Raw genomic sequence first — 222,695 nt, 5'->3', positions numbered from 1 at the left:
AGCAATCTATTTTTAAATTATCAACCTCTTCTAATCCTCTTCACAACAAAAAAGCTGAACATGTAAGTCATAAATGTGTCTAGAATGAAAATCTACTCTTTAAATATCACCATAACAATATAGAAATTGGTAAATAAATTAAAATAAAATAAACATAATTTAAAATTATAAATAAAATAAAACAAATACTTTTTGGTGTGCAACATGAGCCCTAAATTTCTAAAAGAGGTGGTTTCTTTTATCTGGACCATCTGTTATTGAAGTGAATAATCAACTCATCTAAACTAGAAAAAAGCATTCTTGTTCTCCAAGTACTCACCGGTACAACAGTTGCCATGGTAACCAACTCAGATCAGGTCGTCCTAAGGATGCTGCAGAATTGTGCTTAAAATTTTGCTTGCTTTGACTGAGCGTAGAACTTTTATACCTGTTGTCTTCCCAGGTGCCACAAGATGTGACCTATCACAGGGGCCCTGGCGGTCCAGTTCCGCCCCTCACAACCTGACATCACCAAGTGATGTCACTCCGCCACTGCCCTGAACTGGACACAACAATGGGCAGAGGGTGTCTCACGTTTCAGGTCCTCAGCAGTGGGGACATGCAGTTAATTATCGCGCTACCTTTTGTCTCTGGTGGGTACATTTAGAATCTCGTAGGAGGGAACAAAGAACCATTCTAAGAACAAAGGGGGTTGTGAATTGGGCGACGTGCTCCTAGGAGAGAAGCTTTGTGTAGCCCAAAAATATAAATTAAAGCAGCTCATGCTTTACTGACAATGAGGCTGCTATAGAATGACAGTGGGTCATGGATTACGTGTTTGTTTATTTGTGGTATTAAAAAACAGGAAAAGTATTACAAGATTCATGAATAAATGGCATTCATCTTGGCAGTTTATGTAGCATCATTCATACATAAAATGTAGTGCTTCATATGTCAGAGTATGAACACTTTAAAAAAGAATGCATAACCAAAACAACAAAAAGTGTGATTCTTTCAATTGTATCATTTAATAAATAAATAAATAACTTGAAATTTTTATCACATTTTGAGTGACAGTCAGAAATGTATTAGTGCATTTAGTACTTTTAAAACCATTAAAAGGCCCTTAAAATCAATTCTTAAATGGCAACAAACTCAAATGTGTAATGTGGATTCATGAATAAATTTCTTAACTTCAAACATTGAAATAAAGAACGAAAGATCCGCACTTTCTTGTGTCTTCTTAATGAATTATTAGGTTTTTTTTTATTATGAAACAAAGTACATATAGATCAAGATCAAATGGTTCGGCAATCAGCCTTCTTCAGTGAATCATAAAATTACATACAGTACATCAGCATTCACCGCTGAAAATGTCTTAGAAACTGTTTTCATAAGACTTAAAACTCATCATCATGACATCATCACAAACTCACACCACATGTGTTGGCATCCGTTTGACAACCACAGCTTCGCTGCCTTGTTTAGCTGTCAGTTGTCTCATGAAAACCAAAAACCTCAAGACAGGCCTTGCTTTGCACGATGTAGCAGGTCACACAAAAACCAGAAGCAACTTTCAAGTAGCCTATTCAAACTTGGTAGATCTGCAACCATCAAATGTGACTGAAAGGTATTGTTGAATTATTCAGAACTGATCATAATATTTCCAACCCTACCGTAATCTTAAATAAATTCACTAGAAAAACTAATAATTGTTTGGAAAAGCAATATAGGCATTATTTTTGTACATTATTTGATCAAATAAAATGGAACAAAGTTATCTGAACTTTCCTCTTCTCTTAAAGCTCCATTAGGTCACTTTTGTAAACAAATATTTGTGAAAACTGTCATTATGTCCTGACAGTAGAATATGAGAAAGATAATCTGTGGAAAAAATCAAGCTCCTCTGGCTCCTCCCTGTGGTCCTATTGCCATTTGCAGAAATACACCGCTCCCGGTCAGAAACAACCAATCAGAGCCAGTAGGAATGTCTTAGCAGTGTCAATCACGCTCGTGTACGTGCTGATCACCCCTCTCTTGCACAGCACGAGCGCGTACCGTCGTTCGTGACTCTCCTGTTCAAACTCGTTCATCCAAATGAACGAATCTTTTTTCGAGTCATTTCGTTCATTCAACTAACGAAATGACTCGAAAAAAGATTCGTTCATTTTGAATGAGTCTTTTTGGAGTCATTTCGTTCATTCAGCAGAGAGCAAGGGGGTTGGACCTGTAAGTTGTGCTTGTTCAAATTTTCAGGCTAAGTCAACATTTTCTCAAAACTCCCTATTGCAACTTTAATCTCCTCACATGCACATTTTTATGGTTCAGTGCCAGAAAATATTGAGCTGGAATAAATCTCTTAGTATGTAACCACCAGTGCAAATTTCAAAAGCCACTAAATGTCCTTCCTATTTTCTTTCTCCTCCCATTATGCTGTCACCCTACAATACATAGACTATCACCACTGACATCTCTCTACCTTAGTTAATCTGCATGTCAAATTAATGTGTAATTCATGAAGAACTTTTCATTCCAAATATAAGCATATTATAATTGTATTTATAATTAGGGCAATTTTAGAAACGATTTAAGTCTTTAGACAATGCTTTACATAATAGTAATTGAAATTTACTATATCCTTTGTGGGAAAATAACATTGAGCATGTTTGTGAAACCTATTTATTTACTTTGCAATACTGCCCCCCTGAGACGAAACTGTAATACCCTACAATGAAACTTAAACTGGGCCCAAAAAATAAAGAGTTGAAATAGTATAATGGGAAAACCCCTTTATTAATAATAATTGTATCATTATTATTTAAATGTTTAAGTTTTGTTTGACACTAATGGCAAAAAACTAGGTATGACAGATTAGAGTAGAACAGTGTGACCAGATTGGCTTTCGGTAATAAATCACTGTTTGTTTGTATGTATGCATGTTCGTTTTTAATTTCATATTAAGTTAATGTCTGTGATCATTTAATTCTGTTTGTTCAACTGATGTGTGCGCGTGGCGTCACGCCATTGAAAGTGGCTCGTGGATGCCAGTACAAATAAACAATCATATTTAAAAGACCAAATTTCATTCTATATTATTATTATGGGTAAAATTACAGAAAATTAGAAGAAGAAAAAATAGCTGGTCTTAGCTGGTTTATCTATCTGACAGCCAGATGACCCGGATGGGCAAACAGTAGCGCGTTTTTTGTGTGTGTCAGCTCAAGTTAAATAAAAACCTAAAAAATGTCTCACTGTTCAGGTCACGTGCTCACGTCACACAGTGCCCTAAAACATTATCGACAGCCTATCTAAAGTTCCGCCCTATGTGCAAACAGAACGGCAGTGTTATTGCACCAACAACGCCCACAAGGAGGTAGTACAATGTGCAAGTATTGGAGAGTATCGATTGTTTACATTAGTCAGCTTTTGACATACATGCAATTTAGAAAAAAATAAAACAACAACAATAAAAGAAACATTTATTGTGAAAAATGCACTAGAAAAAACGACTCAAACACAGTCATTTACAACGTTTGCCACACTTTGCAGGACGCGCGACAGGTGCTTAGATAAGCAGTACTGCGTCATGAATTATTCATGAGATGCTTAATGAGCAGGCCGGCTATGAACTCAGCTCAGGCTCGAAGTCGAAAGTCAGTAGTTGTAGAAGCACAATCGCTGGATAAAGTCAGTGGGGGTCCCACCTGTGTGCCTACCTTTCTCTATCCTCTTGTGGACACCCCTCAATGAATAAAAAAATGTCCCCTCGATTTTTTTCTGAAAAGGAGGTTGCCAAAAATTGCACTAAAGATTCGTGCTGGGTGTTGTTAGGGACGCGCGTGTACGATGTGACAGGATTCCTCCGAATGCACCCGGGCGGAGAGGCGCTCATTCTCCGCCGGTCCGGCAAGGACATCAGCCGGGAGATCGACGGACCCCCACACCGGCACTCGGAGAACGCCCGAAGGTGGATGGAGCAGTACTACATCGGTGAACTCGAAAGAGACAGCACAGATAAAGATACTGAGGTAAGTCTCGAAATAGCAACAGAAAGTCACTCAAATAGTCTCAAGCATTATTTTGAGGAAGTTTAACTCAACCAAGTCACATTTTAAGATGTCACGCTTTAGTTCAGGAACTTCACACAAACATGCCAGAAAAGTGACTTAAGAAGAAAATTGGGTCCGTTAAGATTTCTTTATAGTGATGTCAGATTCGAGAAACTTTTTTTGAGTCGGATATTTTCAATGAATCTGTGGAAAAAGTTCGTTCACGATTCGAAGTGAATTAGAGTTCTCGAGTCATCAACTCACTGAACCGAGTAATAAAACATATAGGCTAATGGAAATAGATTTACATCTCATAATATTACAAAACATTATTATTAATGTTTTACTCGAAAAAAACCTAATAAAAGTTCTATATTTGCTACATATATTTATGTACATTTTAGAACAAATCGCATGGCACACCGTTATGTAAGGAACACGTTATGACGCAATTAACGTCAGTGCGTAAAATAATCAACATATCCATTTTTTTAACCTGTGCAGCAAATTTAAGGTAACGATTTCTTTTTTAAATTGCTCGAATATAAAATGTTTTAAACCCATTGGATAAGAAGCCATCCCGATTATCATAGTCGTGATATTTGTGCGTTGTGTCAGCAGGTTGGATATTCCATTGAGGGCTTTTATTAGATAAACAAGCCTACTGTCTCTGCTTGCCTTTCTTATGTCAATCCCTAAGGAACAAGTGGGGGTGGGTGGTGGTGAGACCAGGTAGTATCACAGATCCAGTTCCAGGTTTATGTAATATTATTCTCATTTTCATATCTTGTCATATGAAAAACTGTTAGGTATTGCAGATCTTTTATTGGCACTATGCCTGTAATAAAAATATTGATATGAAGTACTGACTAAAAGCTCAAGTGAAGAAGAAGGGTGGATATTTCAGAATGGAAAAGGTGTAAATGAGTGTGTGTGTGTGTGACAAACAAACCGGTCTGTCTTGTCTACTCAGACATGACCCACAACACAATAGCTGAGGAGGAAAATGTCCACGCTACTTTAGGTTTCAAAGAGTACTGTCAGCATTTGAGAGGGTTCACATGAAGTATCATTGTAATTAATGGTCACTTTACACTTTTCCAGTTACATTTCTAAATTAAATTGAGCTTCACTTATTTTCTGGCATCTTGGACCATTTCAACTGTACATGCACAGTGTTAAAAGTTGCTTTGTACATTGTTGTGATTGCATACAGTGAAAAAAAGCATGAACTGAAATTTTTGTTTGACCGCTAATGTTATCAAACATTTCATAGTAATTGCTTCACTTTATGTCAGTTATTCATATTTAATCCTTGGCAAATTCACTGTAATTCAGTTTCATTTTTATTGCAGGAAATGTCAAGGAATTCTTTATTCTCTCTAAAAGTCATGGCTGGTCTTGTAGTGAATATTTAGGCCTGGTTTCACAGACAGAGTTTAGATTAAGCCAGGATTAGGCCTTAGTTCAATTAGGAAATTTAAGCAGCTTTTATATATGTGTCTTAGAAAAAAGCATTACTGGTGGTGGTCATCTTGAGACAAAATAATGATTTGTTGCTTTCAGTTAAAACAGCTCAAACATGCATTTCAGACTGGGACTAGGCTTAAGCCTTGTCTGTTAATCAGGGGGATAATGTAAAGAAACAGCTTTGTTTGCTATCAATCGCTAAGATATTTTTAAAATCTTTATCTAGTAATCTCCAACAACCAGAAACAACATGCAAATAAATTCCTTTCATAGTCTAGGAACTCTGGTTTGTAATTCCAACATATTTCTGAACCAAATTCTTTGACGAACAGATGACGTCATTGATTATTGCTAAGCCCTCATTGCTGTAATCATTTAGCATGTTTGTTGTAAAGCAGGAGTGTGTTTGTATGTGAGGACTGCGTGGATTTGAGCCCTTCTGACACATTGCCCATTTGATGCTGAATTTAACTTCTTACATTTTTAATGAGCCATAGTGATTTCAGAGTCCAAGGAAGTGAAGGAGATTCATCTCAAAAATCAGCTAAAGGTTATTGAGTTACCAATGGTTATGAAGTATTTGTTTGTGTTATTGTGTCACAGGTTGTTTTTTTTTCAATGCAAAATATCAAAATCAATTTTCTCCCTAGAGCAAAAGGGACGTGTCTGATGGGATTATCTCAGGTGATTTGCATTTTTTATTAGATCTCTGATATCTGATATCGGAGTATGGCGTACAAATTTAAATGCAAAATCCCCATTATATCGAGCTACCAGTGGCTATCGAGTATTTTTATTTTTCTATTTTTTATTGCAAAATATAAAAAAATAAATGCAATTTTTTTCCTCAAGGTATTCAGACATTTGGTATCTGATATATACATTTTTACTCAGCAGGCACACATTAAATATATCAAAAGTGACAGTAAAGACATTTATAATTTAGTTTTCTATTACTACAAATAAATGCAGTTCTTTAAAACTTTCTATTCATCATATGATCTTGAGAAAACATTTATTTTAAATTGTAATAATATTTCACAATATTACCGTTTTACTGTAATATAATTTACTGTCATATTTGATCAAATAAATTCATGCTTGGTGAGTATAAGTAACTCTTTTCAAAAACATTAAAAAAATCACGTTTGACCACAAACTTTTGCATGGTTGTGTATATATTCTCTATCTTTTGACTTTGAACATGCAGCACTCACATTTATTTAATGAAATCATAGCCTTTTGAACTTTAATAATCATATTAGCCTGTATCCGACTTTTGGTTTTCCACCCCCAAATTTAAGACTTCTTAAAATGGTAATCAATACGTTCGTTAAGATATTTAAGACCTTTCCCCCGGTTTCAGTGCCATTGTTTTCAATGTTCAATGGCCAGTAATGTTTTTTCTAAGGCATGTTTATGAAAGCTACTTAAATGTCCTAACTGAACTAAGCCCTAATTCTGGCTTAATCTAAACCCTTTCTGTGAAACCGGACCTTTATGACTTAAAATTTCATAAAACTGAATATTTTTAGACTTTAAGGATGAGCGGGGACTTTTTTAATTCACATATGTGCTTCTAAATATATTTTACAGTTTGTCTACTACACATGTTTTTTTAGTCACAAATGCGAGTGAAATGCTTGCACTATTGAGCCCTGGATTTCTTAATGGAACTTATGAGATTCTTATACATTTCCGCCTCACATTTGAATCACATTATCAAACAGAAGACAGCAGTAAACCAGTGCGATCTACAAAAGTTCAGTAAAGTTTTATCATTCTTATAATAATATTTATTACGCCCTGTTTTCAAACAAGCCCCTCCTTGAGATCTTGAGCCCATTGCTTGATGTTTTTTCCACTAAAAGTGAGACTCAAGAGTGACTCATGATATTAGTAACATATTCCTATTTAATTCTGAAAAACTGGCTAGACCTGCTATACATATTTCAAAACTTGGAAGTATTCGTAGTATTAATGGTTATGACATTGCAAGAGCAAAATCAAAGGCCTCAGTCCAGTACCAAAAAAACGTCCAGGAAAACTTATTGATTGCTCATGAAGCGAGCTGTCCCGTTGACTAGGTGCGGGGGCTGTTGTCCATTTGCTCATATCTAGTTAAGGTATGACAAGGCGATGACCTGTTATTGGTGTGTTGCCAGTGATGTAATGACAAAATGGTACCAGGCGGTTCCACTTCTCAAGATAAAAAGATGAATAAAGTGATGCATGAATGTCTAGGTAAATAGTTGTTAGATTTATATTATGATTGTCCTTTATGAAACAACTGGACTTTTGGCTGCGAGTAACTTTGTAACTAGAATGGTAAAATCGTAATGGTCATTGTAAAGCATTGTATCGCTTTAATTCAGCTCATAACTCTGTACACAGGTGAAAGGACAAAGGCTTCTTTAGCAAAATTATTTAGCACCGTTTTTTTTTTTGTGGAACGTAGTAGTGGTGTTACACTCACACTCCCAAATGCTCTGACATATGCGCATTTATATTTATGACTGAAGATTGGATTAATGGCTGTTTTTGGGATTAAGGTTTACTTTGTTTTCTATTACAGAGATACTCCGCTTTACAGGACTACATAATTTATATTGGATTATATTATATTTTAAGTGTAAGATGATGACAAAGGTTAATCAAAAATGCAAATGCACATGCTCTTTTCACCTATATATTCTATTTAATTTCAAATAGACTGATACAATAAATTACATTTCACTCATTTTTACAGCTGTTCTAGTCCAATTGAAACATTTGGTCCGAGTGAACCGGGTTAGTTGCCTGCTAATTTTTTTGAGAGGAACGTACAAGGCAGAGGCATGAATCTCTGGAATGTTTTCTTTCTGAGGATATGAATCTCATTTCTCCTTCAATAGCCTTTTGTTTTCCATGGCTTCAGCCACAAAGCAGCATGCCAACCTTTAACAAGGGACATCTTGGTTGTGAATGCTCAATACAGTGAAATTCCCTGAAATTCCTTTCACAAAGTCTCGTGGTTGTGATTGGACCTCATATTGGAGCAGTGTAGTTTGTGCTATATAAGTATGCAAATAACCACAGGACTTTATGATGAATAGGTATCCTCTGGTGTGAGAACTGTTTACTGCGGGCTGCTATGCCGACAGGGACGGCCTCAGTACTTAGTTCCTCCAGTGTCATCAAACCACTTCAATTTGTAACCCTCCATTGTCTTTCCCCAAGGAGACTGTGTCAGACTGGTGAATTGCACCTTGGGAGCACAAGGCATTTGGGAGCCAATGGTCCAATCATAGGACATGCTCAGAAGTTCTTACTGATAAATTTATAACATAGGTCACTGATAGATTATATACAGATGGTTCGGCCACCATCGGTCCCTAAAGTAATAAAGGTTTGCTTGCTCATTAATTGCATCAAGCTACCGGACGGGCCCCAGGAGAGGAGCATGTTGGGTACAAGAGTCATAAGCCTGGCGTCACCAGGAGACACCTGTTGCCTTGGTTCTGAGTGGATCCCTGGGACCCGGAATCTCTCAATGGCTAATGTAGCAAAACATACTATATGACTATTGGTTGGTTTTAAATGCTTCCCGAAAACCAACTAACTATTTTCTGTAACTTTGTCAGTTGATGTAAAAGAGCGAAATCAGTGCTTAAACTTAAAATGTATTCAGAAAGGAACCTAACATACGATTGCTTGAATGTGTCAAAGTTCACTCCGAGTCTTCAATGAGCCGCACACATGGTTTAGTCTCATGCAGATTAATTGAACTGCTTCATACAATGCATAGAGAATCATTGTGTGAACTGAATCAGTGTGATTCATATAAACCCTGTCCGAATTGTGGCTTCACAAAGAAAAAGGGTGTATTGTTCCAAAGCTGACACCATGGAAATTCAGCTGAACCAATTTAAACATTTTAATGTTGATTTGCTGGAAAATGTACATGTAATATTGATATTGTAAATTGAATGTAATATTTTTAATAAGCATCTGAATAACCAGTTTCTCCATCTATATGTTGATCTTCTATTACAACTGACAGATCTCACAGCTTGAAAGTTAAAATCTGAACTATGTGTTAAAACAAAGCTTCTTAAAAATACAAAGATACTAGCTAAAACAAGTTTGACCAGTGAAGGTTATACATTTTAGAGCAATCAGGTGGTATCATTCTTGTGTAGGTTCTACTTCTATTACTTCATTGTTTTCAAAGTGCCGATGAAGTTTCTAACAGGTTCAGCCAGTAGAGATGATCCTCATTTTTTCAACCTGTTGAACTCTTCAAAAGAGGTACGGAAGGAGAAATGACACATCAATGTTGGAAAACTGTGTTTTAGGTCATTGGTTCTGAATGATGTGCATTTCCCCACACCAGTCCTCTTAACATTACAAATGCTTTTTTCATGATATAATTATTGATTTTAGGTCACCTTATCTCATGAGATAAATAACTGGATTATATAATTGTTTGTTGAAGAGAACAGGAAGCTGAGATATTCCTCTTTTAATGTAAAGGCAGACCCTTTTTTGTCTGCTTGGGGAATATTTGGTAAGGTTAAGTATTAAACTACAGGCATGCAGGGGTGTGTCCGTGTCACTATACCACATTTTCAGTAGTCGTTGGTAGCAACTACACTTAAAATGTAAAAGTTTTTGATATCAATTTCATAGCAAAAGCAAATATGCGATTAAAATCATTTGTGTATAAAAAGTTAAATATTAATTTAAAAAAAGTGGTATTGTTTTAGACTTTTAAAAACAAACAAACAAACATCGGACTTTGTACCAAAGTCCCACAATTTTGACATCCTTACAGATATGACTTCATCCATTAACACACAAATAATCTCAGAATTGGAAAATAAGTGCCCAGGGTGCACACGTAGCACAATGATAGTGAGTTTTGAAACTGTTAACTTCAGACGTGCTAATCCTGTGGCACATATTTCTAATCTCCTCGCTGATGCTCTTCCTCAATTGAAGGTCTTTACATGTGAGGCTGCTCTTCATCGCTGAACTCTGTACGATAGGACAAGCTCATGTGTGCAGACCTGCAAATGATTTGTTGTTTGAAGGGAGGCACCTGAAAAAAATTATGTAGATTTATGGCCTTCTTTTACAAGTGGACAGCCTTCACTTTTACCCTTTTCATGTTTTTTTTTTAACCTTTGCACTATGCAAATTACACATACCTGGTTTAAGTAATATATATCAAATTTTTTTTTTAAGTCATCATCAGATGAGAATCGACTGGTATTTGAACAGATAATGCCGAATAGTCACAGCAACCTTTGCTTTTGTTGTACATTTATCGTCTTATATACTAGGAATGACGATGAGACGTTGCTTCGTTTTGACGTTTAATGAAAAAAGGAAACAAAGTGAAATATAGCGTGCTTGTTCAGCAAATCGTTCAAAAGAAGACTGTTGCAAATTACCAACAAACTTTTCGGCCTCACGTGCCCTTTCCATTGCTCAATGCCTCTTGGGAAATGAAGTCAATTCACAAATCATAATTACATATAGAATGTTTTTAACCACATATGAATATGAAACATGAACTGTTAATCTTAGTGTTGTATATTAGTGTATAGTGTATAGTGTTGTGTATTGTTGTATATTGTATATTATATTGAATTTATATCTGTCGTGCCCTCAAAACCCAATATTTCTCTCTTGTCTGCACTAAAGTGTCTCGTACACCCGCATGCATTATCTTCTCATGTTCATACTGCACCAACATTTCTGTGTATCGGTGTTTGTTGGGCAAAATCCATGGGTGCTTTTCTCTGTAAGAGAGATCAGAATGCTGGAGCCTTCCTCCCACACTGAGCAGCTCCTCTTCATCCAGAAATGGTTTTAGCTCTCGGATTCTGGAGTCAGTGTGGGGACATTTCCCTGCTTTCAGCAAATCAATTTCAGAGCTGAAACTCTGGTTCTGAATCACCTTTATCCAGTTTCTTCCTGCTTTATTCAGCTCTTCTGCCGTCAATTCACCACTGATTTTTGTGCTTAAGCGGGTGTTGTAGATAAACCTCTTTATCCAGGCTGTCACCCGCAGCACTGTTTTTAGTTTGCTGTACCTCTCCAGACATAAAACAGGGCTTAAGAAGTCTTGCTCTTGCTTAACAAACTGTACAGCAATCTGGTATTTGGATCTGAGTTCAGACCCTACCTCATCTTCCTGAACATCTTCCTGAGTGCTCTCTGACTGATCAGGTGACATCAGAACACAAGGACCATTCCACCATAATGCGCTCTGCTTCAGGTCCTGCACAGTTAGGCCTCTGGTGGGGAGGTCAGCTGGATTAATTTTCCCTTTGCAGTGAGCCCATGACTGTGGGTTAGTTAGAGACTGGATTTCTGTGACTCTATTTGCTACAAACTGCTTCCACTTATGAGCAGAACCACAAATCCAATGCAGCACTATCATTGAGTCTGTCCATAGTCTGAGTCGTGTCTTGTCTTTGAGCTCAGGAGAGTTTGTCATCCATTTACATATTTCCATGCCTGCAGCAGACATAATGTTTCTGGCTGTCGTTGTCACTGTATGTGCTTTGGTCACCTCACTTGCACTTGAAATAAAATCATCGACGTAGAGTGAGGAGCTAAGGACTTCTACCACTTGTGGGTGTTCTAGCTCATACGGTCTTAAATGCTTCTTAATGGTGGCTGCGAGTAAGAATGGGCTTGATGAAGCTCCGAACACCACTCTCGTCATTCTGAGCATGCGCAGCGTCACGTCCTTCTCCTCTGTTGGTGGTCCTATGAACCACAGAAATCTTTCAGCGTCCCGATCTCTTTCTGAGAGTGAAATCTGCAGAAAGGCTTTCTTGATATCTGCCATATATGCGATTTCATGCAGTCTAAATTTGATCAAAATACTCATCAGATCTGGATTCAGATTGGGACCTGTTAAGAGACAGTCATTTAGTGAGGGACTTTTATTTTCGAGGGAGGACGCATCAAACACAACCCGCAGTTTCGTTGTCGCCTTATCCTCTCTCAATACCGCGTGGTGAGGCAAGTAATATGTCTGACTGCCTTGTGATGATGCATGCTCCCTTGGCACATCCTCTGCCATTGCTTGTTTTAAGTAGTCCTCCACAACTTCATTGTATCTGCGTTAGAGAGTGACATCCTTGCTTAGTGTCCTTTTCAAACTCTCAAGTCTCTTTTTTGCGATGCGGTAATTGTCTTGAAGTGGAGGATGATGTTGTCACCATGGCAACTCCACTTGGTAACGCCCATCCTTGAAGATGGAGGTTTCCTCGAACCGCTGCAACGCTTCTACATCCTCTGGGCTCTCAGACTTCTCACTTGTGATGCCCAGGGACTCAAGCTCCCAGAATGCATGCAGCTGTTTATCAATCTGTGCATCCTCGCTGAATTGAATGTGCATGCAGGTCGTCTCTGTCATGCTGGACACTGCTACTGGGCCTTGCACTGCCCATCCGAAAGTGCTCTCCAGTGCCACTAGGCTCTTTGTCAGTCTCTCTACTCTGCCTGATACTATCTGCCAGTAATAATCAGAGCCAATTAGCACAGAAAGTTCAGGTTTATCATCTCCAGCACAGTCTGCCAGTTGAAGACCTCTGCTTTTCATTTCTCTTTGTATATATTCACCAGGCACTTTCATCAGCGCTGTGCACACTTTGGGGGTGACAACTGCCTCGATTTCGATTCCCTGCTGATTATCCCATACATTCTCCAAGCTGAGCTTCACTATATTGCGACTCACCGTTGTTGGAGCAGAGGAGCCAAATTTGTGAAAAGTGAGTGTCCCTTTCCTAGTAACAGGTAGCTACAGCGCCTTCACCACATTCTCATGCACAAAACTCCCTATCATCTAGCAAGCAGCGGACCATCTTCCTGCTTGTGGGTCCGACAACCCATGCCTTGGCAGTTTGTAGCAGCACAGTGTTCTCAATGTCAGGTTTGTCTTTCTCCGCTTGGGGAACTACTGAGGAAATAACAGTGTCAATGTTGGCAGCCGCAGCAGGTGGAGATGTCTCAATTTTCTCACAAATGGCTGCATGATGCCTGCCTCCACATGTGGCACATGACATGCCCCTTGACCTGCAAAACCTGGCTATGTGTTTGGTCCCCAGACACACAAAGCACCTGCCAAGCTTCTTCAGTTTTTCCTTGCGTGCTGACACCGGGTGGTCTGGACATTTATCAGATTTGTGTTCAGTGCTATCACAGAACAGGCAGTTTCGCATTTTCTGGTCAGCAATGTGTAGTGCATCTGCAGATGTCATGCTTGGTTTCTTTAATTTCACATCACTGGCTGAATATGATTTGCTGCATGTTTTGTTAGCAGACTGGTTTTCTCTCTGGTTGTATGATTTCATCATTTGTAAAGTTCTCTCTCGGCTCTGAACCTCTTTCTGCAGGAACTTCAACACATTAGGCACATTCCACTCCTCATCATCCCCTCTGCGACGGCTGTATTCAAGAGCCAAGTTGTCTGGCATCATCTGGAGTAATATTGGGCACAACATACTGCCATAGGTGTCTGATACCACTCCCAATGACTCTAGGCTTCTGATTTGAATTTCACAGTCATCATATAACTGCCTTAATGCACTGACATCAGATGATTTCTTTACAGGAGTGAGATTCAGAAGCTTTGACATGTGAGCATTTACAATGAGATCTTTCCTTCCAAATCTGCTTTGGAGAATATCAACTGCAGCATCATAGTTACTGTCTGTCAGTGTGAGTCCTGCTATTGCCTTTGCAGCCATTCCAGTAAGATAAGTTTTCAGGTAGGTAAACTTTTCTTTTTTGCAAAGTGCATTGTTGCTATGAATAGCAGTCTCATACTGGCTCCAAAATTCCTGCCATAAACTAACATCTCTGCTAAACTTATCAATTTGTAGCTTAGGCAGTCTCACTGTTGGTTTGTTTGCACTACCATCGCTCGACTGAGCAGGCCGTGGGTTACTCACAGACTCATATTCTCGGATCACTCGGTGAGCTTGCGCTTTCATCTCGATGACGCGGTCTCTGTATTCCTCTGCGAGTTCAATCTCCGCATCCACGTCCTCCAGCGAAGTGTGTTCCTCCACTATGCTGTCCAGCTCGCGCAAACTGTCCTCCTTTGCTGACAACACGGCTAACATGTCCCGCACACGGTCGATATCCTTGTCTCCCTTTAATAATTCGACGTCGATCTGGTTTAGCAGTCTCGTTGTCGAACTCCGTATCGTCCGACGCTTTCTTTTGGACCTTTCAAGTTGTTCCATACCGACCGGTCGCTCTTCGTGGTCTTCGTCACTCATAGTCTTCTGTTTCCCGGGTTTCGGAACAAAAATGTTGTACATTTATCGTCTTATAGACTAGGAATGACGATGAGACGTTGCTTCGTTTTGACGTTTAATGAAAAAAGGAAACAAAGTGAAATATAGCGTGCTTGTTCAGCAAATCATTCACAAGAAGACTGTTGCAAATTACCAACAAACTTTTCAGCCTCATGTGCCCTTTCCATTGCTCAATGCCTCTTGGGAAATGAAGTCAATTCACAAATCATAATTACATATAGAATGTTTTTAACCACATATGAATATGAAACATGAACTGTTAATCTTAGTGTTGTATATTAAATGATAACTTATTCATTTTAACGTATTAATCTTAACTTTCGTAACTATTCTTTTAAATAGTCTTCTAACAAATAAATTCTCAACAGCTTTACTATACCCACCCTTGCCCAGACATCTAATCTTTCTTATACTGTATCTGCCAAATCCAGGATAATAAAGCTGACCGTTGATGTTAAATTTGGCTTGGTAAACAAGGAAAGGAATTAAGGAAAAGAGAAAAGAGAGTGAGAAAATGCTCCCAGTATCTGCCCCAGCAGGTTTCACCAGTTCTCTGGGTGATGCAGCTTACCAACCAATAACATCCCTGTTTATGGTGAGAATAGACAGGTCTCGTCCCCTCCTACCACTTAAAATTCAAGATCCACAGGTCTGGGATTGGTTTCGACTTTGGACTAGTGTATTTTTTGAGCAAAGATAAGCGTTTAAAAAGCAGATCCTGGACCAGCTGTAGAGTGACGCTTTAGAGAGGAAAGCACGAGGAAAGAAGCATTGATTTGAATGGCTTCAAATAAAGAATTTCAAATCTTAAAGCTGCAGGAGGGAGTTTTGAGAAAATGTTGACTTTTTGTGTTGACCAACCCGCCAATGTTGATCAACCCCCTTGCTCTCTGCTGCGCTACAGCCCTCCCTCCACAGCTCCTCCCCCACAGCGGAGCCTGCCGTGAACCCGCAGGCTAGTAAGCAGGACCACCGATGACGGCGGATTATAAACAGTTATGGAACATTCACTAATAGGGACGAAACATCAACAATATGTTTTACATTGACTATGGCCTGCCCATACTTTGACTACAAACTTGTACCTCAAATCATTATGTATTTTGCAATACATGTAACTTTATAACGTTGCACTCATTCTATAAGTTATAAATAGCTAGTAAGATAACGTTAAAGGATTAGTTCACTTTAAAAAAAACTTTTGCTGAGAATTTACTCACCCCCATGTCATCCAAGATGTCCATGTCTTTCTTTCTTCAGTCAAAAAGAAATGAAGGTTTTTGATGAAAACATTCCAGGCTTTTTCTCCATATAATGGACTTCAATAGGACACAGACGTTTCAAGGACCAAATGACAGTTTCAGCGCAGCTTCAAAGGGCTTTAAACGATACCTGACGATGCATAAGGGTCTTATCTAGCGAAACGATAGGTCATTTAAAAAAAAACCAAAAAAAAACTTTAGGTTTTATAAGCACAAATGCTCGCCTTGCTCTGTTCTGTGATGCACGTTCGTGATCCTGTTCGCACTCGTTCATCAAAATGAACGAATCTTTTTTCGAGTCATTTCGTTCGTTGATTGACCAAAATGACTCCCAAAAAGATTCGTTCATTTGGATGAAAGAGTTCGAACAGTAGAGTCACGAACGACGGTACGCGCTCGCGCTATGCAAGAGAGGGGTGATCAGCACGTACACGAGCGTGATTGACACTGCCAAGACATTCCTACTGGCTCTGATTGGTTGTTTCTGACCGGGAGCGGTGTATTTCTGCAAATGGCAATAGGACCACAGGGAGGAGCCAGAGGAGCTTGACTGTACGTTCACACCGCCGCCGACTTGAGCGTCAAAGAAGCTCTGGCCGCTCTGTCAAGGACGCTTGTCAAAAAGCACGGGGAAGCTCGTTGACGCTTTGGACGCTCTGACGTAGCAGGGAGAAGAGAAGTGTCACAACATGAAATGTAATAAACAGAAAAAAACAAGCAATACATTGAAGAAACCTTTTATAATGACAGCATTTTTATAACTGTTTTGGTCACTTTTGGTCGGGGAAAAAAATAATAATTAGCTATTATTATTATTATTATTTGCATTAGGCTATTATTTGCATTAGTGCAATTGGTCAAATCTTTGTCACCGTGAGCAAATGAATTGCATTCCCATGCCTCGTTCTTTTGTAACTGGTCCCTGAAGCAAACAACGTCATATCATATATGTTAGGAAACCCAGCAAGAGCGATTATCAGCTTCTCCTCCATTTTCTCGGAACTAATGTTTTGGTAGGAACGAAAGTTCACATCGTATGTTTCTCCGGAATCAGCCAGAGTGAAGGACGTCTTTATTCTGATTGGTTTCTGGAGTTTTGCCGCTGCTTGCCGCTGAACCGCGTCATAGCTCATTACCATAAAGTTGAGCTTCTTTCAACTTTCTGATTGACGCTCAAAACGCTCAAAACGCCCAAAACGCGACGCCGAGGGATTTGACGCTCCTTGCAGCTGAGAGAAGCCAGCTTCCATTGAAAATGAATGACTTCCGGCCGCTTTGGAAGCTCAAGTCGGCGGCGGTGTGAACGCACCTTGATTGTTTCACAGATTATCTGTCTCATATTCTACTGTCAGGACATAATGACAGTTTTAACAAATATTAGTTTACAAAAGTAACCTACTGCAGCTTTAAAGGAATATTCTGGGTTCAGATCAGTAAGCTCAATCAAAGCACGGCATTTTATGATGATTGCCAAAAAAAATGTTTCTGCTTGTCCCTCCTTTTCTTTTAAAAACCCCCATAAATTTGGGTTATAGTAAGACTGAAAGTGGGGCTGATTTGTAAAATTTAAAAAACTTACTGTTACAATAGTATAGTTACAAGATGGGTTACAGTTTCACAATTTCACAAACTTCACATTTCTGCTTTGCAATCCTTAATAATTTCCCCCCATTCACTTCCATTGTAAGTGTCTCATTGTAAACTAATTATTTTCTATTTTTAAGAGCAAGAGGCGAGTTGTAATTATTGGTTTTGTTGTATGGCCAAAAGTGAAATAATACAACCAAGCTTGTTCAGGGCATTTGCATTAACATGTACTTTTGTTTAGTCATTTACATATGTGTAAGCTGGTTGAACAAGATGCCTGCCTCTTCTGCTTGTATCACAAGACTTTCCCATGCTTCACCTTTGACAATCTCACATCATTGCTTCATTCAACTGTACTTGAATTAAAACGTGAGCATCAGATTTTGCTGGAGAATCAGCTAATATTAATTTATACAACCAGTGTGTTTAGAGAGAGATGCTTTGGGAATTGGACAGGTTGTCGAGGGACTTCTGCCTGCAAATTTACATAAGTGTTGCTCTGAATAACACAAGCCAAATGTTTTACATCTGCCCCAAATCAGTGACACTTCACATGGCTGATGTTTTCGACAGCTTGGAATAGTCCATCAGTTACTGCCTCTTATCAAGATCAGTCTGTGCAACTGTGTATCCTGGCACCGATTGGATAATGGTAAATTATTAACTTAAAAGAATCCTCATGGGTCATGTGACCCTCTTGCCCTGACTAATGTTGAAACAGGTGAGGTAATGCGCCGTAGCTTATTTTAAACTAGCATATTTTTGTTTCTGAATAACCACTAACTTTTTTCGCTCATTTTGTAAGAAATTCTAGAATGATGCCTGATAAGGTTGCATTAAGATTCTTCAGAGATTTAAGGGTTAGTTCACCCAAAAATGGGTGAAAATAGTGGAGGAGTGATCTAGCTCTCAGATTTACTAAAAAATATCTTAATTCGTGTTCCGAAGATGAACGAAAGTCTTACGAGGGTTGGAACAACATGAATGTGAGTAATTACTGACAGAATTTTCATTTTTGGGTGAACTAACCCTTTAAGTTGCATGAGCACTATAACCCAATAATATTTTTTTTGTAGTTCAGGGGTGTCCAATCCTCCTGGAGGGGCAACGTCTCAGAGTATAGTTCCAATCCGCCCCAACATACCTGTCTGGTAGTTTAGTTATTCTGAAAAGCTTAAAGAGCTGTGTCTAATTAGGTTTGGAGCTAAACTCAGCAGGGCAGTGACCCTCCAGGAGCAAGATTGGCCTTATATAAATAGACCCCAAAAATGTCAGTCGATGTCAATGTGTATTTTGAATGTAGCACTTTATTCTACTGGAAACCCTTCTCGGGAAAACCACGGACTTAGCCAGTCAATGATACTTAAACAAACATCTCGTTTGTACAAGGATTAGAGGAACAATCACTCAGGTGGAAGTATCCAAACTAGCATCTATGCTTTTACAAATATGATTTATATCAAACATTCTCTCTTCCCACACATTTGTTAATGCTAAACTGATTTTTAACCATTCCAAATGTATGCAATTTACTTCTGTTCACTTACAGAGAACAAAATTGGTGTGTTTTTTTCATTAGTTGGTATGTGGTCACATTTGTTCCTACAGTACATCTCTATCTGGGGAATGTGGTGGGTTTGCAAATTGATAAGAATTACTATCGACTGGGAGTGACTCAGTACAGGGTTAAGCTAATTAGGGTTTGGCCAGTCGATTCTAATGGCCTTGGTGCCCTTTTAAATGTATGTATCTGAGGCTCTCAACCCCCAACCGTACTCTTGCAGCCGCCCCAACACCATTCCACACACTGCCACTGTTCGGGTTGTGCCAGTCTGAGCCCTCTTCCTCCGTCGCTTTTGTTCTCGTAACTCTTTCTGTAATGTATGTGCGTCTCTCTCATTCAGTGTCCCGGATCCTTACTGCTCCATAAAGAAACCTTATTGTTCTCCCAGAGGAATTCTTTTAGCCCCCATGCCAGTCTACCACGCCAGCCTCCTTCTTGCCCTTAACACGCATTTTCTGCATTTCACCACTGTCTCAAATCTCAATGATGACTTTATTTGCAACACATCTAGTTTCGAATCTCACCAAAAAACGTAGAAGGATATGGCTGTATCCATGTAATCCTGTTGATCCATTATATCTGGATACGTCTGGATAGATTGGCTTTGAAAGAACTCCATGCTCCACGGTCAGCCAAGCCCAAATATAGGGTAACTCTAAAAACTATGTAAACTACGCAGTCACTTGATTTCATATCTGCCAGTGCAGCTGTCGTAACTTTAGTCAATTGGATATTTGCATACCACACCGGAAAATTATACCGTCTAGGTGTAATGACTTATGTCTGTATTTTCATACATTCCATTCTGTTGGTCATCAGGCAGAGCTTCAGACATAGTCACTCAGTGCTTTCACTGAATGTTAAAAATGACAACATCCTGTTTTTTTTACTTCCTCTTTTTCTTTCTTCTTTCATAACAATAAGGACCTTGCAATACATTTGTGCTGTCTAGACATCCACATTGAACACCATTAAAAACCCTCTGTAACCACTACAAAGGAATAGTAGTAACCTCATCCAAATTTCTCTCAATGTCCCCGAAGGACAATTGGAAAGTCTCTCCTCTGTAACTAAGCACCCTTTTACAAGGTAATAAGATAGAATGTAGAATGGTACACACACGATAGGTGGTGGGTTGCGTTGTGTGCTTTTACCAAGAGGGAATCGTGCACACGTGATTTGATTGCAGATTTGTTTAGGTTTAATTAACTGTGAGGAAAATTAACTAAGGAATAGACCATAAAAATGGAAATAGGAAGTGGTGAAGTTTTGTGGTGATCTTTTTTTTTTCTCCGAATTTCCATGGTGAGGGGAGTCTCTGTGTTGTGGTTTTGATGTATAGATAAAGTGGTCTGACTAAATATAAAGACAATACAACGCTCTGGATACATGGCCAAGTTTAGGTTTATCCATTCCAGTTCTCTGATCGTGGATCGCCTTTAACAACTTTTCCAGGCATTGCTTACTAATACTTATCCACATGCTAAGCCATAATCCCCCATTTGGACACAATGAAACCTTCTATCCAGTAGAAGAGATATTTGTATAAAGCATTTAGCTACTGTAAGCTGGCTGGTCTTCCCGCCTGCACTGTCAAACCTCTGCAACTGATGCAAAATGCTGCATCTAGACTGGTCTTTAATGAGCCGAAGAGAGCACACATCACTCCTCTCCTCACTAAATTGCACTGGTTGCCAGTTGCCGCTCGCATCAAATTCCAGTCACTGACATTTGCCTACAGAACAACCACTGGCTCTGCTCCCTTTTACCTAAACTCATTACTTCAGACTTATGTGCCATCCAGAAACTTGCGCTCTGCAAGCGAACGTCGTCTTGTGGTATCATCTCAAAGATGCACAAAATCTCTTTCTCGGACCTTTACCTTGTATATATATAAAATAAAATAAAATAAAAATACATGTACTTGGATTAAACTGAGAAGGGTGGAATATGCACTTGCATATTGTTGTCCTACTGTTAGTTTAATGGCTTCTATTGTTCTAATTTGTAAGCCACTTTGGATAAAAGCGTCTGCTAAATGAATAAATGTAAATGTAAAGCTAATATTATTGTTTATTTATTAATTACTTCATTTTAATTCATGTCTACCTGGACCTTTTACAATAAATGAGTAATGGAATGTTTAAAAGAAAATAGCTATAAAATATGCACACTTTTCTTAAATTTCACATAGCCTACATTTCAACCTAAAATCTTAATGTTGATTGAAATCGACCATTGACATGCTGTGTCAACTACTGTTTATTTGGAGACCAATAGCAACCTTATCTTTGGAAGCAGAGTTTCGCAGAATGAGCTGTAGACAATCCCTTTGAAGGTTCTTTACCCTGTTGAGCTCAAACCATCTTCTGCACCACAGATCAGAGAACTTTGATAGACCCAACCAGCCAGCTGAGTTATGGGACCATTAACTTTAACCAACCCTACAGCTGCAATCTCCTCTGAACATTTGCAACTTGCTCTAACCCAGTGGCGGCTGCTGGTCTTTCAAAGAGGGGAAGCTGTATTAATGAATGACTGAACAAACGATCTAAAAAAAAAGATATTAAACTCAACGGAGGAATTGTGGGAATTAAGTTCAACTGAAACACGGAATATGGTGTATAATTGTATAAAATGTATGATGAAAACTGCCTTGCAATTTTACCAAGCAAATACCAAGAAATTGGTTGCAGCAGTTTGTCTTTCGACTACACTTGCAAAATCCATGATGGGACAGAGCTCGAATAGCTTCAGCGTCAGCGACTTTTTATAGTACAAAATCGCCGTCAATCAAAAGGAGATGCAGTCTTTCTACAGACCCTCCAATCATCACGCAGAAGCCCGGAGTCCAGTCCACATAATCGCAGATTTATCCAATGACCGTCTAGTTTCGGCTTCGAAAAAAACTGTTCAAAGCAGTCCCATTGAAGTCAATGGAGGCTTCAAAAGGGAAATGCACCGGGATTGTATGAGAAGGAAATCGAGTCAGCCGACCTGCTATACGACGCTGATTATGAACGAACTCGTCTTTGAGATGAACGTGTTCTAACGCATTTTTAGTCAATAAAATGTTAACACAATTGTACATATTTGACCATTAATTTTTTAACATTACTGGGAAGCCGAGCTTCCCTTGCAGTCTTAAAGAAATCCCCACTGCTCTAACCATATATACCAAGTCTCATACTTTGTAACTAGGAACTAATCGGCCTTACCCACGCTTTTCCAGTTTCATTTTAATTTCTTTGCTTATAACCCTGAGATAACTCTCCATTTGTTTGCCCTTTTTAAGGACTTTTGCACTTTTCCAAAGTACATCTTGCCCTGTTTTTCCTAAAGGCTTCTTCACCTGGTTCTCGCTTCAGCACCTCAACAAAAGGGCAGCACACATCTCGTATCACACCCACTAATACAAAACCATTTTTGAGCTATAAAAGCAAATGATTTGCTCTCATTCACAGTCAATTTGCGGTGCCTCTTTGACCATGAACTCAAAAACGGCACTTAAAGTGTAAATGAGAGTCGTGTCCAAAGGAAACCTGACTAAGTCATAGAGTTGATAAAGACCAGATAACATTGTCTTTTTGACAGTTTCTAAGTTTGGTACTTGGATGTTTATGTATTGTTTACTTGAAAGCATGTAATCAAGATGTCATGCCAGATTGAATCGTTTCATCATGTGACCTGTGCTTTCTAATCTGGCTCTTATTGTGTGAAAGGCCTGTTGTGCAAGTTTTTTCAGTAACTTCAGTGCTACGATAGTGACTGTGTGACGCTGGTAATGTGGTGCGGTAGAAGCACGGGAAGGAGGCTGGATCCACACGCAGTGCACAGGCTTTATTTAGACAAACTACAAACTTAGACAAAGACTCAGACTGGAATACAGGACTCAGAATCAGAAGCGACCAACGTTGACATCAAACATTCAGCAACTCACCAAGACAGGGCAGGAACACAGGGCTTAAATAATCAAGGACAAACGAGGTAACAAGGGGGCGTCGGGAATAACGAGAAACACCTGGGAGAAGTAAAAGACAGGTCAGGGAATCACTGAACATGAAAAGACAAGACACAAAACCCACATAATGACAGACTGTATCTATAACAACAATTGTTTGTTTTTGGATACAATCCCTTGTGTATTGTCATATAAGCACTGGTTAAGTGTTCATTTCTGTGTGTGTGAATTATTTCTTCAGGGTGTAAAACAAAATCACATCAAATGTCATTTTACATATTTGATTTCTACATGTCCCTTGATTTAGTGTCACTATGACAACTGATGGAGTTTAATCCCTAAAGTGGTTAAATTCCTCTTTCCTCTTTTTGCATTTGGTTTGTGTGTATTTCTAGACTAATGATTTGGTGTGGCTCTTTGTAAACAGTAACACACCCCAGCAGAATCATATGCATACTGTGTGCTAAGTGTATCTAGGGTGCAATAAAACTAAATTTCCACTTGATATGGTGCTGTATTTTTATAAAATTGTTGTATAAGAGTTTTGTTAGGCTGTAAGTTAAGCATTAAAGTGAATGATGTGTGACAATAAGAAAATGGACTGATTCTGAGTAAGCTTTATCACGTGTCAGTGTCAACAATAATGGATTGTAAGATGAGTTTGCATGTTTGTGATGTTTGGACTGACAGTCATCTGGAATATCTGGTCAGGCGCGTCTGTTTTCAAAAGTTCTGCTTTTCTCACCATGAGAATAATGTGACTTAGTTTGTATAAGTTTGTGACTTAGTTTGAGCCCCCTTTCACTATTAAATATGTGTGTATATGTGTTGACACTACTGTTCAAAACTACAATTTATTAAAAAATGTAATTAAAAATAAGTAGCCTACTTTTGAATTAAACATTTTTTTCAGCAAGGACACATTCATTCATTAATCAACAGTGACAGTAATGACATTTATAATGTTTTGAACTTTCTATACATCAAAGAATCCTGAATAAAATGTATCTTAATGTATGCTTAAAAATTAAGCAGCACAGCAATGTTTTCAATCTTGATAATAATAATAAATGTTGTTGTTTTTTAGCGGCAAATCAGCATATTAGAATGATTTCTTGAAGGATCATGTGACATTGAAGACTGGAGTAATGATGCTGAAAATTCAGTTTTGCATCACAGGAATAAATTACATTTTAAAATATATTAAAATAGAAAACAGGTATTTTTTTTAATTGTAATAATATTTCCTAATATTAACGTTTTCGCTGCATGTTTGGTCATATAAATGCCACCTTGGTGAGCATAAGAGTCTTCTTCTAAAAACAGCAACAAATCTTACCAAACTAAACTTTTACTATTACGGTTCCTCTAATACAAATAGCATTACTTGTGCTAGTAATTCAAATCTTTACAATATTTTAAAAATATCACTTGCTGTTAGGACAAGGTGTTTTGCAAAATAGAAATTCAAATTACTTTGTATTTACAACATTGTCAGATAAGACTACATCATTAAAATAAGTACTGCACTGGGGAAAACATCTCTCAAGCACATTAAACTGCACAATCACTCCATCAAAGCACCTGACCCTGTAAAGTGAATTCACTGATAGAGATTGTCCATGCCACAGCGCTCAGATATAACAAATCAATCATTTTTATTCTCATTTTAGTGACAGAATACATTTAAAAATATCACACCAATTTCCACATTTATTGTGACAGTTTCCAATGAGAATAAGTAAATGAAAATTAAGAATAAATCAGAGTTAATTTTAATGTTCTTACTGGTAGCTGAAAAACGTATCAAACATTAGCATATTTTATAAACTAATTGTACGAAACGTATTGAAATTTCATGCAGGTCTGAGTACAATTGCATGAATATCATCCAATACCATGAGTAAGTGACCTCTGAGTAGGTTTGTGCCGCTTAAATTGTACAGGCCTTGGTCACGCACAATTTCACAAACAGCAACACTTCAACCATCAACTTCTATGGCATGTTGAGCACCTTCTGGTACAGTAGTATGCCAGATCATATGGCTTTGGTTAGGTGTTAGGTTGCCATGGAGATGTGTGTGTGGTCCGGGAATCGCAATGTTCTGGGGGGAAAAAATTACTTGTGGGGGACATTTTTGGTCCCCATGAGGAAAGCCGCTTAGAAATCATACTAAATTATGTTTTTTGAAAAAGTGAAAATGCAGGAAGCTTTCTGTGATGGGTAGGTTTAGGGGACAGAATATACAGTTTGTACTGTATAAAAATGTCTATGGAGAGTACCCATAAAACATGGAAATCCCAATGTGTGTGTGTGTATGGTCCAGGTCTTTTTGACGTTCTAGGGACAAACTTTCGGTTCCCGTGAGGAAAACATCTTATAAATCATTCTAAATTGTTTTTTTGAAAATGTAAAAAAATGCAGACTGTTTTCTGTAAGGGTTAGGGGATAGAATGGAAAGTTTGTACAGTATAAAATCATTATGTCTATGGAGAGTCCTCACAAAACGTGTGCGTGTGTGTGAGCAGGTGTGAAGGAGGGCAGGGTTAATCATCTCTTAAATATTAGAATGGTATGGTTCGATGCAAGACCTGTTTAATATTTCACCTGTCCCACCATCCTAGCCATCTGTGAAGGGTGTTGTCCAGTGTGTTTGTGACCCTATGGAGATACGAGTAGCCCTTGTGTCCTGTGGGTTGAGGCATGACGTAATGTGTGCTGTGATATTTGTGAACCACGTGAATAAGGTGTGGTATACTTTGTGTGGTGGTATGATGACAGTGAGGGTTGGTGTGTGTTTTATCTGTGGAATAAATAATGTTTAATCGCGTCTGCTTCATATTGTCAGATTTGAATTTATTTGAGTCTTATTGTAGTACAACGTCTCTTGATCTTTAGGTTTTAGATGTATTTATTGATTTAGTTCTCTGAAAAACAGCAGCTTTGACTTGCAAGGGACTTTTATTCTGTGTTTTGTTGGTATTTTATTGAAATAGATTTCTGAAAACTGCACAATTACTCCATCAAACCACCTGACCCTGTAAAGTGATAAATATGTAGGATCAAGGTTATGAAGAGCTTTGTAAGTGGGAATTAGTACTTTGAAGTTTACACGCAAGGAAACCTGATCTGTTGTGACCACCATTTGCCTCACGCAGTGCAACACATCTCCTTCGCATAGAGTTGATCAGGTTGTTGATTGTGGCCTGTGGAATGTTGGTCCACTCCTCTTCAATTGCTATGCAAAGTTGCTGGATATTGGCAGGACCTGGAACGCGCTGTCGTATACACTGATCCAGAGCATCCCAAACATGCTCAGCTTCGAGGAATTGTGCACAGATCCTTGCAACATGGGGCCGTGCATTATAATTCATGCTGCAACATGAGGTGATGGTCGTGGATGAATGGCACAACAATGGGCCTCTGGATCTCGTCACGGTATTTCTGTGCATTCAAAATGCCATTAATAAAATCCACCTGTGTTCGTTGTTCATAACATACACCTGCCCATACCATAACCCCACCGCCACCATGGGCCACTCGATCCACAACGTTGACATCAGCAAACCGCTCACCCACACAACGCCATACCCGCTGTCTGTCATCTTCCCTGTACAGTGAAAACCAGGATTCATCCGTTTGCCCACTCAAGCCGGTTACGACGACAAACTGCAGTCAGGTCGAGACCCTGATGAGCTTCCCTGAGACGGTTTATTTTGTCTTTGGTTATGCAAACCGATTGTTGCAGCAGCTGTCCGGGTGGCTGGTCTCAAAACCTGTGACATCTGTGGCATTGTGCTGTGTGATAAAACTGCACATTTTAGAGTGGCCTTTAATTGTGGCCAGCCTAAGGCACACCTGTGGGGTCTAAGGGGTTTTTGAGGTCCTTGATGTTTTGACATGCCCTGACATTTGTGCTTTTTTCAGTTGCTTATAAACATATTAATGGCAAAGGTGTCATTACACTCTATTTAGCATTCTATTTAGGGCTACTATAATATGTGAGCAACATGTATGTACAATGTTTATTTTTGAGAGAATATTGTTTATGCATAGTTATTGAAAAAACTAAAAATTGAAGTTTCTGAAATAAGGCCACAAAACACATACTAATTATGTGTCCATGCGACTTTTGACTAATGGGTGTTGTTGCCTAGAGTTTTTGCTTCAAAATTATCTGAAAATCATCCTGCCAAATCATTCACATAAAACAATACGTTGATTTAAATTTTGTAAGACACTTTTTTTTTGGTAAGACAATATGCGTAAGGGTGTGGTGGATCATGAATAATGCTCTGATTCACACCTGAGAAGACAATGAGCCTTTCATTCAGGTGTGTCACTGGGTACCACAAGAAAGAATGTGAGGACTTATTTTGTATGCATGCAAATTGTATAATATCCAAGGTAAACATTTCTAATAACTATGCAGTTAATTCTCATACTGTATTTTCAGAAAGTTTTGGAATCTATCCTCTCCCCAAATGTGTCACTACTAAAAAACAATCAATGAGAAGGCTTACATTGGCATATTAGGATGTTGCTTATATCTACCTTGTAAATAATTGTTTTGTTCAAATGTAAATCAACAACAATTTTAAAAAAAGATTACACTTGAAATATTGTTAAAATTGTAAAGTATACATTTTATCATACATATTTCAAAGTTAAGGATTCAAACACTATAATAACATCTTAGTTGATGAGTTTATTTTTGACAAAAACATACTATATATTTAACATATGAGCAGAATCTGGCTAACAAAAGCTTATTTGATGTCTATTTTACAATAAAAACGTTATAATCTATCCAAAACTAGTCAACGAAATGTTGTCTTTCCTATTTCGTCTGTAACATAGTAAACAACAGCGCCCATCTGTGCCGTTAATTTGTGGTGGCCACCATGTTGAGATCACATGACCAGTCAAATGCCCCTTGCTTCAACTCGTCATTTCCCTCTATTGTCAGACAGGTTGTTTTATCTCAGTGTCAGGCCATGCATCAAATATATAGGAATACAAGCAAAATCCTAACAACACAAATTGAACATGAATGAATCTCATCTCATTTAACATGATCATTAGAGTTCATCTGAAATGTTTCTTTTCTTCTGTTCTAGACTCTGAGACTGAGGAAGAAGATCCCAGAAAGCACCACAGAAGAAGAAGAAACCTCAGCCATCAATAAATGCAGCAAAGTCGACGAAGAAACGGTATTCAAAAGTGAAATGCAACCTGGCATATTACTGATTAAAATACAACCTAAGGTTATCTAGATTTTTTTTTCTAACTTTAGTTTTAGCCTAGTTAATATTTTGCACTGCAGTGCAACACGTCTTATTTGAACGGGCAATGGGAAACGCATCTGATCGATGTGTGACTGACATGATGCTAAACCAGTCTAAATGTACAGGACTTCTTTAAAACATTATGAAAACACAGTTTTACACATTCATAGGCTCAAAATTACTTTCCCTAGTAATCATTAACATGCCACAGAGACTACTGATTAAGCTGAACTTGTATTAAACCCAGAATATTCCTTTCAACAGTCGTTTAATAGATGTACCACGCACTTGTCTGCTTGACATCTGGAAGTGAAGCTTTAGTTCATATGACAGGAAACCGCAAACAACCATTCCTCTTTTGACTTGCACCGACAGTGTGAAACTAAAAGAGCAGGTGACTTTCTTTTGCTCTCTTTCTTGTACAGCGATTATCCTCAAAGGTTTAGTTCACCAGAAAATGAAAATTGTACCGTGATTTACTCACCCTCAAGCCATCCAAGGTGTATATGACTATTTTCTTTCAGACAAACACAATTGGAGTTATATTTAAAAATATCCTGGCTCTTTCAAGCTTTATAATGGTAGTGAGATTTTGAAGCCTTGTATAATAACTAGCTTCTGGCAGAAGGCCTTACGCAGCGATTTGCGGATGGAAGAGTGAACTCTGAGCCGACGCATGACGAACACGGAGGCGCAGAGGATAGAGCAAAACAAAACGGGTCGTGAATTAGAAGTCTAAAATGAGAAATTTTAAACAGAAATGTCAGAGGATTTCGATATAAAAGAAGAGGAGCTTGAGTTTGTTGCACACCCCTATTTGTTTAAACCACGAAAGGCGTCTAAGCTTATGATACTCCTACATCATGTCAGGGGTTACTCTTGTATGCGTACGGTTATCTGCTGGAAGCTAGTTATTACAGCTAATAATGTTTTAAATATGGATTTTTTAATTACACAAACGCATGGCTTCGCTTTAGAAGGCTTTTATAAAAAGGAGCCGTATGGATTACTTTTATGATGGATGGGTGCATTTTTTTGGGCTTCAAAATCTCACCCCCTATTCACTCCCATTATAAATCTAGGAAGAGCCAGGATATTTTTAAATATATCTCAGATTGTGTTCGTCTCAAAGAAGATGGTCGTGTACACCTAGGATGGTTTTGGGGTGAGTAAATCATGGGATAATTTACATTTTTGGGTGAACTATCCCTCGAAGGCTTCCTCCTTCTATGTTTGAATGATGCCAAAAGGCAGATTAAAGCAAAAACACTTGTGTGCTTTGCTGACATTGAAAAGATATGTGAAAATGCTAGTGTGTATGTACTTCCCTCACTCTCTCTGTTTGTGTGTGAATGTCCTGTGTGCATGCAGGACTTTCACAAGCATCGATTATTTGGTCCAACCCCCCTGAATGTGACAGATGGGGACAGCGATCTAGAGAACACTGACCCCCTTTGCAGAACCACGCTGTACCATTCATTACAACTTGAAAATACCTGCATACAAGTGAACAGTTCTTCTGGAGAATCATTTCCTTATTCACTAGTATTCAGAAAATCTGAAGAAAAAAATATCAAGCTTAAAGAAATAAAGGAAAAAATATATTAAAAATAAAAATAATAAAAATAAAAATGTATTTAAATTTGTATATATATATATATTTGCCATGAGCTATATTTCACAAATGTTCTTTTTTCCTCATTAATTAATGCAGAATGAGATTTTATTCTTTTTTTTAAAGATAAATTTATATAAATTGTATATAAAGGGATACATTTTTACAATTGTGTGTGTATATATATATATATATATATATATATATATATATATACACACACACACACACTGTGAAATGTGACCCACCTGAACATTTCTTAGTGAGATTCACCTGTTAGTTATATTGTATTGTAAGTGTATTCTTGCTTACTCATTCTTCAGCTTCAGCTGTTACACTACAGACCAAATGTAAACTGTGCATCAGGTTTAGGCATAACAACCAAAACCATAATTAATGGCGTAATGAAACTTGTAAATCAGACAGGATAGGCAACCAGTCCGGACCAGATTTCTGGGTTCGTTATAACAGGAATCATGTCGTCTCGGCTCTGGTTTATTACTGCACTCTCATTCATTCCAGCGTTGCTATGAAGGAAAGGGTGTTAATTTGTCCTAACGTGCACCTATTGATGGTGTGACAGACATTTCCTAGGATTAACCCTGAATACTTTGTCCTGATTTCTCAAAGCAAGCAGTTGCCTAAATAGTCAGTAAATAAAGTGGGTGGTTTTACTTGTTACTTGGTATTCTGTCACACAACAATAACTAGAAATGACACTGACTGAACCAGAGCTATGATAAGCTATTTTTTTAAGCGGCCCTACTGTATGAGTAATGTTAGCCTACACTATTTTATAACATACATTTATCGAAAGATGCATAAATAGGCGTCTATCACTTCAGGTTCAGTCGTTGAGTTCAAGGCCTCTGTTTCCTGTCTTTGTTTGAATCTTGGTGAGTTGCCGCTTCATATGGTCTTCTTTGGCGAATATGGCGCCTTAGACACACTTTTAGACACTTATAGGGACCCCTAGTGGAGACAGTAGGAAAAGCATCTGGTCAAAGTTTGCACCATAAACAAACAAGTCAAATGATTCAGCAAACTAATATCCTTGATAGCCAACATTCCTGCTTCGCAAACACCTTCTGAACTCTGTTAACTTTCCAGATAATCTTGTTTCATTTAGATTGAAGTGTGCTAAAGTGGTTATTTACACAATGGCAGAAAAATTAACAGGACTCCTTAATGAATGGTAATAAAGTGTAAAGTTAGTAATTGCTATGCTAGTTAACTTACATAAAGATGTCAGTATGAGGTTAATTGATGTGGCAAAATTATGATGTAAATATTATTAAATCAATTAAAAATGGTAGAATTTGTTGATATTCTGATTTCTGTCTTTTTCACAAACAAATTAAAAACCACAAAACATCACAGATAAACATTGCAGTTAAAAAAAACCCTGATATTACAAATGACTAAAAGATGAAATCTAGTTAATTACTTTTTTAATTACCATCAATCAGTAAACATTGGATTAGAATGAATTAGAAACATTGAAATAGAAATGTTACTTGGCAACTTGTATTAAATAAGCTTAAGGACTAAAATTACTAAAGTAAAACTGATAAAAATTTAAAAAATAAATTAAATCTAAATAGAAATATATAAACACGGATAAAAATGACAAAAGCATATATATGATTAAAATTTTATACGAAAACTGATTAATAAAAGCTAACACTAACGGTCACCGCGATTTTGCCAAGTGAGACATGTTCACAAATCACAGGGAAATCCGATGTAGAAGCATCTAACCTTGATTGTAAGCCTAAACTTGTCATAAACTGTAAACTTGACCCTCAAATCTGATTTGTCGATCGGAATATTGTTCCAGAATAAACAAAGATGTTGATCCATACATAGTCACGTTCACCATACTATAACAGTATATAAATAATACTAATATAGCACTGTTATCAAATGAAATAATTGGATTTATTTCATTGTCCATACAGGATCTGGTGGACTGGCGGAAGCCACTGGCCTGGCAGGTCGGATACCTCAGAGAGAAATATGACACATGGGTCCATCAGCCCGTGGACAGACCAATCAGACTGTTCGGAAATGACTTTTTCGAGGCCAACACAAAGACGTCATGGTAAGAGAGATCAAATAACAGGATTTATCACATCTGTTTAGTCAAGTTAAACATTGTAGATTAGTAACAGTATTTATGTGTGTGTGCTGGTTAGTTGACTGATGTGTGTTTGTGTGTTGGCAGGTACATGGTGCCAATTGTATGGATGCCTTTGGTTATCTATCTGAGCTGGTACTGCTACACGCTATTGGCCCAAGAGAGGACAAGACTGTTTATTACATCAGGTGTGTGGAAAGTGTTTAAAATTAAGTTTTAAGACACGCTTAATTTACTCACAGCAGTATTATTTATATACTATTATAGAATAGTATTTGATTATTAGTTTTAGCTATTTTTTGTAAAATAGTTCTATATAGCTTTGATTAATTTAGATTTCAGTTTAAGATTTAGTGATGTGATTTTGGACCTTACTTTTAAACTAAATGAAAAAAAAAAAAACGTTTGTCTTTGCAAATAACTGAATAAATATGATTAAGTTTTTTTTATCCATTTTATTTAACTTTATTCCACTCAACAAAAACACTTTATTTTGATAGTTCTACTAACTATAAGTGACTTTGCAACTACATGTCAACTAACTCTCATAAGAGTATTTGTAGACTGTCTGATTAATATCTGCTAACTCTTTATTTCGATGCTTCTCTAACAGACAACCGCCATTCTACTAACTTTGCAACTACGAGTCAACTATTGTACTAACCCTAACCTGACAGTCTCCTAATACTCTTTGCAAAGTTATTTATAGCTAGTAGAATATCTTAAAGGGATAGTTCACCCAAAAATGAAAATTCTTTCAGTATTTACTCACCCTCATGTTGTTCCAACCCCGTAAGACCTTCGTTCATCTTCGAAACACAAATTAAGATATTTTTGGTTAAATCTGAGAGCTGGATCACTCCTCCATAAGCTTTTTAAGGGATTGAAACTTTCCAGCCCCGAAAAGTTATTATAGACATCGTTAAAATAGTCCAAGTAACTACAGTGGCTCAATCTTAAGTTTATCAAGCGACGAGGATACTTTTTGTGCGCAAAAAAAACAAAAATAACGACTTTATTTCAACTATTCATTTCCTTCTCTGTGGGCCTCTAGTCAGTTAACGTAGTGTGATAGCGTAGAGCTACGTCACACGTAGCCTCACTATTGGCCGACGCTGGTCATGTGTGTGATGCGTGTGACGTACAACAACAGAAGCACTACGCTATTACACTAGTGAACTGACTCGAGGCCCACAGAGAAGGAAATTAATAGTTTAAATAAAGTCGTTATTTTTGGTTTTTTGGGGGGGGGGGGGGGGTATTCTCAAAAAGTATTCTCGTCCTTTGATTAACTTAAGATTGAGTCTCTGTAGTCACTTGGACTATTTTAACGATGTCTTTAATAACTTTTCGGGGAACAAGTTTCAATCCCTTAGAAGCCTATAGAGGAGTGATCCAGCTCTCAGATTTAATCAAAAATATCTTAATTCGTTTTCTGAAGATGTACGAAGGTCTTACGGGGTTTGAACAACATGAGGGTGAGTAAATACTGACAGAATTTTCATTTTTGGGTGAACTATCCCTTTAAGTTGACCATCAAAAAAAGTGTAATCATAATTTTGAAGAGTTCCGTTTTAGTTGACAGAAATGATATTAATATAAGTAACACTTTGCAGTAAGTACATTTTCTCAGTGAAGGATTGTTATTTTGCCCAAAACGTCCTAATGTATATATGTTTTATTCTTTTATTTATTATTTTTAGACTACTCCATTCTGGTCCACAAGTACAGCTTTCCTTTCATCTTCATGCTTGGCATGTTTCTGTGGTCGCTCGTCGAGTACTGCATCCATCGCTTCGTCTTCCACATGCGCCCACCCGCCCACAATTATTACCTCATCACGCTGCACTTCCTGTTGCACGGTCAGCACCACAAGGTGTGTTCATTTTTTCAATACCTGAGATTCATTTCAAATTCATTGAGCAGTAATCACAGTAAATTACCGTTAAAATTACAAGAATCAATTAACAGGTAAATACACAAATATCCTGTTCACACATGGCTTTTTACCGACCATTCACACACCAGCACCAAAATATCGGTAAATTCTGTGATGTCGGTCATCGGATATGATCTTTAAACGCTGAGCCGTTGTCTTCATTCGCCTGCACAAGGATCGCACAGAATGCTTTTTTGCTCAAAGATGTCCATCTAGCGTATATTGGCATACTGTAGAAAAACGATTAAAAAGCAGCGGAGCTTACTGTACTGTACAGCACAGAGCAAACGTGTCAACTTTATGATTGGCCAAGGCAGACTGCCAGCGGGTTCTGACTTCGTACATGCTCAAAACCGGTAATTTTCATTATTTTTTCACTCACAGCATCATAGCGGTAATTTACTGTTAATATTACAACTTTACTGGTACCTTCTGAAAAGATCCTGTTCACACATGATCTCTTACCTGTAATTTGCCAGTAAAGGCTGTACGTGTGAAAGGGGCTATTGATGAAACCAACCAAACTCTCTTTTCTTACCCATCAGTCTCCGTTTGATGGCTCTCGTCTGGTATTTCCTCCGAGTCTGGCCGCCATCGCCGCTGGCGCTTTTTACCTGATACTCATGCAACTGATGTCTGAGGGATTGGGAACCTCCCTGTTTGTTGGGGGTGTGTGTGGATATGTGGTCTACGACATGATCCACTACTACCTGCACTACGGCTCGCCACGGAAAGACTCCTACTTGTATGGGCTGAAAGCGTACCATGTCAAACACCACTTTGAACACCAAAGGGCAGGTGAGGACATAATATTTTGAGGCATCAGTCATTAGAGCATCTCTCTACAAAATAGTGGATAAAGTGGCTGTATTTTATGCAAGCTAAGACCAGTTATATTAAATGCATTTTAAATAAATACGTTTACATTTACATTACCAAGGAGGATAACTATAAAGATAACGACAAATATTTAGTTCTAAAAAATCTTTCTCAATATTAAAGAATAGCAGAGTTCACACCACAGCTATAACGATAACGGCACAGAGAAACTATATTGTTGTCACAGAAAATTACACTATTAAAAATAAAAAACTCCAAAATGTATCACTTAACTATTTGTGTATATATATATATATATACATATATATATATCAAACATATATTATTTTTTATAAAAGTTATATTTCCTAATAAGATCTATACGATTTCAAGTATGCCACCCAGGTTGTTTGTAAAAAACGTTCAGAAGCCCTCAGGGAAAGATAAACTTTTTCCCCGCCAGTGACCATGTTTACACTGTTATACGGTAGGGGGCGCTATTATGCATCTTTTGAAAGAGTATAGAATTTTTTTTTAAACGCTGGTGGGGAAAGAGTTAATATTTATTCTATAATATTTAATATTAATATATAACATTTAATATTTTAAAATATTTAATTTTATTTATTTATTACGTTTAAACTGCTTTTTTAACGGTTTCATCTCCTTTTTAAAAGCTTCTGTTTATTCTGAATTTTCTCCAGGTTTTGGAATCACCACCAGATTCTGGGACTACCCCTTCGACACAGTCATCCCAGAGCAGACGTTTTAGAAGATCCCTTTTTTGCCACAATGACCAAATCAAAATGCCCAACAAACTCCCATAAGCCTCTCCCTTCTGCATTCTCCTTCTGTCACCATTTTAGATACAGTCTTACCCTACTGCTGCTACCAGCCATAGTCTTAGGTTCTTCATCATCATCATCATCATCATCAATTTTACAAGAAGGGGGAGTGCCTGAAACATAGAGAATCACAGAATGTCAAGCTATATAAATATTTATATAATGTGTATGTATGTACTGATGAATCAAGCGTTGGATGAAATCTGTAAATGTCTTTATTAGAGGCACCAAAATATCAAACTCCGTTTTTTCCCATCCATGTAATGTTAGGACAGGTATAGACAAGACAGGGACCGGTAAGTGTGGGACGGTGTGTGAAGGTGCGAGTGGAAATGAATTCTTAGTCGTAGTGTTAAGAAGCTGAAGGCAAGCAGAAGGAGGTTCTTTAGGTGGCCACGTGAGCCATTGCCATTAAGGAAAACTCAGGAAAGTCTCAGATGCTTTAATTCTTCTCAGTGTTGATGTTTCCCACAGCTGTCTGTCAAAACTTTGCTCCGCCCTCATTATGATGTTTCATGCTGCTCTGGTGATCTTGCGTTTTCTGTCTCGTCTCACCCACTTTGAGGTGTTTTTTTTTGTCAATTGACTTACTAATATCGTGATCCGGAGGATGTCACAAGTAGCTGTTCCTCGAGTAATATGTTACATATCCAGAGAGATATTAAGTTATTGAGGATTGAAGTTGGCTTTTGGTTCTCCTGACTAACACATGGGGACGATTAGGCACTTTGGTCTGGTGGTGAGGGCATGAAGCGGGGTGCACGGGCCTCTCCTGTCGGTGAGGGTTGCCAGCCGTACGTAGCTGTCATAGGGTGGAGGGTCTATAGAAATCCTCTGTCGTCATCGTAGATCTAGCCGGCGCAACCATTACATCTGGTGTGACGATCTGTTGCATCTGACCAGGCGTCAGGAGAGCGAGAACATCCTCGGCTGATCTCTCATCCGTTCATACGGCAGATTTCGGACACTTTTGTATTGTTTCCCTGCTTGTTTTAACCCCTGCCTTTGTCTTGACACGGTTTAATAATGTTGGAATAATGGGATATTTCCCAGAAAAAGCTGTTGCCACATTTAACACACCTTCATACAGTCATTTTGAGCGTAATTAATGTTTCAGTGATAGTACGTTCATTGATTTCCTAATTTCTTGGTAAGAGGCCATCTTATCCTGGTTTGTTCTTGAATTTAAATCTATGAAGATAAAGATTAAATGTATATGATATATTTAAGGAAAAATGATCCCGATGTGCCTTCCCTACCTTCCTTCTCCTTCCTAACCAATTAGATCGCATAATTGGTTTGACGTTTCAGCCAAAAGTCATGGAAGGACATTTGAGTAGGGCTTTTCTTCATACCGTGATTGAATGGCACAAAACGAATAAAATACAAGTGGACATTGTAATGAATTTTGATTATTTTGTAACTGTGACGCCCTCCTGAGCTTACATGGACAGATCCCATGTCATAGGAGAATGCTTTCAGTTGAAGCACGTTAGCAGATATATATATATATATATATATATATATTATCTGTTGACTTGTAATCACAATGGGAGCTTTTAATTCAGACAAATTGTTTTAGCTACAAATGCCTCTTATAAATCTGTTTACTACTATGTATTTTTATTTTGGATTTAAAATTTCTATGCAAATGCAATTGTATTTGTAAATAAACTTGTGTATATTTCTGAGGAAATCTGGTGGTGTTTTTATTGAATTGTTTTTTTATTAGCCATTACATTTTTACAATACAATTACATACAAAACATTCACAAAAAAACATGTCAAAGTTATTTTCAGTGTGATATCCTGAAACTAAAAATGCGTTATATTAAATGTACATATACACTACTATTTAAAAGTTTGGAGTTGATTTGTAATGTTTTTGAAAGAAGGTTACCAAGGTTGCATTTATTTGATCAAAAATACAGTAAAAACAGTAATACAATGAAATCTTTTTACAATTTAAAATAGATATTTTGTTTTTTAAAGTATTGTAATTTATAATTTACAGCATCATTATTCCAGTCTTCACATGCGTCACATGATCCTTCAGAAATCTTTCTAATATGCTGATTTGATGCTCAAGAAACATTTCCATATGTTGAGCAGCTTAATATATTTGCATGAGCTGTGATCTATTTTTGAGGATTCTTTAATGAATATTAAGTTCAAAAGAACAGTATTTATTTGAAATGGATTTTTTGTAAAATGTTTTACTGCCACCTTTGATCTATTTAACATGTCCCTGCTGAACTAAAAGCCTTTTCTTTAAAAACGTACTGAATCCCAATATTTTGTGTGTGTGTGTATGTATATCTTGGTGATTCTATGGGTCATCTCACGCCATACGCTGTCCATGTGTTTTGTTGCTGATGATTATCCGGGGTAGGTCGCCAGGTCTTTCCCCAACCCTCCCCATTACATGGCTTGGTTGGTTGGGATTCACACCCACACGTATTCACACCTACAGACAATTTAGCGACTCCAATGCACATACTGCATGTTTTTGGATTATGGGGGAAACCGGAGGAAATTCAATCAGACAGGGAAGGGAGAACATGCAAACTCCACACAGAAAGGCCTCCTGGTTCAGCTGAGACTCGAACCAGTGACCTCTACCCACTGAGCCACGACAGTATACAGCTTTGTTCATTCATTATATGTACAGAAAGAGTTGCCAACTGTTAGCAGTTCTGGTCATTTGCATGAATCTATTTACAAAGCCAACAATCCTGTTCATCCAGTCTTATGTCTCCACCCACTCTGTGGTTTTAGTAGCGTAATAACAATGAACACTGTCTAAATGCGCATGCATTTCCACAGGATAGTGTAATCATTTTCTCATGTTACAGCTGTGTCATTTGGTTAACTTTTGCTTTAAAAAGAAAGTGAATTAATGAAGATATTACAGTGAATATGCTAGTCAAGTCACCTTTATTTATAGCGCTTTATGCAATACAGATTGTTTCAAAGCAGCTTTACAGTAATAAAAAGGAAAATAATGATCAATTGTGCAATAATAATTCAATTCTGCTATAAAGCAGCTCTAAAAAGACAAGTGTTATTGTTCAGCTGAAGCCAGTTCGGTATTAATTTAGTTCAGTTCAATGACTGTGTAAAGTTGAAATTATGAAATTCAATTCACCATAAAGCAGTTCTGGAGAAAAAAAAGTCCTAGTAGTGACTAGTGTTAATGAAAACAAAAATAAATAGAAAATGACCAAAAAAGTACAAAAGTACAAAATAAAGCACAGGAAACACTTCAAAATAAAAGTCCAAGGACAGACACAAAGCACATGTAACAATAATGTATATTTTAAAAACATTTAAATTCAGTTAAATTCGTTATTTTATAATTGTTATCTGAAAAATTAGATAAAGTAAAATTAAATAGAAAATCATCACAAATTAATTTCAGTTTTGCTACATATATAGTGAATTATAATATATATTATGTAAATATTTATATATATTTATTTAAGTTATAATAATATATCTATAATGTATTACAAATTAGAAAAATAAATCTAATTTGATTTAAAAAAAAAAACTAAATTACTCCTTGTAGTCCACTGCACATGCTCAGATGTGTATTGTGCACTGTGCATTGTGCGTATTGGTCATATTTTCTATGACAACTATAAATTGAAAGTATCCAACAGGCTAGCCACATGCTATTTTCAAAAACAAACATGGCACGCAATAGGACCCAGATGTGCACACGGACAGCAGAAATGCAGTCACCATCAGAAAAAAATGAAAAGGTCCCTCCACACCCTAAAGGCTGGGAGGAGAAAGTGAGAAACGTTCTGCTGCATTCTTGTTCTCTCCAAGTAAACCAGCGAATGGATTGGCTCTGAACAGGGTAAGTGTGGTCAACAACCCATCCTCGTAGTGTTTCGTGTTTCAGTGTCTGTGTGTGAGTTTTCACACTTCAGTTGGTTTTAAACAGAACACTGAAAGGGGTGTGAACATCAACAACACACACAAGCGCTCCGAGAGAAGGTCCTGCCGTTGACAGGTATCCTGCAGAACTATCTCCTTTCCATTTCCTTACCCTCTCTCACTCTCACTATAACTTGCTGTTTTCCTGTTTATTGTTTAGTTCCACTCTCATCTTAGTTGAACGGACAAATTTTGGCATTGTAAACAAAGGCTGCAGACAGAGGATATGACCTTATTTGAGAGTACTTTGGTGAATTCAGTCCTTAAGTAATGCTACTTTTCTCTCTATTAGTATATATGTAGTTTAGTACGACACTGTAAAAAGATGTTTTGCTTTGTTTAAGCTTGTCAGTTGTCTAGGCTTTCAGGAAGCCAGATATCTGCTAGCTCATGCACTCTCACGTGTTTGCATTTACTGGAGGTGATTTGAATGAACTGTAGATGTATGCCTCTTTATTAGACTGTTATAGCCTATATAGTTCGACTTTTATCTCTTTACTCAGTTGTAATAATTGTTTAATCTTTATAGACATTCTTTATAAGCACTTTCCACGAATGGCTCAAGATGTTTTTAAAGCATTAGAGCGACAAAACTATTAGAAATATTTGATGAACTATAATATTATATAAATTAACATAACATGAAAAGTATCTCTTGCAAATGTTGGTATACCCCCTTTTCAAATTTTGATTTTGTCCTCAGAGGGCTTGACCTTTTTAACTATATCTAACAATTAAAATCACACAACTATGTCATACTTTTTCAGATTATTTGATCAATATGTACTTTAATGTAAAAAAACAACAACTATTTAAGTATTTTTATGACCCAATATTGATTTTTAATCATTTATTTTATACATTTTAAATAATAAATGTATTTTTATATATTCAAATATATTATACATTTTAAATATAATTAAAAGAATGACATATAAATATAATAAATTACTAAATATGTTTATTAAATAGCAAATTCACTCAAATCAGAGTTTTTAAATATCCTATATTTAGACCCAGTTTTTGTCACTCTCAACAAACACATTTTCTCAAAAAACAAATATTTATATCTATTATATAATATATAATTTTAAAATACATATGATTGTTATATTTACTAATGTAATATGTAATAATAATATTATAGTTTAAATAGTTTTAATAATAATATCATAATTTATTGTAATAATTAATAATTTACAAGCAAATTTACAAATTTACTTTTTTTGTGCTCGACTCTTGGAAAATGATTAATATACAGTAAAATGGAGAACACAGTGAGATATTTTGAAGATCAAAATAAAAACAGACATACTCTCTCATGGGTTACAGTTCCACAGGGACACCATGACGTCCCAGAAGGAACCTCAAGGGGAATTTTCAACTCTGACCAAGGTGACAGGGCCCAGCTCCTGGTCCCGCGTCAGTTGTCCCTGCTGTATCTCCAGCCACATAGAGCCTTTGGTTCTGATCCAGCTGGCTGAGAGTGTCCAGCCCATCACCAAACAGTGGATCATGTCCATGATATCTGCACCTGTGAAGGCTGGAGGTGAGAAGGACACTTTTTTTTATATTCACACCTGCTGTCACACCAAATCTAACTTTATATTACCTTAATCACTGTCTTGTTGGCTAAAACATAGCACCATTTTGAAACATGTCAGCAACTCAACTGTTAGCTAGGCTTAAAATATTTTGTCATAGCGGGGTTAGTTGTGGCACAGTGTTACAACTAAGCCCCCAAGTGTACAACGATAATGAAATGAAAACTGGGAGCCACACAACTTTTCAGGTTTGAGTATTTATTTATTTATTTTGCCCCATTTAACTTTGTTGGACTTTCACAAACAATATTGGAATTAAAATGTCAAAGTATGATTTTTTTCACATTTGTTTACAATGCATTGATCACTTGTTTATTTATTAATATAGCATGTTTTTCATGCAAAAAAAACAAAACTTTAAAATTTGATTTTAAGCTTGTTTTTATTATCATTACTGTTATTATGATTAATAATAATAATTTTGCATGCAGCTGCCACACACAAATATAATTCAATTGCAATTACAATATTTTATTTATTTATTTATTTATTGCAAAACTGTGCAGCCCTTTCCTATATCTCTATCCATGATATTGATCCATAAAAGAAGGATGATGGGATGAGGCATGGATGTATGGATATCTATCTATACAGATGCACAAACAATATCAAACTATACAGATACAATAGTACTGAATTACTGTATATGTGTTACACACAAGTGTTACAACTAACCGCTCTGTCAGTTACAATTAACCCTACATATGGGGTATACTATATAGCACAACAAACATCATATGGAAGATTAAATAAGATTACTTTTTTCCATTAATATGTAAGATTTACTATAGGCTATTTCACGGGGTAGGCTACACAGAATTTTCTTCAGCACCAAATAACAATGACTTTAATATCAGTAGGCTATTTATTTCTTACCATTGAATTGCACAGTTTAGCGGGACATAGGGGAGAGCGGGGCACAACCTAACACATTTTGGTTTTGGCTCAATTATTAAAAAAATTATTAAGTTAGATTCATCTTTCTTTTTACACAAGCAACATACACATCTCTGCTACAAATGAACACTTAAAGTTTTTTTTCTAGAACCTACCATTTTCGTACAGTTGCACTGAAAGTGACAGAAGTCTAAATGTTACAACTTACCCCATATACCCCAAATGTTACAGCTTACCCCATAAACACACATCATTCAGTACTATTATATCTGTATAGTTTGATATTGTTTTTGTGCATCTGTATAGATAGATATCCATACATCCATCCCTAATCCAATCATCATTCTGTTATGGATCAATATCATGGATAGAGATATAGGACAGGGCTGCACAGTTTTGCAATAAATAAATAAATAAATAAATAAAATCATCAAATATTGTAATTGCAATTGAATTACATTTGTGTGTGGCAGCTGACTGTAAAATTATTATTATTAATAATAATAACGGTAAAAATAATAAAAACGAGCTTAAAATAAAATTTTAATGGGTTTATTGCATTAAAAACAGGCTAAACAAGTGATCAATGCATAGTAAACAAAAAAATCATAATAATTCCAAAATTGTTTGTGAAAGTCCAACAAAGTTAAATATATAAATAAATACTCAAACCAAATGACTCCCCTGTCAATTATTTTTTCCATATGAAAACATTAGACTTTTAACATTTATTTTGCCTATTGTTAACATTGTTGCTGCTGATGCTTATAAATGATATGTATAATTTAGATATAAATTATATAATGTAATAATATAAATGTTTTTATTGTAATTTGCTTAGTTTACCATTTATGAAAACAAATAAACATATCCAAATATGTTAGAATAGTTTTTGTGCTTTATTTTTTACCTCATCAAAGCTTTTATTTTTAAACAAAGACACTTAACTTAGTAACAGTGCACTTTATTTTTTGGACTCAGACCCCTCTATTTATTTGTGTATAAATATCAAGGTTTTTTTTGTATGCAAGGAGGGAGTGATTGTTATAAATAAAATGGTTTGTTCAGTTCATTTGTGTTGTAATAATTGTGCCAAAAACAGTAGTATAACAGTAAATAAATATCGGTTCTGCATATCGGTTATCGGGCACATACACATGCAAATAATCTGTATCGGTATCGGTTATAAAAAATCAATATCGGTCGATCACTAGTTACAAAACGGTGCTATGTTTTAGCCAACAAGACAGTGATTAATGTCAGATAAAGTTAGATTTGGTGACGTACACACCACACTCAGAAACCGAAAAAGACCTATGATGAAAAAATGTACTTGCATTGTGTCAAAACACTCTTTGTCCAGTATCTTCACGAAATCTTATCAAAACTTTCCACAAATTCGCGGGACAGCGTCTTCTGGCAGCAGGAGAAAAAGAGCGGAAACACACCCGCTTGATCCTGACTAACTATGTAAAAGGTCCGCGTTACATTTAACCCCGCGCTCCCCTACTTCTATTTGGTCCGTTCCCTTCAATAAGGGTGCAAAGATCGAAACGACTGTCAGTCAGTCAGGCACTAAAACGAAATGACCGTTAAATTACGCGAGTGCGCGCTTTTCTGTGGAAGACAAGAGAAAGCGCGTTGAGATCAGATGCGCGAAGTTGATGAAAATAGAAAAAAATCCACAAATTTATGATTTTTATGCTTAATCCCTTTAGCCATTAAGTTGGATTTATCTGATCATTAACACGTTCTGGGAAAGTTTTTTTTATGGTTGCAAATAAATCCTAAAAAGAACGTGCCCTAAACGTTAGTTGGTTCTCAAAAAATAACCAAATGGGAACCTGATCTAACGTTGGGAGAACGTTCTGTGTTTGCTGGGAATTCAACGGCCCTTCGTTGATTATTCCTTTTAGCCTGTAACAATAATAATACAAATATAAAAAATAACTTTTATAACTCAACCTTCTTCCTTGTTGTTCAGGGGCTCAACTTTTAGTTCACCCCGGAGAGGACATGAAAGGGGATATGATAGTTGTGGCTGCCCCTCGATGTACCCTTCTTAGGGTGACTGAAGACCTTGGCTTATGCAAAACCTATCAAGATGGAAACATGACGGCCTTCTCCTTTGATGACCGCGACAACTTTTGCAACATTGGTGAGGACACGCTACACAATAAATAAAATAATACAAGATTGTGCTTGCTCACTGACATTGCCTCAATCTCAATTTGCACATTTCTACTATGCACTAAACGTATGTTCTTCACTGGTGAATACTTTTAACTATGCATTTTATTTTGATAACATTTTAGCGTCTGTGTTCTGTTGGCATGTAAACATTAGCATCTGGCTAATGTTATTATACCAAAAATTCGTTGTTATTTCACTCTTTCTGCAGATGACATGCAGAAGTTCCTGACGCTGGCAGAGAGGCAGTATATAGTCAAATATGAATTGGATTCCATGAGAGCCATGGAGGACCAGCGAATCCCAGGAATCCCAACACCCAAGGGGAAGTTGAAAGCCAGAGTGAGCATCTGTGAGTATGTGTATGTGCATGTGTATGTATATTTTTCACCTTCTTGGAATGAAAAAATGTTGGCTTAGACATTTGTGCATAAAATACGATAAAAAATGTAAAGATAATCACATTCATTTTCAACTGGCGGTGTTACATCAAACAGATGAACTGCATAATATAATGTTCCAATCCAATCTGACCTCTGACCTGTAATGCTGCCTGAATCATAAGCATACACTCTTCGTTCGTTGGTCAGAGGAGAACTGGCCTCCCGACTGAGCCTGGGTTCTCACAAGGTTTTTTTCTCCATTCTGTCACCTGATGGAGTTTTGTTTCGTTGCCACAGTCGTCTTTTTCGCCTTTCTTCTCCTTTGTCGCGATTGGCTTTTGGCTTGCTTAGGTGGGGACATTTAATTTTATATTTAACAATATTTTTATAACATTATTTTCCTGTCATCTCTGTAAAGCTGCTTTGAAACAATATGTATTGTAAAAAGCGCTATATAAATAAATGTGACTTGACTTGACTTCCGATTAGCATACTATCATAATCATTTTTGCAGCCTGCCGTATACTGTGTTCAGTATGCATGTTTTCTGTAGAAGAGTGTGTCTGTGTAGTATACATCATCCCACAATGCAGTGCACACAACTGTGTCCGAAATCGCATACTCTCTGTACTTAAGTACTCACTTGGCGAGCACTAAAAAAGTGTTATATATAGTATGAATGTTGAATGTATAGTATGACAAGTTGTCATTTTCGCGTGACCTAACAGCGACAGTTGCGTCGCTTCACCGACATTCACAAATCATCTCCCGTGGCCTCATGGGATAGTAAATAATCTTTCCGAAAGTCGTAGGTCATTCGGGTAATTTTTGCCTTCTCTTTTATGAGTACTGTGAATCCGGACTACTTTTGTCACATTCTGTTTTTCACTTACTATATAGTTGGGAAGTATGTAGCTTGTGATTTGGCTCATTATTTGATCATACTGCTAAAAGTTGTAACATTCTTACACAAAATAGGATTGAATTAACTCTTTTTATATATCCAACGACTTCATTTAAACATTTAAACGTGCATATTGTTTTGCACACTATACTTTTATAAAACAACAGACATTATATAGTGTGTTTTAGTAAACAGTGTGCTAGTTTTCGATTCATAACATGCAGTTCCATGAGTCGCCACCAGGCTCCACTCTCCTCTCTCTTTGAACTGCTTAGTCACTGCATGCCGCTCTATCTATCTATCTATCTATCTATCTATCTATCTATCTATCTATCTATCTATCTATCTATCTATCTATCTATCTATCTATCTATCTATCTATCTATCTGTCTGTCTGTCTGTCTGTCTGTCTGTCTGTCCGTCTGTCCGTCCGTTCATCCCTTTCTCTCTCTGTGCTGCAGTACAGAAGCTGGAGAAAGCAGGCGTGATCCGTAACGTCACTCCTCTTCATGAGCAGAAGCTTCTGACAGCTTTGGGGAAGCAGTGGTACTCTCAGAAGAGTCTGTGGGGGCAGCCTTTAGGTACAAACACACACATTCACGTCACGTAACTAATCATTAATTTAGTATGCTTTCTTTTTCTACCCAGCCAATGTTTAAATTATACACAATTATCTTTTGTTCAGGACCATTTAATCCAATTTAATGGGCATAATAAAACTTTATGAAGTCATTTGACTAAAACTCATAAATGTATTATATAATTATATACATACTAATGAATATGAAAATATAAAAATGAAGTAATAATGTTATATGTGTGTGTGACTGTGGTGCAAAGCCATGAGGTGCTTAGATTAACTTAAGCTTCTTAATTTTAGCTTTGGTTGTAGTTAACTTAATATTGTATTTTAATTCATATTTGTATTTTAAAATTATGTTATATATATATATACTGAACAAAATTATTGAACAAAATTATAAATGCAACACTTTTGCCCCCATTTTTCATGAGCTGAATTTAAAGATCTAAGACTTTTTCTATGTACACAAAAGGCATATTTCTATATCCATATCCAGCAACTTCGCACAGCCATTGAAGAGGAGTGGACCAACATTCCACAGGCCACAATCAACAACCTGATCAACTCTATGCGAAGGAGATGTGTTGCTGAGATACTGACTGGTTTTCAGAGAAATAGGCTCTAAAGTCTTTAAAGATCTTTAAATTCAGCTCATCAAAAATGGGGGCAAAAACAAAAGTGTTGCGTTTATAATTTTGTTCAGTGTATATATATACTTCCTGAGTGATCAGCTATGGAAGCACATAGTTTTTCTACCGTGTCTTTTGTTTGCTTCTGTTCTTTTTGGAAACAAGGATAACATTTTTTGTTAAGGAACATGATGATGCATGTATACTTTACTAACACAGATAATCACCAAACTATGGACTCTACATGTATACTAGTTCGTATGTATTATAATAACACTAATAATTCACTCTCTCTCTCTCTCTCTCTCTCTCTACAGACTCCATCCATGCTTATTTTGGTGGCACTATAGCCTATTATTTCAGCTTCTTGGACTACTACACTTTGTCGTTGTTTCCTCCAGCCATTCTGGGCCTCTTCATCACCTTTTTCCTCCCAAGTGCAAACTTCTCCAGTGGAAATAAAACCGCCAGTGAGCCGACAGCACTGAAGGACGGCGATGACCAGCCTTCAGTCAGCTCCTACATGGTCCAGGCAATCTTCAGCATGCTGTGGTCCACGATATTCATGGAGCTGTGGAAGAGGAGGAGTGCGGCCTTATCCTATCGCTGGGGTACTTTCAATTTAGCCGAACAATTCCAAGAGCCCCGACCGGGTTTCCATGGAGAACTTGGCACCAATCCGGTCACAGGCAGACTGGAACCGCTGTTTCCCGATTGGAAGAGGAGGCTTAGGATGGGTCTGGTCTCAGTTCCCGTGGTTGGGGTGTTTTTGGGTCTGGTGGTCATGGGGATGGCAGGTTTCTATTTCTTTGAGCGCATGGTCTCAAACTGGCACAAAGGATCTGGATCATACTTCACTGCACCCTTGATATATATCCCTTCTATAGCCCATATAGTCTACACCAATGTGCTGGGGAATATATATCGTAACGTGGCCTTGCAGTTAACAGAATCAGGTAATCAGGATTATGGAAAAGGACAGGAAAACTGATTTTAATGTTGACAAACACAAAACTTAACTTACTCTCTCTCCTTGCAGAAAATCATAGGGAGGAATCATCTTTTGACTATCATCATACGACCAAAGTCCTTGTGGTGAGTATAGTCATATCCATTTGATCTTCTTTTTTCCAACTCCCCGTCTTTATTCCCTTCCATCTCTGTGATGTAGTCTGTACATCATTGCAGATGTTATACTTAAAAGACCAGAATTTTCTGAAGGACTGAATGAAAACGCCCCATTTGCCTTATCTGTCTCTCTTTCTCATTCAGTTCACCTTTTTCAATAACTTTGCTGTGTTGTTCCACATTGCCTTCTTCAAAGAGGACATGGCTTTACTGCGCAAGGTGAGAATTTCCTTACTCTTGCATATAATCTTAACAACATTAACATCTTCTTAACACAATACCCTTGATTTGGTCCACAGAGACTGGCCTCTCTTCTGATCGTGACCCAGGTAGTGAATCAGTTCACTGAGGTGGTGGTTCCTTTCCTGGTGGACCGTTTCCTCACATCTGCAGACAGGAACCTGAAGGAAGATGATCCAGAGGTGGACCATCTCCAGGCTCAAGGCAGCCTGCCAGCTTTCCCAGTGAGTAGCAATCAAATATTCTCAAATATCAAGAATACAAGAATCGTATTTTTCTTAAATTCTCAATCTTGTTCCTCTGAAGGGGCTGTTTGCTGAGTACATCGAGCTGCTTGTTCAGTTTGGCTACTTGAGTCTTTTCTCTTGCGTCTATCCTCTCACTGCCCCTTTGTTACTGCTCAACAACCTCACAGAGATCCGCACAGATGCCTACAAGCTCTGCAAGCTCTTCAACAAGCCCTTCTCGGCCCCTGTGGCCAACATGGGAGTATGGCAGGTCAGAAATCTGTACATCATATAAGGATGTTTTAAATGCGTTCATGATAATATGAGTCCTAATGTGTGTCTTTGTCTTGTTTACAGCTGGCGTTTGAGGTGCTGAGCTTCATCTCGGTCGTGTCTAACTGCTGGCTGTTGCTTCTGTCCCCAAGTGTGAAGGAACTCACACAGGAAGCCGGCCTCAGCAGCAGCCAAATTCTAGTCATTGCCGTCATTGTGGAGGTTAGTGGAGATTTTGGTACAGCCTCGGAAAGAGTCGAAGGAATTATTTATCAAAAAATGAAAATAGTGACCACAAGCTCCAAAAAGGAAAAAAAAAGTTATAATTTCTTTGACGATGTCAAAATTTGCGTTTTGTCTACCACACATGGGGTTGGAATAACCTGAGGGTTAAAAGTGATCATATTTTCATTTTTGGGTGAACTATTCCTTTAAAGGAATTTGATTAAGGGTGCGTTCAAGTCATGTTGGAAAGATCGCATTTACGAGTTAGATGCGCACATGAACGCCAACACAAAGTCATAATGAGTGAGAAACTCTGGATGTTCTTTGAGCCCAGACTTCTAATTGGAGCTGTGCTGTGAGAAAACATGGCGGATGCTATAGATATGCATGCATCGTCTGTAGTTTACAGTAAATTTGTTTAAAATATATTTTTTTCATTTACAATAAGTTGCATGTACATAATACAACCATATTGTACAATTACAATATAATATTTATAAAGATTCAGTTTACAGCACCTTCATGAATTGAATAAAAACACACAAAAAAAATTGAATGTAGAAAAGGTACATCAACATACTCTGATCAAAGTGTTAATACTTCCCAAATTGTAAATACGAACTTCCCAGAAGGGCTTGAAAGCACTTATCTGAAGTGAATTATCTGGCTGCTGTTTTCACAAGCTCTGTTTGTAAATGAATGTTGTGTCTTGATTGTTTTATTATGCTGTTTTGTTCTAGCACATCCTGATCATGGCGAAGATGATTTTGGCCTTCATGATCCCTGATGAACCGGACTGGGTCCGAATCAAGAGAGAACAAATCGAGTATCACTCCATGCAAGCGCTTAAAAAACAGGTACCACTTTTGCTAACTGTTAGTATTTTAGCATTCTGCTACATTGTTTAACGATGTATATTACATTTAATGTTTTTGTCTACATACAAAGGTGAGAACAAAGTGTAGCTGTAAGTTATTACAATCATGCCTGTCATTTTCAGCAATCTTTTTCCCAATATTAGTTAATAAAGCTGACAGAATGCTAATGTTATTTGTCTTTATTACTTTATGACTCAATTTAAACATGTTTCTCATGGCTCATGAAGACTAAAGGCTTCATGTGGTTACCAAGCAATTATTTTAAAATCTAATGTATGTTATGGATGTAACCAAAAAACTGTCATTAACTTTTTCTCCCTCAGAGAATCAAGAGCTCTCGTGAGGATGAAAAACTCCCCCTGAAGGCTAAAATGGGAGAGTGACCATGGACCATTTCCATGGAGACAATCACAAAAAAGGAGGTGCTTGCCCATGCAGTCACATCACTTAGCCACTGTATACTTAGCTTGCTAATGTACCATATGGCACAGTTTACCAAAGATAACTTCTACAGTTTACAGGGTTTAAGCCACAGTTAATAATTGTTTGCGTCAGTGGTACCTTTTTGAAAACTACTGAAAACAGATGAATAAGGTCAAGGAAGATAAAAATTATGATAGTGGGTTAACATAGACCCATAATGTGCTGTATTAATGATTTTAAAAGAATAGTTCACCACAATCATTATGGTATAATATTTTTCCGGTTGCTGTTCTTTTTGTATATTTGCTTTTACTCATTTTTTTGTAAATATATTGTGACGATTTAAACTTTTTACCCTCAGTTGTATTTTACATTTCATCAAAACAGATCGTATTCTTACAACCGGTATAAATAACCACACAATGCTTGCTTCACTGAATATGTCATATGTATAGTGATGTAAATGGCCTTGAAGAAAACTAATAATAAATATTCAAATGGCTTTAAACTGAGAAAGTCACGTCATGTATCACTGTGGTCTTGTGCACTGATTCTTTGAATTTTAAAAAAAAAATACAACGACACAAGGACAGTTTAATCAGTTTTAATAAATAAATATAAAAATAAATTAATCTCATTGAGACAGTCATAGTTTTAGTAAGGGTCAATGGGACTATAGACAAACCAAAATCCAACTGTTGTGAAGTGATTACAGATGCTTTTAAAGATGGAGACCCATATCAAATGAGTAACATCAAAATAATAAGAAAAAAAATGCTGATTATGAAAATATAGTGCACATCTGGCTTTTATATCGCTCTTCCAACCAATTGGTTTAGAAGGTTGTACTTACAAAACATCGCAGGTCAGGATGGTTCCTAGTTCCTAGTTTAAACTTTGTATGGGAATGAAAATTCAAATTTCACGTTACATAGATGTAATTTAACCCTCGATATCTCTCCCCAAAGCACCTTCTACATTATTACATCTATTCTTGTGCATTTGGTCAAGCTTATTCGTGGTCCAAGATATTGCAAAAAAAAAGAAAAAAAGTGTATTTGACATTTGCATTTACATTGACTACAGTATGACAAAAAATAATGAATTCAACAGTGACAGGTGTACTATGTATAGCACAGAAACTTACGAACATGTGAAGTGACTGAATAACTTTGACGTCCTTTAGAGTACCAAAGTAACAGTAACCACAGTCACACCTGCTATCTAAATGTTTATGTGATTGTGTTTAGGCTGTTTAGGAGGTAAAAACAACAGTAACCGCTAGCTTCACTCATGCCATTGCAACATACGAAGGCTGGATTTTCTCAATGTACATTTTAAGCTAGGCTCAGCTACACAATTTAGCTTTATGATATCATACAGCTCTTCAAACGTATTAATCTAACAATATGATCTTTGTCTATCATCAAACTAGTGTCAAAAAAGTCGCTACGTTCATTGAATAGGTGATTCTAAAATGGAGGGATTGAAATGTTTTGTATGGATATGGTGCAAGGGTCAAAATACAACATCATACCAATAACATAACGTTAAAAAAAATATATATATACACTGTACATATATGGATATTTCAAAGAGCTTATTCCCATACAACATATGTTAAAATGTACCCAAAGGCAAATGATTAAACAAAAATAGATGGTCAATGTTATGTAATTAATCTCACTCACATATCTCCTTATGTAAAAAAAAAAGATATGTCTTCGTCACCATCTTTCTAAAAAACCCTTGATAACTCTAATATTTGATAAAAGCTTCATAATATTTCCAAAAATTAGCAGTTTTAAAACAAACTCCAAAGTACAGCTCCAGGAAGACCAGTCTTCAGTTTTTGTGTAACATTATGTCCATTTCACAAAAAGTCTCTAGCTATAATCTCTCAGAATAATCTCTGTTCGAGCCCTCTCTGTTTTTTTGAAAATATATCACAGATATACTTAGCATCTTTCCCTGGTCAGTCCCCCAGCTCACAAAATGCTAATGTTATGCTAAGCTGTTCTCATTTAGCATGCTTTCATAACCATGCTCCCAAACTGTCACTGTTCACTGTATCAATGTGGCAAACTGTTCTGCTTCCTGTCCCACTGCCTGACAGTGAAGATGCAAGCTAACATGCTAGCACGAGGATTAGCAACTTCATCAATGCCACAGCATGCAACTCCTTCAAAGTTCTGCGAGTAAAGAACGTTGCCTCACAGTCACCGGCAAAAACAACCCAAATGAATGACTAAAAACTTGTTAGGACTACTGTACTGACTAAGTGGCTAGTCCTTGAGCCTAAATGGCCTCTATTGTGATTGTTCACCGTATGTTCTTGTGTTGCCTTTTTCTGTGTCACTGTGAAGAATGGTCTTCAGTCACTCGTTTAGTGATATCACTAAACTCTGTGGTACACTTAATGTGGTTAAGATATTACAGTGCAAAATTACAAGTTATTGAATTAAAGCTTCTATGCTAGCAAGACATATGCTACTTCTAATAAAATTCTCTGAGATAGCACAGAATATAGTGAGCAGTGTCAGTAGATACAGGTGTTCATATACACAGCATTGCCAAAAGGTTAACTGTCTTACAGGAAAGCAGCAATGAATGCTGGGTAGGGAAAGAAAATAATAATATACAATTAGTAGATTGTGTGGGAAAGCACCTCTGAGGTTACAGTATGAGGTGAGAACACACTTGTTCTTTTAGTGTCCAGTAAATTGCAGATATTTGAGGGCTTCTCATGCCAATTTGTTCTTTGATCTCAGGATCCAATCTCTACAAGACATGGCAGCAGTTGTACTGTGCAAATGGTAGAAGCTTCTCTTTAGAGGTGGGCTGGATGTTGAAGGACAAGGCTTTCTCACAGAGCGGGAACTGTAGCAGACGTTCTCGCAAGTTCACGTTCTTAACCTTGCTGGGATCGGCCCGAATAGCAGAGTCAGTACTTGTGTCCCTGGTTCCCTGGAGGCCTTTCTGAGGTTTAGGTTGTACCTCCTCAGTTTTCTCGACTTCAGCCGCTGTCTTACGCATCTCCACCCCATCGGGACCCGGGTCTACACAGTGGTTCCTTGGCAAGGACCTCGGGGAACCACAAGGTGTTGACACCACCCCAACCTCGAGCAGTCGAGATTTGGCTAGAGTATTATTGTTATTTTCTAGTGTGTCCTTTGAAGGTTCACGCTGTCCCCAGCAGCACTGTACAACATCTAATGTGGGAGCTGGTGGAGGTCCATCTATATTTGGATCTTGAATCTGTTCTCCCTCTTGCTCATCTAAAGACAAGCAAGGGTGGGTGAAAACCTTCTTGCCCCTTCCTCTACCTGGTTGTTCTGTGTGGTTGAACTCTTCCACATGGGCTTCAGTCTTCGAGGGCATCTCTACCTGATGTTCTACGGTGCCAGAAGAGACGTTAGAGACTAATTCTGAAGGCTTCTTCGGCTCTTCTGTGAATTCCGATCCTTCATCAAGTTCCTCCTCCTCGGCCAGAGTTTCACAGTTTCCCATCACCTTACTTGACGGCATCCCTGTTCTCCTCTGAGTCTCAGATTGCAAAGATATTCTAGAAGGTTTCAATGGTAGATCTGTCGAAGGAAACAGACCCAGTTTACCAGGTGCCATCTCAAGCTTCACCTCATCCTTGTTCTGCTCCTTTTCATCATCCTCATCCTCTTCTTCCTCACAGATCTGCTGTAAGGCTCCAAGGCTCTTGACAGTAGGTTGGTCTGGAGGTAGAGGGCGCAAATTGAGGCTCAAGCATGGAGCTGTGCTGCAAAAGTCACTGAAGGAGTTGTCATGACGGTTGGGTTTGGGAGCGAGCAGGTCCCCAGACTCGCTCACACCACGTCGGACATAGCCGGAAGACAGAGAGCCAAGAGGCGCTAAGGGACCCATAGGTGCTCCTCTTAGCGTATCAGTTAGGGGCACTTGGCTCACCAAGTCCAGTGGTTCCGACATGGGTCTCCTGTAGCGGGAGGAAATAACAGTACTCAGTACAACGTCTTAAGAACCTTAAGGTTCCAAGGGTTATGTGGTAAGATTAGATCCACCACATAAGAAGATAAAATACCTTCAGAACCAAAATTATCCAAAATATGTTTAAGAATACTGGGACTTACGGTGTATGTCTTTGTTCAGGAGTGAGACTTGACTGCTCTTGCTTCTCTCGAAGGAGTCGCTCTCCCAGCAAGTAGTACGTGGCTGTGATGTGGTTATATCGGTCAGACTCCAAAGCTCTATCACACAAACATTTATTTATATTATTACCTTGTATAACTGAATTCTGGGACCAAAAGAAAATATCCAAGAAGAATAAAGAGATACCCACTCCTGGATGGCATCTCGGTCAGCGATGCTGCCACTGGTCATGGCCTGGAGTATGAACTCATGCTCTTCGGGTAATAAACTGTGGTGGGAGGTAAGAGGGGCAGCTGTGTATCCGGCAGGCGAAGGGTCAACACCTTGCAACCAAGGGTGGCCCTCTATCTCTGTGAGAGACGCCCGCTTAGCAGGATCCCTTTGCAGCATACGTGAAATCAAACTGAAAGGAAAAAAAGAAAATGAGGGAGAGAATGATGAGAGATTGTTATTCCTTTTTTTTTTACCAAAGCAGAACTAGAACATCAGACACGACCTTCTGTGGGGGGAAATAAGAAAAATCCCATCATCTCAAATAGGCTTGATTTTGTCACCCTTCATCACACTTGCCTCCATCTCACTTCATTTCAGTCTCACTCTACTTGCAATTTTCATACTTTCCTTTTCTAGCAATCTTAATAAATATTCTCTGCCTGGCTGACAGACGATGATTGCACAGACGCATCTTGCCATCAGAGGAGACGGATTGAAAAGGAAGTGCTTATCTTTCTGCTGATTAATATTCATGAGCACCTGCAGAGAATTGGTGCTTCAGTGAGGCGAACTGAAAGAATACGGTATTGGTTGGAACATTTGCGATCCAAGCTTGCTTGTGTATGTGTGAATTCACTGCATCCAGCTTGTTTATTAAGGGCATTTGAGTGTTTTATTTCACTGCGGTACTGGCACAAGTTCCTGCATCTCACATAGCTGACCAGCAGGGGGAGATGTTTTCCCTTTCAAAGTGTTTTTTTTTAGGTCTCTGAGTGTTTATAATCCTACATTCTCCATTGCCCTTGAGTTGAACATCAGTGGAGTCTCTTGATTTGTTTAACCTCAAGACCTTAAATAGCCGTGAGGAAGAAGGGTGGAAAAAAGCAAGCTACGGATAAACAGCAAGATGAAAGTCTGCCTAAAGACACAAGTGTTCTCCTCCTCAAAGAAAACTCTTCACATTAAAGGAGGCTTTTGATTGTGGTGGAGATCATGTGACCCAGTCACTATGTTTGGCTGTGCAGTCAAGCCCAGATGTCTAACACAAACTTGTACGCACACTCTTGCACAATTGCCTGATTCAGACCTAAACTCAAGCCTGAGAAGCTGTTGCTTTGGGGATGTTCTGACTACAAATAGCCTGGAATAAACCCACTTAAAAATAACTCTGACAAAAGCCAGCCTTGTGTAAAGATCTGGTCACTTTAGAGCTGCGGTGAACACACTTAAAAGCAGCCTTTTGCACCTTTCAGAAGTAAATTGAGATTGGTTTGTGATTTATAATTAGGTTCCTGAATGTGAAATATGATGTCTAATAGGACACAGAATTGTACATACAAATGAAATGAAAAGAAAGGTGTTTTTAATAATACATGTTATTTTGTTACAGAAAATATTTTTAAAGAAACAGAGTAGCACCTATACAAATATATATTTACACATTTTAAATGAAAAAATAATAATTAAAAAGATATTATTAAGTTATCTGAAAAAATGTGGTGGACCTTTTGTAGTTTTTATTGGTAAAATATAAACCATTTTGACCATTTTAATTTATAGAAATAAGTATAATAATTTGAGGAAAAAGTATTCTATATGAGGTACGTAACAAATAGTCATAATTAGTCAAAATTAATCATGTAATTATGTAGTTTGAAAGCATTCATGTGGCTCGATTTCCTTTCAAGTTCAAATTCCAAATCACACCCAAACCTTTTTAAGAGCAGTACAATATTATGATTCAAAAAGTGTATTAAAGCATATCTAATCCAACCGGAATATCTAGTTAAAGCCCTCATGAGACAAAATGAGGGAGTTGTCTTGATCTGTTACTCTCAGTATCCATCAGCTGGCCCAAGGATGCAATTTCTGTGTGTCTGTCATAACTTGCTCCTAAATCTAACCTCCAATAACATTTGCGTCATTTAAAGAGCCACAAACTGTGATTGGCTGCTCCAAGCAGGTGTAAACAGATAAAGTACAGTATGTTCATGTGCTTCGGTCTTCGGTCTACACATAGGTATGAAGTTTGGCGTGAAAGTGGTACAAACTGGAGTGCGTGTTTGAGAGGCATTTGAGAGGCTACATCCTGTCAGTTCTCCAAGGAAAAACAAAACAGAACACAAGCCTGTGTTACAGTGGCACAAAGCTGTCAATGACATCTTAAATCTTGTTAATTTAACTCAAACATGTTTTTGTGGGCATGAGTCAGATCAGCATAAAACTCTTACTGTATTACCAGGGTCATGTTCTTGGTAATGGTTTTTTTTTGTTTGTTTTTTTGAAATAGTGAACTCTTCAGCACCAGATTGGGAAGAAAAGTCTATTGATATATGAAATCAGGTGCCCCTGAATAATACAAGACTTGTTACATAATGGCGTACTACTATCATGATGAGTTTCTGGAGTTGTATTTTTGTCATGTTTTCCAGTGAAATTCCCAAGATAACATTGTTCTAACTTGTTTTCGAAGAATACGTCTTAAATAAAACAAGAAAAACCATTTGCCAAATGGGCTTAGAACATTTTTTAAGCATAAATTTAGTAAGCTTTGTACAAATGCACAATAAGCTCCAGCCTTCTGGATTAAATCGGAGAAAGCTGTATACAGTATTAGTTCATGTGTGCAAGCTCAGATGACATACGTACTCTTTGCATTCTGGAGAGATGTGGTTGGGCACAGTGTAACGACAGTCCATGATCATGATGAGGGTCTCGCTGTCGTTGGCCTCCTGAAAGGGTGGTTGTCCACACACTAGCATATAGAGGATTACACCCAGTGACCAGATATCTGGAAGAAAGACAATAACAGACTTAATCTTAAATCTATTTGCCACATTTATTGGTTTTAAATATCGCAATCTGAGATATTTGTAATATCTGAATTTTTAAAAATCAAACTGTTGTCAGAGTAAATATTTACATCCCTAGAGAGAAGCGTAATTGGATTCGTGCAGAAAAGAGGAAGAAACATGTCAAGGGTTTTATCCAACAAAGAAGTGCCCACATGTGACACATGCTCACACTATCGAAACCAACCAATACACACAAATAAACACAAATAAAACAGAGCCTTAACCTCTCCAGCAATTCTAAATACTCTCACTGTACATCCTCAGACAATATTGAATTAAATTAAATTGAATGTCCCTGATATTGTTTTCCCATCCAACTCTGTGCCAACTAAGGATCCCAGGAAGTCTTAGAGAACATCATGAACCAATACCATAATGAACGGGACATAAAAAAGTTTGAAAAGTAATAGAGAGTCCCACAAGAGACGTGTTTGTTTTGGTGGCGTACTTTTCCACGGTGGACTTCCAAGAAAACAAGCTTCCTCTTTTACTTTTTCACTTGTGTGCGTGTGAACACAAAACAAGTATAAATATGGGTGAAGGTTTAGGCCTTGCTCTATTAAGTGAGATTATTTTAAAATAATAGGATCAGTTTAGATTCCTTCAGTCAGATCCCTCATATTATATTCATAACATTTCATTTAACCTTCGATTTCTAAAGGAAAGAGTACCGAGAATGTGCTCATTCATAGTTTTGGTCTAGTGCGCTGACCTGACTGGGAGTTAAATGCGGCTGCTGTATTCTTGGAGGTCCATTTTGGCGTATACAGAAATTCAGAAGTGGCTAGAGGACAAATGCTAACGCTAATGCTAAATGCTAATGCTATTTCTACTGTGTAGTTGCAACATGGGATTGGAATTCTAAACTTGTTCTTGGATCAGTGTTATTTTAATATCACTGATATACTATTTTAGCTATTGTTAAGATTTTTAATTGGATTTTATTTTAAAATGTTCTGTTTCAGTTAAAGTTTTAGTAATTTTGTTTTGCGTTTTTGTCAATATATATATATATATATATATATATATATATATATATATATATACATACATATAACTAATATATATTAGTTTTAGTTCATCATTAATAATCATCATCATCATCATCAACAACAACACTATTAATACTACCACTGCTAATAATAAACTATTCAAATTTAGGATTACTTTTTAGTTTCAATTTTACAAGGAGTAGTTCACCCAAAAATAATTAAAGTTAATTTTGTTCCTGTTCTTAAACTTTTCCATTTAAACGGCAACTTCAAATCTGACATGCTGGTCTCAGTGTGGTGTGTGTGTGTTCCTGGTAAACCCTATGGGGACAAAATGTCCCCACAATGATGGCGTTACCAGAAATCTCTGACCGTGTGGGGACATTTTTGGTCCCATGAGGAAAATAGCTTGTAAATCATACTAAGTGATGTTCTTTGACTAAGTAAAAATGCAGAAAGTTTTTTTCCATAATGGGTATGGTTTAGAGTTATGCCATAGAATATAAAATTTGTACAGTATAAAAATCATTATAATCATCATTATAATCAACATAAAACACTGAAACCCAACATTTGTGTGTATAAAGATGAATTGTGTGTGAAAGAGCATGTACTGTGTGAACCAGAGCAGAGAATCAGCGTGACAGACAGTCCTGAGAGACAGCAGTGTCTTTAACTGCTCTGACAATAACTCCTCTCTTCTGCTCTCTGTACTGCGTGTTCTTCCACAGATACAGACAAACAGACACGAGTGCTACAAATCTCGCGCAGCCACACCACACACGTGCATGCAGGATGTTATGTAACATATTATTTCTTTTAGCACACTCAAATGCTCTAAATATACATGTGATTGGACATCAGATGAAACATGACACCAAAGGTTTAAATTTGATCAAACAAGTGCATTAATGTTCTAACTAAAACTTAGTTTATTTCAAAGTACTAAACCTGTTTCTTTAAATGATAAAGATAGTTTATGATAATTATCAAACATAACCTACTGTATGCAGTTGTTTCTTAGAAACTTTGTAAGAAACATCTGCCTTAAGAAGGAGTGTGAATGTGTGGAGGTGACCAGACAACTTTATTTCTTTCAGCATCAAGTCTCCATCATCATAATGAACTCTTTATGCTGATCTAGGGTCAGTGCGACTGGTTAGTTTGAAGTGCAGCACACCCCTATGTGTGAGTGCTGTGACTGCAGTTTACACAAAACAGTGTAACTGACAAGGAGCGGGTTTGTGTTGAAATGTTTGGAAACTCTGAATCTTTAAAATATTCGAATTTTCTAATAAAATTGATTGTCAAAATTCTGGATTTTTTAATGTTTTTGAAAGAAGACTTACCAAGGCTCTGTTTTTTGATTAATTGTGAAATATTCCTACAATTGAAAATAAATGTTTGCTCTTTTAATATATTTAAAAATGTACTTTATTCCTGTTATGGCAAAGCTGAAATTTTAGCATCATTACTCCAGTCTTCAGTGTCACATGATCCTTCAGAATTCATTATAATATGCTCAAGAGTTGCTGCTCAAGAAACATTTCTTATTATTTTAAATGTTGAAAAAAGTTGTGCTGCTTAATATTTTTGTGTAAACCGTGATATATATTTTTTTCAGGATGTTTTGATGAATAGAAAGGTCGAAAAGAACAGAATTCATTTCAAACAGAAATCTTTTGCAAACATTATACATTTCTTTACTGTGACTTTTGACCAATTTAATGTGTTCTTGTTGGATATAAGTAGTAATTTCTTTCAAAAGAAAAGAAAATTGCACACAAAGCAGTGTAAGATAGCCAGTTTGTGAAGGTGTGTGTGATATCTTGGAGTGTGTGTGTGTTTGTGAGATGTCACTGAGCCAGTCTCTCCCAGCTTATCAGTCTCAGAACATCTCAGATCAGCACTGTCAACAACCTGAATCCTGATGACACTGAGCTGCTTCACACACGGTACACACGGTAAGCCAGATCATGAGGACATTGTAATGTCCATGTGAGAACAATTTGGTCCCCACAAAACCTGTACTTATATGTTGTGTGTGGAATATAATAGAGTGGTAATTAGAGCTGGATTAGAGTCGAGCAGTTGATAACAGACTATGAATAAAACCTCTGACAGAGCTAATGGACATTAAGCCATCCACACACAAAGACACAGGCTCATGCATGAACGCTAAAAAAAATGTGCATAAACCCTTCTTTAATCACATGTTTAAATATCAGATATCAGTTTCTACACTTTCTCATCTCTCTCTCTCTCCTGCTACGGAGGTTAATGTCATCAGCTAGCCAGCCTGTGCCCAGCAAACTTCAGGAGCTGAGTAAACTACTAGTCAGCGGGCCACATGGTCAGCCGACAGGCACTGCCGTGTGTTTAGAGCTGCTAAAATAAACAGACTAGCAGATGGAATGTATCCCACTGCACAATAACATAACATAATTCAGGTACAATGCAAGTGCAAGCCAGGAGCTTTTTTATTAAGTCTGTTTTTTGTGCTAGCAAAATGTAATTAGCCGGCATTTTATCTTAAAAAAGAAAAAAAGAACAACAAAGGCTGTTGTGAATGGAAGTAAGCTAACTAACAATATAAATGTGCATTATAATAAAGAAAAATAAATAAGCTTATCAAAAGGGAGGATAAAACACTTCTCATATCTATTGTTGTTGATGTCAAATGACTAGGGCTGCATGATTTTAGAGGGAAAAAAATCGAATTGAGATGTTTTCTATTTTGTCCCCTTGATTTATAAATAATGGGAACAAATTAGTAAATCGTCCACACGATTTAGCAAATCGAGGGAACGAAATAGTAAATCATGCACACGATTAAATCTTTTTTGCAAGTCATGTGCGGGGCTCCGTAGATCATTTATCAATATGACTAGAAATTATTATTATTTTCAGCCTTTGTGATTTGCTAGTCGCACTAAACCATCTCATGATTTTGGTTTTATTCCTTTTGCAGCCCTACAACATGCGTCCAATTCTACAGTATTTTATGCAAATGCACCTGTGTGAACTGGTAGAAGCTAACCAAATTAGCCAGAGTTTAGCCATGGACGAGTTTTGTGACATGCCCTCATCTTCAAAAACCATAAATCAAACAAAATCAGGAACCATTGAGAGTCAGATGAACCTGTGTCACCCGAACGTATGTAGCCTGAATGTATTCAGGCAAATATGCTAACTGCTAAGCTACAGCTATAGCATAGCAGCTCCATTGCTTTTATGTCCATGTTTACGCTTCATTCTGACTGATAAAGTAAGTTAAACATCTGTAACTCAGTCCTTATCTGCTCTAGTTCTATCGCTTAGAGAAAGATGAGACAAGCCCTCAGGTTCACACGCCTCTAGCGTCCTAGCATACGTATGTGTGTGAGTATTGTCTCCTCTGCACACTTTGTTGGGTCTCGGCGGAGGCTGACCCACTTTGTGCAGATCTAATCCTGGCACAGGCATCCTCTGTGAGAATTACTGTCCCACAGTCACATGGTGCTCTGGCGGAAAAAAAAATATATAAATATGATATTAATAATGTTAGAGCAGAGGGGCGGAAAGGCACACATGGCAGCTCAGCACACATCTGTGCTCTAGAAAGCCCTAGTGAACTGGAACGAGAGAAAGACAGTGAGAGAGAGACAGACAGGTTCAGTGTCTAAGCAATGTTAAGCTCAAGTGGCCTCTGAAGTCTGTCTCTCACTCTCTATGTCTTCGTCGTACATTGTGTCACCAGCTTTGTGACTCACATTTTGTTCCATCTTTCATCATAAGCCTTGAGTTTTTAAGACAGTGTGTCAAGTTAAAAATAGTTCAACTTGCAAAACACGTCTCATATCCCTACATTCTGTTCTATTCCTCTGCACTCCATCCAACTATTTTTGAACGCAAGAACATGAGCTGTGTGAACGGACACTAGGAAATGCATCAGATCAGGGTCAGGGGAACCCAAAACCAGCCTAAATATTCACAGTTTCCCTAAGATCAAACAGTCGACTGATCATTCAGGCAAACTAACTAGTAGTTTTGAAAATGTGTAGTTTTGCATGTATAACTAGAATCTATAAATCAATTTATGCATTTTTGAAACTAAGAATCTTTCAATCTTTGAAATCTTTAATATTTGAAACTACAAATCTTTAGAATCTATTTTAATCTTTGAATCTATGCTGAATTTATGAATATTTAGAACCTTTAGAATGTTTAGAATCTTTGAATCTATAAAGCTTTAAAATAATTAAAATATTTAAATATTTAGAATCTTTAAAAACGGAATATTTTCATCTTTGGAATCGTAAAATGTGAAATCTTAAAACTATGAATCCCTAGAATCATTGAATCCATGAAGCTTTAGAATCATTCGAAATTTTGGAATCTGTAAATCTATTTGATTGGCATTTGATTATTTGAAATGATTCATCTTTTTGATTTTTGTAATTTATTAATCTTCAAACCTTTAGAATCTTAACTCTTTACCCGCCAGCGTTTAAAAAAAAAAGAACGTCTGGATCATATTCAGAAAGTATGATCAAAACAGATGGAGTAGATTGAGTCCATCAACACGCCCAAAGCTTGCTCGGTCCTGTACCTCGTCCTGGGTCGACATTTCATTCGGTAATATTAGGCAGTTTTGATTTATATGCGTTTTAATGTTGATGATCGCATTATTTTACATATACATATTCTTTCATATGCTATCGTTTGTTTTTGCTGCTTTTTGCCTGTGTTTTGATCCAGAGATTCAGTACTCTTTCAGAGGATGCGTAATAGCGCCCTCCTACCGTATAACAGTGAAAACATTGAAAGCCGGAAAATTTAGTCAATGGCGGGGAAGCTTTGTCTCATAAATAACGGAAAATTCCGTCAAGGGCATGGTAAGAGTTAGAAAACTGAAATATTACAATGAATGATTCTAAGATTCTAAAGATTTTTTTAAATTCTTAAAAGAGCCTTTAGAATCATTCGAATCTCAGAGCAGGGGAATGGAACAGTACTGTACATCTGTGCTCTAGAAAGCTCTACTTAACTGAAACAAGACAAGATAGAGACAGAGAGACAGAATGATTCGTGTCATTCCAGTAACTCTTCATCCTCTTGTCAGAGTCAATGTTAAGCTCAAGTGTCCTGCTTTTGACCCAGTCTCTCTCTCAATGAATCCGTCTCTCTCTCTCTGTACTCATCTCTCTCTCTCTTTAAATCTGCTTTCTTTTCATTTCTCCTCAACCCTTTTTGTCATACATTGAATCTCCAGAGCTTAATAAGGTGACTGGGTCTGAACAATAGAATGGAAGATAGATAGAAAGAACGTGAGTTCACAGTCAGCCACATTCATCCTCAAAACAATTTTCCGAGACAAGACACAACATTACAGCAAATATGAGAAAGTTCCAGACCAAAGCACTGCCTGACACAACCGAAAAATGTATCGCAGGCAGCAGAAACATTTTATCTCTGTGGTTGAACGATATGGGTTTCTTTAATGGATATTGCTAATGTCAAAATGAAACAATTTTTGTTACCAATTTCTCTATCGTTAATTTTCAGGACATTCAATATGAATTTGGCACTCTTGCAGATTTGTCGTAGGGATTCTGAATGCAGTCAGTTGAGTCCAGAGCCGGCCCGAGCCTTTTGGGGGCCCTAAGCAGAATTTGATTTGGGGGCCCCATCCCACTACGCGAAGTCACCTGTGCTTGACGATTATTGACACAAATGTCACGCAATAATGATACATTATAAATGAATACAGTGAGGTTATGTATTAATACAAAATAAATACTTGATAAAAAATAGATGCCTACTTAAATAAAAAAGTTTTAACTTTTAATTTACTCTTTTACTAACTCTTTGAAACTTCTTAAAACAAACTGTCTCAAAACATATAAAATAAATTATTTGCAAAAAATAATGAAAAAACTGAGAAATCAGAAACATAATAAGAGCAAGGGTTCAACAATGACAATTATTGTTGAAAACTGTTAAAATATTATTATCATTTCTCAACTTTTTATTATTATTATTATTGTAACAGACTTTGTTGGATGGTACATGACAAAATCCAACAAAGTCTGTTACTATAATACCGGTAATGATGTACTGGCGCTCGTTGTATGTGTGTATGAAATCTACTTTTCCCCTCTGGGCTTGCCGTAGATAGGAATGGGTCGTGCACACTTGGTACTGGAGTGTCGTCGGTTTTTGGAGTTAGTGATCTGATGTTTGGTATAATAAAGTGGAGAAGAGTTCAAACTGCTAGGTTTATTATTTATTCAAACTGCTACCCTTACACCTAGAAGGTTAAGTTCCCCTGCGGCTATTTTCTCCAACTTAAACCGATACCGTGACTACGCACAGTTGCGCACGAATTGTCTATGCACTCGCGAGGTGTCTAGAATATGCGCATGACTTAAACGCTGGCAGACACAGCAGCAGTTGTTGGCAGGTATATTGATCATGAAATCAGAATTTTCTTGTCTTGAATTATTCATTCATTCATTCATATTCATTCATTCATTTATGTCACTTGTTTAAGTCATCTAAAAAAAAATTTTTTTTAACTCGATTGGGGGGCCCCCTGGTGGCCAGGGGGCCCCAAGCAGCCGCTTAGTTCGCTTATGCCTCGGGGCCGGCCCTGATTGAGTCATGTGTTGGTCTGACCTGACTAAAATCTCCTTGCTTGAACCCTGCCAGGGCACAGATGTGCTGTTCATTCAGTAGATTTCCACTCGGCAAACCGCAGCGATTAAACCCAGAAGTGGCACGTGGGGAGAAGAGAGGGGAAGATCAACTGCGAGAAGAGAGCGAGGCGACCCGGCGTTCTTGCAACACAAACAATGAGTTTAACGCACAAGCTCATGAACCACTACAATTTAATCCCTTGCCGGATTAGTTTGACTGCACTGCATGTAAATGAAAAGTCTGAGTCCAACAGGACCTAATTTAGCATCTGCTGAGATCTAATTGACTGACTGAATATAACAACACACTTGGAAACAGATAGAAGAAAAATATTAAATGTTTGAAACTATGAATCTTCAAATCTCTTATGAATCTCTTATGAATCCTTAGAATATTAAATCTTTCAATCTTTGGAATCTTAAAATCCCTGAATCTTTGAAACTATGAATCTTACATTCTGTTATTAAAATCAACAAATCTTTCAATCTTTGGAGTGACATTTATTGAGAATTTGGCTCTCATGTGAATTTGCTTCAGGGATTCTGAATGCATTCTGATTGACTGGCTGAATAAAACAACACACTTCGAAACAGATAGAAGAAGGGAAACTGTGATACAAGAATTTGTAGAAGGTGCAATTTCCAAAAAAATAAGTTTCATCACTTACCCACTGCAGGAGCATCATACTCTTCGCCTAGCAGTATTTCTGGGGCGGAATATGCAAGTGAACCACAGCTGGTCATCAACATTGTCCCAGGCTTAAAGTGGTTACTGAAGCCAAAATCTGTTAACTTCACCGTCCCTTGCTGCCTGAAGAACACCACATTCTCTGGCTTCAGATCTCTGTGGACAACATGCAGACGATGGCAGTAGGCTATCGCACGTACGATCTGCGCAAAGTGCACTTTCGCCGTGACTTCGGCCACCCCGCCTTCGTGATGCAAGATGTAATCGTACATGTCACCTCCATCGCCCAGCTCTAGGATGAGGTAGAGCTTGGTCTGTGTATCGATGACCTCATACAGTCGCACTACATTGGGGTGCTGGACGAGTTTCATGCAACGAACTTCTTGAAGCAAGTGGCCAGTTGCTAAATCGTCAAGCTTGGTCTTGTCAATGACTTTGACTGCTACTAGTTGGCCCGTGAATACGTGACGGGCTAGTTTGACCACGGCGAAATGACCTTTGCCCAGGGTGCGGTCTAGATCGTATAGGCCGGCTATCTTGCCCTCGTAACCGCTTTTGGTGGCAGACATTTTGGATCAAGCAATGGAGGTACAGTTGCAGGGCTGGGCTCTTTTACGAAAGGGAGCTGAAGGAAACTGGGACTCTACTGAGACATCACCTGTGGAAGCACAAAAGAGAGAAAATGACAGTGAGAAAATGACACAAAAACAGCGCACCCCCTGCACATAGTTGTTAGTGAATTTGATCTCATATATGGGGAAAATTTATCTAATCAGTGGTGCTTCCTTTTTCCTAAGTTTCCTAAGTTCCTTTTTCCTTACTTAACCTTTACCCACCAAACAACCCCGAAAGTCCAAGCAATTGCAGAGCAACATGCCAACAACCACTCAGATCACCCAAGCAACTGAAAGGCAACACCCTGGCAACCATCCACAACATTCAGGCAACTGCATAGCAATTCCCTGGGCAACCATCCACAGCACTCTAGCAACATACCAGCAACCACATACCACATACCAAACAATCACTCAACATAAATTATGTCAGTAACCATACAGCAACATACTAGAAACCATGCAATGAACTGTAGCACCTGCATAGCAACATGCCATAAACCAATCAGAACATGCTAGCAAGAGCAATGGCCTTAGAACCATTCATAACTTTAGCAACCTAATAGCAAAACCCTAGCAACAACAATGCACTTGTTCACTCAAGCCAGTCCTTAGTATACCTAATACCTTAGTAACAGCCTAGCAACCAGAGCAGTGTTAGTAATCATACAGCAACTCCTTAGAAACCATCTACAATATCCTAGCAACCACGTAGCAACATGTCATCAACCAATCACAAATCATTGGCAACAGCAGAGCAACACCCTTGCAGCCATTCATAATTTGAGCCATCGCATAGTAACACCCTGGCAACCCCATAGCATCATGCCAAAAGCCAATCATAACACCCTTTAAACCAATATCCTAGCAAGTAGCAACCAATCAGAACACCTTAGCTACAGCATAGCAACAGCCTGGCAACCAGCCATGACATCCTAGGAACCACATACCAATGTGCCAACAGCCATTTAGAACAATCTAGCAGCTGCACAGAACTTTAAAAGGTTCTTCTGTGGCATCAGACTGGAAAAGCCTTTTAGGAATCTTTAAGTGCATGGATGTAGTGCTCCTTGTGTTGAAATAGACAGTGCTGCAAATAGAGGCAAACTCCACTTGACTTTCACATTACAGAGGAAGGTGAGTGTGTGGAGAGAGCACAGGGTAAGCCATCTAACAGGTTTATATATTGTATGTTCAAGAGAAGAGAAGTACTGTTGGAATTTGCCTGCATGAATGCCAGACACTGATCTTAAAACATTTCGAAAAATAAATAAAAATTGACTAATTAACCAATTGTCTCATGAGCAAACAATTATTATACCCAGACAGTGCTTACTATGTTGTACAGCAGTTACTTAGCAACAGCAGTTACTATTACGAAGAACTCAAACAAATCCACCCAGTTACTTAACAGAAAACTCCTCAATTATCAAACTGATAGGGAGTGACAATAATCACATGTTCGAGCACGAATATAGCTGTCTATTACAAATTCAGCCATACCTTCAGGTAACATCATAATGCATGCAAAGAAAAAATACATTCAATAGTGCAATTCTATAGGAAGTGATACTGACTGTGACATCCCCCCTATGGTATTAGACACATCTTTTGTAATATCAGTTTATCACATAGTTGCAAGACATATAGCCTATGTGATTAAGAAAACTTATTTCAAACATTGAAACATGAAAACTTAAGGGAGATTGGTTAACACTCAAGCAAAACCAAACCAAACAAAAAGAAACGTCCCTAAAAGACACATAAAACGAAGCAAAAACAACTGTCCCAAAAAGACACAAAAACCCAAACAAAAACAAAACAAACAACAATCCTAAAATTAAATATAAAACAAAACTAAAACAAAACTAAAAACTGTCTCAAAAAGACAGACACACCAAATACTAAAACAAAACAAACAACTGCCCGAAAAAGACACACCAAAACAAATAACCATCCCAAAAAGACACACAGCACCTCAAACAAATAAAAATAAAATAAACAAAACACAAAAACAAACAATCCATAAAAAGACACACAACAGCACTAAAATAAAATAAAAATAAAAAAAGACTACAATAAAATATCAAATAAAATACAATTCTGAAATTAATCTCACAGAGAAATAATTGAGGGAACCCAGATAAAATTTATAAATATGCTCTGATGGAGGGGATACAAAGAGAAAAGTGGAAAAAGAGGGGAGTGCGAGGAGAAAAGTGTATTGGGACTTGGCGTCAGAGGAGTCGGATGACAGGGGTGTAGCACAAATGGTGTAGATCAATACCTGTAATGTGATATCATTATTAGTGTGCGTGTGTGTGTTGGTTTGATGAAAGGAGCTAAATATTTAATGACCAATGATAGAGGTTGAAAAGAATACTAATGCCATGATGCCGATCTAAGACACCTGTGTTAAAAACTACAAATGCACATAAAATTACTCAAACTTAAATCTAATTCTAACACATGAAAATGTTATTATTCAGCAACGATATATTCATATATCACGTATGCAAATATTTACACTCCTCATAGACATTGTATTCGGGTATCTGAATGATATGTGGGGAAAAAGGGAGAATTCAATTTCCATTTACTTTCTATGTATGCAAAAGAGCATTCTCCATAAAATGATATTTTGCGTTCCCCAAATGAAAAGTGAGCTATTCATTTAACAGAAGAGAATCAGATCTGTTTTAGTGTTTGCAAGATCATTATTTTTATTGCACACTGGAGAGCACAACTTTGATGTTTTGTTGCTTTTTGTGAGATGTATTTATTTAATGGCGAGACCGAAAGAGAAACAGAGCCAGATGACAAATGAAAGTGCAAAAACAGAGCTCAAGGATGTAACAAAGACTGGATGGCCTCCATATTGAGGAAGGATAGGGCTGTCCACCCTTTCCATGTTCAGAATCAGCTATATAATTTACAAGGCATGGCAGTATTTCCTACAGGGAGCACAAATGGTGCTTCCTCCTGATAGCGCTCAGGCAGACACCCAGCATCCGCAATTTGGGACGACTCTCACAGTTACACAAAACTCACACATGCTAACACACGCAGGTATGGCATTTCCTCGACTTCCTGCGTCAAGGAGAAGGGAAGCAGGCTCAGCAAGCTCAGCGTTTCTGCGAGAAAATGTCCGCTGCCTGAAAGAGAGATGCTGGGGTCTTTTGTCACCCGCTGCGTGAGACTCAGAAGGAAAACAGACCCCGACTCATTTGTACACCGATACAGAACACACAAACCCGTACGTGGGGCTGTCAGGAGGCACCAGGGGAGATGTGTGAAAGGATGAGTCATCCCGCTCTCTCTTTTGAAGGAGGGAGGGCTGATGGACGAGCAGAGTGAAGAGATGTGAAAGAGATGCAGAGTTGGGGAGAATATAATGGGGTTTCCTTTAGATATGATCTCATCGCCCCATGTTCCCATCATGCAATATTCATGGTGATGAGGTCAGCGTGCTGCAGTGGGAGCTTGCGTGCCTGCTGTGCGAAGTGCATTAACGTGTAGACTCAAACACACACAGTAAAACATTTAAACCACTGGTCTATCGGTAAAATTCATAAGCAACATGCACATATTCCAACTGTTGGTGTCATTCACTAAGTATGCGTAAACACAAATTTGGGCGTGAAATCAGCATACAAACATCAAGAACGTTAATACAAAAAAATTACTCTATTTTACTCTATATTACTAAATTTAACCGGAAAGGTTGTGTGAAAAGCCCTTATATGAAGATGGTTTTGGCGTTTTTTATGCAAACTATTAACCTTGTGTACGAGGTGGGTCATTTAGAATACTCCAAATTCATTAACGATAGAATGAGGTTAAGAATAAATTCATGTGCATACGCATGTGCTGTGAATTAGGCAGAATTTTTTTTTTCGAAAGAAGTTCTCCTGTGCGTACAAATATGATATAATTTATGCAAATTTTTGTGAATGTACACCTAGTGTTCCAAAACGTAGTAATTGTGGAATCCACATGTACCAGATGTGGCCCGGATCTGGGCCGACAGTATGTTGCTGTCTGGGTGCCTAGTGCCTACTGAGGGAAAATTTGCGGTTCACACTCCAGGTCTAACTGCCTCCTAAGTGACAGAATTTAGCCAAAATTCACAGGCAGCGTCAAATCTGGAGGCATGCAATCCCAGAATGCATTGCAACCATATAGTATGTTAGGTTGGTAATAGACTACCATAGTATGTTGTTCCTACTAGTCAATGGGGCCCGAGATCTGTTTGGTTACTAACATTAATCAAAATATCTTCCTTTGTGTTCAGCAGAACAAAGAAATGTATACAGGTTTGGAACAACTTAAGGCTGATTAAATGATAACAGAATTTTCATTTTTGGGTGGACTACACTGATAAAAATGATTTTTCAAGAAATTTCAAGAAAGATTTCAAGAAAAAAACGATGTAATTTACATGAAAAATTTTATTCAGGCAAGAATTAAAAAAGAACTACGTAAATTCTGTATTGGAACTTAATTCAAGCATGTAGAAATGAAAGCGTAAATATCAATGTTATAAAATGAAATAATTTAATGATGACAGAATTTTCAATTTTCGGTGAACTATCCCTTTAAGCCCTTGTGTTTGTCCATTGATTTAAAATGATTTATATAATATAATTATGAAAATGATTTATAAAAAATTACATACTGTTGATATACTTAAAATATCACAATTTTAGTTCTTCAACATACTAATGGGAAACTCAATTGAAATCAATAGCTTTTCATACTACCTATGTAGATCATTACAAATTCATCACTTATAAGGTTGCATGACTAATATTAGGATGCTATCTTAGAAGGTAGCTGCCTATGTAGACAGTAGACAGTGAGGTAGCTTTTTATACTTGTCTCTTTCTTTCCACTTGCCTTTAGTTTAAATTTGAAAATTTAACCTGAAAATAAACCCACACTGTCTCCTATCCTATGTATATTTTCAGTGACAAGAAGTTTGTCTGTCAACATTGAGTGCAAATCTGCTGCGCGGCATGACACGATCAGTCAGTCTGAGGACATTTGTTTTCTACAATGTAGGCGAAACCTGATCTAGGTGACCCGCACTCCCCTCTTGTCCCGATTCCCTCAGGTCTGCCTTGTGATGGAGCTGATGTGTCTTAGGACACTACTGTGATAACAATTGATAGTGCACACACATGCACACTTCTCATTTTCAATCTGAGGTACAAACGAATCACTGTGAAACCCACAAACTTGGTAGTTTGCCAGCACACACACTTGCACATATGCTCACACACATGTACATGCACACAAACAAACACTGCTGAGTCTAGGACTATGGCTGCAAGCTATACTCACACTCAAGTATCTGCAGTGTTGCAGAACATACAAGACCACATATACATATATCTGTATATATCAGATAGACATCAGACCAGCATCCTTTGCATCGCATTGCAAAGAATCTCACTAAGTATTCAGTTTAATTGCCACAAAACCTGTGAGTTCAACAATAATAACTGCTCCTGAATGCATCTCTCTTGTTTATCAGTTTGCATTGTCACAGGATTCCTGCACTTATGGAACAATGCATTTTGACTTTGAACCTACACAGAGCAATATGTTGTTCATTAAATATTATATATAAAGCAATGTGACCCTCAATTTCTCTGTCTCTTTGGATCGTTTTCTTTCTCTTACCTGTGTGTGTTCTTCTGTTAGGTGCCCCTGAATGTCTCCAGGCCTAGGATAACAAAGAGCGGACTGGAGGATAGGGTGACTGCCATACTGAGTGTGAGTGTGTGTGTTAAGGAGAGAGAGAACCGAAATGCAGGCCAGCACAATGCCTCCGACCCAGTGTTTGTCTGCAAACCACATCTTAAAGTCACCTTTAATAATTTATTCTTTCTAATAGCAACTAGTTAATAACCTGTCAACTACATAAAATGACACGAATAAAACAATAGTAGCCTACATCAAATAATTAAAATCATCATTATTAACTATAACACAAACAATAACATGAAACTATTACACTCTGAAAGGCTCTCAATGATCCCAAATGAAACTCAATGGAGTTAAACCCTGCATCTATCCCATAGGCCTATATCAATCCTCACGGGCGATTTCAGCATTCAATTCAACAAATAGTTAAATACACAAAACGCATTTGTTTTCTATAATAACTTACCATATAAAGTGGTAGGCAGCGTTTCATGCGTTTATGTATACGAGCATCCGTTGGAAATACACTCAGCTTCCCCTTGTGTATATTTCTGGAGGCTAAACAAAATATTCGCTTCCCAATATCTTCACACGTCTGCTCGCTGTTGTTTTTATCAATAAATGATGCCCACTGTCCGACCAGGACGAGGCATGTAGTGGTGCGCGCGTCGCTCCGCAGTGCTCGCGCTCACTTCTGCTCTAGCGCTCGAGCGCTCTCCCTCCTCTGACGTCAATGCATTCCAGCTTACCCGGACTTGAGTGAGTGAGGGCGAGAGAGTTGACTAGGCAGGGCCATATGAAATGTTTCTTAAGTCTCAAGAACACTATTATGCAACTGGCTATAATTAGGTGAAGGGACTGAATGGAACAACATCACTCGGATTGACATTCCGCTCATTTATGAGCGATTTTGGTCACTTTAATGTCACAGTATATGCAAATAAGCTGACTCACTTGTGCGCTCTGAACATTCTTGCAATGTATGTAATGAGGAGTCAGACAGGCATATGACGAGAGAAATTTAAGAATTGAAAATGAAAATAGTTTCATTTAGACTTGAAATAGAAAAAACATGCTCCTGCAAGTTTGCTATTAAAAAGTAAATTGTTTCTATACCAACCTATACTGAATGAGCTATTACAATCTGTTTGTTACTAACTGATAGTAAAACATGCTACAATGGAAGGCTGCACAATGACTTGGAACTGGCCTCTCCATATCTGGGGTTAATAATAACATAGACACTGTGGACAATGTGATCCACACACATATTATTATATTAATTAAACAACATAAATGAATAGATGATTACTAAATTAAGAAGAATTTATTTAACTACACTACCATTTTCAAAGTTTTGGGATCAGTAAGTAATCTCAGTAATTTTTAAATGAAATTAATAATTTTACTCAACAAGGATGCATTACATTGATCAAAAGACATTTACAATGTTACAAAAGACTCTCTATTCATCAATGAATTCTGAAAAAAAGAATTGTTTCTACAAAAATATTAAGCAGCACAACTATTTTCAACATTGATAATAATCAGAAATGTTTCTTGAGCATCAGATCAGCATATTAGAGTGATTTCTGAGGGATCATGTGACACTAAAGACTGGAGTAATGATGCTGAAAATTCAGCTTTGCATCACAGGAATAAATTACATTGTAAAATATAAGTAAAAGAGAAAACAGTTATTTCAAATTGTAATAATATTTCCCAATTACATAAGCTTTACTGTATTTCTATGCTTTTCTATTTCTTTCCTATATATTATGATCAAATAAATGCAGCCTTATTGGTGAGGATAAAAAATTCTTTCAAAAACATTTAAAAATATATATTTTCAGTGTATTTAAACAAAATCTAAACCCACGTCTGCATACTCTTTACTTAAAAAGAACAAAAAAAAATCATAATTAAAAATAATACACTAATATATTTTTTTATTGTAAATATTTGGTTATGTAGTCTATATTACCCATAATAAAAAATTAGTGAATAAAACAATTATAAATAAGGCAAATTAACTTTTTGCTTTATATTCAATCTAAAGTTTTTTGTGCTACATTTAGGAAGGTAACTTAAAGGTTTTATCGTAGCAGTTTTATTCCTCATACTTTAAAATTAGTAAAAAATGTTACAGTGTAGATTGATGGAGCTTTACGGAAAACTCATCAGATCAATATGTTTGCATTGTGCACCTCCCAAAAGTGCATTGTGATACAACAGAAGCGTAAAGCTTCATTAACAGCTGTTGAACAGGTTTTCATGAGGTCAGAGGAGCATATTAAAAGATTCTGAAGGGGAAATTAAAGGTTCATTTGGAAATTACTACTATTATTTTAACATCATTGGGATGTCTGGGATGCCAGACGTTAGTGTTAATAGCGGTGAATGTACAAGTCGGAACAGAGGACATTCTTAAGATTCCAGAACACTGGAGGAACTGATCAAGATGCCGTGCACTCACTTCCTCTCTACGGTGGAACTGTGAGGTTGACTGACTGAGTCTGACATCCTCAAAACACTGGAGTCAAGGAGACTGTGATGTCATCAAAACACCAAATTTGAAATGCCTTTGTCACAAAAGATTCATTTAAACAATCTGACAGTCACACACTTTTACACAATGACTAGCACAAGCACCTCCATTAACACAGCTTACCCTAATTTTAGATCATATAAAAATACTTGCATTGTTCATCTCTTCATATTAACAACGTCAAGAACAAGCGTTGGTCAGACCATATCCATGGGGGTTTTATTAGAAACAGGTTTGATGACTATCAAGTTTGAAGTTCTTTGTATTGAGTGTGCGCTTTCATCCGTGTTAGTCAACACTGGCACAATGTAACTATTTAAGAGGAGAGAAAGACAGACTCTCCCCATGGGGAACAAATGACGTTCGTACATGGCAGAGAACACATTGGTTGCTATGGGAACCGATGCCGTAACTTGTCAGCTCGATCTACGCAGGTTGCAAAGCCCACCGGATCTTCATCTAGACTTGCATATGAGGGTGTATTAATATGTAAATTCAAACGCATACTGACAAAATAATAAAGGTCAGCTCAGCTGAACTGATTTAGTTCAACACAACTCACAGTACCTCAGGGGCATTTCTGTATTGAGATATAAGTTTACACTTGCACAATTTCATCATCTGGGTATAATTATGGATTTATATTACCTGTCAAAATGCTGGTTTGAACAATGACAACATCACATGTGGCCTATTTTTGCTCATTTTATTACATAGGGCCTAAACACAGAAAAAAATCTAATCTAAAGTCTAATTTAAAAATGAAGTTTCCTGAAATCTTGGTGCAGATTTTCAATTTTGACAAGTTTATGAAATGGTAGGCTACATCAGAGAATTAATATAATGGAAGACCAAACTGTTTAAAACATTTTAGAAAAAGTAGTATCGAAATATAGAAGTAAATTGTGAGAAATTCTTACAAATTATTAATCATATCTATATTCAATTCTTTCACATGTTAAAGTCATTTGTCAAAGACAGTGGGTCCATGCTGATGTCTATTGAATTGCCAAAACAGAGGACTGTCTGTGTGATGTAATACTGCCACCTTGTGGCTTGCTCTCTAATAACTATAACCATCATTTACTCACCCTCAAGTTGTTCCAAACCTGTATGAGTTTCTGTCTTCTGTTGAACACAAAATAAGTTATTTTAAAGAATTACACATTTTTCATTTTTGGGTGAACTATCCCTTTAAAACTTTTCGTTTTAGTACTGTTCCCGTGGAAGTTATCATGCCTGAAAGCATACTGAGACTAGAAAATAAATGTATTCTAGCGAATCTTACGATAATAAAGTTTAGTTTATGATTAATTACGTAAGACAGGTGTTACTTATCTAATTCAAGGTGAATCTAATTCAAGTAGCCTAATGTGGGAAAGATTGTATTGAGTTGAAGGCATAGGCTATTGAACGCCCTCACAAAGTGGTAAAACGAATGTCGTAAATATTAAAACTGAAGTTGTGATAATTGGTCAGAGCTCAATTAAAAATCCGATTGAGCTTGCTCTTAATGGGGGTTTCCCGAATTATAAGCAGGTAGTAAGACATTTTGTTGTGTTGTTTTGATTCCAATTAAATGTTTAATTTCATGTCAAGAAGTTGGTTTAGTCTTGTTTTTATCAATTAAGAAAGATTTCCAAGGTGAGGCGGTTTTTGAATTTTAATGATGCAGAGAAAAGTATTCATGCTTTTATTTCTTCCCACCTTGATTATTGTAATGCTTTGTTCTCTTGAACCATCGCACTTTATCGCGGTAACATTAGGGTAGTGCAAAATGCTGTAGCCAGATTACTGACAAGAACAAAGTTATTTATTCATCATATTACACCCTTTTTAATTTGGTTACCTGTTCATTTAAGGAATGAGTTTAACATTTTATAGTTGACAGACACATTAAGCTTTAAATGGTTTGGCACCTATTTAACTGAGCTCCTGACCTTATGAATCAGGGAGATGTCTTAGATCTTCTTTCAATAAGCTGCTGGCTGTTCCAAGAACTAGATTTGTAAATAAAGGGGATAGAACGTTTGCAGTGAGGGCTCCAAAACTATGGAATAGTTTGCCAGATGATATTAGATCATCTAAATGTGTGTTTGTTTTTATATGTCGTCTGAAAATATTTATTTAAAATGAAATAATCCAATTGCCTGCACAACATATGATAGCATAGTTTGTAACAATTTAACATGTAACGATAAAGTTTACAGTGGCTTCGTAAATTAAATATAAAAATAAAAAGGCAAAACATTCACTGATGCACATGTCTGTTTCTTATTTTTTTTTTAAAGATTTGATGTAAAAAAAAAAAAAACCTTGCTGTTTTTTTGAGATGGTACCCCGCCATTGCTCCGACGAAAGTGACTTGACCTGACGTCGTAAACACGATTCACCGATCATTAACATTCATAAATATTGTGTCTTTCACACAGGAAATCAGATAAATCTACTGGGTGAAGGGGTGAAGGTCGCGCTAAAGCCCAATCTCCAGGGCGGGGCTTGAGGTTCAGAGGAGGCGTGACGCAGTTACGCTGATCCGGAAGAATATTTACATACACTCTTAACTTGACGTTATATATAAAAGCTTGGTTATTTTAGAATCAGCACGGATTTTGTAAGTAGTGGACATGAACTCGTTCAGACAAGCCCTACGCTTATCTTCTCCACGGCTGCCGTTTACTTACGGGAGGTGCAGGAGATATTCTGCTAAAGTAAGCTCTGGCATCATTCCTGTTCACTATTACATAATTCTAATAAATAGAATAATGAAGGGCTACAGTCTGTTTATGCAGAAAATAAATCTCGAAATAGAAAAATAAAATTATTTTCCCCACAAGTTTTAAATAACGAATTAAAAATAAATGTAAACATTACAATAAAATTTATAATAATAATTATTAACGTACCTGTCAGCATAGAGTAATTCAGGTAAACAGTCAGTGCATTTCTTGCTTTGTTAATATTAGACTGGAGCCGTCGAGCGGGCCATCACATCTCTTCGCTCGGTTAGCGGGGATGAAGGCGTGTCTGTGGGGTCAGCTGTCAGAGAACAGCACGGCAGGGATGAGTCCGTGCACAGGTAAGATTTCACTGCCTGAGTGAGTGCCACCTGCAATTAAACGTTATGTAAACTATGCAGCAGTTGGTCCTCCCTCAAGTAGAAACCAACTGTAGCGTCCGAGTTAATGATTTAAAGTAGTTCAAGCGACATATTCACTAAACAGTCGCGTGGGTCCGTTCAGCATGCAACTTTATTTTCCCCTTTTCTCCTGCACTTATTAGTGCACTCCAGACATAAATAATCATCTACAGCGTGGATCCACAGGGATAATAAATCAGTCCGCAGTATATATAACATACTATTTTTAATGTTTTAATGTTTTAATTTGAACAAAAATACAGAAAAAACACTAATATTGTGAAATATTATTACAATTTAAAATAATGGTTTTCTATTTTAATATACTTTTAAAATATATTTTATTTCTGTGATGCAAAGCTGAATTTTCATCAGCCATTACTCCAGTCTTCAGTGTCACATGATCCTTGAGAAATCATTCTTAATATATTTGATGAATAAAAAGTAAAAAAAAAAAACAATAACAGCATTTATTGTTAAATAGAAATTAAAACTGTTATTCAGCAGAGATGTGTTGCTAAAAAGTGATAGTAAAGATTTATATTGTTAAAAATATATATATTTTGAATAAATGCTGTTCTTTTTAACTTTTTATTCATCAATGAATCCTGAAAAAGTTATCACAGGTTCCAAAAAAATATTAAGCAGCACAACTGTTTACAACATTGATAATAACCGAGTATCAAATCATGGATGTGTGTCTCAATATGGAAGATTGGATGCTTCGTACTTCCGTTTCATTGCAAAATTAAATAAACATCAAAATTTAGTATACAAATGATATAACATTTAAAATGTACTTTTTCTTGCCATGTCAGATGTCTACCACCAGATGTGGTGGTGTTTCCTCGGTCTGTAGATGAAGTCAGTGCTCTTGCCAAAATTTGTCACCACCACCAACTACCCATCATCCCATTTGGTACAGGGACAGGCCTGGAGGGAGGTGTTGGTGCTCTGCAGGTTGGTCCAGTAGAGAAGAGACAGAAGAAGAGTTTGACTGTGACAGGGCAAGTTTTAGATTTCAAATAACCTTCAAAAAAGGAAAAGCATTTAATTTTGTCCTTATTTTTAGCTATTTTGATACATTTCCTTAAGTACACATCTATTAATGTTTATAAAAAAGTTTATAATTGTGTGTGTTTGTTAGGGTGGAGTGTGTTTCAGTCTGAGAAAGATGGACCAGGTCCTTGATCTTCACCAAGAGGATTTTGACGTGACGGTGGAGCCAGGTGTGACGCGCAAAGGCCTCAATTCATACCTGCGTGACACTGGCCTCTGGTTTCCTGTTGGTCAGTCAAAGTCTTCTGTATTATAAGTACAAAGTAGATCACATAATTAAATCAATTGTATGTCTGAATACATAGATTAATTTAAGCCGAAAGGCCCGTTTACACCAAGACACCAAGAACGATAACTATAGCAATGTCTATAATTATTCTATTCTTTATTGAAATTACACTCGTTGTCTCGTTCATCAGGATTCCTATAACACTTTGAGTCTCTCACCGGCTGGGTATACGATCTCATAACCACAATCTTGTCAGTCTCAGTCATTAGACAGAGGCTGTTGACTAATAGTCTAGACAGACGTACTCTACTTGCTCATTTTAGAATATATAATTTAGTCCCCATAGATCTAAACACATATAAATAATGTAAGACTATATTACACTTTTAGTCTATATTACACGTACACTTAGAGTAATAATACTATACGATAATCAGAGGTTGAGGCTCACCCCTATTTAGATTGGTCTAACAACACTCTGTTGTTCTAAACGGAAAACGCATTTTTAGCCTCTACAGTCTAAGTATACATGACAAATGCCAATGTGTTAGTCGGATCTCTAAAACTTCAGACGGTGTGCTCTGCTCCACCTAAGCTGTATTTTAGTCCGTTACTAACCTGAGAGTAGAATTGTGTTGCCGTGGACTTAACGTAATCTTCTAGAATCAATCAATAAGTCAGTAAATCAGAATAAAATCAAATGTATCAATTTAGTCAGGTAAATGTATCATGCCAATTACAGAAACAATTAAAAGATAATCAATACATAACATAAAATGCTCTGAAGTAAAGAGTAAAAGATGGATACCTGACTCAGGAAAATAGTATACATAATGCTCAGTGTCTGAAAGACATTCAGAATTACAGGCTGATCTGGTTAAAAATCACCCTGAGCCTCTTGAAACATTTCTTTAAATACTCAGCCCAAAACAGAAACCTCTTTCAAATGGAAGAATGTGCTAACAATGGGAATTTGCATTAATCATGGTCCCCAGAGTTTACAGCTCTTGAGAGCAGGATGTCATTTGCATGAAAGACCCACCCTCCTCTGTAAACAAGATATCTCTAAACATTTAAAAACTTTATTACCTTTGTACCAGTCGCACTGAGAGATTTCAAATGATACCAAACATGTATAGGGTTGTATAATTGTTCACATTAAACCATATAGATTTGTGGGTGAATTTAAGGTGATCTCAGCTTGAGAGAGAGAAGAGATGGGGGGGAAAAGGGGTGAAGGGAAAGTTCTTCCAGTTTCTCCAGTCTTACAGAGGCCCGCACAGAGCTGGGCGAATAGGACCTGAGGGGTTACACATCCACACCAGCACACAATATTGTCCTGTTTATTATAAGCGAGCGCTGCAGTTTTGTTGCCTGGCGCATTAGAAGCTCAAGTTTTTTAAAGCAGGATGGACTTCCCTTTTCTCATGGAATTGGGATGATTACTATGTAGTTACTGTTATATTTATCGTCCTTGGTGCGAACAGGCCTTAATTTAAACTTTAACTTGGTTTTATTTTTGTGTCATATGTTTGGAAATGATTAATGGTTAAGAAATATATTTCCACAGATCCAGGTGCCGACGCATCTCTCTGCGGCATGGCTGCAACTAGCGCATCAGGCACAAACGCCGTCCGTTATGGCACAATGCGCGAGAACGTCCTGAACCTGGAGGTGGTTCTAGCAGATGGTGCAGTCCTGCACACGGCAGGCAGGGGGCGTCGTCCAAGGTATGACTGCAAACTTGAAGCATCTTTAGAGTTGAACTAAACCTATTGTTGTCTACACTTGATGGACTTTCACAGTGCAATGCCCTTTCAGAAAGACAGCTGCTGGTTACAACTTGACCAACCTTTTTGTGGGCTCGGAGGGAACTTTGGGTATCATTACCAAAGCCACACTTCGATTGTATGGTATTCCTGAAAGTATGGTGTCAGCTGTCTGCTCCTTTCCATCCGTCCAATCAGCGGTGGACAGCACCGTTCAGATTCTGCAAGCTGGAGTGCCCATTGCCCGCATAGGTGAGTGAAGGTTGAAGCACATGGTCGCAATGAGCTTGGTGTGTTGCCGCAATTGGCATTAACGTAACAAAAGAACAATCGTTCTCCTGTGTTGTATTCTTGTAAAATCACAGACTGTGGCACTCGAAACTACATGCATGCCTAGCTGTGTGATTTAGTCCAGAACTCTATTCTTTTCATTTTAATCTATTCATTAAAGGCTTTTTCAATAACATAAACATTAATTCAGAAGGAAACACCGTCCTTATACATAGTCAACGCCGAGCGCAGTCAAGGGTTTAATGAATTGCTTGGTTCTCAGAACCACAAAATGTTTCTTCTTTTGCAGTCCACTCAGGGAAAATATTCCACCAGTAGCTCCATCCAATTTATGAGTAATCAGGCATGACCGGTCTCTTAGATTTTTAAATCGAGGCTGCAGTGAGGCATACAATTTTTTTAACCCTGGACTTTCTACCCACAAAGGCCTCACACAACTTAATTGGTGCTGATATGTTTCGTTCACAGAGTTCTTGGATGACGTGATGATAAACGCCTGCAATCTCTTCAACAACCTGTCCTACACCGTAACGCCCACTCTCTTCCTGGAGTTCCATGGGAGCTCCAAGAGCATGGAAGAGCAAGTGTCCATCACAGGTACTTGTGGATAAAACCAAAAAATAAATGTGTACAAAAACTGTATTTTATAAATGCAAAACAATCCCATTTTAGAGGGTATTTAGTGTGCACTTGGTGAGCTTTGGTTATAGTACTAGGTAGTGATAGTAGCCTTGCCTATGGGTCGGGAATATGCCTACGATGGACACTTTATTATCTCATGAGGCCACGGGAAAGGATTAGTGAATGGAAGTGAAGTGACGCAACTGATGCCATAGGTCACATGATTATGACAACATGGCGAAAGTAATATGTCCAAATTCCATTCATACTACACACATTCATACTATATAGATCATACTTTTTTCAATAGTCACAAACTAAGTTTCAAACCAAATGTAGTACCTACTTTTACATTGCATTAAGAATGCAATTCGGACATACTACTCGGCTCACATGACACAACTTTTAATGAGATTCTGAAGTGTGCATCCAATGGATAGTTTACTATACCACAAGGCCATGGGAGAAGCATTAATGGCAGTGAAGCAACGCAACTGAAACTGTAGGTCACATGATAATAACAACACAACGAATGTTGAACGTTCGGATTTCATTCATACTATATCGAACATACTTTTTTATAACCAGATAATAGATGTGAAAGAATGTGTCATCTGCAAAAGCATTATGTTCTGTGTTTAGAGGAGATAACGCGTGATAACGGAGGGTCGGACTTTGCCTGGGCGGAAGATGAGGAGACCCGCAGCCGGCTGTGGAAAGCCCGTCATGATGCATGGTACGCTGCCCTGGCCCTGAGGCCTGGATGTAAGGTGGGAACATTTACTGCATGACTTGATTCTGACTCAGACAAGTGCAGTTTATTTCCTTGTAACGTATAATACATACTTTATACTTGAGACTGACATAGAGACTTTTTTATCATCTTGACGCTTGAATGCCTATTATACTTTTAAAAATATTGAGGTATGAATTCCTGCATAATAATTGCTTATTTTAGGATTCGAAGTATGTGTACTAATATTATATTTTAATATAGTATATTATATACTGTTCATTATATTATTAACCATAGTAGACATACCATTTTAGTATATTTTATTGAAACTTAAAACTATAGTAATGAGTTCCAGAAGCTAAATACCTTTAGCATAAATGTAGATCAGATCAATATTGCTTTGTCCTTTTGTGTGTCCTTCCTCAAGATTGAATTTTTGTGCGATTGTGCATAATGCATTGCAAAAATGTGCTGGAATGCTCAAACAAACAGTAATGTTTTGAAAGAGCCAGCGACACAGTTTTACACATTTTTTAAGGAAAACCAGCCAATATGGCTTAATTATAATTGTCAATGAATTTTACGTTGGAATTGGACAATGTTTTTTAACACTGAAAAATAACAAATTTTCTTACAGGCATTCTCTACAGATTTATGTGTCAAAAGGCCAATCAGTCTTCAAAGGGCCAATCAGTCTTCTTTTGTCTTGTGTCTAGACAAAAGAAGATCTAATTAGCAAATATGTTCTAAAATAACATAATAATAATAATAATGTTAATCTACTAAAATAATTATAATATAAATAATATATATGTTTTATCTCTTATTCCTGTCAGTCTGTTCATACACAATACATATCTTTTTGCTTAAAATCATGACTTTTTCCAACAGGTTTCCCAAACATTCTGCCATAGGTCAGCCAAACCCCAAACTCAGCCAGTTGCTATGCTGGGCTGGTGAGAATGCTCTAGCAAACAGAGCAATGTTATGAAAGCACCACACAGCCATAGACAATTTTACACACTTTGGGGGAAATAAGAGTATTTTTGAATACATAACTCAGAACTCAACATTTTACAAAAATGTACTCATTTTCTTGCAGGCATATTCTACAGACGTCTGCGTGCCTATCTCACGACTACCTCAGATTATAGTGGAGACGAAGGAAGATCTAATCAGCAACAATCTTACTGGTAGCTTGCCTAGTTTGATTTTCTCATTTAGTGTTCCGAACTGTTTTTTAAACTGCTGATATAATAAGGTTATGTTTTTTTTTTAGGTCCTATTGCAGGTCATGTAGGTGATGGAAATTTCCATTGTATAATGGTACTGGATCCTAATGACCCAGACGAGGTGCAAAAGGTCCACTCCTTCACTGAGAGACTGGCCAGGTACTTCTATTTAGTTCCTTTCAGCGGTGTTGATCTTCGGAGGCGGCTGAGAGGGACTGGCAGCACTTTTTGTGCCTATTGTCAGTTTTGTTTTGTGTACCAATCAATATCAGGATTATTTCTCAGAATGTCTTCTGCCATTTGGAGAGTGTAAATTGACAATGACAGACATAGAGGTTCCAGTGTCTGGCTTTGGAAATAATAAAGGGCTACCTGCCTTCAGTCATTATGGGTAAAGTGCAGTCTATGTCAGGTACAATGGATGTTTGATCGGCACTGACCAGCACCAGAGAAGACGAACACTGCAATCTCATTTAGTTTAATAAAATCTGGCTGACCTGATGCGCAAGAGTTTGTCCTGATAGGAGCAAATTGAGTTTGACTTGCACTTTTTGTGAATGACAGACATGATGTTACTGTAAAAGCTTTGCAAAAACTATAGCCTTATTACCTGCCAGAGAAGGTTTCACACACTGAAAGAACAACTCTGAGAGGAGAAGAAACATTACCGGGCTGAACTTGTGTGGAAACTTGAAGTTGAAATGGATTAGAGATGGATTACAGTCTACCTGGAAGTTCAGAGGAACTTGACCAGGCCTAATTAAATGAATCTGTTAAGTTCTCCAATACCTTCAATACCAATCTGACTCTTAAAAGAAAAGTGTAGAGTTCAATTATATTAAAGACTGGAATACACTACACAACCTTTAAAATCTGAGCAGATCTTAAAACAGTAGGCATCACACACTTGCCGCCTTTGTAAAAAGTTACAGAGAAAAACTGGCATCGTACGCTAAACAACTTCCAAATCATTCCGAACAATCTCATACAGAAACATGCGCTTGACAAATAAAAACAATGTGTTATAAAATCGGCTTGAAATATCAAACATGTTTGATTTCCTCCGACTGGATGGAATCAAAGTCTGAAGCTAAAAAAAAAATCAGAGACACTAATCTATTATATAGTTGATTTTTTGTCAAATCTGTCAACTTCAATTGGCCAACGTTTTCAGACTGGCTCTGACTTTCGGCAACTAGCCTCGACTCCTCCAGACTGCAAATCTGGGGGAAAATTGTGTAGTGTATTCCCGCATTAATTTAAGCTCAATCAACAGCTTTTGTTCTATAATTTTGCTTACCTCACAAACTGATTTAGACTTCTATTCCAGCAAGAATTATGGGTAGAGTATACAATACAATGGTGTACCTTGTCATGTCGAACAGTGTGTACAACCTGCATGAACAAGATGAGTAGGTGTTGGATTTCTGCTGCTCCAGGGAGTCCCAGAGACCAGCCGACATCATTCAGTTGGAGAATGTGGAGGTGGAAACACCTGCGAATCAAAACTGGACTGGACAGACAGTTCAGCTGCACAACTGATCAAGACTGCCAGATGTGCTTCTGGTTTCACCTTAAGACTAAGACTACATTAATCCAGCTTCATTTAAAAACAGCATTTTAATTTTAAAATGCTCTCAATCCACATTGAACTTAATCACCATTCCATGTATGGTCTAAAATTGCCTTCATGTTTTGACACAGTATGGCAATTGCGAGGAATCTTTGCAGGAATGTTAAATGAAGATTGTACATTTATCGTTAGCAACTTTGGGTTTGCGAATTGCACAAAGCAGGCACAGGCTGGTATCAATAGGTACAATATGTGTCACATGACTGTAACCGGTCTTACTCGACCTGCTACAAGCGGGATTCTAACCGATGTGGGAGCCGCTAATGCTCCTCTTGAGGCCAGGGGAGTGAGGTTTACACACAACTCTTACTGGCCTACGTTAAACTCACCCCCCTAAACCTCACTCCCATCCGGGTCACGGCACCAACTGTAACCGTTCCTACTCGACCTGCTCAGAGCGGGATTCTAACCGGCGTGGGAGTTGCGGACGCTAAAGACCGCAGCCGTTTACGTTCCTCTTGAGAACAGGGGAGTGAGGTTTACGCACACAGCTCTTACTGGCCTATGTCCGTTACATAAACATGCATGATGGTTTTCAAATAACTCCATATTCACAATCCACTCTACAATACGAAAACAAAAAATGTCTAGTGTCTAGTCTGAAGAGCTCCATTTTCTCAATTTCAAATGTATCTGGATTAAAGCAGACATAGCCTAAAATAGTTCATTTTATTGCCAGTAACAATTATAGTGAATTAATTAATTCTCTTGCTGTCCCTCTCAATGCAGGAGGGCACTGGCGATGGATGGGACCTGTACCGGTGAACATGGGGTCGGCCAAGGAAAGCGGGCTCTGCTCAGGGAAGAGGTCGGTCCGTTGGCCATAGAGGTCATGCAGGGTCTCAAGGCCAGCCTGGACCCCAAAAACCTTATGAATCCTGGAAAGGTGTTGTAATTACTGCAAACCAACACAGAACACTAAAAATTATACTCTGCACTAAGCTTTCTGACCACTAGTGATCAGGAGAATGAAGTTTGTTTTAGATTTTAAGAAAAAGAATGATTTACAAAATCTGCATTTTCTTTGTGAAAGGTGCATATCACTCAAGCTCTCTGCATGAACATTCAGAAGTACAAAATTTCTTATGTAGCATCATTTTAAAAACACATTATGAATGTACATGGCTGAATTTTCTGAAAGTCTTGAAAAATTATTATTCGGTTCTTTTATTTTGCTTTTCCATGGCAATCTGACACCATTTTGAATTCTGAATTAATGTGAAATCATAGTGCCTTGACAAACTTGTGTTTAGTCTGGCCATTCTACATATCTGTGAATATAATTATTATTGAAATTGATATATTTGCTTATGAAAGAGATTCTGTGAAGGAGAACTGAATATCTGATGAGCTAAATGTGATGCAGAAAATAAAAAGTGCTCACATAATATGGTTTTGTCTCTTTTCGTTCTTTTAGAAAATTCAGTTTTTGGATTTATTTGACACTTTGTGTGTGCAATGGACTGATCGTTAAAAGAAAGCAACATCTGGTCTCATTTCATCTTGTTTTAATTATATGTATGATCATCATCATTATTACTCGTCCCACAGATTGCACATCAAAATCATCAGACACTTATTTGCACTTCCTAAAAACAGGCATCCGTTCATATCCCTGGAAAAAAAAGAAAAGAAAAACATAAAATAACAGACTTGAACGCAAAAATAAGAAAAGGATGGGTCTCGAGAGTGCTGAGTCACTTTCTGCAGCCCATGCTGCACAAGATAGTACTACGCTACCTGACTCTGTTTATTTGTTTGATTCGTTTTACATGGTGAGGCGAAATTGTTATCCATTGTTTTGATGGATGGTGTTTGTATGCCCTCATTTACAGGCACAAAGCAGGAAAACAAACCTCAGAAATGCTCTACTTCTATCCAACACAAAAAGTAATAGGTTGTAAAATATTTTCTTGCAGTTATTTTTTCTACATTTTTCATTTTACGCCTTTCGTTTTTTTAATTTATCATTTTTTATTATTTTTACAATTTCTGCAACATTATTTTCTAACAGTGCTTGCTGTTTACACAGTAGACGGAGGCATCCTGAAGGTTAAATATATTTCTTGTGAGGTATCTCACAGATTTTTCAAAAATAAAAAGTAAATGCAGATCATAGAAATGATCTTGTAATAGATTCACACCAGTTTATCTGGGTTTTACATACAGTAGTGAAGCAACAATAGCTTACCAGACGCAAGCTGGTCGGTCACATACAGAAAACATGGGAAGATGGACAGAAGCTGAAATCACACATACACACACACACACACTGAATACGTACTCAAGGCTTTTACAGGGAAATTGTCCGAATATTATGGTCAGCGCTTCATATTAACTGCCCAAAAATTGCAGATGAAACTAGGAAAATAGCTTTGAGCTTCTTATTGTTTCAGAATCCATGGGGGAAAGACATCTACTGTGAATTGTAAACATTTGAAGACAGACTGAGAGCGTATTTCTCTCCGTTTATGACCGTAAACCCCCATCGCAACACATACTGATGTCTTGGACTTCCTCTGACACTAACAGGAAACACAATTTACACATTTCCCCGTCTGTGGACACATGATCACACACATGCACACACAGAATAAGTAAATCTACATCCACCGGCTGTCCAGCACATCACTAACTAGTGAACCGGCACCCGAAACTCCTCCCACGAACCAGTTATGAAACCCCGCCCCCTGTCACACCCCTTATGGCCCCTCTAATCAGCATGGTTTGACTGACAGGACAGGTATGGCCTCTGGATTGGTTTGCAAAGGGTGTTCTACTTCCTACTTGTTTGCCGCCAGTGCCCTGCCCCTTTATCGCTCCACCCTTTTTGTTGCCCCGCCCCTCTTTCCCATTTCCTTCCATCTGATTACATAGACAAGGAGAGAGGACCGGGTCAAAATACAGACTGAACACACGTCGACAAGCACACGGAGCATGTAGAGGGGGCAAGAAAACGAGACGTTATCCAAAGCCAGAGATCCGGTGTTGGTGGTCGGCGTGGGGGGTCCGGTTAGCAGTTTAGCGATCTCTAGCACAGCGCAAGGAGATTCTGGGATGCAAGTGGTAATGACGGTGTCGGCTGGATGAACGCTTTTATTTGGTTCAGTTTTGCGATGACACATTTCCGTTTCCGTAGGTTTGACCGAATTGGTTGGTAGATTGATTTATTTGGTTATTTTTGTGTCAGGATATCCAGGTTTAGGTCCATAAAGTGCCCTACAGTGAGAGGAAAAAGAGACAAAGAAGGAATATGAGAATTATACTGACCCCGAGGGTGTTTTCATACTTGGTCTTGGTTTATGTCAGGGGTCTAAGGAATACATTAGGTCTGAATGTGGTTTACTTTAAGTCAGTGGTGTGGGTAATATACAGGTCCTTCTCAAAAAATTAGCATATTGTGATAAAGTTATGAAGATCAGGAGATTTTGGAGCACTTCATGCTTCCATCTGCTGAAAAGCTTTATGGAGATGAAGATTTAATTTATCAGCACGACCCGGCACCTGCTCACAGTGCCAAAACCACTGGTAAATGGTTTACTGACCATGGTATTACTGTGCTCAATTGGCCTGCCAACTCTCCTGACCTAAACCCCATTGAGAATCTGTGGGATATTGTGAAGAGAAAGTAGAGAGACGCAAGACCCAACACTCTGGATGAGCTTAAGGCCGCTATCGAAGCATCCTGGGCCTCCATAACACCTCAGCAGTGCCACAGGCTGATTGCCTCCATGCCACGCCGCATTGAAGCAGTCATTTCTGCAAAAGGATTCCCGACCAAGTATTGAGTGCATAACTGAACATAATTGAACTGAAGGTTGACTTTTTTTTGTATTAAAAACACTTCTTTTATTGGTCGGATGAAATATGCTAATTTTTTGAGATAGGAATTTGGGGTTTTCATGAGCTGTATGCCAAAATCATCAGTATTAAAACAATAAAAGACCTGAAATATTTCAGTTGGTGTGCAATGAATCTAAAATATATGAAAGTTTAATTTTTATCATTACATTATGGAAAATAATGAACTTTATCACAATATGCTAATTTTTTGAGAAGGACCTGTATATATATATATGTTTTTATTTTTTATTTTATATATATATATATATATAAAATAAAAAATAAAAACATAGATTTATCTAATTGAAGACTGATTGGCCCTTTGACTAATTGCTAGTTGACCATAACATAATGGCTATGTTTATGCAACCTGCAGCAGACCTCATTTCAATACCACATCAATACATTTTTCTGCAGCCTAAATATACACATATATATATATATATATATATATATATATATTAGGGATGCACCCATATTCAATAACAATAATTCTTTATATTTGAAAGTCAATAACCGATATATATTGGCAGATAAATCTAAATCCAAATTTTTATATAATTTTGAGGGCATGATAACAAAAACAAAAGTCTCACCATGTCCCAAGCACACAATTATAATGATGTTCATATAATTTTATGTAGCCTATATAACAGACACATGTTGCACTGAACTGTATTTTCCTTTCCAAAATAATTCCAATCATATTACAAGAAATTCAAAAAACATCATGGTGAACCGTGTGCATCAGCTTAAATTATTCATTATTTATCGGCTGTAATATATTGGTCAAATGATCTTTTCGGGCCGATACCGATAACATAAAAAATGTACACATACTGGCCGATACTGATACAGTGGCCGATGTATTGTGCATCCCTAAATTTACATATATATATATATATACCGGGTCAAAATGCAGACTGAACACACATCGATAAGAACACGGAGTATGTAGAGGGGGCAAGAAAACGAGACATTATGACATTATCCATAGTATACTGTATATATATATATATATATATATATATATATATATATATAAACTACGGAACCGTCTGCTCTCTAATCTTTCTCGGGATACTTTGATGTCATATACCAGTCGGTCTGCACAGCGTCGCTTCAAGTTGAATACACCAAACAGCTTTAGCGCCTACACTCTTTTGTTAGGCATGGTCATCATTGTTCTGCATTCTCATTGGTTTGCTGGCAAATAGGGGATTGGATTTTGTGCGCAGAGAAAGCTGTCCAAGCGGAAAAATGTGCTGTTGCTGCCAGATATAAATCACCGAAAATCACATTGTATTTGATACAAAACTAACTAGACTAAATCAAATGAAAAAAAAAAAGAGTCATAACTGAATAGTATTTAATTTTCTCTATAGGTAACTCGAGTATGAAAACTTGCATATCCAGCAAATTATTATTATTATACTATAAAAGTGGTCTAATTTCTAGATGTTTGTGAATGCATTTTTTTAATGGAGGACTCGGTGTGAAAACTTTCATTTGCACTGCATAGCAATTTTAGTTCCTTCATAATAGCGCAAGGTCATGAGACCATTATGGGGTTTAGGTGTTAATTTCACATTTACTATGCGTCTAAAAATGTTCCCGACAAGTGTGAAGGTGTATTTACGATAAAAGCTTATCAAAAAAGATTTGTGTTGCTACTCTAGAGGATGCTTTCTAAAGTCTATTCAAAAGTGATGCATTGAATTAATAAGATAGTGCTGCTAATTACAGTTTGATAAAGTAAAACAATTCAATATAAAATGATTACTTGAAATATCAGATTATCGAGGCGTGTGTGCATATAGGTGAATGTTTGTGTGATGGGGTTCACCTTTCTCAGTGTTAGCAGAAGTAGATGATGGAGGTCAGTCTGAAGGATGTTCAGGGCAGGAGCGGTTGATCTCAAACCAGGAGTCTATACAGCTAATGAAAAAGATGATAATAATGTCAGTTTAGGCTCAATTTGAATGCAATCTATGTCAGAAAACCAACATTTCCAGTAGCATATTGCTTTTAAATGATTCTACATAAGGTCTCCTAAGCAGGCACAATGAGTTTCAAGCTTCAAATAATTTTTCCGTCCTAACTAAAAGGGCAGAAACTACAGGAAATGACAAAACCACAGCCAATCTGAACATATTTGATGTTAAATGTATAGCGATGTGGAGTAGGATTCTGGACTGGATATAGAAACTAAGCAAGAGACACAAATGTCTTGCCAGTCGCAGCTGGTTCGGCCAAAAACATTAACTTAGAAGTGATAGGATTTATTGGTTGTCGCTTTATTGCGTTTTGGCTGGTTAGGACTGAGCTTATGACTTGCTTGTGGCAAATTTGTTTGATTGCAAAAGAACACCAGCCAGCCAATCGGTTCCCTTTTCAAGGTGACTGCGGTTTCAGACATATGTGTGAGTGTGCGATTCAATAGCCAGTACCTCCTGCTGAGACACCATATACAGACATCAAATGTCAATCATATAGTTACATAATCACATAATTATATATAGGACATGACAAAGTTTGTGTTTCATGTTCAGCAATAATTACCTGGCTCTCAGGTAATTTGTCATTCATTTGACTGACTAAAAGCTAACATTTCCTGTCATGTTTAAAGAGGACCTATGATGCCCTCTTGATTTTTTTTTCTGCTAGAATAGGTTTTCATGCTTGAATGTTATTTTTTTTCACATATTTTACATGGTTGCAGCTCCTCTCTTCCCAGTCTGTCAGTAACACTCTAGGTGTGTTCGACTTCGGCTGGATGTAACCGATCGCAGAGAGATGCCGCTTGCAGTCGGGGAGGAGCTGAAAACGGAGACATGAAGTCGGACACTTTCTGCTTCCTGTAGTGACGCTTGTGTGGTGTTTGCCTACTTTATCACAAATGAAGTGAATTAAATGCAATATTTTTCAAATACACAGTGTTCATTCAATACTTTATGAACTGCTTAATACAGGGTCTGTTTTTTTTATCGGTTTTATTTTGATAAACATGACATTATAACATCGCGACTACATGAAAAGAGCTTTTACTGTCATAAACAGTGTTGGGCATGTTACTTAAAAAAAGTAATTAGTTATAGTTACTATTTACTTCTCACAAATAGTAACTGAGTAAGTAACTGAGTTACATATTATAAAAGTAACTAATTACTTTAAATACTTTTTAAAAGAATGTTCAAATAGGCCTATGTCAAATAACTTGGATGCTCCCAGTATTAAATACGTTAAATGAATGAAATGGACACTTAATAGAATAAATTATTATTATAAAACATTGAACACTAATCTACACTATTTTAATGTTGCGGTGGGACAATGTGAGAGACACCTATTAATTTTTTTTATATATTATTCTAAATATTTTCATTACTATAGTAGAACAATAAAACATAATAGATGGTTTATACTTAATATTGCACAGACCACAACTGGCCAACAAATGCGTTTAAAAATAAATTATGCTTCTTACGAAATGTACCAAAAATAAATAATAATAAAAAATATACATACTCTTTGTAGTGCATATTAAAATGATAAAACTGTTACACAACTTCACAACTAGTAGACATACTGTAGCCTAAGTATTTTCTTCCTCACAACTGTAAACAGTTTAATATGAAGTGCCCTCTCAATATAATACTGAACAATTTACCAAAAAATATATAATAATAATAAAGTATAATATTTTGGGGGTTTATTTTTATAACCTACAGAGTACGTCATCATCAGAGGTTATTTAAGCCAAATTCTAAGCATGTTTGCCGCACGTGTTTACAACCGGTCAAACAAAGATGTTTTCCAATAGGCTATAGAGATTATTCTAATGCTCGGACACCCTCGGTCTCTTTTGCGCAACTGTTGAGCGTGCTCTCGGACACACTCTGTCTCTCTCGCGCATTGTTGGGCGCGTTCGCTTCGCTTTTGTCCACTCCGGGGCCTCATAAAAACACACACACACACACACACACACACACACACACACACACACACACACACACACCAGAGAAAAAACTTTGCAGATCCTATGGCGGAGAGAGCATACTCGAATGAAAACCGCTTCAGTAAGTTCAGTTATAGTAACGCCACATTGTTTTGTCAGTAACGATAACTGCGTTTTAACGGGGGAAACAGTAATTCGTTTGATTACTCGTTACTGAAAAAGATAACACCGCCGCTTATTTATAACGCCGTTATTCCCATCACTGGTCATGAAAACGCTTATTTGTGAGCATTAGCGGAACTTAAGGTGTCAGAATAAACACGAAATGCATGTGATCATATACATGGGGTTGATCCGGCCAATCGTGAAACAGCTGTGTCGTCATCAGAGCCGTCTGCTCTCGAATCGCTCTCGCGGTATTTCGATGCCATACCTCACAGTGGGGTGCTGTCGGTGCTGTCTTAAGTCAGACAAAGTTTCTAACCGGCATGCACTGCTTGAACTCAAGACGCCCATCGGTCTGTGCAGCGCTGCATGAAGTTTAGATCCTGTCTTTATGAAGCTCCTCCTCAAAAGTGCAATGTGCTCTGATTGGTCGGCTGGACCGGAGTGCTGTGACAGGTTGACCGTTTTGAGTGTATTTTGGAAATGCCACACCTCTTACCATAACCACGAGTTTCAACACACTACTAACTTACTCAACCAGGCCCTTTTTTTGCGTGTGCCTTGGCCGGGAATGATTTAAATTAGGAATATCATGACATGAACGTTCCCAGAAGACTACATTCGAGGCGTTTCAGGGAGTTCGAAAACAATGCTTACTGATATAGTGAATAACTCCCTTTGGAGTGACTTTGTGAGACATTTTTCATGCTCAAACAGCAACATTACACACTAAAGAAAGTTGAAAATGTAAAAAAGCATTATAGGTCCTCTTTAAGATAAGACCAACATAGGTTCGACACAAGGAGGTTTGTCATTATCACAAATATTTAAAGGTAGTTAGTTGTGTTGATTAAAAAAAAAAGTATAATATGAATTGTTCAATATGCAATGGTGGCAATGATGATTTAGAGGTATAGTAGAGAGAAATGTTTTGTTGCTCACCTTTTGTGATAGATACAGAGGCACGGCAGTCTAGCGATGGTGTCTCCTTGCTGTAGCTCCTCGAGACATATTACACATTCTCCTGCGTCTCTTGACAACACGTCATCTATAACATACACAAGCATTTCATTCTAAATATAAATATTATACATAATCCTTATGTAGCTTTTTGCGGCACATCTGCAGTACCAACATGTCACAACCCATTTTCTGAATGGGATGTTTGGCACTGCAGATTCATGAAAACATCCTCTCCATCATTCAAAACGTCTTGTTTGCCAGCAGGGGGCAGCGGAGAGTAAAGACGCATGAAATGCAGTGTACAGTGTTCCTCTACTTTCTCACTCACGGTAGATGACAGCTGGTTAAGTGAGGTGGGCTGGCAGTTAGCATAACTAGTAGTTAAAGACAGTTACTCATGCTTGTATGTATGTATGTATGTTTGTGTTGGACGAGGTGTGAACTCATTTTCCTCATAATAGCTCAAGGGCAACAACCAACACGATTTGACTTGCATGCCCATACCGGCCTAATGACTCACACAAACAAACACATACACCGTTTTAGTTTCCAGTCAAAGTCTTCTTCACAGGAAATGCGCCTGAAAACGAAACGGGCCGCAGCTTCCCCTGGAAACACCTGTGTTGGAGTGTGTGTGTAAAGGTGAAGAGTGTGTTAAAAACTGACAGAAGGTTAGAGAATCATGTCAGGATAATGGAGTTTGTGTGAATGCAGGATGTTGATTGAGGGTAAACCCACTTTCCCAGAATGCTTTAGGACGAATCTCATGCTACAGAGGTACAATACCACCTGAAAGATGTGACACAAATCTGTTTGTGCCGTTTCCTCTTGAATGGTTTATTGGTATAACGAGTTTTGTATACAGGTTTTCTATTTCAGTTTAGTTATTTGTAATGATTTAATGGATAGTCTGTTTATATCTATTAATACTTAATAACATATGCAATAACGAATCAACTAGTATGGCCAATCACCTGCATTGCTGAAAAAGCAATGGTGGAGAAGGGAAGATGGAGATCCATTGTTTTGTGTGCAGGGAGCAGGCAGACGGGACTAAAGATTGATTGCAGTTTAGAGAGGATGTGATGGAGGGTGAGGGAACGTCACGGGGTGGAAAGCAAGAAGAGGTGAGCTGGGAAAAACAAGAGATGATGGTGGGAATGAATAGAGAACAGCAGATATGCTCCAAATACAAATCAGCTAAGCTGTATCGATGGAGAACGGGAGAATGGGACAATTGTAAAATGCTACATTTCTTCAAAGTTAGGCTGATTAAACTTATTTGAAGTATAATTATAAGTATATATAACATTATTGTTGAAAAAAATTGAAATATTATTACAATGTAAAATATATATATGTTGCCTATTTTAACATTTTAAAATGTAATTTATTCCTTTGATGCAAAGCTGATTTTTAGCATTATTACTGCAGGCTTCAGTGTCACATGATCCTTCAGAAATCATTGTAATATGCTGTTAATAAATTCTGGATTTTTTGATGAACAAAAAGTTGAACAGAACAGGTTTTTATTAGAAATAGAATATGTCAGGTAGATGTGTAATAGTCTGTGAGTTATAAAGGAACAAAAAAGGGGAAAAAATTGCAATTATTCTAGCTCCTAAAATATCCTCAAGCTCTTGCACAATTTTCCAGACGCTGGTCTCGGCAAACCAAACCCCCCAAACACACATCCCTGGACGACAGCAGGACACACACCCTCCTGCACTTGAGCTTGTTATCCTCTTAGGGCCGATGACTTCAGCAGCTCAGAGGAGCTGCAGTAGTTTACAGGAATGGACAGGTGTGTGTGAGAGAGATCAGTCGTATCAGTCGTTAGGCCTTTTAGTTCAAGTTGTTGGTAATCATGTTCCCCATTCTTTCTGCTGGATAGCAGTCAATTTGTGTCTAGGCTTTACGGTTCGTTCCGTGAAATGGTCACGCTATTACTTTGATAGCAGTTTTGTGAGTGAGAGTGTGTGTTTTACACTCTGAAGGGCCCATGTGAGCTGACCAGTGTGTCTTTTCCAAGCCAGGACTATGCATGATGATATTTTAATACCTGCTGTTAAATTTAGCTCTCAGATGGGGAGGGGGATGAGAGAGAGTTTTTCAGAGGACAGAATAACATTTCTGCGACACTATTTTTTTCATGGTCTATCTATCTATCTATCTATCTATCTATCTATCTATCTATCTATCTATCTATCTATCTGTCTATCTATCTATCTATCTATCTATCTATCTATCTATCTATCTATCTATCTATCTATCTGTCTATCTGTCTATCTATCTATCTATCTATCTATCTATCATCTGTCTCTGTCAATCTGTCTATCTATCTATCTATCTATCTATCTATCTATCTATCTATCTATCTATCATCTGTCTCTGTCAATCTGTCTATCTATCTATCTATCTATCTATCTATCTATCTATCTATCTATCATCTGTCTCTGTCTATCTATCTATCTATCTATCTATCTATCTATCTATCTATCTATCTATCTATCTATCATCTGTCTCTGTCTATCTATCTATCTATCTATCTATCTATCTATCTATCTATCTATCTATCTATCTATCTATCTATCTATCTATCTATCTATCTATCATCTGTCTCTGTCTATCTATCTATCTATCTATCTATCTATCTATCTATCTATCTATCTATCTATCTATCTATCTATCTATCTATCTATCTATCTATCTATCTATCTATCTATCTATCTAAGATTCCTCCATCACATACAATCTGGCCTAACATGCCATTAAAATTTTTTTTTTATTAAAACAATTTTATAATTATGATTTGATTTTCAAAATGACTTGCAGTTCAGTGAGTTGTTCACTTCAAACTACGCGTTAACACTTCAAACGATTCAATAATTGAGCGAATTCAAAGAGTAAGCTTTTAACTCAGATTACGTAAGTATACCTCACTTAACGATTCAGTGATTTATAATTATAATCTATGCCACAATTATAATGAGATATCTTCTATAATGAGATATCTATAATGATCTAATTTAAACAATAATGAAATGTCTCACTTAGAGTTTTGCTTTAAACACATTATTCCTGACTCTTAATACTAAAAAAATAACTATATAATAACAAAAAATAAAGCATTATCACATAATGGATAAAACTATTCAGTAAGAACTATTCAACAAATCACACAGTGAATCAGTCAAAACAATTATTGAGCACTTATTTTGTGACTGCAAGCTCAGAAAAACTCATGCTGAACATCAAAAAAGTATTTTGCCATTTGCTGGTACAGGAAATACCATCTCATCTATAGGTAAAACATGTATTAGTTCAGGGTTACATCTAGCTTTAGTCCAGGGTTATTTCCCTGCCTGGATCAATACAAACTGGAGTGGATTAGAGTTCACAGAGAAATGGAGGGCTGGCGGGCACAAACCGCAGCGTCAAAAGTCGAGCAAAGTGTACATACTGCATTGATAGAGAGCGGGTTCTACAGTGAGCAGATCTGCTGACGTGTGACTGTCACTGCCTGCAGTTGACAATGGGACAGAGTGCATTGTGGGAAATAAGATAAGCTGCAGAGTGTTCTGGTGTGTTAATGTCACTAACTTGAACATGGTGGGGTCAGTAAGTGACAAAATAATAAAACAAGGTATTAAATAGAAGAAAAAATAATATCCAAACCAAACTTTGACGCACAGAGAGCGCTCAAACAAACAGGAACGAGAGCGTTTGAAAGCAGCATCTATCAGCGGTAACCGAATATACCGGGTACTCGGTACTATCTGTAGCCTATACTGCGGAAATGCTGGTACCATCAACTTCTTTTAGTACCGACTGGAAACGTTAACTTACCGGTACGTTTGACAACCCTGTGTGAATTTACTTTTAAATGTACATGTAAGTTCAAAACCTTTTTGCTCAATTAATTATTGACTAACCAAAAGGAATTAAATTCATATATTAAAAACATACAAATGTTTTTGTGAAAAAAGATGATCTCACAGCGGTAACAATCAGATGCATTACTGCTGGTCACCTTTAGCTCAAGCTGAGCTGGACAGCTGTCCCTCAGACGTCCATCCAACCCAACACAGCTGTTACAAGCAGACTACCAATGTCATCGGGTCACTGCAGCTGTGTCATGTGTGCCACCCTTCCTGCAAAGCTGCACTTGACAGACTGATCCAAAAGCTCACAGATTCAATAGTGAGCTATGTTGCTTGTCAACGTATCGCCATCGCTTCTTCTTGTAGAAATTATAGAATTCTTTAAAAACGAAATATTTAAATTTTAAGATTAAGATAATAGAGAAATGTAATTAAATACAATTGATTAAAAAAATAAAAATTACAATAATTTATATATATATATATATATATATATATATATATATACACACACACACACATTTAATATTACATATTAGATGTTAAAAGTCAGCCCATTTGAACTTAATTAATTAACCAAAATATAAAAGATAAAATGTAATCAAAGTTGACCTCATTCCTAATTAAAAAATTGCTGGTTTAATTGAGCACATTATTCTAAATAAGAAAGATTTTCATATAGTCTATATAAAAAAAATTCTCTGTTTCTGAAACAAGCTTTTGTCTGATGTAAACATGGGGAAAATAATATTAATATTTAATAATATATCCTAACATTTAACTTTTGCATGATTGATGAAAAAGTCAATGAAAATTTTAAATATCATTAGGTTTTACTCGGATATCCATCATATTACAGAACTTAAATGTGATGCAAATTAAGATAATATGAGCAGTAACATCAAACATGCCTGGAATAAAAATCAATAGAGGAATATTTTGCAAAAAAAACAAAAAGACTGTAATTTGACAGCCTACAGATTACTTGAAACTGCAAATGAGAGTAATGGTGAAAAAAGAAAAAGAAAAAGCAAAGCGAGGGAAATGGATGACAAATGTCATATACAGTGGTGACCTTGGTTTCCCACGGCAAAACAGAAAAAGAGAGAGAGACCGACCTAGATTAATGGGTCATCCACAGTTCACAGACTCTTTTCAGCCCCAGAATGGAATCAGACAAGAATGAAATGGAGAACGAAAGGATAAACTGATACTAAACAATAAAAAGGAGGAGAGTAGTGGAGTAGACAGTTATCGAGAATAGAGATCAGTTATTGAGTAGTAAAATGTGCAGGAATAAAAGGAGGGCGTGTCTTACCGTTGTAGGAGAGGCGGGGCTTGCTCAGACACATAATGAAGTGAACCTCCATCTCATTGGATGCCACTGATTTGGAGCAGACAGGACACTTAAATCCTGGAGAGGAAAGAGGAAACAGCATCGTCACAAGTCTTGAACCGTCAAGAATCAGCTGTGACAGTGATGCAGCAGTCTGATGACTGCCAATGCCATAATCCTGCGCAACATGTTGTGTTCCTATCGGCCTGCTGCAAATTCATTAGCTCGGCTGTTAGTCACTGTGTTGACACAAAGCTTTTTTAACTTAAACTTACACTTTACAAACACATACATCAATGTCACTTGTTTACCAATGTCATTATGACACCGGCGGCTACAAAAAGGCTCACGTTAGGCAGGTATCGGCAAACAAACGTTCAGTTTTCGTAGCCTGGGATTAGTTTCACAAACCTTACCTGTATCCTAAGAGTTTTAGACTAGTATATATGAGAGCAGTGCCATCATATACCACTGTATAAAGGTTTGTGGGTTGGTAATTTAAAAAAAAAAAAGTTTTTGCTAGAAGACCCTTATGCTCACCAAGGATGCATTTATTTAATAAAAAATACATTAAACCTGTAAAATTATGAAACATAATTACAATTTGAAATATTGTGTAAATGTAATTTTTTCCTGTGATGTAAAGCTGAATTTTCAGCTAAATTTCTCAAGTTTTCAGTTTCACATGATCCTTTAGAAATCATTGATTTGCTGCTTAAGAAACATTTCTTATTATTATCAATGTTGAAAACAGTTGTGCTGCTTAATATTTTTGTGAAAACCATTTTTTTCTCTCACAAGTAGAAAATTTGTTTGAAATAGTTTTTTTGTAACATTAATAATGTTTTTACTGTTAACTTCAATTTAATGCATCCTTGATGAATAAAAGCATTACTTTCTTTAAAAAAAACTTATGAATGGTAGTGTACATTAAAAATAAAATCCTAAGAAATGTTTTAATTTTCCACTGTGTTATTTAATTTTTATTGTTTTTTTTTTAAAGTACTTTATCTGAGCATTTCATGATGGAATGTCATCTAAATGTAAAAATATTGGAAATGAGTATTGCACAATTAATTATTTAACAGCGACCAATGGCGATAAATTAATAAATATCGGCTGATATGATACAGATATTTATATTATATTCAAAAATATTTACATTTGCTTTCAAATATATGTTTTGTATTGCAATGTCCATACAATTTAGAGTAATATAATATGCTTTAATAGTATAAAATAATCCAGAAAACAGTAGCAAAAAGCATGGATCATTTTTGTTGTCACATTTTGTAGACCTCTATACAGATCAACAGTAAAAATGGTCACGAAATGTAACTATTTAGACATAGTCGGAAGCCCTGACTAGTCCATTACCATTATGGGATAAAGCGCAACACTAGCATCAAATCAACAACCAAAGGGAGCATCCGCTAACATCCTGTCCTTCTGACATCAACCGAAGGCCCAGAGGGGAAGATAGAAAGAGAGAGCCATTCACACATTGAATCTCATCCCACTGAGCCAGACTGTGTCCTTCATAAACACAGACGCAGCGGCAGGTCATTGAGGCTCTGTTTGGCACCGTACATCCCACCGTGATGGCCAAAGTCCTTGTTTTGAACAGACAGCCAAGCCTACGGGCCTTTTCGCAATGATTCGTGTCAATGTTTCCCAATGCATTGAACTCTAGGGCGAGAAGTGGCAAGCAAAGCTGTTGTTCCTTACCAGACTTTGATGAATTAATTCACGTTCACCAACTATTTGAAAACTTGCCACGTCAGCATGGCTTATAAAAAGCAGGCTGGTGAGTTTGGGGGCTTTTATTGGAGAAGGTGAAGGTGTGGTTTTGAAACCGTACTGTACATGAGGGCCTGACCTTGCAGAAAAGGCTCAAAACTGTACAACTCCCTGGTGGATACTACAAGTTGCTTGCAGTATTCTCAAGTTTAGGAAAGAGTACTGAAGAGGAAGCCGTTTCATAATTGCCTGGAGATTTCCGCCGAGAGAATCTCTCTTTGTTCAAGATGTGGAGACTTGGTTTGAGAGGGGCATTGTAATTCTAAATCTAATTAATGGAAGTTTTACACCATTTCAGTGCTTATGTTGATAATTATTTAGGGTGAAGACAGGTTGTTTGCCCTATGGGAGCAGCCTAAAACTTAAGCTGGATAAGATCACTGGTTAATATAATTTTGCCAATATTTCTGTTTAAAACGAGGTAGAAAAAAGCAATAGCATTGCAGAAAAATTGTTCATCCAATTAGGAAAATTCTGTCTTTAATTATTCAAGTCTGTTTTGATGAAAAGACTTGGTCTTGGAAAAATAGTCTTCGAATCATCAGTAGGAATATACTGAAAAGCACAAATCAATAAGTAATGCTTTGTATTATATGCCAAGCATGTTTTATGAAGATGTGGAGTGACATAATAGTATGATTTCCAGTTCTGGTGCAAATAAACCAACCTTTTTTTAATAAAAAAATAGTAAACGTAAAATTGTAAAGAAAATGTATTTTAAAAATATAAATATAAATAAATGTACACTACCATTCAAAAGTTTGAAATTCAAGAAATGTTTATTTTTATTCATCAAGGAAGCATTAAATTGATCAAAAGTGAGAGTAAAGACATTTATAATGTTATAAATTATTTCTATTTTAAATAAAAAAAATTTGCACTTTATATTCATCAAAAATCATGAAAAAATGTATCAAGTTTCCACAAAAATATTAAACAGCACAACTGTTTTCAACATTGTTATTAATAATCTTTTTAACATGAGACTTTTTTAAAAACATAAAAAATTCTTACAGACCCCAAACCTTTGAACGGTAGTGTAGATATGTAAATAAAAAAATGTTACAAATGTGGTAGGGCCCGTGAAAATGTTGCCAGGTCAAGCAAAACATTGGATATACTATCCTGAATGGAAAAGTTTATTCAAAAGTTTCTACTCTTGTGTTAAACAGGAAGAAAAAACAGCAAATGAGTTTGGAAGAACATAAGGGTGAGTAAGAGATGAAAAAAATCATTTGGGTGAACTTCAGTAAAAGAAAGCAGGTGCAGACAGTCTAATGAACAAAAGCAGCCATGCCAGAAAAAAAGAGTGAGACATTATAAGAATCCAACCAGAGCCAAAATGCAAAGTCAGTAAAAACACGGCACAAAGTTAATGTAGGGCTGAAGACAGTCCCATCTGTCTATATAACCCAGGTTCGATACTCTCCACCCCTAACTCTAGAGCAGGTACGGTTCTAGGAGCTTAGCCCTAAATGGGAATGTGTAGCGAGAGAACATTTCCTAAGTGGTGCTTTGTAAATTGGCACCACTATATTACTAATATATATATATATATATATATATATATATATATATATATATATATATATATATATATATATATATATATATATAGTAAGTCAAAAGTCAACATAAACACTTTATAAATTGTATAATATACCAGTCTTTCTGCAGTACAGTTCAAATTGGTATATCTTTAGGCTACTGTTTGACTAGACATGTGCCGGTATTCGGTAATGCGATAAATCGCGGTAATGAATATACACGATATTGTTATCGCGGGGACTTCGAAATACCGTGAAAAATAATAGATCCGAATTTAGATCCGCGCATCAGCTTATTTTCCATCAACCGCTTAAAAAACAATGCGTATATGCTGCGCAAAACACGTGCGCACTTTGATGTAAACAATCCCCACATCACATGTATAAGCACTGTGTGAATGCAGTGTGCACTCTAGTCTAATGTAAACAATCCTCACATGGAAAAGAAGCACGGCGGAAGGAGGAACGCTGCCGACTATTTATCCCCCGCATGGCTGCCAACTCTCACGCATTCAGCAGCTTGAGACTCACGCAATTGACACTTTCACACGGTCTCGCGCCACACATCCATTTTCTCACGCAGAGAAAAATCGCGGAGCAAAGAGGACACTGACACCGACAGACTAGACAGAGCAGGTTACTTTTGATATGAAAAAAATATCAGCTCTCAGGTTTTATAACAAAATTCAGACAATAAATACTGTTTTGGTGCTTGTAAATGACGTGACAGATCGCGCGCCTCAGATCAAGTAAACCGATCATCTGTTACTTTTTATTAAAGATACAGTACAACCCACCGAAAGGTATACGTACTTTCGATCAATCAGTGTTTTTCAACCACGGAAAGAGGTCAATAACACTGCAGGAGAACAATTATGTCACAGAACGTTACATTTACCTCAGGAAAGCCATTTAATGTTAGTTGACTATAAGAAAATAGCTATAGAGAGGAGTATTTTGCTAAATATGTGCACTATATTATTTTAATATATGTTTACTTGTCATTATATAATTGTTATTATAATGAAAATTACGGCATATTACATTTTTATATTTATATTATTATTATATTTATATTGTATGCATTATATTTAATTTCTCTCTGTATGTTTACAGCATTATGTGAGATATATTTTTTCTTGAGAAACATTTAAATGCAGGCTATCTACTGTAGCCTACCTAATATTTATCCAAATGAGTCAATATTGAATCAAGATTGAAATTAAATCCAAGAATTTAATTGAAATCATGAAAATTGTGTTAAGCAATAATACAAACAGTAGCCTCAGTAACCATGTAAACATTATAACATGTTGTCACTAAAAAATAAAATTAATGTTTTGACAATCACAATTACACATTGTGATGCAAGTTTATTTTTAGATACCCCCAATCCGTCTGTTTCTCTTGTGCAATTAAAATAACGTGATAATACCGTATACCGTGATAAAAGCTCAATCAATTAATCGCAGCATGAAAATTTGATACCGGCACATGCCTATGTTTGACTAACAAATTGTCATTATAACATTATTATAAACAAGTACTACTTTTAACTAGATAAAAAACTAAAATATAATTTTTTCTTCTGGCCTGGTCGGATCACAGCAAAAGCTGACACTAGCTAATACTAATATTACAATCATAATTTTGTGTGTCTGAAAGGCGCCTTTCTGTGTGCGCGCACAGCTATCCCAGCACGCAAGTACCAAATTAAGTTACTTTCACGGCCTCTTGCGCTTAAATGGCTTAAAATCACTTGAATGTTTAAACTGATAAGACTTAGCCCCCTAAAAACGGTCTAGAACCGCCCCTGCTCTAGAGTGTGTCTTCACTTTAGTGCACACCCCAACCTCTAAATCCCACCCCAGGAACCCATGATGATGCCTGACCCAGTTTTCCCTAGGCTGCTATTTTCAGGCATTCCTTGGGGACAGATGGAGAGAGAGAGAGAGGGAGAGAGAGAGAGAGAGAGAGAGAAGGAGAGAGAGAGAGAGAGAGAGAGAGAGAGAGAGAGAGAGAGAGAGAGAGAGAGAGAGAGAGAGAGAGAGAGAGAGAGAGAGAGATGGAAAGAATACTGAAGTGGAAAACATAGGTGTGGAAATCTCAGACAGGGATGTCCCATCTCCTATGAGGTGTGATTCACGGAAAAAAAGCTACAAAAGGGGGGCGACGGGGTTCCATCTGTCAACACAGAGAACTCGAGTCGCACATGCGAGAGAGGCCAACTGTCTCTACTACCGCAAGTATCACATAGTAGCGAAAATATCAACAGCAGCTCACCGCAGCAACAAACAGACCAGACGTCTTTCATGCCAAACCGGCCATAATGACAATGAGCTTATGAGATCAAGTCATTAGACTTATTAAACTTATTGGTAAATTACCTCAGCTGACCTTGTCCAAGTGGATTGTTGGTTCATCTCCAAGAGCAACAAAGGTTTTGCTTTTCATGTCAAAAATCTTTAAGTATACTTTCTTTGATCTGTGGAACACGAAATGAGAAATTTAGAATTTTGTCCTGATTGCAATGAATCAGGACAAAAGCTTTAAAGCTTTTAAATGGATGCAAAAGCAAGTGGTCCATATGACTATTATTCAAGTTTTCAGAAGTAAAACAATTGTTTTGTGTGAGAAACAGACCAAAATTAAAGTCATTTTTACTGATAATCTTCTTCAAGTGTGCTAACACGCTGAGACTGATTCATTGAGTCGGTATATTGAACTCAAGAATCAAAGCAGTCCAATGAGAGAATGAATCATTCAAACTGCTTTTGTGAACCGAATCTGATGTCAGTTGAATCTTTTTTATAACACATGCACATTTAAAGTTGTACAATGTAGAAAAACTCAGTAGGGAAGATTTTCAGTGGCACAAATTTCAGTTTGTTCCATAGCTATCGTATGACTTCAGAAGACTTAAATATAGTGCACAAACCATGGACTACTTTTATGGTACAGTACATTAGCATCCTGCTTAAAACTGAGTAAACTATCACTTAAAATATGAAGTTCGGAAGCTAGGCATCATGGCTTGAAGATATGATAAATAATGTTGGGGTTCTGATGAGGGCAAGAGTTTATGTACAACCCTAAATCAGAAAAAGTTGGGACATTTTGTAAAATGCATTAAAATCAAGAATTGTTGATTTGTTAATTCTATTTAAAAAAAAATTTAACTGACAAAAGTACAAAGAAAAGTTTTCCAATGTTTTCACTGACCAACATAATTGTATTTTGTAAATATGAACCAAATTTTGATTTTGATGGCTGCAACACACCCCGAAAAATTAGGGACAGAAACAAAATAAAAGTGAAAAGATTATCCAAATTAGATTATCCAACTCTTTTGAAACAGTCCACAATGAGCAAGTGAATTGGTAATAGTTGAGGGTATCGTGTTTGGGTGTAAAAGTGCTTCTCAGTCTTTTTAAGCAAAGATGGGTCATCACTTTGTCCCAAATATCATGAGAGAATTGTCAAACAATTAAAAAAATCACATTTCTCAATGCAAGATTGCAAAGAATTTATGCCTTTATCATCTTCCATACATAATATTGTCACAAGATTCAGGGAATCCAGAGAAATCTCAGTCTGTGTAGGGCAAAGCAGTAGACCTCTGTTGAATGTGCGTGACCTTTGAGCACTCAGATGGCATTGCACAAGATACCATCATGCTAATCTGTTAAATCAGCCACATGTGCTCAGGAGTAATTTGGAAAAGCGTTTTCACTGAACACAGTCTGACTCTGCATTAAGAAATGCCACATGAATCTTTGTTACACAAGGAGAAAACTTTACATCAGTTCTATGTGGAGATGCTGGCGAGTTCTCTCGGCCTGAGCTCATCTCAGATGGTCTAGAAGACAGTCTATTGGAAATGTTTGCTGTTTCAGCTTGTTTTGGAAAAAAATGGACACCGAGTTCTCAGTCCCAAGACAAAAGGGACCAACCAGACTTTCACCAGCAACAGGTGCAAAAGCAAACATCTGTGCTGGTATTGAGGTGCATCATTGCAAACAGTATGGGTAACTTGCATTTTTGTGAAGGCACCATTGACATGGAGGCATATATTTGGATTATACAGAGACACAACTGTCATCAAGATGACACCTTTCCTGGGAATCAAGACAATGCCAGGCCTCATTCTGCACATGCTAAAACTGAGTGGTTTCTAGACACTCTGCACCATAGAAGGGATGTGCCTGCCTGTTTACTGCAGTCCAGATATGTCTCTTCTGGAAAATGTATGACCCATCATGAAAAGGAGAATCAGGCAACGATGACCACAGACTGTTGAGCGGCTGTCTTGTATCAGACAAGATTGGGCAAATATTCCACTAGCAAAACTCCAACAATTAGTATGGTAGGGTATGGACCACTCAGACACACACTAATTATTCATCATAAACAAAGGTTTATGAAACTCCAAAACTAACAGCCCAAATGAAAGAACACAAGGGCAGAAACAGTGTCATGTTACAGGGCATGATAAGGAGATTTTACGACCTCCGAGGAATGTGGCCACATGCACAAGAGAGAGATACAATGGGAACACAGAAACCTTCTTTAAAACAGACTTTGCTGCATTAATCATAGACTAACTGATTTATAAATTAACATGCATACAACTGTGATGACAATTGTGACTATTATGTGACTGTGTGACTATTATGTGTGGTATGTACCCTGGTATACCACCAACTAACGATCAATGTAACCTCACCTGTATCATGCCTCCTACCTAATTAATCCTCATTTAATGACTCACACTTTGATCTACATCACCTTCTTCTAGAATGTAGTGTGGATGTGTTATAGCTATCTGAGAATTAATGAAGGTATAACCATGCTTGAGACAAAGACTCGCAAATCAACTAAGAGCCACTTTTCCCTCTCAGACATGTCATCGATCTTATTGGTCGAGTTCAACGCTTGGGGGTGGATCCTTTCCAGCCTTTATTAGAGACAGTCCACATGTGACCGCCCTCTCTTAGTTCTTTCATCCAGCCGCAACACTGTTCTGGTGATACTGGGGAACCCCCTCCCCTTCCACGGGGGCCCCAGGGCCCAGCAGGCCTCGATCCAACCAGATATGGCTTTAGGCAGGAGAGAGAAGACTCTCTCACAAAGAACCAAGGACAATCTCAGGAGTTTTGGAACAAAGACTCCAACCAACAACGATTCCAATCACCCACTCTTCCGACTTCCTCACTTCTCCTGGGTGCTCGGCGTGGCCTCAACAGGGCCTCAGGCCTTGAACAAACCAGCCATGCGTTCCTGGAGAAAGAGAACTCTCAACCAACTTCCACTTGACACTGCCGGAACCATCAACGACTTAAATTTTCAACAACTTCAAGAATTGTTCCCACTACAAATGCAAGTATTCAATTCAATGAAATGTGAAAATTAAATTCTGATGGTTCTTCTCATAGTCCCCTTTTCCGGTTTCCAATTTAATCCTATCACTAACCTATTTCTGTATTTATGTGTGTTTAGTTTATTTATGTTTATGATTTAGTTAATGAAACTTATGCACTTTATGTATTTGGTTCTGATTTGCTTGTAATACGAAGTCCCTTTACGGTTTTTGTTCTTTCTACAGGCTCAAAAAGCTGTACTAAGAAATAATTATTCTTCTGTGGCCAAGGAAGATACCCTTTTCTTAGAATAAATTAATAATCAAAAGAGTTCGTTGGACGAACTGATTAATTGATTGTAATATTAATTTAGCCATGTCAAGTTAATCCAATTAACTGACCCAAATATTCATAATTAATCATAACAGGTTATTATTGATTATTAATATTTCATATAGCTAGGTTCCTTACAGTATCCTCAACTCCCAAATGATTAACCCTCTGAGGTCGACTATCGCGCAGGCGCGATAGTCTCACTTTTTTTCTTATCAGTGCAAAAGAACCTCAAAATACTCTTTTGATTTTGATCTTACATATTAAGTGTTGTACATCATTAGATCCTGATAAGTGTTTATTTTTTTGTGGATACTCACAATAAAAACAAAGTGTTGTGCTTTTCGCCAAATAAAGAAAAACAAACATGATGCGAGTTCTGCCTTCTCTCTGTCAGTTAAGTCCATTCTGAAACACGACCGAAAAATTAACTGTAATTCCTCGAATACTTGTCATACAGGCAAGAGTGTTTTTCCATAATGAAGCTTGAACTCTCTTCTTTTAAATGAATTAATTTATATAAAAATATGAATACTCTCAGTTTATGTAATCTGTATGAAAAGAGAGAGATGTCAGTCTTTTTCTTTCCAGCTCATTATACCTGATTACGCGTTAATGTGCCACGCCCACGGAGAGCGTGCGGTATTTAAACGCAAATGATCTAAGGCAAGCCATTCAAACATGCCAATGCCCACCAGCTGGATTATAAAACACATTGTGTTTAGTAAGTATCTTACTACAGCTGTGTACACAGCGTATCCCTACGCTGTGAGCAATAACACTAATAACCCTGTAAAATGTACCAGAAGTGCTGGTAGTCTCATTTCGAGGAGCAACGGATCCAGCTGATGTAGTAAGTCATTTATTCTTAAGTGCTTTGTTCTAATCGCGATATTGAATAGTGTCTGTGTAAACCGCAAAAAGACTGTTTGAATGAAACAGTGAACGGCACAGGCGTGCGCTGTTGTTTACTACAGTTATACAGCGCGTGTCTGTGCCGTTCATTCACTCTCGCACCTACATTAGTAAACGTTATGTTTACATGAACACATCCTAACTATATTGCTATAGCCTACTAAGATGAGTAAAAATAGACTGAAATATGTTAAAATAAAATGTCTATATAAGCAACAAACTGCAAATTCACATGTATATGCTAATATATCATACACAATATCAGTGGCGGCTCCTGCAAAATCTCTCAGGGGGGGTAAATTTTTCAGATCCACTTTATCGCATGCTGACTTTTTAATAGATTTAACTTTAGGTTTTGAGATGTGCAGGAAACTTAAAACAGGTTTTCTTTCGTTTCCTGAAAAGTAACAGTTTTGGACATACAAGGCTTCCGTCCGACAGCGATGATTTGTGTGTGTGTGTGTGTGTGTGTGTGTTGTTACGTTAATTAACATTTTACCAAAATTCAAGCTCAAATGGAGTTTGACAAGGGTTTTCGACCAGTACATGCATTTTCAATCCACTCAGATAGTTTCTTTTATTAAAGATTCCACTAGGTGGCGACAAATAATATTGTTGACTGAATCGTTGACGTGTAGGATAAAGATTGTGTTGGTGTTCGAATGGAATGTACAAATTTCAAAATACAATGCTAGGAGTAAAAAAAACACTGCTACCATCCTTTCCTAAACTGATTGTAAAAACAAAGTTAGATTTTCGAACACTCGAGTATTTAAATGGTCAGCAATAAATACCTCCTTAGACAGCCTCTGCTTTTCTTCTTCTCCCAAGGCCCTCCTAGATCTTGTTCTTCCTGTTGCTAACGTGTTACTTGCTCCTGCTTCTGAAATGAGCCCTGGTCCTGATTACTACGATGGTTGAATGGCATTTCTTTTAATGACACGATAGAATTAACTGCGTTCGCCATGACGTTGTTCAACTTCAACTGGCCTCAACTCGCGAGATGTCCCAACAGTCTCTCTCACTCTAGTTCTCTTTTTTATTTTTATTTTTTTAATCACATTTGATAAAGATATTAAAGTAGTGTTTCATTTTTTCTTATTGTTCAAATTCAAAATTGTTTTCAAATATAATTTGTCACTTAATCTTAAAGATTTTTAATAGTGTATGCTTGTTCCCACCAATCGCTGCACAAGTTAAGGATATGTATGATGACGTAAGCACGTTAGGGCGAGCCCTCCCGGAACCCATAGAGAATGCATTGCAGTGCCTGCAGTTCGAAAAAAAAACATCTTTGAATGTAAGTCTATCTATGTAAGTTCTCAGCCAGAGTGAAATCGCCCAAAAAGAGGCGGTACTCCACAGAACGTGACATGACGCTGATTAGACTATATCCAGAGGTACATTGACGGCTAGCGTAACTCTGTGGTTGAATGAGATTCTGAATGTGATTGAAAAAGTCCCTTTCACACTTTGGTGGTGCGTCGCCCAATCGCCCTAATGAAGAAACCGCCCCTGCACAATATGTTACAGACTAAATATGAATGTTTAGATAAGATTTTGTGATTAGTTTTGGATAGATTTATAACGTTTTGACTGTAAAAAAAGACTACTGTCACATTAAATAGGTACGCTTTTGTTCACCAATTTCTGCTCATGTTAAATATACTATAGTATGATGTTTTGTCAAAAATAAAGTGGGTATATTGAATTATCAACTAAAATGTTATTATAGTGTTTGTTCCAATATTCAAACTAATGAATCCTTACCTTTCTTAATACGTATGATAAAATGTATACTTTTAACAAAGAAATACACTTGAAATATTGTTAAAATTGTAATTGTTGTTGTAATTGTAACCTATTTGTAATTGGTTACAATTTCTAACTGTAAAATATGTATATATAGATAATTTATTTTGTCCTCGCATTCTTTGGGATCCTGTGACACACCTGTGTGAAAGGGCTAATTAATATGCAGCTCATTATGTATGTGGCACATTATCCGGCCTTTGTCTTCTCAGGTGTGAACACGCCTCCACGCATATTGCCTTTCCAAACAAAAGGTGTCTTCTAAAATTTAAATCAATTTATTGTTTTGTGTATATGATTAGGCAGGATGATTTTCAGATCATTTTGAAGCAAAAATTCTAGGCAACAACACCCATTAGTCAAATGTCTTGTGGACACATAATTAGTATGTGTTTTGTGGCCTTATTTCAGACACTTTAAGTTTTAGTTTTTTCAATAACCACGCATAAACATTATTCTCTAGAAAATACAAACATGTACATAGATGTTGTCATATATTACGGTAGCCCCGTTTGTGCTATATAGAGTGAATTTACACCTTTGCCATTAACATGTTTATAAATAACTGAAAAAAGCACAAATGTCAGAGCATGTCAGAACACCTCCAGGACCCCAAAAACCCCTTAGACCTCAGAGGGTTAAAAAGTGTAATTAAAAGGAAAGGGGAAGTGACACAGTGGTAAACATGTCTCTGTCCCAACTTTTTTGGGGTATGTTGCAGCCATCAAAATCAAAATTTGTTCATATTTACAAAATACAATTATGTTGGTCAGTGAAAACATTGGAAAACTTTTCTTTGTACTTTTGTCAGTTAAAAAAAGTTTAAATAGAATTAACAAATCACAGATTCTTGATTTTAATGCATTTTACAAAATGTCCCAACTTTTTCTGATTTGGGGTTGTAAAAAGGATGGAATAGAGCAATGGGCCCCTCAGTCAGTGGAATCCTGAAGGCTGCTGGGAAGACCAGCTGCTTGCTCTCACAATTCGTGGCTTAATTAGACACTCTATTGGTCTTAATGAGCTCTGGCTCAAGTCTGGACATTAATTGGAGACTGAGCGTTTGGAACTCTGTCTGTTTGTGGGTTAATTGCCACTGTTGTGTGTTTTAGTGGTCAAGGGGTAAAGCTTGTGGTCAAAAAGACTCCAGGTAGCCAGCCCAACTGGGCCAATTGCGGCTCAGTGTCGGCTCACTCGGCCATGTTCTGGTAGCGGCTCACCAAAAGTGAGCTAGATATGGCCCAGTAATGATTGCCAGATTTGGCTAGGCTTTGGATGTGCGGATTTGGCCCGATTTTTTTGCTGAGAAACAGCACATTTAGCCACATTCTTGACCATAAGGACCATAAGGGCTGGTCTAATTTTGGGTGAGATATGGCCATACAGACCCGGACCAGTTTAGGTTGAGTGCTGGGGCTTAGTTTACAATGTGGTAAATTTTATGTGGCAGTGACCCTTAAACTTAAACGTAATATCCTTTCCCTGTCAACATTGTTATTTATTAGTCTAGCCACCTTCATTTATTTAGCGCTTTTAACAATATAGATTGTTTCAAAGCAGCTTTACAGTGATAGGAAATCAGAGTACCAGAGATTGTTTTGGCTTTACAGCAGCTCTAGAATAAAGTTTTTATCCAGCTAAAGCTAGTTTTGATTGATTGATTCACTTCCGTTGCAAAGATCATTAGTTATTAACTTAGGGGCCGCTAACACGACATAGTTTTAACAGAAAACAGATGTCGCGCTACGGCCCGCTCATCCGCACAAAACAGTGCCTGGTGGCTCGAGAAAGCAAACCCTGAAATAGATTCCAAGGTGCAAGCCTTGAAAATTGTTGAAAAAAGGGTTATCTTTTTTTACGCAAACCTCAAAAACGCAAACCCACGAAAACCGAGAAGACATGCTCATGCGCATCACGTGTTTAGTCTACAGGTATTTATTTATTTTAATTCCTATAATATTTTTTCCTTTTTTTCCCCCCATTCTCTTTTTTCTTAACTAACGAAATTTGTAAATGAATGATTAATTCATATAATAAAACAAGCTTAAAATGGTTAAGGAAACTTTAACATTATTTCTGCTATACGAGTTCAAGACATGCGCACTAGCTGCGACATCTAGTGATGACACCAGGTGGACTTTTTGGGCTGCTTATTGCCAGAAGACCAGAAAAACTTTGTGCTAGCGTGGTGAGTAAACCTTTGATAATCTATCATATTATATGATTTCCTTTCCTTATAATATAAAAAAAACCTTTCTGCACATATAATCGAAGTAATGTTTATTTATAATGAGGCTATAATTGTGAGTTGGCTGACATAGTGCTAGAATTTAGCTCCAACCCTGATTAAAAACTTATATAGTTATTTTTATATCAAAGTTGTTCACTACACTTGCAGCACCAATCAGCATCTGCTTCATCTCATAAAAACAATCCAGGCTTGAGACTCAGAGAGCATCTGCACATATCTGAAATTGAGTCGTTATGCTCCCCATCTGTTAAAGTGTCCCCTGGCTCTCTTTCTCCGAGCTGACGTGTTCCTCAAGCAGAGCTGACTGCTCCGTCTCATCTCCATGTATTTTTGATGATATTTCTGCATTTAGTTCTTGCTCCGTTTCCCACGGCCAAAGATGAAGTCAAATATGTATACAGGCACTCATGGCCAGACTCTAAACTCTGCAAATCAAAATTCCCAAGACTCAAAGACATGTTGCGCTGTACAAAATACTATTTTCTCTTCGAAATTGTAAACATGGGACCTTTTTCAGCATGTCAAGTCAAAGAAAAGCAAGCAAAAGTAAACATTTACAGAAGCAATTCAAAAACAAAGACAGCTACAAATCTTCTAGTGTACTGCTTTTTTTAAATAGTAAGCAATATACAATGATAAACATTTGCTATCAATGATAAATATATTTAGTCACATGACTTCACTATGTTACATTTAATTCTACAGTGTCCAGTCATCTTGGGAATGCATTCAATTATATTTTAAAATAATAATAAAGAAGAAAAAAGACAACCTTAAAATAAAATAAAAAGCATGTTTGTGTATGTATGTATGTATTAGGGCTGTAGCGATACACTAATCTCACGATACGATACGATACACGATATTCGGCTGACGATACGATATACATCACGATATTCAGCCAACGATACGATTCGATACGATTCGATATAATTCGATACACTTACATCATTTTCTGAAAGATTTAAAGGGGACAGAGTGATTTTGGTGACATCTTGTGAGTCTTCCATTTACTTGGATTGAATTAATTGAACTGAAAACTGAAAGCATCAATTACACAATATGTGTCTCTGACTGGACAGAGAGAACAGCTTGCAAATGCTGGACAAAATGAATCTAATATGTGTTGAGAAAATTAGTTCTATTTATTGAAACACAACAGTGCAAACTGTAGCTTACAAGCCTTTGAAAAGTAAATAAAGTGCAGTATTGCAATTAACAATGGAGAGTTAAAAAGTGCAGCAAGTGGCCTGTTCTGAACAGTTTCTTTGCACTGCATTTTCTCTGACAGCTTTTTTAGCTTGACATTGAACATGTGACATGTGCTTCAGTTGTGCGCGAGGTCCAGCCGTCGCACGTCAGGGAAACTCTCTCCGCGCTGGCCAAGGAGGCTTTGACGTGTGCTCTTGTATGTGTACAGCCTGGGAATGCAAACCTTGATGAGGTGTTTGCGGGTTGGAATAGGATAGTGGGGCTCCATCGCGTTCACCATGCGCCTAAAGCCGGCGTTTTCCACCACCGAATACGATTTTTTTTATTTACTTTTTTTTATTTATTTGATTGCAGAGCTCACCTCTCTCTCTCTCTCTCTCTCTCTCTCTCTCTCACTCACAAACTCATCCGTACCTCGCGCACTTTCTCACTCACGGAACACCGCTGCACAAATCTGTCCAACACAGCGCTGTCAATTTCGGAGACCCAGCTTTTAAAAAAGCTACTAGCCAGCATGCAAGGAGGCTAGCCAACAAGGAGAGCTAAGGTGTTGTTTGAATACAGCTGGATTTTCGTCAATATCAATGCACGCGCGCAGCTGGCCACTAGCGGCTGGCTGACCAAATCACTCTTCATGCAACGCAAACGGGTTTAACACAGGGGATTTGAATGGGACTTATGTATCGATACTCGCGGCCTAAAAATCGATACTTTCTTGGGAAAAAAATATCGATTTATATCGCAGAATCGATAAAATCGCTCAGCCCTAGTATGTATATATACAGCTGTAATCAAAGTTATTCAACCATCATTGCAAATCAGATTTATAAAATTTACAGACTTTTAGCTATTTGCAATGAATGAACAAATCTAACAAAAGTAATTGAAATAGCTCAACAAAACAAATGTTTCAAGAGGTTTCCCCAAAATCAAATGAAAATGCAACTTTTAATGACTTCTGCAGTCTCACAATTATTCAACCCCTTCATGGCAAGCATCTTTAGTACTTAGTAGAACATCCTTTTGCTATTATGACCTGCTGCAAACGAGATTTATAACCAGACACCAGCTTCTGGTAGCGTTTCTGAGGATTCATAGACCATTCCTCATGAACAATGGCCTCCAGTTCAGTAATATTCTTGGGTGCTGAAACTGCCTTCGTCAAATCCCACCAGAGATTTTCTAGTCAGGTGACTGTGATGGCCACTGTAGAATCTTCCAGGACTTCTTCTGCAACCAAGCCTTGGTGGAATTTGAGGTATGCTTGGGATCATTGTCCTGGTGGAAGGTCCAATGACGCCTCACTGACGGCATGACGTTTTCTTCTAGGATTTCCTGATACTTCAATGAATCAAGCTTGTATTCCACACACTGCAGGTTTACAGTGTCAGAGGATGCAAAGCAGCCCCAGAGCATCACCGAGCACCACCATGCTTAACTGTAGACAGTGTTCTTTTCAGCATAAGCTTCATTCTTCTTCTTCCGGACATACCGCTGATCCATAGGGCCGAAAAGTTCCAAGTATTGTTTCATCTCTCCACATAACAGAATCCCCAAACTTCTGTGGCTTATTTATATGATTTTGAGAACTTTTCCTGCGCTTTTGAGTCAGTAGTGGTGTACATCTTGGAGTTCTGGCATGGAAACCGCATGCGTTTAGCACACACCTTACTGTGCAAGCTGAAACCTCAGGATTTTTCTGAACCTGCCTTCTCAGAAATCTGGTTGCAGCCACTGAAAGCTTCCTTTTTCGGCACCGTCCAGGTAGTGTAACCACTGTTCCTTTAACTTTGAACTTTGCGAACTATGCTTCCAACGGTGTCTCTGGGAACATTTAGTTCTTTTAGTCCTTGTTCTTGGACATTTAGTCCTTGTTCCTTGTTTGTGAAGGGGGATGATATCTTCTCTTAACACTTTGGACCATTCTTTTGACCGTATTTGGACCAACATGCAGCCAAACGTGACGCTCAACAAACCTAGCAATTTCAGACATTTCATGTGTTATAGCTCAAGCCCACCTGGTGCAACTAATGAAGCCCTTGATCAGGTGTGCTTGAGACAACACCTGTTTTGCAGATTTGTGCTAATGTGAGGGATTCTATTCAGGGGGTTGAATAATTTTGAGACTGTGGAAGTCATTGTTGGATTTTCAGTTGAATTTGGGGAAACCACTTTAACAGAGCTATTTCAATTACGATTGTTTTATTTGTTTATTGCAAACAGCTGAAAGTCTGTAAATTTAGCCAATAAACCTGTTTTGCAATGGGGGTTGAATAATTTCGATTACAACTACATATAAACATTTATATATACATGTATGTACATTTGTTTTCATTTTTATATTAACCCTAGTCAACTCTCAATCAAAGTATTGATCTGTGTCTCCTCACAGGGTGTCCTGAAAGGTTCAGTGTTCCCTAAACAGTATTCAAACAAAATGGTTGATTACAATGAGGGCATTAACAGACACCAGCGATGCTTAATCAATCAGCAGCAGCATGACTCTAAAGGACTCGATGATTACATCACAGAACTGCATCGCCAAAAGAACCCAATGCACGACTGACAAACTGTTTGAGACTATTCATACACAGTGTCCTAATAAATACACTGTGTGAGTTGCTACCTGCTTGAATGTTACATTCAGAGTGCTCTGACATCAAGCAATTAAGTATATGTCATGATATTTCAAGCGGAAGTGACTGAAGGAACGATAGCCACTTTTAAAGACCGACATGCCTTTGAACAAGCAGGAAACACTGCATGACTCAGCAGAAAACCACACACAAAAACAGGTCAAACCATTAAAAGGTCTTAAGCGCCTTCAGGACTGACTAGAAACTGCCCATAAGATAGTGACTTCCTGTGACCGTTCATTTGTCATAACACGCTACAGCTTAGCACGGTACACACATCCATCACTGCTTGCAGAACTTTAAAGCTCGGTTTCACTCGCCAGCCTCTTTCATTAAAAAAATATTGATCTATACAAAATATAACTACTCTTGGGACATAGTGAACCATCTCTAACGCTGAAGTCAGAGAGATTGGTGTTTAATGTCTCGTTGCTATTAAAATTACCCCTTTTCAGTTAAAGCTTGAAAGCAAAGCTAATTTCTCCCAGCCTGACCTTCAATAGGGTTTAGAAAAAGGATTCAGCTGACACACATCTGCACCAATACAATGGCAGAACTCCATTGTCTGCTTTTCTTAGGTAAGGTTTATGTCGTTGTACATCTTGCAATGACTCTGACACCAAACAGAAAGAACACTGTAAAAACTTATTGTTGGTTTAACTTAAAAAAGTAAGCAACCAGGTTGCATTAAAATTTTAAGTTCATTGAAATTTAAATATTTAGTTAATAAAATGAAGAAGATTGGTTTAATCAACAGAAACTCAAAGTACTATGTTATCTGAACCAAATAAATTATCTAAGTTGATTTGACAAAATAAATTTTTTTTAAATTCCATTTAAACAGTGTTCAGTAGGCAGTGAAAGTTATCAAAATGGCTACATTCATTGTGTAAAGAGTAGAGCAAACAATTGAAACTATATTCAGAAATGACCTTTTATTATGTACTGTTTAAAGTGGGATTTACAAGCCTAAGATGTCACTGTAATTCATTTTTTAGAGATACTACATGTGTGCCCATAGTTATTAGTGGTAAACAGTATAATTGCCATACATTATATTATAAAGTTGATATACATAATTTGTACAAACAGGAACCTACCATTTATTAATAAATTAGGGATATATACAATATTTATTATAACAAAATATAGATAGACAGACAGACATACAAAAGATAGATAGACATGATATACAGAAGAGTACATGTACATCAGGGTTGCCAACTCTCACGCATCTGGCGTGAGACTCACGCATTCAGCCTCAATCTCACGGTTTCACGCTCAACAAAGAAATCTCACGCTAAATTAGACATTCTTCTGTGCTGTATTTTTTTTTCACTCATGTGCACTAATTTTCGAATTACTATAAGCAAGTTCAGACTCTTAACTACTGATTGGACCACTGCATTTTCTCACGCAGAGAAAAATCGCGGACAAAGAGGACACTGACACTAACAGGGGTCTCCAACACGTCGCTCGCGAGCTACCAGTAGCTCGTGGCCTGGTTGGAGGTAGCTCGCCAAGGGGCCGTTCACATATCGCGTCTTTTGCGCGCTCAAGTTCGTTATTTCAAATGTAGGAAGCTCATAATTGAAGCGACGCGCTAATTTTTTCCAGGCGCAGTGAGGTGAAAAAATGCATTTGCTACTAAAACTTCTTTGTCATTGTGGAGAGGCAGTGCATGGTTACATAGCAACGACAGACGCCACGGGAAAATCGGCCCGAACTTTACTATTAATAATAAAAGATAAGCTAATGTGCACTGTAAACGTCAGTAATTTATCTTTTTTGACTCATTTTATAAAAATGATTAGGTTTCTTTTTAAAACTTTTTTGTCAAAACTTTATTTGAACTTGTAGGCTACATACTAGTAGACTAGACATGTCCAGTACTCCTTTAAAATCTGGCCATCATTTTTAATGTTGTTATTTTAATGTTTATGTAAAATAATTATATTTGTTATTCGCTGGTTTTCGACATAAAACTTGGTGAATTGTTTTAATTGTGTAGTATTAGTACTTTTTGAACAGGATTCTGTGATAACCGTGATCAATTTGGTCACTATAATCATGAAATGAAATTTCCATGCCATTTCATCTCTAGTTAAGATGCACTATAAAATCAACTATAATTATGTTTTGTTTTTACAGTATAATATGCAAAGTACAATTTTCTTTAAAAAAAATGTATCTCTGATTCTGTTCTTTTCTGTGACATTTAAGGGTGACATATATGGGCCTACAAAAACTCTTTTAGGTCTAAAACAGTTTAGATAGTTGTTAATATGAGAGTTATGAGACATTATTTAAGAGATTAAAGTATTGTATTACATGAGTAGCTCTCGGCCACTATCTTTTTTAAAAAGTAGCTCTCAAATGAAAAAAGGTTGGAGACCCCTGGACTAGACAGAGAAGGTTACTTTTGATATGGAACAAATTCTCAGCTGTCAGATGTGCGGTTTGGCTCTTTTAAATGTGACAGATCACTGTAGCGTGTCAGTTCAAGAAAGATTTAGAAAAACATAGATATAAACTAATCATGTAAGTATAAATATATATATATATATATATTATATATATGAAATATTTTATATCATAAGGCATGTAGACTAGTCAAAGCATATACAATTTACATTTTCCTCTTATGTCAACTTCTATGTAATATTTAGTACAAATTTACTGACACATTTTAAAAAAATGGACTTTTTTAACACTGAAGTTCAGACCAAATGAATAATCGACCTCACGTCATAGTAACATGTAGAATATTGTTAATTTATGCACATTTACTCGATTCTGCAATTATGAGAAAAGTAGATGGGATTTTGTAATTTGCCGGTTGGTTAGCACTGTATATCACTTTCATCAATGGCATAATGAATTATTAGTCTAACACTCTGAAAGGAAAGAGCAGAGGGAAAATAGGAGTGCAGGAGAAGAGCGAGACAAGGACGTAAACATGGTGACACAGCACTGTCGAGGGAGGGAAGAGAGCGAGAGAGCGAGAAGACAGCGTGACAGCTTTCTTTAAAGCAGTGCCCATCAGGACAGTATTCCTGCGTCTGCATGCCGTCTCACAACAAGCAGCTTTGCCGTTTGAAGCCTCGAATTTGATAGCAGACGGGTCAAGGGCATTCCCTGTCACTAGTTGCGAGGGCGTTGTGTATTAGCTTATTCAGCGCCAGTGTGTTTGTGTTTGTGTGCGCAAGTGCCCCCATATCACTTTGTAGGTTATACACAAACATCCATTTTTAAGTGTTTATACCATACAATCACAGAGGATATTTTTATTGCTCACCGGTTGCTCTTTCACAGCTCAGGAAACCTAATGGAGTTGTTTCATTATGTCGACTGCATCTCACATGTTTCAGCTAAGATATTTTACATCTAAGTATAAATTAATTAATTATACAAAGAAAGGACAGAACTATAAAATAGTAGTGAATACCACAGATCTGATCACTTGGTCCTGGAAGAATGTGATGAGAAATGCTTGAAATCTTAATGATTGCAGACTGATATTATGATTGGTATCCAGGCAAATCTGAGTACAGCTTGAGATTGTTGAAATCTCTTCTGAAGCCCAAGAAATGACGCGTGAGATTACTAGGTATGCGTTGATGTTAAAATTATGGCCGATACAGAAGTTAATCATCAGCAACATTTTATTGAGCAGCAAATCAAATATATAAATCTATATATTCAGCTTTACCATCACAGATATAAATTATATTTTAAATATGTTAAAATAGAAAACAGACATTTTAAATTGTAATAATATTTCACAATATTAAGTTTTTTACTGTATTTTTGATCAAATAAATGCTAAATGTTGCTAAAGATTACATTTATCCGTTTTCTTAAAATATTAATAATATGTGTGCAATGCATATATTGCTGGTTAAGATAGTTAGGAAGCCAGGTTGGGGAACCAGCACACCAACATCCAACATTATTCCAAAATAATTACAGATTTTGGGAATGACCAAGAGAGAACTAACAATGTCAATCGGTCAAGCAGATACTTGTTATCCCAGAATGAAAATAATCTCAGATTTATTGATCTGTCACTACATAATACAATGCTCCAAACATAAGGTTAAAAGACACAGATGAGCACACAAAGTATTTAAATGCAAAGAGATATAGCGCATTAAAGAGATGGAAAGCGGCAACAAAAACAAATCAATATTGCATGTTGTTTTCGCTGCTTATCAGCTCTCAAAGAATGCTGTTTGCGAGGAGGCTTATTGTGTCTAGTCTCGACACCAGCGGCGACGGTCATCTGAATCGCTCCTGAATGGAACGGCCAGGATGCCCATAAATGGACGTAACCGTGTTCACATGACATCAGAACAAACTCTCCTCAACTAGTTTCACCTTATTACCTTCAGTGGGAAAAGAACAGCTGTTTCCATGGCAACAGCAGAATGAGAGGGAGGTAATGACATGGAGAGGGTGAGGAGTGTCTGCCAGTGTGTTTACGTGTGTTTATGTGTGTGTGTGTGTGTGTGTGTGTGTGTGTGTGTGTGTATGGTTATAGATGCAGACATACTGTTTTCCTCTGTAAACTTCATGATTACAGGATGTTGTTTTCGCCCTTGAGAGAAAAGACGGGGTATATTTTTCCCGCCGATAGTGCGTGACAATCACATAACAATATGTAAGGTCTCAAAAGATAAGGGAGTGAGCACACAATGGCGAAAACCAAAGCAACCATTGTAAAAGTACATCGCAAAGGTCCCTGGGGTGACACAAGTCACCCTTGTGCTTGTCACAGGTTTATCTTTAGCTGGGCTCCGCTGTATAATGGCAAGGTTTGGTCCCCGCTCCATGGAAACTGTTGTCATGGCCTCTCGCTGTCTGCTAGGCGATGCTAATTGGTCAGTCGTTTGCACTAGCGGCTCCTCCTTCATTGAAGGAGCTCTGGCAGCTGTCATTCACAGGAGCCGCTACATGCAGGAAGTGTGAGTAACGGAGCAGGGGGAAAATGTCTTTCTCTCTCTCTCACTCCCTCTGGGTCTCGATGAAATGAGTGTGCGAGTGTTGTGGGGGTGGCAGGCTTGTTGAGGCCACATGTAAGACTGCAGACTGAAAACAGCGGTGGCAAACGACAGGGTTGTCACAGCAACAGCCAACCTCATTCAACTATGCAGTGTGTAGCTGCGATCCGATTCATAGGGGCCCTACGCAGTGTACACTGATGCATACGCACTAAGAAGGTGATATGTGTAAGAGTTCAATGCAATCAAAACTTGAGATGGCTTGAAGAACAGATAAACCATATACTGACGCTATGATGTGTTTATTCTCTTTATGTTTAATCAGTCCAAATGTATCTATTTGCAGTTTATTTAGCTATAGCGATAGCTGGATGGCTGCATCCGAAATCGCATACTCTCTTGAGTAGGTACTTATTTCGAATAAGTAATTACTTCACGACCGCTAAAAAAGTATGTTCTATATTGTGAATGTAATCTGGACGTACTGCATTCACCATGTTAGCCTTATCACATTACCTACCAGCATCAGTTGCGTCATTTCACCACCACTCACAAATCTTTTCCCATGGCCTCATGGGATAGTAAAGTGTCTATCATATGCATACTTCAGAATCTCGCTGGAAGAAGTAGGTCATCCGGGTACTTTTTGCCTACTCTTTTGAGTAATATTGTACTGTTTTTTGCCTACTATATAGTAGGGAAGTATGCGATTTCGGATGCAGCCTTTGTCCATATTAGGGATTTCCTGGAATGTCATAAGTTTTATTACGCCTATGAGTCTCACTTGTGGACATTCTGCGTGGGAGCACTCCGGCGTAGTATGTATGAAACATAAATTACATGTGAGAGTTTGGCCCTGTCACAAATGGCACCCTAAACACTCATGGTCTTCCTACGAGTTCGCACTTTCGCGACGTTATGTCGCTTTGACTGTCAGGAAGAAGTCTGCTGCAGAGCTCGCTTCAGTGACAAGACCAAATGTTAATATGAAGTATGCCGTTTGGGAAAGGGCCTAAATATGCCCTTGCAGTCTTGTGGACTTACAATGGCTGCTGCGTGCATGTCCGTTAAGTCCATGAGGGGTAGGGGTTCTCATTTGTCATTTTAGGTTTCAGAAGGGTGCTCACGAGTGCCCCCTCTGCGGTCGATTTGCGCCCTGGATGCTCACTTTTGCCGAGCCCGCACTGAAGCGAGCTCCGCAGCAGACCTTTCCTGACGGTCAAAGTGGTGTTACGTCACGAAAGAGCGGACTCGTAGGCAGACCGCGAGTGTTTAGGGTGCCATTTGGTATAGGGACTTTAGCGTTCCATAATGCTCACATCCCTGTATTTTAGGTAAACATAAAATAAATACTGGTCTCTAAAGATATTTGAAGTAAACATATGATAATCCATAAGTTTTTATCCAAATGAGCACACTTTGGTGTATAAAGTCCAGAGGGATGTAAATAAAATAAAACACAGAAAGGTGTCAGCAGTTAACATGTTAATATAACATTTCCCATTCCGAGACTAGCAAAATAATTGCAATTTACACTCTGTACAGTGTCAATCTGCAAGATAACGCAGTCAGAGGTTGGTGGTATTGTCCCCTTTTGCGCTCACTGTTGATCGTCAAGTCCTGCAGACTAGGGTGATGAGTCATTTTCGCGGAATACAAAAAACGTCCACACTGGAAACTGACTTTCTTGGCGTGTAGATAGAGAGTCTTGTCTGTTCGACAACTTACAAGGCAGTAGCAGCTGCGTGCTGCGTCTGCTTGTGTTTAGGTGGCAACCAGTCTTAGTACGCAATACCGCCACCTAGTGTATGTTGGGATGTCAACCAGATACTGGCGCTAGATTATCCAAGTACCGGTACCCCAAGTGCAGTCTGGACAGTGTATAATTTATCAGCAACATATTGTGTGATATCGCCATAAAGCCATAAAACTGCTCAATATTAAAACCAACATTATGACTTTTGGTAAAGCTGCTTTGAAACGATGTGAATTGAACGCTATACGAATACATTTTGACAGTAACTTCAACTAACTTGATTCGTAAGTTCATCAAAACATTATCCAATTGATCGTTACTGAAAACGCAATGGTTATCAATTAACATAGTATGGCCAAACAGCGTTGTAGATCATTCATAAACTCGTACCATTCATACATAAAGGCCAATAAGATTGCTGTATTATAAACCAATAAAATCGGGTGTGGGCGGAGCGACACTAAAAGTGTTGCCCTGCCCCATCGTCCAGACTGCACTCTGGGGTTACTCAGATTAGGTCATATTATCATATGCGTACTATTCATTTTAAATATTACGGTTATAGCCAATACCATTATATTACGACACCCCTAATATACTGTATATATATATATATATATATATATATTATATACATACACACACATATACTGTTTACATATATTTCCCACCCAACATTATACTTTTAAATAATTCGGCATACCCAAAATTCCCTAATTCAGAGGACAATACCAGGTGTGCGTGTCTGATTTTGTTTTAGGGCCTCTGTGTCTTCCTTTTGTGTCAGTAAGATGCACCGCATGTGTATATGCATTTGTGTCTTTGCATAAATGTATTACACCCTGTGATAAGAGAGACAGAGAGAGAGACCAGTGAGGCAAAGAAAAAGCAGAAATAAGAGAGTGACCTACATTTCTTGAATCGTGCTTCCAGACAGATCAGCACAGATGTTCCAAAATCTCAACATTCCTCTAAAAGACTTACCACCGAAACCAGCACCGTAGCACTCTGTTTCGGTTGCTATTAATGTAAAACGCTGATGTTGACTTAAAATCTAATCTTTAAGACTTCCATTGTGATATCAGCTCAGGTGTGAATATATATGGTGGAAACACGCAGGAGCGAAGGCCAGTGAATGATTACTCAGTTTTCTAATGGCTGAGCAATAATGATTAAACAGAGCACTTTTAGTAGAGCGATTACTTTTGCTTTTAATCTGCTTGCATGCAGCAAACAGGTGAGTGAGTGCCTCAATAAGTTGACCAGCCTTCGACACAAACACTACAGCAGTAACATCAATGGACCAGCTTTGAAATAAACAAACTAACTACAGTGTAGAGCATAAAGACTGCTGTGGTAGTGCAGAATGGAATTTATAGTTTCAGAATGGAATTTAAATAATTTTGGAAATTAAACACTGTTACCAACACAATGAGGCATGAGCCTACTTAATCTGAACAACTTCCAACGACTTCCAATGAACAAATGTCCATTAGTCAACTTTAAATCACCAGTGCTTACTCTTTAGAGAAAGGCAATTATTGATTATGAAAGGTGCTTTGTAAGGAAACCATCACTACTATTGCTCATGCTTATAGTCCAGCCTATAACCAGTCCCACACTGTTTGTGATATGAACATGAGTGACATCTCAAGTTGTGTGGTCTGTTGAGGGGAGATGTGCTAGTTATTTTCTAAGCAATCAGAATTATTATGATATTCTCCTGGCAGGCAATAAAAAAAATCATATATCCTAGGATCAGAATATCAAATACACTTAGGTAGGTCGAAGCAATACCCTAGCAACCACCCAGAAAACACCAGCAACCATTCAGATCATCCTAGCTACAGCATAGCGATAACCTACTATGGTGTGGAAGTGAGTTTTGCACAGAATAGCAGAACTCTCAGTTTCAAAAAGGCATTGGTTGTTTTACATTGATTTTAATCCAGTTTTATATTTACAATGCATACTGATATAATACATTTTCAATACAAAATTCAGATGGAAATTCACCCTATTCAAATGCATCCTAATGAAAGAAAGAAAGAAAGAAAGATAGACTGACACTATATTACCAAAGATGGTCACTGTAAAAGTTAATGTAAATAACATGGATGACATTTGACACAGGAGATAAATGAATAAAGCAAGTAGGCTTGAAGTTATATGTGATATGTTGCAAGTAGGCCAGCCACTGGTGCAAACAGAACTTTTGTTTGCCTAGTGAGAATAAACAGAATTAACTTGTAAGACACTGATTGAATCCAGCCTCATTCATGCTTTGTGGAGCCTGTAGGGGTTGATAACTCTACAGATTATACAAGCTTACCGCTTACGTATCAAATACATGACAATAATGTTTCTTCTGAAAAGTCAAACAAAACTGCAAAACATAAATGTGTTTTTGTTAAACAAAAGGTGGGGTTTCTGTGTCACTAAAATTGAAAAACAATGAGTGTCAAACAGGTTTCCTGAACACTCCCTCCATCTACGATTGGCCAGTCTAACAGATAATCCCGCCCAATACTCAAACTCAAACAAACAGATCAATGTTTTGAAACAGATTAGTACACTTTTTTGGAGGAATAAAACAAGGGAAGGCATATTAGTTGTTAAATAAAAGTATAAACGACTATCGGTTCAAAAAATATATATTATATCTTACATTTAAAGCAATATCTAAAAAAAATTTGGTATACTCAGGTTTAATCAATAATATAAAAAACATATATTTTTTAATATATTTACAATATAGCAATTAAACTAACAATAGGGAAAAAATATACAAGTGCTGTGACCATTCCCAGTTAAAGCAGTACACCACCTACATTTTTTTAATAGATATAGAATAGAAAAAAAAGAGAAAGTGTTAGTATTAATGGATCAAGTGTTGCCCAAATACATTCTTTTGTGTTCCACAGTTCCAAATTTTCATTTTTGGATGACCTATTCTTTTAAAAGAGGAAAAAAAGTGTTCACATTTATGCAGTTTTAAATTATGGATGAACTGGGCTGAAATGTGTGGATATGTTTAAGTCAGTGTTTCACTGAGTGAGTCCTTCCCATTTCATTAAGCGTTTGACATGAACATATACCTATTTTCTAAGTCTTACTTTCAAACACAGGGGAACAGGTAGTCATTTTCCAAGAACAGTTTCCCCTCATGATCCCTGAACCCCACCCTTTAGAAAGGCACCTGACCTATCCTGTGTTCACTGTGACATTCATTAACTCACAGTAGCAACCTGGCAACCTGTGTGTGATCACTGTTTAGAAGCCAAATCACACACACCATGACATTCAGAGCTGAACGCCTCACCTGCTAACACGAGCTACGTTCCCTGACAATAAGGGGAACCTCATTAGGTGTCAGTGAAATAACCTTTAAGGGAAAAACTGAGTCCGATTGTTTACATCTGGCATGTTTCCTCTGGAGGCCACATTCAGGGCTTGTTTAATGAGCAGCGAGGGACTGAGGCTGGAAGACATCAGAGCACTGCGGCTCAGGCCTTGACAAGCCCAGTGGTGGTGTTTCAGTCCTGAATCAATCGTTCTTGCTCACTTCCATGCACTCATATTTCTTCCTCTTCCTTTAGATGCAAGTGACTGCTTTCCTGTCTTAAAGGACTGCTATAGCATAAATATGATTTCACAGGTTGTGGTGAAGGAGCATTGTCTATTGGTTAAAACGAATGTACGCATCACTGAACGAGTTCTAATTGTTAGTCTAAACAAGGCTCGGAGCAGCAATGAATGAGAAATTTCGATAACTTGAACAAAACGAATGAGAAAGCCATCTTGGTCGTGAAAGGTCCCATCTCTTACGTTTAATTCTGCTGACTAACAGACTGTTGTTTGTTCAGTTTGTCAAGTGAGATAATCTCGAGCACAATAAGGACACAAAGGTGTGAACAATCTATGAATATGTGGAATTATAACAATATATCATTAAAATAATGTATTATGTGACAAAGTATAGCACAGGTACGTCTGTGGGATGTCTGCTAAAAATCTGTTAATCTGGAAAGCATCTGCTGTGTAAAAACATCTGATAAACATCAGTTTTATATACATTCTAAATCATCTTAAACATCTTAAAGACATCTTGTAAATGTTTAAATGACATCTGACAGGAAACGTCCTAGAGACGTATTGCAGATGAGCAAACACTCTAAAAAATACATCTTGCAGATGTAAATGCAGACATCAAATACACGTCTACGAGATGTACTTGTGCCAATAGGGATATTAATGTCTTTTTTCTAAAGCTTGTTAAAAGATGGCATGAAACGGAAGTTGCAATAGTCTTTTCTATTGTGTCACATATCCAAGTAAAATGCCTTATCGAACAAGACAGAATGTAGGGCGGGACTTGATTTTGTCCATCAGGAATTGATTGGATCGTTGTTGTTTGCTATAGAGTCGTCACTTTATAGGCCAATCGCCAGTTAGCATCACACTGGTTCCCTCGACAAAAACCCTATAGGATTTTCCACAGGCTTTTGGATTATAGCAAAAAAACATGCTCTGTGATCAACAAAAGATGATGATACTTATACGTTTTGTCCATCAAAATAATTTTCACAGATGAACACAACTTTGATCAATTTTGAAGCCTAAATGCAGTAGCCAGAAGTAAAAAAGCTAAAGGAAGGCTTACAAATGAACTACACCATGTTCCTATGAATTCAACGTCACCATCACTAAGCCTCTGACAGCTCTTTTAGTTTTTTATCTAAAAACATTTTCCCAGAGAGTTTGAGTTAGAATAAACTTAAGAGCACAATTATAAGCACAACGCTGCTGTAAAAGCGGACTGAGATTACCTGTTCAGCGGGATGACGTTTAAAGTCCCTGACAGCCTCTTTAGGACCATTTAGCCACTTGTTAGCAACCGCCTTTTTCAAAACACGTAACAGATTAAAAAAAAAATATATATACGAGTGGGGTAATACTGATATATTATATGTCATAGAATAAAATGTGAAAATGTCATGAGCTTGTGTTCACCACAGACATTATTTCAGCCATTTAACCAAAATCCAATTCAAAAAACCTATTGACTTTGGGATGATGGAACCGGAAGTGCTAAAATGCTAACTCGTTGTGCACTTTGACCTAAGTGATACCTGAAACACTCTATTGCTGCCATGTGAGTCGAGATATCATCGTAAGAGCACAGCTAAATCATTTATGAGAAATACAATTTCTTACAGAATAGAAATTGTCTATTTTGATTGCACGGTGACTTTAAATTCATTTGAAACAAAATTGAATTAATTTAACAAATCAACTTAGCGAATTATTCAATGACTTTCTCGCACACAAAAAGAAACTCCATGGTCGACATACCAGTGAACAAATATTTTTGGTGAAGTACTTAAAAAAATTCGAGTCACTGGGATGAATCAATGTCCCTACCACTATGACCCAGTCGGTGAGACATATAGGCTTTGGTTCGAGCTAAGCGGGTGATAACCATTGAATCCCCCTCCCTCTTAAATCACAGGCTAATTGTCCCAGAAAGATTTGGCAACCTGGCTTATTAACGTCAATTCGCGCCAGTCGACTCGAGTCCAGCCGTTGGTCAGACAGGTCTCGTGCGCATACCCCCTCCCACCGGCGCGAAAACTGGAAAAGCAGCATATTCCCTCGAGTGATATTCCGTAGGCTACTACATGTGGTGGCATCGATGTAGCTTTGTGCCACTGCGCCTTGTAAATGCGGAGTTTGAGTTATCACTTACCGCTGTGGGCGCTAAACCATCGGGGCGCGATGTGCAGGGGCAAAGTGTCTGCCAACGACGCCCGGGATCCCAGGTAAAGCATACCGTCCGTGTGGTGCCCCCCGCCAGTTTCTTGGTATCCGTTGCCGTTATGAGCAGGATCCGAGCCAGACCCCCCTCCTGCTCTGTCCGTGTCTGTTCCTCTGGGGGTGTAAAACCCGAAGGGCACCGTGGCGCTGTGATCTATGCCCATCCCCGCCACGGAGCTCACCGAGCGGCTACGCAGTCCCATCGTGCCACCTGGCCGGTAGTGCCCGAAGTGGGCCGAGGGTGGCACCGCGCTGTCATCTGTTGAGACACCGGGAAAAGCACCCCGGGGCCGCCCCGCCGTACTCTGTTTGCCCCCCATCCAAAAGTATCCGCTAAAAATGGGTGGGGGTGTCGCGGAAAGGGTGTCACGGATCGTCCTGCGGCGCTTCTCGAGCCTCCTTTCAAACAAGCGACAAAACAAGCGCTAAAATCCGCGGTTGTCAAGTCTGACTAAAACAGCTGTGTCTCGCAGACGCAACAGCCCATTTTCCTGGTCGAATCATGGACCTAAAGTCTCATTAATCACCTTAACTCACGAGGGAACAAGAGGGTAATAAAGCCGTTCGCACGAGCAAAAACGCAACACGTTCTCCGCTTAAAAGCAACTGACAGGACAGCCTGCCCAGAATCACCACGCGCAACAACAAATCCGCAGTACTTTGAATGCGAAGGCTCTCTCTTATTCAAAGAGGAATGACTCAAAATACATCAGTCATGATGCCCGTTCAGTGTACACGTCCAGGTCTGCTCGTGCTCCCTCCGTCTGCCTGGAGATTCGGGTCAGCGTGTGCCGCTCCCCTGCACGCGCAGATCCGTCCGTGCGCTGCTGCTGCTCGGAGACAATAGAGGCGGTTACTGCGCATACGCGGATTAACAGTGGCGAGATGTGCTGTAAACGCGAGCATGGATTTACAATATCTAGCCCAAACAATCAATTATTAAGAAGTTAACACAGACACCGTCTCGCCTCCAACAGCCGCTTGTGATCTGAATATGGTGTTAAAGGAGGACAGATATGTGACCACGTTACCGGCAGACATTGTTTAATTTAGGTACTCCTCATGTTTTCATCTCATTTGCAACCATTCAGTCGAAGGCCGTATTGCTTGAGTTGCTATCTGAAAATTAAGGGTCTTTCATCTCCAAAATGCGAGTGCATTAGGTCAACAAGCCATGAAATCTCACGGCCATTTGACAGACAACAAGAAAACTATGTTTAGTTTAAATGGCACAGTATGCAAAAGATCGCAAACTGATAGAGTATGTGCATCTTTCTCTGTCAGTTTGCAATCTAATGTAATTAATGGCATGATTGTTTAATTGCCAATTATTTAGTATGTTGCATTATTATACAGACATAATAATAGGTTTTATACCTATAATTTTTTTAAAATAAAAATATGAAAAATAAAAAGTTTATATATTCATTATATATAGGCCTACATGTGTTAATAAAATAAAGCAAATATAAGGTATAGAATGTGATAGTAATAAAATCACCATTTATTGTGATAATAAAATTATCACAATAAATGGAAAATCCATATTTGCAATATACAATGTAAAATAAAATACATAGGCCTAAACTTCCAGCAAGACAAAGCATCTCTCTCTCTCTCTGCTGTATCGCTCGCAATAAATCAATATGTTATGCTTATTAATATTTCTGCATTCATAAATTAAGTATGGACCACATCACATAGTGTGTATTGCATTAAACTTGCAGAAATCTTTTAGAGGCATGATCTTGTAACCAGGACCATAACACCCATAGACACTGATGTAAATTAGTACATTTTCTTCCCCTGAGGCTTTTTAAATTAGCATAAAATACATGATTTTTATATTATTTCTAGTGCAACTGCTGCCTATCTCACAATTAAACAATATTTCAGTTAAAGTAGTCTAATGTGTTCAGGGCATTGAGCAATGTCACCGAGGACCATTTTGAGAATATAAAAATAATTTATGGGTAATCTAAGCATGCAGTGTAAGTGCGCAAAAAACATAATTTATGTCCATAAAAAGTAGTAGTACAGAGTCTGTTCTGCAAATTTGGTTGTGGCCATCAAAACTGCCTTGTGTCTCAACTTTTTAAAAGAAGACAGTGACTTGGTATTGTCTCTTTATGCACTAATATTTAATATGTTGTGCTGTAAATTAAAGATTTATAATGGCATGTATGAAGTTGAAAAGCACAAAAATGTGTGGCAGCCCTGATAGTTTAAGATAATTATAATATTATTAATTATAATATATTAACTGAGACCTGTAAAGAACAGAAATAGGCCCATTCAATTCTGACTTGCAATTACAATCCAAGAACTTCAATTTTCATTGTGTGTGTCTGCTTATATTGAGTTGTAAACTACTTTTGAATTCACAAAAAGATAATATAGTTTTATAATTCTGTTTAATGACAGGCCACTGGTAAACCATTGTTATGTTTACGTGAGACCATTCTTACTTGTAATGGTATGCAGTACTAACTGACAGACAGCAGTAATCACTGCAATTATGGACTGTCTCGTGGGTAAATTAAAGAAATAGCGACATCTGATGGGCAAAGTAGTAAATGCGCATGACAGAGTTGTAAATTTGATCTTGGCTCCATAACGTAAAAAGAAAGCATTTGGTAAATGTTCATTTACGTATTTGTGTTTGTTGTGTTCTAGTGTCATTTTATGTTTATCTGTGTGTTCTCACTATATTTAATAACACACCATGAGACTTTGACTCGCGTTGTGCATCATTTTTTACTGAACTCTCATACAAGACACAGGCATGAGCAATCAACAGAGGATCAGTCCAACACATAAGTCAACTTAATCAAACACAAAGTGTGTCAAACCAAATCGACCACACCCCCCTTTTTTAACAAAACTACGATTTAATATTTACATTCAGACTGGTTCACTCAAATCTCCCCAAGTAAATTTTCAGATCTATCAAAAAACAGTAACTTTAATTAAACATTTGACTCATTTAACTAATCAAACACCATACCACATATTTACTTCTAAACATTCACTGTAAACATCAATAGTCCAATCAAATTACGTTGAGAATACTTTTTGTCTTCTGTTACTGATTACTGTTTCCCTTTTGTTTTTCACATGTCCACAACATAATCATCATATCTAGTTGGCCATATTACTTCTCTACCACTTCTAGTATGGCATGTTGGTTGCTCATCCTCTCTCACCGGAGAATTCTCAGGTGGTTGGTCTGCTGGTCGGGGTCTAGAGCATGGAACTGTGCTCCGCAGGACTCTGCCAATCAGCATTTGTGCAGGAGATTCATTCAGGCCTGTCACTGGTGTATTTCTTAGTGACAGCAGCACTAGATGCGGGTCTGTAACAGTTTGAATCGCTTTCTTCAATACATGTTTAACAGTCTTTATTGCTCTTTCAGTAAGTCCATTGGACTGGAGAATGTGAGCTTAAAGTCCCACGATGCCGCAAAGGACTTCATCTCGTAGCTGGCAAATGGTACGTTGTCGCTCACTAATTCTTTTGGGATACCATGTCTGGCAAAGACTGATTTCATCTTTTGTATTAAAGAGTGGGCTGATTTGTCGGGTAAATTCAGTACCTCTGGATATTTGTCAAATAGTCCACTAGCAATAGATAAGACTGACCTCTCAGCTCGAAGATATCTGCTCCAACCTTCATCCACGGGAGTTCTGGAACGTCATGTGTGATGAGTGGCTCTTTTTGATGTTGTTGGCACGGCGCACATTTCTCCAGCATCATCGCTATGTCTAGTGCCATTCCAGGCCTGGGGATTTTCTTGCTTTGGCCTTTGTTCTCTGGATACCTTGGTGAGCTATGTGTAGCTTTTCTAAGGTTAAATTTTTTAAGGCTCTGAGGTATGATTATCTTGTCTCCTACCATCACAATGCCGTTCTGTACGCTGATTTTGTGCCGCATAGGCCAGCAGCTGTATAGGCTACTGTTCACACCACGTCTTTTCTGTGGCCAGCCAGTCTCTACCTTCCCACACAGATCTTGCAACTCTTGGTCTGCTGCAGTGGCCTCTTTCAATTGTTGGAGTGTCTGTGGTCCCTCTTGCAGAAGACAGGCTCCCAAAGCCATCTTTCGATGAGTCAGCCTGTATTGTTAGTGGTTTTTTGTGATCCTAGAACCTTAGCACAGGTGATCTTTTGAGAGCAGACTTCAAGCTCACTAAAGCAGTACTATGATGTGGATTCCACTGCCATACAACATCCTTCTTCAGCAATTGTGTTAGAAGCGCTGTGAGTGACGCTTCATTCAGAATGTACTGCACCAAGTACTAAGTCATGCCAAGTAGACGTTGCAGGCCTTGCTTATCCTCTGGGGGTTGGCATGTCGATGATCGCCTTCACTTTTGCATCATGAGGTCGCAGGCCATCCAGTGTAATGATGTGTCCCATCTTCTTCTCTGTGATAACGAGGCTGTATACCCATTCAGTGGGCTCCGTTACAGGGGATATAACACCTCTATGCACACGATCTTGAAGTGTTTCTTTCAGCTTGTCGCAAACAAACAGTGGAATAAAGCTGCATCCATGGATCACCGGTGTGACTGTCGGGTCAAAATGTATATGATGGACTCCTGGGAACTCACCTAACAAAGACTGATGGATGCATCTTGACCAGCTCTTCTTTGGTTGACACCGACTTTTTTGCCAGCAGCTCAATCCATTTCACTAGCTGCAGCTCCTCACATGCTGCTCTGTCCAGGATCGGCATGTCTGGTTGATCGGACACATAAAACAGTAATGTGGCTGTAGCTTTGTAGGTCTTGCATTTCAATGACACAACACCTTTTGGGGTGGAGCACGTTCCCCCTAAATGGTATTGACACCGTTGAGTTAGGCTGTGGCTTAACTGGACCAGGGATCTTCTGGACAATGGACAGAGGTAGCGCATTTGCCTCTGCACCTGTGTCTAGTTTGAACCTTATCTCTATTTTGTAGCTGTCGTGTACCACACACTGTCCTTTATCCGTTCCATCTCGTGCACTTGTGCGTGCCTGTGCCAATGTACATGGAATCTATTTCATTCATTATGCTGTGCACTGTCTTTACTCTGCCATCGTTGCGACCAGCTGCGTGGCATACCTTGGCAAAGTGGTTACCTTTGCCGCAATTATTACATTCTGCTCAGAAGGATGGGCATTGCCATGGCTCATGACTCTCTCCACATCTGCAACAGTTTCGTGTAGCTAGTTTCTTTCAACTTTTGTGGCTAAGGTAGCTTGAACTGTTCCATGTTCGTCTGCCGTTACATGTAAATTTAAGCTGGCGCGCTGATCAGTTCGTGTCAACAAAGCTGCTCGCGGTACTCACTCCACTGTCACTTCTGACACCGTGTTGTGCTCTAGTGTGCTTTTATGTTTATCTGTGTCTGATCACTAACGTTACACTTAATAACACACCATGAGACTAATGGATCTGAGCGAGGAGCATCCTTTTTTACCGAACTCTCATACAAGACAAAGGCATGAGCAATCAACAACAGATGATCAGTACAACACAGAAGTCAACAATCACACACAGTGTGTCATACCAAATCAACCACAGTGTTCCTACTTAATTCTATTTTCTTTTTGTTTTTTCTTGTTCTAAAAAGTTCGTTGCTTATTAAAACGACTCTAACTAATTCTAAAATAAAATAAAAACAGCAGCCAATCAAAATACAGTTATTTCTTATTTTTAAACTGACCTAGTATTTTCTTTTTACCACGTTTCAATCACATATACTGTAAAAAGAGTATTGAGAAGCTGTTAGTCTTCGTCACTCTGTTATCGACTGCTCGCGCCTGTTCGATGCTTCTTCTGCTCAATGTTCCATTACTTCTTTTTTGAAGTTGCGCGCCAAATGCTATGACAGTGCTGTTGTTTTGACAAGTTTGTCTTTATTTTTTACCGTCTGTTAGATTTTGTTTGCTCATTTATCGTTCAATTATTATAAATAAATAAATGGACGCGCTATCCTACATGCCCGTTCCTCCGGGTATCGGAATGGAGGAGAATTTCTTTTCTCTGGATGATATTTTACTGTCTCACGAGCGACTGCCGTGCAGGACTGAGAGCGCGTTCCCGAGACTCGGGTTCCTAGAGAAATCCAGCGAGAGCCGCGACATACTGGAGGTATACCTTTTCATTTACCAATAAAATTGGTTTTAAAGCGTTTAATCGCTTTTCGATCACTTTTACGTGCTATGGTATATAGAGATGACACAAAAACTTCTTGAACTGTTTTTCAAATTTAACGTTACACTTTAGATCTTCTCTTCCCAGATCTTCTCTTAATCTAAGACAACAACCTTTATAACCTTTTATGTTTAAACAATGATTTAAACAAAACGTGAATATGTATTTGTATAAAAATGATTTCCACAAATTACTTATTTCCCTCAAATTTAGCATAATGGCATAATTTCCCCCATTATCAATCATTTTTTAAAGTTTAGAAGTTTTTAAAGTGTTTCTGTATTGTAGTGTACCTTCACAAGAAGAGCAAAAAATAAATAATAATAACTAAAAAAAAAGTCAAATTTCTGTTTAATACATAAAATGGCAACAATGAAATTAACCTTAAGGCAAAAGGACAAGATGTTTTATTAGAAAAATGATTTCCAGAAACTAATTTCCACCATAAAATGTTATCAAAGACACGACATTATTTGAGATGTGATGGAAATGGCACTGTGGAAATATTAATGAGAAAAATTATAGTGTTACGACTAGAGGTGTCAAAAGTATTCACATTCATTACTCAAGTAGAGGTATAGATACTAGGGTTTAAAAAGACTTCTGTAGAAGTTGAAGTATCAACTGAAGCTTTTTACTCAAGTAAAAGTGTAAAAGTACTGGTTTCAAAACTACTTAAAGTATAAAAGTAAAAGTAAGGGGAAAAATTCCATTAACGACAAAAGCTTAGGCCGCGCCATAGGAGCCTATAGTGCACTACCACCTCCTCAAAATACATTTTTCTAAAGGCCATAATGACTATAATGTTATATTAAAATGTTAATGTTGAAAAATTTGGGACGCACTAGGCTACCTCTTTCAGCCGCATATATGTCCATTGAAAATTAATGTAATTTAGTACAATGCAAATACATTAAAGAACCACATATGTGCACTACATGTGCAGGTGGTGCGATGGATTGCATACAAACCAATAGGGTGTCAGAATGCTATACTGCCCATCCAACCACAATCAAATTCACTCTATCCGGATGGCCTGATTTATCTGGATAGGTTATTTTTATTTTTATTATTCAATCTAATAAAAACGTTAGAAACGTTTGCATCACTGCATATTACTGTCAGTTTCACATTTCTATCATGAAACCATTGACAAATATAAAATTTTTAGATACTCACCTCTCCAACTTACCTTTCTTCCTTAGTTAAAACTACCAAGTGTCACGTCGGAATTCGCTCTCGTCTTCTGTGAACAGTAAATCTCAGCTTTATTATTGACCTTCTTAATCATTTTGATGAGCGCTGTTAGACCACTGAGGCAGACCAGCCTAAAAATGTAACTTTTAAAACTTGGTGTCATCCTAACAACAGAGTGGTGCAACATCAATAATATCAAATATTGGTGTGCGGCAATTTAGTAAGATATAATTAAGTTTTATTAGGGGTCGGGATGCTTGTCCCACTTTGTCTATGGTGTTTATTGCCCTGACCACAACATATTTATATGGTGATCTAATGGTAACTTAATATGAGAAGAAAGTGTCCTTTCGCATATTTATTCATGTGTTTGTATGTTTCAGGGCACAAAGATGGAGATGCCGCTCTGGCTGGCCAAGGGCTTGTATGAAAGGAAGAGGCGAGTGCTGTCCATGGAGCTGCCGAAGGTGTATCGCGAGGGCTGGAGAACAGTGTTCGGGGCAGATCCCGCTGTTGTAGACCTGCAAAAAATGGGGCCATATTACTATGGTTTAGGATCCCAGATGCTGCATTTTGACAACCCAGAAAACCCAGAGATTGCTAATACCATCCTCCAGGTGAGCATGTTATAGGTAGTCATAAAACAATAAATTAAGACTTTAAAGAGCATGCAAATGCACAGAAAATCATCTTTAAATGTTAACCCTGCAAGATATGGTGAGGGGTTTTGTTTAATGTACTTTAACCTAGTTAGTAATGGGTAGTTAGAACAAGGCTTGTTGTTAAGGTTCGCAACTTCACATGCTAAAATGATGTTACTGATCCATATGCTATTTCTTACCACAACCAGTAGAGGGAGCATTACATTTAAAATCATTACTAGCATTGACCAGTTGCTGGGCAGACTGGTATGGCTGGTTTAATAGGATGTACAGATATGTTGTGCTAAATCAGTAAATGCAATTAAAGCTCCATGTTACTTAAGCTTAGGGAAAGTAAATTTTGCTTAATTTAGGGCTTTAAAAAAATGCTGCATAGTTATTATGGCTGGCACTGGCTGTTGGTTGCAATTCAACAAGCAGCTTTAAACATTAAGAATATGGCTAAATTATTTTATTATATGTTTGAAATTGCACATACAAAATTAGTTTTAGTGTTCAATTTAAACCATGTGAGAAATTGTGTATTGCACCATAAGGTCTACTTATTTTGATCATTTCTAGTGCTGAATTAATTACATTTTAGGAGTTATATTTTATGCTTATTGAATAGAAGCATTGAGACCTCTTTATTATTTTTTCATCAACTGTCCCTGCATCCTCTAAGGATGTATAAGTGCACCTCCATGTTATCTATAATGTCCCCATCTCTCTTATCAGACCTTCATTGGTCGTTTCCGTCGGACCATGGACTCATCCCAAAACGCATACAACGAGGACACATCAGCGCTGGTGGAGCGATTGGATTGCTTAGAGAGAAGCTTGTTTAAGTCAGGGCAAAGTGGACTTAACAGTTTCCAACTTTGGGAAAAAGGCCGGTCCTCTCACCTCACTGCCTCTAGTCTAGTTATCAACTACAGAAAGAGAAAAATAACAGACCTACAGGCCTGAAAGTCCAAAAGATTGTAAAAAAAGGAAAAAGTAGAGTTTATTGTGAATGTGTGAGAAAGTGGGTCATGTGCATATGTGTGATATTGAGTGAATTGTATTAAATTGTCTGTGAACTTTTTACTGTAATATTTCTGTGTATAAACTATTGGTATATGGTCAATAAATCAATTTATTATATTGTTTTCACTGTTTCTTTTTTTAAATGTCATAATCATATATAGTCTGTGTATATATCTATATTCACCCAGAGATGTGCTTTTTATAAAGCAATTGAGATTCTCCGGGCTCGGTCTCTGTTTTTAAAGCCTGGGTATGATGTCATCCACGTCAATATCTAAAACATTTTAACAATGATTATTTCCGGTGTTTAGACTGAAACATAAATAATTAAAATTAATGCATATATGCTCATGTGATGGGTGCTCATTTCTGGTAATCCATGAGCTCTTACATTTAGAATATTGGAGGTGACATTTGTATGCGTCACCAGGTTGTTCGCAAGAATGTGTGTGCGAGCAAGCTTCATTTGCGTCAGTCAACACAAGGAGAAATCAAATTACTGGATTTCTCCGCATTCCCTCCCCTCTCACTTAAAAAAAAACCCCTCCAAGTTAACCTATCCTTAAGATCTTGCGTATATTTGAATGTACTTTTCTGCAGTATAAGACTTCAAATGTCTTGATCTTCTTGTTTAAATTATCATGTTTATGAATACAGAGTCCCAGTTGCTTGTTCATGTGTAAAATGTGGGTCAGCTGATGTGGATTCTCATCCGTGATTTCGTAATGGAAGTTATTGATATATCCCTCTGGGATGGTCATATTGACCTTGTTATCTCTCCAACCTCAGCCGAGTTGGTTTGGGGAGGGCAGGAGGGATTTATTGACTTTTTGAAAGGTCTAAACTAAAGAAAAGTACTCATGAAGTTACATCATTTGGTGGCTTGATGACAAATAGTGCCATGACTTTATTGAATAACCATACATGTTCAGACATTTAAATAAAATTGTTAATGATCCCAAGGAGAAATTGATATGAGAGCAAGTTTATAACTATTAAAGTGTTATTTTTTTCTGTAATAGTGGTTATAACTGAGAGCTAGTAACCAGAAAGTTGATGATTCAATTACTACACTTTTTGACATTTTTCCTTGGACTTGTAAGTAGCCAAAACACACTAGAAACTCCATAGACCTTATTCAGAGCAGCGCCATGACAGGTATGTCACAGCTAGGCTGTGAGGGATAGACTTACCATGTTTTCAATGGCATCCACTGTAAAAGGCCGTATAAAGCTCCTAGATCACTTATAATTTTCCACAGCTCATATTAACAGGCTTTTTGTGTACTGAAATTTCTTGGAAAGATATTTTTGCAGTGTTTTGTTGCCAGAACAGTCCACAAACACATTAAATAACAGTACAACCCACTGAAGAGATGTATGTCTATCCCTCACAGCCACGCTTTCATTCCCGCTAAGAATAATAGATGGTACTGCTGTGAACAAGGTCTATAGCACCACGTTAAAGATTATTCAAACATATTTGCAATCACATAACCATCATTGTGATATATCATTACATTTTTCAACATTGTAGATCTTTCCATGCACTAAGTACAGACTTAAAAATCCTAGGTTACCATTCCATGGCCTCATAGTGAATTGTGTTTTTCACCATGATGCTTGGTCTCCAAGAACACTGCCATTTCTTGTTGTTGCTCAATGAATCACTCCTGACCTGGATTCACAGTGGTGGCTTTTCTGGCATGAGCTAGTTATGTACTGTTCCTCTTAAGAGACGTGAACATGGAGCTGACCCAACTACTGCCACATAAACCTGTTAATAGTCCCTGTGTTTTTGTTAAGAATCTGACAGTGGCATTTATGGCTAACCTTTTTACAGTGCATGCAAGATGTTTTTTTGAAGTGACACTTGGGCAATAATATTTTATGAAGATGTAGTCCAGTGTTCAGTGTCAGAAAACAGCAGTTCCTGACCAAACTGAGCCCTTTCACAGAGTTTGTATGCAAGCACAATGTATCCACAGTAGCATCATCTCTGTAGCAACGCTGCATATTTTAAGAAGACTGTGGTGCTAGAACATGTCATTGTGCCTTTAGATTGAATTTCATTTGAATAACACACACACAAAGACAAAAAATATTCTGATGTGCACCTAAAAAGTGAAAACATCATTTTACAAAAACATTGACATCATTTCACAATCCCTTACTCTCTCAATAGTCCTCTTATCTCTGCAGAATTATTCATGTTTTTAACTGTGTGAGAATCCTGCAAAAGATTTGAGATCCCATCTGTCCTCACCTGACTGTGTTACATCTCTTTTAAATTGAGTTGGAAAAGTATTTACTAGTGTTCCCTAGTGTTCATCTTTGAGACTTTTAGTGTCTTTTAGTTGTTTCACTGAGCCTATTTTCAGACCTTTTAGTTTAAAAAGGACAGACACGACTTGGAGGAAAAAGAGTGAGAGATGGAGAGAAACAGAGGTGTCAGGATTAGCTGTATCTAAGCTAACGCCCACACACTGCTCTTCAGATGTGGCTAATCTTTCCCTGACTGGGTTTGCATTCACTCTGAAACACCGGCTCAAACAAGCCAGTGCACTATAGCAGGTTGGAGTTGAGAGAACACTGTTTTACCCCCCATTTTTTTAACCTGTAGTTGACATTTGACATGAGGAGGCAAAGTCCCCTCTCTATTTTTTGTTCCATAGCTTTCTTTTGTACTACTTCCTGTTGATAGCCTATTATTAATAATGACCTCCTTTTCAAACTGTTAGTCATCAGATTCTGATTCAGGCCACATTTACTCATAGCCGGGTATGTAGAGAAACAAATATTTCCCCCCTTCCGGTTTCAATAATAAAATAGTGCACACAACATCGTTTTCAAAAAAGTTGTCATTTACATCAACCCGCATAAAAACGCTGTGGAGTGCCATCATAACTATGCCAAACTGGGCGTTCACATGGCGTTAAGCATTTTCTGGCGCATAATGTGACGTTGGAGAACCTATAACCACGTTTTTCCCAGTTGACACGACAACACATAATCGGCGTTATCAGAAATCTCAACTTTGGCCGGAGTTTTTAGAAATATTCGTTTTCTGTGATAAAAACGGGGTTTTCGTGTAAATGAGAGGCCAAACGGTGGGGAAATATCTGCGTCTTCCCTTTGTGTAAACGGGGCATCAGATTCAGGTGCAATCACATTTAAATGTGCTGAGTGAGGGGTCTCTAAAATTCAGCTCATACATATCATCATTTTAGATTTCAACATGAATGAAAATGTGGATGTCCAAACATGTGAGTTTCTTTGTCCAAATTATTCGGTTTGATCTCATATTTCTTAATCTTTCAGTACTGTCAACTTTTTTGTAATATGTATATATTTTTTTGTTTTTTTTTTGACTAGGCACTGCAAAATGCCCCCTCATGGAAACTCTGTTGATGGATGTGTTGGAACGGATATTAAGGTGTTGGAAAGTATTGCCCTTCCTCTTCTAATCTACCTGCATCGCCTAATTCATCTGTTTTTTGTGTGTGTTTTTTTGCAGTATTTTAGAGATCCAATTGCCTTTTTCACTGCAGATTGACCTGTCTTTTATAAATAGGCTGAGCTTTTATAGAAGCATTTATTTTGCTGTATTTTTATGTATCTTTCTCTCACCACCTCTCTCCTTACCTTGTTTCCAATTCTCTCTGTCAGTGTCAGATGATGCCAGTTTGAAGGACAAGTGTTTTCAGGCTGATGAGGAAAAAACATCCATAAATATCAGTCGAGTGACCTGTTCTGCTTCGTTCCTGCTATAATGGAGGGATGAGTCATTGCTAAGCTGTCCATCTCTCATTTTCTTCTTCATTTGAGTGGCACATCACCACATATATGAAGCATCGTGCTTCAGACAGAATCCAATTTGTATTCAAGATGGTGCTGAGACAACCTTAGCAACTAAATTGCAACAACCTACTTGTGGCAGTGCATTTTGCACAGTCAACCACACATATTCTCTTTAGACAGAGTTACAATCTACTTTTTTAGGTGTTGTATCAGTGGCATAGGGCTTTGTAAACAGAAGATTGCTGGTTCAATCTCTGCACGTAGCCAACCATGAGCTACCATCGTTGTAACTTTGAGTAATGCCTGACCCATAGAGTAAGTGTATCCCTCACTTTTTTTTTCTTACATCATGTGGTATGTCAAATAAAAAGAGCTTTCTTGTGTTTCAGACAATCTGGATTCAAGGATGCACTGAGGCAAATTCAGTCTACAAGGGATTCAAACAGCACAGTAAGTGTCAGTTCCTAAAAAGCAACTCAAATCCAACTCAATCGAAATAATAATGAAATCGCGTTTTTCTGTGATCAGTTGCAGAAACCATAATTGAAATCTCATTAATTTATTTCCATTTATTTTGCAGCCCTATGTGCAAGTGAAAACCACAAGTCAACCTAAAGTACCTCTGACACTCCTAATTGTGATGTCTTTCCTTTACACAGATGCACTGACACTCTCCACATTGCATTGGGACAACAGTTTTGCCTCCTTGATAACACATGCCTCGAGTATGTCCTGCTTACCAATGAGCAGTTTAAAGTTCTCATTGGCACAGGTACAGACAAACAAACCACAGATAAACAAAAGACTCAAAACGTGCTTCGCCTATCAACTGTGGTCCACAGTGCTGCCAGGTTTCTCCCAATTCACCACTTCAAACCTGGCTATAGTCCATCTACTGTTATAGACCTTTCCAAAAAAGGTGTCTGACCTATTTCTCCTTATCACAGAGCTAATATAGAGACAAATAAGGGTTAATTAGCCTGCAAGACTGTTAGCCAAGAATGTGTTACTGTCTTAAATTTGCAACAAACAATGAAACAGAGAGGAATGTACACTGCTGCACAGTTGTGTACAGTAAGTGGTGATAACTGGCCCATAATTCCTAATGAAAGTAAACATTATCATTCGGGGCTGGTTTGAGCTAGTGTATTGGCACATTTTACATTGAAGAGTGGAAAGCAACTTTCAGCAAAGAATGTCAGACTGCAGCATAATGTGAGTTGACATCTCTTGTTCAGTCAACTCAACAAGTGTGCTGAAATACTGTACTCTCAGAAGTTTACATGCTGGTGCCGGTTTTATATAGTTACAAAAAATTTGTAATTAGGAACAATAGAGTAGTGAGTTGGCATGTGCACCTTTTCCCCTCTTAACTGTGCCGACAAGATAATGAGAACGGTTTATTTAGGTTGCTGTTAGTGGCTTCAAAGTGGGTTATATGGACTATCCAACAGCAAAAGACCCTCAGAATTCCCAGGGAAAAGTTTTATAGCCGTTTCAAAATTGTTGACGATTTCTACTCAGAATCTACAGGCTGATTACAGGATTGAAGAATATTAAAGACCGCAAGGGGAGACAAGGCATGTGTCAGTTTTTCCATCCTTTGGATGTGTTAATTAGGATATTGATTTGATATGATTCAATGCTTTTGGCGTCTTGCAAATGATAAGCAGTTATCACCCTCAATAGCATCATCATTGTCAATATTACCACCAGCACAAACATTTATTTATTTATTTGCATAAAAAAATTTAGTCAGGACATCCAGCTAATTTTGAATGACCATTAATTGAAAAGATTTTGTTGCTCCCATTTTGATGTAGGTACTGTACAATATCTAAGAACAAGATTGGCTACCTGGACCATGCTAACCAGTCTTCAACACTTGACTACCCCATACATTGAGATCAATTATAACAGCATTCAACTATAGAGGGTAGGCCTATGGTAGCAAAAACTGACCAATTCCTAGAGTTAGAGGGAGGATTAAAAATAGGCTGAATTACAAATGTTTTTGGTGCAAGAAACCTTGACTAACATTAGAAGTAGTCTTCAGGGGAAAAAGTAAATTGCCATAAAAGAGTACAAATAAGTAAACAGTGGTCTGTAACAACATGTGCATGGGCGTATCTGTCTGTGTCCTCGAACAGTTTCTAGTAAAAACTGCCTCAATAAAAGCTCATGCTGCCAAATTCATGCATTCTCCTTGAAGTGTAAGAATTGCGTGTAGACTTGTGGTCTAATTGGACAGCCTTTCATCCTAAGCCTCCAGGCTTTACTCAATATCCCTCACTATTTCTTTCTCCTCTCTGTCTCCTTGATTCCTTCCTGTCTGCCCTTTTCTCTTTTTTCAGTCCTCTCCTGTATCCAATTTCTTATCTCTCTGTCTCTCTCCTGTCTGTCCCTCTCTGTGATTGCTCTTTCTCTCTCCCTCCCTCTATCTCGCTCTCATCTGTTGGTAAGGCTCAGGCTGCATCATCCAAGAGGACACGTGTTCTCTGTTTATTATAGAGCAAAAAAGGGAGGGGGAGAGTGAGCCAACGAGGGAGGGTGGAACAGAGGCAGAGAGATTCACACAGAATAACCCTCATAGGGTAGACAGCATCGCTCTGAAACGCACTCACAAGCAAACAAAAAGAGGCTAAACATCAAAATCTTTTTAGACGACAACAGGAACACAGTCCTTAAGCAAAGGTAAGAAAGATCTCCTTAGTCATTGCGGTGATTGTTGTAAAAGGGTGCAAATTAGAATGATCATTCAAGAGAATTCTAAGACATCTGTTGTTAGGTTAAGTTGACTACTTGGTTGTTTTGGTGCAAGGTGTTTGAAGACGTGGCAAATGGACAGAGCAGATCAAAAAGTGCCTCAACAATGGGCCTTGAGGGACTCCACCTCAGGAGAAACATTAGAGTCCCTGCTGAGAGTATTCCAGCGCTTGTGTCATAAGCTACGCTTCATAGTACCAGCCTCTGCATTGGCGTCAATGAGTAGTCAACAGGTTAAATTTATTAACCCCACAAAATAACTGCGTCAGACAGGGGCGCTTTGCCAAAAACAGCAAGCCAGTGGCGGTCCATCCAGACCACCCCTTAAATTCAGGGTAAGTCTATTAACACAGGTGTTTTTTTTCCCCCTTCATTGTTATGGTGCTGATATGTAATAACTGATAAGCACACCTTTTGTTTTCTTAATCTCAATAACACTTCACAAAATATCTGACGCCATTGTACCTGGTTGGGTGCCAGCTTGCATTGGGAGGCCAGGAGGGCCGTGGAACTTTCCAGGGTGAATAACTGGGACTTATCACAAGCCTTGACACTTTCAGCTTTAAAGGGGTAATGGATGATGTTGTTAGCCTGTGCCTAAAGATGAAAATATTTATGTTGGGTTTATAATAAAACAGTTGTGGTTTAAATACAGCAAATGGCGACTGCCACACCTTTTGTTTACAACATAGCATGAAGCTGAAATAAAATTATCTATTTAACTCAAAGGTTGGTGGAAATTCAAGCAGGTAATTTAATTACTGTGTGTGATCATTAAAGCTGCAAATATGAATTAACAATATGTGGCATGCTTTTTGTATTTTCTTTCTTTGTAAAAAGAAAGATGGCATTACTGACGCAACTTGATGCAAGGCTGATCTTTTTTTTGTTGTTGTTGCTACGTATCCTTGCAAGACAACGAGATGCCCCCATTTCTACATTACATAATAATGCAACAGACGCCTTGGAAACTTTTCTGTCTCACTCTTACAAAACCTACACACCCTGAAAGCCTTCCCTGTTAGAACTGTTGGACTGTTCTCCACTGAGCATGGAAAAATATTTTTTAATAAACGGCATATTAGCTTTACTCTAATAGAAGCTCCTGGCTTGAGATTTATATAAAGAATGTAATTTATAGAGGATTTTTTTTAAAATGCCTGGAACTTTTCAATAAAACATATATTTGAAAGAGGCATGCCCTGGGACAAGTTTACATTTTAGTGTACAGGACTCGGAGGGGGCTTCCTGAATACTAAGATTTTTCTGAATACCAAATATTGTGTATAGCTGAATTACAAATGGATCTTGTTTTGTACTGATAGATGGGGCCCGGATTGTTCTGGAACTTTCCATCCAAGACTAGCTGCACGGTTCCACAGAGCCTGCTGCAGACAATGTACGTAGTTCCGCCTGTAACCGAGGTTGTAGCCTTTCTTTTCCGTTTTTTAGCATCCATGCCTTCATTTTTTGTTTGTCTCTTTGCTTGTGAATTCCATGGCTCGTTGCTGTGTCTGACCACCTTGATTTGTCGACCAATCACTGGGCAATGGCCAAACAAGGTCAAGTGTCAATAACCATCATTACTCAGTACTAGATCATTACTCATAATTCATTGGCCAATAGCTGTTGATTGTTCCAGCCTTGAGTCTGTGACCAATCCATTGATGTAGGTTTATCTTGATTTAATGTAAAAAGATTAATTTCATCAATTAGGTTTCATCAACTATATAGGTATTTGAATGATGAGGTCTTGAATAACTTACAATCAGTTGTTGCTTGAGTTATATGTTATTTGATAATAAAGAAACATGATGTCCATATATGTTGCCTTTAGAGATGTGTATCGACCTTGATGTCCATTGTTTTGTTTTGGTGGCTTTGGTACTTTGGATGTTTTTCTGTTCAAAGGGGTTCTGGAAAACTTCTGCAGTCCTTGACCTCCAGTGCCCCCAAGCTTATAATCATCTGAGCCACATGATACCAATTTCACTTTAATGAAATACAATAGATGAAAAAAATCTCCATGAATAATTTGACTGCACATGATTGAAGAAAGCCATTATGGGTTTGATTGTATTATATTCTGACCTAAATAGGTGTGCAGCTGTGATAAAAGTCCAGGCCGATGCGAAAAATCGCTTCATGAAAGCTTTTAGATGCAGGCTATTTATCAAAATGGAACCATTAATCGTTCAAGGAAAATGCACCTTACATCCCTGGATTGGTTTCCTACTGATCCATACAGTAGGAACCTGATTTAAGGAAAGGTTCAGCCAACTTACTGTACTTTTGGCCTAGGTAAAACAGCCTTATTGAGGACCACATACCAACTTACCTTCTGTCAGCCTGGCTTAGAGCACTAGGCAGCTGCTGACAAGAGGCAGTGTGAGGGGTTGGAAACATGGTTAATTCTGGTGGTACAACACTATCAGGGCAGATAGCTGTTTGTGACCCTTCGGATGTTACCCAGAACCTCTGGAGGTGTGAAGTGATTTCTCTGAGAGATCAAGATTACGAGTTTTGTGAGTTCCACGGCTGCTTTTTATCTCAGGTTTAATACAAAACCATATTCTGTTATTGTCTATTGGACTATAGTGTTTCCCCATAAAGGGGGCTCAGGGTTATAAAAGGGGTGTGTGGCGAGGAAAAGAGAAAATGTACAGTCAGCAGATTGTTGTGTAGAGAAACCTCTTCAGAGTGAAATAAGACCCCGCTGTGAAATTATCCCACTTATGTGGCTACTTGCCATGTGAACACAAAATATTAATTTGACATTTTATTACCTCAAGATGACACTCAGGACACGCTTGAATGGTCTGTTATGAGCTGTAGCGGTTGTTGTCATGGATTAACAGACTACTAGATAGTGTGATTGAAGAATCCGAATTGAGTAAAAATATAAAAGAACGATGCATGGTTCTGCACTAAGCATAGACAAGACTGTGAAAGTACTGTCAGTGCCAAATGTAAAGCAGGCTATGAATCTACCTCCAATGTCACAACTATCAAAACAATGTGTTTACACCAGACACGAGTGGCCTGATGTGACAAAAGCAAATAGAAAAGCAGCATGTCCTTGACACAATCTGCTTGCAATTACATCATTCTCTAGGCAAAGTTGATTGGTTATCGCTGTATCAGTAGCCAATGTGCTCGCAGCTCAACATTTGCTGTAGCAGTTGCAGCTGACTTTCAGAAACCCTCCACCTCCCCCAGCTCCACCTGAATAGATCAGCATGTCTTACTTGCTCACAGGTGTGTGTCACATATGTATTGGCAGTAACAAGTCCTGTACTTGCTCTGAAGCAGCAGCAGCAATAACCAACTGCAGCAGCATAGCAGATCTCGGCCAAGACAAAACATATCCACATAGTCATATCCATTACCTTTCCAAACACTCCTAGAGTTGTCATGACAGAAATATTTTTCTCTACAAAAGGGGGGCCTGGCAGAAAAAGTTTGTGAATCACTAGGGTGTGCATCAGTATATGATTGTAACGTTCCTGGAACAGTCAATTAAGTAGGGCAGAGGTGGGTAGTAACGAATTACATTTACTTCGTTACATTTACTTGAGTATTTTTTTGGAAAAATTGTAGAGTAGATTTAAATGTGGGTACTTTTACTTTAACTCGAGTGCATTTCTAATGAATAAACTGTACTTTTACTACATTACTTTGGGCGACGTTCCTTTCGTTACTTTATTTTAATGCAATACATGTTGTTAAATGTGTAGTTTATTCCAAGCGTGAGCGATGCTCAATTCACAAATGAATCACTTTTTTGAGTCGATTCTGTTCAAAGACTTCATCAAACAAGTTGGCAGGACGTCGTAACAGGAAGGTTTAAGAACATCAAGAGTGTTGGATGAAGTGGTTGTGGACCTACGGTCAAGTGAAAGCAAATCTGCAAATGCATCATATTCTTTGCCAGTGTTGAAGATCTTTATTAGTTGAACATCTTCGAATGCTGTCTGTGAATGAAAGATTCCATAGGATGATACATTTGATTTAATTTCAAATACATTTTACAACCAAACCGATTATTACGCCACGATAGCACTATACTACAAAGTATGACATTACCAGTTTTTTTGACATAAATCGTCTTGAAAACTAATGCCTTTGTCGGCCTTACACAGTTAACCAGTTAAAACATGCTTGGGGAAATTTACATTTGATTACATTTTGGAGAACAGATGGAAGAAGATCCGTCGATGTGCATTTGATCGTTGTTTGTGTTCAGTAGCGGTCATGAGCGCGAGCACATTATCGATTTTTAATTCTTTCTTCTCTGTCAATAGTTCCCTGCCTTTAAATGCATTTGAATACAAAACTGCAGACTCACTTTATTTCGACATTGTCTAATAATCCAAATGTAGTTGTATGAGTTACTATTATAGCTACAAACCAAAGGACAGGCAATGATTTTCGGGCTACAGATGGCAGAAATAATGCTTGTCTCTTCTGTTTTTGTTGCAAAGAAAGCCTAATTATGATAATAATAGTAATTTAAAAATATCTAAATAATATCATGTTATATATACATACATATATGATCCGAAGTAACTAGTAACTAACGTTACCTACTTGAGTAGTTTTTTCATTGGATACTTTTTACTCTTACTCAAGTAACTATTAAGATTATTTCTTTTACTTTGAGTAAACATTTCTATAAGTACTTGTACTTTTACTTGAGTACAGTTTTTGGATACTCTACCCACCTCTGTGTAAGGGTTATGTGAGCTTGTTTTATTCCCATTTTGAGTATTTTCTGTTTCTTCTTCCATCAACCTCAACATCTGACCTTAAAAAGTGGTTCCTTATAAGAATATTGGGCTTGAATGAAATATATACACATTGAAGAACAAGAAGATCATTCATTATATGAAAACACATAGAAAACAAACTTAGCAATGATGCCAAGCTAGTTTTTAGTGGGTGTACACGGATGATAGTTTATTTACCTTGATGTTTGACTTTTTCCAGACAGCAACAAGTGCTTTATAAAAACAGCTATAGCTCAGGACTTCTGCTGATGTCTCCCATATTTCCACATTGACATAAATTATTTTTATTTCCTGGTATATTTGATGCTGCCAGTATGTGGGTAGTACTTAGCACTCTCTACACCTTGCTTAAGCAGCCATGTTCTTTCTATTTACCTTGATAATGTTAGCATCCAAATGACTAATTAAAACTTTGATCACTTGTATAACCTAATAGCGATGCCAGTGAGACTGTATTGCTCAACTTCTTGACAGCTTTGTGCCAAGATTTTTTTCCTGTTTTGTGTTCAGAGAATGGCTTTTGAAATTTGTCTGACATAGATTTAGTTGTAACAGATCTTTTTTGTGCACAGCATAAACACACATTGTCTTGTCCTAACCCCGTTTCCAGGTATTGATGGGATTCTGTTTATCAGGTCAGACCCTTGCCTTTAAACAAATTTATTGATTTGGTGTCTGGCATATTCTCTTCCAATGGTCATTCCGTTGTCATATTCCCTCATGCACTCATTTTTGTCACCGGGCCAGGTCATATGCCAGCCCTGGCTGATGTTGTCTGCTCAGTCTCACTCGATATGTGAGCTCTCTCTAGATCAATGGCAAACATTCTCTAGTGGCCATGTATTTTAGTGACTTTTTAGTGAGTTTGTTTTTCTCAGTTCAGTTAGGACAAGTAGTGAAGCTGTCGAAAAGGATAAAGGAAAGTAAAGGTTATCCAACTCCGTGAAGATTGTCTACTGGCATTACTATAGGTTACCATGGCAACACTGACAGGGTACAGAACCCACAAAAAACAAATCTCTTTGATAAGGTTGGCTACAGGTTGGTTTTTGACATGAATGTATTTATTAGTTCCCTGTACTGTAATTTGTATTAGATAACACTAATGTTGTGGACAAATAACTAGTTTAAAAGAAATTGACTGCAAATTAAAGAAATTAACTCATAGAAAATGTGACTTAAATCGAAAAAATCCCTTAAATTATATATCTACATAGAGTATATACAGACCATAAACCATAGACCAATACATTTTTAGCCAGTTATTAGTGGTGCATGTTAAGGTTGCTATTTCTTTTGATCATACTTCAGATTTTCGGTTTGTTTAAAATCTCTAAACCTACATTTACATTTATGCATTTGGCAGACGCTTTTATCCAAAGCGACTTACGTTGCATTTCAAGGTACACATTTACATTCTTACAAGTTCTTGCTTTCCCTGGGAATTGAACCCATGACCTTGGCATTGTTAGCACCAAAGCTCTACTGTTTGAGCTACAGGATAGTAAAAGCCTAAATATTAAACTTTGGCGCATAACTCTTTGTTTAGGTACCTCAAATTGTGCAGCTTGATTTGAAGAGGTGTAGTATTAGTTTTATAAGCAATTAGACTTAACAGTTTCATCTGGTGGATAAAATGTTTGAAAAAAGAGTTGAATAAGGGACCTAAGCCATATCTAGTGGGGTTGGGCTCTGTTGACTTCAACTAGTGAACAACCACATGCCACAAAATACTCGGAATACCTTAGCAACCACATAGTAATGGTGCTTGCGTGGAGCCACTGGCAAGCACCGCTCATGTTCTCTTTAGAAAGAGTAAAAATGTAGCTCTATTATAGTATACCAAAATTGAGTGCTAATGATTATAATAATGATCTGAGAAAGGTCAGTACGTGTGGGGGAGGAGGAGGGAAGTTGAGATGGATCTACAGAGAGAATTGTGACAGAGAGGAAGAGAGAGGCCAATTGAGGGTATTGTGGTCATGTCTAGACCTCGTTATAATCAACTCATGGGAGGTGTTATGTAACCAAAATAATAATTCCCTGCAGGGCTTTGAATCACTCTATCCATTCACATCCAAGGGTTTGATTTATACTGCCCATGATTCCAGGACTATGACTTTTCTGTTGGCTTGAAGGGTTCTGAATTAAACTCAGTTATTGTTTAACTCTTCTGAGAGAATGAAACTTTTATATGTAAAAGTGCTCGGTCATCTCTTGCGTAAAGGTGGCAATAATCTGGACTCATTTTTGGATTCGTTTTTTTCCTTTCTTTATCTCTAATTCATGTTCCTGTTTATGAGGAACTCGTCCTCAAAGCACTTGTATTTTTAAAGATGCCAAGAAGTTTAGAAGGTTAAACGTTACTAAAAGATGTTACATTTTTATGCTAACAATATTTCCATTAAGGTTGTAAATGAAGCCATTCTTCATAATCTTCGTCTATGTTTTTGTAGAATTATTAGAGACCAGAAAGTTAGCACTAGGCTGTGGATGTGTTTGTTAGCTTAGCATCATGTTATTGAAATTGACACTGATGGAGCTCCCATAAGCCGACAACCCTCAGCTACACAGCTGGAGTTTAATAAGTAGTCTACCTAATGGAAAGATACATTGTCTCATCCATCAACAAATCCCATGAGACAACCTGTGAGCTAGTCTTAGAATTGGCGATGTGCTCCTGGCGATTGACATGTTTGTATCTTTTTCGTGTCATCCTGAACCTAACCACCAAACAACATTCAAGCCATGTTCACAATGCCACCTCATTATAAGTCCACAAAACCCCATACTGACATGCAGTTTTATATTGTTTGGAGCCAGATTGAAAATTAAGCCCTGCTGAAAATGCAGACAAAACCAACTCCTGATGGTAGCTGGTTTTACATGGTGTCTCAATTCGCTCCCTAGTTCAGTACACTGCCCATGTAGGCAGCCATTAGAATGTTGCAATGTACTAAAACATTCACTCCCTTGAAATTTCCAGCAAGTATAAGCTACTTATGGCTGCTTATGGAAAATTTTGTCTTCAAGTCATCAGAATAATGATGTTGCTGATACGATTTAATGCATGATGTCATAATCATGTTGTATGTAATTGAGTCATTAGTATCCTAATAGTTATTGGATCACGGACCAAATGGTTATGCGATAAATGGATTCTTTCCATAAAGAACTAGGGAGTGGAAAGAGACACATGGTTACTAGCTGGTCCAAGCAAGCTGGTTTAGGTGCCTGGCACACAGTGGGTCAGAGGTCCACCTAGTCCCCACCAGCTTAGCTATGTTCCAAAACACAGCTTGATTGGTTGACAAGCTTTACCACATTAAAGACCCGAGGGAAATTGTTTTAATATATTAATATTTCCTATAGAAACAGGAAGTTTGGGCAGGGTATAATGAAGAGGTTACGTCAACAGGCTTTTAGTAACGTCGAGGATGTAAACCTACACGCTTGTTAGTTGGCTACAGGTGGTTTAAGGGGGAGGGACATTTTGATTCTACAATTAATCTGATCGGACAAAAATCTGTAGTAAAGGATGAGTCATCAACATTTGTGGTCCATTTTGCTAGAAGAAAAATTCTGTCAATTTTAAATGTATGTCTAGTTAAAGTTAATTTATTTCAACCTTTAGAAGTGCACTACAGTTTAGATGACCTCAAAGCTAACAATAATGGAGTAAAAGCCACAAAACTACAGTTTTGATATCATCGGGTCTTTAAACTGGTATGATCCGATTTTTTTCCCTCCCCAGTAGGGTTTGTATACGGGTCAATATCACCATAGAGTGCCTTTCAACCCTCACAATACTCACACATTTTGTTTTTAATTTACCATTTGCTTTATGTCATGTCATAATAGTAGACTCTCAAATACTATAATACATATATTATCTGAGCTCCCACAAAATTTTTTTTTTAATTATGGGCCATTTTTTAGAGCATAAAGCATAGTAAATATCTTTTCATTGCATTATTAAGATACAAATGATACTTTCTGAAAGGTATGATGTCCCTTTCCTAAACAGGGTTATTTTTTTGCTTTAAAATTATAAATACATAAAAGATTTTATGTAAATCATGTGTTTTTAAAGAAACTCATACAATTTGCACATGTATTTTTTCTTATTTGGAGAAATATTTGATTATTTGGATGCAGTTTTTTGTTTGCATGTTATTGCCCCAACACCTAGCACAATGGATTATATAGGTATGATTAAATTATTATTTTAAATATTATTTAAAAATACCAAGATGACATTTATTCAACTTAAAAAAATAAATATATAATTACATTCTCAATCACATTGATATAACTGAGAATTTAGAATGGCCTCTCTGGAAAGGAAAATTATAATAACAAAACATAAAAGGCAAGTACATTAAGTTTAACAATTAGTTTTTTTATTTGTGGCCAAGAAATATTGTAGTAAATAAATTCTGTCAATTTGTAACATTTACAACTCGTGGAACAACTTGCCCCAAACTGGTATTGCCGGGCACTTTCTGCCGCAATTTCTGCCGGACTCAGAGACATGTCCTGAGAACAGTAATGATTTTATGTTTTTTTATATAACAAAATATTATCTTGTTATATTATATTATATTATACGTTTCCATAAAATGTAATATAACATTGCTATAAATTGCAATCTTAACTAGAAATTAATGCTATGTCCACCCTGTCATGTCTATGTCAACCCTGTCATGTGTATGTCCACCCTGTCGAGTCTAAGTGGCCGACAGGGTGGACATTTTGGAACAACGACAGGGTGGACATTTTGAGCTTCAATTAGCATATTAGCTTACAACAAACTGTGACTAGGTAAATAGTTAGTCTGGTTGTTGAAGAGAATGTGGTATATTAAAACGTACATATTTGGAAATTATTGTATTTGAATCACTTCCAGTATATTTTATACCGACAGGGTGGACATGTTAAGCTTTGGCAAAACAAGTAAGCAAACTCATATGAAGAAAATTTGTTAGTTGTAAAATCAGCAGCTACTCACCTCAGCAGTTGAAGAATTTCCCACCAATATAGAGATACAAAAATCTGTTGTCCTGATGTTACTAATGGGGTGGCCTATTCTTAAAGGGGCAGATTCCACGACGGGGTGGACAACCATTAAAGGGACATGGACAAACTCTTCTTTTTTATTAAATAAAAATATTGTTTTTATTATAAACTGATCAATACACTCAATTTGAGTAATATCTTATTAAACAAAATATTAATAGGAAAAAATAAATAAAAAATAAATATGATTTGACTATTTTACTCTCATTCAAATTTGATGAGCAGTGCCTGGGACATCGCAAAATAACATACATCCTCTTATACAAAGCTATAGAAAATCTTGAAAATGTATCTAAAGAGCCAAATAATGCTACTGCTATGAATAAAACAACTTAGCCTTATATAACACACCCTTTCATTGTCATTTGTATGTTAAGTTATAATGAAAAATTAGTTATTTATGTTCAGGACACCAAAAGGCACCCTACAGTGATATTGACCCATACATGGTTTGAGCAATGGTAGTGTGGATAATATTACAATATTGGAGCAGCAAGACGGATCTGATTGGATTAGGGTTTGCTGTCGAATAACCTTGTTAATCTCAGGTGTGTGTGTTGCCATGGTGATTGCAGGTTGCTCTCCAGGATGGCTGGCATGAAGGATCAGCAATTCACTGAGGAGAAACCGCTTCTGCCAGAATCCAGGGGACAGGAAACAGAGATGGTGAGTATGTGTGAGTGTGTGCATAGCTAAATATAGTAGACCGGTTAAAAATGTCAGCCTGTTTATAGGCAAGAGTACAAAAAATTGAATGTGTGAGTTCATGATAAAGGATTTATCTATGCTGACCAAATACTGCATTTTATCTTAATCCACACATCCACTTAATCTCAAAAGTATTGGGTTCTTAAAACATCAGGAAATTCTAAAATTGTAATTTGCCGTACCAGGAATTTTATAAATTCTTAGATACACTTTACAATAATGTTATGTGTTCACATTAGTTAATTCCTGAAAGCAATGAAAAACATATTTTTTACAGCATTTATTGGGTTAATAGTGTAGTGGTTTATATTCATTGTTCATATATTGGTAAATAAAACGTTACAAAAATTAAAAGGATCTCAAGTGTAAACCCAAAAAAAAAGATGATCAAAATCCTTATCAACTAATCACAAATGATAATCACAATTTATTCGTCAAAGCTTGTTGAATGGATTGTTGTGCCTGCTGCCTAGTTTCCCACATATCACACAGTATCATTAATGCTTATAATTTTTTTCTTCAGCTTCTCACCTCCGCCACCAAAGCATTGTCCTCCGATACTATTGAGGGCACTGTCTGCTGTAGTGTGCTGTAACTAGTGTTTGTGTCTATGTGTGATGTGGCAGGCTAAAGGACAGTGTGTGCACGTGCCGCTGCCCTGTGCTACGCCCTCCCCCCACACGGCTCGCCCCCCAAAGCGCTGGCATGCCATCGCCCGACACTGGCTCGGCCTGACGCGCCGTCGGACCAGCGGGTACTTCCCGGTAGGCTGATAACTGCAACCATGTCCACCCCTCAAACTGAGGGATACTAATTTGTGTCAAGTCCTTAAATGCAATTAATTTAGAAAAGACCAAACAAGGCCTGATATTTTCTCTCTACCCAAAAACCTTTTGGTTTCACATGGTGTGATCATAGACATGTTCTTTTTAGCACAATGTTTCATACAGACTGCTAATAAGCATTAGCAACATTTTGAGCAATAGTCCATAGATTAAATAAAGGTGTCATTTTCTCACTTAAACTAATGGCTTTTCACATGATAATAGTATAAAAACAAGTAAGATTTGTGAATAATGCTTAGGCTTTGTTTAGACAAACAGCAAAAATCTTTTTTTTGGGGGGACAAATCAGTAGTTTTTACAGTCCGAACTTCAGAGCATCACATGAAATCTGATTTTTTTTTACTGATTAATTTAATGATTTTGGTCAAATTGGATTTTTTTTAAACATGACTAAAACGTCATATGTAAAGCTTGGAAGTCACAATAGCTGTGTCTGAATTCACTCCTTTATGTTAACAAATGGCATTCTCTATATAGTGCTAACAAGTGAATGATTTTTTTTTGCTAACACCTACATAATTGCTATGGCAACATATGCAGATATGCTGGATATTGACTACGCTGTTTAAACAAATAGAGCACTTCCAAAATGGCATCGCTCAGGGTGGTATTAGAAATGCAAATCAGATTTATGTGCAATGTGGACAAAGCTTTATAAATTGTAATGTCATAAGTTTCAGTTCCTCAAGAAGCAAAGTTGTTTATCCGTAAGGCTGCCCCCTTTTGCACTTCTGAGGTACTGCATTAGAGTTTTTCTCCGGAAAAGGAGTGACACCTGCTGGTCCGACATTAAAACAGCTTTTGCTTTTCTGCTGCCAACAGCTCTAACTGCATGCACTAACCTCTTTCTTTAGGTTTGTGGGTTTATTCCAGCTGCTGCCAATCTGCACAAGAATAACATAAGTTATACTTGCTTTTCCAAAATGGATGCTTTGTTTATATCTAATGTATTTTGTGCTAACTCATGTTTCCTTGCTTTTACAGAAGAATGAGATGGCTTTTTTTGTCATTCCTATAGTGACTGTAGGGATACAATTGTCTGGCAAGAAGATGCAGTCCTGTTCTCAAGCTGTTCTTTTACACCATTTCACCTTTTTTCCTTTGCACGTTGTGTTCTTATTGTCTTTACTCATTAATTCTGAGGTTGGACCAGCAAAACCTTTACCATTATACTTCCATGTATAATAGAGTTAAACAGGCCTCATATCAGCATATCTGTTTTTATCTTTCCACAAATAGCTGCTGATCTGAAGCCAGCTTAGCCACCCACATACTAACCAACCATCTCTAGTGAAACAACAACCAGTGGTGTAAAGTACTTGAGAAATTATACTTTATTATTATACTTAGTATTATTTTGGGGCATTTTTACTGTACCCAATTTAAAAGGAATACCTGCACTTTTTCTTATTTACATTACTAAGTAAGGAGTAAATTATTATATGTTTCCTTAGAATTCCATTTAGACCTTGAAAATACATATATCACTGGGTCATAGTGATTTAAATCTAGATTCTACTTTCCAATTGTACAAATCAATTTTGCTTTCACTCCAAATGTTTTTTTGCTAGATATTTTCGGTTTCTATACTTTAACTTAAGTATCATTTCTCAGCACTTTTTACACTCCTGAAAAAACTCACAGTTGCAGACACAACAGTTAAGTAACTGTTTACATCACAGAAGCCCTTTCTTCGGTGACGGGACTTTGCAGTGTGTTGCTCCAAATGCTTATTTATTGTAATAGCATAAAAACAAATGCACTTTGGCTTTGATGAAGCTGAACTTTTGTGTCCCTCCAGGAAAACTGCGATACCTTTGTGGCTACAGGAGACTGGAAGGTACGGTGACTTTTCCCCTGTGCATATTTTATGATTTACATTTTAACTGTGAGGGATTTTGAGCCATACATGTCAGATTCAAAATGGTGTGGTTGACATAGCGTCATTATTTCTTTTTGGCGTTTGATTATTAAAGACAGTTAGACAGAGAAAACAAATAAAGAATGAAATACATGGTGGCACTGCTATGACCTCCAGAGTACAGATTCAATCAATATCCACTTCAGAGCACTAATGGAAAAATGCAGTACCAGCCTGCTGGTAGTTTAAACTGGTGGTTTAATCATTCTGTGCCAGATTGTTTTTTATTACAGCTGTGATTTTTAAATTGTAATTCACATATATCTATTTAAAAATGAATATGACATCAATATGGCCACTTTTTAAATTTGTAATGCACATTTCTGGTCTTATTGTGCAATAATATAATATATTCATTATATATTAGATAAAAGTTGAGGTATGAGAACTTTATCACCTCAGTTTTATCTCAGTCTCACAGTTTGCATCATGTCTTCACACCTCTAACAGAAATAGGACTAAATCACAGAGAAAAGAATCTGAATAAAACGGTGAGAAATCCAAACAGCGGATGGGGCTGGAGATGATAGGATTTGGAAGCCGCATACTCATCGAGTGAGAAATTTTAATTGTGATGGTGAACGGATAATTAAATAGGTGTTTTGAAGTACAATATGGTTACCTAATGGCAAGCAAAAAAAAAGAAAAAAAATGTACAAAGAAAGAAAGAAGATAACACTGAAAGTTTATAAACCAAACATTATTTGATATTTGATGTGTTCACACAGCAACAGAACATGGTTGTCAGCGCTGTATTCGAGTCGTTAATACGGTATATGTTCACAAACAGTTCAGTTATTTACGGGAGTAAGAACCGCATCAATGAACTCACACCTGTACATTTTCAGGACTCAAAACCACATTCTCGGAAAGCCCATGTGAACGAAACTTTACAGGACAACTAGTTGCGTTTCACGTCATATACACAGTGCAAGTAAGCCACTCTGTGCCGCACTAACACGTCTACCCTGTGTTGCGACAAGGTTTCATGTGTGGCTTCGGTAACTTGCTGTGATGGAGATATGAGCTGTGTGTCATAAAAGTTTTAGAAGGTTTCACTGTTCTCCACCAGAGCTATCCGTCAGTTTTGTGTGCCAAGCGCGTTGAATCAGCTCAACAATAACTACATACATTTATCCACTAACCATTCAGAATCATTCAGTTGCATTCTTCCGGAGTCTCTCCATCAGTCCGACTCCAGTTAGAACATTTAAGGCTGAACTGACAATTTCTTGCCGGAGTATCCGAAGCACGAGCTCAGCGGCTACTTTGCATTTAAAGAGAGACACAAAAACTGTGTGTTTTTGCTTACAACCAATTATGGGCACATTTGACAACCTATAATAACTGATCTGTGGGTTTTTTTTGAGCTGAAACTTTACAGACACGTTCTGGGGACCCCAGAGACTTATATTAGCTTCATCTTGTGAAATGGGAAATTATAGGTCCCCTTTAAAACAACTAACACAATCCATAGAAATGCATTTTCTCCTAAATAAAATGTTGTTTTTGAAGGCTCCTTAATTCTAAATAAGATTTTAGAAACAGAATTAAACATCAGAAGATTAAATGGCTCATTTTATGATACATTTATGTAACTTGCAGTGAATTCAAGGTACATTCTATCAGTTTGTATTGGGATGGGCAGTAACCAATTATACCAAATTTTAGTTGCCACAAATTTATGATTTCATTTGTCTTTTACAAAAGAATAAGCAGTAAAACTCTGTTAGCACTTACTGTATTTGTGTGGTGGGATGCAGTGGGGAGTCCATTCCTTTTTTTTTTTATAATGACCATGCAACTTTTTTTACACCTGTGTATAAGATCAGCAATTGAGAGGAGGAGATAGAGGTTGTGCATTTAAACGAGACAGCAAAAGCCAAGTCAGCCACAAAGGGATTAATCTTGAACATACACAGAGAAAAATACTCACACTCAAAAGACACAGTCGAGTCTGCAGACGCTGCCACACACACAACTCGTGTCACATTGAGTGTGTTGCTAGAGCCTTTCTATGAAAATCTTTACTGGCATTTATTCGACCTGGCCCATTTTGCTCTGCATGTTGTGCCTTTGTCTAATAATAATATTCAGATGATACATTTGCTCATGTAGAAGCAGTAAATCGTAAATAATGAGCCATTTTTTAAAAATTCCCTCAAGCACTATATTGCTGCTAAATTGCAACAAAATGATTGAAAGAGCATATTAAAGCACTTTATGAGTATGCGGAAGATAAATATAGAAAATATGGGACAAATACAGACAGAGCACAATAGATTTAGACTTACACAAAGTCCAGCCAATCACAGGCAGCCTTTTTTTGAGACAGCCAATGAGAGGGCAGGGGTGGGGTATGAAATGTACTGGGGGAGGGGACAGCAGCGCTGCAAAACTCCCTTGATGGGGAGAGACAAAGAGACGCCGTAGCAACTGCAGCATCTCTCTGGTTGCCTGCATCCTATTGCCCGGAGCGGACCTTGTCTTCTTCCTGCTCATATACTCCTTTAAGCTTGCACACAATCTCTATAGAGCCATGCCGGAGTGCTGGGATGGGGTGAGTGGGATATCTGTGATTACAGGAATGTAAGAGTAAGAGAGACAATGCTTTCGTTTTGCTAATAATAAACAGCTAAAAATGATTTTATAACAATTTGTTGGCTATGTTATCATTCTTAAGTGTTTAGCTGGTTGAATAAATTGTTATTTACTTGATTTGCCCAGTGGTCAGAAATAACTTGACCTACTGAACCGGTAATTGTGAAACAGTTCCACTGTTGCATATTTTTAATAATGTCAAATTATTGTCATTTATAATAGCTAGTTATTATACACCCCCCCCCCCCCCCAAAAAAAAACATTAAATATAAAACCGAATTTTTTTTTATCTGAACAAAATTGAATAAAAATAATTAATAGTAAAAAAAACTACCAAGAAAAGAAAAATTATAAAATATAGACACTAATTGTTTCATCTTTTAAATCATGTATTTGTGATGTTGGGATTCTGAGTTCTGCAGAAATGTCCAGTCATGTGTGAGGTGGCCATTTGCACTGACACACTAACACACTGACACGGGTGAAACGTGCACTCTACCCCTGCAGTAACCTGGCGTGTGTGTTCAGAAACGAGTGTTTGTGCATGCGGTATTGATGCAGTCTGATAATAAAAATCTTCCAACATGGACAATTGTGTGACCTTGAGCAATACAAATGAGCAGCTACAAGATAATTTCTTGAGAGATTATGATGCTTTACTATTTTCTGCCCCATATTTGCGTAGCGTCGTGCTATCTAGGTCAAAATTCCTATTTATCCTATCAGTGTTTGTCGAATATTATCTCCCTAGAAAACATGCTCAACGTTTTGCGGCACAGTGACAGCTGCCGAAAGATTTAATTTTGACCTAAACACAGAGGGATACAAACAGCTGCACTAAACTAACAAACACACACACACACAGGCCATTTGCATCTGATCTGACCTTCCACGATTTTTCCAACATCGAAAACAGCAAATGAAAGGGGCTTAAACCCCACAGGAGATTTGTTTCCCTTCTCTCAGTGGATCTGCATAAACCTGCCTGTGAGGTGTCTGCTAGGATTTGTGCATAACTCTGAAAAGCTATGCTGAAGTAATCCTCAGGACAAGAAAAGAAAAAGAAATAACACGCTGCTTGGACAGATAAAGTCTGAGACTAAATGTGGGTCAGATTAAAATGCCTTTTGAACTGCCAATTAAAAGCTTGTTACGTGACCGTGTGCAGTCAATCTGAGATCAGAGACGCTTTATGATAAATTAATTAGTCTTGTTTTTAACTCTGTTGATTGAATTGATTGATTGATCAATTGATCTTTTCGTTTCCTGCTGAAATTGTAGCAGTCAATTATTGTAACTACAATATAAGTGTTTTAATTGTTTTAGCTTGTGTTTAGCTACAACATACAGGCTGAAATTAGGGGCCTATTTTAACCCAATGTCAAAAAGTGGCCCAATTTACTTGACTGCACCCTGGTACTGTAATTAATACAAATTGAATAAAATGGTAATGTTAGTACTGCTATATATATACAGTATATATAAAGTGATCCATTGTAGGTCAGTGGTTATTAGGAAAAGTCTGGCCTGGACCTTCTCAGACTGTTTGCTGAAATCGCTTTTTGTTGTTGTTGTTGTTGTTGTAGGAACATGACATTGAAACCCCTTATGGGATGTTGCATGTGGTGATCCGCGGGGCTCCCAAGGGCAACAAGCCTGCTATCCTTACCTACCATGATGTTGGGCTCAACCGTAAGTAAACAAAGTTTTTTGTATTTGTTTGTACATAGGTAAACTATACCCACATTGCTCTCCAATACCCAAAGCAATACGTACTGCACCATTTCAATCTTGGTACACCATCTGTCGCCACGCATTAACCTGAAGTTAATAAAATCTAACCAGAGATTGTGTGTTTATGTGTGTACTTTTGCATATGTGCGTGTTCAAAGAGCAGCCCTCTGGAAGTAATGTGTGTGGGCTGCGATCAGAGCTGCCAGCTGACTGCAGTTTATCAGTTCTGTTATCCGATTGCATGCAGTGTGAGATGAAGCTTATCTCAGGTGCACAGGTGACCAGCGCCACATGTGTGATAAAAACTCAGGCACAAAAGAATTTTTTATAAAAAAAAAATTATAAGGCAAAAACAGAGATATGGTAAACTAGATTGAACTTGATCTTTTGTTTATTTGTATTTATGTAGAATATTTATATTTAATAGTTATATAGTTTTTTAAATTATTTATATATAAATTATGTATTTGTTAAAAATGTATGCATTGACATGTAATTTAGCTGAGCTTTACTGTCTGTGTACATATGAAGGAAAAGGTCCGGCAAACGATTACAATTCTGTCATCATTTACTCATCCTCATTTTGTTCATCCTGTATGACTTCATTTGCAGAACATAAATGTTTAGCCGAATTTTCCAGTTGTGCTTTTCCATACAATGCAAGCAAATTGATTCTATTAGCAGTCATCACATAGAAATGCATAAATGTATGCATTGATTTAATACTTATATTTATATATGTAAATAAATATAAATAAAATGCTAAATATATAGCACAGCTTTTTATTTCTTGTTCATTGAAGCTATACTTTTTAGGACGTAGTTGCTATAAGCAAAAGGGAATGAATGTCTATCTATTTTGTACTAAATTTGAATTATGGGAATTTAATCTATGGCATGATAAGGAACATTAGATCCATTTATGGGTCAGCAGAACAAAGGTGACAGGGTCGCTATTGGCCTTGATATTGAATTCCACATTCTGTCAATGTCAACCTTGGCCGAGAGCTCTTTTCATCACTCGCTTTCCTGTCCTCTACTGCTTCTCTCTCCATCCTCTTTCCACCTAATCCCTTCCTCTCCTCCTCTCCATATCTGCCCATTCCTCATTATCTATTCCTGTAGTGTGTTATTGTCTGCCAGTTCTCATATCCAGTGTGAGAAACAGAGAGAGAGAGAGAGTGAGAGAAATATGTAGGTCACAAAAACATACCGATCATGCAGTGTTGGGGAGGGGAGTGGGCAAGGTCAGCACTGCGGCATAGAGTAACTCTGACTCTCCTCTCTGCTGCAGATACATGGATTAGTATGCATGGCCATCCTTCCATCACAAAACATGACTCAGTGAAAGGGAAAGAGAGAGAGAGAGAGAGATTCAGATTTTTTGGGGATTCAGAAGACTTATAACACCGCACACAAGTTATATGGATGACTTCCAAAATTTCTACTTTTGTACTCCACGGAATGTAACAGCATGTGGGTTTGGAACAACATAAGGATGAGTCAGGATTTTGATCAATCTATTCCTTTAAATAAACTTGACGACCTGCCAAAAATACAATTTAATGTCGATTAGGGAAATGGCATGATCTAAAATGAGGTATTAGTGCCGCTTGAGCAGTTAGCTAGAACACTGAAGTTGTTTTGTTTATTCATTTTAGGATCTAAATAGGCCAATGATTCTGGCAAAAGAGATGAGGGGAAAGAGAGAACGAACGAACTAACTGTCCCAAATTTTAAGTATTCTTTTATAAACAATGTTATATAATGTACGACGTTATGAAAGGGGATCCAATGGAATCTGGGATAACAATGTATTATATGGTTGTTGCAGATGTACGATGTAAATACCACAGGCACAGTAACATAATCCTTCTGTACCATGCATATAGCCTATATATCAAGGTACCACACTATCTGTACCATCTGATACCATAATTTTACAAAGGTAACCACACAATACGTTTTTGTAAAGGCTCATGTCTTGCTCTCTTTCTCTGAGCAGACAAGCTGTGCTTCAACACCTTCTTCCACAATGAAGATATGCAGGAGATCACAAAGCATTTTGTGGTGTGCCACGTGGACGCCCCAGGCCAGCACATTGGTGCCCCCCAGATGCCACAAGGGTATGATGAACACACACATTAACATTTATACACCAGTATTAGCCATTTTACGCATATGTTATGTAAGGAATATAAGTAGAAATTCAATCAATTTGGAAAAAGAATAATTTTAGCCTGTCAGCAGTTAACTGTCACTGCAACAACCTACAATCTTCTTTAAATAAAATCCAACCTATAGGTATGTATTCCAAAGCGATCTATGCTCAAAAAGGCAGATGACAGTTAACAGGTTAAATAAATGATTGTATTGTAATGTCGGTTACTGTAGGCCTACTGTACATTATCCCAGTTATTGCATGGCTACTCGCCAAATAAGTGGACATTATTTGAGTTGAAAATGTTTTATAATCTTACCTGTAGGCTTTATGACCTTAAAGCATCCGCGAAAAAAATGTGCAATGTAGCCTACTAAACAGTTGTTCTAGCAACAAGACAAACACATCGTCAATCAATATTACTGTAAAATGAGGTGATTTTCATTACAGTTGATAACTGAGACACAAGATGGCGCCAGTTGCGTTTGAAGCAGGTTTGAACGAATGAAGTGAGACGAGGAAATTAATTAGTGCCTGAATGCCGCGATTGACCAATCAGAATCAAGTATTCCAGAGAGCCATTATCCAAGTAACATTTTTTTTTTTGGTCTTGTTATTCTTCAGGTATCAGTATCCCACCATGGATCAACTAGCTGGGATGCTTCCTAGTGTGGTGCAACATTTTGGGTGAGTTATTATTACACTCGTAAAGACCCCTGTGTTGAAAAACAAGTTTTTAATGTTGTAAATATGTCTGGTGTTTTTAATAGGCTATGCTTCAAGACAAACCATGTGCAAATTCATAAATCAACACCATTGCTGAGTATTTTCTCCTTAAAACTGCAGTTTACCGAAGACAGTCTCAAAAACGCAGTTTGAATTCGTCGGTCTTTCTTTACACATTGTAACCAATCATGTCAACGTGAGGGCGGGCTATTAGCATATCATTAGCTGCTGCAGCTGCTGCCAAGTAGGGGTTCTCAAGAGAAGCCAGGTTATCCCGGTATTTCTGTTGATATGAAAAATGATGTATATTTAGCAATATAGCAGGTGAATTATATGATATATATTTTACGATCTATGTTATGATGAACTATATGAAACTCTCTCCACTGACGTTCCAAGTTGTTTAAAGCGTTTCAGTTTTAAAGAATACTGATTTTTAGAAGGCAGCTGCCTGGTGAACGGGATGGTTGGTTTGTATAATATTAGCAACACATTATTAGATGTTTGATAACGTAGTCAAGCAAAAGGCCAATAATTTTAATTACCGTTGTGTGTCCAACATTCTAGAGAGCGATACAAAACTTATTGCCACTCTGATATTGACTTGTAGAAAAATCTGTATGAGTGAGTGGAGGCGGGGCTAATTTGCATATTCATGGTTCCTCAAACTAAATGAAACAAGGGTGTAGAGTTTCATTCAAGCTATTTTAAGTCAGGAATATATGTTTTTTTCACAGGAAAAAAAGGTTTAAATATGTAATTTTGGTGATCAAAGATGCGTTTTTAAGGGACAACATTATTTGACTATAGGGGGACTTTAAATATATGCTGTTATGCTAATGTAATGATAACCTATTCCTAATATACATTAATCAATGTTCTGTTTTCTATAGCTTCAAGAGCATTGTAGGAATTGGAGTCGGGGCGGGTGCCTACATTCTCGCCAAATTTGCTGTTAGTATTAAATCTCAGCCTTTTATGTTGGTCAATGGTCTTTTCATTCACATTCAGTGCAATTCAACTGTGCTTTCTACACATAGCTTATTTCCCCCGATCTTGTGGAGGGTCTGGTTCTACTCAACATTGACCCCAATGGGAAAGGATGGATCGACTGGGCTGCTACAAAATTGTCTGGACTCACCAGTGCTTTACCAGACACTGTCCTGGCCCACCTCTTCAGTCAGGTAGAAATTAATCTAAATTTCTTATGTTTCACCATGGATACACATATAGAGTAACCTTATAAATAAATAATAAGAATTCAAATAATAGTAAATGTATATCTAATACTTGATTTCTAAAGTATAAATGCCAATGTTAAATTTATATCTCAAGCTAAATATTTAGCTTACATAACATGTATTAATGTATTTGAATTACAGGAAGAGCTTATGAGCAACACAGAAATTGTGCAAAACTACCGGCAACAGATCAATAACACCGTCAACCAGTTTAACCTACAGCTCTTCTGGAATATGTACAACAGGTAATTGCACACCGCCTCGCTATGTATACAAAGTCATACATAATGCATGCATTGAATAAAAATGCTGATTTGGTAAAAAAAAAAGAAGAAAAAAAACATGACATGGACTTTTTTTCCCCCCAGCCGCAGGGATTTGGAAATGAACCGCAGTGGGTCTGTGCTAAATGCTAAGACCCTGAGGTGGGACTATGTTAATTTGACTCTGACTAGTAGTCACATTTACATACACCTGTGTGATCAGACTGAATTCTCAATTCTCATTCTTGCAGCTGCCCGGCCATGTTGGTTGTTGGTGATAATGCTCCGGCTGAGGAAGGCGTGGTGAGTCTTTGTGTGTGATATTTAGGGAGAAAAAAGATTTAATCATGTTTTTCTCATCATTTTCATTTTTGTTTCAAATTTTCTTCCTCCAACCAAACGTCTCTCCTTTCCGTCTTTTTGTCATATTTGTCGAACGAGTATATATTTTGTAATTTAGAGACAGGTCAATCCCTTCTGCATTCCTTTCTCTTCCTTTGTTTTGCTCCCTCTTTCTCCATTTTTCTTGTGGGAGCAGATGGCACCGGTCCCAGGGTTGATCTCCCGGGCTTTGCCAGCTTGTGTGCACTGGATATTTTTAACTCTGTGCCATGGTCCTTTAATCTAAAATATGAAAGCTAGGCCAGTGCCCCATCACATCTAATCAGACACACATGGTGAGAGATGAGTAAAAAGAGGGACACGGTGAAGGAGGGGATGAGTGAGAGGTAAATGAAAAAAGGATGAGAGAAGAGAAGGATTTGAGTAATTTGGGTCAAAAGGAGGAAGATGAAAAGATGGGAGCAGAAGAAACAACAGAAGGATGAGCAAGAGATTAAGACGAAAATAAATAAATAAGCATGGAAAATTCTGAGAAAAATTACAGACCAGAAAAAAAAGATGCTACCAGTGAAATGTTTGGATGCGCATACTCATTTCTAAATATTACAATATTCCCCATTTTATAATAATAGTACTATTAATTGTCTGGTTTTACTTCAGTTTCTTGTCTAAATCATCCATTTCTTAAAATATATACAAAAATTATTAAAAATCTATAAAAATGATATATATTTAAATATATTGGTTGGGGGAAGTACACATAGAGGAAAGATGGGTTCCCGCCATCAATATCACATCCATTGACTAATGCAGACACTTGGTGGAAGTTTTCATTGGAATAGTGAACATGTTAAAAAGTGGGCACCGACCTATCCCATTCCAAAAGTGTCAGCGCTGGTCCGAACAGAGCCTGCAGGCAGATGCATCTGCACAGCTGTCTTTCCTTAGTGCTGGAATATGACTCATCTCTGCAGTGCCACTGTAACTGGTTCGGACCTCAAGAACACACATACGTACTCATATATATATATATATATAATCTCCCTCCATCACACCATCCATTTTACTGCCTATCATTCAACCGCCTTTTGAAAAACTTGTTTTATCTTCTCTGACTTTTCTTTTTCTTTATAAAAAACTCTGTAAATGCTCTTATACATTCATACATTTACATGTTTGTTAAAAACAGTATAAATGCTTTCTATTCTTAGGTTGAGTGCAACTCAAAGCTGGATCCAACCAACACCACATTCCTGAAGGCAAGCGAACTAACATACTGTAGAAATAGAGGCAAAACTTTTCACTTTGAACATTTTGGCACATACATTTTCAGAAATATATGATACAAATGTATTTGGTTTGTTTCAGATGGCTGATTCAGGTGGAATGCCTCAAATTACACAGGTGAGACTGCTTTACGTGTCTGATCTCTGATCAGTCTTTAACAAATAGTCCATTACAATGGTGATCCAACAGAGTACCAGAATTTTTATTGTACAAAATTAATAAAAATGTCCTTAAAAAATTTGTTATAAAACAAATAAGGAAAAACTTAAGTTAAAACTAAATTCAAACTGAATTTTTATAATTTCATGATCTCAGCAGCCAATAAAAGGCTGTAGAAAAAACACATTACAGTCCTCTTTGCAATTGAACCTGAAGTCTCGATCATGCTTCTTTTTTTTTACAGCCTGGAAAACTAACAGAGGCTTTCAAGTACTTCCTGCAGGGAATGGGCTACAGTAAGTCTAATTCATTTAATATAATTTTGACTGTCAATGTACAATGAACATAATTATAAATGCAACACTTTTGTTTTTACCCCCATTTTTCATGAGCTGAACTCAAAGATCTAAGACTTTTTCAGTGCACTCAATATGTCATCAATAAAATGCACCTGGGCCACTCGATTCACAGCGTTGACATCAGCAAACCGCTCACCCACACAACGGCATACATGCTGTCTGCCATCTGTCCTGTACAGTGAAAACCGGGATTCATCCGTGAAGAGAACACCTCTCCAAAATGCCAGACACCATCTAATGTGAGCATTTGCCCAGTCAAGTCGGTTACGACGAACTGCAGTCAGGTAGATACCCCGATGAGTTTCCCTGAGACGGTTTCTGACAGTTTGTGCAGAAATTCTTTGGTTATGCAAACCGATTGTTGCAGCAGCTGTCCGGGTGGCTGGTCTCAGACGATCTTGGAGGTGAAGATGCTGGGTGTGGAGGTCCTGGGCTGGTGTGGTTACACGTGGTCTGCGTTTGGGAGGCCGGTTGGATGTACTGCCAAATTCTCTGAAACAACTTTGGAGACGTCTTATTGTAGAGAAATGAACATTCAATTCACTGGCAACAGCTCTGGTGGACATTCCTGCAGTCAGCATGCCAATTGCACGCTCCCTCAAAACTTGCGACATCTGTGGCATTGTGCTGTTTCATAAAACTGCACATTTTAGAGTGGCCTTTTATTGTGGCCGGCCTAAGGCACACCTGTGCATTAATCGTGCTGTCCAATCACCATCTTGATATGCCACACCTGTGAGGTGGATGGATTATCTCGGCAAAGGAGAAGTGCTCACTAACACCGATTTAGACAGATTTGTGAACAATATTTGAGAGAAATTGGCCTTTTGAGTACATAGAAAAAGGCTTAGATCTTTGAGGTCAGCTCATGAAAATCAGGGGCAAAAAAAAAAAGTGTTGGGTTTATAATTTTGTTCAGTGTATTTACTAACAAATGTTTCAGGGCAAATTAAAATCAGTTCATTTAATGTTCTTTCTCTGCCAAATGTAAACGGATCCAATATTTTCAGTGTGTCCTTTCTCCCATGTGTGTCTTTATCCCATTTTGAGACAGTTGTGAGTGTATGCATGTAAATAAATGTCTGTTTGGAGGTGTTGTATTTGTTATAATCTGTACTGTATGTGTATTTTCCTGCCCTTTCTCAGTTGCTTATGTGAAGGATCGGAGAATGAGTGGGGGGCCAGGTACTTCCTGCTTCCTGTTCACGCCTGCCCTCTTCCTCATGTAGATGATATATGTAGTTTAGTCTAATAAATCCCTTGCTTTTTTGATTGGCCTTGATTAATTTATGTATTTGTCCTTCCCAGATTGATATTTCCATTCATTCATTATTTCCTTTATTGATCAGTGATTTTTCCTCTGGAGGAAAAATGTGCTTTGAATGCGCTCTCAAGCTCTCTGCATGGCAGTTATTTGAAAAACATAAACTTAAATTTTTTTAGCTTAGAATTATTTTTAAAAGTTTCAAAAATATATAAAAATATGCACCCTTTTCCTGAAATTTAACCTTTAAAAGAGCATTCGTAGGCTGCTAGATCTTTCCATTTTTATAATATTTATATATTTTTACATACTATTTTCTGTTTCAGATTTATTGTAATGAGTGTGAAGTCAATGACAATATTTTCTTATTTTCAGTACAAATATCTAAACATAAAAACCAGACACAATTACTTGAGAAGAAAAAAATGCATAAAATATTAAGACTATATATTATTTTTTTTCTTGCCCTATTCACAAAATGTTGTAATGTTCTAAATGTTCTAAAATGAAAATATGTAAATAAATATGTAATTGTTTCACAATTTTGCAAGTGTATGTTTAGATATTGTTTTTTACTGAAAAACAAGAAAAATACTGATTAAGTATAAAATACTGATATGTTTTGCTCTGAAAACACGGGCATTTAGATATAAAGATTATGATTGGATGTTTTTTAGTTGGATTTGAGTCATTCTGGTGTATTTGCGGTGAATGTTATCAGCTTGAGGCTGAAATTATTCTCGACCAAAAGTTCAAGCATGTCATCCCTGCCTCCTCTGCAACACATCATGCAGCCCAGATGAACTTCCCTGTGGAAATGAAATGACTATTCATCTCTCTTTCTCTCTTTTTCTCTCAGTGCCTTCGGCCAGTATGACCCGTCTCGTTCGCTCTCGAACAGCTTCTCTGACCAGCGCCGGCTCCGTGGATGGTTCTCGCAACCGTGCATGCACAAACTCAGATAGCAGTGAGGGAGTTGGGCAGGTCAGCCACACCATGGAAGTGTCCTGCTGAACCCTCTGCACTGTCTCACACGCACACATTTAGAGAGATGTGGCATGGAAGGAGAGCGTGAGAATAATGAAGGTCTCATACTGCTTTCCTTCTTTCTGTCCCTTTCTCTCAGTTTTTCAGTGTTAGCCCTCATAAAGGATTAGTTCATCCAGAAATGAAAAATACTTCAATTATTTAATCACCCAGAAGTCTTCAAAAACCTGCCTGACTTTATTTCTTTTGTAGAACACAAAATTATATATATATATATAGTCCAAGCTACTGTTTTCCAGATAATGAAAGTGAATGGTGACCACAATTTATTTGCAGTGAATAACAACTTTTTTTCGTGAATTGGCTTCAGAAGACTTGACTGGTCATATGCACCACCTTTATGATGCTTGCATAGTGCTTTGTCGCTTTAGGAGCACGACAACACGTAATCCCCATCCACTTCCATTGAATGGAAGAGAGCAGCTTGGACATTCTATTAAACATCTGCTTTTGTGTTCCACAGAATAAAGAAAGACATAGAAGAAGGTTTTTATTTTGAGTTGAACTTTTCCTTTAACCTGTAAAAATTAAGACTTGCTATCATTTTCCTCTTCAGAACAGTGTTTGGTTTCCCCCAATTTTGTAACACGGATACTTAACGCTCAATGTGTCAGTGTTTCTGCACCCTTCGCTTGCTGCCTCCGGCCTTCAACTTCTCCTAAGACAAAACTACAAGTCCCATCAGCCCCTGCTCTCACTTATTCCTGTCCTATGACAGTCTTCGAGGAGTAACTGATGGATTGGGTCGCAGGTAGAGGGGGTTGGTCCTGAGGAAGAGGACGAAACTAAGCAAGAGGAAGAAGAAGGGAAGGTTCTTAAACCAGAGGGTGATTTATGAGTGACATTTGTTACCGTGTTATGCTCTCCCTCTCAGTTATGAACGAAATTAAAGCGATTGTATAGTTTGTATAGGGCGGAAATCTCATAACCAGTAAACAGTTGCTTTCGGCTAACATCTCAGCTCATTCAGTCATCGGGAGTGTATGTATCACCTCATACTGTAAGGAAGAATCAACTTTTTGATTCGGTTTATTTGCATTATTTGAGCTAAATTTGAGACCATGATTGGATTTCTTATTTGAAATATGGAAATGAAGTATGAAAAACAGTTTTTTCCCCATTAAAGTAGGAGCAGAAGTTATATGACTTGACCACTGATTTGCCTTAAAGGGTTTTTGCCATGTTAATCTGCTTAATTTTGCCATTCACCTTCAAATCAAGTCCTACATCATAAAAGACAATATGATCCCACACAAGAACCCTTTAAGTGTGCACTCACTGTCATATAAAAGTGGCTTTTTCTGGGATCGTTTCTGTACAAACTCCTTTTTATAGACAATTAGCTTCTAACCCAAACCAAACCAGAACCATCGACTGAGGCAAAGCCTGTGTGATAGGGTTTTCAGTGCGTTAATGGTACAGAATCAAGGGCTCCCGCTTCCCTTACAGCACCCAGCCCCGCACGAAGAATATACCAAAGCTACTGATATAAATGCACACACGAATGTACACATTTTAAAATGAGGGCTGGGCTCTGCAGGGTAACAGAGCTTTTGTGTGTATATACTTGCACACACACTCAAAATTCATGTGTACTCACACTGCTTGCAATAAATGACACTGAAGGATTCACATGTATTAGAATCAAGCAATATTCAGTTATTTAAATATGATTGTACCAACAAAGTGCAAGCTTATTTCATTATTTAGATCTGTACATTCACATTTAGTTATTTTTTGTGCTATTTTACAGTGGATACTTTTTTCGATGGACCTTTTCACACGGCTCCTAGTCAACATAGTTGGGTAAACTTTTATAGTTGTGAATGGAAACTACAACACATAATTGTTTTTACATTCCACTTGATTCCAATAGCAAAAAACAAAATAGCATTTGTAGCAAGAAAAAATTAGAGATTGATTACGGTGGTCAGAAGAAAGATATTTTCCATCACTCCATCAGCCGTTGTATTAGAAACACATCAGCATTAACTAGTTTAATGAAGTGTAATACCAATACAAAGTATAGTGTTATAACGTGACATTTTTTTAAAATTTGAATAAAAAAAAAAGCTAGATTTGTGATGTTAATAACTGTGGTAACTTCACAGTTGTCAACTAAAGTAACAGTTGATAACTTCTCCATTATTGGAAAGATCTGTTGTTGATGTATGTATACAAACCGCACAAAATAATCGTAAAAAAGCACCACCAACATTCACATGAATGAATGAATGAACACATCAGCGGACAAACAAATAAACGGGCAAATAAATTATTGAACAAATAAATTAATGAAATTGAATTCACTTCCAGAGATGACTGACATGAGCTCAGGTCTGATCGGCCGGAGCTGCTAAACATGGGACTTATGAGGGCGAAGCAACAATTGACTTTCCATTCCACACTCGCTCTTTTCTGTCTTATTGAATGTCAGTTTTCCTGCAGCTTCCTCAAACAGGAAGTGCACAATTACAACTTTTCAGGGGTGTTTCTTGTGTGTTTGCCTGTAAGGGGCGGGGCTTTCTGGAGCATGTCGCTCCAAGCTCAGAATGTAGGGCAAATCCCACCCCCCAACAAACCCAACCCCCAAAAACAAGGTGCTCCGCCCCTCACAGACACTTACAGCCGCCCCCAAAGGGCTATCGACCCAGGCAACGCATTGTGATCGACTTCACTCCTTGCAAAGCTGGGCGCAGTACTGTAGATACTGTACAAAGAGAAAGATGAAAGCATGTAACGGAATAAAGAGTAAATGTGAAAAAAAGAAAGAGAGGGAGAGATGGAACGAAAGAACCCATGGAGGGTGTTCAAAGCGGGGGGAAGGGTTATAGACATTCAAAATATCGAGAGGTTTCCTCCTAAAGACTCAATAGACAAAAAACATGTCCTTCCCCAGTATTGATTTGCATGAGTTTTGATAATGCAACCTCGTGTTTGTGTTGTTTTCCTGATTTCCTGTCTGAAGTATGCAGTCGTTAGCTCTTATTAAGAGATAAAGAGCATCCCCACCTTCAAAGGTAAATTTTTTTCTCCGATCCCTGATCTCTGCCCGAGGGCCCTGAATGTATGATGTCCTTTGGAAGTGCTGTACAGTATTGTCGATGTGGCCGTGGCCCCATAACACCTTTACTAGAATCACCAGTTTGATCTGCCACACCTGCCTTCTTTTTCAACCCTTACCTTCTCAGTCTATCTTCTACGCTGTAGATACTTGCTGTTTTTAGGGCGTAAATCTAAAAATAGGTCCGTACCACTAGCTTTGTCATGTGGAACTGTTATACTTTGGATTTTTCTTGAGTTCCTTTTTTTTTATAATATAGTAATTCTTATTTAACCACGTGTTGCATCTCTTCTTGTGAGAATTCAATGAGTATTATTATTAATAATATGATTACAGTTGTTACGATTAGCCATTGTTTTATATTAAGCAATAAGTTGATGTTTTTTTCTGGAAGGGGGCTGGTTGTTACAAATATGTCTAAAGATACAGTAGTAGGAGTCACTCTTAACCTGCTTTACCATCAGACAACTATGAAAAATAATGTGTTTATGTAATATGTACATCTATATACAAGCTGTCACTGTCTGTGTACTACAAATATGAAGTTGCAACAAATAAAAATGGATATACAAACGGGATCAGGTCTTTTAGTTATTTTCTTGCAGCTTAACTTGTATCGACTCCCAAGAAACACACACTCTCACACACACATATTAGTATATACAGTATAAATAGTTCTAAGGATCTTTTATGGAAACCTATTTCTGCCACTTACAAAAATAGATGGGTAAGTCATAATTATTAGATAAAAAAGTAATTATTTTGTCTTTTATGCCATCATAAACTTTTTGTCATAATTGTTCTTGTCATAATTTGTCTGCAGTAGTAATCCAGCGCACACATTTTATAAACTTTGCTGTAATTTATTTCAAGAAACAAAATTTGCGATACATTTGTGATTTTTTTCACCTTGCATGCATAACAAAGTTTAGCATTTAAAGATGCAGTGAAAAAAAACATTCATAAGCTGCATTTCAATTAACATACTTCTATACAGTAAATTTACATACTTCATTGGTGATGGGAATGTATATACTCCTTAATGTATAATATGATAAGACACTTGCAATTGTACAACATACTACAATATTTAATGAAATGTCCAGTTACACTTTATATTAGGTGTTGGTAACTACTATGTACTTTCATAAAAAATAGTACAACGCACTTGTGTTCATATTGTATTTCAAAACACTTGGCTACTGAGGTGAGATATGGGTAAGGTCAGGGACGTCGACGGGATAATCATAGATGTAATTACAGAAATGAATTACAGCTGTAATAACATGCATGTATTTTTTATATAAGTTTAGTGTAAAAAACATTTATGTACACAATAAGTGTATTGTATCAAATTATTAATTTAAATGTTAGTACATAGTTAAAGACACCTAATATAAAATGGGACCAAATTTTATCGATACAACAGACTCTTTGAAAGTAGACGTAATCTGTTTAAGATGTAAAAACTAAAATCAGCAACTGATATATTCATTGCCTTGCATTAGCATTTATCTTAACCCTGCAAATACACACTTAAAAAAATTCGATCTACTATCTTTACGGTCTGTACGATCATTTGCAATGTGCTATTTCTAATCTTGCATGCTATTTAGTACAGACAATATGTGAAATGGGATGCAGCTATAGTCATGTCTCAAATAACTGGAGACTTACTGAAAGATGAGCTCATAAGTTAGAATGAAGGCATCACTGTAGACATACAGCAGATGATCTCTGGGGTCATAGTTTAGAAACTCAATATTAGTCTGCATCTTCTTAATTTTCATATTCAAATCGTATCGCTCTTCTTTTGTCTTGGTGTCATAAGAGTAAAAGATCTCTTCTGTATCTTTATCTAGGTAACGAGTAGCATAAAGCACTCCGCACACCATGAAGGTGTTTGTGACAGTCCTTTTGTAAAGAGAAGTGGACCATGTTTGGTTCAAAACAGGAGGGTTACTAGTCTCAACTTTACTGATAATCACATTTCCAAAATTGCTTGTGGTTGCGTATATAACATAGACGCCTGATTCATCTGTGGTAAAATCCATATCTGTATAAGTGTATGTTGCGCCGAGATGTGCGAAAGGAAACTTGCTGTTGTAACCTGTATCTTTAGGTAAAGCAACAGTACTGACAGAACGAGTCGTCATGTTGAACTGACAGACGGAGTATGTGTTGTAACAGTTATAGTAGAGCGCATTGCCGTACATTACCATGTTTGGCCCCTGAATTGTGTTTGTTGTGGGGTTGGAGCTTGATATATATGTATCTGTTGGTCCTATACCTAATAAAAGAGTACTCAAGGTACTGTACTGGCGGATAAAGTTGCCATAAACATTACTACTTGACAGCACCACCAGCCAGTACTTGTTCTCGCCTCCTGGAGCCGGATTTGCATCTCGACCCCAAGCACCATAAGTATAGGAGGTGCTGTATACCGTCAGGGAATAAATTCTAGGTCCCGCCACACTGACCATTCGACCCAGACCACAGCGGGCTACAAAGAGAAACAGAAACGTAAGACTTTCTGCAGTGGTTAATAATGAAAAAGCTCAGAAAGCTTGAGTTAAACAGTTATTGGAGTCTTTAGCAAACCTGGGGGAACTGTTGGAGGAGCTGCTGTGGCATTGAGCTCTTCTTTACACTGTTCCAGGCTCCTCTTAACGCGCTGGTTCTCTCTATTTGTCTTTATCACCTGCATGCTGTCAAACTTCTCCAGTTCCACCATTGCGTCTTTCATATCTTCAAGCTTGAAGAAAAATATCACATATTGCATTTTTTGTTTACCTGTATATCTGTTGTTCCAAGACAACAGATGTGCCTACTAAAACTTGGATATTTTATTTATTTATGTAAAAAGTTATTACAGAAACACAAAAGAACCAAATAAATTATTATTAGAAAATAATAATAATAATGACAAAGCAATTTTTTGCACAGAAAGTCACCTGAGCTGCAGTCTGTACACTGAGATGACGGTAGTTTCGGGTGGTGCTGTTGAGTTTGTGGAGGAGGTCCTGAATCTCAGCGATCTCTAACTCAATGATGCGTAGAGTCACGGCTCCATATAGATTCCTGTCATCCTCCTTTTCTAGCACGATCACGTTTTCCTCCACCTGCTTGATGCGTTGTTGTAGACCCAGCACAAGTCTGTCTAAGTCTGTCATCTGCAGATAATATTTACATTAACACTATTAATTTTAATTTAATTTAATTTAGTTTTTTAAAATATCATTGAACAACAGATAAAATGAGAGAAAATAATATACTTTTAAATCATTTTATTCTACCATTTCTGGAGTGATGGTCCCAATGCATTGTAAGGCAGTGGTTTCTACGTTCTTGAGTTTTTTCTCAGGGAAAGCAGGATCTGAATTTTTTAGATCGCACACACAGTCCTTCCCTCTCACTGTCTGTGATGACCAAATGACCAAATGAGGAAATTAAATTATATAAAACAAGCAAAAACACATTTTGAATTTTATAGTCATGTACAGTAGGAATATATAGTGTTGATTTTTTCTTACCTGAGTGAAAGTTAGATGAATGAGGATCAACAAAATGAATATATTAGACAGACTCATGTCTGAAGGAAGAAAGTGGTCCCTATAGTAAACAATGTCTGGTAGCAGCAGCAGAGTTTTAAAGCCATATCATTATGATAAAAAAAGTGAGGCGATACTTCTTTATTTCTGTGGGTGGGACAGTTTGTCACAATCTTCGTCTTATCTTTGTGGACACCTTCAGTAGGTCCATGAGTAATTGAAAATTGTATGGTTTACTACGTTGCCTAATTATGAACTGACAAATTTTCGACGTTTGTTTTGCATCACTGTCTTACCACAACGTTGATATTGCAGATTTGTTGTGAGATGTGTGTTGGTTTGGTTTTTTCTTCTAAAGTTCTTTTGTAATAATTTATGTATTTGCAACATCAAAATGTTTGTGTTGTTTAAAGCAAGACTTTAAGCCTTTCTGGGTTATTTGCTCATCATGCTCTCGTACCTGTTGGTCCTCACAGTCACAGTAAGTCCCATCTTTTATATGTTTATATGGATTTCTTTAATGCCTTATTTGGAATGACGAATATATAACGTCATTCCATATAATATATTTATTCTTATAACGGAATAAAACAAATTAAACGTAATTTGTAGTTAAATGATCTGGATATGTCTATATGTTTATTATATAAAATTAAATATGAATATACAGTATTGTTTATTTATATTTATTATAATTATTTTATGTACATATTACAGTGTTATATAATAGATCTCATTATTTGACTCCCCAAAATGATTGAAGCATTAATTAAGGTAACAATTAACAAGGTCATTTTATTTAAATAATTTATTATAATACAAACAAAAAAAGTTAATAATCTTTTTTGTTCTCAAAATTAAACTCATGCATTAAGTTTTCATGTAATTGTTTACTATAATTAAAGGTAAATATTCAGCAAAAGGCAGAAATTTAAAGAATTGTGAATTGCATTCAATATCTTGTGTTTTTATGTGTTTATGTGTGTAATCAGGCGACTGTCCAGGCTCAGAGAATTCCAGGTGAAGAGAGGAATGGTTCCTGCGTGTGTAAATTAAGCAGCTCTATCTGGGCTTTTCCCACTGTGAAGTTCGAGGGAGTCGCAAGTCAGGTCCAGACCTGTGAGGACAACCTCATACAGTTTCATAAAAAGGTCAGATCCTTTAAAGTCATACTGTAGATTCATTCTTGCAGTAAATAATGTCAGTGAACTCATTTGCGTTGTAAACTTCCAGGTAAAGGAGAGAAATGTACAGCTACCAAAGATGGAACTAACTTTAAAGGACGTCACAGCCCGTCTGAAACCGTTTGAGTATCTGAACACAAACGGCCTGTACAACGCCCTTCACCTGCGACAGCTGATGAAGGAACTTGACGAAATCTATTATACTGCCAGTGATGCGCACAAGAAAAGCCCCAGCAAAGAGACCAATGACCTTCTGAAGGAGGTAGATCTTTCTTAAAATAGTGACTAGGTCTTCAAAAAATACCCAACCAACATAAAAAAAGCACCATATAAGTAGTTCATAATTTAAAATTGTAATTTTAGGTTTTTTATATAGGCCTACTTATATATATATTTATTAAAATTCTGTATTAGCTTTAATTTGTATATGTTTACAGTGGTAATTTTGTTATATTATATTTGTTTGTGTATATATAGACATGATAACTGGTGTTCCATGAAGCTCATGTTTAGTCTGCATTCTTATCCAAAAATCAGAAGTAGCAGAAAATGTTTTCTGATAATGGTTTGCTCCTCATTGAAGTTCCATGAATTGAAAATTCGTTAATTGCAAATGAACAAAAGATTCGCCAAAAAATGGAAGACGAAAAAACAGATTTCCGAATGGATTCAAAGATATGTTGACATAATATAATATATTAATACTAAGAATAATTTAATACATATAGGCTTGGAAATGCTAAATACTCTTGATATTGATACTGTAGCTGGTGCTTGTTTTGACAATATCTCTGGATACACAATATCATGGTCTATTGGCGAAACCCACACTCTACTCGTCCCTGACAGCTACTGAAAAATGTTTGAATCAACGATGAATCAGTTTTGACTGCTAAATTCACCAATGTGTACATCCGAGGGTTAAAGTCATCGGTTAAATTCTTATTTGCCGTTTTGACAGTGTCCATCATTTTAGTCATATGTTTTTTTGCTTAATCTCCTTAATCATTGCCCTTTTTTGATCCATTTTCCTGGGAATTTGTTTTATTTTTTATTTTATTTTATCATCGTTATTTTGTTTTAAGGAGATACAAATGGTGCTTATCAACCTTGAATGATATGGCAATAAAATGATATCACGTTATTTTGGCAGTAACACTTTGGGGCGGGTTTTTCTTGGAGTGTGCGGGTTTTGGTGAGCTTTTGGGCTTGAAATCACCGTCCCAATCTGGCAACACTGTTTCTGTTTCTCTCAGTTGACTAGGGCAAAGAAGGACATCCAGAACATGTACAAAAGCAATGTCTTCAATCTAGAGACAATGAAATCGAGGCTACGTGACCTCAACAACAGAGCACAGACCTGCAAAACTATACCTGAAGACTTCAGAAGTAAGAACATGACTCTCAGTGAGAAGATAAATGTTTTAATATTTACATTGTGATCTCATTGATGTTTTCAACAGCATTGGGAAAATTGGTTTGCTCTTTTCATGAAAGAGACTGTAAAATATGTTTACCTGAATATTGAACATATGACCAATCCATACGATGCACTTGCAGGCACTTGTCATCAGCGTATTATGTCCAGAATAAGTTCTCCAGTTGTCACCAAGCTCAATTCCATCCACAAGTCCTATATCTCAGGTGCTTGGGGTAGGGATGCCAAACAGAACAGCAAGGAACGTTATTGGGAACACTGTCTGGTGAGTGGACACAAGCATGGGAACACAATCAGGATGTACAACTCGTATGAAGATTTCATGGCCAGCAAGAACTACAAAGATGAATATATCGCACCATCCTACAGCCACAAAAATGCTCTTCAGGGCTCTGGCACTATACTGTACGACAATACCGTATTTTACCAATGCTACAGCACTGCTGAAATCTGCAGCTTTAACATTACAACACAAGCAACCAATCGTGTAAAACTGGACGGTGCCGGAATCGCCAACGAGTTCCCCTTCTGCTACTACAGCTGCCGTGACTGGACAGACATCGACCTGGAGGCTGACCAAGACGCTGTATGGGTGATATACGCCACCATGGAGAACCACGGCAACATTGTTGTGAGTCGCTTAGACCCGCTGGAGCTCAATATCACCCACACCTGGAAGACACATCTCTTTAAGAGGTCCGTCACCAGCACGTTTATGGTGTGCGGGGTCCTGTACGCTACACGCTATGTTAGTACTTACCAAGAAGAGGTGTTTTATGCCTTTGATACAACTACTGGCCAAGAGATAAACACTCTTTCTTTGCCTTTTGAGAAAGTTTCTGCTGGAATAGCCAATCTGAACTACAATCCTGTCGACAGGAGACTTTACATGTATAATGATGCCTATCTGTTAGCATATAACACCTTCAACTGAGGGTCTTTCATATGCAGCTAAGAAAAAAAAAGCAATACCATGTAGTTTATGTCAGTCCAAATTGCACAGCATGCAGAAAATCTCAAAATTTGCAGTGGTTAATACATTTTTTTGCCTATATTGTCTTTTGAAGTGTTTTTGTCTAATTTATGTTATTAGAATAAATGTTCTTAATACAGATTAATAAATGCTTAATACATATGCTTTAAATACAGCACTTCTCGGTCAGTGTCTTTTTTTAAAATCTTTTTTTACTAAACACTTTTGCGAACTGCACACTTTCTTTCAGTACTGTAATGTCACAACACATACTGCAATAGACAAAATGTGATCTCATCAGTCTATAGGCTACTTGACAGTCGACGTTCATTTTCCTATCCGCCATTGCTGCAAAAAGAAAGGCCTTTTTTATCACATGCTTGATCGGTTAATTTAAGCACTTGTGCTGTAGTTTTATTGCTTACTTACACCCTGGCCTGTACATTGCTGATTCAATTTGGCTTAAAACAACCCTGAAAAAACTGCCTGGATCCCATGTGCTTTCTGGTGAGTAGAAAAGTTCCAGAAATGCTACTGCATTTTGTAGCCTATGTCGTAGCGTAATCCTAATTTTAAAGTTAAAGCAATATTATTAAACACTAAATAAATATGATAAGAGAGAATACACAATCAAGCACTACTTTAATAACAATACAAACACAGGGAATCCAGGGCCAACAAAGAAACTCAGGACAGGAGCAGGTTACAGCCAACAACAACTGACAGACCACAAGAGAAACGCAAGGGCAATTTATACACAGGCTAATGCACAGATAGCAATGAGTCGGCGGACCGCCGGCGGCGCTCCGGAGGCAGTAGAAGCGTCAGAATGGCATAATCGCAAACACGTTTGACGGCGCACCGCCGGCGGCAGCCGCTTTTTAAAAGCGGCAGCCGCCTTCCTTCCGCCTTCGTTCCGCGCAGGCCAGCCACCGTTATACCGAAGGCGGACCTTCCGCGGCCCGTCGGAGGCAACCGCTATTTTCGAGCGAGCTGTCCCGCCGCTTATTGCACTTATATATATTTTTTATATTTATAGCATGCAGTTTATCAAGAATAATGATTGATCAAACCAGACAAATTTCCATTTGGCATTTTAATTCCACATTTCAAAGTACAGTAACCGTCATTAAAACAAGATGTCAGATCACTAAAATATAACAGAAAAATACAAATACATATATACACACACACACAAACACACACACACTAACATGCAGGTTTCCAAATAAATTTTGGTTAAAAAAAACAATTGTAAAAAAACACAATTTTAACACTTACAATACTTGCTAATAATATAAAGAGGTCAGCTCTGGGATGAAAATAATTACCAGTAAACACAAGTAATGAGGATATTTGGTACCAAAGAAAGTGAAGGATACCAAATAATTTGAGGTATAACATCATATTTACAAGTGATTTCTAACAATAGGATAAGTGTTAATAATTTAGAGTAAAGCTCTGGAGTAGAATGTACCATTATAACTGCAATGCTGACCAGTGGCACAAGTATTTACAAGCTATATTTAACAATAGAATAACAGTTAAGCACTGTTACGGAATGAAGTAGAATATTTGGTACCAGGTAATGTGCAATATCAAGTATCAGAGGTATGAAATAGTATTCCAAGCTATTTTTAATAGAATAACAGCTAAGCACACTGATGGAATGAAAGTAGAATTTTTGGTACTAGTTAATGTGCAATATAAAATATCAGGCACGAAATAGGATTTACAAACTATAATAGAATCGTTAAGCACTGACGGAATGAAATAAGCCAATACTGAAGTCACGGCAAGTAGAATATTTGATACCAAATAATGTGCAGATATCAAGTATTAGATGTATAATCTAGGATTTACAAGCTATATTTAAAAATGGAATAGTTAAGCACTGTAACAAGGCTTTTTTAGAGGTCTTGATGTTACTGACTGCAGGATAAAAAGAGGGTTCCAGTTGTCAGTGATGCTGGGGTGTCAGCCTAGCTTTGTCAGCGGTGTGGCGCCTTTTTCCACCTTCACGGTCAGATGCTCCTTTCAGGTAACGCGTAACGTTAACCTGGATCGCCTCATCAGTGGCATCCTGGGTCGCCGGGTTCTTCGGATGGCTCCTGTAGAAAATAAAGATCTGTCATTCCATTTGAATGGCATAAGGTCATACACATCTACTTAAATATAAAAAAAATATCCAACTTACTTTGAACAATGGTCTTCAGGAAAAGGTCTCTAAAACATGCTTTATCCCCTACACCTGCCCAGGTTGTATTGATGGAAAGGTGATTAGAGAAGATACTCTGAAGCATTCGCCACTCGGTTGTCTTAAGGTCCCTCCCACATTCGATTTCCAAAAACCGAAGCTGAAAATACAAAAAAACAAAAGTGTAACAAATTACATTTCTCTGAAGCTTCTCATAAATTTAAAATGTAACAGGCTGTGGATTCAGACTGTAGAATATGCAGTGTACAATCTTAATTTTACTTTTTAGAAGAAAGAAAAAAACGACTATTTTTTTTTTCACTATGGCTTTATAAACGAAATCAGCACACTTACAAATCGTTCCTGGAGCTCTTTATCCTGCCTCATACTATTGTGAAGTAACGCCAAATCTTCCTGGGTGTCTAGGGGGAGTAACAGATCCCCTGGCAGGGATAACTCTCCAACAGACCCATTGGCACTGAAAATGTTGCAGCATAGTGTCCATTTTGTTGTCCATGCTACGCACAACATCACCAAACTCTCCAAGACGTTGCTGCATTGGGGTCTGATCTGCACCTACAGGGGTTCCCAGAATAAAAGAATAAAGTAGTCAGTCCTGGTCCCTCAACTACTAAACTATGACAGTTATATCTAGGTCTACAACATGTACAGGTGACCCCAGTGGGAATTAAACCAACAACCAACGCCTGCGTTGTTTGCAAGTTGTACCTGATTGCCCAGTGCGAGCAAACATCTTCAACATTGTCCCAACTTGCTTAACCTGCTCTCGAAGTGAGCCGCTGTCATCTGAAGCTACAAAATGAAAGGCATATGGTAATTTTGGACTTACATCACACACAAAAAAGTTACATTTAAGAAATGTGCATGGCGCGTGCGGTCTGTGTTTGTGTTTGGAGCTCCGTCAAATTGATTCATTAATCCCTGATTTTCTTCTTTACCACTCATTTATAAACAAGCACTTTCTATTTTTATATCATGTGAACTTATCTTGACACTATTCCTTATAAAAAACAATCGTATAGCTTTGATATCGCTACTTAGATCCAACTTTCCGAATCTCGGCTACTAGCCTTTAGCCCGCTAGCATTTCACGCGTGGCCTCGCGCCTATTGACCCTCTCATTTTACACCCGTTTCACTGAAAGGATACGGGTTATATCCATCATTTCAGTCCTAAATCAGTAGTGATATTGGTAGTATCACTACTAATTTACTGTTCATCTGTTATAATGGCGAACATTTCGGATGTGTGTCTAACGTTACCTCTGAGTGCAGGTGAGGACACATTCGAGCTGTTTTCGGTACGATTGGAGCTGGAATCGGTGGAGAAGCAGATCCGTGTTCTGCTGGTGAAGCAAGCCGAGCTGCGAGATCGGCGATCAGCGCTTGAAACATCACGCGCCGATGCTCACAAGTCAGTGGTTAGTAACTTTTTGACTCCGACTTCGTCTACTCCGTGCGTTTCTCTGCCCAGGAGGACGCGATCATCTCTGCCTTCACTCACTCCGGCACCGAGGCAACACCTTGGACCCTGGGTGATCCCACAGTGGAAGACACGAGCCAGGACCAGACCAAGGACCTCCCCGCCCCTCCCGGTCTTCGAGATCTCCACCCGGAACCGCTTCTCCCCTCTTCGCGAGTCGGAACATGACGCCGCCGTGATCATCGGCACTTCCATGGTCCGTCATGTCCGTGCTACCTCAGGTAAGCGTAAGGTGCGCACTCACTGCTTTCCTGGTGCTCGTGTTCTTGATGTCGCTGCACAGATTCCCGAGATCCTGAACGGTGACGAGCGCGTCGGAGCTGTGGTGCTACAAGCGGGAACGAACGACATCAGGCTGCGGCAGACGGAGGTTCTAAAGAAGGACTACAGAAGCCTGATCGAGACGGTTCGCAGCACATCGCCTGAAGCAACGATCATCGTGTCTGGACCGCTTCCCAAAAAAATCTTATTGTAATTAAACCAGAAAATCTAAATATCAGTGAACAAAAACAATTTCTAAAGCTAGGTCTTCTAAACATTAGATCGCTCACACCTAAGGCGGTCATTGTAAATGAAATGGTCACAGATAATAGTTTCGATGTACTTTGCCTTACTGAAACCTGGCTTAAACCAAATGATTATTTCGGTCTAAATGAGTCTACTCCACCAGGATACTGGTATAAGCATGAGCCCCGTCTGATCGGTCGTGGCGGCGGTGTTGCAACAATCTATAGAGATATTCTTAATGTTACTCAGAAAACAGGTCACAGGTTTAATTCGTTTGAAGTACTTGTGCTAAATGTTACGCCCTTAGATGTAAGAAACAAATCCATATTATCTCTAGCCTTGGCTACCCTATATAGACCTCCAGGGCCCTATGCTGACTTCCTAAAAGAGTTTGCATACTTTCTCTCAGATCTATTGGTCAATGTCGATAAGCAATAATCGTTGGAGACTTTAACATACACGTAGATAATACAAATGATGCGTTAGGGACTGTGTTTACAGATTTATTAAACTCCTTTCGGGTCACGCAAAACGTCAGTGGTCCCACTCATCATCTAAATCATACACTAGATTTAATTATATCATATGGAACCAATCCAACTGATATAAATATTATACCGCAAAGTGACGATCTCACTGATCATTACATGGTATCTTGCGTAATACGTACTGCTGAAATTTGTCATGTTGCGCCACGTTATCGACCAGGCAGAACACTAGTACTAGTTCTCTAGTACACTAGATATTGTTGCACCAATTAGATTAAAAAAGGTTAGAGAGAAAACTAAAGCACCATGGTACAACAGTGCTACGCATGCAATCAAGAGAGAAACTCGTAACTTAAACCGTAAATGGAAACAAACTAATTGAGAGGTCTTTAGAATCGCGTGGAATGACAGTATGTCACGTTATAAAAAGGCTCTAAAAGCAGCCAGGGCTGAGCATCTCCGCAAACTAATAGAAAATAACCAAAATAATCCAAGGTTTTTATTCAACACCGTGGCTAGACTAACAAATAAACAAACATCACCAGAGCAAAATATTCCGTTACAATATAGTAGTAATGATTTTATGAATTACTTCAATGAGAAAATAGAAAGCATCCGAAACACAATTGTAAATATACAATCCTCTATTATGTCTTATGATTCAGCCTCAATTATGGCCCCTCTAGAACAACTACACCGCTTTACAACTATAGGACAGGAAGAGCTAAATAAACTTATCATTGCATCTAAACCAACAACATGTTTATTAGATCCAATACCCACTAAACTACTGAAAGAAGTGTTACCTGTAGTGGAAGAGCCTCTTCTTAATATTATTAACTCATCTTTATTTTTAGGTCATGTTCCAAAAATATTCAAGCTGGCAGTAATAAAACCTCTCATTAAGAAACCGCAATTAGATCCAAATAACTTAGCAAATTACAGACCCATCTCAAATCTTCCATTTATGTCTAAAATACTAGAAAAAGTTGTGTCCGCTCAATTGTGCTCTTTCTTGCAAGAAAATGATATCTATGAAAATTTCCAGTCGGGATTCAGACCGCATCATAGCACAGAAACTGCGCTAGTTAAAAATACAAATGATTTACTTTTAGCTTCTGACCAAGGCTGAATCTCAATACTAGTTCTACTCGATCTTAGCGCTGCGTTCGACACTATAGATCATAAAATACTCTTGGATCGACTACAAAACTACACTGGTGTTCAGGGACAGGCATTAAGCTGGTTTACATCGTACTTATCAGACCGTTACCATTTTGTCTGTTTAAATGGGGAAAAATCAAAGATAACGTCAGTAGACTATGGAGTGCCGCAAGGATCGGTGTTAGGCCCTCTGGAATAGCCTTCCTGATATTGTTCGAGACTCAGGCACTATTTTCAATACTGTTAAAACACTGGACACTAAGACATAGGCCAAGAATATACCTTCATAGCAGAAAACTTCATGCTGTACACAAGGTGCCAGGGGAGTCCAAGGGCCAATAACTGAGCGATGACTTTCTCCTATTGTTTATTCAGGCACCCAAGGAAGTTTTCAAATGGGAAGCATGAGATGTTATCAAGGACACCATAGTTTTTGGCATCTTGTCTGAGGTGCACCAAACCAATCCATGCATGTTGTATGTCACATGTTCTTTTCCATAAAGCTTGCTGCAGTGATCAAAGAGAACCAATATTAACCACTGTTGCTACATTGTGAACTGAACTAGCAGCATACTTGTTCAGACAAACAAAATAATTTACACAACTTATATACATTATTATGTTACGTTTTGTTAGAAAAAAATACAAGTTATACGCAGTCTTTCTAGATGTAAAGCTTTGGCTAACTACTGTAAGTAGCGAATTACATTTCTACATGTAACGTTACTAGCAACATTGCTTAACCTCAGTGTGTACTGTAACAAAGGCAAAACAGCATGTGTTAGCTAACGTTAGCTACTGGACTAGCAGCATACTGCAAGAACAAAGATTACTAACTTAGATATTTTAAAAAGATAAACTAAAAACAATGTAAACATAATATTGCGTTACACAAAAAGGAAACATACTTACTTAAACGATGGTAGTGGATAACTTTGCTAGCTAGCAAACTGTAGGCTGTAGTAACTTCGGCAATCTTCTTCTTCTCTTGATTAATGGCGGATTGTAAGTTGTAACCATCTTTTAGGTGCATACCGCCACCTACCGTACAGGAGTTTGTAACACCGTGCTATTTAAGTGTTCTAATCTAACTGCGGCAAACTGATGCGCAATGTGCTCTAGTCATATTGTTAGGAGAGGGGCCAGCCTCAGTAGCTCCAGTGCGTCATCGAGCCACCGTTTTAGCCCCGCCCAAAAAATCCTGAACACAGCAATGGTGAAAACTGTACGGTCTAACTCCACAATTCAGTACTTCACAGTTCACAGTCTTTGTAATGTGTTTTAGTAATACATTAGGTGTCTTTGTGGGGACTGTGAGCCTGGAGAAAGCGTGAGCGTTGGAGAAGAGGACGTGGGGCCGGCAAACGGACGCGGCACTGTGAGCTTGGGAGATGGAGCATGTTGACTCAACCAGAAGGAGGGAATCGCGGGACAGTAAGATCGTTTGTGAGAGATTGTGAGTAGTCCAATCAATTCCCATTCTCCTCTCTTGTGTCTATGGACTCCCTGATGTGAATGCCAGGTCTGAAATGGGCGACAGCCATCTATATATACGTATTTTCCCACTGAGTGCTGAATTGTAGAGATGAAGTGATGTGATGCACAGAAGTTGATGTGTGAAGTGTGAACTTAAACCTGCTGGATGTCCATTATGTACCTGAGTTTCTATCACGTTCTAAAGACATAAGAAGAGGTTAGCTCTGTTATACTCCACAGACCTTGAGTGTATTGTTTGACAGCCCATTGTGAGGAGGGACACGTAGGTGAATGCTCTTACAGCTGTAAGTTCTGTCACTTGTAGAAGAGGATTACGTGCCTGTATGCTCACCTGACTGCTTTGCAGTGTAATCCCCAAGCCGTAAATTCTGTCACCTGAAGAAGAGGATTATGTGCCTGTATGCTCACCTGACTGCTTTGCAGTGAAGCCCTCCAGCTGTAAGTTCTGTCACTTGTAGAAGAGGATTTCGTGCCTGTATGCTCACCTGACTTCTTTGCAGTGAAATCCCTGAGCCGTAAATTCTGTCACCTGTAGAAGAAGAGGATTACGTGCCTGTATGCTCACCTGACTGTTTTGCAGTGAAGCCCTCCAGCCGTAAGTTCTCTGTCGCCTATAGAGGAAGAGGATTATGTGCCTGTATGCTCACCTGACTGCTTTGCAGTGAAACCCCCCAGCCGTAAGTTCTCTGTTATCGTAGAAGAGGATTACGCACCTGTATACTCGCCTGACTGCAAAGCAGTGAAGCCCTCCAGCCGTAAGTTTCTCTGTCTGCTTCCCGCTGCGAAGAAGCTACCACCAGAACACCCCTCCACACTACACCCGGTGGGCTTTCGGCGGGTCCGGTGGACGGAACAACCCTGCTCAGAAGACTCACCCTTTTAAAACCTTTCATACAATTTTATATTCAATAAATATTGTATACTTGAAGTCTTGTTGATTGTCATCCTTCCCTGGCCTCTGTCCGACTCTCCAGGGGTGGTACGGGTCTTAGGGGTGGGGGCAGCCCGATTGGCCCGACCTGTGACACTAACAAGGGGGCATGGGAAATTGTCATGGGAACACACTAGGGTAACCAAGGGAACTAACCAGACACACCTGGGGAGACTAATCAACATGATAAACTACAAAACATGGCACAAGACAGGAAATAACACAAAAGTCCTCACACCAGACAGAGGAACACAGGCTGGGATCATAACAGCGTCATTTGACCACCTTGACAGGTAATAAAACTTTTAACTGAAATGACAGCACTGCATACAGAAATAAACATGGACTCTTAATAATGATGATCAGAACAAAAAGAAATCTTAGGCTACATATGAAATTTTATAATATAACCATAATATCAAAGTATGAAATAACTTGGGCCAATTAAGTGCACTTAAAGGCTGTTGACTCGACTGATTTATGATTTACTTAATATGAAATTATAGAGTATCATTACTGTATTTTTAATACAGTACTACAACAAACGGCTGGCAGGGACTACACGACATTCCTGCGGGTTTAGTGACATCACTAACCCTAAAATGTAAATAAACCCTGCTCCCGGGAACACGCAGTCCATGTTGAGAAGAAGAGTTGTTGTAGTAGAGCACATTTGTGAGTCTGCTCAAGCTGTCGCATCCGTCTTTACACATTTATTGCAATACGTAACACAAATGCAATAGCATGTCACTCTGTAGGCATCTTACAACAGTTCCCACACGAGCGATTTTATAGATTATCATGACAGAATATGCTAATCAAAGACTTGAAGATAGTTAAATCCACATCAGCAACATAAATTCATCAACTAACCATTCAGAAACGTCCTGTTGCATTCTACATGTTGACACAGTGAACAGGGAGTCCTGGACGAGCCATTATTTAAAATTGGAATATCTCTGAAATTAAAAATCTTTGGGAACTTTTGCGATATTGTAAGTACACAACTGCAGGAAATATATCAAACTGTGCAAGGCATTTTTGGATATTTTATATACAAAATTATTACATACTGTACCTTTTAACAAAAGCTTGTTTGGGACTGCTATTTAATATTTTCAATTTAAATATACAGTATATATATAATTATATATACATTTAGAAATGATGTAAAATTCCTTTAAAAAAATTGAGTTGTCGCTTAGTGATCATGGGGAAATGTGAGTCCCATGGCCAAACCATTAATGAGAAACCTGTTGAAAAATCCAGTATGGATTCCATTCTGTTAGGAGATAGCAGACAGAGAGAGAGGTGGATCAGTGACAACACAGTGCTTTATTGAACAGCAATCACAAACAGGTAAGTGGTGATCACAGATGATGATAAATGCTTATAGTGAGGGAGTGACGGTGGAGCCTGGTGAATATTTTACTTTTGTGACTATATCAACAATATTTTGTGCCCTTGACTGCAATGACATATCTTTTATTATGTGGACTTTTTGGAATCATTGCATGCCTATAGACTAAACACATAATATGTACATGCCATCAACATTTTCACAGATTAACGTTTGTGACGTTTACACAGAGATGATAATGGTATCGCTTTCAAAACCCATTTTAAAAACTTGCACTTTGAAATCTACTTCAAATTTTGCGTTCTCAGGCCACCGAATCGCTGGTGTCGTGTAAAGGAACAGCTAGAACGCATTAAAGGTTTTCTGTTTTCACTTGAAAACGGTGTTGTGTATGTGGCCCCTTAGTTAATAACAATGGAAATGTAATAAATTAAAAACTTACTTAAGCTAGACAATGACTTTCTTCTAGAGCTGCTGTACAGCCAAAACAATATTTGTTGCATTCATTTCCTATTATCACTGTAAACCTGCTTTAAACAATCTATATTGTCAAAAGCGCTTTATAAATTACATATTTGGCAGTGATTTTACTGTTGCGAGAGAGATGTTGTTGATGTCTGTTGTATTTTGTAAGGTACTTTTGGTAAGGTATTTTTGATGTTTGTCTGTATTTGTTATTTGGTGTTGGTGATGACTGAAGGGTGCCACAGACACAAAAAGAATTTCCGAAAGGACAATAAACCAAACTTAACTTAAATGAAGGTGACTTGACTTATTTGCCTTTGTTTTCTTTGCTGCCTTGTTTGTCTCCATAGTTACCCATGTTTGTCTTTATAGCGATTGATTACAAGTTTTGGGAGACTTACTGAAAGATGAGCTCATAAGTTAGAATGAAGGCATCACTGTAGACATACAGCAGATGATCTCTGGGGTCATAGTTTAGAAACTCAATATTAGTCTGCATCTTCTTAATGTGAATTCTCAAATCGTATCGCTCTTCTTTTGTCTTGGTGTCATAAGAGTAAAAGATCTCTTCTGTTTCTTTATCTAGGTAACGAGTAGCATAAAGCACTCCGCACACCATGAAGGTGTTTGTCACAGTCCTTTTGTAAAGAGAAGTGGACCATGTTTGGTTCAAAACAGGAGGGTTAATAGTCTCAACTTTACTGATAATCACATTTCCAAAATTGCTTGTGGTTGCGTATATAACATAGACGCCTGATTCATCTGTGGTAAAATCCATATCTGTAAAAGTGTATGTTGCGCCGAGATGTGCGAAAGGAAACTTGTTGTTGTAACCTGTATCTTGAGGTAAAGCAACAGTACTGACAGAACGAGTCGTCATGTTGAACTGACAGACGGAGTATGTGTTGTAACAGTTATAGTAGAGCGCATTGCCGTACATTACCATGTTTGGCCCCTGAATTGTGTTTGTTGTGGGGTTGGAGCTTGATATATATGTATCTGTTGGTCCTATACCTAATAAAAGAGTACTCAAGGTACTGTACTGGCGGATAAAGTGGCCATAAACATTACTACTTGACAGCACCACCAGCCAGTACTTGTTCTCGCCTCCTGGAGCCGGATTTGCATCTCGACCCCAAGCACCATAAGTATAGGAGGTGCTGTATACCGTCAGGGAATAAATTCTAGGTCCCGCCACACTGACCATTCGACCCAGACCACAGCGACCTAAAAACAGAAGAAAAACTGTGTGATGTGCAACTGAAAAATTTCTGTAATTAATCGAAAAACTAATATATATTTTTTTACTACACCTAATAATGAATAAGCACAGGAAGCTTCAGTTCAATCAAAATTGACTATTCTTAATTGTTATGGAATATTGCAGTGTTTATTATAAATAATTTATCTGTACAGATTGTTTTTTTAAATAATGATGCCCTTGTAATATTTAATAAAAATAACTGGAGTGAGGGCAGGGAAACGTGGAACCACTCACATGAGATCACAGCTATAGCCCACCACAGCGATCCAACCATCAATTCAGTTCCCAATGGACATAATAAAAGGTCTACCTTACATTTATTTCTTGTTCAAGAAGCCTTTTCAGAAGATACTGATACTATTGCAACTTCCACTTCATGCCGACTTTAAGGACTTTAGCGTACCTGAGGAAACTGTTGGAGGTGCTGCTGTAGCCTTGAGCTCTTTTTTACATTGTTCCAAGTTCTTCTTGTGGCTCTCTCTATATTTCTTAACTACTTGCATTTTGTCAAACTTCACCAGTTCCACCATTGTGATTTTCATATCTTCAAGCTATGAAAGGGTGAAAAATAAGAATTTGGGCAGTTAAAAGACAAATAATGAAATTATATATTTTTTTAAAACAGCAAAAATGCCCCATCTATTTCATTAACATTAGTGCCAGATGTGCATGGTAGAACATTTCCAGGTTTAAGGCAATTTATATTAACATATTTTTTATTTAAAAAGTCAATTTATTTTACATTGTTATCTGACCTCTATTTGAAGATCTACATCATGGTAACCCTTTACAATAAGGTTTAGTTTGTTAACATTAGTTAACACGAACTAACAATGAACAACACTTCTACAGCATTTATAATTCTTTGTAAATGTTAATATATAGGAATACATTATTAAAATCAAAAGTTGCATTTGTTAACATTAGTTAATGTTTAACATTACCGATTAACATTAACAAAGATTAATAAATGCTTTAAAATATATTGCTCATTGTTAGTTCATGTTAGATAATGCAACTAATGTTAACAAAATTGAATTTATTGTGTTACCTATATTATATATTATTATTTTTTTTATTTATTTATAAGATTGTTACTTTGAAAAAGTAATACACTATCTACTCAATAAAATTGTGGCAACAGATTACAAGCAATATTAGTAATTAAATTTAACAAATAGAATTGAGTAAGAATTAATCAAATTAATTCCTTAAAAGTCAACCATTTAAAATGAGTAACATTTAAACAAAAATATCTGAATAACAGACAGACGTTAAAGTGTAAATTGCAGGTTAACCACCACAACCAAATAATGTGTAAATTAAATTGCTCAATATATATATAAATCCTAAACTGTAAAAATTAAGAATGTCTGCTCTACTCTATTAATAGCAAATAACTACTTTTGATCAATTTAGTCAATCAATCTTTTTTTTTTACGATGATTAAAACTTCATCTTAAAAATCTCATCTTAACATTTCAGTTCATGATTTATTTTGCAACAAAATATGTGCTTTAGCAAACACTGTCAAAAAACCCACAAACTGACATTAAAATCAAAGAGTCAAACTGCCCAACTAAATGAAACACTAATAACCATAATGGTGACCAAACATTTTCCATAAAATCAACATCTAAACCTATGTTCATTCTCAAAAAGAACTGTAGACGAATGACAGAAATACATTTAGTCTGGTTAGTAATGAGAGAGATTTAATGTAGGCTATTCTCTCTTGATTTCATCTAAGGCGGTGGCTGAAGTCAGTTGTAGTTCTTGTGTTTCTCTTTCTTTCAGTGATTCTGCTTGTTATCATCAGGCGTCTTTGTTGACTTCAATGTTGGCAATAAAAAATAAAGAGTTCTAAATTCATATTTAACGTCTGTCTGTTATTCAGATATTTTTGTTTAAATGTTACTCATTTTAAATGGTTGACTTTTAAGGAATTAATTTGATTAATTCTTACTCAATTCTAAATTTAATTTGTTAAATTTAATTAATAATATTGCTTGTAATCTGTTGCCACAATTTTGAGTCTATAGCGTATTACTTTTTACAGTATGTATATTGACTTAAGTCGTCTGTTATTTACATTTATAATTAAAACTACTTACATGATTTTTATTTTCTGTTTGTGATTATTTAGTGCTTTTTTCTTGGAATGAAAATACTATACATTGCAATGGATTTGCACTTTTCTTGTACAGAAAGTCACCTGAGCTGCAGTCTGTACACTGAGATGACGGTAGTTTCGGGTGGTGCTGTTGAGTTTGTGGAGGAGGTCCTGAATCTCAGCGATCTCTAACTCAATGATGCGTAGAGTCACGGCTCCATATAGATTCCTGTCATTCTCCTTTTCTAGCACGATCACGTTTTCCTCCACCTGCTTGATGCGTTGTTGTAGACCCAGCACAAGTCTGTCTAAGTCTGTCATCTGCAGATATTTACATTTACATTTATTAATGAAATTTTATTTAATTTACTTAAATGATTTAAAACTCAATTTAATTAAATATGTCAAGGGAAATATGTCAGTTAAATATATTTTTGTACCTTTTCTGAAGTGATGGTCTCAATGCATTGTAAAGCAGTGGTCTCTACTTTTGTTAGTTCGTTCTTAGGAAAAGGAGGATCTCCATTTTCTAGATCGCACACACATTCTTTTCCTCTCACTGACTAGTGACCAAATGACAGGAAAATACATTATAAAAGGATAAAAACACTTTCAAACAATATATGCACTCTACAATATATTAGACACAGTACTTTGAGAAATAAGGTATCAATAGTAATTAATTGTAAAGTGACTTTATTTTTCTTACCTGAGAGAAACTTAGATGAATAATAATCATCAAAACGAATAGATTAGACTGACTCATCTCTAAATTAAACGAACCTTAAAACCTCAGAATAAACAACTTATTGTGGCAGCAGCAGAGTTTAACAGACATATCATTATGGTGAAATAATAAAAGTGAGAGAGAGACATCTTCATTTCTGTGGGTGGAGGTCATTTGTTGCAACAGAGCTTGCTTTTAATTTTCAACCTTTTCTTAACGTCTAAATGATACTTGAATGAATGAATGGTGGTGAAGATTTGATGGCGAATTTCTCAGTTTCAATCTTCGTCACTTAGATATTTTATGTGTACAAAAAATAATGAAATGTGTTTGTTTAAAAATCATGTGAAAATTGACAAATGAAAAAATAAGAGAGGACTATTGTCTTATCTCTGTAGACACATCTGGTAGGTCAATGAGCAAAGGAAAATTGTAATGATTACTAACTGTGATACGCTTAATTTAATCATGAATTGGCTAATGTTTTGTCTCACAATCCCACCACAATGTTGCTTTATACAATGTTTGCAACATCTTGTGTTTTGTGCAAGTTTGAAGTTAGACAAAAAAGGGAACCCAGAGTGTACATTCAGGAAAGGAAAGAGTCAGGTCTGCCTTATTGGCTATGATGGTAGTGATGTTTATAACTAAACTACCTAACCCTAAATTTAAATATTAATATTAAACATGAAATAAATAGGCCTATTCAAAATACACAAAAGAATAATGGCCAAATCCAGCTGTTATTATTGTTATATAAAGTAATCGTATTGACACCTTGAACTATCCTGCCTGCGAATCGAAAAATTCAATTTGAAATATCGTGGAAAGCAGATCAGCGTCACTTGATCACCTTCACAGGCAAGACAACTTTTAACAAAAAGTTGAACTGAAATAACAGCGCTGCATACAAACAACAGAGGGCAGTGTCAGCACGCAATGGGTTATTACAGATTAATAAACCAGCAACAAAAAAAAAGATGAATAAACCAGCACTCATTTTTCACTCAAATTTTATTTCAAGAACCAAAATGTGATACATAGCCTATTTAAATGATTTTCCCTTTACAGAACCACATGCAATATGTAAAATCATTCAATTTATTGGCAAATAAAAGACATGAAACAGAATAGTTCAGTGAACTTCCTGAAAAATGGTTTCATATGTCACAATATAGGCATCACTGTAGACATACAACAAATTATCCATGGGGTTATAATTCATATACTTAATATTAGTCTGCATCTTCTTAATGTGAATTTTCAAATCGTATCGCTCTTCGTTGGTTTTGGTGTCGTAAGAGTAAAAGATCTCTTCTATTTCTTTATCTATGTAACGAGTAGCATAAAGCACTCCGCACACCATGAAGGTGTTTGTGATAGTCTTTTTGTGAAGAGAAGTGGACCATGTTTGGTTCAAAACAGGAGGGTTACTAGTCTCAACTTTACTGATAATCACATTTCCAAAATTGCTTGTGGTTGCGTATATAACATAGACGCCTGATTCATCTGTGGCAAAATCCATATCAGTATAAGTGTATGTTGCGCCGAGATGTGCGAAAGGAAACTTGCTGTTGTAACCTGTATCTTTAGGTAAAGCAACAGTACTGACAGAACGAGTCGTCATGTTGAACTGACAGACGGAGTATGTGTTGTAACAGTTATAGTAGAGCGCATTGCCGTACATTACCATGTTTGGCCCCTGAATTGTGTTTGTTGTGGGGTTGGAGCTTGATATATATGTATCTGTTGGTCCTATACCCAATGTAATAGTACTCATACTACTGTACTGGCGGATAAAGTTGCCATGTACATTACTACTTGACAGCACCACCAGCCAGTACTTGTTCTCGCCTCCTGGAGCCGGATTTGCATCTCGTCCCCAAGCACCGAAAGTGTAGGATGTTCCATACACAGTGAGGGAATATGTTCTAGGTCCTGAAACATTGACCATGCGGCCCAGACCACAGTGACCTAAAAATAAAGCAAATATGTAAGTCTAATACATTAACACTGGGGTGTGTTAGGTTATACATGTAAGGTTATACATACCTGGGGAAAGTGTAGGAGCTGGTGTTGTACTATTGAGCACTTCTTTGCACCGTTCCAGGTCCCTCTTAACACGCTGGTTCTCTCGCTGTTTCACCATCACCTGTGTGTGGTCAAACTTCTCCAGCTCCTCCATCGTTTCCTCCATATCCTGAAGCTGCAGGAATGAAGGTTCAAATAAGAATAAGCAAAATGCAAATCATTCATGAAATGTCTCAGTGAAATAGTATTGAGGAATTGTGGACCTGAAAAGTAAAAAAAGAAAGAAAAAAATGCAAATAATAAATAGATTATTAAAAATCAATTTAAGATGTATTTTGATTAATTAATATTAATATTTTTTTTATTGGTCTGACATAAATTTGTACATTAAGCAAAACACTGCAGAAAAGAATAAAAAATAAAAACAAATAAATAAAATGAATTAAATATTTAAGATACATTTTAATACACTATTTAAATGGAATTGATTTAAATTAAATTTTTACATTTATTTTAAATAAACATACATTTAATTATTTTAAACATTTCATTTAATGTTATACATTTTGAAAACGATCATGTTCTGCGACACCTAATATGACTACGAAACAATATGTTTTGATATTTCTTATCTTTTTTGTACAGGTACTGAAAATTATAAATTTTTGATTAGGAATTAATTTGACACTTAGAAATACAGTGATGTGAATAAGTTAGGACACCCATGCTAAAGTTGCCTAAAAAGAGGAATAAAAAATCATCTTTTGGAAATTGATCTTAATGCTTTAATAAAAAAAATGAGGAAAAATCCAACCTTTAAAGACACCAATTTTCTTTGTGAATGAATAATGTATCATAAATAAATAAATGTTCTTCCTTAAAATACAGGGTGCATAAGTCAGGACACCCCTATGTTAAATTCCCATAGACCAGGGCAGATTTTATTTTTAAAGGCCAGTTATTTCATGGATCCAGGATACTATGCATTCTGATAAAGTTCCCTTGGCCTTTGGAATTAAAATAGCCACACATCATCACATACCCTTCACCATACCTAGAGATTGGCATGGTTTTATTTCAGTTAGCCTAATAGCTGGTTTGATTTGCATTGAAAGATGATCTTATGGAAAGTACCCCATGCCAATCTCTAGGTATGGTGAAGCGTATGTGATGATGTGGGGCTGTTTTAATTCCAAAGGCCAAGGGAACTTTATCAGGATGCATAGTATCCTGGATCCATGAAATAACTGGCCTTCAAAAATACAAATCTGCCTGCCTCTATGGGAATTTAACATAGGGGTGTCCTGACTTATGCACCCTGTATTTTAAGGAAGAACATTTATTTATTTATGATACATTATTCATACACAAAGAAAATTGGTGTCCTTAAAGATTGGATTTTTCCTCATATTTCTAATTAAGGTATTAAGATCAATTTCCAAAAGATTATTTTTTATTCCTCTTTTTAGGCAACTTTAGCATGGGTGTCCTAACTTATTCACATCACTGTAAACACATTGCATAGAATTGTTCTAGAAATGTAAACGTGCTGTGGTGTGATAAATTGACCTCTACTGCAGTCTGTCCACTGAGCAGCTGGTAATTGTTGGTGGTCCTGTTGAGTTTATCCAGAAGGTCTTGAATCTCCGCTAACTCTAATTCAATAATGCGTAGAGACACGGCTGCATACAGATTTCCATTGTCTTCTTTTTCCAGCATGGACATATTGTCCAGAAGCTGCCAGATACGATGTTGTAGACCCAGCACAAGCCTGTCAATCTCTGTCATCTGCACACATTTGAAGAGAAAACAATTTTGCTTCGATTGTATAGAATTATATGGCAAACTGTAAAAGGAGTTTTTAACTTACATTGCAGTCATAAAAATCACAATACTATGTTTCGATACTTTTATACCTTTTCTAAAGTGATGTTCCCAGTGCATTTTGAAGCAGTGATCTCAATGTTCTTGAGTTTATTCTCAGGAAAAGCAGGATCAGAATTTTGCAGCTCACACACACAGTCCTTCCCTCTCGTTGACTGTGGAGACGGAATAACAGGGTTATTACATAACATCATTAATTTCATCATACAAGCAAAATTACACCTTAAAAATTATATATAACCAAATTTGCTAAACACTTTTTTGAAAATAGTGTCAGAAACAATGTAAAAACTAATAATGTGAATAAAAGGACAGTTAAATTTTACCTGTGATAAAATTAGAGGAATGACGACCATCAAAATGAACATGTTTGACTGACTCATGTTTGAGTTGGGAATGATTGGGATCCAGAAGCCTTGAGAATAAAAAGACAGAAGCAGAGATTTAAAGCCAAAAAAACCCAGGATTGGTCAGTAAGTCAACAGTGCTGACATGAGAAAAATGATGAAATAAGGAAGTTCATCACCTGATCCTGCAAATACTTTGAGATTGCAAAAGGGTTTGCTTAACTATATATATTTATAAAGCTATTTCAAAGCTCAGTTTGAATATTATATATAATGCATGATAATAATAATAATAATTAGGGCTGTCAATCGATTAAAATTTTTAATCTAATTAATTACATACTCTGTAATTAATTAATCTAAATTAATCGCATACACAATCTTACAATGTTTACATGGTACAATTTCTGGTAAGCTACGTTTTTATTATTATTGCTTGACACAAATTTCACGATTTCAATTTAATTTAATTATTGTGATTTGATGCAATATTGACTCATTTGGATAAATATTAGGTACACAAGATAGCATTCATTTTTCTCAAGAAAAAAAAAATCTCACCCAATGCTGTAAAAATACAGAGAGCCATATCAGCTGGTAGTATTTAAGGTTAAAAAATAGCTCAAATTAAATATAATGCGTGTTTATTACAAATAACAACTTTGATATAAGTAAAAATATAATACATACGTAATATAGTAGTAGGCTACATAAATTTTGAAAAATACTCTCTATAGCTCTTTTTTTATAGCAAACTATAACATGCTATATGGTCATGAAATGGCTTTCCTGAGGTAACTTAGGGCTAAATGTTTTGACATAATTGTTCTCCAGCTGTTTTATTGACCTCTTTTCGCGGTTGAAAAACACTGATTGATCGAGGAATATACATTTCGGTAGGTTTTAGGCTGCCCTACTGTATCTTTCAACATTGTTCATTCGTGTTTATTTACTATTAGCTAGAGATGATCGGTTCACGTGCCGCTATAGGAATCTGTCATGTCACATTTACAAGTGCCAAAACGGTATTGTTTGATTTTCGTAATAAAATTAACAGAATCTGAGAGCTGAGATTTTTTTAATATCATAAGTAACGTGCTCTGTCTTGTCTGTTTCCGTGTCCTCTCTTTGGTGCGCGATTTTTCTGTGCGTGAGAAAATGGTTGTGTGACGTGAGAGCGCGTGAAAAGTTACAACATACACACACACACAAGCACGCTTTCTCTCAGACACACTCATCGACTCACGCACACACTCCTGGATGCTTTGCATTTATGTGGTACTTTAGAGTTTGACGAACTCCGTTTGTTATAAGTAAATGTTCCAAACAATGATCCAAGCAGTGCGTTCTTGTCACCCTCCTTCTTTTTACACGAATGCTAGAACGGCTCCGCAAAGGTCAAAACGGAATGGATTAATCTGCATTAATTTTTTTAACGCGTTATTTCTTCTCAGATTAATTAATCGAAATTAACGCGTTATTTTGACAGCTCTAATAATAATAATAATATACAGGTGCTGGTCATATAATTGCTGAATTACTGCAGCAATGTGGCGTGGCATGGAGTCGATCAGTCTGTGGCACTGCTCAGGTGTTATGAGAGCCCAGATTGCTCTGATAGTGGCCTTCAGCTCTTCTGCATTGTTGGGTCTGGCATATCGCATCTTCCTCTTCACAATACCCCATCGATTTTCTATAGGGTTAAGGTCAGGCGAGTTTGCTGGCCAATTAAGAACAGGGATACCATGGTCCTTAAACCAGGTACTGGTAGCTTTGGTACTGTGTGCAGGAGCCAAGTCCTGTTGGAAAAGGAAATCTGCATCTCCATAAAGTTGGTCAGCAGCAGGAAGCATGACGTGCTCTAAAACTTCCTGGTAGACGGCTGCGTTGACCTTGGACCTCAGAAAACACAGTGGACCAACACCAGCAGATGACATGGCACCCCAAACCATCACTGACTGTGGAAACTTTACACTGGACTTCAAGCAACGTGGATTCTGTGCCTCTCCTCTCTTCCTCCAGACTCTGGGACCTTGATTTCCAAAGGAAATGCAAAATTTATAGTTGGGGGCCTTAAGCACATAAATAGGTAATTTCGCGCAAATTCATCTAAAAGTGCCAAATTTGGCACAGATGTAGCTCAGGTCAAACCGAAATGATTTAGCTAGGGCGCCGGAGCCAGCGACCCTCGGGGCCAAGATGGCGGCCAAATCCAATATGGCCCCTGCCCGAAAAGGGTTCCGGCTATAACTTTTGAACCACATGAGTTACAAATACAAACTTGATATGTTTTTCAGCTTAATTGATTATGGGAAATGCATAGAAGTGTATATATTTATGACCCAGTATATCTGGACCCCTTGATCCTCCAATTCCAATATGGCCGCTGTCCAAAAAAGCAGTTTGGGCTGTAGTATGGGGCATCCCATTGTTCGCGCAAATTCATCTACAAGCACCAAATTTGGCACAGATGTAGCTGAGGGCATACTGAAATGATTTAGCCAGGCCGCCTGACCCAATGGTCCCTGAGACCAAGATGGCGGCCAAATACAATATGGCCACCGCCTGAAAGGGATTCGGCTATAGATTTTGGGCCAGATGAGATACAAATACAAACTTGATGTCTATTTTACCTTTTTTGAACATGGGAAACCAATTGGAATAGTTACATTTATGATTGGGTATATCAGCACCCCCCAAATTCCCTAAATTCAATATGGCCGCTGTCCAAAAAAGGGTTTTGGCTACAAATTTTTAACCAAATGCGCTACAAATGAGGATGTGGTGAATATTTTATGTTTTTTGACCACAGGAAGTCAGTTGGCATATTTATATTTATGCTTGTGTACGTCCGGAACCTGTATTGTTTTCAAGACTGTGGTTGAAAATCCTTTTTTTTACCACAACTTTGAAGGTTATTCTCAATGTTGATTAAGTTCCTTATAAAAGTGAAATGCTTTTCCGTGTACCACAGGTGAATACATTTCAAAGTGTAATGATATAAGAAAGAATAAGACACAATTATTACTGCAAGACAATATTTATATTATGTCAAATTGTTAAAAGAATAATATAGTCAATCTGTCCAAAACTCTTAAAGGTTTGCTTGGCATAACAAAAAAACAGCGATAACATAAAAAAACAACAGTGAACTCTCATGGTCTCTCACATGAATTATCATTAAAACTCACAATCACCGGATCTCTCATTGTCTCCACCATCATTGTTTGTACAAGCACCCTCACATGCACATATAGAAGTGCAACGAACTCCGGCTTTACAGCACTTACAGTACCCTCTACATGCTGTCTTGCAGGCACAGTATAGGAGAATGGTGCAGGCTTTACTGGCGTCTCCGAGAATAGTCCAGTAAGGTTCCCAAGTCTTGCTCGTACAGTCCCAATACCATCCCCATGGTCTGGGATATCTTGCTGGACAGCGGTTACCTGATTCCAGTAGAAGATAGCCTGCAGCAGTGCTCTTTTGATGTGCTGAATCAGTGCAGCTTGGGTGGGAGGCAGGTTCTCGAGAGACTTGGTACCATTCGAGAAAAAGTGATGTCTAGCTTCATCTACGCGTCTGGAACCACAGCTCTTGCTGTACATGATGACGACCATACGATCCAGTCTTTGGACATGGACGTCATTGTTGATCTGTTCAGGTGAGGGTAACCAGGGATTCTGTGAGATCTGGTGTTGCCTCCCAAGCTGCCCATGCACTCTTTTTCCCATGGCCCAGGAAGGCTGAGGTTGTGTCACAGCCTGTTAAAGCGTGGAAGAGTGGTGAGGCCAGTGACTTCTGGGGACCAAGATCCTTGCTGATTTCATGAGCAGGAATGTCCCTATAGTTTTTTTTCCACCTGCAAAGCCGATCCAGAGCTCTGTGAGGCCAAGTTTGTTGAAGAAGCGGATGGCAAGGATGACAACATTGCTGTCGACAGTCCGGACAAATGCCGTTTTATGGCCATTAGCCCCAGCATGTGCAAGATGTAGGATTATTCTTGTATCTGCTTCTGGATGATAACAAGGCTGAAGGGGGAACATGTCATACACTGGTCTGTTGGAGAGTACAGCATCTTTCTTGGTGGAACGGAGGAGTTTACCTAACATGCCATGTTTGGTTATCTCTTCACTGATATATCCAAATAGTTCATCCTTGTTGTCCTCATTTTTCAGGAAGTCACTGTTCCAGTTACGTTTTGGAATTGGAGTTCTCCCATCTACTTTCCATAATATCTTGGGTGTTGAGTGCTATGAGGTCATGATTCGCTGATAATAAGGGATTTCCATGGGTTTCCGTAACCTTGGTAAAGGATTTGACATCCTTCCTGAACATGACTGGTAAGCTGTGTGCCTCTTCTTGATGAGATGTTGATGATGATGATGAGCTGCTATCATACACAGCTTGAAACTTTTGTACTAATCTGGCACAGTCAAGCCCTGCCAGCATGAAGAGCGTGAGGGCTTCAGGGTTTTCAAAGAGTCTAGCTGCACCACCACAGGATTGCAGGATTTGTTTTGTTTAACTGCTCATGGGACTGATCTTTTGCAATCAAGCTGAACTTGCGCTCTGACCGCTGCACTACGAAGTTTCCCTTCATAAACTTTTCATAAACGGCAGGATGTTTTTCAGGCAGCTCATGTCTCGCACATGGATGGGTAACCAACGGGCATAGTTTGTGTGATCCATCACATGAAACAAAGCACAAAATTCATCACAAACTTGAACATAAAGCTGAAAGTTTCCTTCCCGAAGTGACCGAATGAATTGACAGAGTAGGAACTCCACCTCCATGATTGTAGACCAGTACTTGAACTGTGGGAACTCGGCTTGAGATCGTTGGTCCCACATTTCTGGTGGGCCTAGAAGATCTGCACTATGGTGCTCATTGAGAACAGACTGAGCACGTCCTGTAGTCAGGACCTGTGCCTGGGAAAGGATGGTGGTCCAACATGAATCACGGAGCAGCTTCCCCATCATAAGATGTGATGGATCCATGTTCTCAATCTGTTTACGCCAAATTCTGACTCTACCATCTGAATGTCTCAACAGAAATCGAGACTCATCAGACCAAGCAACATTTTTCCAGTCTTCAACGGTCCAATTTTGGCGAGCTCTTGCAAATTGTAGCCTCTTTTCCCTATTTGTAGTGGAGATGAGTGGTACCCGGTGGGGTCTTCTGCTTTTGTAGCCCATCCGCCTCAAGGTTGTGCGTGTTGTGGCTTCACAAATGCTTTGCTGCATACCTCGGTTGTAACAAGTGGTTATTTCAGTCAAAGTTGCTCTTCTATCAGCTTGAATCAGTCGGCCCATTCTTCTCTGACCTCTAGCATCAACAAGGCATTTTCACCCACAGGACTGCCGCATACTGGATGATTTTCCCTTTTCACACCATTCTTTGTAAACCCTAGAAATGGTTGTGCGTGAAAATCCCAGTAACTGAGCAGATTGTGAAATACTCAGACCGGCCTGTCTGGCACCAACAACCATGCCACGCTCAAAATTGCTTAAATCAACTTTCTTTCCCATTCTGACATTCAGTTTGGAGTTCAGGAGATTGTCTAGACCAGGACCACACCCCTAAATGCATTGAAGCAACTGCCATGTGATTGGTTGATTAGATAATTGCATTAATGAGAAATTGAACAGGTGTTCCTAATAATCCTTTAGGTGAGTGTATATATATATATATATATGTATAGGCCTATATTATTATATATAATATTCAAACTGAGCTTTGAAATAGCTTTTTTCTTGTGTTAAATTGCTTGATTTAGGAATATAACAATTAAGTATATACAAAAATTAATCATAATATCAACAACAATACTGACTGAAAGCAGAATACCAGATTTTGCTGGCATGAGAATAAACAATTAAAAACTCTTCATTAATTCCCCATTTTTTCTTGAAATCAAAATACATGTATTTACAGTTTTTGTAATATTGTACTGACATAAGAAAAAAGATTAAAACAAAAACCAAGAGATTGTGTTTCTGTAATTTTGGTCATTTCATTGTCATGCAGTACTGAAACCAGTGTTCAGCCTTCATCATGTAATAAAAGTGCAGATCTTTGCATAAAATATATGATGAACTGTGGTTGAAAAATTTTAGGGGGGAACTTTTGGTAGAATTCTCCATTCGACAACTAAATTTCTTGCTGAATTTCTTAAATGAGCCATATCTGCAATTTTCACATCCTCTACAAAAGACCCCCAAAACTGCAAATTGGCATAACTAAAACTGTGCCATAGTGTTTTTGTGTTTTTTCATTCAGTCAACATGTTCATCTACCTGCTGCTCCTCACAGTCATTGTAAGTTTTCTCTTTGTGTCTTGAATTAGCTCACAGGTTTCTACAATTCTTACATCTCTAAAAAATAACAAAATATGAGAGAACTTGTGTATGTATGACATCTGATTGTATTTGTGCACAAGGCGACTGTCGAGGCTCAGAGAGTTCCAGGTCAACAGAAGACCGATTCATGTTTGTGTAAAATAAACAGCTCTATCTGGACTTTTCCCGCTGTACGGTTTGTGGAAGTCACAAAACAGGTCCAGACCTGTAAGGAGAACCTGAATGAATTTGAGGAAAAGGTAATATCTTCTTTATAACTAAATGGACACTGCAATGGTTTTTAGACGTTTTTCATTACAATTGAGAAGAATCTTGAAATTAAGCAATATCAATTAACTATCTGAGGTGACTTCCAGATGAGTAACACAGATGCAGAACTGCCGTTAATGAGAGCCACTCTTCAGAACATCACAGCCCGTCTGAAAGCATTTAACTACCTTCACACAAGTGGACTGTACAACTCTCTTCTCCTGCGACAGTTGAACCAAGAACTCGAGGAAATCCATCAATCTGTTAATGAATCACACTTGCAGAACCCCAACAAGGAGACACATAACTTGTTAAGTGAGGTAGACATTGCATGAACATACATATTTCTAAACTCTTTTCTCTTGTGATCAGTGTTTCAAATCAATCTCAAATTAAAGGTGATGACAGAACTATTTAAACAATATACAAATAAATGAGACAACAGTTTAATGATACCATCTGTGTTGTTCTCAGTTAAATAAGGCAAAAAATGATGTCCGGAGGATGTACAAAGTTGATTTCTTCAACCTGGAGACCATGAAGAAGAGGTTACGTGACCTCCACAACCGAGCACAGACTTACAAGACCATACCAAACAATTTCAGAAGTAAGTACATTGCTATTTGTGAGTTTTTTTTCTGAAGGTATAGGATATAGAAACATAATTGCTTTCAAATGCCATTTTCTCAATACTAAAGTCCAAAAAGTTTCTAACAAACTAAGAAAAAGCAAACTCTGTTACTACAATTACTTGCAGGCTCTGTGCTGGACGGGACCAGCGGTGAAGGCCCTGTGCTGGACGGGACCAGCGGTGAAGGCCCCGTGCTGGACGGGACCAGCGGTGAAGGCCCTGTGCTGGACGGGACCAGCGGAGAAGGCCCTGTGCTGGACGGGACCAGCGGTGAAGGCCCTGTGCTGGACGGGACCAGCGGTGAAGGCCCTGTGCTGGACGGGACCAGCGGTGAAGGCCCTGTGCTGGACGGGACCAGCGGTGAAGGCCCTGTGCTGGACGGGACCAGCGGTGAAGGCCCTGTGCTGGACGGGACCAGCGGTGAGGGCGCTGTGCTGGACGGGACCAGCGGTGAAGGCCCTGTGCTGGACGGGACCAGCGGTGAAGGCCCTGTGCTGGACGGGACCAGCGGTGAAGGCTCTGTGCTGGACGGGACCAGCGGTGAAGGCTCGGGGCTTGGACGAGACTCATTACCAGGGATGAGGACAGGATGCGTGGTGATGGAGATGGCTGGAGATGGTGGTTGAGTGGCGATGTCATCAGCCTTGAGCCACTCAACCAGAGCACATGATCCAGGTAGCGGGCAAACGAGCCTGGGATTGCCGTTGCTGGAGCTTGCTGGTACAGATGGGTATCCAGTCCAACCCAAAATACTGTTTTTAAGACCTCATCTGACCAGCTTATCACAACAGAAAGCTCCAGGAAGCCGGCGACATACTCCTCAATGCAGCAGCCATCTTGAAAGCAATGGATCAGACGATCGGCTGGGGTCAGAGGGAAGCGGGCAACTTCCATGCTTCTTGTGGGTCGGATGTTCTGTCATGGTGTTGTGCGGGTTGAAGAAGGACTCAAAGTAGATTCCAATACAAACAGTTTACTAATATTACACTCACAGGTAGTGATGGCCAAATGAAGCGTTTTGAAGCATTATTGCTTTCTGATACAATTGTGTCGAAAATGGTTCATTACTCGAAGCTTCATTCAGATAGAAATTGCAGCACCATCTCCTGGTGAAGTAAATGTAATGCAACAAAGCTGACAACCATAAAATGCAAGTAGGCTTATATGTTAACGCCCCGTTTTTTACGTGTTTACCGGGGCAGTCAAAGCTGAAACAGTGTTAGTGCTGTGAAACTCATTTATGCAGGTGAATTTTACAGATACTGATGAATTTCATGTGTTCACCTTGATAATAAAACATTAAGCATGATGTGTGTGTGTGTAATTATTTCTTTAGACAAGGACAGAACATCAAACCAGCTTAAAAAAAAGTTGGAAACCATCACAGAAATTCGAATGGTTTCTATTAAAATACCAATAGGAACCATTGGCTTTTACCATTTAAACCACTATAGAATTCTTCTTTGGAGTGTGTTTGGGACATATTCCATTAGGATTTAATGCCCTCACCAATAGAACCCAACACATATCAGTAGAGACCCACAGAGACCACTATAATTCCCATTACAACCAATAAAATTCCCATGAAAACCATTAAATCCAATAGAATTTCTGTAATGGTTTCTATAGCTTTTTTAGCAGGGCAGAATCATGTGTGAAAGCTTTATCTTGTTTAGCTGTGGGAAGCAGAACTCTATAACTTGTTAGCTGATGGGACTGATATTTTTGTATGTTGAAAAGGATGTGCTTGTGTAACTGGTTGTACTTGTATAATGTAGCAAAGTTTTTGAAGTTTCTGTCTTTGATGCATGTTTTTATGTAACAATGTTCATATGTTCTCTAATTAATCATTTAAAAAAAAAAATCACACACCAAGCACTAAACCTGTAACAACAACGTTTATCTGTGTGAGGATCTATGCAATTACTTGTAGGCGATAAAAGTTTATTTATAATCAGATTTCATACACAGAAATGAAAAAAAAAGAAATCTGAAAAAAAGCCCTTAAAATCACAAATCATAAATGAATGAGAATTTAAAATAACAATTAAAAGAAAATAATTGTGCTTTTTTTGTTTTAAATGTGTTTAAAAACATCCACACAGAAATAAAACTGCCTTAAGTTAAAATTGTTAAAATTGCAGTCAGTGTGAAGCAGCACAGTGCTCATTCAGTAAATGCAGAGTTAAACAGATGTGTGCAGATGTTAGCACATATGACGTAAAAGCAATCCATTGTACTGTAGTGCTCCATATCATTCACTACATATGTAAAAATATTTGTATGCAGAAATGTCAAAGAACTAACCTTATTCGGGGAAATAATTGTAAAGTGTTCCCAAACTTGGGAACGACTTCTCTTTCTAGCTGGCTCCATCACAACACTGAAATAAACTCAATCCACTCTCCTTAACAAAACCGCCAATCCAAACACCGACTACTACAACCCACGGTGTTGCCATGGTTTGGATTCACTTTTATAAGAAATACAGCTGCCAGGTTTCAAACCTGTCAACACTGGAGTGGGCTGTCAAAGCAGTCAGGTGGTTCACTACAGGAGTGAACCAGTGCGTTTGCTTCAGACGTCATTTTCACGTGACGTAATGATACAAGCTCCGAAGCAGTGGTTCATTGCAAGGACCGTTGAATTTGAAGCAAGCTTCGGAGCGTCGGTGTCAGACGTAACATCACTACTCACAGAGAGAGGGAGGGAGGGAGGGAGAGAGAGAGAGAGGGAGGGATGGATGTAGAGAGAGATGCAGGATGACGGGCAGGAACACGCACACAAAACACATCTAAACAAGACAAAGACTGACTGAACTGAACAAACTAAATACAGACACTGATGAACATAACCAGGTGATACAGATGAAGGTGATTAACAGGACACAGGTGGCATGGAAACCAATGAGTGGCGGGAAAACGTATCGGTTACCTAACGTAAGCTCGGTTCTCTCTAGAAGAGGGAACGAGTATTGCATAAGTTAGAAAGATTCATCTTTTCGAGATATTGAAGCCAAAAAATGATCCTTAATTTTGTATTCATTGTCAACGCAGTGCAGAAGCTAGCAGACCTAGAGCAGGCTGCCACTGAGCCCGACGTGACGTCACGTCCAACGAAGGGTGCTCGTGCCTTCACAGCGTCATAGCCCGCTAGTATGGGCGTGGCTTAGCGTATATAAGCAGGGCTCGTAGGCTGTTTCTCTGGTTTTCACCGACTGAAGCGAAAAACGCTCGTGAGCACGGCAGGTTACGCAATAGTCAAGTCAAGTCACCTTTATTTATATAGCGCTTTTACAATACGAATTGTTTCAAAGCAGCTTTACAGAGATAACAGGACAGGTTTACCGCAGTTTGCGGTAAACCTCGGGATAAACAGAGAGACTAATATTAGCGTAGACGCCATCCTTCTTATGATGTACAAAGTACATCAGGATTTATGGGAAGTGTTCCCGGTTCCGGCTGATCTAAACTATGCAGCCTAACATTGAATTATAGCAATCTATAATGTGTATACTAAGCCAAAGAGATGTGTTTTTAGTCTAGATTTGAACTGACAGACTGTGTCTGCTTCCCGGACAATGTTAGGAAGATTGTTCCAAAGTTTTGGTGCCAAGTAGGAAAAGGATCTACCGCCAGCAGTTGATTTTGATATTCTAGGTATTATCAACTGGCCAGAATTTTGAGATCGCAATAGACGTGAAGGACTATAATGGGTTAAGAGCTCGCTCAAGTACTGCGGACCTAAACCATTTAGTGCTTTGTAAGTAATCAACAATATTTTAAAATGTATACGATGTTTAATAGGGAGCCAATGCAGTGTTGACAGAACCGGGCTAATATGGTCGTACTTCCTTGTTCTGGTAAGAACTCTAGCGGGTGCGTTTTGGACCAGCTGTAGTTTGTTTATTAAGCGTACAGGGCAACCACCCAGTAGAGCATTACAATAATCTAGCCTTGAGGTCATGAACGCATGAACTAATTGTTCCGCATTTGTCAATGAGAGCATATGACGTAATTTAGAAATATTTTTAAGATGGAAAAATGCGCCTTTACAGATACTAGACACGTGACTTTCAAATGAGAGATTGGTATCAAAGAGCACACCCAGGTTCCTAACTGACAACGAAGACTTGACAGAGCAGCCATCAAGTGTTAAACAGTATTCTAGGTTATTGCGTGTGGAAGTTTTTTGTCCAATAATTAGAATCTCTGTTTTTTCAGAATTTAGTAGTAGGAAATTACTAGTCATCCAGTTTTTTATATCAGCTATGCATTCCGTTAATTTTGTGAATTGGTAAGTTTCATTAGGTTTTGAGGAACTATAGAGCTGAGTATCATCAGCATAACAGTGAAAACTAATTCCATGTTTCCTAATGATATCTCCTAACGGTAGCATGTACAGAGTGAACAGCAGCGGTCCTAGTACTGAGCCTTGTGGTACGCCATACTGAACTTTTGACCGATAAGACATCTCTTCATTTACTGCTACAAACTGATAACGGTCAGATAAGTATGATTTAAACCATGCTAGTGCAATTCCACTAATGCCAACATAGTTTTCTAGTCTATTTAATAGAATGTTTTGGTCAATGGTGTCAAATGCAGCACTAAGATCAAGTAACACTAATAGAGAGATACAACCACGATCGGATGATAAAAGCAAATCATTTGTGACTTTAATGAGAGCAGTCTCAGTACTATGGTACGGTCTAAATCCGGACTGAAAATCCTCGCAGATAGCATTTCCTTCAAGAAAGGAACACAGTTGTGAGGATACTGCCTTTTCTAATATCTTTGACAGAAAAGGCAAATTCGAGATCGGCCTGTACTTGACTAATTCTGTAGGATCAAGTTGCATTTTTTTAACAAGCGGTTTAATCATAGCCAGCTTAAAGGGTTTTGGTACGTATCCTAGAGACAAAGACGAACTAATGATATTGAGAAGAGGATCTATGACCTCTGGAAGCATCTCTTTCAATAGTTTAGTCGGTATAGGGTCTAACATACAAGTTGTTGATTTAGATGAGTTAACGATTTTGCAATATTCTTCTTCTCCTATAGCAACAAATGAATACAATTTTTCCTCAGGGAGACTACAATGCACTCCCTGATGCGATACTGTAGTAGACGGTTGCATAGTTATAATTTTGTCCCTGATATTATCAATCTTATAAGTGAAGAAATTCATAAAGTCATTACTGCTGTGTTTCTTGGAAACTTCTGGGCTTGAAGCTTTCTTTTTCGTTAGTTTAGCCACTTTTTCAAATAAATACCTAGGATTATGTTTATTTTCTTCTAATAGGGTTGAAAAATAAGCAGATCTAGCAGCTTTTAAAGCCTCTCTGTAAGCAATCGAGCTCTCCTTCCATGCAATCCGAAATACCTCTAGTTTTGTTTTCTTCCAGTTGCGCTCCATTTTTCTGGCTGCTCTCTTAAGGGCCCGGGTGTGCTCATTGTACCACGGCGTTGGACTATTTTCTTTAATCTTCTTTAAGCGCAGCGGAGCAACTGTGTCTAAAGTGCTGGAAAATAGAGAGTTAAAAGTTTCTGTTGCAATATCGAGTTCTTCTAAGCTATCTGGGATGCTGAGATGATGAAACTGATCAGGAAGATAATTGATAAAGCAATCTTTCGTGGCAGAAGTGATAGGTCTAACATATTTATAACACTGAGTCGGCTTTGCAGCCTTGGCTAAATGTAATTTACATGAGACTAGATAATGATCTGAGATGTCGTCGCTCTGCTGCAGTATTTCAATGGCATCAACATCTATTCCATGTGATAATATTAGATCTAGAGTATGATTACGACAATGAGTAGGTCCTGACACGTGTTGTCTAACTCCAATTGAGTTTACAATGTCTTTAAATGCCAATCCCAATCCATCTTTTTCATTATCTACATGTATATTAAAATCACCAACAATTAGTACTTTTTCTGCAGCCAATACTAATTCTGATAGAAAGTCAGCAAATCTTTGATAAAGTCTTTATGGTGCCCTGGTGGCCTGTATACAGTAGCCAGCACAATTCTCTAACGTGATTTATCGTTTACACTATATATTTTTACATTAAGCACCAACACTTCAAAATAATTATATTTAAAACTAGATTTCTTAGTGGTTTTGAAAATATTACTATAAATTACAGCAACACCTCCCCCTTTGCCTTTCGGACGAGGTTCATGTTTATAACAGTAATCTTGCGGGAGAGACTTTTAAAGTAATGTAATCGTTTGGTTTTAGCCAGGTTTCTGTCAAACACAGCACATCTAGGTTATAATCTGAAATCATATCATTGACAATAAGTGCTTTTGAAGTAAGGGATCGAATATTCAGCAACCCAAGCTTTATCGTTTGCTCATCTGTATTATATCTGTTTTTTACTTGTTGAACATCAATTAAATTTTTAACCTTAGATAGGTTTGGAAGTTTTTTACATTTCCAAATTTGGGGAACAGACACAGTCTCTATATGATGATATCTAGGTGAAAGAGCCTCTATGTGATGGGATTTATCTGACCTTGGTGACGCGAGTCCGCTAGCAGACGGTCGTTTTGGCCAGTTTGTCTGCTTCCTGACCTGAGCCCCAGATTGTCATGTTTTATCTCTAAGACTATGAGCCAAATTACTAGAGAGAAGAGCAGCACTGTTACGTGTGGGTTTTTGTTGTGTCTTGTATATCACGTGATCCCTTGTTTGTCATGTGATCCTGCCATGTGTCTTGGCTTTTGTTTGTTGTTGCTCAGTGTCCACAGGTGTTCCTCGTCCATGTTTATTAGTCTCCCCAGGTGTTTCTCATCAACCACCCCCCCCCCCCCCTTGTTATCTTGTTTAGCTTGTTTGTCTGTGTATTTAAACCCCTGTGTTTCAGTTGTTGGCTGTCGGCTGTTGTTTATGTTACTTCTGTACCTTGTTCTGAGTTCCCTGGATTTCCTGTTTATTAAATGTGCTTGCGATTGGATTCGTTCTCCGTCTCGTTCCTCACAGGCTGTAACAGAACAACCGATCACAAATGAATCCAGCAGTACGAATCTCGCCTGATCTTCCCAGTGTGAGCATGGAGTTCGACAAACAGGCCTTTGTGGGAACCCGCAAAGCGATTTTCCGGGGGTTCCGTGGAGGTCACAGGGGAGGATATGGGTCCAGACAAATTTCTCAGCGTCAACATCTCTGCGTCCAGCCCAATCCTCATCACGTCAGCCACGTCCAGCCAGAGCTTCACGTCAGCCACGTCCAGCCAGAGCTTCCCGTCAGCCACGTCCAGCCAGAGCTTCACGTCAGCCACGTCCAGCCAGAGCTTCACGTCAGCCACGTCCAGCCAGAGCTTCACGTCAGCCACGTCCAGCCAGAACTTCACGTCAGCAACGTGCAGCCAGAGCTTCACGTCAGCCACGTCCAGCCAGAGCTTCACGTCAGCCACGTCCAGCCAGAGCTTCACGTCAGCCACGTCCAGCCAGAGCCTTCACCGCTGGTCCCGTCCAGCACAGAGACTTCACCGCTGGTCCCGTCCAGCACAGAGCCTTCACCGCTGGTCCCGTCCAGCACAGAGCCTTCACCGCTGGTCCCGTCCAGCACAGAGCCTTCACCGCTGGTCCCGTCCAGCACAGAGCCTTCACCGCTGGTCCCGTCCAGCACAGCGCCCTCACCGCTGGTCACGTCCAGCACAGCGCCCTCACTGCTGGTCCCGTCCAGCACAGCGCCCTCACCGCTGGTCCCATCCAGCACAGCGCCCTCACCACTGGTCCCGTCCAGCACAGCGCCCTCACCGCTGGTCCCGTCCAGCACAGCGCCCTCACCGCTGGTCCCGTCCAGCACAGCGCCCTCACCGCTGGTCCTTCCTTCCTGTACTTCCTGTCAGCCCAGAGTCCTCGCCGCTGGTCCCGTCCGATCCAGAGACTGTTCAAGTCACTTCTGCCGATCCAGAGACGGTTCAAGTCACGTCTGCCGATCCAGAGACGGTTCAGGTCATGTCTGCCGATCCAGAGACGGTTCAAATCACGTCTGCCGATCCAGAGACTGTTCTAGTCACGTCTGCCGATCCAGAGACGGTTCAAATCACGTCTGCCGATCCAGAGACTGTTCAAGTCACGTCTGCCGATCCAGAGACTGTTCAAGTCACGTCTGCCGATCCAGAGACTGTTCAAGTCACGTCTGCCGATCCAGAGACTGTGCAAGTCATGTCTGCCGATCCAGAGACTGTTCAAGTCATGTCTGCCGATCCAGAGACTGTAGAAGTCACGTCTGCCGATCCAGAGACTGTTCAAGTCACGTCTGCCGATCCAGAGACTGTTCAAGTCACGTCTGCCGATCCAGAGACTGTTCAAGTCACGTCTGCCGATCCAGAGACTGTTAAAGTCACGTCTGCCGAGCCAGAGGCTGTTCAAGTCACGTCTGCCGATCCAGAGACTGTTCAAGTCACGCCTGAACCTGATCCCACTATGTTTGTTTCTGTGTTTACGTTTGTCCTTATGGCTGTTTCTGTTCTGGTGTCTGTTCCTGAGCCGGAGCCAGTGTCTGTTCCTGAGCCGGAGCCAGTGTCTGTTCCTGAGCCGGAGCCAGTGTCTGTTCCTGAGCCGGAGCCAGTGTCTGTTCCTGAGCCGGAGCCAGTGTCTGTTCCTGAGCCGGAGCCAGTGCCTGTTCCTGTTCCCGGGCCAGAGCCTGTTCCTGTTCCCGGGCCAGTGAGTGTGTTGTCTGTTCCCGAGCCAGAGTCTGTGTTGTCTGTTCCCGAGCCAGAGTCTGTGTTGTCTGTTCCCGAGCCAGAGTCTGTGTTGTCTGTTCCCGAGCCAGTGTGTGTGTTGTCTGTTCCCGAGCCAGTGAGTGTGGTGTCTGTTCCCGAGCCAGTGTGTGTGTTGTCTGTTCCCGAGCCAGAGTCTGTGTTGTCTGTTCCCGAGCCATTGTCTGTGTTGTCTGTTCCCGAGCCAGTGTGTGTGTTGTATGTTCCCGAGCCAGTGTGTGTGTTGTCTGTTCCCGAGCCAGTGTGTGTGTTGTCTGTTCCCGAGCCAGTGTGTGTGTTGTCTGTTCCCCAACCAGTGAGTGTGTTGTCTGTTCCCGAGCCAGAGTCTGTGTTGTCTGTTCCCGAGCCAGAGTCTGTGTTGTCTGTTCCCGAGCCAGAGTCTGTGTTGTCTGTTCCCGAGCCAGAGTCTGTGTTGTCTGTTCCCGAGCCAGTGTGTGTGTTGTACGTTCCCGAGCCAGTGTGTGTGTTGTCCGTTCCCGAGCCAGTGTGTGTGTTGCCCGTTCCCGAACCAGTGTGTGTGTCGTCCGTTCCCGAGCCAGTGTGTTTGTCGTCCGTTCCCGAGCCAGTGTGTGTGTCGTCCGTTCCCGAGCCAGTGTGTGTGTCGTCCGTTCCCGAGCCAGTGAGTGTGTTGTCTGTTCCCGAGCCAGTGTCTGCTGTTTCTGAGCCGGTGTCTGCTGTTCCTGCTGTTCCCGAGCCGGTGTCTGCTGTTCCTGAGCCGGTCTCTGCTGTTCCTGAGCCGGTGTCTGCTGTTCCTGAGCCGGTGTCTCCGCCGCCCTGGCCGCCCGAGGGGTCTCCGCCGCCCTGGCCGCCCGAGGGGTCTTCGCCGCCCTGGCCGCCCGAGGGGTCTTCGCCGCCCTTGCCGCCACACGTTTTACTGATGACAGAGCTGTCAGGAAAACGGTTTTAAGTGACAGGTACTTTAACTCCACGGAATCTACTGGTTCAAAGGGAAAAGCTTTCAGGGCCTCGAGGACCAACGAAAGATCCCACGTAGGAACCGACGGGGGGCGCGGAGGGTTCATCCTTCTGGCTCTTCTAAGGAAGCGGATGACAAGCTCGTTTTTCCCTAGTGACCGTCCGCACGTCGACTCTGCGAACGCTAGAACGGCTACATAGACTTTAAGCGTGGATGTGGACCTTCCCTTATCCAACAGCTCTTGTAGGAAACTGAGCAGCCACGAGACCCCACATGTTCGTGGGTCAAGGTTTTTGTCGGTGCACCATTTGGAGAACTCAGACCATTTAGACGCATAAAGCTTTCTAATAGAGGGAGCTCTAGACTGCGTAATCGTGTTCATCACTCCTTCTGGCAGGGCAACGGGTACCCGTTGATTAACCATGCATGCAGAGACCAGCGCTCTGGATGGGGATGCCAGATCGAGCCGCAAGCTTGAGAGAGGAGATCCGTTCTAACCGGAATCGGCCACGGGGCTGTTTGTGACAGTTGCGTCAGCTCCGAGAACCAAATCTGATTCTCCCAACGCGGGGCAATGAGGAGCACCGAGTGGCGCGTGTCCCTGATCCTCTTGATTACCTGTGGTAACAGAGAGATCGGAGGGAAGGCATACAGCGGGCGGCTGGGCCAGATTTGGGCCAGCGCGTCCTCGTTCTTTGAAAAGAACATCGGGCAGTGAGTGTTGTCTTTTGACGCAAATAGGTCGACTTCCGCTTTGCCGAACAGGCGCCATAATTTCTGGACTGTTTGGGGGTGCAGGGACCATTCTCCTGGGGGAACGTTGTCCCTGGATAATTTGTCTGGGCCTTCGTTCAGGTGGCCTGGCACATGCGCAGCTCTCAGCGAGTGCAGGTGATGCTGAGACCACGTGAGGAGGCGCTCTGTCAGATCGCAGAGGTTCCTGGATCTGAAGCCACCCTGACGGTTCACGTAGGACACCACTGACATGTTGTCTGAACGGACTAGAACATGGTGGTCCTGTATGAACGGGAGGAAGCGCTTCAGCGTGTTCTCGACCGCTATCATTTCCAAACAGTTTATGTGAAGGAGCTTTTCCTGGTCTGACCACTGGCCAAAGACCGGTCTGCCCTCGAAGAGAGCGCCCCAACCTGAGTAGGACGCATCCGTCGAGATGACCTTTCGATATGAGACAGCTCCCATCATCACACCCCGCTGATACCAGTTGGCTGCTAACCAGGGCTGCAGAGCCGCAATGCAGGTCTGAGTCACTCTGATTCATTCGCAACCAGAGTCCCAAGCTCGGCGAGACGCTCGAGCGCTCAGCCAGCGTTGAAGCGGGCGCATGCTCAGTAAGCCCAGCTGAAGCACTGCTGCAACTGAGGCCATACAGCCCAGCATCCTCTGGAATGTCTTCAGAGGGATGATGCTGCCCTTCTGGAAAGACGCGGCTAGATGTCGAACACGGCGCGCGCTGTGTCAATAAACGAGCCGTCATGGCCACAGAGTCCAGTTCTATTCATAGAAAGGAAATTGACTGACTGGGCAGTAATAAGCTCTTGGTCCAGTTGACTGTGAGACCCAAGCTTTCCAGGTGACAGAGGAGCACAGTTCTGTGAGATAGCAGTTCTATCTCTGACTGTGCCAAAATCAGCCAGTCGTCCAGATAGTTCATGATTCGCATACCCTGATTCCTCAAGGGGGCGAGAGCCGCATCCATGCACTTCATAAATGTACGGGGTGCTAGAGACAGGCCGAACGGCAGGACGGTGTATTGATATACCTGACCATCGAAGGCGAATCTCAAGAATGGCCTGTGACGGGGTATTATCTGAATCTGGAAATAGGCATCTTTCAGATCGAGGGAAATAAACCAGTCCCTCTGGCGAACGTGCGCAAGGATTGTCCTGGTTGTAAGCATTTTGAACGGTCTTTTCATAAGCACTTTGTTCAAACGTCTCAGATCTAAAATGGGTCTGAGGGCTCCGTCCTTCCTGGGTACGAGAAAATAACAGCTGTAAAAGCCCAACTCGCTCAGAAAAGGCGGTACCAATTCTATGGCCCCTTTGCACAGCAGCTTTGCTATTTCTGCGCGAAGTAGATGTGCTACTTCCGCATTCACAAATCCGATTGAAAGCGCGGAGGACAACGAGTGAACTGTAGTGAATAGCCCTGCCTTATTGTGCTCAGCACCCATTCTGAAACCCCTGGAATGGCTTCCCATGCTTTTATATGTGTAGCTAGGGGGCGAATGGTCTGCGGGTTCTGATCGGTGCCCGATCAAGCACCACGCCCTCGGTGCTTGAAAGCGGCAGCTCGATGACAGCCGTGACAGGTTGATACATAAGTGGTGTCCCGACTGCCGTGAATGGGGAGCGCACTTTTACCACTTTGTGATGCGCGAGCAGAGCCTTGGGCAAAGTGTCTATTAGTACGCGTGAGCGCTTTTGCGCGGGCACGAGACTTACACATAAATTTGACGTCACGATCGCTTTGGATGGGGAGCGTTTTATGATCGCCCTGCGCTTTGTGACAACACTTAAATGCACGGGTGGTGCTCGGGGAGAGGCATGTGTTAGTAAGCGTGAGCGCTCGTGGGCGGGCACGTGACTTACGTTCATAATCTGACTAATATGAGTCTTTAGAGGCCATGTAACAGAGGGGGCAGAGAGTGGGCACAAACCTGTGGACACATTTCTTACATTCAACACTTGAGCAGCTCTTGCCTGCTTTATGAGAGTGGGCTCTGTGAATGACACGGGAAGTGTTGTCCTTGTGTGTAGGGGTGAACACTGGGATGTGGGCACTTTCTCTACACTTAAAACACCATCTGCGTGAGCCGCATAACCAGATATTATACTCTTTTTTTAGATTTCTCTGGGTCGCCGTGAAAACGGTGTTTGTGTGCAGGCGAGAGGGTTGTGCTACCGGCTCGTTGGCTGCTAAATGAACCACTGCAGTAGCCTGTGTGAAGGGGACTGACAGGGAAATGAGCTTTGACGGCGGTCCGGCACGCAGCGGGACTCGACCGTCTCTTTCTTCCTTCTACTGCAGCTAGGAAGGCTTCGCGTGCTCAGGCTTCAGCGCGATCCTTTGCCGAGGCCCTCTGGGGGGCGGCGGTCTGTGACGGCTGTCCGAGCGCGACCTAGGGCGGCCGCTCTGACGTCGCTGCGAAGGCTGGCTAGGCTGCGATGGGCGCGGAGTGGTGGCTCGTGCAGGCGGCTGGTCATGTGAGCGGCCTGTAGAGGAACTCGAGCGTCGAGGCAGGAAAAGGTTCATGGCCTGCGTGGTCTTTTGAACCTCAGAGAATCGGTCGATGATCCCGCTCACCGCTGGGCCGAAGAGACCAGTAGGGGAAAGAGGCACATTGAGGAAGGTGGCGCGCTCAGATTCCCTCATGTCAGCAAGCGTCAACCAGAGGTGCCTCTCTGTGACGGTTAACGGGGCCATAGACCTTCCGATGGCTTGAGCTGCTGTCTTGGTAGCACGGAGTGAGAGATCCGTCGCTCTTCTCAAGTTAGTGATGGCAGCTGGATCCTGGCCCTTCTCGTCTCATTCACGGAGGAGGTCAGCCTGTAGAATCTGAAGCACAGCCATCGAATGCAGGGCGGAAGTGGCCTGTCCGGCGGCGGTGTATGCGCGGCCGACAAGGGCGGATGTGGCTCTGCAGGCTTTAGACGGGAGGGCAGACCTTGAGTGCCATCTCGCGGAGGGCGGACAAAGGTGCGCTGCGACCGCCTCCTCCACAGGGGGAATGGTAGAGTATCCCCTCTCGGCGGTGCCGTCCACTTGGGAGAGCGATGCGGAGAAGTGGCACTGAAGCCTGGTGGAGAAAGGTGCATTCCACGAATTAGCCAGTTCTGTGTGGAGTTCAGGCAGAAACGAGGCAGCCCTGGCTGCGGGCGCTTGACGGCGGTGACTCTGAAGAAAGCAGCCGTCGAGTCTGTTCGGTGCGGGCTCCTTCGACGGCGACCACTCGAGCCCGAGTCATTCGACAGCCTGAGACAGGAGGCGCATCAGCTCAGCGTCAACTCCAGCCCGGGTCCGGCCGGATTCCTGGATCGAGGAGGTGGAGGAGCGATAAGAACCCGACCACTCCTCACTGTCCAATGCCAGGATAGAACAGCAGTCCTTTGTGGCCTGTTTCTCGGCCTCATCATCAGAAACGACGGCAGTGCGGCTCGTGGGCGGCAGCTGCGCGTCTGTGAGGAGAGGCGGAGAAGGTGAGAGCGAGGCTCGAGGGAGGGAGTCCGGCGAGCGCGTCGCAGTGGCCACAGTCTCCAGCTGCCTTTGAGGACGCCGCTTCTTTTTGCGCGGTCCTGTAAGGGGCGGAGTGTGAGGGTTGAACACTTCGAGTCGAGCCCGCAGGGTCGACTTCGGAAGTGCTTCGCAGAGCTCGCATCCCCCTGACGAGAGGGCAAGAGCTGCGTGTTCCTGGCCCAGGCAGAGAGCACAGATAACGTGGCGGTCTCCATCGCTGAGCGGGGCTCCGCACAAGCCGCAGGAAGTGCGAGGCATCTTGCAAAAACAGGCTCGCTGCTCTTTTAGAGTGATACGAGAAAAAGGATACGTCGCCAGATAGCGTAGCTCGCACGGATGGCTGAAGGTGGCGCTAGACAGCCTGCTCTAGGTCTGCTAGCTGCTGCACTGCGTTGACAACGAATACAAAATTAAGGATAATTTTTTGGCTTCAATATCTCGAAAAGATGAATCTTTCCCGTAGCGTAAGCTAACTTACGCAATACGAGAGAACCTCTCGTAAGAGAACAAAAGGCATGTGACTAAGAATGAAAACAGAAATCAAACAGACACAAACGTGACAAATACTGCAG

The 222,695-nt window shown here is 38.3% G+C and overlaps 12 protein-coding genes and 1 long non-coding RNA gene across 32 annotated transcripts; 8 read left to right on the top strand and 5 right to left on the bottom strand.

Moving 5' to 3' along the window:
- Positions 1 to 3,624: 3,624 nt before the first annotated feature.
- fa2h (fatty acid 2-hydroxylase) lies at positions 3,625 to 35,911 on the top strand. The gene is made up of 7 exons (XM_077210485.1): positions 3,625 to 4,007; positions 28,323 to 28,415; positions 32,067 to 32,209; positions 32,333 to 32,433; positions 33,949 to 34,121; positions 34,730 to 34,982; positions 35,708 to 35,911. The coding sequence occupies exons 1-7, from the start codon at positions 3,726 to 3,728 to the stop codon at positions 35,773 to 35,775; spliced, it is 1,113 nt and encodes a 370-aa protein (XP_077066600.1). The 5' UTR covers positions 3,625 to 3,725; the 3' UTR covers positions 35,776 to 35,911.
- Positions 35,912 to 39,585: 3,674 nt separating this feature from the next.
- ano10b (anoctamin 10b) lies at positions 39,586 to 50,896 on the top strand. Of its 2 annotated transcripts, XM_077210482.1 has the most exons (14): positions 39,586 to 39,716; positions 39,804 to 39,872; positions 41,129 to 41,345; positions 44,282 to 44,455; positions 44,699 to 44,839; positions 46,236 to 46,355; positions 47,304 to 47,942; positions 48,026 to 48,081; positions 48,259 to 48,333; positions 48,414 to 48,578; positions 48,661 to 48,852; positions 48,939 to 49,076; positions 49,820 to 49,936; positions 50,281 to 50,896. In XM_077210482.1, the coding sequence occupies exons 3-14, from the start codon at positions 41,144 to 41,146 to the stop codon at positions 50,338 to 50,340; spliced, it is 2,079 nt and encodes a 692-aa protein (XP_077066597.1). In that variant the 5' UTR covers positions 39,586 to 39,716; positions 39,804 to 39,872; positions 41,129 to 41,143; the 3' UTR covers positions 50,341 to 50,896. The 2 variants fall into 2 exon arrangements, with proteins under 2 accessions (XP_077066597.1, XP_077066598.1); XM_077210483.1 differs by lacking the exon at positions 39,804 to 39,872 and having other exon boundaries at positions 39,612 to 39,716.
- Positions 50,897 to 50,968: 72 nt separating this feature from the next.
- On the bottom strand, positions 50,969 to 77,854 carry snrkb (SNF related kinase b). 2 transcript variants are annotated; one of them, XM_077210481.1, is made up of 6 exons: positions 77,729 to 77,854; positions 65,929 to 66,606; positions 57,383 to 57,524; positions 54,711 to 54,923; positions 54,502 to 54,618; positions 50,969 to 54,347 (listed from the first exon to the last, which is right to left on the bottom strand). In XM_077210481.1, the coding sequence occupies exons 2-6, from the start codon at positions 66,515 to 66,517 to the stop codon at positions 53,162 to 53,164; spliced, it is 2,247 nt and encodes a 748-aa protein (XP_077066596.1). In that variant the 5' UTR covers positions 66,518 to 66,606; positions 77,729 to 77,854; the 3' UTR covers positions 50,969 to 53,161. The 2 variants fall into 2 exon arrangements, with proteins under 2 accessions (XP_077066596.1, XP_077066595.1); XM_077210480.1 differs by lacking the exon at positions 77,729 to 77,854 and adding an exon at positions 72,741 to 73,035.
- Positions 77,190 to 86,919, top strand: ldhd (lactate dehydrogenase D). 2 transcript variants are annotated; one of them, XM_077210484.1, is made up of 11 exons: positions 77,190 to 77,533; positions 77,789 to 77,901; positions 78,780 to 78,921; positions 79,109 to 79,250; positions 80,820 to 80,979; positions 81,071 to 81,270; positions 81,778 to 81,906; positions 82,573 to 82,700; positions 83,769 to 83,859; positions 83,946 to 84,057; positions 86,261 to 86,919. In XM_077210484.1, the coding sequence occupies exons 1-11, from the start codon at positions 77,450 to 77,452 to the stop codon at positions 86,424 to 86,426; spliced, it is 1,467 nt and encodes a 488-aa protein (XP_077066599.1). In that variant the 5' UTR covers positions 77,190 to 77,449; the 3' UTR covers positions 86,427 to 86,919. The 2 variants fall into 2 exon arrangements, 1 of the variants encoding a protein (XP_077066599.1); XR_013196632.1 differs by having other exon boundaries at positions 77,361 to 77,533; positions 82,573 to 82,695.
- Positions 86,920 to 87,022: 103 nt separating this feature from the next.
- Positions 87,023 to 131,112, bottom strand: znrf1 (zinc and ring finger 1). The gene is made up of 5 exons (XM_077210486.1): positions 130,055 to 131,112; positions 99,663 to 99,758; positions 94,440 to 94,545; positions 91,221 to 91,312; positions 87,023 to 88,750 (listed from the first exon to the last, which is right to left on the bottom strand). Exons 1-4 carry the CDS (start codon positions 130,440 to 130,442, stop codon positions 91,255 to 91,257), a joined length of 648 nt encoding a protein of 215 aa, XP_077066601.1. The 5' UTR covers positions 130,443 to 131,112; the 3' UTR covers positions 87,023 to 88,750; positions 91,221 to 91,254.
- A 4,818-nt stretch (positions 131,113 to 135,930) lies between these two features.
- Positions 135,931 to 139,314, top strand: gins3 (GINS complex subunit 3). The gene is made up of 3 exons (XM_077209901.1): positions 135,931 to 136,262; positions 137,906 to 138,139; positions 138,902 to 139,314. The coding sequence occupies exons 1-3, from the start codon at positions 136,092 to 136,094 to the stop codon at positions 139,130 to 139,132; spliced, it is 636 nt and encodes a 211-aa protein (XP_077066016.1). The 5' UTR covers positions 135,931 to 136,091; the 3' UTR covers positions 139,133 to 139,314.
- Positions 139,315 to 142,565: 3,251 nt separating this feature from the next.
- On the top strand, positions 142,566 to 144,576 carry LOC143720426 (uncharacterized). The gene is made up of 3 exons (XR_013196556.1): positions 142,566 to 143,307; positions 143,382 to 143,442; positions 143,573 to 144,576. It is a non-coding gene; the product is annotated as an uncharacterized LOC143720426 (long non-coding RNA).
- A 905-nt stretch (positions 144,577 to 145,481) lies between these two features.
- ndrg4 (NDRG family member 4) lies at positions 145,482 to 175,927 on the top strand. Of its 17 annotated transcripts, none has more exons than XM_077210468.1 (18): positions 145,497 to 145,686; positions 147,084 to 147,157; positions 156,203 to 156,293; positions 156,962 to 157,099; positions 158,982 to 159,020; positions 163,289 to 163,394; positions 165,442 to 165,562; positions 166,222 to 166,284; positions 167,217 to 167,277; positions 167,364 to 167,507; positions 167,706 to 167,809; positions 167,933 to 167,989; positions 168,079 to 168,130; positions 169,381 to 169,428; positions 169,538 to 169,573; positions 169,860 to 169,911; positions 171,121 to 171,159; positions 172,098 to 175,927. In XM_077210468.1, the coding sequence occupies exons 2-18, from the start codon at positions 147,084 to 147,086 to the stop codon at positions 172,250 to 172,252; spliced, it is 1,380 nt and encodes a 459-aa protein (XP_077066583.1). In that variant the 5' UTR covers positions 145,497 to 145,686; the 3' UTR covers positions 172,253 to 175,927. The 17 variants fall into 17 exon arrangements, 10 of the variants coding, with proteins under 10 accessions (XP_077066587.1, XP_077066583.1, XP_077066586.1 ...); XR_013196626.1 differs by lacking the exon at positions 147,084 to 147,157 and having other exon boundaries at positions 145,502 to 145,686; positions 172,098 to 172,324; positions 172,842 to 175,927; XR_013196628.1 differs by lacking the exon at positions 156,962 to 157,099 and having other exon boundaries at positions 145,561 to 145,686; positions 172,098 to 172,324; positions 172,842 to 175,927.
- Positions 175,928 to 176,191: 264 nt separating this feature from the next.
- On the bottom strand, positions 176,192 to 179,015 carry LOC143720725 (olfactomedin-4). The gene is made up of 5 exons (XM_077210466.1): positions 178,883 to 179,015; positions 178,646 to 178,768; positions 178,304 to 178,522; positions 177,951 to 178,104; positions 176,192 to 177,852 (listed from the first exon to the last, which is right to left on the bottom strand). The coding sequence occupies exons 1-5, from the start codon at positions 178,937 to 178,939 to the stop codon at positions 177,023 to 177,025; spliced, it is 1,383 nt and encodes a 460-aa protein (XP_077066581.1). The 5' UTR covers positions 178,940 to 179,015; the 3' UTR covers positions 176,192 to 177,022.
- Positions 179,016 to 179,213: 198 nt separating this feature from the next.
- Positions 179,214 to 182,670, top strand: LOC143720726 (olfactomedin-4-like). The gene is made up of 5 exons (XM_077210467.1): positions 179,214 to 179,381; positions 179,893 to 180,051; positions 180,134 to 180,346; positions 181,341 to 181,473; positions 181,645 to 182,670. Exons 1-5 carry the CDS (start codon positions 179,349 to 179,351, stop codon positions 182,454 to 182,456), a joined length of 1,350 nt encoding a protein of 449 aa, XP_077066582.1. The 5' UTR covers positions 179,214 to 179,348; the 3' UTR covers positions 182,457 to 182,670.
- A 9,428-nt stretch (positions 182,671 to 192,098) lies between these two features.
- LOC143720723 (olfactomedin-4-like) lies at positions 192,099 to 196,816 on the bottom strand. The gene is made up of 5 exons (XM_077210464.1): positions 196,694 to 196,816; positions 196,425 to 196,547; positions 196,087 to 196,305; positions 194,275 to 194,422; positions 192,099 to 193,834 (listed from the first exon to the last, which is right to left on the bottom strand). The coding sequence occupies exons 1-5, from the start codon at positions 196,748 to 196,750 to the stop codon at positions 193,005 to 193,007; spliced, it is 1,377 nt and encodes a 458-aa protein (XP_077066579.1). The 5' UTR covers positions 196,751 to 196,816; the 3' UTR covers positions 192,099 to 193,004.
- Positions 196,817 to 197,707: 891 nt separating this feature from the next.
- On the bottom strand, positions 197,708 to 201,088 carry LOC143720722 (olfactomedin-4-like). Its single transcript, XM_077210463.1, has 5 exons — positions 200,953 to 201,088; positions 200,659 to 200,781; positions 200,312 to 200,530; positions 198,764 to 198,917; positions 197,708 to 198,685 (listed from the first exon to the last, which is right to left on the bottom strand). Exons 1-5 carry the CDS (start codon positions 201,007 to 201,009, stop codon positions 197,847 to 197,849), a joined length of 1,392 nt encoding a protein of 463 aa, XP_077066578.1. The 5' UTR covers positions 201,010 to 201,088; the 3' UTR covers positions 197,708 to 197,846.
- A 6,127-nt stretch (positions 201,089 to 207,215) lies between these two features.
- On the top strand, positions 207,216 to 209,519 carry LOC143720721 (uncharacterized). Its single transcript, XM_077210462.1, has 5 exons — positions 207,216 to 207,291; positions 207,414 to 207,572; positions 207,690 to 207,902; positions 208,057 to 208,189; positions 208,340 to 209,519. Exons 1-5 carry the CDS (start codon positions 207,259 to 207,261, stop codon positions 208,837 to 208,839), a joined length of 1,038 nt encoding a protein of 345 aa, XP_077066577.1. The 5' UTR covers positions 207,216 to 207,258; the 3' UTR covers positions 208,840 to 209,519.
- Positions 209,520 to 222,695: the final 13,176 nt, after the last annotated feature.

Source organism: Siphateles boraxobius, unplaced genomic scaffold, assembly GCF_051911475.1.
Source record: "Siphateles boraxobius isolate OS27281-9 unplaced genomic scaffold, OSU_SipBor_1 65, whole genome shotgun sequence".
Lineage (NCBI taxonomy): Eukaryota > Metazoa > Chordata > Actinopteri > Cypriniformes > Leuciscidae > Siphateles > Siphateles boraxobius.
The sequence above is the reverse complement of the archived record's forward strand: the minus strand, read 5'-3'. Positions and strand labels throughout refer to the sequence as shown.

Excerpts from the sequence above, each read along its gene's own strand:
- fa2h (XM_077210485.1), top strand. The coding sequence starts at position 3,726 with ATGAATAAAAAAATGTCCCCTCGATTTTTTTCTGAAAAGGAGGTTGCC. Across the intron at positions 4,008-28,322 it reads GCACAGATAAAGATACTGAG|ACTCTGAGACTGAGGAAGAA; the intron begins GTAAGTCTCGAA and ends CTTCTGTTCTAG. Across the intron at positions 34,122-34,729 it reads TGCACGGTCAGCACCACAAG|TCTCCGTTTGATGGCTCTCG; the intron begins GTGTGTTCATTT and ends CTTACCCATCAG.
- ano10b (XM_077210482.1), top strand. The coding sequence starts at position 41,144 with ATGACGTCCCAGAAGGAACCTCAAGGGGAATTTTCAACTCTGACCAAG. Across the intron at positions 48,082-48,258 it reads ATACGACCAAAGTCCTTGTG|TTCACCTTTTTCAATAACTT; the intron begins GTGAGTATAGTC and ends TTTCTCATTCAG. Across the intron at positions 49,077-49,819 it reads TCATTGCCGTCATTGTGGAG|CACATCCTGATCATGGCGAA; the intron begins GTTAGTGGAGAT and ends GTTTTGTTCTAG.
- snrkb (XM_077210481.1), bottom strand. The coding sequence starts at position 66,517 with ATGTCTGCCACCAAAAGCGGTTACGAGGGCAAGATAGCCGGCCTATAC. Across the intron at positions 57,525-65,928 it reads GTATGATGCTCCTGCAGTGG|ATATCTGGTCACTGGGTGTA; the intron begins GTAAGTGATGAA and ends TCTTTCTTCCAG. Across the intron at positions 54,348-54,501 it reads CCTGAACAAAGACATACACC|GAGACCCATGTCGGAACCAC; the intron begins GTAAGTCCCAGT and ends CTCCCGCTACAG.
- ldhd (XM_077210484.1), top strand. The coding sequence starts at position 77,450 with ATGAACTCGTTCAGACAAGCCCTACGCTTATCTTCTCCACGGCTGCCG. Across the intron at positions 82,701-83,768 it reads CCCTGAGGCCTGGATGTAAG|GCATATTCTACAGACGTCTG; the intron begins GTGGGAACATTT and ends ATTTTCTTGCAG. Across the intron at positions 83,860-83,945 it reads AATCAGCAACAATCTTACTG|GTCCTATTGCAGGTCATGTA; the intron begins GTAGCTTGCCTA and ends TTTTTTTTTTAG.
- znrf1 (XM_077210486.1), bottom strand. The coding sequence starts at position 130,442 with ATGGGGGGCAAACAGAGTACGGCGGGGCGGCCCCGGGGTGCTTTTCCC. Across the intron at positions 99,759-130,054 it reads ATGGTTTAGCGCCCACAGCG|GATTTAAGTGTCCTGTCTGC; the intron begins GTAAGTGATAAC and ends TTTCCTCTCCAG. Across the intron at positions 91,313-94,439 it reads CTCTGTATCTATCACAAAAG|CTGTATAGACTCCTGGTTTG; the intron begins GTGAGCAACAAA and ends CTTTTTCATTAG.
- gins3 (XM_077209901.1), top strand. The coding sequence starts at position 136,092 with ATGGACGCGCTATCCTACATGCCCGTTCCTCCGGGTATCGGAATGGAG. Across the intron at positions 136,263-137,905 it reads AGAGCCGCGACATACTGGAG|GGCACAAAGATGGAGATGCC; the intron begins GTATACCTTTTC and ends TGTATGTTTCAG. Across the intron at positions 138,140-138,901 it reads TTGCTAATACCATCCTCCAG|ACCTTCATTGGTCGTTTCCG; the intron begins GTGAGCATGTTA and ends CTCTCTTATCAG.
- ndrg4 (XM_077210468.1), top strand. The coding sequence starts at position 147,084 with ATGGGGCCCGGATTGTTCTGGAACTTTCCATCCAAGACTAGCTGCACG. Across the intron at positions 147,158-156,202 it reads CAGAGCCTGCTGCAGACAAT|GTTGCTCTCCAGGATGGCTG; the intron begins GTACGTAGTTCC and ends TGGTGATTGCAG. Across the intron at positions 169,912-171,120 it reads CCTGCAGGGAATGGGCTACA|TTGCTTATGTGAAGGATCGG; the intron begins GTAAGTCTAATT and ends GCCCTTTCTCAG.
- LOC143720725 (XM_077210466.1), bottom strand. The coding sequence starts at position 178,939 with ATGAGTCTGTCTAATATATTCATTTTGTTGATCCTCATTCATCTAACT. Across the intron at positions 178,769-178,882 it reads TTCATCTAACTTTCACTCAG|ACAGTGAGAGGGAAGGACTG; the intron begins GTAAGAAAAAAT and ends TGGTCATCACAG. Across the intron at positions 178,105-178,303 it reads GTGTACAGACTGCAGCTCAG|CTTGAAGATATGAAAGACGC; the intron begins GTGACTTTCTGT and ends TTTTTCTTCAAG.
- LOC143720726 (XM_077210467.1), top strand. The coding sequence starts at position 179,349 with ATGCTCTCGTACCTGTTGGTCCTCACAGTCACA. Across the intron at positions 180,347-181,340 it reads CCAATGACCTTCTGAAGGAG|TTGACTAGGGCAAAGAAGGA; the intron begins GTAGATCTTTCT and ends TGTTTCTCTCAG. Across the intron at positions 181,474-181,644 it reads TATACCTGAAGACTTCAGAA|GCACTTGTCATCAGCGTATT; the intron begins GTAAGAACATGA and ends ATGCACTTGCAG.
- LOC143720723 (XM_077210464.1), bottom strand. The coding sequence starts at position 196,750 with ATGAGTCAGTCTAATCTATTCGTTTTGATGATTATTATTCATCTAAGT. Across the intron at positions 196,306-196,424 it reads AGACCATCACTTCAGAAAAG|ATGACAGACTTAGACAGACT; the intron begins GTACAAAAATAT and ends AAATATCTGCAG. Across the intron at positions 194,423-196,086 it reads GTGTACAGACTGCAGCTCAG|CTTGAAGATATGAAAATCAC; the intron begins GTGACTTTCTGT and ends ACCCTTTCATAG.
- LOC143720722 (XM_077210463.1), bottom strand. The coding sequence starts at position 201,009 with ATGAGTCAGTCAAACATGTTCATTTTGATGGTCGTCATTCCTCTAATT. Across the intron at positions 198,918-200,311 it reads GTGGACAGACTGCAGTAGAG|CTTCAGGATATGGAGGAAAC; the intron begins GTCAATTTATCA and ends TCATTCCTGCAG. Across the intron at positions 198,686-198,763 it reads AGCTCCTACACTTTCCCCAG|GTCACTGTGGTCTGGGCCGC; the intron begins GTATGTATAACC and ends CTTTATTTTTAG.
- LOC143720721 (XM_077210462.1), top strand. The coding sequence starts at position 207,259 with ATGTTCATCTACCTGCTGCTCCTCACAGTCATT. Across the intron at positions 207,573-207,689 it reads TGAATGAATTTGAGGAAAAG|ATGAGTAACACAGATGCAGA; the intron begins GTAATATCTTCT and ends GGTGACTTCCAG. Across the intron at positions 207,903-208,056 it reads CACATAACTTGTTAAGTGAG|TTAAATAAGGCAAAAAATGA; the intron begins GTAGACATTGCA and ends TGTTGTTCTCAG.